The sequence below is a fragment of the Leucopleurus acutus genome (assembly GCF_964270905.1).
Source record: "Leucopleurus acutus genome assembly, chromosome: 1".
NCBI lineage: Eukaryota > Metazoa > Chordata > Mammalia > Artiodactyla > Delphinidae > Leucopleurus > Leucopleurus acutus.
This window is the reverse complement of record NC_139142.1, coordinates 33,096,580-33,384,937: the sequence shown is the minus strand read 5'-3', so window position 1 is coordinate 33,384,937 and position 288,358 is coordinate 33,096,580. Positions and strand designations below refer to the sequence as shown.

The following is a 288,358-nucleotide window of genomic DNA, read 5'->3' as shown; positions in this document are numbered from 1 at the left end:
AGGGCCACTGTTTGAAAGGAGCCTTTCATGAGCTCTTCCTTTTGGATGCTCCGTCATCTTTCATTGTGAAAAGAAGAGGACTTTGTGTTGACTTGCAAAAGTTATTGAATATTGTATATTTTCCCTCTTGGAAAAAAGACTTTGCTGTTCTGAATTTAAATGATCGTATTATAAACTTTATGTTTCAGTTAATGACCAATAGAACACTAAGCCAGTGCTCTCCAGACTGTTCCTTTCAATTGGTCCCAAATTTGATTAGTTCTTAAATGTCAGCCACCAAAATTATATATTGGTTCTCTGAAAGCAGATTTTTCTATCCAGAATTCAGGTGGTCTGTTTTTAACCATGTATTTCAGCTGATGTTAATGTAAACAGACCAGATCTCTCCAGGCAGCTCTTCTTAATTGCCTCCCCAACCTAATGGTTGAGAACTTAGATGTCAGTCTCTCCCTCTCTCTCTCGCTCTCTTTTAAACTTTTATATCCTACCTCATTTTATGAGAATTCATCTTGTGAGTTTCCCTTGTTAAGAGGCAGTCAGGGCTTCCCTGGTGGTGCAGTGGTTGAGAGTCCGCCTGCCGATGTAGGGGACACGGGTTCATGCCCCAGTCCGGGAAGATCCCACATGCCGCGGAGGGGCTGGGCCCCTGAGCCATGGCCGCTGAGCCTGCGCGTCCGGAGCCTGTTGCTCCGCAACGAGAGAGGCCACAACAGTGAGAGGCCCGCGTACCGCAAAAAAAAAAAAGAGGCGGTCATATCCAGGAATTTGGATAGGATGATTTTATGAATGAATTTTGGAATCGATCATTTATGTGAATGGGTTTTTTAAATCTAAGAATTAAATAATAAGTTATGTTTTCAGATTTGTTGATTTGTCAGCTTCATCCTAAATTGGATTTTTAATACTAAGGCTGGTGTAGCTGCTTTTTCTTCGAGGTACTCAAAATGTTTCTAAACTTTAAAGTCACATTTATTTTTTACTGGTAGCTTCTTGTGGATTTCATTCATGTGAGCTTGCACTCTTCAGTTGATGCTCCCTTGTGAGCCCTCTGCTCCACCCATATTGGTTTCATGTGGTTCCCTGAGTACAGCGTACATTTACATACCTGTGTGGCTTGGATTATGCTGTTACTGTTAATGACTAGGGTTCTTGGCCTCCTTAATCGATAGAAATTATAAGAGGCCAGACAAGAAACTCAGACAAAGCTTTATTGGGGCTCCTGCTGCAGCAGGAGGGAGTGAGAACAAATAACAGGTTCCCTTGCTCACTCGTTCCCTGATGGGGGGCGAGCTGGTTCCTTATATGGGGTGAGGGTAGGGGCGGGTCCAGGGGTCGGGCCGGAGGCGTGGCCTAGGTGGTCTGCCCCTCCCTCTGGTGGTGGTGTGTGCAGGGGGCATGCGCAGTACCCTGCTTTTGCTCCCAGCTCTTCAGAAGTGGCAGTTGGGTTTTTGGTCTTTTTGTATCTTGTTGTCCGTAATTTGCCCCAACTGCTCATGTATGCAGTTAATTTTAGTCCCTTATAGTTTCTTTGTATTTTGTTGCTTGAGGAGACATTTGTCCGGGTGCAAGTACTGCAGCAAAGGGTCCCAGGTCCATGTCCCAGTCTGTCTCATTACTGCCGACTGGTGTTCTCTTATCTTCTACAATACTTGGCATCCTTCAAGAAGGCTCAAATACTCCTTCCATCACTAAATTCTGCCCTCTGCTTTCCACTTGGACTTAAATGCTGCTCGTTGTACCATTTTATTTGACCTGTAATTGAAGCACTTATTTCTCTCTACCTTGTGTTTTAATCAGTTTTGTATACATTTTCCTCCTCTAGGAGAGGCAAACTTCTTGAGGACCAGGACTCTATCTTCAGGCAGCATCCAAATGATTGGCTTGGCACAAAGTTGTGCGCATCTCTTGTTTTCTCATCAACATATGGAAACAGTGATACTTTGATTTCTCAGAACTGCTCTGAGGAAGGGCTAAGAGACAGAGAGTAAAACTCTCGATCAGATTCAAAATTCTCTTTATAGTAGTATTGTTCTTAAAAGGAATACCTCAAGTTTTCAGTGACAGAGTATGACATAACAGATATACATTTTTCTAAGATACCTAAAAATCAAGATGGATAGTTGGACAGAGCAGGAGGTGATATCTGCCTCCAGTCTGTTTTAACCAAATCAGGTTGAGGCAAGGGTGCTGAGGAATGAGCTTTTCTAACTGAACATGTTTGTTTAGGCCTCCTTCAAGCCTCTTAACTCTGGGCTTCCTCTCTGCTTGTACCTACCTTTTCAGTGCGCTTTTTGTGTGGGATAGCATGTTAGCTATAAGAGAGAATAGGAATTGTATTCATTGCACCAACAACAATCTGTCTTAGTGTGATCATTCGCACTGGACAAATTACTACAGGAACTTGGGGGAAAGAGTGTGGGACATTAAAACAAACAAACACGCCAAGAGGGCTGTCTGGGACCTAAGGAACAGAGTTACTGGATTTGTGTAAAGAATTAAGCTTATGAGCTACACTTTCCGCCTTTGCAGCACAGATAAAAATCTTTACTTGAGGGACATTTCAACAGCACAGCTGCATGTGTAACTTACAAAGGAAAATGTATTTCACTTTGGAAAGAGCAATTGCTATTTTGTAATGGAAGACTGGGAGATAAAACTTGCGTGCAAGACCAGCACAGCTACATGAAGGGAGCAGGGTCTAGTGTAACAACCTCTAAGTCAGGAGATCTCCATTTTAATCTTACTGGTAGTCCAGTCAAGAAACGTCGTGTCTACTATGTTCGGGACTGCTAAGCATCATGGACAGTATACTAAAAATAGAAGACACCATGTCTGCCCCTGACGGAAAGGAAATTTAATAAGCAGCCCATATGTACCCAGATCAACAAAGTACGGTGTTAGTTAGGCAGGGTGTCATCAAGGTGCCACATGGCTAACTACAAACCAGAAGGCAAGGGATGGATTGCTATAGATTCTGCTGCTAGTGGGCTTTAGATTTCTTGGATATTCTCCATGACTCATTTCCTTTCTTTTAAACTGAGGATTACACCTGCTCTCTACCAAGTATATGGGAGTAATCAAGGTAACGTTGAGGCTGTGAATTTAGAACTTTGAGTCTCTTGCACACTGGCAAACAGCGTGAGAAGGAGGTATGACAGTGTGGTATGACAGTGTGGTAGAAGAGGACTCTTGAAGATTGTTTAGTGCTCTGCAGTGAAAAGAGTAAGAGTGCTTTTAGTATGATTACAGTTAAAGAGATTTTTCTTTTAGTTTTGGAAAATGTGACTTTTCATTAATAAGTGGCAACTTATTAGAAAGATCTATCAAGTTGATTTGCTCTTCCTTGACTTTAAGAAACACAGGACATTTCATTTTCCTATAAGACTATTCTTTCATTTTTATTTTACTCCATTCATTAACTCATTCAGCGTATAATTACTGAGCATGTACTACTTGTCAGGAATATAAAGCTGAAGAAATGGGCCTTGTCACTGAAAAGCTCATCAGAGACTGAAGAAACAGAGGGTGGGCAGGGGAGTTTTTACTGTTTTGAGTAGTTAGGATAGACTTTTTTCTATAGGTAAGTATGAAGAAAACAGTGAATTTTAGCTAGGTTTACTGTGCCGTCTTCACTTACTCATTTTTCCCTTCACTCATTTGTTCATTTTTTCAAGTTAATAGATACTAGAAACCTGAGTCACTCTTGACATCTACATTACATTTGCCCTTGAAATACAGATGATCCCCAAGTGCTTTTTGATGTCTATCTCCAGGATATGTGTTAAATCTGTCCACTTCTCAACTTATTTACCCTCCTGACTGCTCCATTCACCTCCTAACTGGTCTCCCAGTTTTTGCCCTTAATTTCCTCTCATTAGAGGCTTTCAACATTTTTTGACTGTGACTCACAAGAAAAAATACATTCATGATGCCCCCAGTACACATATGTCTGTGTGCTGTGTTTTTATAAGTAACTCTGAAACAAAAGAGTTATAAAATAATACTTAATCTATATTCTGTATGACACAGTTTGATATATTTTTTAAAAAAATTTTTTTCTTTTTTTCATGCTGGGCATGATCAACCAGATTCACTTCATGATCCACTAATGGGTTGAAATCCACTGTTCTGATCCTTTTCAACACAGTAGGCAGCGTGATGGTCTTATACCATTTCCCTGCTTAAAATCTTTCATTGGCTTCCTATTGCATTTAGGATGAAATGTGGGGATAAAAGTGTGGTCCACGCGGTCCTGCATGATCCCACCTCCGCTTCCCCATCTCTCAGCACCTTTACATGTGTTCTTTCCTCTCCCTGGAGTAGTCTTCCTTCCCCTGGTCTTTACCCGGCCGCTCCTCCCATTCTCCTCCAGGACTCTGTGTAAAGATCACTCCCTTATGAAAATTAGATTTCCTCTTATAATCCCTCATCTTCTTCTTTACTTTTTATTCATTATATTTGTTATAGTTTTATGATTATGTGTTCCTTTGTATGGCTTTTTGTTTAATATTGATGGCTCCTCCTAGATTGTAAATTCCATGAAAGCTAAGGCCAGGCCTGTTTTGTTTATCGCTCCATCCACAGCACCTCGGACAGTCCCAGCATGGTTAGCAAATATTTTTGAGCACCTACTTTGTGTCAGGCTCTGTACTTGGCCCTAGGAGTGCAAAGGTGAATAAGTCATAGACCCTGCCCTCAAGGATTTGGCTTTTTTTGGCATGTGGTGTGTCTGAAGACAAGCTATCTAGAAGGCAAAAGAGGTTAAAAAAAAATTAGGAAGGGTATTAGAATGCTTGAATTCCTACAGATAATGGTTTCTTTAGTTTAAGAGTAACTGGAGCAAGGTTTTCCATATTTACTCGTAATACAAACTCAATAAACTATAGTGGTATTGTGGAATGACAAGCAAATGATATGTGCCTTTTCTTTGCAATGTTGTTTATGTCTCATTATGTAGTTCTTAGGCTCAGAATCTCTTTTTTAAAAAAAAAAATTTATTTATTTATTTATTTAGGCTGCACCAGGTCTTAGTTGTGGCACGCGGGATCTTTGTTGGGGCATGCGGGCTCTTAGTTGAGGCACGCGGACTTCTTTTGAGGCATGCGTGCGGGATCTGGTTCCCGACCAGGGATTGAACTCAGGCCTCCTGCATTGGGAGCACGGAGGCTTACACACTGGACCACCAGGGAAGTCCCTAGGCTCAGAATCTTAAAGTCTGAAAGACTCTAACAAGGCATTGAGACCAGTCTCCCATTGAATGCTGGAACACTCAATTATAACATCCCTGACAGGTGCTCATTAGACCTTGAACCCTTTCAATGGTGGAGAAGTAACTCTTACACAAAACAGCCTATTCCATTTTGGAAGAGTTTGAATTGTTAGAAAATGTTTTATTATTGTGAGTTATTTTTCTGCCCATTTGTCTGCCCTTTGGAGTCATGGAGATAAGTTTGCTCCTTCTTCACAAAACAACTCTCCAGCTATTTGCAGATAGCTCACCTGCCTATGATGTTCTTTTTTCCCAGTTGAAACAGTTTTGGTTTCTCCAATTATTCCTCATGTGACAGGATTTCCATACCCTTTCTCTTCCTGTGACACTCCTCATATGTTCTAGGTTTTTCCATGTATGGTTTAAAACACAGCACCCAGAATGGAGACAGCACTCCAGCTGTGTCTGGACCAGTGCAGGGAGACTATTTTTTTTTCTTACTCTGAACACTATACTTCTGCTAATCTGGCCTTAAATTGCATTGGATTTTTCGGCAGCCAAGTCACGCTGTTGGCTCACATAATGTTCACAGTCAACTAAAACCCCCTAGATCTTTTTCACATGAACTCTCTTTCAGCCTGGTCACTCTCCCATCCTGACCTTAAGCATGTAATAGTTTTCTTTCTTGTATCCATGTAATAGGTTTTTACGTTTATTCCCATTCAGTCTCATCTTACTAACTTCAGACCAACATTCCCTTCAGTCACTTGTGGAGTCTACAGGCTTGGCAAAAGAAAAAAAAAACTCCAGCTCCAGTGAATACCACAAACAGTTATTTGCTTTAGGTTCAGGAAATGAAAAGTTGTGCTGGTTTTAAGTTTCTCCATTTGCCTTCCTCGTCCCTCCCCCATTCCATCCCCCCCCCCCCCCCCCCCCGCTTCAGTGTTTTGGTCTGAGGCCCAGTGCAGGATGTCTGCCACTTAGACTCTCTTTAGGGAGGGCCCAGCTCTCATCCTCCATACACCGCCGTGCAGGGGTAGCCGGGGTCTGTCTTGGCTCAGCCGAGGGAACATCCCTTAGCCTTGCTGAGAGAACCTTTGCTGCCTAGGGATGTGAAACATGCCGCCCACTTGCTCTGTGCCATCGTGCAACAGATTGGCTCATTGTCTCTCCCAGAGGGACACAGAGCAACTCCCCTTCCCCCACCATCCCCTTTGTCCCCACAGTCCCGCTCTGGAAAATATCTGAAGGCCACAGAAGTGGGAGTACCCTTTGATGTTTCTATTGGCTGGCTCCTTTTCCTTTTTCATTTTTTTTCAATAATCATAGTAGTAGAAAACGTGGAGAATTAACCGCATAACAGCAGCAGAAGAATTCATTAAAAAAGCTGAGATGAATTCTGCTCAGATTTCAGGCTCTCAGACAGGAGTCACAAAGGAGTAATCGTCTTCTAGTTGTTTTTAATCATTTCTTTTGTGGCACCTTCCTTGTCCATGAAACCAATCTCAGTGTCCAGCATGAGGGAGCCTGAGAACACAGGCGGTCAGAATGGAGGCTTTGATTTGGGGATTACTACAGCGATATTAACTACTTCCTTCTAACCTCCCTTTGATGGAACTTGTCCGTCTTGGAGAGGGCAATGGACAGTGCTATGTCATTGTTTTTATTTCAAGTGTTACCCATTAACTTTTTGTTTTAAAACTGTAAATAATGTGCATAAAGCTTTACTACAGAAAATTCTTAACTTGACAAAAAAAAGGCTGAGGAACCAAATTTTGCAAGTGTGTTTTCTAGCTTAATCCTCAGAGGCCCTTCCTTTTATCAGCCTCAAAGGCAGCTCTGGTGATGGTTTTGCCCATGACTTAGTTAATATATGCTTAAAATTTTACTTGAAGGAACTTGTAAAATAAAACATTGATTTTTCTCTATAAATGCATAAAGGCAGTAGTAGCTGGATTTCCAGAAGCTATGGTAGGATTAAAATTTTACTCCAAAGTAGTCCTGACTGCTTTGCTTAAATATTGGATCTTCACTGCTATTCTATTTACTCACGGATCTGTTTTTAAAATGCAGTCATAAAAAAATGCAATCATATTAGGAAGTTTCATATTGAAACTATTTAAGAGAAAAATCTTTTCTCAAGCACTTTCATACACTTCAGAAGTTCCTATTAATATATAATGTATTGATCTTATAAATATAAATCATTTGCATCTATTTATTAAAGCAGTTTCTATAAAGTCCCCTCTCAGACCTTTTAGTGCAGTTCTAGAAAAACAGATCTACCTGAAAGCAATGAAAAGGACAGTTCTTGAATCTTAGTGATAGTTTTGGAAAGAGAATTCATTAACCTGAAGTACTCATGCAGGTAATTAATTTAAAAGCCATTTGGTTTTAACTTTAAGCTAACCCAGTCAGCATGTGCTTTCATCAGACATTTAGGGCCTAACAGGGGCGGATTTAGTATCACAGAAAATTTCCCAGGGAACACTCTTCTCGGGGCTCATCTTAGGGCACAGAGTCAGACTCAGAGACTCTGAACCAGACTGTTGGCAATTAAATTACCTTTTCATGTCATGTTTCTCCTACCTGCCAAGTGGAGATGCAGGTACTTGTTATCTGCTTGTCAACGAGAGAAAATGTACCCCATCTTTTTTGTGTCAGTGGTTAGCAGGAAGGAGTGATAACTGTGGCCTGCAGTATTTATAGGGAAGGCCCTATGGAAGACGGGAGACTTGAGCGAGGATTGGGAGAATAAATAGGACGTTAGTTATTCCAAAACCATTTTTTGAGGACTTTTGATACATGGACGTTTAAGATTTGTTGCCTGTTTCTGGTTTGGATTGGCACAGAGGAGTCATGAAGGCAACAAGAGAAAGGGAGTAAAAGCATAGGAGCCAAAAAGCTCGTAGTGTGTTTTGTATTAAGTAGTGGACGATATGATTCAATTTAAGTTGTAAAAAAACAGCCATTCATCCTAAGGAGATCGTTAAGAAATGAGTACAAATATGTTTATACAAATATTTTTATTTGTGCTATTTATAAGAATGAAAAATTGGGGAAAAAAGCCTCAGAGAACTGATTAAAGAAGATTATAAGTATAGAATGGAATGCTCTACAGATATTAAAATCATATTGTATAAAAATATTTATTCACGGATTTCCCCGGTGGCGCAGCGGATAAGAATCCGCCTGATAATGCAGGGACACGGGTTCGATTCCTGGTCCGGGAAGATCCCTATGCCACGGAGCAAGTAACTCTGTGTGCCACAACTACTGAGCCTGCACTCTACAACTCACGTGCCACAACTACTGAGCCTGTGTGCCGCAACTACTGAAGCTCACGTGCCTAGAGCCCATGCTCCGAAACAAGAGAAGCCACCGCAAGGAGAAGCCCACGCAGCACAACGAAGGGTAGCCCCCACTTGCCGTAACTAGAGAAAGCCTGTATGCAGCAACAAAAACCCAACACAGCCAAAAATAAAATTAAATCTTTAAAAAAATATATTTATTCAAATGGGGAAATACTCATGGTATAGGGAGGAGTGGAAAATGTAGGTTATAAAATAGAATGTACATTATGATCCAGATTTTGTAAAGTGTTTATATTTATTACGTGGGAAAAAATCAGAGAAGATACACAACAAACTGTTAGCAGTAGTTATGTGTATGTTCTGAGACTGTGAGTTACTTTGACTTTCTTCTTTGTGCTCTTTGGTGTTTTCAACTCTCTTCTACCAACAAAATGCAATTAATTTTTTTTTAAGTTAGGCACTTATTTTTAATTGATTTATTCATTTATAGGAGGCAATGTAGAGTCCACTGTGAAAATTTGAGTCGATGAGTGACAGCATGAAAGTAATATTGTTGGGAGACAAATATGATAAATAAATGTTGGGATGCCCAAAAAGTTCGTTTGTGTTTTTTCATAAGATGTTACAGAAAAACTCAAATGAACTTTTTGGCCAACCGAGTATAAGATGTTTCAGGGTAGAGAGCCTAGGGTTGGAGTGACGAATCTGCAGATTGCAGCAATACATTATTGTAAAATGATAGATGTTTGAAATAAGGTAGTTGCAAGAATTCAAAAGAAGGGGTGGGAGGAGCTTCAAGATGGTGGAAGAGTAAGACGTGGAGATCACCTTCCTCCCCACAAATACATCAGAAATACATCTACATGTGGAACAACTCCTACAGAACACCTACTGAACGCTGGCAGAAGACCTCAGACCTCCCAAAAGGCAAGAAACTCCCCACGTACCTGGAAAGGGAAAAAGAAAAAACAGAGACAAAAGAATAGGGACAGGACCTGCACCAGTGGGAGGGAGCCGTGAAGGAGGAAATGTTTCCACACACTAGGAAGCCCCTTCGCGGGCGGAGACGGCAGGTGGCGGGGGGGTTGCTTCCGAGACACAGAGGAGAGCGCAGTCACATGGGTGCGGAGGGCAAAGCAGAGAGATTCCCGCACAGAGGATCGGTGCCGACCAGCACCCACCAGCCCGAGAGGCTTGTCTGCTCACCCGCCGGGGCGGGCGGGGCTGGGAGCTGAGGCTCAGGCTTCGGTGGGATCCCAGGGAGAGGACTGGGGTTGGCTGCGTGAACACAGCTTGAAGGGGGCTAGTGCACCACAGCTAGCTGGGAGAGAATCCAGGAAAAAGTCTGGAGCTGCCGAAGAGGCAAGAGACTTTTTCTTGCCTCTTTGTTTCCTGGTGCGCGAGGAGAGGGAATTCAGAGTGCCGCTTAAAGGAGCTCCAGAGACGGGCGCGAGCCGTGGCTAAAAGCACGGACCCCAGAGACGGGCATGAGACGCTAAGGCTGCTGCTGCCGCCACCAGGAAGCCTGTGTGCAAGCACAGGTCACTATCCACACCTCCCCTCCTGGGAGCCTGTGTAGCCCGCCACTGCCAGGGTCCCGTGATCCAGGGACAACTTCCCTGGGAGAACGCACAGGGCGCCTCAGGCTGCTACAACATCATGGTGGCCTCTGCCGCCGCAGGCTCGCCCCGCATCCCTACCTCTCCCTCCCCCCCGGCCTGAGTGAGCCAGAGCCCCCGAATCAGCGGCTCCTTTAACCCTGTCCTGTCTGAACGAAGAACAGACGCCCTCAGGCGACCTGCACGCAGAGGTGGGGCCAGATCCAAAGCTGAACCCCGGGAGCTGTGCGAACAAAGAAGAGAAAGAGAAATCTCTCCCAGCAGCCTCAGGAGCAGAGGATTAAATCTCCACAATCAACTTGATGTACCCAGCATCTGTGGAATACCTGAATAGACAACGAATCGTCCCAAATTGAGGAGGTGGACTTTGGGAACAACAATATATTTTTTTTCCCCTTTTTCTCTTTTTGTGAGTGTGTATGTGTATGCTTCTGTGTGAGAGTTTGTCTGTATACTTTGCTTTTACCACCTGTCCTAGGGTTCTGTCTGTCCGTTTTTGTTTTATTACTTAAAAGTTTTTTCTAAATAATTATTTTTTAATTTAATTATTTTATTTTATTTTACTTTATTTTATTTTATTTATCTTCCTCTTTCTTTTTTTTCTCCCTTTTATTCTGAGCCATGTGGAGTACAGGCTCTTGGTGCTCCAGCCAGGCATCAGGGCTGTGCCACTGAGGTGGGAGAGCCAAGTTCAGGACACTGGTCCACAAGACCTCCCAGCTCCACATAATATCCAACAGCGAAAATCTCCCAGAGATCTCCATCTCAATGCCAAGACCCAACTCCACTCAAGGAGCAGCAAGCTACAGTGAAGGACACCCTATTCCAAACAACTAGCAAGACAGGAACACAACCCCATCCATTATCAAGAGGCTGCCTAAAATCATAATAAGGCCAGAGACACCCCAAAACACACCACCAGACGTGGACCTGCCCACCAGAAAGACAAGATCCAGCCTCATCCACCAGAACACAGTCACTAGTCCCCTCCACCAGGAAGCCTACACAACCCACTGAACCAACCTTAGCCACTGGGGACAGACACCAAAAACAACGGAAACTATGAACCTGCAGCCTGCGAAAAGGAGACCCCAAACACAGTAAGTTAAGCAAAATGAGAAGACAGAGAAACACACAGCAGATGAAGGAGCAAGGTAAAAACACACCAGACCTAACAAATGAAGAGGAAATAGGCAGTCTACCTGAAAAAGAATTCAGAATAATGATAGTAAAGAGGATCCAAAATCTTGGAAATAGAATGAAGAAAATACAAGAAACGTTTAACAAGGACCTAGAAGAACTAAAGAGCAAACAGACAGTGATGAACAACACAATAAATGAAATTTAACATTCTCTAGAAGGGATCAATAGCAGAATAACTGAGTCAGAAGAACAGATAAGTGACCTGGAATATAAAACAGTGGAAATAACTACTGCAGAGAAGAATAAAGAAAAAAGAATGAAAAGAATTGAGGACAGTCTCAGAGACCTCTGGGACAACATTAAACACATCAACCTTCGAATTATAGGGGTCCCAGAAGAGGAAAAGAAAAAGAAAGGGACTGAGAAAATATTTGAAGAGATTATAGTTGAAAACTTCCCTAATATGGGAAAGGAAATAGTTAAGTCCAGGAAGCACAGAGAGTCCCATACAGGATAAATCCCAGGAGAAACATGCCAAGACACATATTAATCAAACTATCAAAAATTAATTACAAAGAAAAAATATTAAAAGCAGCAAGGGAAAAACAACAAATAACACATAAAGAAATCCCCATAAGGTTAACAGCTGATCTTTCAGCAGAAACTCTGCAAGCCAGAAGGGAGTTGCAGGACATATTTAAAGTGATGAAGGAGAAAAATGTACAGCCAAGATTACTCTACCCAGCAAGGATCTCATTCAGATTTAATGGAGAAATTAAAAGCTTTACAGACAAGCAAAAGCTAAGAGAATTCAGCAACACCAAACCAGCTTTACAACAAATGCTAAAGGAACTTCTCTAGGCAGGGAACACAAGAGAAGGAAAAGACCTGCAATAATAAACGCAAAACAGTTAAGAAAATGGTAATAGGAACATACATATCGATAATTACCTTAAATGTAAAGGGAATAAATGCTCCAACCAAAAGACATAGACTGGCTGAATAGATACAAAAACAAGACCCGTATATATGCTGTCTACAAGAGACCCACTTCAGACCTAGGAACACCTACAGACTGAAAGTGAGGGGATGGAAAAAGATGTTCCATGCAAATGGAAATCAAAAGAAAGCTGGAGTAGTAATTCTCATATCAGACAAAATAGACTTTAAAATAAAGACTATTATAAGAGGCAAAGAAGGACACTACATAATGATCAAGGGATCAATCCAAGAAGATATAACAATTGTAAATATTTATGCACCCAACATAGGAGCACCTTAATACATAAGGCAAATGCTAACAGCCATAAAAAGGGAAATTGACAGTAACACAATCATAGTAGGGGACTTGAACACGCCACTTTCACCAATGGACAGATCATCCAAAATGAAAATAAATAAGGAAACACAAGCTTTAAATGATACATTAAGCAAGATGGACTTAATTGCTATTTATAGGATATTCCATCCAAAAACAACAGAATACACATTCTTCTCAAGTACTCATGGAACATTCTCCAGGATAGATCATATCTTGGGTCACAAATCAAGCCTTGGTAAATTTAAGAAAATTGAAATCATATCAAGTATCTTTTCTGACCACAACACTATGAGACAACATATCAGTTACAGGAAAAAATCTGTAAAAAATACAAACACATGGAGGCTAAACAATACACTACTAAATAACCAAGAGATCACTGAAGAAATCAAAGAGGAAATCAAAAGATACGTAGAAACAAATGATAATGGAAACACAATGACCCAAACCTTATGGGATGCAGCAAAAGCAGTTCTAAGAGGGACGTTTATAGCAATACAATCCTACCTTAAGAACCAAGAAACATCTCAAATAAACAACCTAACTTTAAAGCAATTAGAGAAAGAAGAACAAAAAAACCCCAAAGTTAGCAGAAGGAAAGAAATCATAAAGATCAGATCAGAAATAAAAGAAAAAGGAATGAAGGAAACTGTAGCAGAGATCAATAAAACTAAAAGTTGGTTCTTTGAGAAGATAAACAAAATTGCTAAACCATTAGCCAGACTCATCAAGAAAAAAAGGGAGAAGACTCAAATCAATAGAATTAGATATGAAACAGGAGAAATACCAACTGACATGTCAGAAGTACAAAGCATCCTAAGAGACTACTACAAGCAACTTTATGCCAATAAAATGGACAACCTGGAAGAAATGGACAAATTCTTAGAAAGGTATAACCTCCCAAGACTGAACCAGGAAGAAACAGAAAATATGAACAGACCAATCACAAGTAATGAAATTGAAACTGTGATTAAAAATCTTCCAACAAACAAAAGCCCAGGACCAGATGGCTTCACAGGCGAATTCTATCAAACATTTAGAGAAGTGTTAACACCTATCCTTCTCAACCTCTTCCAAAATATAGCAGAGGGAGGAACACTCCCAAACTCATTCTACAAGGCCACCATCACTCTGCTACCAAAACCAGACAAAGATGTCACAAAGAAAGAAAACTACAGGCCAATATCACTGATGAACATAGATTCAAAAATCCTCAACAAAATACTAGCAAACAGAATCCAGCAGCACATTAAAAGGATCATACACTATGATCAGGTGGAGTTTATCCCAGCAATGCAAGGATTCTTCAATATACGCAAGTCAATGAACGTGATACACCATATTAACAAATTGAAGGAGAAAAACCATATGATCTTCTCAATAGATGCAGAGAAAGCTTTCAACAAAATTCAACACCCATTTATGATAAAAACCCTCCAGAAAGTAGGCATAGAGGGAACTTTCCTCAACATAATAAAAGCCATATATGACAAACCCACAGCCAACATTGTCCTCAATGGTGAAAAACTGAAACGATTTCCACTAAGATCAGGAACAAGACAAGGTTGCCCACTCTCACTACTATTATTCAACATAGTTTTGGAAGTTTGAGCCACAGCAATCAGAGAAGAAAAGGAAATAAAAGGAATCCAAATTGGAAAAGAAAAAGTAAAACTGTCACTGTTTGCAGACGACATGATACTATACATAGAGAATCCTAAAGATGCTACCAGAAAATTACTAGAGCTAATCAGTGAATGTGGTAAAGTAGCAGGATACAAAATTAATGCACAGAAATCTCTTGTGTTCCTATACACTAATGATGAAAAATCTGAAAGTGAAATTAAGAAAACACTCCCATTTACCGTTGGAACAACAAGAATAAAATATCTAGGAATAAACCTACCTAAGGAGACAAAAGACCTGTATGCAGAAAATTATAAGGCCATGATGAAAGAAATTAAAGATGATACAAATAGATGGAGAGATATACCACATTCTTGGATTGGAAGAACCAACATTGTGAAAATGACTCTACTACCCAAGCAATCTACAGATTCAATGCAATCCCTGTCAAACTACCACTGGCATTTTTCGCAGAACTAGAACAAAAAATTTCACAATTTGTATGGAAACACAAAAGACCCCGAATAACCAAAGCAATCTTGAGAAGGAAAAATGGAGCTGGAGGAATCAGGTTGCTGGACTTCAGACTATACTACAGAGCTACTGTAGTCACGACAGAATGATACTGGCACAAAAACAGAAATATAGACCAATGGAACAGGATAGAAAGCCCAGAAATAAACCCACGCACATATGGTCACCTTATCTTTGATAAAGGAGTCAAGAATATACAGTGGAGAAAAGACAGCCTCTTCAGTAAGTGGTGCTGGGAAAACTGGACAGCTACATGTAAAAGAATGAAATTAGAACACTCCCTAACACCAGACACAAAAATAAACTCAAAATGGATTAAAGACCTAAATGTAAGGCCAGACACCATAAAACTCTTAGAGGAAAACATAGGCAGAACACTCTATGACATAAATCACAGCAAGATCCTTTTTGACCCATCTCCTAGAGTAATGGAAATAAAAACAAAAATAAACAAATGGGACCTAATGAAACTTAAAAGCTTTTGCACAGCAAAGGAAACCATAAACAAGACCAGAAGGCAACCCTCAGAATGGGAGAAAATATTTGCAAATGAAGCAACTGACAAAGGATTAATCCCCAAAACATACAAGCAGGTCATGCAGCTCAATATCAAAAAAACAAACAACCCAATCCAAAAATGGGCAGAAGACCTAAATAGACATTTTTCCAAAGAAGATATACAGATTGCCAACAAACACATGAAAGAATGCTCAACATCATTAATCATTAGAGAAATGCAAATCAAAACTACAATGAGATATCATCTCACATCGGTCAGAATGGCCATCATCAAAAAATCTACAAACAATAAATGCTGGAGAGGATGTGGAGAAAAGGGAACCCTCTTGCACTGTTGGTGGGAATGTAAATTGATACAGCCACTATGGAGAACAGTATGGAGGTTCCTTAGAAAACTAAAAATAGAACTACCATATGACCCACTACTGGGCATATACCCTGAGAAAACCATAATTCAAAGAGAATCATGTACCAAAATGTTCATTGCAGCTCTATTTACAATAGCCAGGACATGGAAGCAACCTAAGTGTCCATCAACAGATGAATGAATGAAGAAGATGTGGCACATGTATACAATGGAATATTACTCAGCCATAAAAAGGAATGAAACTGGATCATTTGCAGAGACGTGGATGGACCTAGAGACTGTCATACAGAGTGAAGAAAGTCAGAAAGAGAAAAACAAATACCATATGCTAACACATATATATGGAATCTAAAAAAAAAGAAAAAAATCAGAAAAACCTAGGGATAAGACGGGAATAAAGATGCACACCAAGTAGAGAATGGACTTGAGGGTATGGGGAGGGGGAAGTGTAAGCTGGGACAAAGTGAGAGAGTGGAATGGACATATATACACTACCAAATGTAAAATAGATAGCTAGTGGGAAGCAGCCGCATAGCACAGGGAGATCAGCTCCGTGCTTTGTGACCACCTAGAGGGGTGGGATAGGGAGGGTGGGGGGGAGGGAGGGAGACGCAAGGGGGAAGAGATATGGGGACATATGTATATGTATAACTGATTCACTTTGTTATAAAGCAGAAAGTAACACACCATTGTAAAGCAATTATACTCCAATAAAGATGTTAAAAAAAAGGGGGGATGGATGTGAAACATTATTAAGAGTGAATAGGCAGTATATGGTGACATGGCTCTGAGAGGTGGGAGGAGAGAAGAGTATGAGGAAAAATGCAATATTTTAAGCTTGCTTGGAGGAATAAAGTCAACAGAAGACAGAGATCACTCTCTTCGAAGTAGGGATAAATGGTTTTCAATCCAGGTTGGTTGCTTTTTGTGTTTTTTTTTAATTGATTAATTAATCTATTTTTGTCTGTGTTGGGTCTTTGTTGCTGCGTGCGGGCTTTCTCTAGTTGAGGCGAGTGGGGGCCCCTCTTCGATGCAGTGTGCTGGCTTCTCATTGCAGTGGCCTCTCCCGTTGAGGAGTACAGGCTCCAGGTGGGTGGGCTTCAGTAGTTGTGGCACGCAGGCTCAGCAGTTGTGGCCCACGGGCTCCAGAATGCAGGCTCAGCAGTTGTGGCTCGCAGGCCCAGCTGTTCCGCAGCATGTGGGATCTTCCCAGACCAGGGCTCGAACCCATGTCCCCTGCATTGGCAGGTGGACCCTTAACCACTGTGCCACCAGGGAAGTCCCGTGTTTTGGTTTTTTACTTTTTACTTGGAATTGCAGAAAAGTTGCAAAATAAAAATAGTATACTCAAATCCGCCTGCCGATGCAGGGGATACGGGTTCGTGCCCCGGTCCGGGAGGATCCCACATGCCGCGGAGCGGCTGGGTGCGTGAGCCATGGCCACTGAGCCTGTGCATCCGGAGCCTGTGCCCTGCAACGGGAGAGGCCACAGCAGTGAGAGGCCCGCGTACCCCCCCCCAAAAGATAGTATACTCAAATACGTTTACCCAGATTCATCTATTGCTAATATTTTATCACATTTGCTTTATAATTTATTCTGTTTATCTATCAATTGTCTGTGTACATATACATAATATTTTTCTGATGCATTCATCTTGATCCTTTACCCCCAAATACTTGAGTATATATTTCAAAGAAAGTGGATGTTCTCTTACATAACTATTGTAGAGAGTTATCTACTTTAGTAAATTTGATTATATACTTTTATCTACACTATCATTCATATTTCACTTTTGTCACTTAACCCAGTAATGTAATAGTGTCCTTTATAGCATTTTTTTTTTCCCTCTAGCACAGGAAAAAAGTCTAGATTTAGGTATTGCAGTTAGTTGTCATTTCTCTTTAGTCTCCTTTAAGCTGGAACTGGAACATATTCACAGCCTTTCTTTTTCTTTTATGACTGACATTTTGAAGAATATGGTCTGTCTGTCCACCGCTACACTCCCCCCCTCCCCCCACTTTAAAAAAAAAATTTGTCTGATGTTTCCTCATGCTTAGATTCGGGTTATGCCTTGTCAGCCGGGTGGTGTTTTTTCCTTCTCAGGTTATCATGTCTGGAGACACATAATGTCCATCTGCCCCTCACTGGAGATGTAAATTTTGATCACCAGGTCTAGGTAGTATTAAATTTTTCTCTATATAGGTACTCTTTCTCCCTTGTAAGCACTAAGCAGTCAGTAGGAAGCAAATATCTTGCTCCTCATTGTTCACCCAGATTTAGTGTCCATTAATGATTCTTGCATAATTCAAGCTTTTTTTTTTTGACTGCGTTGGGTCTTTGTTGCTGCGTGAGGGCTTTCTCTAGTTGTGGCGAGCGGGGGCTACTCTTAGTTGCGGTGCGCGGGCTTCTCATTGCGGTGGCTTCTCTTGCTGCGGAGCATGGGCTCTAGGCGCACAGGCTTCAGTAGTTGCAGCATGCGGGCTCAGTAGTTGTGGCACGCAGGCCCTAGAGCGCACAGGCTTCAGTAGTTGTGGCACATGGGCTCAGTAGTTACGGCTCGCAGGCTCGGTAGTTGTGGTGCATGGGCTTAGTTGCTCCACAGCATGTGAGATCTTCTTGGACCAGGGCTCAAACCCGTGTCCCCTGCATTGGCAAGCGGATTCTTAACCACTGCGCCACCAGGGAAGTCCATCAAGCTTTTTAAGGTAGTTGCAAAATCACGATTTTCCAACTATCATATTCCCTTCACATTTACCAGCCATCACTAGACATTTTCCTGTGAGCAAGAGAGCTCTATCTTTTCCTCGTCTATTTATTCATCCATCTCTTCCTCCATCCATCCCTTACCAGTTTGGGTTGATGGATTCCTGGTTTTTTTCAGTGGTTAATACTGTACTGAATTACTTTGGTGCTCAAATTGTCCCAGATTTAGCCAATGTATTCTTGTGTCATATCCCCATCATTCTTTTTCTTTTTTTCCTTTCTTTTTTTAAATAATTCCTTACTTTTTGGCATAATAACTTATCTTAGGCTCCTCTTGTACCTATCCCTTCCTAGTCCTCAAATTGCACATTTCTCCAAGAATCCCCAGTTGCTTTTTTAGTGGAAATGGTATTAGAGACTAAATTCCGGGAATAGGTACGCTCATTGTTACTGTGGTATCTTTGATTCTTGGCCCTTTAGTGGACAGAGCTGAGAAATATATACATACACACACACACATACATACATATACATATTTTAGAAATTGTGAATTCATTCTGACAGTTTTGATTTTAGTTCATTTCCACAGGGTTCTTTCTTGCTTGATTCAGTTTTCTGTGACTTCCAGTTTGATATAATGGTAAGGTGAAAAGGTAAAGCAGTCCAACGTGCAGTGGGGAAGACAGAAAATGGAAACTCACAGGAAAGGGTCAAGCTTAGTGATTAAGATTAGGGTGTCAGGGCTTCCCTGGTGGTGCAGTGATTGACAGCCCACCTGCCGATGCAGGGCACACGGGTACGGGTTCGTGCCCCGGTCCGGGAAGATCCCACATGCCACGGAGCGGCTGGGCCCGTGAGCCACGGCCGCTGAGCCTGCACGTCCGGAGCCTGTGCTCCGCAACGGGAGAGACCACAACAGTGAGAGACCTGTGTACCGCAAAAAAAAAAAAAGATTAGGGTGTCATCCACACAGAGTAAGGCATAAGTAGAGTTTGCCAAATCCAAAGGTGAGACTGTGAGAGAAAGATACGGAAAGAGGGAGCAGAGGATGGCCACTGAATTTTAAGTTACATGAAGAAGTTATAGTAGGAGGAGGAGCCAAATTAGAATAGGTCAGGAGAGGAGACAGAGAAAATGAAGTCGCAAAAGAAGGAGCAGCCAGTACTAAGTAGAGTCATAATGGTCAAGACTGGAAAGATTTTTAGTAGTCAGCTACTTAAAAATGGTCAGAGAAAATTGAAGACTGAACCTAGGCCTTTGGATTTGATACCTGATTACCAAAGAGTTTTAAAACTGGAGCTCATTTGAGATTTTTTGAGAGTACAACTTTAAAGTAGCCATGTAGCTCAGGCTAATTAATATTTGATTCATGTTTGGGGAACATTTACATTTAGTTTTTCTTAACCTTTTAGATATGTTCACCAAATATTATTTTGTTTCTAATTACATGCGAAGCAAGTACGTATAAAGTGACCAAATCTAAGAGGCATTGTAGACGGCCTATTTTTAGGGAACTCATGTTTTTCTTTAAAAGCTCAGTTAGCATTTGGAATCGTTATACAGTATAATATTTAAAAGAAAAACGACATATTTCCTCATCCCCCAAGAGGTTTCTTAAAATAGCATGTAATTTTACCTACAGTGGGAAAAGTCTCAAAATTTATAAATTGGGTTGAATCTAACTCAGATTACCTGACCAGGAGAGCCCCCAAGAAAAACAAGGTGTGGTAAAGGTTATAGTCATGGTAATTAAGAAATTTGTGTTCTGCATGCTGGGCCTCCCTCACCAAAGGCAGTGACCTAGCCTGTGGTTACTGGCACCATTTCTACTGCTGAGACATGCTGTCTTTTTAGACAGAAGTCCAAACCAAATTTGGACTCCATTTTGCTCATTCTGAAAGCCAAAATATTCTTCTCATTCCTTTCAGCCACAGAAAGGGCTGAGCTTTTTGCTAATGGGACCCATGTCTCTGTGACCTGTTGATGCATCAACCTGTTTTCTTCCATGGCATGTAAGCAATAAAGGGTTTAATTTTAGTTGTGTTTCTTTACAGAGTCATGGAGTGTTAGAAGTGCTAGAAGCCAGAAAGGATCTTTGAGGTCAACTGCTTTAAGCCTCTCACTTTCCAGATGAAAACACCAAGGCTCAGAGAGGTGAAATAATGTGTCCATGGCCCTACAGCTGGAAGGTGGTAGAGCTTGAATTCAGGCCAGCTGACCCTCCTCCCAGGTCTGCAGCTATACCATACATCATAGCATCGCTATTCAACAGCAGAACCTCTTTGGGGTTGTGCGTTATACTCTAGATGTTGTGTAACAAATCTGTGTGGTGACAAGCTGTCCCGTAATAGAGTCATACTGTGCTTAGCAACAGTTTGGTGGCCAGCACCCACAAGCAAACCCTGAGGGCAATCTGAAAGTACTGTCTTTTCTGAGTTGAATGGAATCTGTGGAGATCTTTGATAGGCTTGTCGTGAGGTGAAGTTCTGTTTTGTTGAGTGGCTGAAGATATTTTCTAGGTTTTAGCGCTTCATGGAAGCCCTTTCTTCCTTAGTGATGGATGATCCACTTTGGGGACTCTGATGGACCAGGAGGATTTTCTCATCCTTCACGTTACAAGACTCAAAGACATTAGGTTCAAAATAGTATTTCTTTCTCCTTTCTTCCAATCGCGAACAATTCTACGTTAGTATGCTAACGTCTAAAACTTTGGGACATATGGGAGCCTGTTTCCATTTTATCTGATTTTAGTCAACAAATATTTACAGAATGCTGTGTGAGCCAGGCACCATGCTAGGCACTGTGAGATGAACAAGGGCATTTGAGAACTGCTCGTGTCCCTCCTGAGTTGAGGGTAGTGACCAAGTGTGCAGTAGCCACTGCTGACTGTCTCTGAGTGGCCTTTGCTGGGCGACCTCTTTGGTTCCCAGGGCCTTGTATTTTCACAGCTTCACTGATACTCCCTCAGGGGAAGTTGTCCCTCCCACTAAGACTCCTTTCAAAAAGATGAGGTTTTCCAAGAGAATTTAAAATTTTTCTTTGTTGTCTTGTTCATTTCACTTGTCTTCAACATTTGAAAGAACTGAAGTCCGGAGAAAGGAGAATATTTAGGTCTGAAAAATGTGAAAATCCCCTTTAAATCTACTGTTGAGAAAATGATTGAAAAATATTCAATACCCTCAGGGATCTACTGCCCTTTGGATACTCATGCCTTAACTACCATCATGTTAGAAGATGCTGCGTTTAGACTTCAAAGAAAGGCATTATCCTGAGAACTTTTAGTAATGACTCTTTTATTGTAACCTTGGTTTTCTTCCTCCTGCTAATCTTTTTAAATGGGTATTGCAGGAAGCTGCTTGCCAGGGTGCAATATACCTCCAGGGAATGTAGCACATGATCTTTCTCCTTATTTGGCACTGAAATTTTATCAGGCTATATTAATCTGAGTGAAACACACTCTAGGAATATCTTTAGGTCTCTAGTTAGAAAAGTTGAGACCAGGTAACAGTGGAACCACAGGTTTTAGATGCATGCCTGAAGCAAATACAAGTGACCAGTATTTGTGTTGCAGTATCACATACACCAGGGCCAAAGAGATAGGACTATCTTATATCTTGTCTATGTGTGTTTTATTTTAAAGACGTTAGGGATGATAACTCAGCGTCGTGTACGTAGACACGAATCATTGCAGAAACCGGGCTTGCTTATTTGGTTGACTAGGCCTCGGACTAATTAAGGTAGTGGAGTGATCATCATTTGTGTCTTGGTTGCCTTCGGTGATGTCTGGGTGGATTGTGGTAGCAGCCCCGGCTGCTGTAGTATCACAGAAAAAAACCCTGAATTTAAAGCGGTTTCCTTACCTGTAACAGACAATAATCTCTACCTCACAGAGTTTGTGTGAGGGTTAAATGAGAAAATGGGCAAGTGCTTTGTCATCTCCATAGCACTCTGCAGAAGCAAAGAAATGTGCTTGTGATCATTATCACAATGACGTGGAGTGAGTTATTCCCCAGATATTTATGATAAGGTTGTCAGAATAGAGTAGGTAGGTCACTCTACCAGACAGGATTCTGTATGTGTTACAGAAATTCCCAGTTTGAGTCACAGAGTAAAATGAAAGGCAATGAGAAGTGTACTCCATTTAAAATGTTATTTCATTTTCACATTCCATTCTTTACCAACAAACTCTTTCACTTCATTTCCAGTCACTTTCACTTTCAAGTTCTCAAGCTTCAGTTCAGTGTCAGTGATGTTCCCACACTTAAAAATTTGCATTGTCCTCCTTGATCTTCTCTCTGAGAAGTCTGTTTATCTGACTAATGCACTGTGGTCAGAATGAGAGCATTGCTTATGGTGCATTTCCTAGGTAGGAATGTCTAAAATCAACAAGTGGCCTAACCCAGAACATTTTCTATGACCTTTCCTCCTCCCCTCCTCCCCCAGTGCCTACTGACTCTGATTTGTTTGCATGTAGGGCTACTTCCATTTTTAGTTCAAGGGCCTGACTGCCTGTGCACAGGACCCTTTCCATGAACTGTGGTTTGGAGCCCTTATTAGTGTCTGGCTACCTGCTTTCTTCTCTAAGTGAGAGCGTTATAACAAGGCAGTAAACCCATCCACGACAGACCCTTGAGGATCCAGGGGGTGTTCTGGCTCAATCTCAGGAATCATAGTCTAGAAAAAATGCATAGCATATGTCTTTCTGTCATCTTTCAGCATCTTTCTCATAAACCCTAGAAAATATTTAGCCCAGAAGAAAAGCCAAGCAAGTAGGGTTATGCTTTGCTTAGTATCTAAGCTGGCGTGAGTCCTCTAAGTGTCTAAGGGGAAGCAGGATGAGATGTGTCCTTTGGGCCCCAAGAGGTAGAGCCAAGGCCATGGGCAGAAGCTACACAGAGACAGATTTTGAACTTAATAATATGAAGATTGTTCTAATGGAGCTGTCCATAGGCGGGATGAATTGCCTCAAGAGTCTGTGAGTTTCCATTACTGGAGGTGTTTAAGAGTAAACTAGACAACCAGTGAAGGTATGCTGTAGAGAAGATTTATATCAATATTATTGGACTACGTAACTTTTATTTTTTTAAAGCATTGGAATTTTTAACCATGAAAGCAACACATGCATTTTATAACAAATAAAATAACCCAGAGCTATATAAAGAATAAGTTAGTAATCCTTTTTCTTTCTCTTCTCTCTGATCACATTGCCCTTTCTCTGTACCCCTTCCCCAGTGAAACCACTGTTTGGAGAAGATAGGAGAAAGAACATCTCAAATCCTATTTCTGTACTAAAAATGAAAATAAAAAAGATATTAGGAGAGCGCCTAGTTTTCTTAACTGAGTCAAAGGCTTTAGGCCAGAACTAATTATATTATAGAGCATAGACTAGATATGGGGGTTACTCAAGGACTTGGTTGGCAAATAAATTTATATATATATATCTCCATCCATCAGAGAATGGAGCAGAGCAGAGTTGTGGACAGTCACCTAAAGGGAGTGATAGTCTCTAGGCCAAAGACTGTCATAAACATGAGTAAAACACAGATGTGATGTGTCAGAAAGGAAGCTAGTCAACATCAGAAGCACCCAAAGTGAATACTGGTTGTGCCCTGTGCCCCCAGTAATGTCTATAGGAATGGGAGTCTTCAAAGTTTCAGTTCCCCTGTCAAGAGTCCTCCTCTGTAGGAAATTCAATTCAGTAATCAAGTCCTATAGCAAACTCCTCTTTCTGATGCTTCATGATTACAATTTGCCTCTGTAGGTAGAACTGTCTGAAGGGGAAAATGCTCTGGTCAGAGTGTTATGAGTATCTAGTCTGTGTGATAGATACATCACTACTGTAAATCAGTAAATTGGCATTCTGGTTTGCTGCGCCAGTTTATTATGAACTTGGTTAGGGCGAGGTGTGAGATTTAAGCCTCGTCAACTCTGGGATACTGACAATGTCAAGTTTCTGGGCCTGCAAGGCTGGAACTGGACCCACCTGTATAGTTTATGTAGCCTTAGGGTGCCATTTAGTACAAAAGAGATAATATGCCCTTGGATAGAAGTTTGGTCTCTAGAGTCTGATTTGGGTTTGAATGCTTGATCAGCCATTTATAAAATGTATGAACTAAGTCTGTTTCCTTCTCTGTAAAAAGGGAGAGAGAGAATCATAATCCCAACCTCAAAGGGTTGTCTTGAGGATGAAATTAGATAGTCTATGTAAAATGCTTGGCTCAGAGCCTTACATATAGCTGCTCTCATCACCACCACCAAGGCAAATGACATCTTGTGATGATTATTAAAAGACAATATGAGCTTATTAAAGCAAAGCATTCCTATTTCCTTCTTTCACAGTTCATCTGATTAGTTATGGGAATGTCATGGAGTAGACTTTTATTTCTGGGAGGAGTTTGGCAGACATTTTTATTATATTCTTGTTGTCTAGTTGGGTTAATTAAGTAGACTCATAGCTGGTTGAACAAATGTAACCAAGTGGTTTTTGAGCTGATGGATGATGGACTGATGTCCATCTGGAAGGAGATCATCACAGTAAGGAATGTTTGCTGATACTATTCTGTCCAATTTTCTCACTTAGAACTTTGATGGAAACAGAAAAGACGTGATTCTGTAATATATGGTTGCCTGAAAGTTGAAAGAGAAGGCTAACACATCCAAGAAGAGAGACCGGATTTAAAATGATCTGTGTAGGTCGATGGGATGGGTTTGCTAATAACAATCACAAATACATTTATTGAGCATTTACTATATGCCAGGCCGAATGCTAAATGTGTTATGTGGATTCCCTCATTTAATCCTCACAATGACCCTCTGAGGTCTATACTATTAATATTCCATTTGATAGGATGGTATAGAAGCACAGAGATATTAAGTTATTTACTCAAGTCCCCCAGCCAAAGTGGCACAGCTGGAACAGGGACCACCTGTCTGACACCAAAGCCTATGCTCTTAACCACTGTAATAAGCTATCAGAGCCAGTGAGTCTAAATTTTAAATACAGAGGTCAATGTCAATTTCCACACTTAGGTTAGCAAAATATTATAAGTCCTAAAAGGAAGGTGGGAGCTTGGTTTGATAGCAAGTAATGAGGAGAAGTTTTAGGGATGTTTGTTGATGGGTAACTCAGTGAAAGTCAATACTGTCATGTACTTGCTTAAAAAAAAAAAGAACAATGTCTTCCATACTCTGAATGAGAGAGAAGGGAGCCTATTTCATGTCTGCCCCAAAATCCTTCTCGGAATCCTTTAACAGGGCTGCAAAAAAGACCAGAATGTTACTCTAACAGAAGGCCCTTCAGGGAAGCCTCAGGGCAAGGGAATTGTGTTAGCCCCAGTACTGGTCAACTGTGAGTCCAGGGCCAACCAAGTTAGTGGGGCACTCTTGTCCCTGAACTGTCCAGTCTCTTTATGGATTTGTGTGAAGACGACTCTGCCAGCAAGGGGAGGTGTGGGAGCTAGATGACTTCTAAGGCCCCCTCCCTAAGATTCTCTGAGATCAGTTATAACACACATAGAACAACAACTCTGAGTTAAGCAAGTCAGTTGTTTAAGGGCTGAGTTTGAGCAATAAGAGATGGCCGATGTTCTGAGTGTTATGGCTGGTCATGTTTTGCATGTGGCTTTGCTCCAGCTGTTTGTTCACCAGAGTTTTGAATTAAAGGGAATGACCGTCTAGAAATTTATGCACATGACACTTCACAGAATAGAAGAGGCCAGCTTCTGGCCTCTGATATCCACATGCAGCAACTATAACTTGTATCCTTCCCCCAGGACTCAATTTGTTGCATTGTGCTGTAGTAACAATTTCCCAGTTTTGTGTGCTGTGAAACCACCTTCCCCTTTATTTCAACTTTGTTGTTGTTTTGCATTTATACAATGAATTAAATGATCCTTTAGGGGTTCCAAATATATTACGGAAGAAAAACCTTGGAGTTCTGAGAACCTGAAGAACATTTTATTTTTCTCAGCTAGATATTTAGGACCTTTAGGACTTAGTTATCATTTTCCAAAAATGTCAAGATTAATCATCCCTGTCACCTCAAATGTCAGAGATAGTATATTCAATTCTCTCTTGAGTTATCCTCATAATACCCCCACATTCTTACATGGTCTTTTACATTTTCCCAAATGCTATTTCACCCATGATAATCATCACAAATAATACTGTCTGGAAGGTCGAACAGAGGAAACAAGACAGGTATTATTGCCCCATTCCAGAAACAGAGAACGTGAAACCAAGAGATTAGTGGTGGTAACAATTAGATATTTTCTGAAAACCAACTCTGTGCTAACTACCTGCAATAGTTTATTTAATTCTTGCAGTAATAGTTCTGTAAATTCGGTATTATCATCTCCATTTTGAGATGGGGAAGCTGTGGCTCAGAGAGTGACTTGCTCAAGGTCACACAGTAGTAAGCAGAAGAACCAGAATCAAACCTAGGGTTTTTGCTTCTGAAATCCAGGCTTTTAATCGATAGATTATTACCACCAGAGAGGTTATGAACCTGCCCAAGGCCATCTGGCTGCCCAGTGGCCACGGCCAGGCCAGAATCTATGTCTTTAGACTGCTCAGCTCATTTTCTACTACGTATATACTGCAGCTGCTTCACTGGTTTTCATTAACATTGGTTCTTTTCAGTATACGAAGAGGAAACAAATGAAAGCTGAGCCAAACTGTGCCCTTATAACATAGAGGAAGTCACTCAGAACCAAAGAGAACCTCAGGCTCTTAGGGGATTTTTAAGTGCCTAATGGTCTCTTCATCGTCTATTACTTTTCACCATCATTTAATGCAAGTGGTTCTTGTCTGATAGCTATTCACATGTGGTCCTGCGCTAGGTACACCTGTTTTGCTGGGTTTGGCATTTATAGAGGCAGTATGTTTTTCAACCAATTTGGGGGAAATAAGTTCTGATATTAACTGTAGTAGAAAAACAAATAGGAGAGACAATAGGTTTAGCAGAACGAGCTCAAACCGACCTTTGGCATCGGTGTAAACAGAGTTAAAAATCCCAGCTCAGCCTCTTCCTAAAAGAGACACCTTAAATAAGTTACTCAATCTCACTACAAATCTATTTCTGCATTTTAAAATGGAGATAACACTTGACTCCTGGGTTTGTTGTAAAGAACAAATGAAAAAGGTAATTAAGTGTTTATTGGGCATGTACTCTGTGGTAGGTGCTGTGCTTGCATTATTTATTTATTTATTACATCATTTAATCCTCATGACAGCCCTAGGAGATAGGTGTTATTAGGTTTTTTTCCCCACTTCTAACCACTTGACAGATAAGGGAACTGAATCTCAAGGAGATTTTATAACTTTCCCGAGGTGAATTGTACCGTGGTGTCTTAGAAAAGTTTAAGAGGGCATCGTATCAAACATACCTATATCAATTTTCCAAAAGCCATGAAGAATCCTCGACTCCCCAAAATGTTTCCCGAATGAGGCTGTCAGAATCTTCTTAAAGAACGCCACCTAACGTCCATTATCCTAGCTGTTTCTTCACCTTTTAATTTGTTACCATAGAATTAATTAGATTTAAAATTACATAGAAAAACTGTTAAATGTATAGCATATTCCTCTGTCATATGGATTTATGTATCACCTCCTACATCATCAGGAATCAAGACGAGTATATGTACTTGGATAAGATCTTCCTTCACTGGACTTCACTGCACACTCCATTATCAGGGGTCAAGGGGAACCCAGGTAATCACCCCTCTCTGACCCCATTCTCAGCCTAGTCATCAGTCTCTGCCTCCAGTAATGCAGATCTGATCTCATTGTACTTTGATCACTGTTTAGATGTCACAAGAAGCCCAACTTGTAGGAAACCCTTTACCTCGCAAACTCTGATTTCTCTCGTCCACATCTCTCCCCCCACCAAGTCCTGTGTCTCTAGAATTCAGAATCTGACATCAGCAAAATATCCTATATCCTCAGCCTCTTCTTGGAACATTCCTTTCACCTTCTAACTCTAGGAGAACTTTGCTTCTCATGCATCTAAGCATGCTGCCCTCTTAAGTGGTGGTGGTTATTTTCCAGTCTCCTACCATGAGCCCTGGATGTGAGGTAGGTATCATCTGTTTCCTCATTGCTGCTTTCTGATCATTCTTCATTCCTCCTTCCTAAAAACCTCCAGGCTTGAATCTCAGTGGATATTTCAGAGAGCTTAATCCCACACAGTGTAAAGGCATATCATTTGTGGTTGATTAATATAGAGAGAGTGGCTCCTTTACGGAGGATACTTTGTAAAAGGTCCCTTGATCAAGAACATAACTGCTATTTTAGTCAGTCAGTGTTCTATAATAGGGCTGTGCAAGACAGGGGAAATGGGTTCAGCTTCCATCAGACTGATTGGGTGTTGGCACCATAACCCACGAAGAGCGCAAGAACAGCTGTATTAACAGGTGGACACACTGTCTGAAGCGCTACTGGGATCTGTTCTGACCTCTGGAAATATACAATTCCTGCCCTAGAGCGATATTCACAAGACTTTTTACCTGTGGGACTGTGTGGCTCTGGGCTAAATTAAATTTGACATAAACCCATTTTCATAGTCTCTGTGGAGGAATGGGACCTACAAAATGTGGTGCAGAGAGTTGGGCACCTATGCAGAAGAATGTTTCTCTAAAACAGAGGGAGTCATGGAAGACTCAGGGTCTGAACTGTAAAGTGTTTGTCTACCTAATTTTGAAAGGACAGCTATGTAGAAATTAGCAAAGCCTTCTTGTTGAAGGTTAGTCTCAAAAAGTAAGAGGGCCTTGTTGGATTTCTCCATGATTCTCAGTAGTTCCCAGAGGTCAGAACTACTCCTTATCTGTAAGTGGCAGGTCTTTAGATTGTAGACCTAGTGGGGATATAACTTTAATGTTGTACAGTTAAACGAACTTCACACTGTTTACAAGACATGTCATACAACACTGAAAACAAGAAATTAGAGTATGTGGAAACTATGCTACTAAAATTAAGCAGCATAAGGAAAATTAATATAACCCTGTAAGTCACAGCTTGACTTCTGTCTCAGGAGCCGACCCAGAGGCAATGGAGCCAAAAACAACTTTAAGACCTGTTCTGTTCTGACTTGTAAAGATTATTTGATGTTATCCCACTACCCCCATCTCAATTCCAAGTTAGTACTAGGGGTTAAGGAAAAGATTGTAATATTTCCTGATTCATTTCTGGTCTAACTTTGATTCTGGCTACAGTAAGGTGAGATGTCTACTTTTTGTTATCACTGGCAGTTGGCAGTACATTTGGCTGCCAGTAATATTTGTGATACTCTGAGGATAGACACTAAGGAAATATGTGCTTATTGGAAGGTATGCCCGTTTGTAAGTGATGACTTAATTTTGCTATTACCTGAACATGAGTGCTATTGATGCGGAGTGATCTTTTAATCAAGAGCAGAAATTTCAAGTGTATAATTATGACATGAGTATATCAGTCTCTCTTTAGAGATAAAAATCATACAGTTAAGATCTGTGAAAAGTTGCCCTCATTATTTCAGAAAATAAATAGTTTGGAATTGAAAAAGTAGATAACTAATATAATCCAAAAGCTTGATTTCGTGGAATTTTTAATATGAAAATATGATGTATTAGATGACGGGGTGTATATATATTATCAAGGCAGAACTTGGAATATCGATATTCTAACCTGGCACTACTAGACATGGTAGATTACGCAGTTGTCATGGAGGGGAGCAGAAGGGGTTCAGTGAAGCACAAAGTCTGGCGACAGGGCAATGGGAAAATTCCAACAGTCTGACAGACTGGTTAGGTGGATAAAAGGCTGATAGCAGAGATACTTTCAGAATTAGGGAAAAACTACCAAATTCTGGAAAGATGGGAAAAACTACAAAATTCTGGAAAGATTACTAAAGAGAAAGGGAACTTCTAAGTAGCTAAAACTGCCAGTATGGGTGTGTTGTTGACAGAACACCTGAATCTTGTGTATCAGAGCTTCTGAGTTCATTTGGAGCAGGAGAATTTGATAATTTTTTTTTCTCCCATAAGGATGACTTATAAAGGAAAACAATAGGAAATTGGAATTATCCTAAATAAATTTACTTTAACATAAACCCGGCTGGACTTCATCTAGTCCATAACATGTCTTTCCATTTTTCCCTCTCAGTTACCTTAAATCAGAAAGGGTGTCCTCCTCTAGAGTAGCATGATGACAGATTCACAGATGTGGCTTTGAAAACATTCTCAAAGTCCTGAAGCCTCTGCCCTTATTTTAGAGATCTTCAGAGGTGGTAGAGAGCCCACAGCCTCTTTTAGTAACCTTGCCTTTTGTCAAACTCTCACTCTAAGGAGGCTCTTTCTTGTGTCTGTCCTGAGTCCCTTTATTATCTTTTTTTTTTTTTTTTTTTTTTTTTTGCGGTACACGGGCCTCTCACTGTTGTGGCCTCTCCCGTTGCGGAGCATAGGCTCCGGACGCGCAGGCTCAGTGGCCATGGCTCAGGGGCCCAGCCGCTCCGCGGCATGTGGGATCTTCCCGGACCGGGGCACGAACCCGTGTCCCCTGCATCGGCAGGCGGACTCTCAACCACTGCGCCACCAGGGAAGCCCCCTTTATTATCTTTTGAGCCCTCTTTCTTCTGCTCTATCTTCAGAGGAGAGGGAAAGCAGTGGGTTACTATTCTCTGCTTAAGAACCCTTTTATATGTGAAGAAACTGTTATTAAATCACCCCCTTTGACTTTGGATTTCTAGGTAGAATCACTCCCGTATCTTTGGTATTCCATATAAGTCTTATTTTTCAAGCCTAATCAACTTTGTGGCTGTCCTGTAAACCGTCTGGATCCCAGAACTTGATGCTATAGTCCATAGGGTCTGGCCAATCCTTTAATAAAAAGGACATTGCTTTGTGATTCCTGAGTACTTCTTCTTATGAGTCTCATTGCTTGCTTGATCTTGTTTTGGCTGTACTGTGTGGTATACAGGATCTTAGTTCCCCAACCAGGGATCAAACCCCTGCCCCTTGCAGTGGAAGTGTGGATTCTGAACTACTGGACTGCCAAGGAAGTCTGCTTGCTTGATTTTTTAACTTGAAATTTTTAATTAAACTATAATTCACATACCATAAAATTCGCCCATTTAAAGTATACAATTCAGTGGCTTTTTAGTACGTTCACTGGATTGAACAACCGTCACTACTATCTAATTCTAGAACATTTTCATCCCTCCAGAAATGAAACCCAGTCAGTGCCCATTAGCAGTCACACTCCATTCTCCCTCCCCCAAGCTGCTGGCAATCACTAACCTATTTTCCGTGTCTGTGAATTTGCAAATTCTAGACATTTCATATAAAAATGTATGTTGCCTTTTGTGTCTGGCTTTTTTCTTTGAGCATAATGTTTCAAGGTTCATGCATGCTGTCGTATGAGTCAGGACCTCATTCCTTTTATGGCTGAATAATATTCCATTGCATGGATATACCATATTTTGCTTGTTCTCACTTGGTTGTTAAACTCAGTTATATTAATGTCAAATATTCTAATCCTCCCTCAGGATACTCTGTCAAATTTGAGTTTTTGAATCTTATTTAGCTTTTCAATTCTTTATTCTCCAATTTTATAAGATTCTTTTGAATCCCAAATTTTACTGCCCAACACAGTATTATTTACAAACTGAAGAAAAGACCCAAGGCCAGCGTGCAGAACCTGCATCAAACATTACTTGTTTCATTTTTTTTTTAATAGACATGTTCATTATGTGATGGATACAACAACCCCTTCTCATTTGTCAAGTTTTCATTCCTTAAAAGTTTGGGCCTTTACTAAATAGTCTTAGTGCTTCTCAAAGCATGCTAACTCACTAGTCCTGGGAGTAGGTAGGCGTGGATGAGGGTGTTTGATGGCAAATCCTCAGTTATTACAAAACCTACCTCCTTTCACTGATGGTATCATTTGTTCCCTCTTCATGAGGACTGGACATATAGAGACAGCATGAGGACTTCTATTTTTTTTTATACATTTATTTATTTTTGGCTGTGTTGGGTCTTCGTTGCTGCGCGCAGGCTTTCTCCAGTTGGGGTGAGCGGGGGCTACTCTTCATTGCATTGCATGGGCTTCTCATTGCGGTAGCTGCTCTTGTTGCAGAGCACGGGCTCTAGGTGCGTGGGCTTCCGTAGTTGTGGCTCGCAGGCTCTAGAGCACAGGCTCAGTAGTTGTGGCGCACGGGCTTAGTTGCTCCGTGACATGTGGGATCTTCCCGGACCAGGGCTCGAACCTGTGTCCCCTGCATTGGCAGGTGGATTCTTAACCACGGCGCCACGAGAGAAGTCCCAGCATGAGGACTTTTAAAAGAGCATGGATTTACTCCTGTGAACATGAGGTACATTTGGCTTTGTGTCTTGGTTATGCTGTCTGCCAGCAGTTGTATCCTAATTGTTGCATCTATGAACTGGAGTAGGAATACCAACCTTGTACGGTTGTTGTGATGTTTAAATGAAATAACGTCTGTAAAGCCCTTCCAGATAATGCCTGGATGTGCTCAATAAATGATAGTTATTATTCTCATGTAGAGTCTTGAGAACTTAAAAAAGAAATACATGGTATAGTGGCCTCTAACTTCAAGGAGCTTAGTGTTCTAATGACAGAGAGAAAACTGACAATTGATAATCCTAAATTTAAGAACAAAATGAAAAACTAGGAAAATGTACTGGGAAGGCATAGAAAGTATCAAACAATATTTTCTGTGTCACTTTGGTAAATTTTGGGGGTGAATGTAGAGGAGGTACCACTGATGTCAAGAAAGAAATTTGTCATACTCAAATACCTGTAAAAGTAATCTCCTCGAGGGCCGGAACTCCCATCTTTGCCTCTATGCCTGGAAGTACCTCATAAAATGACTACACAGAGTGGTCACCCAAGGGGGGTTTATTGAATCACAGTCATCCTTGGTTCTCTTCTCACTGTGCATTCTCGCTGGGAGATCTCTCATTTATGCTTGCGGAATCCACCCACACCCCGACCAGTATCAGATCACTACCTCTAGACCAGACTTCCCTCCTAAGCTCCAGGCTCACGTGTCCACGTGTTTGCTGGAAATCTACTAGATGTCGTGTAGCTGCCTGTAGCTCAGAATGCCCAGGTCTGGACTGTTAGTCTTTCTTTCCAAAATGACCATCTCTCACGTTTTTCCTATTTTTGTTAGTGGAAAATCATTGTCCACATAGTTGCCTGAGTCACAATTTGGGGGCATAGGAACTCCCCCTCTCCCCCCATCCAACTGAATATGTTTACTTTCCTCTTTCTCCTTCTGGTTCAGCATCCCCTCCAAGACAGGGTCCTTTTCTCACTACTATTAGCCCTCCTAGCCCAAGGTCTGATCCAGGATATACATGTTTTTAATAAATGTCTAATGAATTGGTATTTTTTTCTATAGCTTTTCATTTTTATTGAAAGGACACACACAAACACGTGTGCCTACGATCACATACACGTAGTATCCATACACGTCCTCCAAGTTCACCAACTCCCGTCCAGGGCTGTAACTCCCTCAACTTATTGATGAGATTAGCGCAAACCCACAGGCATGTGTAATTGTAAAGCGGATATGGATTGAGAATTCTGCCTTGATACACTCAAAATTCCTTCCTTCTGGCTAGTTAAGCCACACACTCCATCCTGCCAAACCATTCTCAGACATTTCTCAACCATTTTCCTTCTCCTTTGTTAACAAGCTTTCAAAAATGAAAGAAAAACAAGGAAGGAAAGAAAGAAAAGAAAAGCCTACCCTAAGAAATTATCTTGGCCTCGATGAGAATATAGTTTGGATTCCCAGTTGACCATTTTCCATTCTATCACCGAGATGTATTTGGAGAACAACAATAAATAACCCATGAGCCCTGCCATTGTTTCTTTATGGTTTATGTTTCATGCTCTGGGGCTTAGCCGGCAGGGAGGGAGGCTTAACTGACAAACCCAATTTCTGGAGCTGTGCTGATATCATCCATGATTCAAAGCCACAGTGAAAAATTACAGATCGACCTCAGCCACATTTTTTTGTTGTTCTTCTTCTTGCTGAGAAGCACACATGCACAGACAAAGAAGTCCCATGCTTGCCAAGTGGGACCAAACTGATCCCAGTGTGGAATGAAGAAAGATTGTGAAACTGTAGCGGGTGAAATTATTTAAACCATAAAAAGCAAATGGCTTTGTTTCCCTGGATTGCCTGGCCTTTTAAACTGCCTCCTTTTACACAGTCTCCGTCCTGCACGAAGCCTGTTGTGTCAATTAGTTATTTACTAACTAACTGAGATCACGCTAAAGTGGCATGACTGTGTGAACGTCACTTGGATGACTTTTAGTTGGAAAAATTATTGTAAAAATAGCATCTCTCCAGAATCCAATTCTGTTCTTTCCCAATGACTTCCTTGGCCAGTGTCTCATTAGCTGTATCAGTGATGCCATTCTGCCTTCCTTTGCTTGGCGGACGTTCCTTCAGCTTGAGTGTCGTGTCAAAATCCTGCTCATTCCTCAGTGTTCAACTTAAATGTCATCTCCTCTGGAAAAGCTTCCAGGTTTATGTTATGCTTTGTTCATATTCTGTTCCACTCTCTAAGTACCGAGTGTATGCGTAGTAGGTATCTGAAAAATATTCACTAAGTTGATATTAATATATGGCTCAGCAGATTGCTAATTTTATACTACCATGATCTTCATTCTTAATGTAAACAACAAAAGACATCTTAAAAAGTTATTTTTTTGAGCCTCAATGGCACATATAGAAAACACATAGGAGACAAGTATGTTTGTTAAAGAAAAAACATTTAGACATGCCATTGTGCAATTTAGAAAAAAAATTTGTTCTAAACATTGTGAATTTAGAAAAATTGTGCAAAGAAACAGAAAACACTGTAGGAACAATAGATAAGTAAACTGTGCTTTGGCAACTCATTACTTCTTAGATGCCACTGAACTCTCTGTATTAATGTAGAAACAGTGATGCACAAAACCCAAATCTACTTATATTGACATTCGATACACATTTTAGGATTCCTGTTCAGCTAATTTACTTCCTTACTTATGTACAACTGCCTTGGAGAAGAGAAGATAGGAATATGTTGAGAGTTGGGCGATTCAGGTTTAAGTTTGCTATGAAGAAGCTGCAAATAATCTACTTTCAGCCTAAATTAGGGTGCTATAGTTTTTAAAACCGAAGCATGATCTTGGAATGCGAATTTAGAGAACCTTCTGGCAGGAACTATGACACAATTGGCTTACTAGTTAATATTCAGAACCATAGTAGGAAATTGTGCCCAGTTCTGTGATTTGTAATTAACGGGGAGGGGTTGAGTCTCAAGGTGGCTGAGAATTCAGCCACAAAGGTGATTAAAGGATTGGGAAAGAAGAAGTGAGAGAATTTAAAGAAACTGGGATTAGTCAGCTTGGAAAGAAAGGAGGATGAAGGGCAATTTAATAGCAATCTTTATGTCCATAAACATGCTTAGCAGAACATAATGACCTGTGTTTTCCATCTCACCTGAGGATAACACAAGAAGCTTGAACTGCAGCAGGAAGGATTGGGGATAGACAAAAGGAAGTATTTACTAACAAGCAAAATTGGAGTAGACTACTGAGAAATGTACTAGAATTTCCATCTCCGAGGGTTAAAAAATATATATATATATATATATATATGTATGTATATATATACTGTTCTCTTTAGGCATTTTAAAATGCGTCTTGCTCAAAGACAATGGCATGGATTTGATGGCTTCCTTGAATACCATCAATCATGTAGCATTATTTTCAACAGCTTCATGGATAGCAGGAGAGAAACAAGTATACCAATCAAGTCAGGAAGCAGTGTGCAGTGTGAGTAGAAGAAAGGGTACCAGGCTGAGACTCGAGGGAACTTGATTGTTGTCTTGGGTGTATTTAAGTTAATTGGGTAACCTTGTACTCCACTTAACTTCTCCGTGCTTTTGTTTCCTCATATGTAAGATGAGGGAGCCAAGTTAAATGACAGAATGGAGTTTAAAAGATGGAAAGCATCATATCAGTAAACCTAAGTTAAAAGCCTCTTCTGGGCCAGCCATTGAACAAGACTCCTTTACATATTATCTCCTTCATAGATCATCTTATCCAACCCATTTTATAGATGAGCCAACTGAGGGCCAGAGAGAGTAAGTGACTCATCAGTTTCATACATCTGGTTTTAGAGCTGGGTAGGACCCGAATCTCCTGACTTTTACTGAGCTAGGCCTCTGATAACCATGCTCTGATAAAGTGTTTGAGAATCCTTTCTAGTTTTTCTTAACCTTCACTTCCCTTTTTCCTTTCAGAAATGTTTATTGTGCCCCATTAACATGGTAGGCACTGTACTAGGTGCTGGCCATACAGAATGGAACTTTGACAAGAGTCTTCAAGGATTTTTAATTCAAAGAAAAAGTGTTGCAGGCAGCTTTGGGATTTTTCCAAGCACGAAGGTACCTTTCACGGTACAGTAACGCCTCCTTATCCCAAGTTGGTCGGAGGCTGAGTATCAGGAGGTAGAGATACACGTCCTCCAAGGCTTCTGGCTTTGACTGAGAAGGCAGTAGGACTCCCCTGCCTTTTTTCAGACAGTCCCTTCCCTTTTTTTCCTCTCTCAGACCCTCTGATATGGACCTCAGCATGGCTGAGACATAGGTGGAACTTTCCCAACTCCCAGGACCAGGTTCTAAAATGCCAGGAGTGTACCTCCCCTCCCCTCGCAGCCAGTCCTTCAGTCTGAAGGTTCCCTGGGTTTAAATCCTTACTCTGCCCTTCACCAACTGGTGTCCTTTGATAAGTTGCATAAGCCTTCTGTGAAAAAGGGATAATACTGACACCTCCACCTCAGAGGGTTGTTGTAACGATTAAATGAAACAATACAAGTGAAGCTATGATTATTACCGAGAAAGCTGTTTAAGTGTTAGCGCTCAATACGTTTTAACAGTTCTGATTTCCAAGGCAGCAACACTACCCTCACCTCTTCCGCAATGGTCCCTTCAACTTAGTTCTGAGGAGACCAAACCCCTTCCAGGTCTTCTCAGTGAAATTGTGCTTTCTTCCTGAGGGTTAGTCCACTAGAGGGTATTTCTGTTTGGAGACAGTGTACAGAGTGGTCACATGTTCAGGTTCTATAGTCTGACCAACCTAAGTTCAATCCGTGCTCTAATGTTTAATTGGAGAAAACTTTCCTTTAAATATGGTGGGCATGCCTATGTAAAGGTTGCAAAACACGTCTTCTGGCCATTCACATATTTAGTTTCCTTTCTATAGAATTGTTCCACAGATCATATTATTATTATTATTACTAGTGATAATAATCATAGTATTATGTGGTAAGGGCTCACTCTGTGCCAGCACTGAGCTAAATGATTTGCATACAACAATTTTTACGGTAACCATCTAGAGTAAGTGGTTTTATCCCCATTTTAGAGATGAAAAAATTGAGACTAAGGGAGGGTAACTTATCCAAGTTCACAAACTATTAATTGGCAGAGCCAGAATTTTGAAACCTAGGCCCCTCTAGTTCCAAAGCCCAAAGTCCATGATATTTTTCACCATAGCTCCCTTTTTGCCATCCTAGGCAGGACTGGAGGTGTCACCTTGGGGCAGGAGTAGAGGTCATAATGGTTTCAAGGCCTTACTTATTAGCTTAGTGAAAATGGTACCTATTGCTGGCAAAATAATTCACACACTGGTTAATTGATGTTGAATCATTATTGTTGTTAGGACTGTACAGCCTTCTTTCATCTTTTGTCTCAATTCTCTTGCTTTTACCACAGTGTGAAAATGTACTAGAACACTGAGGAGCACTTTAGAAAGTGACTTTTTTGGATTTTTTTTTCAAGGAATTTAATTCTATTTATCATTTTGTGCCTACATATAACAGCTCCTGGCATAACAGATGTGTTTCATAAATTGGTGTTGAATAGGATGAATGAATGAGAATCTAGTAGCTTTGTTTTAAAGCACTTGATATAGTGAAACAAGCTCTGGACTTAAGTCAGATAATCTGTGCTCACAGTTTAGCCCAGCCACTGACCAGCCGTGTGACTTATGTCAAGTAACTACTTCTTGACTGGCCCACACATGCAGTTTGACCTTTGCAAAATGATGGAATTTAATCTAAATGATTGCTAAAGTCCCTTCCGAGTCTCAGCTTTTGTAGCTTTCTGTAGGCTGTGAACGTGGGAATAAAGTACCATTTTTTTTTTCAGCGACTCATCTGGAATCCCAGAAACTAGTAGATTTGGAAAGAAAACCTAATGTTCTCTGAAAATACTACAGAAATTCTTAACCTACAAACAGATAAGTTCCAAAAGTCTACTTGTTCTGAGGCCCCAAAAGATACTATTTGTGCAACAGCTAGCAACATCTTTTGCTGATGAGCTAAATTGACTGAGATATAGCTTTATATTTTGGAAAGTTTATAAGTGGAAAGATCTTTTGTAAATAAATGCCTATAGACTTCTGAGAAGTAATTATTTTCCCTTACATTAAGTTGAATTATATTTAAATCTTTTATATCAACTTATAGTTGTCATGCTGGTCAAGTTAACATGTTTTAATGGCTAGGAGCTGCAGACCTAGTCACTATTGGCCTAATTGTATTGTTGGCCCACCTATGGAACTACTGGCATTTAGGGTTTCTTTTTTAATTAATTAATCAATCAATCAATCAATCAATTAATTAATTAATTTGACTGTGTTGGGTCTTCACTGCTGCACGGGCTTTCTCTAGTTTCGGTGAGTGGGAGCTACTCTTCATTGCGGTGTGCGGGCTTCTCATTGCGGTGGCTTCTCTGGTTGCGGAGCGCGGGCTCTAGGTGCGGGGGCTTCAGTAGTTGTGGCACGTGGGCTCTAGAGTGCAGGCTCAGTAGTTGTGGTGCACGGGCTTAGCTGCTCTGCGGCATGTGGGATCTTCCCGGACCAGGGCTCGAACCCGTGTCTCCTGCATTGGCAGGAGGATTCTTAACCACTGTGCCACCAGGGAAGCCCCCTGCATTTCGGGTTTCTTATAAAACTCTTCCCTGGAGGGGCCTTTGTGGATAAGATGAGCAGTGCATTGCATTTTAGAACAGTATGTGATAAGAACCAAGATGATGAAATAATGTTTGAGACTTCTGGACAATTCTCATTGTAGGTAAGAGCATGACGTTATGTAAGATGCCTCTGGCTTCCTCATCTCCACTTCTGGCAGGAATTACCATTTTCAAGGTCTTATGTGTTGCAGGCTCAGAAAGAAATGACCCCGTGGAGTAGACAGCTGCAATAAAATCTGGGTTAATCTGCTCACAGTTAGCTTCAGAGTAGAGCAGTCTCCAGGGTGTTGGCAGTAACTAGGCCCCAGTCTCTAGTCCTAGGCTCACTTACATTCTTGCAAGGTCCTTGGCATATGCTGGGCAGTGCTCCCTTTTCAGCTGGTCAGTCACCCTGTCTCCAAAGAGGCTGGCCCTGAAAGCTGTAACCCACAGGGCATGTATCCCAGCTCCAATGTGGGGCTTGCCATGCCTTCTTGGTTAGACAAGCCTTCAATCTGGGGCCAGGATCAGAGCTGTGTTGTAGATCTGTATCTTTGTAACAACACCCGCCTGTGTCCAGCCCGCTGCAGCTCTCTAGATTGCCTCATCTCTAAATGAATGGCTAAGGGTTTGACAGAATGGTCGTGACCAGTTTCTGGTGCCATCATAAGCCAGGCTACAGCTTCATCATATTAACATTTCAACTTTTGACTAGGCTGAAGTGACTCATTTCTAGCATATCCCCTGCTCCTCAGAACAAGTTAAACTCTTTCAGCTGGGTTTCCAGGACTGAGAAGGCACAGAGAACAGGCCTGTAGCCAGTTGAGAGGTTACAAAAGGCATCAAACTGTAGGACAGTCTTACACAGATGACTTTTTTTTTTTTTTTTTTTGACTGGGTTGGGTCTTCGTTGCTGCGTGCGGGCTTTCTCTAGTTGTAGTGAGCGGGGGCTACTTTTCATTGTCATGCACCGGGTTCTCATTACGGTGGCTTCTCTTGTCGCGGAGCATGGGCTCTAGGCGCGTGGGCTTCAGTAGTTGTGGCACGTGGGCTCAGTAGTTGTGGCTTGCAGGCTCCAGAGCACAGGCTCAGTAGTTGTGGTGCACGGGCTTAGTTGCTCCGCGGCATGTGGGATCTTCTGGGACCAGGGCTCGAACCCGTGTCCCCTGCACTGGCAGGCGGATTCTTAACCACTGCGCCACCAGGGAAGCCCCAGATGACTTTTTGATTCAATGTAATGTGGATTGTATTATTTGAGAGTTTTTGATTATAAGCAACAGAAGCTAACTCTGGCTAATTTAAAGGAAAAAAACCAAATTTTGAATGGATATGGAGTAGGTCATAGAATTGAAGGAAAAGTAGAGCAGGACAGGTCTAGTAATATAGGATACAGGAACCAGTAGACACATCATAGTACCACTTCTGGGATGAATCCATTCCAGATATTTTCTGATCTTTATTGTTCAGCTAATTATTCAGATTCCCAGGAGAGAGTCTGATTGGCTGGCTTGGGTTATAAGCCCACCCCTTGGCTAGGGTAATCACCTGCACCTGGAATGACAGTCCCACCAGCACCGCCTCCAGTGAAGGTCAGGATAGTTCCCCAAACCACAGTGTTCCCACCAAAAGAAAGGGAGGTTCAAAGAAACAGATGTCTTCTACAAATTTGTACAGAGTAGGAATAGATTCAGCCTTAGAGCCAAAGAAATGGGATGCTATGCAGGTATTTCTTTTTCTTAGGAGTTGCCATATAGATACCTACCCAGTTTAGGAGTGCTTGGCTGTAATTTTCATGCCCTTTTGTCTCCAATATACTTTTAGGATTTAAATCAGTAATTAAATTTAAATTAAATTTAAATCAGTAATAGCAAGAGGCGTCTTTGGTCATTGTAGTTGCCTGGAGCAAAATGAATTTTAAAAATTCTTTGTGATAAAAATCACCATCATCGTCATTATCACATATGGAAGGCCAAAATTAAGGCCAGTTATTAGAAGTAAACTGTCAGAAGAACATCCCAGTTAGTTATTTTCTCATTTTTGAGTTGTGTCGATTGACAGGATTTGAGTCTTTGCAGGATTTGAGAGTAACTGACTTCAAATGAATAAGCAGGACAGATATTTCTGTTTCTATAGGCTGAGGGATTTCTAACCTGAAGCTGTATTGTGGGTAGTAGATTATAATAACAAAGGGGATTTTAAAATGAGGATGACACATTGACTTGGAATGTTTTCTCATCTGTATTTACTTATTCCTAAATATTTTCCTTCATGCTTTCTTTTTCAAGTGAATGGCCAGCTGCATGCCACCTTTTTCTTCTCTCATTGCCTCTGTTCCTTATTTCTTTCTTTTCCTTAGCCACTCCACTTTCCTTCCTCTAATCTTGTGTTTTCTATCTGAATCTTCCTTTCTCTAACCCTATTTCATCTCTCCCTTTCTTTTCCTTATTTGGTCTGACAGTTCCTAACTTCTATTCCTTTTCCTGAAATTCCCTTCTGTTCTCCTCCAAAATCAATGTTCTAGGGCCCTACTCCCGAATTTCTTATCTCTTCAGTGTTAATCCCCGAATGTGTTTACTGATCTGTGGGCCAAAAGACAAAATCCCCAGGGCCCTCTCTCCAGCGCAACGCAGTGAAAAGCAGCAGCTAGCATTGCTCAACAAGTGCCTTGTGCACCATGAATCAGTGGATGAGAACCCTGTCAGTGAAAGTTTGCGTGTATATGTTTGTATGTATATATGAGATGTATGACGATGCTCAAGCAGTTAGTTTGTTGAATGGAGAGGTACTTGGATATTTTCCTGGCAGGGAAGAGAATTAAGCAGAAAGCTTTACCCAAATTTCTTTCTTTATTAAGTTAATGGATGTGGTTCTAAGAAGTTATGTAAGGAAAATAGATGATGGTAAAGAGAGAAACATAAGAGACTGGTAAACAGTCAGGCATTAGTAGATCCTGCTGACACATTTTTGATAGCAGACACAAAGAATGTGTTATGAACGCAGTGATAGAACAGAAAGCAGGACCAAGTAAGAGATGGCAGTAAATGGTAACAAAATCCAAGTGATCATATGTTTAAATGAAAGAAAGAAGAAAGAGGGCAGCGTACATAATGTGAAAGGGCAAGAAAATGGGAGTAGAGACATACTAGGGGAGACAAAGAGATCGGAAATTCAAGAAGCTCTTCTTGTATCAATAAAACCTTACATGTAAACAACAAACAGGGAACATGCAATTATACTACTCAGATGCAATGTCTCTAGTACTTTAGGGAAATAAAAGCTGGATAATATTAGAGTAGCATCTTAAAAAAAATGTAACTTCAGAAAGCAAGTCCCTATAAAAGCATTGGAAGAATTCGAATAGATGAAATGAGGAACACTGGCAAGTGATACAGATCTTAAGCAGGAAAAGTGATTTTAAATGGTATTGCCAGGTTTTCAAAAAAGAAAAGCACTGCGGTCCTATCTGCCCCGAGTGTAGGGAGACCAACGTGGCCTAAAAAAGAGTAGACCCACCTAATGTTTGCCAAGTATTGAGCCAGATGCCTTACCTACACCTTTCATTTAAGCCTCACTATACATAAAAGTGAAGCCAAGGACTGAAAATGATATCCATTGGGAGGAAAAAGCAGAGGGAATTTTCTGAGCCAGTTCCAAAGTCATAAGCCTCTGGGGGAATAACTTTGGTTTTGTCAAGTCAGAGTGAACAGCCAAAGGCAGCAGACATAGGATATTGTCAGAGGTAAATCACCCAGCTAAGTCTGTTCTGTCTTTGTTGCAAGGTCAGAGGACCATAGCAAGGTGGCCAAATGTTTTCAACCATGGAAATCCCCTAACTTTCCAATGGCTACAGCCCCATAGCTCCGAGGTTTTACTCACAGGATGGCTCTCTTCCAGCTTTCAAATCTCTCCAAGTTGATTAATCATTTTCTTCTCCTGACTCACTCAAGCCTCTAGAAAATAGCTGTAGGTACTGGAGGGGCTGTGTAGATCAGTTGGCATGATGTTGGTCTATAGAAAAACCTAGGAGATAGTGCCAAAAACATTTAAGTATCTGTCCTCAGATGCTAGTATGTGGGCTATGGCCAGAGGCCATTGGCTCATACATGTGTTTGAGGCAGGGTATTTTCATTTGCATTGGGAAACTTGGGTACGTGTGGGGATCTTAGTTTCTTAATGTAAGATTAAGTATTGTAGGCCACTTACTTGGACAGTAGAATTCCATTATGATAGCTCATTTTTATATTTATTTAGATGGACTCTGGGTCAGAACATAACCCCCTAATAACCACAGCAAACACACATATAGTGCTCATTATTTGTGGGGCACTATACTAATTGTTTTCCCTAAGAGACCGTATTCACAGGACGGAAATGTCAGTTCTAGGTGTCTAAGCTAAGGCCACGTATATTGATTACATTATTTTGTCTGGTTAATATTACTCATCATGAAGTTTATTTTAGAAGAAATGTTCATGTTTAGATTCATGGTTGTACTTAGTTATACTGGAAGGTCCCCTTCTCTTGCTTTCGGAGTGCTTTAATCTCCTGGTTTAGTCATTCAGTTCATGGACATTTGTTAAGTACCTGAGTGTACCGGTCGTTGGAAATAAAGTGGTGAATAAGACGTCACCTCAGACCTGAAGTTCAACATTGTGTTAGTGCTTTGTGATTGGTATGAGCAAAATACTTGGGAAAGCGCAGAAGCAGCAGCAAATATTTCTGCAAAGGAAACGTTAGAGTTGAAACTTCAAGAATGTATAGACATTTTTCAGACTAAGGTGGGAGGAGCGTCATCAATAGAGGGAACAGCATGGATGAAAGAGCACAGCATGCTTGGGGTAGAAGAAGACATTTTAAACATGGGATTGTGGCAAAAAATGAGCCTAAATAGGTTAAGCTGGGATAAGATTCCGATGGACCTTGTGTAACATCCTAAGGCATTCTCTGCTAAGCACTGGAGGGGCATATGGAGGTTTTCAAGAAAGAGTAACTTTATTTGATTATGTTTCAGTAACAAAATTCTGATGATAGTGTGGGATGGGAAAAAAGGGTAATAAATAGGGACCAGTTAGAAAGCTGTTGCATGGTCTAGAAATGGTAGCAGTAGTGTAACAGGAAAGAGCCAACTCTGACCCCACTGTTGGATCTGTTTCTTTTACTTTAACCTTTGCTTCCTGTTGCTTTTGTTCACTAGAAGGATACTCTCTATACATAATGGCCTGCCTCAGGGAACCCTGCCCTTCTGCCTGAATGTTAAACCAAAGTGCCTTTGTTCAGGGAAACATCCTGACCCTGTCCACCTGTGAATGGCTGCAAGAAAGAAGGGATTAACACATCCCCTCCCTGAGGCTGGCTATTCCAGGAGATATTTGCAAAACTTATGGCCTTTTTACTCTACTTCCCCACCTCTTCCCCCTCTCTGTTCTATAAAAGAAACTGGCATCCAAACCTTGATATAAGATGTTTTTTTGGAGACATTAGTCCACCGTCTTCTCAGTCTGTGGGTTTCCGAATAGTAAATCAGAGTCCTTGCCTCAACACCTTGTCTTCTGATTTACTGGCCTGTCATGCGGTGGGCAGAGGGAGCTTGGACTCGGTAGCAGTAGGGGCAAAGGTGAGGGGATAGATTTGAGATGCATCTTGGGAGTCAAACGGGCAGACTGTAATGCCAGGTTGGATACAGAGGTTGATGTTTGGCTGATGCCCCAGATTAGGGACTCAGGTCTCTGGGTGGATCGTGATGCTTTTAATGAAAAATTAGGAGGAAAACCAGCCTTGGGGAGTGATGAGGTTCCTTTGTGCCACTTTGAGTTGAAATTAAGGTGCTAGTGAGAGGTGAAGTACTTAAAGTTGATTAGATCAATGAAGCTGAAGAGGAAGGGGGCTGAGAACAATAGAGCATGCATTCTGTTTAGATTATTGCCCAGGGATCTATTCATGCTGTATAGGGAGAGTTTTTGGAATCACTAGCCGGGTGTTTTAACCATGTTGGTTGTTTCTATGGCAGAACACACTTTGGATTCTATTATTTTCTTAAGCATGACTAATAAATTTTTTTAATGAGATTGGAAGCTCAGTGAAAAGCTAGCAGGACACTGACCCCATATAGGCCATTATCTGCATGTGCTGCTTTGGGAAGGAGTCGGGGAGTCGTTCTTGGAGACACAGAAACACATGTTCCCACTCAGCTTCCCCTGGCTGACCTGGATTGAGGTACAGATGCACCTCAATCGTATGTTTCACACCTCACTTCTGTAGGTTTTTCTTTGTCGTCTCTATCAGCAACATTACTTAGAAAACTTACAAATTAGCATTATGTTTCAAAAATATTTTACTGAGATATAATTCACTTACCATAATATTCACCCATTTAAAGTACACAATTCAGATTTTTTTGGTTTGTAGTTGTACAACTATTGCCATTATCGAGTTTTAGAACTTTTTCATCCCTAAAAGAGATTCTGTACCCATTAGCAGTCACTCCCTATTCCTTCCCCTGCACCTAGGCAACCACTAATCTACTTTGTCTCTATGGCTTTGAGTTGGTTCTACTTTTTAGCTATTATAAATAATGGTGTTAATGAACATTAGTATACAAGTTTTTGCAATGGCATGTGTTTTAATTTCTCTTGGGAATATACCTAGGAGTGGAAATGTTGGGTCTTATCTTAATGCTATGTTTTAACTTTTTGAGGAACTGCCACATTGTTTTACAAAGTAACTGAACCATTTTACATTCTCACCATCAATGTATAAGGGCTCCAGTTTCTCCACATGAACCTTTATTGTCCATCTTGTAGCCATCCTAGTTGGTGTGAAGTGTTATTTCATTATGGTTTTGATCTTAATAAATCTAGAGACTGTCATACGGAGTGAAGTAAGTCAGAAAGAGAAAAACAAATATCGTATATTAACGTATATATGTGGAGCCTAGAAAAATGGTACAGATGAACCGGTTTTCAGGGCAGAAATAGAGACACAGATGTAGAGAACAAATGTATGGACACCAAGCGGGGAAAGTGGCGGGGGGGGGGGTGGGTGGGTGGGATGAAATGGGAGATTGGGATTGACATATATACACTGACGTGTATAAAATGAATAACTAATGAGAACCTGCTGTATAAAAAAATACATAAAATAAAATTCTTAAACTTTTCTTTTTTTAAAAAAAATAGAATTTATTAATCTTTACAAGGAAATGTTGCTGATAGATCACGCTAACCCTTCCTCATCACTGAAACTCTCAGCTTGGTCTCAATTCTCATGGTTAGACCACATCATGTATTGCATTGTTTTCCCTGGTTATGATCTGTGGCACCCTCACGAATGGGATTAGTGCCTGTATTAAGGAGACCCCAGAGAGCTCTCTTGCTCCTTCCACCACCTGAGGATGCGATGAGAAAGCAGCAGTCTGAATTCCAGAAGAGGTTCCTCACCAGAACCCGACCATGATAGCACCCTGATCTTGGACTTCCTAGCCTCCAGAACTGTGAAAAATAACTTTCTGTTATAAGCCACCCCGTTAATGGACTTGATTACAGCAGCCCTAACAGACTTAAACACTGACCTTCCAAGGGAAGAAGTAGTGGTCCTGCTCTAGACTCAGGTTCTCCTTTTCCTCAAAAAGCTATATTTTGGAGTCTTTTTTTTTCTCTTTTTCTTTTTTTTTCCACTGAGTCCCAGGTGCCTGTCTTTGATATGTTTTCATCAACTCACCACTCTCTTCTTTTGTTCACTGCCTTCTCTCTTCTTTCACTCTTTCCCACTCCCACCCACCCATCCCAACAGCCCAGCCCAGTGGTACTGATCCAGTTCTGAGACTCTAAAGCCTCCTTTCTATCACCACCAGCCAAAAGAACCACATGAGGCCTCTTTGTCCAGCAGAATCTGATATAATTATCAGATGTTCCAACAATCTCATTTCAAATATTCTGTTCCACTGTTGCCTTAAATATACTTTACTGACAAGGTTTTTAGGTTGAGAAAATTTGGCCACCCTAATTGCAATGCAATATCAGAGTAAAAAAATGAAAGATCTTAGACTGGATGTGAGAAAGCTCCATTGGCCACATTGTTCTGGTGCACAACCATTCCGTATTTTTACTTAGTCTACCTGAAAGGCCACTGTCTGACCACGAGAACATCCATGTAGGCATCTGGAGCAAAGAGACCTTTTCACTAAGTGTGACACTGAAATTGTCCAGGAGCCCCCAGCCCCTCTTTATCAGCAACAGCAGTTTTTACAGGGCACCCTTATTACCCGGGGTGTTATATCTGCAATAATAAAGACTGCCTTGGATCTTTTCCTTCCTTCATGTCTGAACAGACCTCGTTGTATATATTTAGAGCCACGGCCCAGGCCTATTACATCTATAATGAGTGGGATGACTTAAAACAGCACCTTTCACCCCAGGATCTGGAAGCCTTTAACAGCTTCAAGTCCACACTTCCACACACAAGCACTTTAGGGAAGGACAGACAATAGACAGGAACTTCTGGTGATTGTCCTGTCAGGGAAAAGGGAGAGAAAAAGAAGACGGTATGCACTGGCAGTGTAAGCCTTTCTCCTCCAGCCACTGTGATTTAAAGCTCGAGTGTCCAGTGTACACTTTCTACAGCATAGGTATAATCAATACTTTTCACTTACCTAATCTTTCATTAGAAGTGCTTTACTCATCGATTGCTAGGAGGAAATATGGTGATAAATGATGATTATTTTTCTAATTAAAGCACAGGAACTTGCTCTTTCTGGTGAGTCACTAGGAGAGTAAGATAAAGTGTCCAGGGTACAAACGGGGCGGCCTCTTGTTTTCGTGTGGCCCGATATTTGTTCATATCCCTACTTCATTTACTTCTCAAGGAAACAGGCTGTATTCCCGTACTCATCCCAACTCACTCATAGGTAATGCCGGAACTCCAGGACTTTAACCCATAGGAACTTGCCTTGATGTTTTTCTTTCTGAAGATTTAGGTAATTATTTTATATTTCTCCAACTTAAGCTTTCAGAGAAAGAGAGCTTATCTTATCTTTTTGTTGGCTAGGGTGGGAAGCTCAGAAAGAAAAGGAGAGGAACTAGCATTTGAGTGGCCTCAGGCACTGCACTGGTCACTTCGTATATATTATCTCATGAAACTAAAAGAAAACCCAATTCATATGTGACATGTCTGCTGAGAAAAGCAATTCTGGTGAGCTTGCTATCTTAGAATGTTTATCACCGGGACTTCCCTGGTGGTCCAGTGGTTAAGAATCCACCTGCCAATGCAGGGGACACAGGTTCGAGCCCTGGTCCGGGAAGATCCCACATGCCACAGAGCAACTAAGCCCGTGCGCCACAACTACTGAGCCTGCGCTCTACAGCCCACGAGTCACAACTTCTGAAGCCCGCGCACCTAGAACCTGTGCTCTGCAACAAGAGAAGCCACCGCGTTGAGAAGCCCGCACACCACCACGAAGAGTAGCCCCGGCTCTCAGCAACTGGAGAAAGCCTGCATGCAGCAATGAAGACCCAACACAGCCAAAAATACATATATAAATAAATTTTTTAAAAAAGTTACCTTTAGGGCTTCCCTGGTGGCGCAGTGGTTGAGAGTCCGCCTGCCGATGCAGGGGACACGGGTTCGTGCCCCGGTCCGGGAAGATCCCACATGCCGCGGAGCGGCTAGGCCCGTGAGCCATGGCCGCTGAGCCTGCGCGTCCAGAGCCTGTGCTCCGCAACAGGAGAGGCCACAACAGTGAGAGCCCCGCGTACCGCAAAAAAAAAAAAAAAAAAAAAAAAGTTACCTTTAAAAAAAAAAGAATGTTTATCATTTGTTCTGCTGGCCAGTAGCTGTTTGTATGCTATCATGGCTTTAACCCTGATACCCACCAGGACCTATTCTATGACATCTTGTCTTTCATATTAAACTGTGGCTCTGGTACATTAACAAACCCGAATTGCACATTCTTCCCTCTTGTAAGCTGCTATTCAGGGTCGAGCTTAGCATTAAACAACTTTCTTTCTCTCTTTTTTAAAGTTTCTTTTCTTTCTTCCTTTGTTATGAGAAAAACTTACTTATGCTCTTTTAAAATTGTCAATCATGACATCATAATAAAATATTTGGTTTCATCATTTTGGCTCAATCTAATAAATATAATTTCTATTTAAATTTAAATTATTTTGATTCTCAGATTTTATTTTTTAAAAACTTGTAGTCTCTGCCTGCCCCCCCACCCACCCCAGGCAGTCCAGCCCTTGTTTTTTTTCCCTGCCATTCAAAAGACCATTACATGATTCTCCTGCCCAATTCTGTCTCTCTCTTCACAAGTTCTGGAGTCAGACCGACTGAATTTGTACCTCACCCCCAAAACTTCTGAGCTGTGCGACCTTGGGCACACACTCCCTCACTTTCCCTATCTGACAACACTTATTGGGTTATTACCGGGATTAAATGACCTGGTGGTGTCTGCCCTGTCCCCAGGATGCCCCCTGCTTGGGTTGACTGTGTACATAGATGACAGACCAGTTTGTCTCAGCCTGGCTATACCTTACCTCTGAAGTTTCTCTGGCTCCCTCACCCTGTGCCTTGGCATTTGAGGGCCTTCCAGTTATAAATATCCTTATATTATGCAAACCTTTAGGCAAAAAGCAACTTTCTGCATATTATTTCATATTTTTAATAGTTTATCTTTCTGGCTAGGTCATCCAGCATGTAAGAAGTATTGAGCAACATCACTATTAAATTGTCATAGTTGGTGTTATTTTGTATTTTCTGAGGTCTAGAGCTTGCTGATTGCTTTTGATCAGGCCTTTTTCTCCCTTGGGGAAATTTAGTTTCCCTTTGTTCGCTTATTTATAGCTCTGCAGTGGGCATGGTTTGGAGCCTTGGTTTTTATTGCTTCAATTGCTCTACAGTAATTGACACACGATACACATTCCAGGTCCCATGTTCCATTTACATATGGACACACACTACTCGATGACTCAAACAGACTATAATGAATCCCCTTTATTCTGGGATATCTTTGAGATTCTGGCTTACTGTGTGGGTCTGTTCTCCTTAAACACGGGACTGACAGCATTGAGGATTGGAAACAACTGACCTTTTATTTCCTTTGGCATTTCATCACCATGGGTGCATCCCAATCTAATTATATGTTGATTTGTAATCAACAGAGGCTTCCTCTCATTTAATTTTCTGCTGACTTTATTTTCTCCCTGTTTGGAAACCTCCAGGATTATTATATCAATTTCAATTTCTTAAACAGGTTTCCTTTCACGATGGCCTGCTTCCAATCTCTTATTTTGCTATTCAGTTACTCTGTCAACCCATGTTATCTGTTTAAAAAAACAAAAAACAAAACCAAACAAAATGCTGATCTGTTGGTGGGCTCTGTGCTGCCATCTAAAATGTTATGGAAAGAACTATTTATGTTGTTATAATGTTGTTATGAATTAGCTCAGTGGCCCACATCTCTCTGTACATGAGATGCACTTGACCTTAGAAGGAAAAAAAGAAAATCTGAACCAGAATCCTCATTGAAGTCTGATTTGGCTACAATAAGAATTCATCAAAAACACAGAAGCTGCATTTCCTAGGAAATGGAGGCTTTTTCCTGTATTTGAGAGTGGTAAAGGATACGCCCAAGAACTTGGAACAGATACAGCACTGGCAGACAAACAAAAGATCTGCAGGGCAGAACTTCCTTTTTATTCCCTGAGCTCTCTCTCCCATTGTCTCAGAGAAGATGGGGCAAATACCCAGAGAGAAGCTGCTTCAGTATTGTCTTTTATTGATATGCTGCTTGTGTTCAGTGATTCCTCTGGCCCATAGTGTCTGCTGGACAGTTGGAGGCTTTTTGAAACCACTGTATTGTTAGAGAATAATTAGGGTGAATGAAGCAGGGGGTAGAGGTTAACAACAATTCTTTGTTGCAAGCAATTGCTTGTCTTGGCATCAGTATTGGTAACAAGGCCAATCTACTGGAAGGGATGGAAACAAAAGATGGAAAGGTTGCGGTTGGTTTGTCTAATCCATCCAGCAAATCCACCCATGCATGGCCATTGTGCCCTGTGAGCTCTCTGGAAATGCCTTTGGTCACACTGCATTCCAAGCCACTGGGTGGGTGATCTCCAGGCAGTCTTGTACATGGATTTCCTAAAATGCTTCCCATAGCAAAAAAAGGGGATGCACAGGTGTTGCCTTGGCAATTAATCAGCATACTTCATAAAGAAAATAATCTTCTAACATTTGGGTAGATGAATGTCCTAACACAAAAGAGCTGAGATGTGTCGAATGACACCAAGGGGAAAACACCTGGGCAAAACCATGACCTCCGTCCTCACTTTCTCCTCCATCCCCTCTAGGCCAGTCAGGCCCGGTCCTGGTCGTAGGGGTCTTAATCCCACTTGTATTGTGATCTCAAGGGGCCCCAGCCAGTATAGGGTCCAGCAAACTGGGGTGGCTATAAAGTTAATGCTTCTAAGAAAGTAGTTCTTACTGAAAGGCTTTACAAACTGGTTGCCTATCTCCCTTTGCCCGTTTGGGGAACTGGTGCTGCTGCTATGTTCTGAGTCAAGTCGCCGTCCAGCTGTGGTTGATCAGATACCTGATGTATTTAATAATACATGGCAGGGTGCCTTGCATGGGGGACCTAGGTTCCTACTTGAAGCCCATTGTTCAGATTTTATAGCATTCGTGTGATTTACTAGTGTGTGAAGCTTCTTACATCCTTCTCCCAAATCAGCTTTCCGCCAAGGGTTCCCAGTCACAGAGGGGTGTGCCTCAAATACTTGACTCAAATTGTGCAACAAAAGTTACCCCATGTATCTTCCTGTTGCTTATCAAGAAGAACAGAGACATAGAGGCAGTTTGGAAGCCTATGGAGGCATCTCTCCAAGGAGATTTTTGGTGTTAGACACATCTCCCCAAAAGGTGAATTCCTGCTCTCGCATATGAAATAGGGGTTTAATTCCACAGTCTGATTTAGACCAATGATTATTTACATTTGAAATCCCAAACCGGGAACATTCAAGATCGATACTAAGCTCTGAGCAATGGGGCGGAGATGATGTTTACCTATGTGTTATTTTAAGCGTGTATCTACTCTCCTGGGTCTGTGTGTGTGAGCAGTGGTGGATGTCAGGGCGTGGGTGGGGGAGGGGAGGTGGTATGGGGCGTTCCGGTGAGGGGACAGCAGTGTGCTTATTTTCAGTATGTCAGCTGTTCTGGGAAACCGCCAAAATGAAGGAGCTACCACAAGCCTTCAGGCTTGTTAAAAGCCAAGGAGAGGCTAGGCCCCTCCTTTTAAAAGGCTCTGTGGAATTTAAGACTTAAAATTTCATGTGTGTTTGGTTTGGGGCAAATGTGAAATCCCTGAACTTTCCCCAGGAAAATGTTAGCTCCCAGAAACACACAGTGGGTCCAAACTCTCTGGACAGAAGTGTGTCTTGAGGGAGAAAAAAGAATCCAGCACATTTCCGTTTAGCCTCCTGGCTCTGTTTGGCCAGCAGAGAAAGATTGATGAGAACCCTGATTAGATCTGTCTCCATGGCCTCCAGCGGAGTATTGGAAAGGCCTGAAAAAATCCTTTTGATACAGGGGGTAGAAGTTCCAGTAGATGGGGGAAGGGAAAGGACTAATCTTCCTGGCCCAAATGTGCCAGGATGTACACAGACACAGCAGCTGGGGAGACTGGGGAGAATGAGCAAAAGCTGAGCATTTTTACAGGACTAGGCAGTGACGTCCTCCTAAGGGAGAGGGAATCTGGAATAAGGTGCTTCCATACGGGAAGAAGAGCCTGTAAACCTAGTGTGGTTGTGATTTCTGAAACAGAAATCAACGGCTGGGTTTTTCTAGGCATGAGTTGTATCCTCTATTGGCAATCATGTTCCAAACCGGGCCTCTCTGCCGTGTGACTTCAGTTTGATGTTCACATCGTGAAAACTCTAGGCTGTTTTTGCCGTCCTCCCTGCTAATGTTGACATTGGTAGGGAGAGAGGAAATCTGGATAAATAGAACTCTTTTCTTGGCGTTGTTAAATATATTACTAAAAAGAGCAAAGGGTGTTTTCGGAGCTAAATGGAAGCAAAGGCTTTCTTTGGAACTTTGAAAGCCCAGGTAGGTGGCTGGGTAAGCATTTCTTGCAGCCTGTTTGTTTTAGCCCATGGTGGTTTCTGAGCAGCTTTAAGAGATCCTGGTAGAGGGCACAAACACACCCATTCCACAGCGGCCCCCTCGCCTAAGGCTGTCTTTTGTATCCTGTGACTGAAAACTTACACAGCTTTTAGGACTTTGCTGAAGATTACATTGTAGCTAGTCTGCCATGAGCTTTGAATTTTCTTGGAATTTCACTGTCAAAAGCAGAACAGCTTTTTCATCTTTGAACTGGGAGGAGTGGTTTAGTTTGCCCCTTACTTTTTGCACGTTCAGAAACTGAAATTGAGAACCTTAAGCAACTTGCCTGAAGTTACACAGTTAAGTGAGTACGGGAACAGAAATGAAAAGCTCTTAAGTTTCCTGATGTCTGGTTTATTATCACAAGGAAAGCTCTGCCCACAAGAAGGAAATTTCAGTTCAGATTCTCTATAACTTTAAGAACATAGACGAATATATCAATTTCAGTAGAAACAGCTGATCAAGACAGCCTTATCGTTCTCAAGGGAATGTAATTTTAAGGAGATATATTTGGAGTAACCGGATTTTAAACTATATTGCTAATTCTTCTCTAGTGTAGTGGAGGGGGCTATTTTCCAATGCTTCATGAACTATTTAAACATTTCCTTATTTAATACTTTTTTTAACCGTAAAAGCACTTAGTTGAGAATAAACACAAGTTGGTTATACAAGCCCTTCACACGGAGGGCTCCATACATATGGGCGATGCCGTAAACCAAAGAAGGGTATAACACAGTGGGGAAATGGTCTCCACAGTGCTTTATCGTGGACTAAATGCCTTCACATACATTATCAAACTGATCCTCGGGACAGTTTTGTGAAAGTAGGGCGAATAGACATAAGTACAGCTGTTTTCCAGAAAACAAAACCAAAGCTCAGCGATACAGAGTGACTCACCCAGCACAGGTAGGTGCTGAGTTGGGACTCAAACTCAGGTTTTCACTCTAAGCCCGCAACTCGTTTCATGACCTCCTGGTGCATTAGTTACACAGGTGATAACGCCTTACGGAGCAATCCCTGTTTTCTTTTCTCTAGGACAGAAACTGCAGTGGCTACACTGTCCCTGCCCAGGTGCAGGTGGTTTCACTTCCTGGTTTGCATTATTCTATTTGTGGTATTTACCTTACATGGAGGGACTAGGGCTTTTAAAAATCATTAAAATGGGTTTTTGAGGTTATATTTATTTCTCCTTCACATCCTAAACTTCGGACGTGATGCTCTCTGGCTTTCCATTCAGATGAGAAAAGGACTATTGTGATTGTTGGTGGTCCCCCCCCAGTATGCCAGCATAAATGAAGGATGTTCTTTTTAAGAAAGAAAAAAATGCAATTTAGCAAGGTTCTTGACTCTCTTTGAACACAGCATCTATTTTTAAAGATGTTATTTGTTTTCATGTGTAACACTAGGTGGCAGAATAACTACACCACAAAGCACGATATCCTTTGTTTCTTGCTACTCTCAGAGCAGGGACCCGAATAGTGAGGCATAAACCATCTGTCGCTGCATGAGATTGGACCAACCAACCTGGCCAATATTTTCTTGACAGGGAGCTGGCTGCAGTGATTCTAAAACATATGCTTCCAACATACTGTCTGTAAGGTTTCCCTCTTTCTTTTTTTTTCCAGCTCCCCAGCATTTTACTTTTTCTGCCCCATTGCATCCATGTAGACAAGGCCTGCAGGCAGCTGCTTTGAAATGGCAGATCTGGACGGATGCACCCAGTGGCGCTGGCACTCTTGCCCCTGTGTGCCAGTGGGTCATGGAGGTCTGGGGAAAAGGCACCTGAGCCCTTGTCCTGAGTGGCGTCAGCGGCTGTGGCCAAGGGCCGGCTGTGGCCAAGGGCCAGCAGTGGCCAAGCTGGGCCAGCTTGAAAATGCTGCCCTCACTAACTCAGGTATACAGAAGGGTTTTTGTTTTGAAAGAGCAGCCTGATTGTGGTTCAGCTCTTCAGCTGGTTTAGAAACACCATTGCATGGTCTGTGGGACATTGCCTCCAGTTTTTTTCCTTAATGGTTTGCCAGTGTCTCAGCACTCCCAAAGTGTCTGTTGCTCTAGATGCCTCACATGCCACAGGACACACTAAGCTAAACGAAGCTGCAGCCGGTTTTGTCCTTTCATGTTGTAAAGAGGATGAGCTTGGGGTACAGAAATACCTCTTTGTGTTTTTGCTGAAAAAGAAAAGAATATCATTAAAACAAAACAATACATATCTAAGTCTAGTGATGATACTCTGTGAATACTCTACCTTAAGGCACTCCAGTAAAACCAAGTCTGAATGTATAAAATTGATGAAGCAGAAAGATTTTATTTTAATTATAAAAGCATTCTTTACTTTACAACTGGAACCACAGTCGGATTTTATTAAATAGCAAGTTCCTGATGTGAATTGTAAATGATTCCATTTACAAAAGTGAAGAAGAAAAGTATTCAAACCTTGACTTTTTAGGAACCCACTTGTTGCACGAAACAAAGAGCCTCTGGACTATAGTCTACCCACGTACTTTCACCGTACCCTGCTCTACTTTCCAGCTGGGAATCTCAGGGTTTTTTTTTTTTTTTTAGTTGATAGCTGAGGGTGCTGGTAATATCCTAATTTTTCAGAGAAGGCACTGGTGACATGAAGGCTCCTTGTTAAAGTGACCCAGGTGTGAGTCACAGTAATCAGGGGAAGCCTGTAGCTTAGGGATAGGGACGTTTTGTATATTTGTTTGCCTGCCAGAGCTGCCATTCTTTCATAAAGAATAAACTGTATGACTTTTGAGAATACCTGAAACAACATATAAATCAGACCAAGGATATCAATCACAGGCCACTACCATAGGGATGCTTTGAAGCTAGAAGAGGGTTGTGAGACCTTCTTGTTTGTTAAGAATGAAATGTCATAAAAATTCCAAAGCAGGACTCAGATTTCCAGGGGGAAGGGACCTCTTTATTGTTTCCTCTAATAGCTGCTTTGGTGCTTTAGTGAATAAATGTGTTGCTCAAAATAACCCTAGATGCAGTCTCAGAACTATAGCCTGGCTTTGCTCCCACTTCTGAATTATTTATTTATGATAGTTTTGCTGTTTTCGTCACTCCTCGCTACCCCCTGTCCCCCCATAGTTTGTCTTGCCTTTATTCTCACACCCACTAATTAATTGATATCTTCTGCTCTTTGGACTACAGCAAATGTGTCTCTGTGTTTATGTGGATCCTCGCTAAGCAGGCCATGCTTTTAAGTTTCTGGAATAGAACAGTGGTAAAAATAAGTCACAGCTTGTTTCCATATTTGCTTCTGAGTCAAGACACTTAATTTTCTCATTATAATGCCCAAGGTATAGAGCTGTAGGGTTTACTTTTAAGAGAAACAACCCAAATTCAGTCAAATCCTTTAATTAGATGTTTTCAAATCTTACAGAATTCTCTGGATTTATATTTACAAAATGAAAAAACACAGTGGTCATGGTTTTATTATTTCTGTCCATAGGGAGAAAAACCTTACCCAAAATAGGCCAAATCTTCTCCCAGATTCTCTGACAACAGGCGTTTGGGGTGTTGCCCAAAGTTGCTCATAACCTGAGGATGAGCAGCATTCACTGAGGGCCTTAGACCTACATTAAAATGACATCTCAAAACCAGAGACCTGAGGGGCTGGGATCTAACAGTAAAAAAGCAGGGGAGTAGAGCTGAGGAGTAGGGGGCATTCACAGGAAGGGAGAGAATATTGGCAAAACAAGATGGGAGAGGTGAGCTGGGGGCCCAGCCCCAGTGCAGTGGCAGGACTGTAGCAAAGTGTGACCAGAGGTTCTGGCACCTCCCCCGTCATGGACACAAGCCAGAGATATCAGTTTCCCTTGGTTTTCAGCATAAAAAAGCCAGCTAATGTTCTTGAGTGTCAGTTTATTGAGCTCTCCAGTGCAGCCTCATAACTTACATTAATTGCGAGGAAAATGCTTCCAGAGAAAAGAGAGATGCGGCACAAAACAAGTTTGTCTTTGACTAGTTGTCACAGCCCTGCTGTTTGGAGTCATTGACAAGTCCTTGGTTCTTGTATGACAGACCCTGAATAAAAGAAGTGATTCATCTTCTCTCTGTTGCACCTTTCAAGGAGGACATTTTTTTCTTTCTTAAAGACAGATTTTGTTTATGGACTTAACATCACTGGCAGTGGCCAGTGGGCTCAGAATCTTTGCAAGGTGTAATTTACTATTGTGCTCCTCCCTCCTAAGTCTGTGCACCTCGAGAAGCTCCATCCCATTAAAATTCCTTCTTAAAAGCATAAGGTGAAAGAGCCAAGCGTGTGTTGTTTTTTTAAAGGGGAGTGTAGCTACAGAAGGGGAGAGGGCCCCGGCTTTTTCTCTTTTAAATGCTAGTAAATAGCTTAAAACCTGTTGAAGCTTTTGGAGGAATGTGGAAGCGTTGTCATTTGGCTCTAATGTTTAGGAAAACAAAATAAAGGAAATAGTTTTAAGAAGAGACTTTCCTGTGATGGGCTCTATTCTCTCAAGTGTCCTGTAAGTGTCACACCTGTTCCTCCATGTACACAAGCTAACCTAAGTTGCCACCTTGTCTGCCGCGCCCAGCCACTTTGCTCATTGCCCTACTGAATTCTTTTCAGACTTTAGTTCTGTACTTTGGCAGCTCAGCCCTTATAAAAGTGTGAGATACTGTTTTGTTTTGTTTTTAAATGTATTTTATTTATTTATTTTTGGCTGCATTGGGTCTTCGTTGCTGTGTGCGGGCTTTCTCTAGTTGCTGCGAGCAGGGGCTAATCTTCGCTGTGGTGCATGGGCTTCGTGGGCTTCTCATTGTGGTGGCTTCTCTTGTTGTGGAGCACGGGTTCTAGGCGCGCGGGCTTCAGTAGTTGTGGCATGCGGGCTCAGTACTTGTGGCTCGCAGGCTCTAGAGCACAGGCTCAGTAGTTGTGGCACACGGGCTTAGTTGCTCTGCAGCATGTGGGATCTTCCTGGACCAGGGCTCGAACCTGTGTCCCCTGCACTGGCAGGCAGATTCTTAACCACTGTGCCACCAGGGAAGCACTGAAATACAGTTTTTGACGGTGAGAAAGAATCGTGTTGTTTAAAGATGAAATGCTAATACATTTATGTACAGATTCTCCATTTTCTAATGTTATAGGAAAACCACCAGTGTCTGTTGTGACCCAATGCAGTTCTTACTCAGCCATGTTATCTCGGATTCACGCACATAAAGATGGACCTGTCTGCCATTTGGAGACGCCTTCATAACCTGGAAGGTTCAGGAAGGAACTGGTTTTTATTGAGAATTCAAAAGGAGTGTCTTTCATAGCCAATAGCCTTCCTTTTTGAGACTCATTTCTAAGGGGTCTTTTGCAGCTTCTACAAAAGAGAAAGAGCTCAAATTCTTCTTTCTACAGCCTGAAGGAATTGAGTATACCTATAGCCAAGCAGCTAAAACTAGAAAACAGCAAAATACAGTGTAAAAAAAAGCATTGCTTATTGTATTTAAGCTGTGGACATTTTGAGCTTCAGAGAATGATTAGGTCCTGGTTTTCCTGGGAAATTGTCTGTGTATGGACTCAAATGTAGGGCTTGAGAAATGATATGATGGAGAAATAGGAGCCATATAAAATGATGTGGGTCTAGCTTGGATGTGTAGTTTTTTTTTTGGATGTGTAGTTTTGAACTTACATTTAAATATGGTCCTTTCTTAGCTTCTGGTAATTCAGTACACCCCCTCAGACCCAAAGCTTTTCTCCTGCTTCTCCTTCACCACTCCTCCTTTCATCTCTCTCTCTCTCTCACACACACACACACACACACACACACACACACACACACACATATCTTTTGGCAAATAATGGAGAAATATACACAGTATTTTTAATGGGGTTATACTTAACTGTTTTGCAACTTGTTTCCTTTTATGTAAAAGCTGCAAAAAAGGTACTTCATTCTTTTATAACAGCTGCTTATGAAGTCATTTGATATATGCATACATATTATATATGTTTTTAACCCATTTGTTATTGATAGACATTTAGATGGCTCCTAATTTTTCACTATTCCAATGAATGCTGCAGTGTTCTGTTCTTTTTCTATTAAAAAAGAATGTTTCTCATTGTAAATGTGGTCAAACTCTTCATTCACAAAGGCAGAAAAATAAAAAAGAAGAAAATAAAAATCACTCATAATCCTCTATCTAGAGATGCTTTTAACGTTCTGTTTTATTGATTTCATGCTCTTTTCAATGCATTTGTGTGCGTATTTATAAAGTTGATAGGATGCTATGTGTAGTTTTGGTCCAATTTTTTCTACTTAACTGCTTACCTTCGGTATTTTCTCTTATTAAATCCTCTTTTGAACAAATTCTCTACATGATGTATTTTGTCTTTTTGAGTTGTCTGTTTAGGTCTTTTATCCATTTTTCTATTGGGATGTTAATGTGGGTTTTTATATTGATTTGTAAGGACTCTTTTTGTAGTAAGGTCATTAATCTTTTGTCTCTCATGTTTATTTCAGTTATTTTCCTTAGTTTTTCATTTACCTTTTAATTTTGTTTATGGAACCATTGATATATAAAAGTCTTACATTTTTATGTAATCAAATATATCAGTATTTTCCTTTATAGTTTCTTTTAGGCTTAAAAGGACCTTAAAAGAAGCTGTAATGATAATAATAGACATGTTTTTCAGCACTTAGCTATCATGTCAACAGTTTCATATGTATAAATTTATATATATTTACTCTTTATAACAAACCAGTGAGGTAGGTAATGCTATCTCTGTTTCACTGATGAGGAAATTAAGGCCCAGAAAGTCATATAGATGGAAGTGGCATAAACCCAGCCCATCTGGCCTGGGAGCCCACACTCTTCCCAACTTCACTGTATCACCGTATGTTTCAAAGGGTATATTTATTTAGCCTCAAATACTCTGCTAAATCTTGCTGTGTCTCAACAATCACTAAAAACAAAAAAGTAAAACACCCATATTTTCTCCTAGTGTTTTGAATAGTTTAAATTATATTTAATTCTAGTTTGTCTGGATCTTACCTTGATGTGTAGTGTGAGCTGGAGCTCATATTTAATTTTTTCAATTAGTCAGTGTCCCCAGTGTGTTAGCACTCCTTTAAGAATTTGGAAAGGACTTGCCTTTTCCAAGAAACCTTTGTAATTAGTGCTACTTCATGCTGTTTCTTCAGTTATATTTCTTCAGAGTTGTTGGTTTCCTCAGCAGCTTTGGTCTATATAGTTTTGTGGAATCTTATGTTGCTGCTAGATTAAAAGTATCATTAAAAGTATTAAAAGAGACTAACTCTTCCAGTTGTTTTTACTCTGTATATAAGAATAGGATAAGAGATACTTATCCTAGGGTCAGTGGACCCCTCTTCTCCCTGAGTTCTGGATATCTATGAACTTGGGTAAGAAAAAAAATTACATCTCCATTTTCACCAACCTTTTAATGAAATTGAGCATTTCTTCAATTTTGAATGTAGACAATAAACCATAGTCGTATTAGCAGAACCTGTGACTTTAAACTACAGATACTTAATATTACATTTCAGTTGCTCCAAATATCTTGAAATATTCTTTACACTTATCACTACTTTGACGTTATAGTAATTATATTAGACCCACCACTGGATTTTGCTATTTAATGGTTAAGAAGCACATTTATTAATATTTTATATATTCAAAAATTATTTTGAAAACTGGATTTCCATAAAATTGGTTTCCTTTGTTATCCTATGTATTTTATTTTATGCACTTGGAAACATGTTTCTGAGAAGGGGTCCATAGGTTTCATCAAACCACCAAAGGGATCATGGCATAAACATTGTGAAGAGCCCTAGTCTGTTTAAATGCAAGGCATACCATTGAGCTTTATAAATACTCCTTAGTACTGAGTGATAAAAAGATGGTTTGGGAGGAGCTGGAAAACAGTCCAGCATATCCCTCTCTATTGTCTTGATTCTTCCACTTCTGGAAGTATTCTCTTTATCATCCTAAATAGAACTATTTCTTCTCTTCCCTCTCCTTCCCCCTTCCCCCTCCCTCCTTTTCACTTAGTACCTCTCATTTCTTCCCTATTCTCTTTCTTTTTCATTTCTCTTTCTCTTCCTCCTTCATTTGCCTCCTCCACCCTTTCTTTTTCTTCCTTTTCCTCTCTCTCCTCTCTAAAAATATTAATATCTTAAGGAGTTTGTGTTTCAGCTTGTTTCAAAAAATGTTTCCTCTTTTAGGTCTAAGAATGAATTCAAAGACAGTGGGGAAAAGGAGTTGATAGAAAGAGTTAATAACATCAGCAAGAAGTTGAAAGCAAGACTTGCCAAAAATAAGTGTGAGGTAATTACCTGGAGATAATTAAGAATCGACCTTAAAGGACACCTACCTGGTTTGTTTGACCCCTGGAAAGAGCCTCTGTCTCTTGGTTCTGGCCCCGTAAATCCAAGTCCTGCTTTCATATTTGACTTATCCAACTCCTTTGATAAATTGTTTGCCTCATAAGACAATCATTCACTTTTAATTTTCAAAGTACCCAAAGGGAGGGACCTGTTTTGAAAGAATGAGACAATTAGACTGTATTATTGATTTGCAGTCATTTCTTTGGGATCAGTTCAAAAGTGTACATATTTAAGGGGCAAAAGTTATCACACAGTTTTCCACTTAAAGTGGAACTTTTGATGCCTTGAATAAGTTAGTACTTAGTTTCTGAGATGCTCATGCCATGGTCTCCCCTATCTGCTGAAATGTGATAGTGATTCATCTTAGTCATTGGTCATGGGTACCTACTGATACAATCTGTATGGCTATAGAATTTTTCCTCTTTTTCTTAAAGTAAGTTCTGTTTGGGATAATGCCATTTTTCTACACTAAAAACATTAGCTCGTCTTACAGCTAACATAAGCTGAAAATTTGAGGTGCCTGGGGGAGGGAAATAAGGCAGATGGATTGTTTACATGAGTGCTATAGTTTCACTTTTTATGCACCAGGTCACATTGGAAGAATTAATGCCCTGTAAGTTTGCCAATCAGATTGCTCCAGTCATCTCTAAACATTCCATTTGGTTTATTAGAATAATAAATACTGTGCAAAGAAAGTTCATTTGGATCCAGGATATTATACTGTGGTCAACCAAAGAAATATGTGCTACACCTTACCTCTGACTAGATTTGGCCAGGTGACACCCTTAGTTTGACAAATGGGTACAGATTTACCCTATTTGGGCATTGAATTTGAGGACCTGTCCCTGGAGTTATAGTTCATGTAACTGGAGTTATAGCATCATTGTTACCTGTCCTGGCCAGTGTTGGTTGCCATTTCGCTGGCCATTTCTGTCATGTCCCTCACCATCTGATGTCTGCTAAGCATTCTCTGTGAAAAGGAGTAAGAAGCTTCTCTTCATCCTGCCAGGTCGATTTGGGTATCTGAAGTTACCCCCAGAAAAGATTTACCGAAAAGTCCATTTAAATGTTTCATCTGATTTGATGACTAGGACCCTGAATTAATTTCATTTTGGGAAGTCTCAGTTTTTACGTCTGGCTTTCAGATCCTTCTCCTCTTATTCAGGCTTGTTGCAGCTGTTTGCCAGAGATACCTCTGCTGCTCTCAGGGAAATAGCTCTGTGAGTCACACTGCTTTATCATCATACTTTGGTATTTTCTCTCAAGCTGCTTTCCTTATCTGTAGAGTCCCTCTTCTCTGAGGTTAGTTCCCAATCCTTCTAGGTTTCTAAGGCCTGGGTCAAGGCCCATCTCCTTCACGAGCCTTTCCTACAGTCTTAATCCATCACCAGTCTCTCTTGCTGCTGAACTTCTACAGATCTGACAGTTGGTGCAAAAAGTTAAACTTTGGGCACAGGAAGCGATCAAATTGAGTCAGAGAAATACTGAAGTCATCGATTTAATTCTGGTTTTATTCATATAAAGAGTACTAAAGAGATCGTAAGTAATCAGTATTTCTAAGAACAAAGTTCTTATTTTAACATTTTATTGCTGGGGATACAGGTTCTAGGGAAAAGTAATAAAATCTGAAATTGAAAAAAAAATTACAAAATGACTGGTGTACTAATCAAATTAATTGCAGCATTACTTATGAAGGGAAAAACACCCTAAGTGTCTTAACAGTGGAAGAACGACTAGTTCCCTTAATACACTGTGCTTATATTAATTGATAACAATTTAAAATTAAATGATGATTTTGAAGACTTTGAATTGGTAAGAACTTTTGTATAATGGTAAGTAATAAAAGCAGAATATAAAATTATAAACATGTGTATATATGTATCAGGTTGGAGTGTGGATAAATGAAAACAGTTGACTTGTTAAGGTAGTGGGATTGGTAATGTTTTTAACATTGTAACAGTATTATAAAATCCTAAAGTTTATTATATATTAGAGTTTATTTATATTTATTATATATATATATTTATTTTTTTTTTTAATTTATTTTTTTATTTATTTTTATTTTATTTATATATATATATTTATTATATATTAGAGTTTATTTATATTTATTATATATTAGAGTTTTTAATGTTTGTTTGCTTTTAAAATTTATTTTATTTATTTACTTTTGGTGGCTTTGGTTCTTTGTTGCTGTGCGTGGCTTTCTCTAGTTGCAGCGAGCGGGGTCTACTCTTCGTTGCAGTGCGCGGGCTTCTCATTGTGGTGCCTTCTCTTGTTATGGAGCACGGGCTCTAGGTGCACGGGCTTCAGTAATTGTGGCTTAGTTGCTCCGCGGCATGTGGGATCTTCCTGGACCAGGGCTCAAACCCGTGTCCCCTGCATTGGCAGGCACTTCTTAACCATTGCGCCAACAGGGAAGTCCCTGTGTATTTTTTTTTTCAGATTTATTTATTTATTTATTTATTGACGTACAGTTGATTTACAATGTTGTGTTAGTTTCAGGTATACAACAAAGTGATTCAGATATATATATATATGTTATATATCAAAATATACATGTATTTTTTTTAAAAAAACATGTCTTCTCTATCACTTGGAAAAGCAGAAAATCAAAAAGTAATAAAATAAATTATCTCCTGATTTATGCGTTGAGCACTTAATATGCAGCAAGAGTCCTTACTTAGAATCTGGAGGTATATAATGTCTGAAAAAAATAAAAATAAAATGGTGCTTTAAAAATAAAAACAATAGATAGTTCATGCTTTTGATTAATGGGTAGATTTATTATTATGACGAAAGTGAGAATATTCAAACTAAACGATGGAAACTTTTTTTTTTTAGAATAGATACATGCTTTTTTTTTTTTTTAATTTCATTTATTTATTTATTTTTGGCTGTGCTGGGTCTTCTTTTCTGTGCGTGGGCTTTCTCTAGTTGCGGCGAGCGGGGGCCATTCTTCATCGCGGTGCTCGGGCCTCTCACTGTCACGGCCTCTCTTGTTGCGGAGCACAAGCTCCAGACGCGCAGGCTCAGTAGTTGTGGCTCACAGGCCCAGCCGCTCCGCGGCATGTGGGATCTTCCCAGACCGGGGCACGAACCCGTGTCCCCTGCATTGGCAGGCAGACTCTCAACCACTGCGTCACCAGGGAAGCCCGGAAACTGACACTTTTTTTAATACTTTCTATGTGCCAGACATGGTGCTAAATGTTTAGTATAGTTTATTTCATTTAAATATCTGTAAAACCCTGGGAAAAAGTTATTACTACTCCCCTTTTAATGGTGAGGTACCTGAGATTCAGAAACATGAATTGTGTGAGATGACATGGGTAGTAGGATTCGAAACCAGTTGTTGGTTTTGATTCTTTGTTTTTTTCTCATCCCAGAAACATATCTCTTTAGTCAGTAATAAAATTACTGGACCCTGGGAAGTTCCCATGGGCTTTATGTCTTGTCATAATAAAACTTAAAAGCCCTAGGTTCACTGACCAATAAAACAGCATATGTGTGTAAGTGTATGTTTATGTATTACTAATAATGATTTCTATGGTTCCTTCAAAATATAACTTATTTTAGAAAACTACGTCATCTCAAGGATAGAGTTTACAATGTAGACCGTGATGTCAGATTGTCTGTGTGGCTGTGTGTGTGTGTGTGTGTGTGTGTGTGTGTGTGTGTGTGTGTATGTGTGTGTGTGGTGTCAAACAATGAAGGCACCTTTCTCACCATATTCTCACTCAAGGCCATCCCAGAAGTTGCCTGCTTTTTTAGGGCAGCTCATGACCATCCCCATGAGATGGTTTACTAGAGAGCATCGTTCTCCCTCCTTCTCATACTGGTACTGTTGGAATTAGACTTGTATAGTTGTGAGGAATAAAGATCCACTGAAGCTAGCCCAAATGAAAAGAAGATTTACTGCAAAGAAAGAAGAATCCCCTGGAAATTCAAGAACAGGAGCCATGACAGTGTGGCGCTTCATGGAGTCTGGTACTGGAAGGTAGACTTCAGCAGGGGAGCTCACGGAGCCTCAGCTACTGATGCGTCTCAGCTGCAGTCCGCGAAGCTTCTTCCCCACCCACTGCCCACTGTCAAATTCTCCCCTCATATTTCGCCCTTGACTCAGTTGATTAATTCTGCTCTAGTCAACTTTGACTGGGAATGAGTAAACCTGGTCTAAAAAATGACCACCTCGGCAGTGGAAACTAGAATTTTACACAGGAGACCACGGGAGCAGCAACATGGTTGGAGGAAGGTGAGGAAGGATGCCATTTAGAGGCTACATGTGCACAAAAATTGACAGAGAATTTCATTTGTTTATATCAGAGAATGTGAGGGAGGGGGGAGGGGATGTACCTTTTACCAACACTGCAGAAAGGACTGTTGATCGGTGGTCTCCCTTAGAAGGAGACCTGCTTGTGGTAGGCCAAGATCAAAGTGTCTAGTGTAGGGACACGAAACAGATTATTGTTACTTATTCAGGTACTATGGATTTGTTTTTAATTACTGATACCTAGACCCATATTGAGATGCTGGGTTTCACTCGGAAGCAAGAGTTAGGCTCTAATTAGAGAGGGAAAAAAATACAGAACCTAAGCTGGAGGAAATCAGACCTATGAAATACCCATTTCTAAGCTATAGTCATTGATCAACTTCATGGCCTCTGCTAGGCTCCTAACTCCATTTCCCTATAATCATTCTTTTTATTTTAAAATTTATTTGCTTATTTATTTATTTTAAATTTATTTTCTGGCTGCGTTGGGTCTTCGTTGCTGTGAGCGGGCTTTCTCCAGTTGCGGCAAGCGGGGGCTACTCTTCATTGTGGTGCATGGGCTTCTCATTGTTGTGGCTTCTCTTGTCGCAGAGCACGGGCTCTAGGCATGTGAGCTTCAGTAGTTGTGGCATGTGGGCTCAGTAGTTGTGGCTCGCGGGTTCTAGAGCACAGGCTCAGTAGTTGTGGCGCACGGGCTTAGTTGCTCCATGGCATGTGGGATCTTCCCGGGCCAGGGCTTGAACCTGTGTCCCCTGCATTGGCAGGCAGATGCTTAACAACTAAGCTACCAGGGAAGTCCCTATAATCATTCTTGATGACCTCATTACCCATGTAGATAATGTGTCCAACATTCTACCTTCCCAGGGTGACTCCCTCCCCGCAAGGATGTAGTCTTCCATCCTACTTCAGCAACCCATTCTGATGGGCTTACCTTACACTTGATATTACCGGTTACGCCATCCCCTCTTCCACAGCCGTGACTTCAAGTATCCTTTTCTCTGCACCACCTCCTGTATTTATAGCTCATTTATTCTATTATCCCCACTCCAAAAACACTTTGATCACATGAAGATCCCCAAACTGAGTCCATGGCCCACTGTGATAGTCACAACTTTGTATATACCCTCAACTTCTTTTCTTTTCTTGCCTTTCATCATACTCATACCCTTAGGAAGACCTCTATACTAATTAAAGCTAACTCTTTGTCCACTGTGTGCTTTCACTGACGAAAAACACATACTGTCTAAATTTATATTCATAATCTTTACTTGAATGCCTTCAGTCCTGCTCAGCAGTTCTATTATCCCCTCTCTGAAATAACCATTTCACAACTTCTCCTTTCCCTAACTTCTGATACTTCCTCTCTACTCTGCCCTGATGAACTTTTCTCTAATTTCACTGTGAAAATGGAAGCAATCAGAAGAGGTTGTTTCTCATCTTTCCACTAACAACCCTGTCAACTCCATCTACACCCATATTCTCCTTCGTCCTGTCTAAGGCCAGCCCTCAACTCGTGCACTGGATCCCACTCACTGTCACCTCCTTGAACACCTCACACCTTTCTTTCCACCTTAATTTCTCTCTCTCCACTTCCTGTCAGCATTAATGCTGGAATAACTCTCATCTTGAAAATCTACTGTAGATTTCACATTTCCCCTCTGGCTACCCTTTGTTTCCTCCAACTCATAGGATGCATCTAAATCCTCACTCACTGTCTTCACTTGACCGTCAATTCTCTTCTCATCCCACTCTGATTAGGCTGTTGTTCCCACCCTCCCACTGAAACCAATCTTGCCAAGGTTACTAACGACCTTTGCTTTGTTGATTCCAATAGCCAGTTCTCAGTTTTCACCTTTCACGCATTCTCAGTAGCATCTGACACAGTTGATCCTTGATTCGTTTTCTTTACTTGGCTTGGTTTCTGGGACATTACGCTGCTGCTGCTGCTGCTGCTGCTGCTTCTCCTCCCCCTCCTCCAACTTCCCCTCCCCCTCCTCCAACTTCCCCTCCCCTCCTCCAACTTCCTCTCCCCCTCCTCCAACTTCCCCCCCTCCTCCTCCTTCTTCCTCTTCTTCTTTCTTCTGCTCCTTCTTCTTCCCAATTGCTGCTCTTCTCTGTCTCCTTTGCTGGCTCCTCCTTCTCTTTCAAGCTCACGTCTTGGGTCTTAATTCTTTACTTTTCGTTTTTTGTTTCTTTTTTGCAGATATGTGTGTATATATATTTCTTATTTGAACAGATGCTTTTATATTTCTTGTTTCCTCTTCTTTCTTACACAAAAATGTAGCGTTCTATAGATACGCTTCTGTACTTTTTCTTAGTTAATGTATCCTTAAGTCATTCCATATCAGTTCACAGAGATTTTCCTCCTTTTTTTCTACTGCATAGTACTCCGTTGTGTCAATATACCATAAGATGACATTTTGGAACCAATCTTTGATTGTATTGAGCATACTTTTTCCTTTCTAAGTTATAATTAGTTTGGAGAGCTAGTTGGGTCTTGGTGGTAATGGTATGCTGTAGTAATCTCCCCAAACTCAACAGTTTAGGAAGAAACTAACATTTCTAACAAGTGAAAAGAACTTGTCTGTATGTGTAATGATTTTAGGCCTTAGTTTCCACATCTATAAAAATGAAGGCATTGGTCTAGATGATCTCTAATGTCCTTTCCATCTTAAATATTCAAAACAAAAACCACACCAAAGCTGTGATTTGTCCAGTACAGCTAATTTGAAAACATGAGCATATTTTTAACCTCTTTGTTTTAAATTGAGATATTATTGATATATAACATTGTGTTAGTTTTGGGTGTACTATATAATGATTTGATATATGTATACATTTCAAAATGATTACCACAGTAAGTTTAGTTAACATTTATCACCACACATACTTACAATTTTTTTCTTCTGATGAGAACTTTAAAAAAAAATTGAGGTATAACTAACATATAACATATTAGTTTCAGGTCTACAGTGTAATGATTTAATATTTGTATATATTGCAAAATGATCACCACAGTAAGTCTAGTTAACATTGGTCACCATAAGTAGTTACAAATTTTTTTTTTCTTGTGATAAGAACTTTTAAGATCTACTCTCTTAGCAACTTTCAAATATATAATACAGTATTTTTAACTATAATCCCCATGCTGTGCATTACAGTCCCATGGCTTATTAATTTTGTAACTGGAAGTTTGTACCTTTTGACCCCCTTTACTTATTTCACCCCCCACCACTTGGCTCTGGCAACCACCAATCTGTTCTCTGATGAGCTGGGGAGGGGAGGTCCTTCTGTTTTTGTTTTGTTGTTGTTTCAGATTCCACGTATAAGTGAGGTCATACAGTATTTGTCTTTCTCTGTCTGACTTATTTCACTTGAGGTGCATCCAAGTTGTTGCAAATGACAATTTCATTTTTTATGGCTGAATAATATTCCATTGTGTATACATTATACAACCACATTTTCTTTATCTATTCGTTGATGGACACTTAGGTTAACCTGTTTCCATATCTTGGCTCTTGTAAATAATGCTGCAGTGAACTTGGGTGTGCATATGTCCTTTTGAGTTGGTGTTTTCATTTTCTTCAGATAAATACCTAGAAGTGGAATCGCTGGATCATATGCTAGTTCTGTTTTAATTTTTTGAGGAACCTCCATACTGTTTCCATAGTGGCTGCACCAATTTACATTCCCACCAACAGTGCACAAGAGTTCCCTTTTCTCTACATCCTCACCAGTACTTGTTATCTTCTTTTTGATGATGGCCATTCTAGCAGGTGTGAGGTGATACCTCACTGTGGTTTTGATTTTCATTTCCCTAATGATTAATGACGTTGAGCACCTATTCATGTACCTGCTGGCCATCTGTATATCTTCTTTGGAAAAATGTCTATTCACATCCTCTGCTCATTTTTTAATCAGATTGTTTATTTGTTTGTTTCAGCTATTGAGTGGTATGAGTTTTTTATATTTTTTAAATATTAACCCCTTATCAGATATATGACTTGCAAATATTTTCTCCCATTCAGTAGGCTGCCTTTTCATTTTGTTGACAGTTTCCTTTGCTCTGCAGAAGATTTTTAGTTTGCTGTAGTTCCACTTGTTTATTTTTGCTTTCGTTGCCTTTGTTTCCGGTGTCAAATCCAAAAATCATTGTCAAGACTGGTGTCAGGGAGCTTATGCGTATATTTTGTGGTTTCAGGTATTACATTCAAGTCTTTAATCCATTTTCAGTTAATTTTTTTGTGTTCAGTGTAAGATAGGGGTCCAGTTTCATTCTTTTGCAGGTGGCTGTCCAGTTTTCCCAAAACCATTTATTGAAGAGACTGCCTTTACACCATCGTATATTCTTGGCTCCTTTGTCATAAATTAATTAACCATATATGTATAAGTTTATTTCTGGTCTGTCTATTCTGTTCCATGTGTCTTTTTATGCCAATACTATACTGTTTTGATTACTATAGCTTTGTAATATAGTTTGAAATCAGGGAGTATGATGCCTCCAGCTTTGTTCTTCTTTCTCAAGGTTGCTTTGTCTATTTGAGGTCTTTTGTGGTTCCACACAGATTTTAGGATTATTTGTTCTGTTTCTGTGAAAAATGCCATTGGAATTTTGATAGGGATTTTGTTGAGTTTGTAGATTGCTGTAAGTAGTATAGACATTTTAACAATGTTAATTCTTCCAATCTATGAGCAACTTCTTTACATTTCTATCTTTGCTTGTACCTGTCCCATGGCTTTAAATATCAGCTCTACATACACTGGTGACGATTCCAACTCTGAATGCCTTGGTTCTGCACTCATATACCCAAATGCCTCTTGACATTGCCACTTGTATGTCTAGCAGGCATTCAAACTTAATATATTTAAAACAGAGCTCTTGATTTCTCCCCAAAGCTGCTTCTTTGATCATCTTTACGGTCTCAGTTAATGGCACACCATTTACCCAGTCGCCCAGGCCAAGAACCTTGGAGTCATTCTTGATTGCATTTTCCTCACTCACATTGAATCTATCAGCAAGTTTGTCAACTCTGCTTTCAAAATAAGCCCCGAACCTATCCTCTTCTCACCTCCTCCACCTCTACCATGCTGTCAAGTCACTATCATTAGTGATCTAAGCAACTTGTAATAGCCTAGATTCCCAGTTTCTACTTTTGCCCTTTTAAATCTATTCCCTGTGCAGCAGCCAGCGTGTTCTTTCTAAGCATAAATCATGCCCTATTACTCTGCTGCTCAAAACCCTCCAGTGGCTTTTCATCCGTCTCAGAGTATAATCCAAAATCCTCACCATGGCCCCCAAGGTTTTACATGGTCTGCCGTTGTTTTGATTGGATTTCCGTGTTGACTACAGCTGCGCTTGCCTACTTGTCATTTCTTCAACCTACACACCAACACCATGTACCCTTCTACAGTGTAAGCTCCACGAGGCAGGGACTTTGTTTTAGCTATTGCTATAATCTCAGCCCCTAAAACAGAGCCTGTCACATAGAAGGTGCTCTATAAATATTTGCTGAATGAAGTGAATTGAATTACAAAAGAGTCTCTTTTCAAAAAAAGGGGGAGAAAGTGCTAAATGAACGTCTTCTTGAGCTGTCATCAGTGAAATTATTCAAAGTATGGGATTTTTTTCCATCACTTCTCTTTCACATCTACCGCTCCTAGAAATTATATGATTACAATGTCTTACTCAAATTCTTGATTTTCTCAAGGAAATCACAGTGTTGCTTTTAGGTGCATGTGAATGAATTTTTAAATGTTGGAAATCACGTGTAGAAGAAGCATCAGGATTTCAGGAAGTTGTGGAGATGCAGTGCGTCAGCATGCTGGTCGCTTCCACTCAACCTTTATCCCATTGGGCCTATCTGTTCTCTTGCTATTTTGAAAAAACTGAACAAAATGCAAAGAAAAGGAGGATGACTAAAAAACTCTCAGAGCACCGATAAAGCGCTTTAAACGCCTTTGTTGGGGTCACCCCATGTGATTTAACATAAGGGGGTTGCCTTTTTTTAGTGATTGAGGAAGAATTGGCAAGGTTAAACATGCAATGCCAGTTGTAATCTGACAGTGTGGTTATAAATGGCCACGGTTTCATATGATTCCAAAGCAAAACGGATAGCAGACCACAGATAAGCACAGGTCTATGGTGGACACATACACGGAGCACCACGAATATATATTTTTTACATTAAGTCAGGTCTATTCAAAGAAGCTGGCAACACATTTTATGAAGTAAATTCTCTTAGTCATCCTAGAAAATTTTGGTAAGCAACCAGTGTTTATATTTATTTTAGTCTTTTTTATTTCAGGTTAGATATTTTCCAGTGGATATTTGTACCAAACATTTCTGAAAAAGAAATGATACAGCTCAAAACTGGTGTCATTATTTCTATGCCATCTGGAGAAGAAATCGCCTTCTGGGCTCTATAGCTTTCCTGAATTACATCCTTTGTTTGTTTGTTTTTAATTTGGAGGTTTATGTCGTTTTCACCAAAAACACTGGCTTTGGAAAACTCATTTGATGTGTGGTTTTCTGTCTCACAAAGATGGGTTCTGTGAGATCTTGATCAAGGTAATGATTGTGGGGAAGTAAAATAGGACTGGCTGTTAAGTCTCAAGATTTGGGTTCCAATTTTGACATGTCCCCTTCATGTGTTTTTTTAATCACATCTCTCTGAGCTCCAATTTTTTCATGTGTAAAAGGAAGGATAAACTTGAATTTCTACCCTACATGGTTATTATAAGAATTAAATACCCATGTAGACATAACTGGGATAGCTAGGATGAGGCCTGACACCTTAGAAGATACTGGGGCGAGTATGTGTTTGTTCCCCCATTCATCGCGACTTGTTACTGTTGTGCTGTTGTATCCCTGATTCTCCAGTTGGCTGTTCAGTGTCTTTCATAGCTCTGATTATAAGAGACACATACATTTATTATTATTGGTTCCCTCAGCTTTCTGCATATTGTCTTCTGAGTGGATTATTTGTTACAGCAGTAAGTGATTCTCAAAGTGAGTACCCTCTGGGCCTCTTCTGGTACTTCCAGTCAGCCTCGTATGTTTCTGTGTTTGTCTTATGTCTCCCACAGTAAAGTTGGTACTGAGCTTGCTGACTCTTTCTCCTGTCAGTATCCTCTGTAGCAATGGACTTGGTGCAGTGTCGGATCTACCGTGTGCTCGTTAGAGTTCTGTGGACTTGAATGTCAGCAGGTACTGTGGAAGGAAGTGGGTGTATTCTTTTGGTCAAGGACGAGAGCGTCATGGGTCTAATGGTTACGCCATGACTATGCTTGCTGCCCCCACAGAAATGTAAATTGGAACCCTGTGTTCTTGCTCAGTCTGGCTGGGCCACGTAGAAGGAGTCTGGGTTTTAGTTCATGGCAGAGGGACTTGGTCCCGTTGGAGATATCAGACAGGGATATACCTGATATTCCTGGTAGGTGATGGTTCTGTATCTCTGATACCTCTCCCCTCTTTTCAGTAGGCAGAGAGGGAAGATGGTATATAGAGAAGCCTCAAACCAATCAATCCTATGATAATTCTTGGCTATGTGTAACTTTAAGCTTGCAAGTTGATCTCTTAAAGCTCTATCTTCCCTCTTGGCCTCTTCCTAGTACTTAAGGTAGCAGGTAACAGTTAGGCATGGTGCCCTGGCCATGATGCTGTGGTCCAAGCAGTAGGGATAAGGCTGTATGGCCACAGCTTTATGACTGTTTTGCCTGAGATTCATTTATTCTCTCATCAAATATTTATTGGGCACCTACACTGAGCCAGGCATGAACTAGGTATTGAGGAGACAGTGGTGAACAAGACAGAGTTTCTGTCTTCAAGGAGCTTACATTCCAGTGGAGGGATTCAGGCAATAAGCAAAATAACAATTATATGAGATATTTTCCGATAGGATAAATGTGACAAGGTAAATAGAACCAGGGTAAGTGATAACAGGGGATGGTGAGTGTGTGTAGAGAGACTGGTTGCCGTAGTGGTTAGAGAAGTCCTCTCTGAGGAGACAACTTGAGCTGAGACAGAAATGATGAGGAGGATCCAGTCATGGGGAGAACTGAGGAGAACATATTCAAGACAGACAGAAATAGCTGGTGCAAAGGCCCTGGGGTAAGGGCAAGCTTGAGTGACTGAGACATTGTGTGTATGAATGTGGGGAGGGGAAATAAGTGGGGAGGAGAAGAGGATAGTGGGGATAATGATATAGGATAAGCTTATTTTCTCATATTTATAAGAGCATTCAACAGCTGACATAAACAATTACTGACACTGTATTTAAAGGTATATGTGGAGAATGAGTTCTTTAAAAACCATAAGCACTTATACAAAAATTTCCATTCATCCTCAGGGGTCTCAGGTAGCATTTGTTTTACCTCACACTTCAGCTCGAATGCCCTTTGCAATTCATTCCGCCTGGTTTCTTAGAATTGATTTTCTCTTAAGGCTGGTGCATCCTTCAGAGACCTTAGACCAATCGGTCACGAAGACCCTTGCATTCCCTCAAGGCTGCGTGCTGTGGATGTTGCAGCCCCAGGAAGCATTCTGAAACTAGGCATCTTTCACAGTCTGGTGTAGAAGTTACTGCCTGCAGTTCTTACTGGCTTTCTCTTTCAGAAATCTTCTTTTGTTCCTGCCACAAGGCAAAAACAGGAAAAGAGATCTGTGTGAAAGAATGCTCTCCCTTTTTCTTTTGTGGTGATTGTGTATCTTAAGAGAAGGCCTCAAAGGTTCCCGGAGCTGTCTGTCTTTTCATGTAAATGGAGCCCTTAAGCCTATTTAGAAGTGTGCGAAAAGCCTGTGGGAGTTGGGGTGAAAGATACAGAGGTAGCATCAGCGTCCCAGTTAATTTATTCAAGTTCAACTTTGCGCTCTCTTCTGTATAGATAATTAAAAATACTGCAGAATTGTATTTTGCACGTGTAATTTTAATTATATGCTATGCATATTACTGTCTACACATATTACTGTGCAGTGTCGTAACTGCAAAACCCTGTATTCTTCACTGGGAGGTTTAAGGGATTTTCCAGGGGAATTTGGCTATGTAAATTTTGCCTTACATGCCAACTTTAGAGGGCAATCCCTGGGTAACATATGACCCTCTGTGTTGGATATTTAAAAATCCTCCTTATCCCAAAGCAAAGGGGACTTTGGGATAAGGGACTTATATTCACCCCTTACCCCCAAACAGGTATAGGATTGATATTGGGCTTTGTGAGTAGCAAAGGGATGAGGCAGAAGGAACTTGAAGATTCAAACAGAAGAGAGAGCAGAGCAAGGGACTCTGAGGCAGGAGGTGGTGGACCAGGGATTCCAGGGTCGGGCAGGGAAGGGGGCTGACTGGTGGTTCCTGGGTGAGACTGTTCCTTCTAGTGAGTGCAGGGCTCAGAGCTATCCTAGCTGTGCGGAGTAACCCCTGCTGGGTGGCATCACCCCTTTTCCCTAGAAGCCCTTCACCTTAAGATAACACTTACAGTGCATTGTTCCATGTGAGAGTCGCTGTGTGTGTGTGTGTGTGTGTGTGTGTGTGTGTGTCTGTGTATGCACATGTGTATTTGTGCCTTGGCAGACAGAGTGGGAGGAAAAAGCAGCAGTGTTGGAAAGAAGAGACAAGGAAGCAGGAGGATTTGGGGTCCGAGGTTTTAGGAGCAAGTTCTGCCTTTCATTGTTCCATGGCTGAGGCAGTGTTAGATGGGGGGGACCTGAGATCCTGCGGGTGGAGCGGAGTGAAGGTCAAACTTGTATGACCTTTGCAGCCCGTATCCCAGGCTGCCGCGCCCCCCCCCCCCACCAGCACCTCTCCCCACTCCCTTCCCAACCCTTCCCAAACCCCAAGGCCACATCTGTTTATTCAGATGCACAAAACTTTCAGATTTGGTAGCAGGAAAGATAAACAACCTATCCCAGTGCACCACCTAAGCTTTTTACTAAAGTGCAGTTGAAACTTACATTCAGGTCCCCTGCTGTGGAATTTTCACTGGCCCCCCTCATCCACGTCTTGAGGAGGTGGATGGAATTCTGAGTCTTATCAGCCTGGGTTGGAATCCTCCCCAGGACTCTTAGCCTTTCATTTTTTTTTCCATTTTATAAAAATTTTTCTTGGAGTATAGTTGCTTCACAATGTTCTGTCCGTTTCTGCTGTACAGCAAAGTGAATCAGCCACACGTATACGTATATCCACCCTCTTTTAGATTTCCCTCCCATCTAGGTCACCACAGGTCATCAAGTAGAGAGCCATTCATATTTGAGCAAGTATCTGAGCCTCAGTTGTGAGGGTTGAAGGTAACAATGTCTGCAAGCACCTTCCCACAGTTTTTGCAGATTGCCTCTGAAACAAACTGCCCTACCAGGGGAGTCTGCACATTAAAAATTCTAATGCATAATACAACATTTTAGTCAGGACTCTTTGTTGCAAGTGATAAAAACCCAAATCCAACCAGCTTACATGCAGAAAGGTGGTATTTCTGGTTTCACAGAAGCCAGGGAAGACCCAAGAACTGAAAAGAGGGCAAGGAAGCAAATGGTCCCTGACAAGGGATGGAACGGAATGAGGGCTCACAGGGTGGACAGTCCCAGTGACGTTAACAACATATTTTCAACCAAAATTAAGTCAGGTTTTTGAACTTCAGTCTTACGTTATGAATACTTAATTCTAATTTTACATTTTAGATTTATTGCATTAATATTGGTTACATATACAGCAAAGATTAATACATATCGCAATGTTAATTTTTTCCTGACAATTAGTTCTTATTTGAAGACATAAAACTACATTTTACCGTAAGCAGAAAAGAATATGTCAGGCTTTCAATTCAGAAAGTGGAGTCAAATCTGCAGTCTCCTAGAGGAGGGAAGTTGTAAGGCCTGTGCTCTTTCATAATGGGTCTAGTCCTTACCCTTCATCTGACATTTTCTTGTGGAAAACATCTGGTTCAAATGAGCCCTAATGGCAGTCTTGATCATCAGAAACCAGAAAGCAAAAATCATAAACAATGTATAGTATGTAAAAGGGATATCAAAAAGCATTATGCAAAGAGACGTCAGCAGCGAATTTATTTTCTATGTAAATTTCACCTTTTGGGTGTTTGTCTTCTCACTGACTTATACTTCTCTTCTGGGGAACAACCAAGGCCCCCAAAACACAGGGGTGGGCCTTTGTCCCACTTTGCCAAACCTTTGAGATGGCTCTGCAGACACACCCTCTAATTCATGACCTTCCTTGCCACTTCATCCAAATTCACTGAAAACAATGGATAGAGCTCTAGGGACCAGGGCATGTTGCTCAGAATACAGGTGAGGATTGTGTTTACCCATGTCTATAGCTCCTAAATTAGTAGGACTGTTATGACTTAGCCATGTTCTCCTGGTAACCTGTGGTAGGGTTGTCATATTGGTCAACGTGCCTAGCCCCTTTGGGACCACCCAAAAGGAAATCTGAATGCCGAAAAGGTTCCTAATCCTCTAGGAGTTCCAAGCTAGGGATGACTTGCAGGGATGGAACCAGACTTCTGACATATATCAGAGGTTTACAGTTGTAGAGATAGAATTTACCAGAGTAGAAAAGAAGAGAAAGTTTCTGAGTAGGGAGTAGGTAGTATTTTGGATGACCAGGGGTTTTTGAGAAGATTTTGGATGAGCCAATAATTAATACTGTGGAATACCAGGGACCTTACCAATTTGTGAGGAATGCTAGAGGTACAGGAGGCATCTCAATAGGGTATTTGCCTTTTCAGAGACTAGGAAAGAGAGGAAAGGGAAAGTGGATATAAGTTGGTTATTGGAACTTCAATGGAGCCTTGAGACAGTTGTCAGGGGCAGCAGACCGAGGCCAGGAACTAGTTCAGACAGAGAAGAGGTTAGTTGTGTCTAGTTTTGGGGGGATTGCGGAGTACTGAATAAGATGTCAGAAGCTTTCAGGGTTCAAGGAAAGTGGATGGCAGGAAAAGAGAGAGAGCAGTTTGCTTTGCGTTTTAACCTCCTTTACCACTTCTCATCTGCCTGGTCTGGATATTACTTATCTCAAATTGAAGGTATGTGTTTGGAGGCTGAATACTGGGAAGAACATGGAATATATAGTCTGAAGACTTTTATCTCTCTGAACTTTACCTTTATGATAGCATATACTTACCATGGGGTTTGGTGTGAAATAAATGAGAAAATCTAGGTCAAGTGGATTGGGTAGAACCCTGGCCAAGTGACCAGATGTCCTGGAATGAGTGGGATAGTCTTGGATTTCAGCTTCCTATCCTGTATCCAGTTCATTTTACTGACAGGGCTTCCTATTACCCTGATGTCTGGAGTGAATAGACCCTTATGAACTAGACACCTGTGATAACTTTTATCAGTGGTAAAATGGAATTCTTAAATTGGATTTGGAGGTAGGGTTATAATGGTAGAGTTACTGTGTCTCTGAGACAGTGATTTGGCCTTAGTAAAGTTTGGTCTGTTAAGATTCATCAGTCATTTGTGGCTAAGAATATCACAAATAATTGTTAGGACCCATAGTGAGTCTTCAGCAATCATTTCATCAGGATCTGCCATGTATCAGGTGCTGTGCCAATGGCACAGAGGTGATTGAGCCATGGTCCTTGTTCTTAAGGTACTCCCAGATCAGTAGGACAGACTGGGATGAAAAGATAGTAAGTGCTATTCTATTGGGATGAATCAAGTAGAGAAAGAAAATAATTCCCTCTGGAAGATCAGGGAAATACTCGCAGAGGAGGGAGTGGATGGCTAGTGTTTTGAGGGATGAATATGATTATGCTCAGCAAAATATGGATTATAAGTATAGTGACATGGGAAATGCACAGTGAATGCGACGTAATGCCACCAAATGGAATAAAGTGTATGCACTGAGTTTGTAGATGGTGGATGGATGATCCCATCATGTTTATTCTTTATCTCTTTCCCTACTCATGAGGAAGTCCTTGTCTAGCAAAAGTGATCAATGTTTGCACTCTCAGAAATAGGCGTTAAATACTTCCTTCTCTGGAAGGGGGATTGCTTTTTGATCTAAGTGAAGTTATCGGAGGCAATGTGGTATAAACGAACAGAGGACAGGCTATGAAACAAAATTCTAACTCCACCACTTAAGAGCTGAGTGTCTTTTGACAAATTGCATATATTCCCAGTGACTTTGATATCTCTGTGAAATAGGATTAATAATAGCACCGACTTCACAAGTTGTTGCCTCAAGTGCACTAATAAGTATGAAAGCACTTTGTGAGGTGCTGTGAAAATAGGTAAATCAGCAACCATTTGAACAAAAACATCAGCAAACCATTTATTTATGTAGTTCGATATATTGTGCAGAGCTGCAGAGACAGAGGACCTATCTTCTAGGAAAACAGAATCAGAATTCTGAATCAGCTCCAAAGCAGGAGACCAAAGCCTTGAGTTCTCACTAGGTGCCCTTACCCAGAAGAGTAGACTTGTGAGTCTGCCTCTGTGTTGCCTCCAATGACCCTGTACACTCTTCGGCTAGGTAAAAGGCAATTTGGAAAGGGGAAGTATATTGTGCTCTCAGGAAAGCCATTACTTTTTTTGCTCTTTGGAAATGTTTGTTCTTTTGGTTTTGAACTCCAAATGTGAACAATCCAGCTGATTCAGATCCCCAGATTAGCCCTAATCATAGAAACACTGTGACAACCACAAATATTAAAAACATCCTCAATTTAGGCGACCAAGGTAAGGCAAATACAAATGGTATTATATGAAAAAAGAAAAACATTCCCCTGTGCAAACCTAGCATGTCATTGCATTTAACATCAAGGAAATGATGACAGAACATGTTTACCACTGGGAAATTCAAAGGAGATAATTACTCTTCTAGACAAAGGCAGTAGAAAGAGAATAATAAAGAGCAATAATTGCTCTTGTTTATGGAAAGTAAAATTGGGAGATTATATTAACATCAGATTTAAAATTTTTAAATTTATATACAATAAAGTATATAGTTTGATGAGTTTTGGCAAATATGTACACCTAATAACCACACTTCCATCACCCCCCAAACTTCCCTCATGTTCCCTTGCAGTCAGTCAGCCCCCGGCCTCAGGCAAACACTTATTTGCCTTCTGATACTATAGTTTTGCTAAAGTTCCTTTTAATGTATATTTTGCTGGGTAATGACGTTTTGCAGAAATTATGATAGTTGGACATTGTCAAAATCTAGGAGTAGAATCTTACCTCCTTTAGAAAGTACAATTCCAGTAATTTCTCCGAGCCTCGGTTTTATCATATTAATAAGGATAATAACAATTTTTCTATATACCTGAGAAGGTTGCTATAAAAATCCAGCAAGCTAATAGATGAGAATTAAGTAAGGATTTGATGGATTATTTAGCCAATATTAATGTGAATCAAAAGGATGACGTTTCTAGATATGAGCCATTTTATAGAGGAGTTTCCATGCCAGAGCTCCTGTCGTGCCTGTACAGACCCATGAAGGCGAGTCCTCCCTACGGTTGTCGAGGAAATTGCCTTTGAAACAGTTGGCTCATGGGCCTAGAATTCAGTCTCATGTCTCTCTAGCTGACAATAGAGGATTATAACTCAGCTGATATATCTGAGTTAACATCAGATTAATCATATATATCACATTGGGTATGAATATCAGATAAAAATATTCATATTTTTGCTGTGTTCACAATGCTTTCTCATAATAAATTAAGCAATTTATTTCATGCGCACACTCCCACTGGCCCGACTCTGGCGTGTCAGTTTGACAGTTCCCATCTCACACAGATAAAACTGAACTCTTCAGATGTCAGGTCATGTGCCAGAGGCTTCATTGTAGACTGTCAACTACTGTTATAAATCGCTGTTGTTTTAAAGATGTGACCTAAATGCCATTTTCATTGGAAACTGTTTGAGTGGAGAGTAGAGACTGACATATAAAATAAAGCCTCTGGTTGAGTTCTAACATTTCTCCGTCGGCAGCAACAAGAGAATTGCATTCCCTGTTGGCCAGAGAAAGCAGGCCAATTTTATCTTCCCTCTCTGGGAGAGATCACTTTAGACACTCTGTAGACGTATTTAGGTCTTGCTTATTTTTCTTGGATGATCTGTTAGAATGTATACGTGTGTGCACACACCCTCACTCGCCACCACACACACCATGCTGCCATTTGCCTCTGCGTATGCTGAGGTATCACGAGTAGATTGCGCATTTTCACAAAGGACAAATGATCTCCAGCTGGTCACTCTCACTTCCCCCCATGTACATTTTGTAGCTTCCCCATAGGGAAGCGAAACCGATGGTGGGTGGGAAGAGATTGCATTTGCTGAAGTGGATTCAACCAAGTGGCTGGTTATGGATGACCTTTGTCTTCTTGGGGCAGTAGCAGGAGGAGTTACAGATTCCTCAAGAATGTCTGATCCCATCTCATTACAATTAGAATTATAAACCATGGGCCTTGTGAGTTCATTCATCTGAGACAGTGATGGACCAGGAATCCAAAGACTGGGTTTGAGCTTTGCCTTTAAATATCTACATATATGTGAAGGTAGCTCTGTGCCACTGTAGATCTTTTCCCTCTTCTGTCCTAGCTCCCCTAGGAGATTTTCGAATCCTCAAAGGCACTGCGTCTATAATTTACACAATGTTCACTTTTTCATCTTTTTCTGTTCCTACCCTGCATTTGGTAGAGATGTAGTACGGACTTGCTGACTGATAGAACGGGACTACATTCTGCCTTGCATGAGCTGGCATTCTTTGAAAGTCTTTCCGGCTAGAAATATTCTGCTTCAGGGCCATCACTACTGTGAAGATTCTGTTGGAGCAGCGTGATCAGACACCTTCTCCTCTCAGGTCTCACCCTCTGGCCCCCCTGAGAAGATGGGGCTGTGAGAGCACTCCCCTGGCTCCAGTCTAGACCCTTAATGGGTCTTTCTCCTACTGTGCTGTGTTTCTGAGACCTTGTGTTTCAGTCCCTACACCTCTCTCAACTCTCAGTGGCCTGAAGAAGAGGAGCCTTAGTGGGTATTTTTCCTTCCTTTCCCCTTCCTTCCTCCCTTCCTTCCTTCCTCACTCTCTCCCTCTCTCCCTCCCTTTCTTTCAAACAAGAGGGATTGAACCCTCATGAATATTTAAAGTGGGCTTCACAGAACACAAAATCTGTCCCAAAATCTGCCAGGGGGATTCAATGTTGAAGGTTTCATTCCTCAGAATCAGCACACTTTAAAACATAAGCCAGATCATGTCAATCCCCTAGTTTAAACCCGCCAGTGGCCTTCCACCACCCTTAAATCCAAAGCCAAAGCCTTTGTGCTGGCCTCCAAGATGTCGCCAGAGTCGGCCTTGCCCACCCCTCTGACCTCTGTCTTCACTCACTAACCTCTGGCCACACAGGTCTTCTCTGGGTTCTTAGAGCACTCCAAGTTGGTTTCTGCCTCAGGACCTTAGCACTCATCTCTTCTGCCTGGGACTCTCTGCCCTGAGCTCTGTGCCACCTGAATCACCACTCAGATCGCAGCCCAAGTGCCGTCTCTCAGACAGGCCTACCCTGACCCTCCCATCCATAGCCCCCCACGCAGTACTTTTTTCCCTTATCATATCTGAAATTGTCTGGCTCATCTCCTGGTTTCCTTGTATATTGCTGGACCCTGACTAGCATGGGCACTCCCTCCACAGGGCAGATGGAGACTTTATTAGTCCTGCTCTCCGTTATCGCTCTTAGAACAATGCCTGTCACACAGTGGGGCTCCGTGAACATATAACATGTGACTCAGTGAGGGACGGAATCTGAAGTTATTTACCTCTCTCGGCTTTTCCTTCTCTCTCTCTCTCTCTCTCTCTCTCTCTCTCTCCCTCTCTCATTTCTTTTGCAGAACCTGCATCGTGGAAAGTGGTGTGATCTCAGGCTGTAGTACAGGTCCTTGATCAGGGCCCTGGGTTTAGCTGCTTACTTGATTTGAAGCTTCTGGTCGTGCACAGCTGCCGATTGGAACAGCTGTTCTAGAACGACTTTCTTTTTCCATTGGTCAACAAGGAAATAAAAGCTAGAAATAAATTTCAAATAGTCTGGAAGACTTTACTAACATTAAGTCTGGTAGTAACTTTTCTATCTTAACTTCTATTACAAAGCTACTTCATTTCCCCTACTTTGTGAGATGCCCTGTGATCTAGCCCAATACAGGAGATAATATAGGGTCTATACTGCTGTATCCTCAGATACGGCCAAAGAAAAGTGCTTGTGAACTGAAGGGGAAGACAGTTCAACCGGGGACCATTCATAGGGGAGGCCAAGTACCAAAATTGAGCGCCTAGCTTTAGCTCTTTCTTATTAGAAATTCTGTAATAGAAGGATGGCGTTTTAGGATTTTCCTAATAGAGGAATTCTTTTTTTATTTGTATTAAGAGCTTATCTCTGTAACTTCCCACAGACATAGGCTGAACTCCCGGGTGACCCTAGCTCTGTAATAAACTCTTGCAGCAGGATGGCCTAGGCCTTGTGTACTCATGGAAAGTGTGATGTAGCTTGTCTTGTTGCTTTTGCTAGAGGTATCACATTTGGGTCACAGGGGTTCAGCTAGTCTTTGGCTGCTATGCGGAGCAGTTTTATGGGAATAGTTGTATAATGCTAACATCTGTAGGCTGAGAGCTTGACAAAGACATCGCCCAGATTGCCTGGGGAAGGCCGCTTACTTTGGGAGCTAATTCTTGATAGGTAAAACATTTAGCACCCCTTCTTTCCCCCTTGCCTATGCACAGTCACCAGCCTTACTATTTCCATCTGTGGTAGTGGATGAGCTGTGTGCGTATTTGCTTGTCACCTTGCAGTATGCATTTTCGGCAAGTTAGGGGCCAAAGCAAAGGCCCTTGGCTTTTGAACTTTTCTGCTTTCTTGGCATTTCCACATGAGATAAGATGGTAAAGGGCTAGAGGACTTCTCTTTAAAGATTTCTGCTGAGGAGATAGAGAACTGACTGATGTCCACATGCCTGCTGCCCTCAGCGCCTTCAAGTCCATATTTCTGCTTTCCCATGAAGCCTCTCTTGCCCACTCTGTTTAAAATCACAACTGTTGCACACTTTATACTCTGGTTTGTCTCCCCCAGAAATGACCACTTTGGGACATGCTATACTCTTTACCACTTACTGAGTTCATTGTCTGCCTCCCATTGCCAGCATATAGACTCCCCAAGGGCAAGGATTTCCTGCTGTTTTATTCACAGTGTATCCTAAGAGCCTAGAACAGTGCCTAGTGTGTAGTTAAGCCCTTGATACACAGTCCTTGTATGAATGAGCTGACATCCCAGTGAAAGGAGAGATGATACAATGTCGTGATGAAGAGCTGGGGCTTTGGAGTCAAATGATCCTGGATTTGAACCCCAGCTTTGCCACTTACCAGTGTTGGTCTTCAGAAAGTGATTTAACCTCTCTGAGCCTCAGTTTTCTCATCTGTAAAGTAAGGATTATGGCACTAACCTTGGAGGTGTGTTGTAAAGATCAGAAGAGATAAAGAGGCAACATGACATGATGGTTAAGAGGCAAGGCTTTGCATTCCAGTAGATCTGGGGTCTGGGCTTTACCTTCAGGTTTTGGCTCTCCCAGTACCTTGTGCAATTTTTGTAAACTCTCTAAGCTCGCTTTCTTCACATGTCAAATGGATATAATACTCTGGCCTACCTCGTAGGATAGTGGTCGGGAGGTAATCCATGTGAAACTCAGTAAAGGATCCATTAACTTGAGCTGTTTGGAGGATGGGGACAATCACGTTTGTCAAGTTAGCCTCACTGCTTGCACAGAGTAACTGCTCAATAAATGGTAGGTTTGAGAAAAGAGCGCTATTGTTAGAAGCTTGGGACTCTCCTAAATTGAGGTCGCCGTCTTCCTTGCATTCCCTTTCTCCAGGGGGAGTAAAGCAAATGCCTGTCATCTTTGTGATGTGCTTGTTTCCACTTAAAAATGGAACAGTGAACAGTTTTCATGTGCCATACTCCCTTCTTTGTCCTGTAATCAATTCGGTTTTGATTTCAGGGGTTATTTTTGAATTCTTGGATTGAGTTGCCGCAGGGTCTCTGCTCCACCCACTGATCACTGGGGGGACTTTATGTAACTTGGGTGTTGAGTCAGCTCATTCACAGCTAATGGAATTGGCTCCAGTAGCCGTGGTTTTGGGAGATGGTGATGTCTCCAGGGTTCTGTCAGCTTCTACTTGCTTCTGTGAGAGATGCCTTTTCCCAGCTCTGCTCCTGATTTGTGGTGTGAGTCTCAGCAAGACACTTCACCTCAACCAAACCCTCCAGCTGTACGACCCAGATGGGAATCCATGCTTCATCTTGCCAGGTGACCCCGGCCAAATTATTCAAGTGGAGAATAAGACTCACTGTGTCTTATTCTCCACTGTTGTAAATTAATGAGTACAGGGAAATAAAAATAGAATGTTTTCACACCACAGGGTTTTGCGAGGATTGAATGAGCTATTACATATAAGGGCACTTTGAAAGTACTCAGTAATGTTTATTATTATGTTTCTTTATAAAAAATGTTGAAATATTCTGCTACTATTTTAAGTTTATGAGCATTCCTTTATTTAGAAAGCTCTGGGACGTCAACTTCTGCCCCTAGTGCCCTGTGGGGTCCCGAAAGATGAAGAATATATTTGCTTGAACAGAGCCACAGGTGTCCACTACATCTTCCTGGAAGTGGCCAAACACGGGTGCCTCTCCATTGTTTAGTTTAATATGGGGAAATAATAGGGGTTGACTGGGTTGTTATGAAAGAGCTCAAGGTAATGCGGTGAGGACCCTGAAGCTGGCGCAGCTCCTGAAGGGGAGGCTGCTAGCCAGAGTCAGGCTGTCTGGCAAGGTGGGCTTTGCCTGGTTGTCTGGCCTCGGCCCAAGTTTTGACCCAGAGCTTATCACACTCAGGAGGACGTGGCCCTGTTCTCGGTCCCAGAGCTCACAGGGACTGAGTTATAAAAGCAGAATGCCAAATTATTCATTTTATTTTTTATTTTTTTAAATTTTTTTAATTATTTTTTTTTGTTTTTGCGGTACGCGGGCCTCTCACTGTTGTGGCCCCTCCCATTGCGGAGCACAGGCTCCGGACGCGCAGGCTCAGCGGCCATGGCTCACGGGCCCAGCCGCTCCGCGGCATGTGGGATCCTCCCAGACCGGGGCACAAACCCGTGTCCCCTGCATCGGCAGGCGGACTCCCAGCCACTGTGCCACCAGGGAAGCCCCAAATTATTCATTTTAAAATGAAAAAGAAAGCTGTTCTATGCATTGGAGAGGCATGCCTGTCTAGCTAGCATGTTTCCCCTTCAAGGCAGGTCAAATGAGAAAACGAATTATTGGAAGGTTACTTGATAAGTACGGAATTGATCATAAAGGGGTTAAGTGATTCAGTTGCTTATGGTATCAGGAACTGTTAGCTTGCTGCCTCCGTCTCCATAGTCCAGCTCTGCCTGTCAGGTGATCTGTATGCTCCCGGGAGTAGCACGCACTGGGGGCCCTGGCAGCCCTAGCTGGGTTTGGAATCAGTGCTGCCGCCATTTGTTTCTCTGACTATCCTTTTTTTTTTAATTGAAGTATAGTTAATTTACAATGTTGTATTATGTTCAAGTGTACAGCAAAGTGATTCAGTTATACACACACACACACACACACACACACACACATATTCTTTTTCAGATTCTTTTCCATTATAGGTTATTACAAGATACTGAGTATAGTTCCCTGTGCTATTCAGTAGGTCCTTGTTTACTTACGTTTTGTATAGTAGTTTGTATCTGCTAATCTCAAACTCCTAATTTCTGTCTCCCTCTACCTCCCACGATCCCCTCTGGTAACCGTAAGTTTGTTTTCTATGTCTGTGAGTAGATTTCTGTTTTGTAAATAAGTTCATTTGTATCATTTTTTTTAGATTCCACATGTAAGTGATATCATATGATATTTGCCTTTCTCTGTCTGACTTAACTTCACTTAACATGATAATCTCTACGCCCATCCATGTTGCTGCAAATGGCATTATTTCATTCTTTCTATGGCCAAGTAGTATTTCATTGTATATATGCACCACATCTTCTTTATCCATTCTTCTGTCCATGGACATTTAGGTGGCTTCCATGTCTTGGCTATTGTATATAATGCTGCTATGAACATTGGGGTGCAGGTATCTTTTCGAATTAGAGTTTTCTCAGGGTATATGCCCAGGAGTGGGATTGCTGGATCATATGGTAGCTCTATTTTTAGTTTTTAGAGGAACCTCCATACTGTTCTCCATAGTGGCTGCACCAATTTACATTCCCACCAATAGTGCAAGAGGGTTCCCTTTTCTCCACACCCTCTCCAGCATTTATTGTTTGTAGACTTTTTGATGATGGCCATTCTGACTGGTGTGAGGTGATACCTCATTGTGGTTTTGATTTGCATTTCTCTAATGATTAGCGATGTTGAGCATCTTTTCATGTGCCTGTTGGCCATCTGTGTGTCTTCTTTGGTGAAATGACTGTTTAGGTCTTCTGCCTCTCACTATCCTTTATATTAATTTTTGGCTGATTAACTTCCTCCCCATGTCATTCTGATATGTGTTTTAATTTATATTTTGTCTTTCATCAACGTACAACATGCATGTAGTTTTATAAATCTAATAATCATATAATCCTTATACTGAAAAACAGCATGTCCCTGCCCCACATCTGCTTCTCCCCTTTGATTCTTACTTTCTGGAAGCAGCCACTTTCAAATCATTGTACCATGACTGTGTTTCCTTCCTTCCTTGTTGATTCTGTTAGTTAGCTCCATATTTCTAAACGATATATTTGAAGTTCTATTTTTGATTTTCCCATTGAAGATGATGTCTGTGGAAATGACCATTGACCACTTATTCACTCTTTCCCTCTTTCCAGTATGGTTATATCTTAGTATTTAGTTAAAACCATATTTAACATTTACATTATTGTGCCAATGTAAGTATTCATGGCGAGCTACTAAAATGTACCATTATCATGTTTCCTTCCCTTTTTTCCTTCCTCGCTCCTTCCCTCCCTGGTATGTATTTTTAATTTTGTCTGTGGAACATATTTCTCCATCCACTCTCCCTCTTTACATTGGTAAGGGCATTGGAAACTGTAACTGCTATGCCTTCAGCACACCTAGCAAAGTGAACAATTCATTAGTATCCTCTACTACCCAGCCCATATTCAAACGTCCCTGATCGTCTCAAAGATGTCCTTTTATAGTTGTTTAGTTTGAGTAAAGATCTAAATGAGGTCCAGAAATTCTATTTGGTTGTTATATTTCCTCACTTATAATCTACAGCACTGCACCCCACCCCCACCCCCCGCTTTATTTGTGACATTGATTTCTTGGAGAAATTGGATGTAGAATGCCACACGTTCTAGTGATCGGCTGATGGCTTTGTCATGGTGCTGTTTAACTTGTTCTTCCATATCTCATAAACTAGTGGTTATTAGATTAGGATTTAGATTTTTTTTAGGCAAAAATATTCTATAGGTAGTGCTGTATACTTCCTATTTTGTCATCATAAGGCAATAATGTCTGGTTGTACCACCTTTAATGGTGATTAAATAGATCAGTGTATTCAGATGATGGTAGTCTGATCATTCCATTGCCAAGTTCCCTATCAACTTTTGACCTACTGGTTCACCAAATGAACATGCATTGATGATTGTTGCCTAGATCCATTATTTTATGGAGCACATAACCTATCCTTTTGTTGTGTGATTCTGCTTTGAGCCAAGAAGTGCTGATTACGTAGTTTAACCCAGAGGGTCATCTTATTTGCCTTATTTCCAAGTCTAGGTTGGGGTCAGGGGGACTTTTCTGTGACCCTCATGTACTACCAAATAAGTGACTAAATTTACATGAAAGCAATATGCTTATATGTTGTATTGGTTACTGTTCTTATTTGAACCTTAGTTGAGCTTTGCTGTTGGCTTAGAAAACATAAACAGAAAATTGGAAAATTTTGTCAGTCATATTGAGAAGTAACTGGCAGGAAAACGATAGTTTTTTGTTTTAAAGAAGTGGAACAAATCAGAGGACTCTGCTTTGGCTCATAATGCCTTTTTTCTCCAGGGTAGGAAAACTCTGAAATCTAATGGGGTCTCTTCTGCCTGTGAGGGAATTGGAGGGAAACTACCAGGACAGACTCTGATGACACACAGTCATTTGAGGACTTTTTGGTTATTGTTTTGTTTTAGTTTTTACTCCACTAGTTTGCTAAGAAGTCTTTCATAAAGATTTTTCCTAAACCCCGTTGCATATGAATTAGGGCTTTTCCTTTCCTCTGTAATGGGGCCTGATACCCTTTGATGTGTTTTAGCAGAATTTAGCTTCTAAATACAGTTTGAAACTTAGCTCTACAGTTTGAAACACACACACACACACACACATGCCCTTGACTCTCTCGACTGACAAACGGTATTATTTCTTTACTGCAAGAACCTGTCCTGTAGGAACCAAGTTCAGTGGCAGGATGATACTGTGGAGACACCTTGCATCTCCTTCCTGAAAGGCTGGGATGTGCAGACCTCAGAAGCGTCATGATGAGGGGAAGTTTTCTCCAGTGTCTCTTGCCTGAGGGGCCTGTTTCCATTTTTTCAAAGATCTCCTTTTAAAGACAGATGAATTCCTGGTGTAAATGTCTGGTCTGTTATTGTAGAAAGATGCAGATTGGTTACCTTTTGAGTGACTCCTGTATTCCAGAGTTTAAGGCCCTCCTCTGAAATATTCTGCAGATCCAAATTTTTACAATATTGGGGCCTCTTCTGCCATTTGGAATGACCTTTTACATAACTTTCAATGACTAAGTGATGCCCATCTTTCAAGGCCTGGATCAAATGACACTTTCCCTGAGTCCCCCAGTGAGAAGTCATCTCTCCGCATCTTCTAGACTCCTGTAGCTCTCTCTTTTCATCCTTCTCATGACAAAGATTATTTATTTGCTCCCTTTCATTCTAGTTTGTTCACCTACTCATGTTACTTCTCCTTTTTAACAGGCAAATATCAGTCTTATCTTTTTGTTTGGACCATAGTTGGTATTTAAGAAATATTTTATTAATATTTTAAATTTTAATAATTAAATAAATTACTTGAGTAATCTTATTTTGTCAGATATCCAACTTATATTTCAACTATGCTTCAGAGATCTGTAGGGGAATCTGTCAGTCTGATGTAGAGCCAGATTTTTTATTTCAGAAGAGGGAAGGAAAGAATGTGTAGAGGAATTAACATGGAGCTTGGAGATTCAAGACCCACCTGTACCACTTCAGAGCCATTGCTTTAGAGCCATTGGTAGGTATGTCACTAGGGGCCCTACCTGGTAACTTGAAGATCTGTAGCCAAAGCCACCTAAGACTTATTTAAGATTTAGTTCTTTAGAAAGAGGGAAGAAAGGGCTGTATAGATTTATGAGCAGTGGTAGATGGTACAGGGGTGGGATCTTGGGCTCTCAAAGCCCTGCAAGGTAGTGCAGGCCAGGGCAAGGAGGTCTGGGAGGGGTTCCACTCTAGCTGTGCTGGGAAGGGTGAGTGCACAAAGTCCATGGGGTACCTAGATCAGAGAGAAGATGGTGAGGCCTGTGGTGGGAAGCCCTAATTATATACTTTATTCTTTAACCTCCTTGCAGTCTTGCCCTGAACCTACCTAGTCCCAGATATGGCTTTCTCTTGCTTCCACTGTCCTCTCGGGAGCTCCTTGGCTGAATTAATGAATGGGACCACTTCTGATAAACCATAAGCAACACTTATAATGAGCCTCGCATCAGTAATGGAGGACTACCCTCAGAGAGACCATAGAGGCTCTAACACTATATAGATAGTCATCTCTGTAGAGAAAAGAAGTGAAGCCAAGGTTCCATTGGACTGGGCATCACAACTTCACAAGCAGCTCATACTTGTTTCAGAAAGACGCTGAGACCCAGCTTTCTCGTGGTTGTCATTCCTTTACCATCAGTCTGGCTCTCTTTGCGAGGTGTGCTCCCTATCAGGGTCAAGGAATGTAAAGAGCATGGGATTTGGAGACCTGGGTTTGGGTCCATTTATATGCTGTAAACTATAGGCCACTCACTTTTCCTCTCTGATGTGGAAAGAGATGTAATACCTACCTTATCACTAGATGGTAAGGAGATTCAGATGAGATTTTATAAGGAATTCTTCCCCATTAGCAAGTTATTTCAAAAGCTACATTTTGCCACGGGTGAGAATCAAAGCCATGCTATGGTCTAATGGCTCTTCTTTTTATTAGTGTAAGCAATTCCCTACACCCCTTGGCACCTTGCTTTCCTCTCCTGTGAAATGGGCAAGAATATTGATACTAGTTGTCTAGAGAAGGGACTTACCTGGAGTAGAAAATGTGCAAGGGAGACATAGGACTGATGAGTTACCATTATGCTGTTTCCAGTACTACCGATTTCATCTCTTCCAGCAGGATTTAGAATGCCATAATAGTTTTCTTGGTGTCATGCTTGAATTTGATGTATCTGGTTGAAAGAGTGGTTTTGGGGTGACACAGGCATAGCTGCTTGCTGTAAGCTAGGCACGTTATTAAATACATTTATCCTTAAAGTGGAAGAATAATGTCACCTCATAGGATTGCAATGAGGACTGAGGAGGTTATGTAAATAGGGCATTGAGTGAGGTATTTGGCACCCGTTGGGGACTCAGCCCTGGACTATATATTGCTCTTCAGTTTTTACCTTCATCAAATAGCATTTATTAAAAATTCCAAATAAGGCATGGTACTAGGTGCTTTGACTTTAAATAATAGGGTGCTAAGGGAAGGTCAGGTTGGGGTGAAAGGGCTGAGGGAGACGGTTTGTATTTGTTTATTTGTTTTATAATAAACAGTAGTTAATATCTCCTCTCCTTCCCCGGTCCTGAGCCTGCTGAGTCACTGTTCCAGCCTCTCGTCCCCATGATCTCTGGCTGTGTCTATGGAATACAGCAAGACCCACAAGAAACCAGCACTAATAAATGGCAGATCATTTTGAGGGATTTTTGTTTGCGTTCCTGAGCTTGCTCTCCTGGCGAGATAGGAAACCTTTAATAAGACTTTTCCTAAATTATGCTGCATGTGAAATGTGGATTTTTTTTTTCCCCTCTGTTCTCCTAACAAATGACCATTTCATGAGGTTTCTTTTCATTTTTTTTCCATCTTCTTTCCTGCTTCTCAGTACATTCCACAAAGAGCTTATTCCTCTGCTGGTTACTGATTGATGGTTCTACTCTGTGTGCCCTTTAATTTTGCAATAAACCAACAAGGAGTTGAGACCACAAACTTAAAGAGGATTGACTTATTTATTTGAGTGGATTCACTGGAGTGATGGCAGGTTTAGTCATTTCAGTGTGGTCCTGGGGAGGGCAGGAGGAGTCCATGAGAAGGAACACTGTGTTGTCAATAACCAGACAGAAGAAAGCTGGCTTGGCCTCCCATTGCTGGGCCCCCATTCCCAGCAGCGATCCCTCCCAGGCCTTGATGGGAGCAGGAAGTCTTCCACGAGACTCGCCCACAGCTCCAGGATCCTGAATTCAGTGGGACTCCAGATATATGGAAATGACAGTCACCACCCACAGGTCCTGTGTCCTTCTTTGCAAAAGGATCATGATGCACCTTAAAGGGCTGCAGGAATAGCCACAGACCTGCTGAGGTCACCAGTCCTTGCAGGCCTAGACTCCTGGCTGGATGACTTCAAAGACCCAGACCTCTGCCCCTACTACCTCTATCCCAGCTGTGTCCTCACTGTAAAACGGGGGCCTCCAGGATGCAGAGGCACTAATACACTTCATGAATTGATTACCAAACATACTAAGAATCAATTTGTTGATTCTCACTTAGTACCACCCCGGCATGGAGTAACCAGTCTGAAAATAGATGCAAACATCATTTCAAGTAGGATAATAACAAACTTCTTTCTTTCTTTCTTTCTTTCTTTATTTTTGGCTGCATTGGGTCTTCGTTGCTGTGTGCAGTCTTTCTCTAGTTGCAGCGAGCGGGGGCTACTCTTTGTTGTGGTGCACAGGCTTCTTATTGTGGTGCCTTCTCTTGTTGCAGAGCACGGGCTCTAGGCACGTGGGCTTCAGTAGTTGTGGCACATGGGCTCAATAGTTGTGGCTCTTGGGCTCTAGAGCGCAGGCTCAGTAGTTGTAGTGCACGGGTTTAGTTTCTCCGCGGCATGTGGGATCTTCCCGGACCAGGGCTCGAACCCGTGTCCCCCTGCATTGACAGGCAGATCCCCAACTACTGTTACACCAGGGAAGCCCTAACAAACTTCTTGAATGACTCACATGGATCCTCAGTAAACTAAAGATAGCCCTTGTAGGGTATTTAAAAACATAAACTATAATAGAAAAGAATATGTATGTAACTGAATCACTTTGCTGTACACCAGAAACTAACACAACATTGTCAGTCAACTGTACTTCAATTTAAAAAAAAAAAATGAAGAAAGTAAAAAAAAAAAGACATAGATACTGTTATCATTTAGATTTAAGGATTGCTCCATACTCAGTTCTGCTCTCTAAGAGTTGAAGTGAAGCTGGAAAGACAAATGCCTGAATGGAATTTGTCCCAGCTGTGAACTCCTATTCTAGATCCCGAAGTTGTTTGTGGCTCTACCACTTTTAACCAGCTAACTGCCTGTTTTTATTCTGCTCTTATGTGGCAACCTTTCTTCTGAAACTCTTGTCATCTCATTTTAGCAGAAGTGAAAATATTAGCAAAGTGGTTAGTGGCCAAGACAGAAATAGACTCCAGGAATCTGTGTCCTTTCTCTTGCCATACCTGCTAGAGCATGGTTCCTCCCTGGCCTGAAGACTCAATGTTTCCAACTCTACCAGACAGCAATCTAACAGTCAACTGGTTTCTTTTTGCTACTGAAAGTTTGTCTTATTCTTAAATGTTTTGAACAGTTTTCCTTTACATGTGATTTTGCATTAAACAGCACAGAGCTTGGGCAATCTGATGTCAGCAAATGCCTTGCTCTGAAGAAATTAATCAACAAAGATCCACAAGGCTGTGAGTTTTCACGTTGAGAGCCTTTTATGTGGTAGAACCAGTGTAGGCTACAGGGCCAGACAGATCTGGTTTGAATCCGGCTCTTCTACGTGCTATTTGGTCGGAGAAAATTGCTCAACTTCTGTAAACCTCAGTTTCCTCATCTTCAAAACGAAGATAATAATGTTTACTCCACCGAGGTGAGGATGAAATGAGCTAATGTATGTAAAGTGCTTGGTACAGGGTCTGATACATAGGAAGTGCTCAGTAGATGTTAGTTTCCCCCCTTCTCCTTTCCCTCCTTTAGAAGCACATAAAATCTCATAACATTTACGCTGTAGGTAGAAAGATAAGAATAACACAGATGACATAACTAGAGAAAAATTCTCATACTGAATTACTTGGTACTGATTCTAGAGTGGGGATATCCAGCACTGAGAAGTCAGTGGCAGCCAGCGTAGTTAGGAAAGATTTCATGGAAGAGGGAAGATTTGAACTGGCCCCGGAAAGGTGGAAACTTAAAGAAGAGTAAAGGAGGATATTTCAGACTGGGGCGCTTAGCCCGAGTGAGCGAACCACGAGAAATACAGATATAGAATGTAGAGGTCTCAAGCCTCAGTTTTTTCACTGGGAAAACTGCAGTGGATAGGATAAAGAGCTGATATTTGTTAGGCACCTGTTAGGTATTAGGCACTGTCTTAAGTGCTTTATATGACAACTCATTTATCCCCACAATAGGTACGATTGTTGTCCCAATTACAGAGTTGAAGAAAGGCAGAGAGAGATTAAGTATCCTACCTGAAACTCTCCAGCCAGTAGGTGGTAGAACTGAGATAGAAACCCAGGAGGTTTGACTGCAGAGCCCACCCTTCTAACACACAACAGCTGCCTCAGCTATTTTTCAGCTTCCCTCACTAGGTAGTTAGGGTCGGCTAAGACCATTCTGTGAACAAACTCTGAAAAATTTAAAATATCATACTCGTGGAAAATGGCATGATCGTTCTTGGTCATGACGTCATGTGAGAGGTGAACATGATCATAGGTGAACAACTGAAAGTGAGGAAGGAAGGAATTCAGGATGGAACTCCCGTGATATTGGTCAAGTTTGGCAGCACATGCGCCTCACCACCCTCTGTAGCAACTCAGAGGTCTGACACCACCTCACATTTGCTCTTGGGTCGGTGCTCCAGGTGGCCAGTCCCAAGCCACCAGAGTGGGTACTGGAGACTGCAAACCTCTTTGTCATCTGGCACTGAGTGTGATCTGCCCTTGGCCAGGGTATCCGTTTTATGGACCTATAGCTTGTGATCGGTAGTTGGCTTGTTAGTGGCCATGATGGGAGGTCTCCACTCCAAGGGCATTGCCATGGAAGGAAGTCCGTTCCTACTCACCATGTAAATATTTAGCCATTTTAATGTATTTGTTCTGGGCCTATTCTTCTTGTGTCTCTCCTATGTTGACTCTGTTTAATAGAAGTTGATTATTGTTTGCCTTTATTGATATCATGTATGTAAGTATAGACATAGACAACATTGCTTCAGCTCCCAACCTCCCCCCACCTTTTGTTTTTAAATAACACCTTACACAATATCCCTTCCTTGAGGACGTCAAATAAATAGTTTTGTTCAAGAGCATATCTGATGAGGCTGCTGCCTTGGAAATTTGTTCCTAGGCAAACCTTTTGACCTCCTTTTGAACAGATAGTGAGTGACCTTTGCTCCCATTTTATGCCACAGATTCACTCTGGAGATAGAGTTGAATGCACACGTCCAGTTACTGAGTTTGGAGAGCCCTTGGTTAGGCTGCCATTTGCCTCCGTGAAATAGAGAAACAAGGAGTCAGACCACTGTTGGCACATCCTCCTTTGGAGGTTCCTCAGAGGCCCCTCTGGGCTTCAGCTCCTCCCTCCTATAAGCCACTAACAGTGTGGTGGGGCTGGAGAATAGCCAGGTCAGTGTTTATCAGGCTGGACTCCCCCAAGAACCGTATTTTCAGATTCCCAGGGAGCAAGTGACTCAACAGAAGTGTTTTCTTGGTCTCAAATGAGTCTAAGGAGGGGAAATCGGTTAGTAGCAGCCGTCTGTGTGGACAGATCACAAAGCTGTGTCTTTCTAATCCTCTTTGCAAATCAAAGGGAGGGGAATCCCCAGATACCAGGCGTACACGTGAATAGAAAGCACCCCCAAGTAACAAAAACACCTAAAAAGGTCAGCAGAAACTCAGGGGGTTGTTGGAAATTCACCTCCCCTGCCTTTTTGTGGGTCTCGGTGCGCAGTAAGGGTGCGGGCGAAGACAACCAAACAAACTCCACACAAAAGGCACTCGGCCACGGGAAAGGCTACAGTGCAATGAAGGCTGGTAGGAAGGTTTCTTCCATGTCCGTGAACCTCAGAGTCATCTGACAAGCGGCCTTGTTCTTTTCCAAGGCCTGGCTGACCAGAGACTTTTTTGTTCCCATGCTAACTGCAGAACTGCCCACAGTTGGAGTATGCACCATTTGAAGCCACTGTGAGTGCACTGTCGCAGTTCACCAGTGGTGCGTGTTGTTTCCTGCAGCGGGCCTCACATCACTGACAGGATGCCGCCGAGGTTGGGTTGAAGGTGGAAACAGCACATCAACCTGCTGTTTGTGGCCCCGTTACAACTGTCGCCCCATCTGAGGCCCGGAACCAACACGTGTTAACCTCAGCCCCATTGGGGCCAGTGGAACAGCGAGCCGACAGTGGAAGCCGAGCGCTTCACGCCTACATCTACGGCACAATAGCTGCCAGCCCAGGGTTTCCACTACATCCTCTTGCATGCGTACCCCAGGAGAAGTAGGCCAAGGAGAAAGCCACCCTGTGGTGCCGCGCTGTTCTCTTGTGTGTTTCTTTTGGCCAAAATGGCAGACACAGTTCTGCCTCAGTGCATTGTCTCTAAACAGTGGTCGAGGCAATGGCTACAATGAGGTGAAAGCAGTATTATCATCCATCCCTTTGTGATTGAGTGAGTGTGTGTTTGTGCAAAGCCGAGGAGATTCTTTTCTCTTCCTCCATCTATGTTGCCTCATACTGGGCCAATATCTGCTTTAAGGACTCTCCTACTAGCTTTACCTGTGAATTTCACCATGAAATCTACAACAGAGGTTTTCTTCTTCAGGTCTGTTATAAGAGGTGTGGATTTTATCAAGATTGAAAGTATCCTCACCGTAAACACAAAATTATTTAAAGTTATCTCCCTTATTCTTTTTTTCCCCTCCTATCTTCCTCAGGCACTGCCAATTGGTTCTATGTAAGATGGATTTCCTAAGGTTGGACGTGATGAGAATCAATGATAGTGGTGGAATTTTAAGGACAACACTAATGCTAATGTGGTTTGAAACATTTTTCATAGTGGGCTGCTACCTTTATGGTCACAATACACTCATTTTCTTCATGTCTTTTATGGACTCACTTTTAGGTACAGAGAGGTTAGGAGCCTTTCCCAGAATTGCACAGCAGTTTAGTGACAGAGCCAGAAATAAAAGGCAGGCTTCCTAACTTCCACAATAATCTTTTCTTCAAGCCAAATTGAAGTTTGGTCCTTTTACCACAAATATTTCGAAAGGAAAATCCCCCGTAGCCTTTCAGATTTTCCCAGAAAACAGTTGTCACGCAGACCTTCAAGATGGAAATAGCAGGCTGGAATACTAAACCCCTATCACTTCTTTATTCTAGAGCTGACAGTTGATATTCTCTGGGCTGAAGCTAAAGAAAAACTATTTCTTTTTTTCGTAATGGAATGATTTATAATTTTCCAGAGCTTGGCAAAACTAAGCCAGTGAAGAGTAAAACCAGATTTGTGATACTCACACTCTAAAATATTTGGTCTGACTTTTCCTCAAATATTGGATATTTCCTTTCAAAGCTGGAAGTGACCGGAAGGGAGGAGGTGGGGAATAGTCAGGGGAGAGGTGTGAGTCTGCGAGTATGGCTGTCTACACCTGCTTTTGGGGGGAGTTACCCTGTTCCCACACTGCACCCAGAGCACCCCTCTTGCCCTTCTTGGCCTTCTACCTCTGCCTCTCACCCTCGCCTGTTTTCTTCTCCCCATTCCCCATTTCCCTCCGACACCCGGCTCCTATTCAGCAGATAGGCTGGGGCAGACACCGTCATGGTTGGGAAGCATGAGGAGAGGATGGTGAAAACCACTCCAGGGCCTTTCTCTCAAGCCTTGGTGATGAAAGGACTCAATGAACCTTACCAATTTCTCACAGGAAAATTCCGGCCTCTGTCTCCTTAAGAGCAAGGCATTCAGTAACCCTTAACCGAGCCAGGATTAAAACTCAGAATTTCTGACTTATTCAAGGCCTGTGTTTAGATAGAAAGGCTCCATCACTGTCATACCTGGCAATTAGGATCATTTTAGATACCAAAAGTAACATTTTAAAAAAGCGTACCTTAAGCAGATAGGTCATTTTTTTATACTGAAATAATATTGGTATAAAAATAAGATCTTATGGAAAAATCTGAACATTTTTTGCCTTCAAAACCTATGAAAAGCAGAGCCCTGTCATATATATATATATATATATATATATATATATATATATATATATTTTGTATTTGGAGAAAGGTTTGGTTACAGTCACTTTATTTTTTTTCATTGAAGTGTAGTTGATTTACAATATTGTGTTAGTTTCAGGTGTACAGCAAAGCGATTCGGTTATACATCTATATATGTGTATACATGTATATTCTTTTACAAAAAGTCCTGTTCCATTACAGTTCAGAGCCCTGTCCATCTGAGAGTGCTAGGTTTGACAGCAGGTAGGCAGTTTGGGGGCAGAGGCAGCCCTGAGATCTCTCTCTGTCACTCAACTGATGCCCTTTCTCTGGCTGGCCAGGTTATCCAGTGGGCTGCCTGTTTCCTTGGGAGCTGTCAGTATAAGGATAATCACCGCACCTAGCCCTTCAGGCTTAGTTAAAGTGGTCTTGAGACTTCTCTGATTCTCTGTGTTAGGCTGTAGCAGGTTTCTAGCAGGGAATGGGCGGGAGGGAGGAGAAAGCAGATGTCCTTCTGGGCATAAAAATGCCCCCGAGATGCCTGAGGTTGCCTCGTGATTCCTCTAGCCCAGGAATCCTTAAACTCTGTCGCACCAAGGACATGAAGAGCTTCAGTTTTCAAGCCTCCTGCGGGTTTCGGAAGTGACCAGCCACATGCATCTGAAGCCACCGAAAGCCACCAAAAAGACCGGCAGAATTGGGCTAGGATTGCCTCAAATGCTTGACACTTCCGTAGAAGCTGAAGCTACTTGGTTTGTGGTTATTTATTAATGTCAGAGTATGAAAGGACTCTTGTCACAAGATTGGGCTTGTTACAATGTAGCATTTTCATAATCTTTTAATGTATTTCTAGGTGTTAGATCCCTGTGTTCGTTACTTATATTAGATTGAATTCTGGAGACCAGGGCATCAAGGCCTGGACCTGCCTGTGGCTCTGGGCTGAGAGTTCCTGGCTTTCCTCTCCTCTGCCCCGTGCTGTCTTAGGAGGGAGAGTGGGCAGGGAGGCCTGTAGACCCCCTTTCTTATCTAGACTATTAATCTCAGGCAGATGACTCTAGTTCACTCTCTGGAAGGCGGGGATTATAAAATTTGCCTCTCACCTGCCCCCACAGAAAGCTGAATGAGGGCGTGTGCTATATTCTTAGGTCCTTAAAAGAATCTGACTTATAAATATTGAGTTATTGTTTTGTTGACCATGAATCTCTCTTCTGCTGACCGAACAGGGCCAGATATCCCATTCCAACTTATTCTATTCCTGATTGACCACAAACTCCCTCTTTGTCACCTCCCAAGGGTCAAATAAAAGGAGGCTGTTTATCAAAAGCTGGACCTTTAGGCCTGACAGTTCCCTACTTTGATTTCTCCAGGGCTGTCCCACTTTCTCTTCTCGCCACCATTTTCCACTGGGCTGGAATATACTAAGTGGCTGCTCGTGGAGCTCCCAACAGAGATTCGTCTTTAATGCTTCAGCGTAGGGTAGATCAGACTAGACACATACAGAGGCCCCTTAAGGCAGGATTTATTTTGGACCAGGGGCAGGAGACATGCATGGGGTGTGGGTATAGCCTAAATTAGTCTGGTCCTAGTGTAGCTGAAGAAAGATGTGCCAACTGAAGGCAGGTGGTCCACAGTGGACACAGAGATTAGTGCAGAGTCAGGCTCAATTGGTCAGAGGACTCCAGCTCACCAGTCCCCTGACCCTGGAGGCTGATGGTTCTTCTGACCAGTGTATTCTGCTCCTTCCCCCTTAACCTCTAGCTATTTGCTTTCGGAAGCTACCTTTTTGATACTTAGTGGAAAAGAGTCATATGTTTTTGTTTCTTTGTGTGTTGGCTAGGTTTTCATCCCCAGGACCTTCTGCCTTCTGACCAAAATGACATTCATTCCCAACCATCTGCCTTACTAGTTCTTCTGGTCTTTAACTGCTTCCTGTTTTTCCATCTCCTCTCTAGCTTATAAGAGAAGCCCTGCTCTCTCTGAAGGCGGGGCCTATTAGGTTATTTATGAATCTGTACTCTGAAGTTTATTCTTCTTTGAGAGCTTCATTGTTCCCTTGAACTGAGCTTAGGTGTTGAACTACAGTGCACAGAAGGGTCGAGTAGGATGCATTTAGGGAAGTTGAATGATGCAAGGGAAACTTAGAACCCAGGGGCAAACTTAAGATCCCCCCCCCATTTTGCCTTGGGAGGGGAACACTAAAAATGAGACTCAAGGTATATGTGACATGATATGAGGAGTCATTTCCTACTCATGTGTACCTGAAGCATCCTACAACCTGCCGGCTTTGCAAGGAAGCCCTGGGAGTAAGCGGTCTCTCCATATACAGAGTTGCATGGAGTTAACAGTTACTTTATACAATGTAGAGGGCTGCCTGTTTCCCCTCAGTAGGTAGATGGTCTTCTGTTGCCTGAACAGTAAACTAAGCTGAATTCCTTTTTCTCCTGGCTTCAGATGTAAAGATGTAATCACTACCATCAAAAAAACAAAAGCAAAATTTCCCCTTAGTCCAAGAATCTCACTCTAGCCTTTGGATTTGAAATTGATGGTAGTAGCAGGAAGGGGGGTGGAGTGTGTTGTATGTTTTTAATAAGTCATACTTCTAGAGAAATGGCAAAAATAGCATGCACTTTCAATTAAATTTTTATGCTTTTTGAGCATATCACCGGCAAATATTTGTTCTTTGTCATCAGCGTACTATATGTTGTACAAAAGGGAAGCAGGCATGGGTTTTCTTTCTCAACAAGCAAGGTGTAAAATCAGCAAAGACAGTGATGGAGGTTAACATGTAAGCATTTCCCATTGGCCAGGCACTATGCTCAGGACTTTATATGCATTATCCAGTTTACTCCTCAAAACCCTGTGAGTTAAGAATTATACCCAGAGAGTTGTGAAACTTGCTCAACATCACATAGTTAGTAAGTGGTGGAACCCAGGATCTGAACTCACGTTTGTTTGACTCCAAAGCCCTCAGCCTAATCATTGTGCACGCTGCTCCCGCACAAATTTAGTACCAAGTGTCAGAAGCCTTCATCTTTCCAGTGGAGCAGAGCAGCCCGAAAGACCCTCTGAAGTGTCAGTCAGAACTCATTTTTTGGAAAGCAGATAGTGTTAAGACTCTGTTTATAATGTGTAATAGTATTTGATAAGTTATTTTAGGAGTGTAGTTTTCATGTGTCCAGATTGCCTCAGAGGACAACACATCTATAGGCTTCTGCCCAAGTCATGATTATTTGCAATCAATGCTATTTGGAAATATCTCCATTTTATCATTTTGCCGATCACAGATTTAGAAAATCACAACAATTCAGCAGGAGCAACCCCCTGAGTTTGGTTGCTGTATATCTCGTCAGCAATGTGGCTTTCAGACTCATGATAAAAAGGGAGTGGATTATTAGCGAAACCACTTAGGAGCTTGTTCTTTTGCCATTGGAGAGTACAAATGGCTTCTTCTGCATCTACTCTTGCATTCGAAGTGGCACTGGGGGTGGGTATCTTTGGAGGCACATCTGTAGTTTGGTTTTAGGCTCAGCAGGGTATCATCTTGTTAGCTATGGACAATAAAGCCATCATCTCAGTATAAGTTTCCATTGTAGGACCAGGGAAATAATAATAAAATTGAGAAAAAGTGGTCTGAATATCTTAGTAAATGTCTTATCTTTTAACTTGCAAGTTTCTAGAGAAGACACACAGAGCCTTTACCTCTTTCTTTTCCCCTGTGTACATGGTGACATGCTTTGCATGGTTGGTATTCAATAATTATTTTTCTCATTACTGTTACTATATCACTAGTGTTCTAGTCATTTTCACCAAACCACCTTTTAGAAGAATTCCCCCCAAAATAGAGCTTACATGTCTAGATCTCCTGAAGCTTCACTTTTTTTTTTTTTTTAACTGTGACAGATACATTATTTTCTTCACTGGTAGAAAAATCACATGGTATTCTCAAAACAATGCCGGTTTCTTACTGGTCTTGCTTTAAATAATTACTATTGTTTTCTTACTGAGATTTTTACACAAATTCTTTGAAACTAAGTTAAGCTTAGGAAGGACTGAGACTGGTAGAAATGATCAGGTACTGAAGTATATACCCTGATGTAGAAAATTGTGATTTCATGTTCTGTTGTTAGATCCAATGATCTGAAGGATGTGGCATATACTTTATTAGTAATTTATTAACCTATATAACATTCTTCTTAAGGAAATAATAGCAACAACAATGGCTTACATTTACTGGATATTTATCACATGCCAGACACTATATTAAATACCTTACATTGATTATCTCATTCAATTCTCGTAATGGTTCTATATGATAGGTGTTATTTTACCTATGAATAGATGAAGCTCAAAGATTCAAGTAACTTTCCCAAGGTTCACAGTGTCACAGTCAGAATTTGAACCCAGTTTTATTGAACACCAAAGCCCGTACCCTATATAATAAAGAGGAAAATGAACATAATTGCTTATTCTTGCTCCTGAATATGAGTATTTATTTCTTAAAAGAGCAGGCTTTTATTTGGCCATTTCCAGCCATCTTAATTGAAAGACTTATCATATGTGATTCTTACCAGTCCAGATGAAAATGAGCAATACAAAAGCATAGGAAGGATGAGATTAGCAAATACTCAGTGGAATACTGCAATATCCGGTCATCGCTGCAGAGTAGCTGGGGATTCACACGAGCCTGGTTGACACACAAAGACCTTGGACAGGCTGTCTTTGTTAATAGAGTACTTCACTTCTTTTCCTGACCCTGCCATCGTGCTCCCCTCTCAGCCCCCAAGTAAGCTGCCATTGGCATAGGATTTATAACGTGTCATTGGTCCATTCAAGAGACAGCGACAGAGGTGTGGCTGAAAAGCTGGACAATAAAGAATGGAGACAATTTCCATTTCTGCTCCGATCAGGGTGGCAGCAAAACCATAGCTGACCCTTGGGACAGACCACGACGATTTGGCTAGTTGCATATTCCAGGTACCAAATGCCTAGTTTTTCAGAAGTTACGTTTCCTCTGAGGGACCAAGATGGTTCACCAAGATGCCCACGATGGGAACACCTCAAATCTTGAGAAATGATTGTAACGTTAGTCTTGCTGCAATTTTCCAGGAGAGAATCTGTGTTCTGTTCTTCCTTTAGGTTTCTAAACAATAGAGCAAATTTTATAAATGAGGATTTTTTAAGGAAAAGAATAATTTCTTAATGGAACCACATGTAAAAATATTGTGTGGAAATAAATCACGTGGTTTAGGTAACTTTAGAGTCCTTTCTAGGAATTTTAAATGTTATGAACTTTACTTTGTATAGGTCGGATTCTATTAATTTGTGTTTTAAATACATAGTGAGACTTTGGAATTCTTTTGTTAGAATTCAACTTACTGAAAAGAAGAAGAGTGCTATTCCTTTAGAGATGAATTTTATTCTAATTTCACAAATTTGGAAATAAAATTCTGACTTTCCAGTTAACAAGGGAAGAAGCCCCAGGCACCCAGATGTTAAATTATTGCTTTTCTTCAGCGCTAGTCATATTGTATGTTGTGAATATAATTTAAAAATGATAAAGTGTGCACGTATTCATCTTAATTCTCTGGTTGGCCTTCTATTATTCAGGTAATATGGCGACACTTCTCTGTCCCAATTTACTCAGCATTTAGAAAGAATTGATTAGTGGTTTAAGCTCTGAAAAAAGTCAGTCTGTTTCCTCGGTCTTCTGTGATTTGAATGACCTGGAGGCGTTGCCAGATAGTTCTGGCCTAAAGATAAAACTGATGCAAGTCAGAGCTGGGGTTTTCCTACCTGCGTACTTATCAGTCTTCCCCTAAACTACAGCCTTTTGATAGCTCTAATAATTAATTTGGTCTTCTCTCTTCTCCCTTCCCTCCGCCTTCTCCTTGTCTGTTCACAGGTTATCTTGACGAATCAAATTACAACCCATCTGAGTGGAGCCCTAGCTTCTCAGGCAGACCTGGTGTCTCCAGCTGATGATTTGTCCCTGTCTGAAGGTAAGGGATCTGTCTTAGAGGGGCTGAAACTTGACACTGACATACGGCTCCGCCACTGCCTCTCTGCCTTCTGCTGAGAACTGAGACACACAGCTAACAGGCCCTGGCCAGTGAACCCAGCCGGAGCCTGGCGATATAGGCTTGGCCACCTTTCCTGGCATCTGATCCCTTCTATTTGGAGAGTGTGTTGCTCTGTCTCTATAAGTGAGCTTCCTTTCTCACCGGAGTGAATCATCTTCACAGGCACCTAGCGCCTCCACCTAAGGCTCACCACTCCTCTGTGGGTTCTTTTGGGTCCTCAGTATGAGGGCTGGTGAACTGCTAAATGACTTTGTTTTTGAGACCGACGCTCAGATGTTGGCTTTACCCATGGTCGTACAGCAATTGAACCTTTTGTTTGTGCTGGGTACTTTTGGACTGGCTAAAAGTGTACACCAGTATCATGTACTGGAGACGTGGCGTTCCCAATCAGCTTTACAGAAGGATTAAGAAAAACTAGCCACGTTGGTAAATCTGCAAAATTTTCTCCACCCTCCCATGCTAGCAAAGGTCAGACTGGCTCTGGTTTATGTAGCTAGGGGAATTACACCACTGAGCCAGTGGGTGGTTTCTAGTTTTACTGAAAGTTCTTACTTGACATTTCTGAGTTCTGCTAGTTGTAGTCTGATTGCTTTCACGGCAGTATGCTGGGGGCCTGGGTGGATGAGCATAGCTGTTCCAGGGCGCTCTGCACTTTCCATTTACTGAGAATTATTCATGGTGGAATATATGGGACCTCTAGGGCTAGCAAGGCTCCTAACTGCCCAGGTGGTTTTCCATGGATTGGCCTTGGATTACGGTCTCAAAAATTGCAAGGACCACATCCCTGCCTCTCAGCAGTGTTTTTCAGAGTGAAACGAATTACTTATTTATAACAACTGTAGAGCGCTCTGTGTACCGTATTTCCACACTCAGTGATGCATTGTCATTCCTGCTACAAAGCTGAATCATCGGTTTTCGTTCCCTCCATACACTTCTTTCATCATCAAGTCTGCTTGGTTGTCCTTTCCAAATATATCTGTGCCCTCTTTTTTGTGAGTTGTATTGTGATCAGCTGACTTATTAAAAACTCACACTTGGATTATGTTAATAAATTCCAAAATGGCCTTCCCAACTCCAGCCTCTCCCACGTACATCTTACACTACCAAATTAAACTTCCCCATTTCTGGCTTCCTTTTACTGTGTCAGTCTCCTACTCAGGAATCTTGACATTGTTTTAGCCCATTTCCTGAGAATGGGCAAAAAGCAACAAGCTGATTTTAAAATATTCAGGAATTTGTGGCTTGTTAGCTTGCAGTCAACCAGGGTGGAAGTATTTACACCATGGAAATCAGCAAATGCTGAAAATCAGGTTTTTTTCTTTTCTCTTGTGTGGACCAGTTTCCCCAAAAATACGCTAGATTAAGTTGATGCTTCTTAACTCTTTGTAGTCTGTCCTTTCCTTCCTCTGCACCCTCTGTGACGCTCCCCCAGCAAGTATGCTGACCTTCTGCTTGCTCTCCTGAGCCCTGGCTCCGTGCCTCTGCAGAGACAGCTCACCCTTCTAGAACAGCATTTCCCTTTTTCACTCCTACCTCTTCTTTTCTTCCCAAATCCTCCCACTCCTTCGAGGTTTATTTAAAGACCACCTCTTCACGTATGGACACCAAAGGGGAAAAATGAGGGTGGGGGTGGGGGTGGTGGGATGAACTGGGAGATTGGGATTGACACATATACACTAATATGTATAAAATGGATAACTAGTAAGAACCTGCTGTATTAAAAAATAAATAAAATAAAATTCAAAAAAAAAAAAAGATCACCCCTTCCACAAAACCTCCTTTCCTGTTCCAGTCTGCCTTGGTCTCACTCTCTCTTCTTCCTCTGTGGCCCTTCTACCAGATCAGCAATAGACAGAAGAGATAAAAAAAAAAAAAAAAGAAATTAACTTTTCATGGTTTCCCCACCAGATCAAGGTCACAGGCTCTCTTGTATTCTTTTTGTTGTGCCTGAATGACCAGCAAAGTTCTAGGTACGTAGTAGGCAGTAAATAAATGCTGAACCAGTACCATAGTAAATGCTTTGTAACAACAGTGAACCATGAGAATCACATAAAGACCTATGAACGTGATTAAAAATTATTATTATAAGTATTACACACGTACACACACATTTATTCAGTTCCGAGGAGGAGACCAGAAGAGACTATCTTGTTTCCTTATCTGAAAGCCAATAAGTAAGAGTACTTTTCTTTGTCCTGGCTTCCTGGTTTATCTCAAGCAAAGAAGAGAAGCAAAACAGATATAAAGGAAATTGCTCTGTGGCTGCAGTGTAACCGCTTCAAAAAAATGGTAAAGTCCTGTTCATGGCCAAGGGAGAGTTACCAGCTCATCCTTAGACAACTTTTTCTTATTATGAAACCCAAGGGAGAATGGAAGCAATTGAGTTTTCTAGATCTTTTCCTTCCATAGCTAAGCAGATAAAGAGTCTATAGAATTTTTTTCTGAAGCCTATAATGAAGTTCCTTACCAGTGAATGAAAAAAAATAATAAATTTCTTAGAACACTTATACCTATTCAAATATATTGCAGTGGTTGTTAATGTTGCTACGATTAAAATGTACAAATCTCTCTGTTGTTGTAAGCATGCGTTGTATCATCAGCTTTGCCCTTGTGTTATAGCTCTGTGATCTTGGGCAGCTCTTTTAATCACTTTGGGCCTCAGTTTTTTCTGTTAAATTACAGACAGGTTGAGTATAAGATGGCTGAAGTCTTTTCTAGCTCTGACTCTGTCAGATTGTGATGTGGGTCTGAAGGTCAGGAGCGTTCACTTGGTGATGGGGTTTTAAAATTCTGATTTACAGGGTGGGAAGAGTGACCTTGTCGTCCTAGATTAAACATAATGGAAAGGATCCTCAGAAATCTTAGCACTGATACATCAGCGTACCTCTAACAGCCCCCCTCCCCATACTGCTGTCTCTCTCTCTCTGTAAACACTTCTGGGCTTGTCTGTCTGTCTCTTGCTCTCTCTACCCTCTCTCCCATGCAAACATGTACACTAGAAGTGTGTGCAAGCTGGTGAGAGTGAGAAACACACTGTGATGGGCTGAGCCCAGGGTTCACCCTGTCCTGTAATAGATTTCAGCTGCAAGAGCAGAGGGCACGGCTGAAACAGCGCTCCCTTGAAAACAGTTGCGGGGTGAGAACAAGCGACCGAGAGCAGCCAGTGAGAAAATGATCCGAGTTGACCCGAGAGAAGTACCCAGCAGGGGCTGATGCGGGGAAATGAAGTTCCTTCTGCTCTGACTCAGAGCAGGGGATACGAGTGACCTGGCCCAACTGAGAGATCTCTTCCACACCAGCGGATCCTGTACTATTAATATCTACCAGCTGCAGGCCCAGAGCATCCCCCTGCTGAGATCAAAGAGTTCCTATCTTAGCTGGAACAAGGTCATCTGCACAGGGCTGTAAAAGCGAGCCCTGGCTGGCTGCGGGGACCTCGACGGGGGAGGAGAAGGCAGGAGATGGGGAGGTGTTCTCTCACGCTCCTTTAATCTCGGCTGACCAGCTGTTGCACTCCCAGTGTTTGTAAAGTTGAGAGTTCTTTGTTTTTGTGTTGCTGGGGCTTTTTTTCCTTATTAAATTTGTGCCTGGGTTGTTGCTTGGATTATGTAGACCTACGTTCACTGCTAGGGTCCATGGTCTGATTCCCTTTGAGGATTCATTCCCCCAGTGAATTATTCAGCTCCCAGTTGGGAGAGCCAAAGAAGGGAGAAGTGGACACCAAAGGACTCCCCCGACATTGCTCCTACCCATAAGCTTTGTGTCCTGAGAAGGCATGAGAGGGCAAATTGAATTTTTCCTATTTAGTTAAAATAACTCCTCATACGTGCAAGTGTGCTTGTCAGTTTTCAGTGTGCCTTTCACAGACATTATTTTCTTCCTGTGGGGGAATGGACCGGCTGAGACTTATGCAGATTGACCAAAGTTATATTGTGAACCCCAGGGCAGAAATCAGGATTTTTGACTTTATGATCTACATTGTTCCTGACCAGGCACTGTGAGTCACACTGTTTTCCTCTTCGGTGTTTTACTCTGTTGACAGAAACTCAGGCGTGTAGGTCATTATGACGTTCAGTGTCTGGTTACTTACTAGGTTATTGTGACTGTTCTGTGACCAAGGACATGTTTCTTATATGCCCTTGACATTTCTTCCCGGTGTTCATCGAAGATGCTAAGGATGATTGGATCTCAGTCATAGTGATCAGTAGAGAAAGGATCTAACAGTCCAGCTGGCCTAAGACACCATGTCCTATTCTGAAGTCACCTGGGATTTGAGCAGAAAGGACTGGCTGAGCCCCTATCCACCCAGACACAGTTGGTAGGTGAGACTGATGGTGCGGTGACAGTGGGCCCTGTGCAAGATTGAAGCTTTGTTCCACCTAGGTCATAGGCTATCCTTCCTCAGATAATTTACTGGGATAGCAGTCACTTCAGTGTGGTGACGCGCCCCTTTTAGGAGCCTAGGGTGGCACTTAATATCCTTTTATCTGTAGTAATAGTTTTTCATAGATAACAGCCTTAAAAAACTAAAAATTAAAAGTACCTGGATGGGTCAAGGAAAGATCACAAGAGGAAAAAGTAGTATTTACTAGAACCAAGAGTGGTTTCTAGTTTTAGTATCGGAAGCCTTTCTATTCCAGTTGAACTGATGGCTGATTTCATGTGCAAGAGAAGGTATTTTGGGATTCATATTCCCTAACAAACCATCCCTGCAGAAAGCTGGAGTCCATTTGATAGATTATATGCAAGTGCGTGGCTTGTGTCTCTTTTAAAGTAAATTCAACAAGCAAGAACAGCTCAGAATGGTTGGGACGAATCAGGGACTCGTGGTTGTGAAAGAGGCAGACTTCAAAGCGTGGTAGGAATTTTCAAGTTTTATTTCCACTCTTGCTTTCCAGCTGGATCTGCTCTGGAGTTACTGCAGGATGTTTGAAAATGTGGCTCCCCGCTAATCTCAGACAGTTGCTATGATCAATGGTTTCTTTCATTTCCGATAAAAAACACTGGTGTTTCTGCTTAAATTGTGTGTCCTTTCAGCTTTATTATTATAGTTGTAATTTATTGTCCAGCATTACCCGAATTTGTAATCCATTAACCACAAACTTTGGGGTAGATTGGTTAAGTTAGCAGGACTCTGTCCACACTTTGGCTCCAAAGCCCTGCATAGCCCAACCTCAAACTAAATGTTCATTGGTTTGGGTAGGACCCTGTGCAAGTGAGTGTGGGCGGGGCAGCTTGGGGGCATGGTGCAGGTTGGTTATAATTAGTGCTTTGAAAACATGAAATGTCACTTCAAGGTTAATATTAACAATGATGATCAACATTGTGAACATTAGCATTTCCATAGTATTTTAAAATATCTTAATGTGATGAATCATTTAATCCACCTCAAGCATGTGAAGCCTGAAGGCGAGAAGGGAGTTGCCCAAAGGCCTCACAGCGAGTGAGAGGTGGTGGTGCCGGGAACAGAAGCCAGAGACCCTCCCGTGAGATCCTAGATTTGCACACTGCTGCCTCTTAGGAGGGAGTTTGGGATACAAATACTTGTGTCCTAATGACCTTTCCGTTTTTGATTCCAAAGCCATAGACACGTATCGACACACACAACTTCACGTGCTTCTGTTCACAAGGGGATACACACCTACCCGTGCCCCACTCCCCCTAGTATTTAAGAATCCACGGCCCTTAACTGGGTATATACCACTTCCCGCAACGGTTCAGCTGCCATGAAAGGCCTAATTTATAGAAAAAGCTTAGAAGATTGAAATACCTCCCAAGCCCTGTAGCATTTAGCTAAAGGAAGCCTAAATGTTATGTGAGGTGCGGGCCACTAGAGTTGAGGGGGGAATGGGCACAGCCCACAAACATCTGAAAAGCTGTGGATCTCACAAGGGAGAGGAACTTGTTGAGGATTTTCAGCCGAGAGGCCAGTGGGCGATAGAACCACAGCCAAGGGATCAAAAGGAGAAAGGAACAGTGAAGTCAAGCACCAGGAAGCGTTTCTTGGTCAGGAGTTCTGTTTTGCTAGTGAGAGTTTGCCAGAGAGACACATTTGAAGCAGGAGGTGCATTGAGATCAAATGAGATGAGAGCCAGAAGTTTTCTTCGGGAAGCGGTCTTCGAGGCGGATTTACTGGCTCATTTCCCAGATCTACATATGTTCCTGTTCACATCTCAGTGTCATGAAGGCAGAAGGGACGAGAACACCAAAGCCAGTTTTGCCAGTTGCTTCAACTACAGAGGTGGCAGGGCTGGAAGCCCAGAGAAGAGGGGGTGTGATCCCGGAGGTCTTCAAATCCAAAGGATTCTCTGAGAAGAGATCCTTGTTTACATCATCGAAGAGAATTCTATACCAAAGATGAGAGGCGTCCAGGTCAGCAATCATAAAGTAAAGAATGGCTGGTTTCTAGGAGTGGTGCCAGGGGATAACTTAGTTTGTGTCGTTATGTGGCAGGGTAGACTTTCAGAATGCATTGGTGATATTTACTAGGATTTGGGGAGGATTGTAACAAGGTCTGGCAAGGTGGTCTGGCCCAATGACAGTCCAGCTGAGCTCCGACCTAGGTTTGGATCTCTCTGAGGGCTTTGCTTTTCTTCCTTCTTCTGATAAGCCACTCAATAAATACCAGTTGGATTAAACTGTATTTTATTCAGTCAGACTGACTTTTCCTGTGGATTAGCTGCATTCCTGCATATAGTAGCATAGTTTTAGAGCTATGGTCCCTCCAAAAAAAAAACTTTTTGGCTAGATGAGGAGACCTTTAAGTGCCTTCCAGCCTGATGATTTCATGAGTTGTGGAGCCTCTACTATATGCACTATGTTAATGTTACAGGAAATCCAGAAATGAGCAAGATATGGTCCCTGCCCTCAAGATATTTACAGTGCAGTTTGAGAATCATTCTAAAGAAGAACAGTATTAGGTAGAATGTGTGCAGTGCTTTAGACAAGTATGGTATGGACCAAAGTCCCCGGGATCCAGGAAGAAGGGAACATCTCTTTCAGCAAAGGGAGATCTGAAGGGTCCAGGGAGGAAGATGTAAGAGATAGGCCTTGAGGGATAGATAGGATTTCAATAGGCAGAGGAAAGATCAGGAAATGCTGAGAACTAAGACATTAAGTTCAAAATAGCCTTGTCTGCCCTTATCTCCTATCATTATCCTCCTCTTCAAACCTGTTCCAGCTGTACAGCCCACTCCCTTGTTCCTTAGGCTCTGGGCTTTCTGCCTCTGGTCTTTCGAACTTGCTCTTCCCACTGACTGGAGCGCTTGTCCAGAACTTCCCTTGGCCTGTTGCCTCACTACCTTCAGTCTCACTCAAGTGTCATCTTCTCAGAGAGGTCTTCCATCACCTCTCTATCTAAGATGAAACCACTACCCTCTTCCCAGCCTTCTCTATCCCCTAAGCCTACTTGATTTTCTTCATTGCCCTTATCACTACCTGATCTTACAAGTTTATTTGTTTATGAGTTTATGGTCTGCCTCCTTTGCTTTCATATCATCTTCTCAAGGTCATGGACTTTGTCTTGATCACCCCTGTATCCCCTAGTTCCTAGAGGGTACTCAGTAAATAACAGGATCTGTGTTGTAGGGAAATGTAGCATATGTTGGGAAGGTAGCAAAGGAGCCCCATTTGCCTGGGGTTTTAGGGTAAATATAGGAGGTCATGTGCAATAAATTTGGAAGTAGATCGGGGCCAGACTTTGAATGCCAGACTGAATTAAGGTTTTGTGATAAAATGATCATAATTTGTACTCTGAAGACTGTCCAGACGAGATGTGTAAGATGGCTTAGGGATGGGGATATCGGAGGTAAGGAGACAATGAACTCATCAAATATTTAGGGAAATGGGATACCCATTAGGCACCAGGAGCTACACTTAGTGCTAAGGATACAGAGATGGAAGAAATGATGTTCTAGGTAGAGGATACATCATTACTAAAGATATGGTGGCAAGGGCATGGTCATTTGAAGAACTACCAGTCATTCCTTATGACTGGGAGTGTAGGGGGCATGTACGGGAATGCGGGGGGTAGGACTTGAGACGTCAGCAGTATGGATCATGGACATCTGGCATGCCACGTTAGGGAGTCGATTTTTCCTGAATCCTCTGTGAGAAGAACGTGAAGATGATCCATTGGTAACATGTCATTTCCTTGATCAACATGATTGATGAGACTTATTCGACTGACTGGGAACGTTTCTCCCTCCTCCCTTATAGTTACGTGTGCATCTCTTCCTAAGCCACATGCTCAAAGGTGAATGATCTCCCTAGATAGAGTAGGGCTGTTCTTCAATCAAGGCTATGGGGTGGTAGCGTTTCCCCAACAGAACCCTCATCTCAGTGGTTCTCAAACTTTAGCATGCATCAACATCACCTGGAGGGGTTATCAGTACACACCTTGCTGGGCTCCCGCTCCCAGAGTTTCAGTCAGTCTTGGGAGGGGCCAGAGGATTTGCAATTCTAACAAATTCTCAGGAGTTGTTAATACTGCTGTTCTGGGGACCACACTTTGAGAACCACTCTTTATTCATTGAGTCTCTTGTCCGTGTTAGGCATAGGAATACCAAGTTGAATGTGTCTCCATCCGAGCTCTCAAGGAGGTAATACCCTAAGAGAGGGCATAGGCATGTAGAAGGGACACCATCAGACTCACGGCAGCCACCTGGCCTCCATTGGGTCGCCAGTGGTGTTTTCTGCAGGCTCTGTCTCATGTCTGGGAGAGAGTATTTACTAGACTGTTTCAGGGTTCTTTTGGTAGCAAGAAACAGAAAGCCACTCAAGTTTGCTTTAAAAAAAGTCAGGCCTACTTATAACTGTAGCTAACATTCATGGACCGTATATCATGTGCCTGGCATTGTACATCCACTATCACATTTAATACTCACAACAACCCTCTGAGGCAGATGGTAATCATTATCCCATTTTCTAGATGAAGGAACTGAGTCCTAGAAAGCAACACAATTATGGGCAGAGCCAGGATTCCAACCCAGAGAGTCTGGCTCCAGAACTTACATTTTCATCCACTGAGTTCTTTTGTAAGGATAAGTTGGCATTCTCATGGCTTTGTGCAAATAGGAAGTGAAGTACAGCCAGATTACATGAAAATTGGAAAGGTTTAAACTTAGGTCATTCTCTTCATTTTTCTCATATCTGCCTCAGCTTTCCATGGCACTGAACGTTGACCTTATAAGCTGATCGGCCCAATTTACCTTTTCACACCTGCTAATTCTGTGGCTGGGTTATCTTTTTGTCTAATCAGCCAATGCCAAGAAGTCATATGGTAAAAAACACCTGGCCAGTACACCTATTCTTTCAGTAGGGTCCATGGATAAGGGGCATTTTCCCCTTATAAGATTCCTTTAGAAGGGTGTACCTATGGAGTGAGTCCCCCACTATAACATCTAGTTAAACAACTGTGTCCAACTGAGCAAGTATTTTTAATTAGTTTGCTAGTAAACACAGACGTCTGTGTACCTTTGTCAGTCCCTCCAGTCACATCCATTCTCAAAATCATCATCTTCTAGATCAAATTTTTGGTATTACCTCCCTATTGCTAGTTCATGCCTTCAAGCCAACATATTGTTTTTCTTTTTAAACATTGGAAAACATTTTATTTCTAGTTCCAGTTCTGGCTCCTCTTTGATCTAATTTTTGTTATGCCCACAGTCAGCCCTAGCGTTTCTCTTCAGGGTGGAGAGAGGTCTCTTCTGTTTATTCAGAATTCACTTCCTACTCCAAACAATTATTATCTGATGAGATATGAGGCCTAAGCTTACCTGTGTGTAAGTCACCTCCTCTTGAGGGTCATATGGCAGGCCTGTTAGCACAGACTATATGTCTGTCCTGTGGTCAGCCATCATTTACCTCTGCTTAAGACAAGATAAGGCAGAGAAGCCAAGATGGCAGCTGGTAACTGAAGTGTGTGCAGGAAGAACTCTGTATCTATCAGTTACATCCTCTCCATAATTTACAATATGCTGGAGCAAAATTACTCCCTACCTTCAGGAGAGGGTCTGAGTTTTATGGATGAAATGCAAGTGTGTGTGCGTGCGTGTGTGTGTGTGTGTGTGTTGGAGAGGGCTTATGGCTTAATAGTAGACATTGAGGCCTTTTTAGGTTCTGATGTTGATTTTTCTCAGCCATCCTTCTATCTAATAGGCCCATAAAAGCAGCTAAGAGAATCTAAGTTTCCGGAGTATTACTTCCAGCTATAGAGGATGGATGACACCCCAGTAGGCCAGGCATTAAGGAGACAAACTTTGTTTTGTTTTTAAATATAGTATGCGGGGAGGGTTAAATTAGGAATTTGTAGTGTAATAGTACACACTACTACACACTGTATAGTAGTAGTGTAGTGTATACACACTACTATATATAAAATATGTAACCGGCAGGGACCTACTGTACAGCACAGGGAACTATATTCAATATTTTGTAATAACCTATAAGGGGAAAGAATCTGAAAAAAATAGATATATATGTATATATAACGGAATCACTTTGCTGTACACCCAGAACTAACACAACATTGTAAATCAACTATACTTCAATAAAAATAAATCAATAAATAAATATAACGTATAGATAAATGAGGCTGGAAAAACGCCAAAATAAATTGTTTCTGAGTTGAGTGACGAGGAGAACATTCCCCCAAGAGACCACTAGTCCAGAGATAGAATAGATCATTGAAATCTTTAAAGGTAGAGCTCAGGAAACCAACATTAGTGAATAAGTGGCTGCCAGAGCGCCAGGTGGGAGCCAAAGCCCAGCCAGGCAGAACCGCCTTTGCTCCTTCAGAGACCCAACTGGAACCAAGGGAAATAGCTTGCACTTTGACATGGTAGTCCAAAATTAAGGTAAATCAGCAAGAAAATCTTGTCTTAGGGTCATTACAATGTAAGCTCCCTGAGGAGAGGCATCTTTGTCTCTTTTGTTCACTGCTGGATCTCTCTGAATAGTGCCTGATAATAGTAGTTACATCTTAAATATTTGATGAATGAATGAGGCACCTACAGCTACAAGAGAGAGACAATCAAAGAATGATTTAACGCTTTAGACCTGTACTCACCTAAAAGAAGCATGAAACTGCCATTGTGATCTTTCTCACCGATATATCACGTATGCTTTAAAATTCCTACCAAGTGCAGTCAGCCTTAACTATGTGCCTGCGCTGACTATTGACGAATAACAGTAGGCAGTGCAGGGAAAGTGTCAGAGAGGAAAGAACAGGGGCTCAACAGCTCTGCTTTGGAAAGAGGAATCTCCCACATTCACAGAAGAGTGGCGATTGAAGTACTTTAGTCTGATTTACCATAAGGGTGTTTATTAGGACTCTCTACTGGGTCCTGTGCTAGACAGATGGCTAGGGATACAGAGACAGAAGCTAAGGCTCTGCCGTTTGGAAAGCTCACAGTCAGGTGGTTGGGGAATCATGGTGTATGAGTATACAGAGTGTGCTGTGATGGCTCTAGGGTCAGGATTTTGCTGGGGAAGCACATAGGAGCCCCGCTTTGGGGCTGGGAGTGTTCTCAGAAGGCTTTTCAGTGAGGAGACGCTTGAGTTGGATCTTGAAGGATCAGTAGCAGTTCCCAAGAGGAGGAAAAGGAGGGGAAGGTGCTCCAGGCCAAGGGAAACGCCCATGTAATGGACAAGAGGCAGGGTGCCATGGGAGACCTGTGGGAGGTCCATTATGACTGGCATGGAAGGGGGTGGCGAGAGGTTGTACGCCCCCTGAAATCTCCTTACAAATGGACATTAGAGAAGCAGTGTGTTTTAACAGTAGATAAAGCACTACCTTTGGATTTGGGAGACCTGTGTTCAAGGGCCAGCCCTGCCGCAAACCCTCTGTGTTATGTTGAGCAAGTCACTTAACTTCTCAAACTTAAGAATTGGTCTAGTCTTTCAATCGTGCATTCATTCAAAATGGAACATGTATAATATGAAATGCTTGCTGGGGGTTCCGGGGTAACAAGAACAGTATCAGGCTTGGCCTCTGCCCTCTGGAACATAAAGGCTAATTCTCAATTTTGGCAGCCTTATCTGGTTGGAACCCTAGAATTCCTACATACTGTAATGAGCTAAACCTTACGTCTAAACTGGCTGTATGTGTTGTACTACAATGGATAGAACAGGAAAAGATAAGAAAAATGAGGCCCACACGCATGAAACAGCTAACGTCACACTACAGCCCAGCACCTAGAGAACTGCCGGGTTGAGGGAGACAGATTTTTTTATGTCAGAGGCAATCAAGGAAAGACAAGATCATTGTGACCCTGTGGTGGCTTTTGGGCCGCCATCTTAAGATATCAGGGCATAGAGACGGTGGACTCCCTGATCCATCTGTCCCGAATCACAGTGTGTGTAGGGCCCTCTATATCAGCCAACAGCCAACCTCCATCATGGGGTTAGACCCACTTGCGAAGTGGCAGTCTGTAAATCAGCCCCACACTTGCTGAGAACTTGCCAGGCTGGCCAGGGTAGCTTCATGTAGCTTAGCACCTGTGGGGAGTGGCTATTTTTCTGGGGCAGCTGTTTAATGAGCACCAAATCAGATAAACTGCCCTTGGGTCCTGTGGGCTCTCCAGACACGAGCAATTGAGCACATCCTGCTGGAATGGTCCCGTTAGGGAACCTGGCTTTCCTGTGCTGATCATCTGGTTTTCCCACCCCTTGGGGCGAGATTTTGGAGAAGCTGTTGAAGCAACTTTGAGCAAGCTATTAACCCTTTAAAGTTTAGCTCTCTATCACCAAATATATTCAGAAATGGTTTGCAGCCAAAGCCTTACTATCTATGGCAGTTTTAAATAATTATCAAAATCACTACTTAATTCGTCTTGCCCTCCACTCAAGGTTGGCTTGGAGAAGTAGGAGGTTACAATTCATGGATTCTTTTCTGGTTTTGTAACCAAGCTACACTCTCAAGTTGAGGTAATCCCCTTGCCCTTCTTAGTTTATTCATTTGTGACCCGGGGTAAAGCTGCCCAGGCCTCATCTGGTTGCGTTTCAGATTTTGTGAGAAATCTCTTTACTTCATGAGAATGCACAGATCAGCTGAGACTAGTATGACTGATTCCAGACATGAATTAGAACAAGCCCAAGCTGAACAGCTCTCCCAGGAGAAGTCATTGGTTTGCATGACCCAGTATGGCCTTTGACCAACTGGCATCAGGAGCCACGCTGGGCATGGAGGAACTCTAATCTTGATCTTTTGCCTGCCCTACTGATAAACATTCTTGCCATTAAATGTACCTGGAATTTGTGGAAAGTGTGTATTCGGGAAATCTTTAAAAACACGTTAAGTCAGCAATGCTATCTCTTTGGGAGGATGTACTTGCGTGTCCTTAACGACCCAAATAAGATTCCAGTGGGAAGAGCCTGGCGGAGAAAGAGCAGGAGAGTGTGTGCTGATTTCTGGAGGACAGATTATCGTGTGCCGGGCTATGGATTTTGCCATCAGGAAAGGAATCTAGAAATGCAAGGAGACTCATGAGAAAGGAGGTGACTTCTGTTGACAGGTCACCATTGTTCAGACTCAGTGGTGATGGGAAAGGAAATCCAGAAACCTACATGACAGCTTCTCTCGGACGGGACGAAAATATTGAATTTTTTTTTTTTCTAGCTGGAATTTGCCAGGGTCAGTTCACGTCTGGGTTTTCAGCACTTAATACAGGGCCCTTTTGTCTTAGGAGGCAGCTGGACTGGTTTTTCCTGCAGGCAGGTGCACAGAGAGCATTTATTGTAGCCTGAAACGCAAACACCGAGCCCCCAGGCCCTGATCCCCACACTCTCCAGCGTGGCTCGAGGAAGTAAAGTGAGCAATGTCTCTTGCAACAGGCAAGCACTGTAAATGCCACTCCTGAATGAAATATTTCTTAAAACGTTGTATCTGTAACTCGATCGTCTCTTAAAACTTAATTATATGTTAGGGAAAAGGAAGCCATTGGCTCCTCCAGCCGTCCAGGTTGAACATGAGCGCACAATGGAGCATATCCGATTCACGGCCTGGCGTAGGTAATCAGATGAATATCTCCCGAATTGAATTTACCCTTTTGATACGGAGTCTTTCAGCTGCCTTGTTTCACATCTCCAATTCTGACAAAGCTGTGCGGCCTTTGAGTAATTTCCCTGAAATCTATATGCGGGAAGCCTGTGCTCTTTCGAACACTTTTTGGGACTTGTACCAATTAAATCTGTTTCTGGCACACTTTTAATGGCATACTTTCTCCTGAGTCAACAACCTCTCCAAAATCTGAGGTCATTTGTTTAATTTAAAAGCAAAGGTTATGAAACATCCATTTCAGGCTTCACCAGCCAAGCCCCTGTGGCTTTGAAAGGGGTGAGGAGACAGGGGAAAGTCTAATAAACTGGATTTCTTACACACAAAATAAGTTCATTACCGCGTTTCTGTGAAATCGGTATCAAGCCAGGTTTTTCCACACCCTCCCCGCCCACCTTGCCGTCCTTTTCTCTTGAAACACTTCCTCTTCTTCTGAGGCTCTCATGCTTGAGATTGAAGTTCACCCTCATGCTGTTGTTCTCGCAGAACAAACATCTGGAGTGGATTTTTGTCAGCTGGAGTTGAGAGAGAACTGTAAATGATGCAGTGATTTTTTTTTCATGCTTATTAAATTTATTTATAGCCAGTCTGAAGCCAGGAAACATGTTTTTAAATGGTTAGAGCCCTTGATAGGAGGTGCTCGAGGAAAAGACAGTGGATGGTATTTTTTCCCCCTACCATTTTCTAAATAACTCAAGGGTAGAATTACATAATTCGCCATTTGGGTGGTTTTTTTGTTTGTTTGTTTTTTCCTGAAGGACCCTTCATTAGGACATTGCGTGCATCAGAATTCTTCCATTGTATTAGCCTATCCAGTGTGCCATTCTTTCTGTCAGTGAGAGAAAAGAGAATGTAACTGGCAGGGTGCTTCTGAATAATTACAATCATGGAGAGTGAGTTTCTGGTTATTTGAGACACGAACCAGGGGCACAGGTATTTTCTTTTGCCAAAAGAACACAACTTGGATACTATTCCTACCTTTTCTGCTCACCACCGTCTAAAATTTTTAAAGCTGCCAAATCCTAAAGAATCTCATTCATTTTCTCATTCTTTAAGATAACAAAAGGCTCCATGAGGGGCTTACTAAAATAATTTATGAAATACTTTGCTGTGCCCTTAGACCTTATTAAATCACGATGCCTCGGGGTGTATATAATTATTTAAGGAACAAAACCTTCTAGGAGAGGCAGAGTCAGATGATGATTTTCTGAGGTCCCTTCCAGTTCTGTGATTAGAGATTATTCTTTGATTTCTTTCACTGTCATACAGGAAAAAAAAAAAAAAAAAAAAAAAAAAAGGCTGTTTGGGAATAAGGTTTGCTACCCACAGGCATTTTCTTCTCCAGAGAAAAGACTGTTCTGCTTCCTGCCACCCAAGTAAGCCATCCTCAGCCTGAACAATGGAGCTTAATGTTCTCCATCTTGCTAAGGGTTAGTCGCTGTTGTTAGGAAAGTGAATTGAAACCAAATGCACTTTCTATTGGAAAAGCTGCCATTGATCTCAGCTCACAGACAATATTAAGAGGGGAGGCGCTTATAAGACAGGGAAAAACTCCTCGCAGTTATATCCTGACACCACTTATTTCACTGTGAGGCCTAGGAACATATCTTTGAGGCAGCGTCACTCTGTTTTATGATGTTAGTGTGCCCCTTGAAGATTGGTGTTCCGCATTTAGTTCTTAGAAACGTTAACAGGTTATTTAGTGAACTGTCCTGCTAATGGACTGGGAAAGCTATTCTTACAGCAAGACCCTTCATTAACTAAGAGGGCATAAGATAGCTCATGTTCTCCACCAAGAAAGGCAGCTCTGTTTCATCTGCCTAATGAGGAAGCTTGCGAGGCAGAGCAGCCTCATCAAATGTGGTGTCTGCTGTCCACTTTCCAGTTATTAAAGTAGAAGCCAAGTCATTGGCACCGGTACTGGCAGTGAAATGAGCCACAGAGAGGTCACCACCCATCACCAGCCTCACGATTCAGGGCTCTGGAGCAGAAAATGGCAGACCCGAGGGTAAAGAACATTTATTTTCCAGTAGGGAGAAAGGAGAATCACAGAGAAGTAGAGAGAGGCAAAGGGCAGAAGATGACTACAGCTGGACATTAAGCACCAGTTTATCTTCCAAGATCATAAAGCCAAATAGTTCCTGCTAGATTTAACTTTTATTATGTTTGGAGATGAAAATCAGAGGGTGGATAAAGGTGCCTGGAGATTTGCTGCTCTAGGCCACTCCATGCTAGGGGCATGGAGTTCTCAGTTTGCTCTTGGAATATTACACAGTATTTTCCTAGCAACAACAACAATATTAATAAAGATAGTAATCATTTTTATTAAATCCTGCTAAAGAAGCATCTTTCAATGCAGTATTGTTTGCTGTAAAACATTCCAGCTAATGGTAGGTTCAGGATCTCTGCTGGAGATGTGGTGAGGGACTGGACACAGAGCTGCTGGTATTGGACACTAACAGAGTTAGTTCCTCCAACCAAAAGAGTGGATAATCATGGGAAATGGTTATTCTACCTATGATGCTTAGAGAATTTCAATAGAATGGCATAGTGTTGTATAAGGAATACTTTTAGACTTACCGGGATGATGTATGTCAGTCACAGGGAAACATAATTTGATGAATATGTAAGATGTTTTGTAAGGTGTGACTTGACTCTGCTATATTTTATGTTAGTTTGGAGCCATTGTCATGCATGGACATTCTTTCGTTTATATTCCTGTTTTCTATAATTCAAGACCATAAAAGTAAATTAGTTTTGAATCAGTAAAGTCTAATGAGGATACCAACACGTCTCCTGCATAAAATTCTTCCTCCTCTGACATCTTCCTTTGGGTAGAAGTAAGATCAGATACCCTGTTCACTTCAGGATGGAAAGGATCACATCAAAACTTTGTGGGCTATTTCCCCTTCAGGCACCCAAAGCTGATTTCCTTTTATCACCTGATGAATTTTAAAATATTCTACTTTTTTGTCCTCTGTGCCTGTGCTTTTATGAAGCCACGAAGCCAGAAAACTACATGACAGATGTGATTACAGCGTTACTGGGGGAGAACGCCATACTGACGTCAGGCCTGTTGTAGGCCTGAGTGCTTGAGGTAGGACCAGCCGGTGGCTGCATGTGAGAGGGAAGAGGGCACTCTTTCGAAAAAGCAGGTCACCTTTCTCTCTAAGGAAAGCTAATTTGTCTAAAAACAAAACTAAACTCTGCAGAGTGGTGAGCAGCCTTGTTTATTTGAATCAGGTTCCACCCTGTTCTCTGGTGTTTTCTCCCTTAACCCCATTACGAGCCATTTCACTTCCTCTCTCCGAGGCTTTCCCAAGACACTGCAGTCAAGAGACGTTTTCGGCCACGTTGTCCTCCCAGCAGGGAGCCCCGTCTCTCTTCAGACAGTATGTTGGAGATGAACCTCTTTAGAGAGTGGCCTTTCTTCCCTTGCATCTTACCTCCTTATCTCCCACTTCTGCAACCCGTACACCTCATCTTTGTACGGATGGAACTCAGTGTCCATAAAGTTTCTGTGAGTGTGGAGGAAGGCAGAGTAGTGTTGGTGCCATGTCAACTCTGTTAATTGCAGCCCAACATGTAATCCAGTAAAAAAGAAAAAAAAATGGACTTTGATCCATATCAGGAAGGACGGCGCCATTACAATGGAGAAGCATATGAGGACGATGAACGTCATCTTCGGGGTGGTGTTCAGTGTCAGAGGTCTTAATAGGGCCAGCGACTGACACTCACTGCTGGCATTTTACTTGCAGCAGTGATTGAGTGAAGGACTGTAATCATAATATGCTCACTACTTGCTACTGCTTTGTTTTAATATTCAACTGTAGGAGTGTGTTAAAAGTTAAGTGAACCCTGTGTGGCAGGGTTGCAATTTACTAGGGCAGTCAGAGAAGGCCTCACGGAGAAGGTGACATTAGAGCAGAGACCCGGAGGTGAAAGAAGGAGCCATGGGGACATCTGGGGGAACAGCAACCCAGGCGGAGGGCACAGCATGTGCAAAGGCCCTGGGGTAGCGCCATGCCTGGCGTGTTGGAGGAACAGCGAGGAGGCCTGTTCAAGAAAGAAGGCCGACAAAATCAATTTTAACGGACTACCCATAGGCAGCTTTTTCTGAAGAGGAAATAATTGCAAAATAAAAAAATGAGACTTAATAAGTAGGCCATTTGGGAAGCAGGTAATGACTATTTTAAAGGCTGGAGGTTCTAACATACGTGTATGCCTTTTTTCCCCTCATCTCTTGCAAACAGATAATGGTTTACGTCAAGAGAAAATTCAGGAAAAAAGCCTTTTTTTACTTCCAGGAAATCTGGTCACTATGTCCTGCAGCCAGTGATAAATGACAATGCAACCAGCAGTGACCTAGGACATCCTGAATTCTTGCTCTTAGGAAGAGCTTGCATTCTCTTTTCAAAGGGTATCCTGTTCCTATTGCAATCCTTATGCTATCTCAGCTCAAGATCATCTTGTCCCCCCACCAGTTACCATACTTAAAATAGCACCAGTGCTGTTTAGAAGACTCTACACATGGATGTTGATGTCATCTGGAGGGAGGGCAGGATGAAAAAAGAAGGTAACTGGATATTGGCCCCAAACATATTATAATGCAGCAAATCAACCCACCGAAACTCAATTCTACTGTTTCAACTCCTGTTGTAGAAATCAAACAAATATTATTTTGTCCATTAGTGAGTGTTACTAAGTGCTGTTCGTCCACAAAAGCCCAGGTTCCTGTAGAAGAGCAGCATCGTGGAGGAGAAATGTGGTGTTTAAAACAAAATGTGCTGGTGAAAGGTGTTGTACCCAAGGCTGTTATAAACAGCAGCTGTTTCTGATTATGAAGATTGATTCATTCCGGCTGCCTGGATGCTACCTAAATAAGTGGGAGGAGCAAAATACAGTTCCCTGGAGCCTGTCAGTTGCTTTGTACCCCTGCAAGTTTAAAGCAGAAGATAGAACCAATCCATCGTTCTGCTTCCCTGCTGTCTTCAGTTTAAAACATGCTGCAAACGAAGGTCCAGCGGGAGAAGACTCTCTTGCTCCATCTCTGCCCCATCCAGCTGTCAAGGCAAGGTTGGTAGGAAGGAAGGGTCTCCACAGATGACGAGGTCCTTCAGTCTTCAACCTGTTGTCTGGTGGCTGAGGCAACAGTCACACCGCTCTTTTCCCTGAACCAAGGCAGCTGGACTTTTCAGGAAAAAAAAAAAGCCCAACTCTAGAAAAATGGTTCTCAAAGCCCAGTTAAACTAAAATGTCTTATTAGCAGTTCCTTTCCACTGTTTATGGATTTTGTCAGCATCATTATCAAGCTTTTACTGTTTCTCTTTTCCACTGTCTTGTTTTGTTTGAGTCACGTGATAATGTCATAGCCTTTCTATCTGAAGAATCCGCAGAAGATAGAATATTGCTAAAAGCAATTGGGATGGTACTGAAAGTATTAGGGAAGAAATGGAGGGAGCAGCCATTGTTAACAAAATAGCCTGGTTATAAGTAGTAAGCTTGGAAGAGAATTAAGGCCATTTGGGCTATATATACAAAACACCTTTGTTTTACCAACCACAGAAAAAGCCCTTGCTTGGGGTGTCTTGAGGAGTCAGAACCTGGGGTGGTTCCAAGATTGCCAGCACTGTGCGTCACCCACCAGATAGCTATAACTTTCAAAGTTTAGAGGAAAGGGAACGATATGAGTTTTGTGGTCTTTGCTGATTTCTTATTCCAAACACTGTTTCAGTTCCGATCGGCCGATTACAACTGTGATTGCTTATACCTGGTGAATCCTAATACTCTGTGTGGAAACTGCACTGCATGTGTGTGGGGGCCTTCCCATCTGCTTCCTTTGTGAATCTCTTCTCCTTTCAGTGCCTCCAAATTTGGGCCCCAGAGAGGAGGACAGCAGCTGAATGTCATGCTCTTGGGCCTTGGCCCAGACATGCATCTTTCTGGAAGGATGACTGAATCCCGTTCTTAAGTCTAAAGTTCCTCTTGATTAGCAGCTCCTTTTGTTTGTTGTTTTTAAGGCATCTCTGTCTTTCATGGGTAGCTTACAGGGATGTGTTTGAGAGCCCCTTCCAGCTGGGAAGCTGCCCAACTCCCACCAGCTGAGTCGGGGGATGGCTTCCCTTTAGTTCCGCTGCTGCCTGTGGCCTCCATGGACTCCACTTCAGCCCCGGCCACAGTGGCCCTTGTCTGCTGTGCAAACTTGGCTCCGTTCTCCGGGTTTTCATTCTCCAGCCATCTGGGCATTTTGAGCACCCCTCTTATCTTAGTACCTTGGCACTCAGGACCACATGCCATCCTATCATAGAGATGAAAACAAAGGTATCCTTCATTTTTGACCTGCAATTTCCCTAGAACCACCCTAGGCTGAGTGACAGTCAACGAGATTGGGGCCAGGGATAGGTCTGGAGTGCTGTAAATGGTTTTGCTGATAGGAAGCATACGGGATGGTGGGACAATAGGTAGGATTGTTTGGCAGTGGGATTCCTAGTGACTGGTCTTCTCCTTTTCCCCTTGGCTAGTCTGAAATCAAGGAGCAAGAAGCCAGGAGCATGAAGACCCCTGTGGCCTCTGATTGCTGTAGCCCCTGCAGGCCTGGCAGCCAAAGATTAGGGTCTAGCAAGTGCTGTATGCCGGCGGAGTGAATCTAGCTTCCGACTAAGAATTCCGTGTACATCACCAGCTTTTGAAATTCCTCCTTCCACCTCCTCAACTGCTGGTTTTGGGAGGGTTTGATCAGAGGCCTGCACTCTTCAGAGAAGTGTCTGGAGAAATTAGTCCAAAAGCACTGACAGCAAATTCCCTGTAATCATTTTGCCTAGAGAAAAACAAGCATTTGATCAAAGGACAGTTCCACCGCCCAGTTTACTCCCGTTCCACTGTGTCCTCTCTGTCGCTGCTCCCCAGCCCTCTGACCCCTGTGCACTCATTCAGATCCCTCACCCTGTGCACACCTCTTTCTGAGGTGGTCAGTGAGGCATTGGCCAGCCAAAGAAATGCAGCCAAACGGTGTTCAGTCACTTCCGTGTAGACCCAGGTAGTTGGGTGTGGCTGCAGCTTCTTGAAAGGCAGACCTGAAATGCTTGCCTCTTTTCAGAGACTCTCACTTCATATTTGGCTGCTGGTCATTCGGATACTGGCATTCATTCATATGTTGGAAGCCCAAAGCTTCCACACTCTCAATTCCACAGAGCAGTGTGATACTAGCAAGACACGTCTTGCTTACGGAGCCAAAAAGGTGATGCAACCTCATTTCACACCAAAGCAGGTGGGTATGTTTATTTGTGTTTTAATAGTTGAGGCAGCAGAGACAGAGGGTGGGTCAGAAATTCATTCAAGATCATCCAGCGAGTCCAAGTTTTGATCCTCTGGCCCCTATGACAGGCAACAGTGGTGACTTTCCTGTAGAGCATGTGACCAGTGTAACTGGAATCATGGGTTCTAAGTATGACTCCCTCTCCCCACCTACTAAAACCATCATCCAGTTGCCAGAACCCAGTTGGTTTTCTGTAGAACACCAGCTAATGGCTGGTTCCACCAGTTCCACCAGAAGAGTTTTCAGTCTTTGTCTCATTTTAGGTGTTACATCTCAACCAAGAAGATAATTCTTCACATGTAAAATTAACTTCCTCTAGTTCTCACAGTTTCTTTCCAAGAATCACCCACTGTCAGTCCCTAGTTCTCTGTCTGGCAAATTTAGAAGAAGTGATGCTCTCACCGCACATGAGTGATGCGCTGACCTTTTATGTATCTGTAAATGAGTGGAGAAGGAATGCGTATTCTCTGACACAAGCTGGCTCCACCACATAGTTTGAAGTAAATGCCATTTTATTTCACATTAGGAAGGGAGACTTGGAGCAGGTTGGCAGCAGATCTGTGGCTGCGTAATTAAGCTAAGAACTATGGCTTTCTTCCACATAGGAGATTAAATACCAGTCTCTGGTCAGATCAAAGCAGGCCTCTTGGATGATCTGATATTTGCAGAAGACCCCATGTTGGGCCAGCACAACAGTCTTTGCGTATAATGCTCCCTGTGTTTAAAAAAAGCTCATTTTAGTGTGTTTAAATAATTAGATCTGCCAGCATTTGTAGCTCTTTGGACCCGACGTAAAACTTTAGTGTTATTCATGCTAAGTAAATATGGATTTTCTTCTACTAAAACAAGTAACTGTCTCTCAGAGTTTGAAGAAAAGTGAACGTTCATTTTCTGAATGAGAACAGAGGCATTTCTCTTTGGGGAGCATTACAATAAATAACATCTTAGACTAATCTGGCATTTTCTTTAGGGCATTAACAAATAGAGTTTATGTAATCTCTTATTCATTTTCTTGATATCTCATTGAGACAGTTTGGATATTGGTCCTATAGTTTCCATCTGTAAAATGGAAAGAACCAAAGTATTAAGTTCAACTTAGGTGGATGACAAGAGAGAATGCAGACATCTGTGTGATCTGTGTTGCCGAGGTGCCGCCCAGAACTTTTAAATTTTGTTACGAGCTGCATTGCCCCTACCGACGGGGGTCCGAGCAGTGTATAATCTGGGCCAGGGTGCAACAGGCTTATGGCCAGGTGGAACTGGACAGATCAATGGAACTGGTTCCCGTTTCCCAACCTGGCACTAATTATGTGCTGGTCAAGGAAGTGTTTTTCAGATCACAGGGAGCCACTAGTGAAAATCCATTGGTGCTTTGATGGTGGCCTTTGGAGGTACTCCTATAATTCGAAACCATTCCCATGGCAGGCCCAGGGAGAGGTCTGACTTCAACCAACAGGCAGCATTAGGCAGAAGAAGCGGGGCCTTTCTCACTGAGTTGACCCGTGGGTGGGCCCTCTTCCACATGTTTCTAATTAGGGATGCAAGAGAGAGTAGATATTCCATGGTGACTCTCCTTTCCTTCTCGGCTGTGAGATAGAACAACAGCACCTTTGTGGTGACCTCTGCAGAACTGTTGACATTTGGTGACCTGCCTCATCTCCCCTGCTAGCGTGGACGCGCCTCCTGGCTAACGAGGAACAGCCACACTAGCTGGTACTATGGTAGACCCTGGAGGTCACAATGAAGAAGAAGATGTTTTCCTTGTGGAGTAGTCTAAGTTAATTTTTTTTTACAGATTTACCAAGGTATAATTTACATACCATAAATTCACCCATCGTAAGTATACCATTCAATGACTTTTAGTAAATTTAGAGAGTTATATTACCATCACCACAATCTAGTTTTAAAACTTTAGTTGGATTTATTTTGAAAATGCCAAATAATGATCATAATTGGAATGCAGGTTATGCTGGTGCAAAAATTAATTTTTGAGGCTATCTTGGGCTAAGGAAGAGGGCCACCCAGGAAGACATTTGAGACGACTAAGTCTCAAGTTTCTCCAAGTGCATGAAGCCTTGAGATTAGCACTTCTATTTAGAAAGATTTTCCATATTTTTGCTCATCAAATGGTATGACCTGCTTGAAAGAACTGAGCAAGCTGTTTGCTACAGAACCTACTTCGCATGTCGACATCAATGAATGTTTGTTGATTATAAAGCGAAGGTGCAGAAGATGAGAATGTATGTACCCTTCCCGCAAAGAGCTTATAGTCCACTTTGAACATCTCATCAAGTATTTATTTACTTGTCCTCCCATCTTCAGATACTGTGTTAGGCACTGCAGACATATAGATGAGTGAAACAAGGTTTCTACCTTAACAGCTTGTCCTCCAGTGGCTTATATGTAAACAGATAATTTCAGTACGACGTCATAAGTTCTGTGGTAGAGTTAAGTGCTCTGCAGTATCAGAAAGGTCATCGGCAAAGATTTCCTAGAGAAGATATTACTAAGAAATCAAAGACATAATTAATAATTATATCAATCCTGCTAACATAGATTGAGTACCTGCCCTCTGCTCCATTTGAACAAGGCTCTGTGAGATCTGGTCCCTGTTTTCAGGGAGCATTATAACTGGTGGGAAAACAACTCCATCACTACTTCCAGTAAGATGGTAATGACTGCATATGAGTGAAAAGAACAGGACACGCTAGGAATTTAGAGGCAAAAGAGAGGCCATTTCAGGGAAGCCTTCGTAGAAGAAGTAGCCCAGAGGCTACTTAAGAGCCTCAAAAAGCTCAACATCTGGGGCTTCCCTGGTGGCGCAGTGGTTGAGAGTCCGCCTGCCGATGCAGGGGACACGGGTTCGTGCCCCGGTCCAGGAAGATCCCACATGTCGCGGAGCGGCTAGGCCCATAAGCCATGGCCGCTGAGCCAGCACGTCCTGAGCCTGTGCTCCGCAACGAGAGAGGCCACGACAGGGAGAGGCCCACATAACGCAAAAAAAAAGAAAAAAAAGCTCAACATCTGAATTTTGACCCATAGGTAGGATTTCAGCAGGCATGGTGAGAGTTGGGAAGCAGTCCAGAAGAAAAATGCAAGCAAAGCCTCAGGGGTAGAGAAGCCTGGGATGTATTCTGAGAACAGTGAGCAATCCAAGATGGATTGATACTCATGTCCTGCAGTATGAACTATTTCTATATATCTATGTCAGAAACAGGGAAATCAGGTGAATCAGAAGCTCTGCCTTCCCTTGACTGTATCAAGGAAGGCTTCCTAGAGAAGCGGTTCATTTCATTCTGACCCTTATGTAGGCTCTCTGCCAAGGGTTTATGATGATTAGTTTTCTCCTTCAGTTTCTTCTTTCATGATTCATCATGTGGCCACCATCAAAGCACCAATGACTTCTCACTACTGGTTCCCATGATTTAAAAAGCACTTCTTTGACCAGTACATTCTGGTGCCAGGTTGGTGAGCCAGACCAAGTTTCATGTGTTTGTCCAGTCCCACCTGGCCACGTACCCTGGCCCAGAAGTTTCATGCAACACTTGCAAGAAGATTAAAAAAACAACTCCTGGAAACATTGGGTCCTAACTTTTGAAGGAGTCATTGCTGTACCTGAGTAGACTTAGGAAGTACACTGGAAGTCTAAGAAGAAAAAAAATGAGGAAGAATGGTACCACTTGCTTCAAATTCCCAGGGCTCCACAGAGTAAACCTCTTTCTAAATTTGAGTTGCTAAGGACCCTGAACCTGGGGTTGTTTGGGGATATTTTGCAAAGTAAGAAATCTTGTTGGCTTTCAATCAGGAAGGAAAGAACTCAGTTGGCTTTGATATAACCAAGGAAGGGGGAGTTTTGTATTTGTTTGTTTGCATGGATGGTCCACCTACTGTGTGGCCTTGTTCACAACATGGCCGACCTCTCTCTGGGTTCAGTGTGAATAGCCAGGCTGCAGCTGTAGCTAGAGACAATGGCCAGCACTGTTGGGCAGTGCCGTTTAGGCCCCAAAGATTAATTTCATAGTTTTGCGGCATTGAACCTGCCAAAGAGAATGCTGCTTCATTTGGGGAAATATAATTTCTGTATGTGTATTTTTTTTTCATGAAGAATAAAGAAGAGAGATTTTTGGAAGGACATAACTCATCCTATTGGCCTTGCTAGAAAAAGCTAAAAAAGCAAGAGGGCAATACTCTTACAAGTGTCATGTCTTAAACGTCAGTCAGCCAATAATTATTCGCATGCCATCACAAGGGAAGTCCCCTCCCATTATTTGTTTGTTTGTTTGTTTTTTTGTCTAGACTGAGATGCTTTAAAAACAAAAAAATCTCTGGTTGGGGAAATGATATTTTTTTTAAAGTCTGTAAATTTAGTACTACATTTGCTGAGAAGTAACAGCCCTAGAAACTCTGGGGTTTTGGTGGTGTTTTGTTTTGTTTTTTTTTCCTGTGTTTTCCAATCCAGTACCAATTATGGATGGGAGGTAACTTTGCTTTGCCAGCCTGCAGGTTAGAAAGGGCAATTTCTTGGCTACTGTTTAGGGTTGCCAGATAAACTACAGGATGTCCAGTTAAATTCACATTTTAGCTAAACAACATAATTTTTTAGTGTAAGTACATCCCAAATACTGCACTGGGACATACTTACACCAGAAAAAATCCGTTGTTTATCAGAAATTTAAATTTAACTGGGCATCCCGTGTGTTAATTTGCTAGGTCTGGCAACCCTGTGTTACTTCCACAATAAAAATGTCACCCAAGGAGACTGGGAGCTTTCACGATTACTGAAAGTAGCTCTCAGTTTTGAACCCAAACAGAACAATGTATGAGATAAAACTGAAAACAGAATCAGGTCAGTCATACAAAGGTGAAGGGAGTCCTTCTTCATTTCTTCGTCTTTGTATTGCTCTGTGGGTCCATTTCTGTTGGGAGTGACCCTCCTAGTTCTACTGTAGGTCAAAGTCATACTTGGTAGGCCACCTGGATGGCTTCTTTGTCCCAGCTTTAACTCAGATGATCAAATCAGAACCGGAGCTCCCTTTGAAATCCAAAGTGCTTGACCTCCTTAGGGTAGCTCTGGACCCTCTTGAATTTTTGCTTCTACAAAATTCCTACCAGGCCTCGTGAAGTGGGGTCTGACTAGACATGTGAGAATAATGATGACTGTTATTTACTGAGCGCCTAATATGTGCCAGTGCTTTACCTACATTACCAGCATCTACCTACGTGAGTTCACATTGCCTCCTAACAACCAGCCCTATGAGATGGGTACTGTTGTCTCCATTTTACAAATGAGGGAATGAAGGCCCAAGGAGATGAAGTAACTTGCTGCAGGTCACAGAGCCGTTGAAAGGCAGAGCTGGCATTAGCGTTCAGGTCAGTCTGACTCTAAAACCCCACTGCTTAACCACTGTGCTACCACACGTGGTACCCTTAGATCCCTATTCTTCCCTCCCCAGTCCCCAGTTTGACTTGATATTGGAATATGGTCCCTTTCTCTCCTTGTTCCTTACTAGCTGGAATTGGCCCTAAATCACCTTTGTCCATATGTGTCGTGCACCAGTGGAATAGACACAGAAAGCCGGACACTGGAAGATGTTAACTTTGGATGCTTCCTATTTTACGTGAGAATGATTAAACCAATCGGGGAAAAAAAAGAGCCCAACATTTTAAAATGTGTCATCACTTTAATATCTTTAAAGAGCCTGAAGAGACTTTCAAGCATGAGACTGTAAATAGCTAACAGCTCCAAGATGAGCTTACATGGGAATCACATGATTGTCCCAAAATGGCCATTTGTCTAACTCTGAAGAGCAGCTGTAGCGCTCAGCCAACTCTCCTGCCAAAGGCAGGGCCCTCTGTTCCCCGCCCACTCCCTCCTCCCAGCTCTCCTCTTGGTAAAGAATTTGCAAAACTACCCCGCCAGGTACCTTTTTCTTCTTGAACCAACACGTGCTCCTCCTGGTTCTCTCCTTATATGAAATGAGTTGTCAGCATTTTGAGCTCATCAAGTAAACAGTTTTACTTGTTCCAGCTGGGAAAAATCCATGAAGTTGGCCATTCTGTTCCTATCATCTGCTCTGGCCTGGTTGTTAAGTGTAAAATATCTCTGTGGGTGTGGTCTACCCAGTGGTATTTCTCAAACTGTGGGTTATGGACTCAAGGGTCTGGAAGAATTTCTTTCACAGGGTCACGCTCCAACACTGACTCTTTCTGGTGAAAAGCTACCCCGGCCTTCCTCCTCTGACTCTCAACCTATCTCCCATCCTTCTGTTCCCCTGGAGTAGTGTAGTGGGCCTTCACTTTCCTCTTCCTCTGTACTCTCATCGTCTGTCTCCTTTCCCCACTGTGCTACATTTCTCGGTGTTCCTGTTTCCTTTAACCACTAGGTCCTCATAGTTTTCACAACCAAGGCCATCTAACTCTCAAAGGAAAGTTAAAACAAAAAATGGGACACTAGGAAAGACGGCAGAGGTGAGGGGCATAATGTTACCATCTTCTTCCTTAGCCCTTCACATCTGAGAAAAAGAACCTTGTTCTATTCTCCATGGAGACTAAGGGCAGCCCCAGGCACGCCCTCCTCTATTCTGCCTCCTGACATTCCTCTGTTCTTTTGTAACCCCTCTCCCCACTTCAGGTATAACTTAGTCAATTTCTACACTTGGTAAACTTGCAAACATTCTGTTTCCCTCCTTTTGGGTGATGGAATGCTGGTGCATGGGGGCTTTCAGGAACAATTCAGTAAGTGACGGCCTTAGAATATTTCAAGAAGTTCTGGGAAGATGTTATTGATTAGTCTCTGTCCATGGTATCTCATTTGCCTCTTTGAGGGGCTCAGCGGAAGCATCTGGTCCGTCATCTGCTCTTCCCTGGGAGCAGGTGAGGTGGCACAGCTATAGACCTTGAGCAAATCTCCTAAATTCTGTATTTTTGTTTCCCCAGCTGTAAAAAGGACAAAATAATTATTCTGACTTCACAGCATTGCTGTGGGTATCCAATGAATTAATGTTTATAAATCCCTTAGAATAGGGCTTAGCACCTAGTAAGCACTATATTAAATAAGGAAGTATAACAAGGCAAGAAGTAATAAGAATGTCCTTCTTTCGATTCATGCCTGAATAAGTATATTCAGCTTCTTTTTGACACCTTAGAGTTCTAAAATAAACCCAAGGACTGCAACCCAACACACTCCATAATTTCACTCAAGGACTTGGACAATCTGGTTTTAATGTACCTGTTCTCACCTGCATTTTGGCCAGACTGACTGACTATTTCCCATTCCAACTTCCCATTCAATTCCCTTCCCCATCCCTTCCACATGTATCCAGCTGCCCTCGCTGCCTTTACCTCATGTTGGCTGTCAGCATGTATGGCCCAGTAGTTTTGGGTATCTATTTAAGTGCAAAGCCTTTCTTCTCTTCTGGATCACGAGCTGCTTCTGAGGGGTGAGGACTACATTTCTGATGGTTGTGTACCATTCTTCATGCCTTTTACATAAATGGTACTCTAGAAATGTTTTGATCGGCTGATTTGAGCTTTTGCAGACTAGGAAACGGTTGGCCTAGAGCCAAGTGGCACCTAGATGAATCTTGCCTCTAGGCCTCATGGATATGTTCTGTTGAAAGGCCAGCGCCTCCCTGCTTTGTGTTAAGGCGATGGGAGCCTCCAGCGTGGGCCAGGGCAGACAAAGCCACTGTGAGGTGGGGATGTTGGGGGCAGTGTGCTGGGATTCAGATGTGGGATGGACAAAAGGAGAAGTGCCTGCAGGCAGAAGGCTAAAGGCAGTGGCTTTGCACAATTACCAGGAACGCTTTTATTTAGCACCTTGTAAGAGTTCGGGCAAAACGGGACAGTTAAAATGTACTGTTTATAATGCAATGGGCTGCCTCCGAAAATGTTCCAACTTTGCAGGCCTAGTGGGAAAAGGACTAAACACAGAGTTGGGAAAAATCACAGCACCACTGCTAAGAGGTGTATAGGTTGGAGCGAAACCGAGAAGTTGGCATAACCATTAGTGCCCGTCTCTAAAAAAATAAATCAGCGGGGTGCTATTACTCATATCCTGTGTGATTTTTGGTGGATGGATAAATAAAATTATACGAGGAAAACTGTTTTCTAAAAGTAAATTCTGCCACTCCAGCACAATGGTATGTATGTCCACCCTTTTATAAATATATTTACACTAACTCACATGGCCACGTAGCTCTCACATGGTAGAAAGACAGTTGGCAAAGACAGTTGGAAGAATGAAAAAGTGCTATGTGTTTTTTCCCCATTTGTGGGCAGCGTTTGATGTTTGTAGATGTATGGTTTTAATAACCTTGACTAGTAGATACGGCAACTGTGAGAATTTCAAAAAGGAAAGCAAGAGTCCAGAGAGGAAAACATCTGCTATTTCTAGGGGGCAGTCTTCCCAGCAGCCCTCAGACCAGAAGCTGATTTTCCTCCAAGGAGAGCCCAAGGACAAGATAAATAGGTTTCCTGACCCAAAGACAGGAACACCCAGGGAGACCGGGAGATCTGGGAGTGGGAGCAGATGGGAGGGGTGGAATGTCCAGGGTGAGGCCGGGACTAGCTAAGGGGCTGGACGGTCCGTCCATCTGTGGCAGCTGAGCGTTGTTGCCTGTGCAGCCGAGGGCAGGGTCCCTTAGAGGCCCAGAGGTGTGAGCCTGCCTTCGTTTGTGTCTTCATTCTTCAGCAAACCTTTACTGAGTTCTTATTATGCGCCAGATACTGGGCTGAGCCCCAACTTGTGACTTCATTGGGCATTGAGTCCGAGGCCTTGGCAGCTAAGGGTGACGTTCCTTAGAGAACTGGGAGGTCTGCCAGGGAAGAGGCACAGCACAAACAAGAAAGCACTGGAGAAACCATCAGAGGAGGTGATGCACAAAAGCTCTACACCGGAGAGCAGTGCAGGAGCAGACACGTTCTTCTGGGAGTTCAAGCTTGACTTCCAGCCACAGTATTCAGATACTAAGAGACTTGCAGAAGGAGTCCAGAGACCCTGCTCACCAGGGTAGGCCACTGTGAGTCTTCCGAAGCTACAAAGCCAGCCAGCTGAGAAAAGGAGCAAGTGCAGACACCTCCAGTCACCAATGGCTGGAAGAGGTTACTAACCTCTTTCAGGACCATAAATAAAACCACACCCACAGTTGCACGTACTGTACTTCATTTGATAAGTGCAAAATAGTAAACCGTGTGTCGTTTACTTACAGTGCTGTTTTGATGGTTCTCAAATAATCTCTTGTTTTATGTTCTGAAGTCCACTCAGATAGTGCTAGAATGGACCATCTGAGCCCAGGTAGCCTGAATAAAACAGCTGTTCGCAGTCTGCATGTCTGAGCAGGGATGACTCTTGTGAACCTTCCAGGCCTCAGCGTATAGACTCTTTGTTGGTCCCCCTGTTATCATGTGCATCACGAAGTTTTTATAGTAAATCACAAAGCAGTTTGTTTTTCCCAACAAATGGTCTGCCCCTTGAGGGTAGGTCCCCTATCCTGTGCATCTCTTTGTCTCTGACACCCGGCACAGAGCCTGGATCACAGCGAGACCCAGAACCAGGACTGGTCCATTTTGGATGCACTGATCTCAGACATTCCCGAGCTGACACCTGGATCAGTGTGCACATGCCTCATTCCGAACCTTCCTGCTTTGACGTGGTATCTTCTAATGAGATTAAAAACCTCTTTATACTGTTTTCCTTTTATATCATGCAAATAATATATTTAAGATGTAATCTTCTGTGCTTCAGGTTACAGATTAATGTTAAACAGACTTTCTCCTTCTAGAGTGTGAATGTCTTTATTACCAGTTGCTTTACATTTTCATTCCTACCCATAATTTTTTCAGACTCTCTGAATTCCTGTTCAAGTTTCCTTTTCCCTGGAAGTTTATATCATCTCTCAGGCTGCTTTTGACCCACCCACTCAGTACTTTACCTCCCTGGCTCTCATGCTCTGCCCCAGTTATTCCTTGCCTATGCCATATGGCCTTATTAATGTCAATGAGACATTACCCATCCCTTTTCCTGGCACTTATGCCTCCAGAGAAAACTCTGTCGTATGCATCTCTGAGCCTCCCATAGCAGCTAACACAATGCCTCTCGCTCCAGTAGATGCTCAACAGATGGGTGCTAATAAAGTTCCATTAGTGAGACAAGGTAGTTAAGAGCAGGTATTCGCTTGTTAGTGAGGGAAGAGTAGCAGACTGGTTGAGAGTATAAGAATTCGATTGGGACTGCCTGGGTTCTAATCTTGGCCTCGTCGCCAACTACTTTTATGACTTTGAGTGGTCTGCCAAACCTCCCTGGGTCTCAACATCTCCATCTTTAAAATGAGGACAGTAGTAGTACCTACGTGATGAAGATGCAGTAAGGTCTAACTTAAGAGTTAAGGTAAGCACAGCACTTAGCACAGGGCCCGGCCCATGCTGAGAGCTATCATCATCGTCAACCACCAGCACCATAGGTATTCACTATCAGACGCTGGGGTTTGAATAAAGAAAGTTAGTCCCTCGAGGTTCCATTCCTGTGGAGTCTGGACTAGAATGCACCTTCTTAGATCCCTCGGGGAGTAAGTACCCTGTGCCCTGCCCTTTTTCTACACAGGCAACATGTCCGCTTCTGGATCGTATGGGCCATCTTGACTAAGAGTATTTCTCTTTTTCTACCTGTAGTCTTTGACCTATATTTATGTGTTGGTGTTAGAGCAGGTATATTGCTTTCATCAGATGCTCCAAGTGGGAAGTCCATGACCCAACATAGGTTAGATACCACTGCGGAAGACGTTGATGACGTCCTGATAAGGAGAGTGAGAGGGAACTTGTGCACACGGTGGAAATGTACACTCAAGACACACAAGTGTGGCTTCCCATGGCACTTGCCATCCTGCTGTCCCTGAGAACGGAACACTCTAGTTCGTAAGTAAGTGTTTCAATGGGCTCCTACTGAGTATCAGGTACTGTGCTAGGTCTGGGGCCCTGACGCATGACTGGGACATGGTTCCTACTGTCGAGGTGCTTGAGGTCCTAGCAATTTCCTTTCATCTTTTACTAAACACTAATTTAATCATTTTATGACTCATGAATAAATAAGGCTTGTCTCCCCAAGTGAACTCACTGTGTGCTTAGTACTGTCCTGAATGCTATTACAGTCAGTGCTGTTTGCCCCACTGCTACCCAATGGAAAGAAAAGGTGACAGACAGGTCGAAGGACGAGGTAGGGACTTTGAGGGCAGTGGGGAGGAGGCAGCAGGGTCATGTCAGCATGCTGAAAGCTGAGCAGTCCTCACTCCACGCTCTGTTCTGTGCTAGGTCGCCGGTAGAGGACTGAAGGCTTTTTTGGTCATAAACCTCCTTATGCCTTGGCTTGGCCTGCATTCAACTCTCATAAAAAATACTAGTAAATGTTAGGACTAGAAATAAAACAAGGCACAGGTTGCCATTAGAACTTTTTCTACAACCGAATTACTTTTTCTTCAACTGAATACATTACAGGTTGTATCAGCCAGGATCCCATCAAGAGATGACTTTCATTAGAATCATTCAGGAGACTTGAATAATAAAAGGAGTACTTTTGGTGGAGTGGTCATGGGCTTGTGCAAGTCTGCCAGGGCGAAAATAGTGGGGCTCCATTAGTACCCCTAGACCTGAGAGGACAAGGGGACAGGCTGGATTCTGGAAACAGGAGACAGAGAAGGCTGCCCCAGGGTCGGGGGGATCTGAAACCCTCAGGAGGTGAGGGCAACCCACAGCCCGAGGCCGCTCTGCCCCCTCCAGTCTCCTGCTGGTGCTCTCCAGTGGCCAAACCCAGGAAAGGGTCCCACTGATGTGGTCCACACAGGTCAGGTGCCAAAGCAGAGAGCAAGGTGGAGAAGGATGGAGAGAAAATCTGGAGGGACACACAGGAAGACACCCGGCAAACAAGTTTGCAAGTTTGATTTTAGAGGTAAGCGTGTGTATTTCAATTTTATCTGTTTTGGCCAGCTAGATTTTTTTTAATAAGGTTATAAAATATTTCTGCCATATTTATTACACCATCAGTTTGATGTTCTCAGTTAGTTTTCTCAGTGTCTTACTAGTTTAGCCTTTTTTTTTTTTTTATTTAAAGGGGAAGTTGTGTATAAGCCTGTTTTCCTCCAGAGCACACAGAGAATAAAAATGCTATTTTTCAGAGATTTTCCTTTTTGCAAAGAGAGTTGTTCCATTTCCTCTCTCTTTTCCTCTCTACTGCTTTCTCCTTCTGTGCTTAGGCCAAGAGTATAGGACATTTGGCGACATCTAGCATGGTGCTTCCCAAACCTTTCTCAGGCAAAGACTCCTTTGGGAATCCAACTAAATTTCCTGGTTTTCTTTTGCTTTCAATAACAATGCCCATATTACCCAACGAGGTTATTTTTATTACTTACAAATATTTTTATAATTAACTTAAGACTCAGTAAGGCACCGAAGGTAAACAGACTGTAATTATTTCAAGTTTTAACTACTGTGAGTGGATAGTAATCTTCTAAGAAGGTATTATTAAAACACAGTATAAAATAATCACAAATATCAAGGCATAATTGCGAAGGCATATCAATGACTATAAACTGGAATGGCAAAATAAACTGGAATTTCAAAGTTAATCACTGTGGGGCTTCCCTGGTGGCGCAGTGGTTGAGAGTCCGCCTGCCGATGCAGGGGACACGGGTTTGTGCCCCGGTCCGGGAAGATCCCACATGCCGCGGAGCAGCTGGGCCCGTGAGCCATGGCCGCTGAGCCTGCATGTCTGGAGCCTGTGCTCCGCAGCGGGAGGGGCCACGGCAGTGAGAGGCCCGCGTACCGCAAAAAAAAAAAAAAAGTTAATCACTGTGCCATAGTAAATATGACTGTGGCCCATTTCAGCGCTGTACTAGAATAGGATCTTATCTTCTGATTATTCGCTGATAGGCATTCATTTTACTATGATATTCAGCAAGAAACCCCTTACATCACTTTCAAAAGGTAGGCAGTTTCCTAGAACAGCTATCCTGTCTCTGCCAAGAGCCCCGTAGGCACTCACTTCCCTATGGAGCCCGCTGTTTCTTCCTCCTTTCCATATACCTCATACATCTTTATCCAGCCTTGTTTCTGTGGCCGCCCTGAGTATTTTACTCAGCTGGCCTAAAGTCACTGCAAAATTTTGATCGGAACTTCACTGAACCAGGGATCAAAGAAATGCTAAAGGAATTCTCATTATAGGCTTTAATTATATGCTGCTTCTTAGATGCATGGGAGCGATTTCTGGGGTTACCCTCCCTGAAATTACACAGAAAGGACTGTATCTTCTCAACCCTAACCCTTTACCACCACCCCCAGCCATTCCAACCCAGCAAGCATTTTCTCTGGTGCATTGCTAAGCAATGTTCCTGTTGTCCTTAAGTGTTTGAGGTCTTGGGCCAGTGGTCACAAAGGGACCAGACTGCCAGCCAGTGGACTCATTCTTCAAGTCTTTATCGATTCCATTCTGTGTGTCACAGACCACGCCATTTGTGGCCTCCCTGAAAGCCATGGGGAGACACTGAAGAGCTATGAATAGAAGAGCGTTGTGTTCTCCTCTGCCACGCTTCCCTTCCCCATCTTTTTGGAAACAGCACCTCAGTTTTCCTCTGGGGAACTACCCCATCCTAATCTCCATCTGTGTGGTTTGCATGAAGCTGATGCTGCCCTGCAGCGCTAGAGGTTGGCTCTGAACTTGGATCAGACCAAGCAGAGTTTCGGTGATTGGTTTAGGAATAAATATGTGACCCAAGACATGAGAATCTACCACAAGAGTTTGGCTGGAACTACCAGAAAAGAGGAGTCCCCTCTGTCTGCTAGGGTCCCTCAACTGGTATTATGTAAGCCTGTAGCCACCACTTAGGGGGAGCCTGCCTAAGAATGCCAACGCACTGGAACACAGAGCTGGAAGATGGAGAAAGATAGCTTCCAATCATCATTTAAGCACTTGGGTCCAGCTCCTTTGGTACTGTGACCCACTAATAGGCCCTACCTGTTGTTTTGCCCGTGATGACAATTTGAGTTGGCACTCTGTCATTTACAACCTGGGCTCCTGAGTAAAACACCCACACATCTGAGAATTCAGCGCTTTCTGGGACCCCAGCCCCAGGGAGGCCATAAGCTACTAAAAAGAGATTATGGTCAGCTTGAGCTTCGGGGCCCAGAGGACTACACAGAGTGTTGTTACTTTGCCAGAGAACATGATGATACACATATGAAATTCAGGAATTCCAGGAGTGGACTTGGGACGGGTAATAAGGTGTATTACTAGCTATGTGTGTCATCCGTGATTAAATATGTTTAAATCCTGTGAGGGCTGGGTTTTACCTTAGGACAAACACGTTCTAAGTGATTTGAGGACTTTTCACTTTTAAACAAGTTAATGTTAAAAGTATTTTTTTTAATAACAGAGTTAAAGGGGTCAAAGTGAAGAATCAATCACATAATATACACACGTACATACATACATGTGTATATATATATTTTTTGTTTTTTGTTTTTAAAGATACTTTAAAATCTAACATGTTGCTGGGCTGTATTAACAGGAGCATGGCATGAAAACTGAGTCACCATACTCAGTATTAATGAGACACTTAGTGGCAAAGCTGTCATTCAGTTACATGCCCAGCTTGGGCTTCTGCGTTTTGAGAGGATGTGGAAAGCAATTGAACTGATTAAAAGCATGGAAAATCAGATCTCTGAAGAACGATGAAAGTGGGCTATTTAACCTAAAGAAAGGAAGATTGAAGGGAGAAAATAAATGGTATTTAAGTCTAGAAAGAGTTCTTGTAATGAAAAAGGTGGCCGATGTTTTCCTCCTCCACTGAATATATGAAGAGAAAATTGCCTTAGACATTTCATTTGTATAAAAGAAGGAGTTTTCAAGCATATAGGATTCCTGTACTGGGTAAGAAGTTGGACTAGATGAACTTTATATTCCTCTTCACTAAGATTCTGTGATTACTAGGTCGAGAATTTGCTTATCAAAAGAGTTGCAAAACTGCTTGGTGCATATGTTAAAAGGTAACATGAACAAACGTTGGCTGGTTTAGTTTAAATATAGGTCTGCCCAGGAGTTACTTCTAACGCTCATAACATGCCTGTGAAGAAGCAAATGTCGTGTATGGACAAACAGCCAACAGGAGAAAGAAACCTAATGGTCAAGTAATGATAAAGCCTAGGATTTCTGTTTTCTACTCCTTCACTTTCTCTGTTAGAAAGCAAATGATAATTTGTTTCTGCAGTAACTATAGAAATGAGACAAATCATGGGATAGCTTAGCACTGGTGCCAATATTTTTGGAGGGGGAGAGTTAAGTGTATGGGTCCATATTGAGTCAGGAGCATGTAATGTTGGCTCTGGTATGTCTCTGGCTTATTTCCTACTGTAACTTTACTAGTCTAATTTGAGATTCAGAGACTTCAAACCAAGACTCAGGAAAATGGATTTTACTTAGGGAAACAATTCTAGTTTTACACATGGAAAAGCTATTCTAAAGAACAATAGCTTTGGCATACTACTGCTTTGCTGGATCTAGACTTATTTTAAAAGTTAAGGTTAAAAAAAAAGTAAAGGCCGTATGTCGCTCCACTTCCTTCTGTACTTTTTTGGGCCACTACGTTACGTTCTACTATGTGGTGACTTGGGGTGCTTTGTACAAGTTCAAGCTCCCTCTGACTATACTTTTCACGCATCTACATATCTACTAATTAGGTCCATTGTCAGGTTCTGCAGTTCCCTTGGCCACATTGCTTAGAGGTTACAGTCTCTGCATATTACACAGCAGCAGTCATTTCCTCTTCACGGAGCCCGCATAGTCGCTTACAAGTCATTTATCCAGGAGGCTTTCCAATCTTTAAGTGAATCTCTTAACAAGCAGAGGATGACTGACTTCACAGTCAGTAATTCTAAATAAATTCAAATGATAATGTCTAGATCTGTAGTTTTCAGGTTACAGGGAATAACTGGGAAGAGAGAAGAATAGCAAGTCTGCAAACCTGTTGTTGAAAGGATTGGGGGAAGAGTTTGCTGAAGCTGGTGATTTTGATAGAACAGGACCTCACAATCCCCCGCCTCTACTCATTTCCCGATTGAATTTTGTGGGAAGAATCAACGGAGAAACAAAACCAAACAAGCAAACAAACCAAACGCCTCCTAACAACAATTGCAACGAAACCTAGCTTCCAAAAGGAGTTCACATTTTAGGTTGACTTTTCGAAAAACCGATTTAGAAACAAGAAGCTAGTTTCTAAGTTTATTTCCACACTTGCCCTCTGACCTCTGTCTTGTTGAAAGATTCAGGGTATCAGATTCTCTCCCATCATCTCCTTTCAACAGAACTTACTGTATTACCCACCCCCCACCCCCTCAAATATAAATGGCTAAAACAGCTGGCTCTTTCACTCTGGGTATACACACACAAACAAAGGAGACACACACACAGACACACAGAATATACCTCTCTGCATATATAAACACACACTTTGGTCATTTATTTTTTTAACAGAATAAAGGTCATTAATCAAAATACAATTCATTTTAACAGTCAAGGCTTGACACGAGATCATTATTTCAGGAAAATCCAAAGAGACTAAGCTCTCTTTCATAACATTGTTTTCTTTCTAAACCTCGGTAGGGTGCATGGCTCTTCTCCACTGAGGAAGTTGGGGACAGCGCCGCAGAGCAGCCTGGTGCCCACATGTTCAAAGATCTAAGTTGTCTTGGGGAAGGAGCTTATGCCACATATTCACTCACCTCACAGAGGAGGAGACTTTACATCTGTTGTATTTCTAACACTAGGCTGTCTCTAGTTAACCCCAGGGCAAAGAAAACAAAAATAGTTCCTCCTGTTTCTCAGAAGGTGCAGAGAAATAAAGCTAAATGCCTTTTTAAAAATTCCATTTCAGTTTAGTTTAATCTGCTCTTTCCTTAAGCGTTTTGTAAGCTGAGAAGAAACATTTTCAGATTGTCTCATCTAGGTGAAACCTGTCTTTACAAAGTGTAAGAGAGTCCAGGCCTTTTTTCTTCTTCAGTCTATGAGAGATCATGAAAAGGCTGGTGTAGATTTCTCCTTCTTACTGCCTAGGAAATAGAGGTGTAGAGTAGCAGAATGAGCAGACCAATGGCCAAGCAAATGAAAAAGATCCCCAAAGCCCTGTCTACAACCTACCCACTCAGATGAGTAACTAGTTAGCTGGTTCCGGAATGGCACGATCTCACTCTTTCTGCTGTTGGATACAGGCTCTGCTACAAAGCCTGCCCCCAGATTGGGTGGCCCCTTTGCCCAATCAGGGCCGACCAGTGGCTCCCAAACTAGTCTGTAACTTATGACCCTCTAGCCTTAAGAAGTTAGGCTTATTCATATTCTCTAAATAAATAAGAAAACGACAACCCAATAGAAAAATGGGCAAAGGCTACACACTGGCAGTTTTTAGAAGAAACCTGAGTGTTCAACTTTCCAAGTCATTAAGGAAACAAAAATTAATACAAAAATGAGATACCACTCTTACCCATCAGTCTGGCAACAAACCAACAAGCAAGCAAAAAACTCCACCAAAGCCAAGAACCAAAAATCAAAAATCAAACGGAAAACTCCTAAATGTTGGTGAACACGTGTGGAAACAAGAACTCCCCTTGCTAATGGGAGAGTAAATTGGAACAGTCACTTTGAAGAACAGTCTGGCAGCATCAAGTTAGATGTAAGAAGGCACAAACACTGCAACCCAATGAATACAGTTCTAAATTTGTGCCTTAGAGATACTCTATGCTTCAATGATAAGATTATGTACCCAAAAAGACTATATTTATTTTAAAAAGACTAGAAGGATGAATACCAAATTCTTGATAATGGTTGTCACCTGGAGAAGGAAAAGCGATCGTGGTACTTCAACGTGATATATTTTTTTAATTAATTAACTTATGTATGCAGTACCGGGTCTTACTTGCAGCACGCAGGATCTTTCTTAGTTCCGGCATGCGGGCTTCTTACTTGCGGCATGCAGACTCTTAGTTGGCAGCATTCGAACTCTTAGTTGCGGCATGCAAGTGGGATCTAGTTCCCCGACCAGGGATCGAACCTGGGCCCCCTGCCTTGGGAGCACAGAGTCTTACTCACTGGACCACCCAGGAAGTCCCCAGCATGAGATATATATATATATATATATATATATATATATATATATATATATATATATTTTTTTTTTTTTTTTTTTTTTTGCGGTACGCGGGCCTCTCACTGCTGTGGCCTCTCCCGCTGCAGAGCACAGGCTCTGGACGCGCAGGCTCAGCGGCCATGGCTCACGGGCCCAGCCGCTCCGCGGCCTGTGGGATCTTCCTGGACCGGGGCACGAACCCATGTCCCCTGTATCGGCAGGTGGACTCTCAACTACTGCGCCACCAGGGAAGCACAGCATGATATATTTTTAAATGTACAAGACAACAAAGAAAAAAAAAAACTGAAGAAAATATAGAAAGTGTTTGTTGCATTTTTCTCTGTGTAATTTTCTGTATTTAAAATTTTTTCGAAGTTAAAAAAAAAAGAAGAGAGCCATCATGCATTTGACTAGTACAGTCAGCATATTTTAGTCCTTCAGTAGTTTTCTGCTGTGCGTCTTTCCTGTCCTGAAGCACATCAGCTTTCCTTTATGATACCAACAGGTTTCACCACGACTGATTTTCCTGCCTAGAGATGCTTAGAAGGCCTGCCAACACGGGGAGTTGTAGAAGAGGCCTAGAATCTTTTTCTTTTCATCATAACATTTTGTAGAGCTGGAAAATCAGGAATCATTTAATACAATTCTTTTATTTAAATGAGGAAATTGAGGCCTTGAGAGTCTTGTTCAAAATCATCAGCTAATTAAAGGTAGAGTAAGGACTAGAATCTGTGACTACTGGTTTTCCAGTAACAAAAGTTTGACATATGGGAATTAATGGAAGCTCTGCAGATCCTTTCTTCGGAGCCTTCACTGTGGACAAGCAGGTACCTACTGCGGGTTTGCTGTTATGGAAGTGGCCATCAGGCCAGCAATACTTGAAGAGACTGGAAGGAGAAAAGTGAAAACTCTGTGTGGTCACTACAGTATATAAAGCAGTAAAGCTTAGAGGAGAAGGGGTTTATCACAAGTGGCAGTTGCCTGGGTCTCGCCTGGCTCTGTCACTTCCAGATATTTTACCTTGGCTGTAACTTAACCCTTCTGTGCCACTGTGAATGTGAGCGTATTACTAGAGCCGATTTCAGGGACCAAAATGAGGGTTAAAAGAGTTAAAAATGTAACCTGTGAGAATGGTGTCTGATATATGTGTTCAGCAAATGTTAGCTATTATTATTACATCATTTGTAGAACAAACTATTGAGGAAACTGGATATTTAATTATGGTTCTGCCAGCTTTTGCCTTAAACCACACACCTAACTCTCAAAGCTGTCATTAGTATCTTCCTTTGTATTTGACTTGGATACGTCTCAGTTTGGAGTTAAGAAAGCATAATTCAAAAAGGTAAGATCATTTATTTGCCCAGAATAGTGTCATAAAGGAGTGGTAGTGATTATATTTTCTTTTCACTGCATTTCACTCAACACTTATCCCTCCCTTTTGGTACACATGGGGCTATAGCTGGGAGATACTAAGCAATGAAGTGACCATAGTAGAGGACTCATTCCTTGAGGGGTCTTACTGTCCAATGCCCAAGTTATCATGGTGCTCTCGAATCAATTACCAGCAGGTTCTTGAGGTTTTTCATGAAGGACGTAACACACACACACACACACACACACACACACACCTGCAATTCCTACAGTCATTTTGACAGAAGTGCCTTGAACTTTAATGGAAGATGATGCCGGGGTTCTACTCGCTGCCAAGTTTGTACCTATTATACAGAGGAGGTTTCTAAGTCCTAAATCAGATTCTCTTTCTCTGTATCAGTTTATTGAAACTCCTGTTGTTGTGTATGAATCCTTGTGTGCCTTTCAGACATGAATGCATTCCCTGGTGGAGAATTCATTCCCAGGGTTTGCAGGAGAGCTAAGCATATTTTTGTTACCAGTGACTCTTAACCAAAGAATGTAGTTCTTAAAAGATGGATTTTTATAGAGAAGAATATTATAAACTTTTTTATAGTTGTTGAAAAAAAATTGACAAATATTACAGTAATCTTTGTCATCTCAGACAAGATCTAGTCTCTAAACCTGAGATAAATTCCTTTGTCAAAGTTATAAGAGGGTGATTTCATTTGTAGTTATACTTACTAATTTATTCCATAATTTGGGTGTTAATCTTGCTGTCAGATGAACACAGTCAACTTTCAGACTCAGTTTCTCCCTGTGCAGGGGAGAATTTCTATACCAAATTCCCACTTACTTGCCTCTTTTGCACACCCACATCTTATTTTCATTTGTGCCTTGCCTAGCCCATCACAACCTATAATTGTCTACCTAAATAATGTTTTCTTAAGATTTGATGCTTCCAGATACCAAAATGATTTAGATTTAAAGCTGCAGGGGATAGTTTATTGTTATGTGAAGCAAACCTGAAGTACTTTGAATCCTTGGAAACTTATACCCCTTTCATGACTGATGACTGAAGTTGCCCAGAGTTTGTTCAGTGTGGAAGTACACGCTAAGATGAGTCATTTACAGCATGCAGCTTTGTGGAAGTGATGTACACTCTTGCATCCTATGGTTATTCCTTCCCCTTTTGCCATTGTTATCTTGGTCTGGAATGTCCATTTTCTTTTTTTTTCTTTTTCTTTCTTTTTGCTGTACGCGGGCCTCTCACTGTTGTGGCCTCTCCCATTGCGGAGCACAGGCTCCGCACGCGCAGGCTTAGCGGCCATGGCTCACGGGCCTACCCGCTCCGCAGCATGTGGGATGTTCCCGGACCGGGGCACGAACCTGTGTCCCCTGCATTGGCAGGCAGGCGGACTCTCAACCACTGCGCCACCAGAGAAGCCCTCCATTTTCTTTTGATGCCCAGATTTCTGCTATGTACTGGTTGCCATTCCATGAACCATAGTTCTTAGGTTGAGGTTTTAAAAAATTTCCCGTGCCTGGGTTCTATCCCAGACCTGCTGAATCAGACCTGTTGGGAACAGAGCAGGGCTATTTGGGTTTTCAAAAACCTCTTTAGGGCATTCTGATGCTGAACCAGAGCTGCGAACCACTGTCTTTTGTTTATGAATAGTTGAAACCCACTCAAACAAAAAAAAGAGAAATCTACCACAAGAAAGCAGGAGAGTCTTGCAGAACCCAAGGGCATGAGATCTGTCTGGGCTTCTTAAGAGACCTGAGCCTGGAACTGGAGCACTGACAAGGACCCAGGTGAACTAGTCCCTGCTCCCCAGATGCATCCCTCTGTTTGCCCATCTCCCTTCAGAACCTTGTGGACTCAGAGCTCTGCTTATCTCTGTATATCTGCTTCCTCCTTTTTCTATTTCTCAGCTGGCCTCTTTCACTGCTAAGTAAGCACATGTCCCAACATGGTAGCCTCCTCAGTACCCAGTTACGTGTCCTCAGTTCAGCTGACCAGTCTAGGCTGGCTGGCACCTCTCAATCTAAATTCCTACGAGAACATCGGATCGGCCTAGCACAGGTCATATGTCTGCCCTTACCAATCAGATAACATGGTTCAAACATGGCTGTCAAGGATCCACCCCTGTGTGAGTTCAAACTGAAGGCTGTTTAGATATCTCAAAATATTTATCTACTTGCCATATTCTTATTCTCCATCATACCAAATAACTTTATTTTTGATTTCAGCTTTATTGCCAATATTTTCACATTTAAGGAAGTTGAGATGCAACAATTTCCACATATCAGGGTGATTTAACTTTGCAGATGTCACTGAGGCAAACCTTGAATGCGTTGTCCTCTGTTCCTAGTTCTTCCTTTTATAAATACGCATCAGTTTAAATGTTGAGAAAATTAGAGCCTTGGGAAATCTGCTTCTCCCAAGTAGCAAAAGTTGAAAAGTGGTAGAGTAAGACAGCAATTGAATGGCACAGTCATTTTCTATAATATATGTAATTTTCATCATCAAAATAAAGAATGCTTAAAGGCACTGAGGTAGTTTATTGCAGACAATGCTGAGGTGTGACCTTATAATTTTTACAGAAAAGGCTACTGCTTTTTCTTTGTCTACACAAGGGTTAAAAAAGAGGAAATGCTTTTAGAAGGAATAAAACATAGTGCCTGGCAAAGGATTAGTATTCAATAGTATTTTACCGGTAGTATTTACTTAGAAATATTTATTAGAAATAACTTCCTGGTAGTACTGAAACACTGGAATAAGTTACCAAGGGAAGTAGGTAAGGTTTTATTCTGTCCTCTTTTAATCATCTTACCACCATCTTACATATATGGGATAGCCACAGAGGCCCATGATACTTGGCTCTCTATGAGAACAGAAATTGGTAGGGGAAGTAAAATACAAAAACAGTGGATAACACTCCTACCTTTGGTATTCAGAGATCTCCACATGCTTTCACTTGTCCCATTTCATTTTTACAGGGTAAGAACAAGGAAATAGGGTTCACTGTTTCTGTTTTACTGCTGAGTTAACAGAGGGTCAGCCATTTAATTAGAATTAAAAATTCTAATTTTGCTGAGGTTTTCACCTTCAGGGAAGGTGTGAAGCAACGATTTCCACATATCATGGTGACAATATTGCGGACATCACTAAGATGAACTAAGCAGATAGAATGTTAAGAGAGAGCGCAATGTTAATGACTAAATTAGAACTGAAAATGAATTTGGTCTCTTTAAAGGGCAACAAGAACCAAGGTGACTGTATTTCAGTAAATGGTAATGCAAAAAAAAATCACAATGGATCAAAGAAATCATCAAAAGTTGTATTAGTGAAGGTTGAGTTATAAGTATGATATAATAGGAAAACTAAAAACTGAAAGTGATAGTTGATAAATGTTACTGTATCAGAGTAGCTTCATCGGGCTTCCCTGGTGGTACAGTGGTTGAGAGTCCGCCTGCCAATGCAGGGGACACGGGTTCGTGCCCCGATCCGGGAAGATCCCACATGCCACGGAGCGGCTGGGCCCGTGAGCCATGGCCGCTGAGCCTGCGCGTCTGGAGCCCGTTGCTCTGCAACGGGAGAGGCCACAACAGTGAGAGGCCCGCGTATCGCAAAAAAAAAAAAAAAAAAAAAAAAAAAAAGCATACAGAGTAGCTTCATCATTAGATGACACTATGTCATTTGTAGAATAACTGGCAATTCTTGGAGCGTATCTTACAGCATTAAAGCAGTAAGGAAGGGTCTTCATAAAGCTTTGCGGAAGTCTCAACTTTAACATCTTCGGTCAAGAGTACAATAAAAACAATCTATAAGTAATGTTTCCACGTAATTTGTAAGCTTATGATAAAAACTGTGTTATCCGGGGGTCGTGGCTATAAGTAGCAGATCCAATGGAATCTATTGGGTAATTAATTGGGAAATCTAAGGGGTGGAGCTAACTGGGTTTCCAATGATGCCGTCATTGTTTCTACTGATATTTCCACCTCTCTGCTCTGCCTTTCTCCTGATGGTTTTATTCTCAGCAGGGTTTGCCACATGATGACAAAGCAGCTTCCCCGGTCCTTATCACTTAGGATCTCAAAAAGCATGAGGTCCTTTTTCTTTCTGCCTTTAAGTCAGCATCCCTCAAAAGAATCCAGTTGGCCCACCAGATCACTTGCCTACCCCCTAGGCAGGAAAGCAAGGGCCCTAAAGGTGGGGCTGGGCAGTTCTCTAAAGGAAAGAGAGGCTTCTTTTACCAGAAGTGGGAGAAGGGGTGTTGAGTAGGCAGAAAGAACAGATGTCGACCCATACATTACACAATTGCCTGTCACGCACTTTCACATCCTTGGCACAAAAAATAAAGAAAAAGAAAAAAAGCCTTCACTAATGAAAAATAAATGATAGCTTGAAATATTATAAGTAGTGAAAGAAAAAAAATTGAGGTGCTTTTTAATATTCTCTCCAGTGACCCAAGGTTACGACTAATTATTACTTCCTCTTTGCTTGTAAATATTTTGCTTAGCCCTCTGCTCTGTTACTTGGTTATCTTTCTTCTACAGATCTATCTTCCTGAAATAGGGTGTGAACATTTGAAGAAAGAACTTTGTCTTTTATCTATTTATCTCCAGTGCCTAGTTCAATGCCTGAGACACAGAAGCCACCTGCTGTTTTTTTTTGTTTTTTTTTTGCGGTACGCGGACCTCTCACTGCTGTGGCCTCTCCCGTTGCGGAGCACAGGCTCCGGACGCGCAGGCCCAGCGGCCACGGCTCACGGGCCCAGCCGCTCCACCGCACGTGGGATCCTCCCGGACCGGGGCACGAACCCGAGTCCCCTGCATCGGCAGGCGGACTCTCAACCACTGAGCCACCAGGGAAGCCCCCACCTGCTGTTTTTTAAATGGAATTGGATTCTATCATATGTACTGCTTACATTAGGAAAATAATAATAATAAAAAAGTTTGCTAGACTAGGGCATTGGGGGAAAGTTGTTACTCTCCATGAAGGAGGGTTTCCCTGAGCCACTCTTGGCCTCTCTCTTTCTCCTCGTCACTGCTCCCCACGGAAAGTGGAATGGCTCAGCTGATTGGTGAGTCTGGGATAAGGAAGGAACGTCTCACATTCAGGTATGGTCCTCTACCAGCCACAGGGTCATAGGAGCCACTGCCTAATCCACTCTGGGGGGAGCCTACAGTTGCTATTCACCCAAGCCATGTCTTTCACCTCCTCTGTTTCTCTTGATGGGTTCAGAATTCAGGTGTGGAAAGAGTGTATAATTTAATGGTCCCCTCAAGCCTCACAAAAGAGTTTAGAAAGATCCTATGTTTGTCTTTAGATATGTGCAGAGAATGGATTAAAAAATAAATATCTTGGTATTTTATATATTAATTATTTATATCCCATCTTTTTCCAAAACAAATGTAAGGTGGCGTCATCTTTGGCATGCTAATCTAATCCGTGACATTCAAAGGCCACAAGGACAGAAAAAGGATTTTCCGAGACACCCTGAAGTGCAACTTCATTTATGCGGTTTCCTAGCCTAGATTATAATCAGGAAGGCCCTGATTCCTTTTGGTGTCGTTGTTTTTAAGCAAAAGAGATCCTGTTTCTCATCCTCTATTCCTCCTTATGGTGAAAAGCTCTACCAGCTACCCCATCACCAAACCAAAAACCTGGAATCAGCTCAGAGTTCTTTTCTTCTCTGCTGCCCCTCCCCCCGGCTATCCACTCTATCAAGATTTTCTCCTTGATACCTTCCATATCTAGCCCTACATCCCGTGTCTAAGTTCATGCCTTCAATATTCTCTCTCCTGGATCCGCCCAGCATTTCCCTTTATAATCCTTCATTCCCTTTTCCGACTGTGGCCAAAGTGTTCCTTCTAATGCAACAGCGTGATTGTATTACTCTTACATTTGAAATCCCTCAGCATCTCTTTACTGCCTCTAGGATTTAGTTCAAACTCCTTAGCATACGTACAGGGACCTCAGAGATCTGGCAGCTGCCGGGTTCTCCAGCCATGGCTCTGAATGGTTTCTCTCTCGGCCTCATTTCTCCATTACCCCTCCTCTTCTAAAACACAGACACTAGAGCCATTGTGAAGTACTCAGAGTACCTCTTCCAGGCTAGGCTCATTCACATTTAGGGTTGCTTTTGCTGCTCTTCTGCCTATAATTTACCCCTTCCAGTCTCCTCCTGCCCCCAAGACAGCTCAGCTTTCAAGACTCAACCCAAGGGCCACTTCCTCTCTGAAGTCTTTTTGACATCTCACCCTCAGGAAAAATCAAGCACTCTCTTCCATGTGTCTCCTTCTGTGTCTTATAGTCCTTAACTTTTTTTTTTTTTTTTTTTTTTTTTCATAAATTGTCTGCAACAATCTGCCTCCAGCAGACTGAAAAGATCCTGGGGACTAAGTCCAAGTTGTGATCCTTTTGTTGTCTGACACTTTAGCAATGTCCCATAAACGTTTGTTGACTAAATGCATGTGTATATGCATGAAAGAAGAGCAGTTCAGGAACTTTTATTAGCAGTATTCCTTTACTTCCTGTAGCTTTGAGAATATGGAATTAGCTGCTCCCCCAAAATGGTTGGGGAGGGGGCCTGTATTGTAAAGATTTGGCTTTAAGAAGCAGCCTTGTGAAAGGCAGCAGGCTCTGTCTACAGTAATTTCAGCTACTGATGTTAGCAGCCTTTGTTCCTTGTAGGGTTCAAAGGGCTGTTGGCCACTTTTGGTCTTTATCTTACAAACACCCACACACAGAAAGATTTCATGGAGATCCAAGCAGAAAATATCTATGTGGATTGAGAGAGGACTTTAAAGCTTTCAAGAGCCTCATCTTTCTGGAGGAGTTTAAATAGGCATCTCCCCAGCGTAGGGACAGAATAAAGGAATTGGCTCAAAATTCCATCCAGGCTCTGAAAACCAACAGGACAAGAGAGAAGCTGAGAAGCAAAGACTGTTGGTAAAGTCAGCAAGGATTTACTACGTGACCATTGCATGGCTCATGCTGTGGGAGGGAACCGACGAAAGTTAAGTAAAAAGAACATTCCTCAAAGAGTTTATAGTCCGAACTTATTAATGTCACTAAAACGAACATACCTTCTGTGATAGGTTCTGATGAGAAATTTAGACTACTTTTATTTTTTAATTGTATAAAAATATAAAATACTTTGCAAAGCACAGGCTGTTTCCTTATAGCTTATAATAGCTGAAAAGTGAAGAGTCCAAGGTATGGTCATGTTCTAAATGAGAGGTTTTAAGCTGGTGCCCACTGGACCAGAGTCATAAAATATTCTCAAATTCAAGAATTTTTAAATAAAAATTAAGATTTCTTACTTGTGGTTTCTTGGAGGGAAACTGTACAAAGGCTTTCAACTTTGGATAAGTGGATTCTTGCACAAAGAATATTTAGCTCACTTGTGAGTTCCTAGGCATAATGCATAGGTTGGTTATAAACAATCCTCCCAACCCACAAAAAAACAAAGCAATTGAAGATGAATATTGCCTTTGTTTCATGGCTTAGATCTGGGATCAACAAACCTTTTCTGTAAAGGGCCAGATAAAAGTTTTAGGCTTTTCATTGCACATCATGTGGTCTCTGTTACTGCCACTCAACTCTGCCACTGAAGTGTGGAAGCAGCCATAGATAATACACGAAGAAATGGACATGGCTGTGTTCCAATAAAACTTTATTCATGGGGCTTCCCTGGTGGCACAGTGGTTAAGAATCTGCCTGCCAACGCAGGGGACACGGGTTCAAGCCCTGGTCCGGGAAGATCCCACATGCCGTGGAGCAACTAAGCCCGTGTGCCACACCTACTGAGCCTGCACTCTAGAGCCCACGAGCCACAACTACTGAGCCCACGTGCCACAACTACTGAAGCACGTGCCTAGAGCCTGTGCTCTGCAATAAGACAAGCCACCAAAATGAGAAGCCCATGCACCACAACGAAGAGTAGCCCCTGCTCGCTACAACTAGAGAAAGCCCACGCGCAGCAACGAAGACCCAACACAGCCAAAAATAAATAAATAAATTTTAAAAAAAACTTTATTCATGAACACTGACATTTGAATTTCATATAATTTCCATGTCGCAAAATATTGTTTTTCCTTTTTCTTTTTTCCCAACGATTTAAAAATGTAAAAATTATCCTTAGCTCATGAGCCATACAAAAAACAGGAGGCAGACCTCGTTTGGCCCATAGGCCAAATGGACATTAGATGATTATCATTACAAAATTTTGGTCTTAGGCTTTTCAGTCCTGACTAGTCCAAGAGGAACAAGCTAGGATGTTCTATTCTCTGTAGAATGCCAGGGAATTCTCCTTTCCTTACTTTTTCGTATTCAGAAGGAGCTGGGTTGATGTCCCACTTGAACGTGGAAGAGCCAAGTTTCTCACCTCGCATTTCCCAAAGCCTCAGAGGCTAGTCTGCATTTCAGACAGCCTAGGTGATGAGTGAGCCTTGTGTTTTCCATGGGGAACTCTATCCCTTAAGCATCTGTATCCCAGTCATACTTATGCATGGAAAAGGCTCAGTAAAATCTATTAATATCCTAGCTAGAAAGAAAACTATAAAATTACACATATATGCAAGCTTGTGTGTATTCTGCAGTTCAAAGTGTAGTCAGCAAAAAACGCATGCATGCTCTTGCACTGGGAGGAAATCGGTGTCTTTGAAATCAAATACCCTGCCATTGGCATATCCAGGCTTGAAACCCGGCTGCAGCTTTTAGCTTCCACCACATGTTTACATTGGAAATCTCTCTGTGCGCATATAGAGTTTGTTCTCTTATGAAATCATGTCTCTAGGGAAGGATAATTTAAAGCCATTTCCGTTTGTTATGTCTGAGCTGAACTAGACTATTAGGGCTTGTTAACGCTGGATAAACTTGAGCCCTATAACTGCCTTCATCTGCAGATTATAGAATCTGTCCAACAAATTGCATTCTGATGTTTTCAGATGAAGGCTAAGCAAGCAGGGGCTTTTTAATTTATATTCTATCACCATGGTTGTCTGAGGAATCACGGTTTTGACTTTCATGCCTACTTGGTATAGTATAGATGATATAAGCCTTGAACGGGCCAAATCCAAAAGTAATTGAGACACTAAACTACATCTGCATGCTGCTACAGCCGAGCAAGCAAGTCTGGCAGTCAGAAAACTGCTGGCTAAGCATCTTTCTTCAGAGTGTTTCCCTGCCCCCAAGTCTTAGCATAAATCAACGTTAGGTCCACTGAAATATCGTGTGTGGTCTGCATTTAGAAATTTCATTTGAAAATTATATTGTGGCAACCATGAGACACACAGATAAAATAAAACAAGTTTTCTTTAGGCTCGTGTTAAGAAAATAAAATTAAGTGAAGATAGACGGTTTCCCTGATTTAGTGAAGGGGAGGTGATGGTTGCCCCAGGGATCTCACTCCCTCCATCTCCATTCATCAAGTCCACAGAACACACTTACTGTCCTGCTTCCCTTTAAGCATTTGGCGTATTATCATTCTCTGTTTTAGACAGCGGGATGTTAGAAGGTAGGATTGCATCTGTTTGACTTTTTTTAAAAAGAAAGTTTAGCAGAACTGCCAGTACAGCTTCAATAAAGTCTTAAGTAGGATGGCACTGGGCAGCAGTGGGACCGTGCAGCATGGTGTCTGTGACTCTAGAAGAGGAATCCTTCCTTCATGGCTCCAACCTTGTTAATAGTGTCTCTGCTGAATCCAGTTCTTTGCAGTAAACTTGTGGAAGGCGCTGTCCTAAGCCTAGAGGTCGGCGACAGGGGTGGTGATGGGATATAAAGACCAGTAAGACATGGACCCTCTCAAAAGGTGACTGTGTGTATGAATCACCCTAATCAGGACCAGATTCCAAGAATGCCAGAAATGAAGGGCAGATACCGGATAGTAGCATTTAAACGGGGCTTTGAGTGAGAAATCAGGTTTTAACCAGCAGGAGGGAGAATCTGCTAGACTAAGGGAACAGCATGAACAAAATTCCAAAAGTAGAAAAGTTCGGAACGTGTTCAAGGAGCGTGGGGCTGAGCCCTGCCCAGGCTTCCTTCCTTCTCTCTTTCCTTTATTCAGTAATTATTTAGTGAAGGCCTGTGGTAAACCAAACAGACGTGGCGCCTGTGCGCACAAAGCTTACAGTCTGGAGGAGGGGACAGCCATGGATCAAGGGGCCTAAAGTAAATGACAGGTTACAGCTGTGACCCTTACCTCCAAGGAGAGGGCTGTGTTGGCTAGGAGAGCATTGCAGGAGAATTCAACACACTTCTCAGGGTACCAAGTAGGCATCGATGGGAGGAGGGTGTTGAATGAAGTTGGAGTGTACACAGAACGTGCAGGACACTGTGAGAGTGAGGACATGTGTGGCATTAGATGCGGCCCCTGGAAAGTCAGGGAGCAGAGTGGGGCTCTTGCCTTTGTTCTAAGAGCAAAGGGAAGCTATTGATTTTCTTTGAGCAATGAGCAGGATGACGAGATGTGTTTTTTGGAAAGATCACTCTGGCTGCAGAGCAGAGACTAAATTACGGGTTTAGAGAGGGGCCGGCGAGTTTTGCTGGGAGGCAGATGCAATTTTCCAGGGGGGATATGCTGGTTGTCTGCACTGGGGTAATGGTGGTGAGATGAAGAGAAGGGAATGATTTTGAGCGCTGAAGATGAGCTTGGCCTTACAGACGTTGAGATGCCTGTAAGACACTGAGAAGACACACCAGGAGGATACAGGAGTCTGGATCTCAGCAAAAAGGTCTGGGCTGGAGAGACACATTTGAGAGTCATCTCCTTGTAGATAATTGAACCATGAGTGCGGATAAATAAATGTAATTAAATGAATGAATGGTAGAATGAATGAATGAATGAATGAGATTGGGAGAGGAGAGAGCACAGAGTACGAAGAGGGCCTGCACAACTGTGTGCTGCCGTATTTCTGTGACTGCGAACTGTCACTTGTGAGGATGCCAAGGTGAGTGTTTGGTCCCATGGCTAGCTCTTGTGCCTCATGTGGACACATTTGGAGACCTGACAAGAACCTGGGAAGTGACCAGGCATCCCCTTTCCCACAAGGAGGGGCCCCTCCTAACACTTCTAACTTACAAGTGGGTAGACTCTAAGAGTTCTGTGAAGAGAAGATGTTTGTCAAACACTGTTCCCCAGTGAAGCCCCTAGGTTCCTAGGCTGGTGCCGTCAGTGACCCTAATTGACCAGGGTCCTATCTATGAGACATTTTGTTCATGAGGACCTTGGGGTACCAGGACAGAGTTCCCTCACTGCTGCCCTGGGTACGCATCTGGGGACCCTTCCCTGCTCTCCTCCCATCCCACTTGCCAGGCACTGAGAGACAGGACTGTCCACCTTGTTGTTATCAGGCGGGGTTTGGGGCTTCAGAGAAGGAGCTCCAGGGGATTCTAGGACTCCTACAAGGGCAAGCTCCCTGAGGCTCTTCTAGGTCTGCACCTGAATCCATTCACCCCTTTGTCATCTTTTCCAAGAACCCCCAGTGTTGGCCTGCCTGTGTCCCTTGCTTTTACTACCAGCAGACAGGAAATCTGGTGGGGTCAGGGGGAGGGATATAATGGAGAAGGTGAGATGGCAGGGGTTTTCCTGCCATGTTTAGCCAGCAGAGTGTAGTCGTAAAACGTTTCCTCATCCTTCTAGTTCCTGAAGCAAGCACATAGCTCTTTGGAAGTTTCTGAGGGTTTTTATGACTAGCAATGTCACAAAGCAGGTTAAGAGCAAAACAGCCCCCTCTGGGCCTCTTCCCTCGCCTCTCCTTAGTTTGTGTTGGTTTCCTCAGACGCCTATCCCAGTTTCTGAGGTCAGTCGTGGTTTACACCTGGTGGCTTGCCATAATTGCCACTAGCACCTCCTTTCCCTTTAAAAAGTTTAGAAGGTAAATTATGGCCACCATATTTAACCCCAAAGAGAAAGAGAGAGCGATGCCTTGGTGCTAATGATGGATTCACAAATGATTGAAATCACCTCTATCTGCATTTTAGTGAGCCAGCAGAACAGCTTTCTTGGTATTTTGTCCCAGCAGCTGGACTGGGGCTCTAAGGATGCCAGTGTAGGGGATGGAGTAGTGGAGGGAAAGATGCGTGTGAGGTGCTGGAACTGGGTTACGGTGCTGCCGCAGACACGTGTCCACCTCTTCTCCTGTCCCTTCCTCCCTCCACTACCAGATCTACCCATGGGAGATTCAGACTGGCACTTGAGCAAGACGAGAGCAAAGACCAGGGTTGAGAAAAGTGGGTTTCCAAGCAGCTATGGGTGTCAACAGCAGAGAGGATAAAAATTTGGAGGCAGAGGTGAAACCAGGTTACAACAGAACATAGAGTGGGGTGTTCAGGGGGGCTGGCCTGGACCATTGTTGTCTGGTTGTTGCAGCAGGAGGAGGCGAGCACAGAATTGTCAACACTTCACTTAAAATTTTTCTGGGGCTTCCCTGGTGGCGCAGTGGTTGAGAGTCTGCCTGCCAATGCAGGGGACACGGGTTCGTGCCCCGGTCCGGGAAGATCCCACATGCCGCGGAGCAGCTGGGCCCGTGAGCCATGGCCGCTGAGCCTGCGCATCCGGAGCCTGTGCTCCACAACGGGAGAGGCCACAACGGTGAGAGGCCCGCGTACCGCCAAAAAAAATTCTGAAAAGTTGCCACTTTGGGGAAATGGTTCAGGAAGACCTTCCCTGTGTCCACATAGCTGTGCTTCTATTATGAGGCTTCTGGGCAGCTCAGGCCACCCAGATGGAGTAATCACATGGGGTAACCCAAGCCTGTGGGTTTCTAAGGGATGCACTTAAATCACCTGTACTCAATATAAGAACCACCCGTGATGTTAAACAAACAAACATGCGATCCTTTCTCATCACCACTTCCATGAAAGAAATATTTAGAATTGTTGACTATAGTTAGTGGTAATGTTTTCTTGACAAAGAGACTACTTGTAATAAGATTAGCAAAAGAGCCATAGTCACTACTAATTTTGGTGCTACATAGATGACCTGCTTATTATAAGAACTTCTGCATCTTCCAGTAATGTTTTAAAATAGAAAACTGAAGTTTGTTGCACCTGGGCACTCAGAAAGCCTGAAAACCTTATGCTGTCTGGAAGGGAAGACGAATCAGGTTAGTCTTCGGGAAGCTGTCGGTCGGCCTCTGGAATCACTCTTGATTCCAGGAAGCAAAGGAAAACTCAGTGGTGGATTCAGGACTGAATTTTGAATCCGGAACCTCGCATCAAGCTTTAAGGTCTAAAACGCCTTTGTGTAAGCCACGTGGTCTCAGTGTGACTCAGTTTCCTTTTCTGTAAGAGGAGAAGATGTCCCCGTGTTAGAGTAGTATCTCAGTACCTTTCAGCATTTAGGAGAAATTCCAGTGAAGGGAGTGAGCTCTCTGAGTGTGGAGGGGACTGTGTCTTGTCACTGGAGGGGTGACCTTGCTCAGGAATAGTAGAGATGGTGCTCCTGCTTTGGTGAGACCAGTGCAAATATGTTTTTACATACCATTTCTTACTTTGTCTATTTTTGGAGACACAACTTTTTTTTTTTGATTTAACTCTTCGGATTGCATAAAGAAAACATTAAGACGAATCTTACTGAGTGGTAGTTTAGCTCCATTATCCTCCAAGTCAGTTGAACATTTATAAATAAAGAACAACACTATTAATTAAAGTGACTACATATAATATAATATTCCATTACATAGCTGTGCCGTAACCCATTTATGTGTTTCCCAATGGTTGGTCCTTTAGGTTTTTTCTGTATTTTTTACTATCATAAAAAAGCATTGCAATGAACATCCTTTTTCACACAGATTTCCAAACTTGTCTAATCATCTCCTTAAGATACATTCCTGAAGTGATACTGATGGATCATATGCATGTTTCTATTTTATATGAACGGCCAGCCTACCTGTGAGGAAGGTATTGACTTGCATGCCTGTACTGGGGCGGGGGGCGGGGGTTGTAATTTTTTTCAGTCTTTGTGAATCTCACGTGAAAATAGCTCGCTGTTGATTGTATTTGCTTTACCTCGATTGCTAGAGAGATTGAGCAGCTTTTGTGTGTTTATTGCCTGTTTGTAGTTTTCCTATGGTGACAGGCTTGTTTAGTCCAGTCTGCAAACTCTGGGAGGGTTATGCTCTGGTAGGTCCGTGGAATGCAGGATGTGGGCTATAAATTATTCTTCAGTTAGATGGCACGATATGAAAGCCTATAGTAAAGAAATTTTTAAAAACCATTAGAAAGCTATTTTCAGAGTATTCTATTTTATGATGAGCTACGCCGTGGAGTAAGGTGGGACAGGGCTGTGCCCCTCTGCTGCGGGTCGGCAAGTAGTAACAGAAATCTTGGAAACCTCTCCAAATGCATACCACCCTGCAGAGGAGCTGCTGAAACAGCCGATTGCACCTCACCTGCTCGCCAATGTCATAGGCCTGCCTCTCCAAATTTTTTGATGCATCTGAAATGAAGTTTTACTGCACCCTCCCCCCAACTCACGAAAAACCACGGTGGGAGGAGAGAAAAACAGAACCCACCAAGAGAGACAGGCAGACCTGTCCAAGGGTGGGGAATTAGCTGCTCCATTGGGGCAGTGGGAGAGTAAACGACAAAAGACATAAAGCACACCTCGCTTTAATCCCTTCCATCCGCCCAGAGCCCCCAGAAAGCTGATAAAGTCTCCCTTTCTGGGTGATTGGATGCCTTTAGCTCATGGGCAGGCAGGGTGTTTTTGTTGTTGGGAGAGAGGGCAGAGCGAGGGTGGGGGGTTGGTTGGGGAAAAGCAGCATGGCCATCACTGGGGGAGAATGAAGAAACCGAGTCCCCTCTCATCTTGCTTCAAGGCGGTGAGTGGTAAACACAAACAGCTGCTGCCTGAAAACACGTGGGGCGCCGGGCAGCCAGGCCGGTCTGCTGCAGCAGTCGGGACCGGCAACTCCTCACGGCAATTACCTCCCTCAGAAGCCATGCATATCTTCGAGTTTTTTCTTCACCTTTTGAAGGCTCCTCTTGGCTAACTCAAAGAAATCATTTTGAATGCTGCTGGCAAAAATGTTGCTGAAAGTTGTGTGTGGTGGGTGGTGTGTTTTCTCTCTCTCTAAAAAGAGTATTCTTCTCTGCCAGTATTTAGAAGCTGGAACTGTCTGTTCTTTTTGTTTGAAGTAGAGACTTGGAGACCAATTCTTTCTGAGACTAGAAGACAGAGAAAGAAAGAAAAAAAAAATCCTCTGGTTTGCCTTTGGCCTGGGGACTTTTTTGCTTGTTTACTTTTGACCTTTCTCCGTGTTTGTCGGCTACAGGGGAACCCTGGTCAGCTGAGCTAGTCTCCTGGGTCTCGAACAGCAAACCCTCAAAGAGTCCAAAAGAAAAATCCTTTGGCACTTGAAAGAAACTCCTAAAACTTCTCTAGGCTTGCTCGGTTGTTTTTTTTTTTTTTTTTTTTTTTTTTTTTTTTTTGCGGTACGCGGGCCTCTCACTGTCGTGGCCTCTTCCGTTGCGGAGCAACAGGCTCCAGACGCGCAGGCTCAGCGGCCATGGCTCACGGGCCCAGCCGCTCCGCGGCATGTGGGATCTTCCCGGACCGGGGCACGAACCCGTGTCCCCTGCATCGGCAGGCGGACTCTCAACCACTGCGCCGCCAGGGAAGCCCCAGCTTGCTCGTTTTTGAAAGAGAAAACGCACTTACTCATTTTCCAACCTCCCTTCTAGGGCTTCTCTTATTCCTCTTCACTCCTTCTCCCCCAAAACACACTCCTAGACTGAGCTGCCGTTTGGGCTTCTCCATCTCTGCAGGTGCCACTCCGTCTCCTGGAAGCTTTCACCCCAACCTTGCCTGCTGAAGTCCTCCTGGACATCCACAGCTGCCCTAAATGCACGGAGCCTTCCTTCCATTGGCTGACGGCCTTGAAAGCAGGACCCACCCTCAGGTGTCTATTGCAGTACCTGTGGTACTAGGGGCGGCAGTGTGGGAGTATTAGCAGCAGGAGTGGTGACGGTAATACTTGCTCTTTATTGGGCATGTGCCTTGTGCTAGGTACTTCTCACATGCATTGCCTCTGATCTTCCCAGTAACCCTGCGTCATAGGTGGCACCATCTTCATTTTACAGATGAGGAAATTGAGGCTGAGAAGTTAAGAAACTCAGCCAGGGTCACTTAGCTAACAAATAACTGAAACCAAGTTGGAATCCAGGTCTTAACTCATTTCCACTCTATTTCTGGGTCTCTTAATAGATGCTCAATAAATATCTATTGATAGAACACATGGCCCTGAAATGGCTTCCCGAGCCTGGGGAGATCTTTCCAGGAATTTCAGGAGCCACAGCTTTTATACTTGGCCCCTTACACTTGGTTCCCTTGACCTTTAGTCTCTCTTCTTCTACACCTAATATCATCTTGTCTCCTGTTTTGCCCCTAAGAATCATACCCTCTCTTCACATTTTAGCTCTGGGGGGTGGGGATGGAGTGAAGGGGTAGCCTCCTGGTCCTTGTCTCGTGTATCTTCCCTTGAACTGGCCTTTGTTGCCCTGAAGTCTTCATTGTCACCTGAAGGAAATTAGGCTAAATGAAATGAAGCTCAAAGACAGTTGAAGATTGGTCATATTGTATGGTTCAAACTAATACAGTACCTCTATCAGAAGCCTTAGGTAGATGCCTACGAACTTCCCTCATGGAATTGTTGTAAGAATTACATACAAATAAGACCACTGGTGCCTGGTGCATGGTGAATTCTCAAAAAATGTAAAGGTTAGCTCTTGTCATTATTTTTATTATTCCTCGACTGGGGTACTAAAATTCCTAAAAGAGAGTGAGAAAAGGGAAATACATTAATTAATATTAATAATTATTATAGCGATTAATATTTGTTACTATGTGTCAAGCACTTTTTAAAGGATTTTTTATATATTAACTCATTTAATTCTCATAATCTGACGAGGTAGGTGCTATCACCAGCTCTTCTTACAGGCGAGGAGATGGAGACAAGAAAGAGATTAAGTTGGGGAGCTCAGGTTCAAGTTGCTGGTTCTAGAGTCTACACTCTTTCATAATCATCACTACTCTGATTATGAAAAAGTAAGCACCAGACCTAAAAGAAACATAGTAGAAATGTGATCTGTTTAATTCCTTCTCATTCCTTTCTCGAATGTGTATTTTCAGGGCAATGAGTGTGTTTGTGAGAGGCACTGCCTCTGGTGATTTTGCACAGTCTCAGGCACTACCAGGAGGAGGGTGGGTAACCCAGAGTTGTATGTGTTCCTGGTAAACAGCTCAAAATGGGCAGAACCCCGTGCACCAAACCCAGCCTCTGCAAACCAGTATTTCCCAGTTGCCAGTTTGGCGCGAAACCCCTCATTACCACAGTTGAGTCTGTTTTGTGAGGGAAGATTTTTTTGGTACAAAATTATTTTTCATAGTCACTCTTGTTACTCTTGAGCCTGCAAAATACCATGTCTTCCTATTGCTAAAAGCCCAAACAAATTCTATGGATAAGGACAATTTTTGCAGCTCTTTTTCAGAAACTGGTCCTGTGCAGAGGGTAGAATTAACCCAGGTGATTAAACAGTAAAAAGCAATGTACACACCTAGACACTACATATTTCCATAGGAAATCACACATATATAAGAGGAATCTTATACATAAACCATACATTTATGTGTATACATACACGTGTGTGTGTGTGTGTGTGTGTGTGTGTGTGTGTGTACGTTGATATATATTTTTTTTCATTTCTTCTGCTTATCTGTGTTTTCTGAATTTTCCTCGGTGTAGAGACAGACCATGTTCAAGGGTGCAGGCTGGGACTTGGGAGGTTCCCTGGCAGCAGTGTGCTGGACTCTCCTCACCTGTGCCCGTTTCCGTCCTCCTTTCTCATTCTGCTCGTCACCCTGTGACCGCACCACAAACCATCGCTCTGTTGTTCAAGTGGTGGGGTCAGGGGCAGAGGGCCAGGGCTGGTGTCATCGCCAAGTGTTTAAGAAGATGCTCTACCGTGGTGTTTCCACCAGCCTCGTAAACCACCAGGCAGAGCTGGAAACAGGCTGGTGATGCAGCTGGTGGTGGTGGTGGTGGTGGTGGTGGTGGTCATGGTCGTGGTCGTGGTCGTGGTGGTCGTGGTGGTCGTGGTGGTCGTGGTGGTGGTGGTCGTGGTCGTGGTCGTGGTCGTGGTGGTGGTCGTGGTCGTGGTGGTCGTGGTGGTGGTCGTGGTGGTCGTGGTGGTCGTGGTGGTGGTCGTGGTGGTCGTGGTCGTGGTGGTGGTGGTCGTGGTGGTCGTGGTCGTGGTGGTCGTGGTGGTGGTGGTCGTGGTGGTGGTGGTGGTGGTCGTGGTGGTGGTGGTCGTGGTGGTGGTCGTGGTGGTGTGTGTGCGCTGAAGGTAGAGGCACCAACTTGGTAAGACTCAGAGCCTGCCCTTCACCGTGTGCTTCTGTGTGCCCACGTATAAGATGGAAATCACAGAGGTGCCCAAAGAAACGGTAAACTCAATGATGTGTATAGCGTCTGCGAGAGAGCACTGTGCTGTGGAGAGGCCCGGAGAGGCCCGCTTCTGGCCAGGCTGCTTGCCTGTTCTCATGCACGTGCTCGGAGTGGAGGCAGCGATGCAGTGGGCTTCCTTCTCAGGGACCGGCAGCGTGTGGCAGAGTGAATGTGTATTCAGCATTGCTTCGGCTCTGCCTCACCGTCAGGCTATCCTAACTCTTTCTCCACCCCTGTTGTCTACTTCGCTCTCAGGATCGCCCTTGTTTGTGCAATTCCCGGCTCCCAGCCCCCCCCACTCATCCTTGCTCCCTGCTCCCCTCCCCTCCCTCTGCTACCACTCGCTGCCCACAGACCCCAGAAGAGCCCTCTCTTGACTCAAGACACCCATTAAACAAGAGTGAGACACTAACAATCATCGGGTACTTTGTGGGGAAGGCCAATTAGAGGCCGGCTTGACCAGGGCGAGCAGCGGGACATCCAGAAAGACGCTTTGCTTCTGGGGAATGGGAGCCTAATCCCGTTACTGGCTGGATGGAGACTCCTGGGGCCCACAAGCCTCATTCCTGCTGGGCCTGCAGGGCTGTCATTGGAGGATGGCCGGGCCTGGAGGGCTCTGCTCGCCCGCAGCCACCCTCCCTCCCCCAGCCCGCTCGCTTCTCTTTTCTTTCGCAGTGACACACACTGCAGTGCCTCTGAGGTCATTTGTTTCCCACAGCCTTACAGGGCGCTGTGGCAACCAGGGGGACAATGATCTCTCACAGGAATGATGGGAGGCCTTGTTTTGCCTTAAATAAGCCCCTTCAAGAGAGCAGTAGAGTCTGTTGTGTGTGCATTTTTTTTGTTTTGTTTTGTTTTTTTCAGAAAATCCTCTTGCTCGTAGTTCCAGTGTGAAGGACGCAGGCAACTTCAATTGAAGACATAAAGAATCTTTGTGTGTGTGTGTGTTAGGGTTTAATTTTATTTTTATTGCTGTTTTGAGACCAGGATCGTACTTTCCCTTCTGCCAGTTACCCTTTTCCCACTCCCGCTCCCCAGACCCCAGCGTTCTTTGGATAGTTTTAGGCAGGAATTGGCAGGTGTTGGGACAGAGATGCCCAGGGCTCCATGCTGGCATCTGACCGCCCTCGACTGTGGCGAGGCTGCTCAGGGGTGAACACCTCCGAGACTGAGTGCTCCGTACATTTCTGATCCTATTCCAGGCCCGCAGAAAGTGCCTGGGACTGGATAGCTAAGGCTGCAATTCACAGCAGAGTGAGAGTAGGGCGTGAGGAAACAGTGCCTCGTGGCCCACCTCAGAACAGACCATCAGCTTTAATGCCAGAGATACAGGGGAGTATGTGGAAAGAAAAGGGCCTGTATGTGAAATCTGGGATATAGAGAAGTCAGGTTCTGTGCCTCAGTTAGCTGTTTAATGAGGAAAGATGTAAGGTTATTTCTCCCCACACCCTGATTTCACCCCACACCACTGGAAAACAAGGCTCTGTCCTATCTGTCTTATGCTCTCCAGTGTTTTAGGTCTTCAGACTGTTGAGGGTCGTTTATCCTTAGAGCTTACGTGTGCGTGCACTATTATTTGTAAAGGCTTTTTATCTGGTGAATTATATTGCATCGTATAATCTAGATATTTCATCTGGAGAAACTGAGGTTAGGCAGATTAAAGTCTTTCCCAAAACCACATGATGAATTAATTTCAAAGCTTAAGATTAAAACCCAGATCCTTTTGTTTCCAGATCATTAATCAGTGTGATCTACAAATTGTTTCTCCTTGTTCCCGCCCCCCCCCCCCAAGAAAAAGGCAATCAGGACATTCTCTCGTCTGAGCTGAATGTATTATCAGAAACCGTATGGCTGTTTAAATTATTATATTTTAAAACTATCTTTTCTTCCTTTACTTTGGATGTCATATTTCCAACTGTTTACAAAATTTTATCACCTCTTGGCCACATCAGACCCAAAAACTGTTGGCTTTATGACTGGGCCACTAGAAGAATATTTTTTCCCTTACCTTTTCATTTCCTGACTTTTTTCCAGTGATAATTTTAATACATTTGTGAAATACTCAAGCAGGAAGGAGAGTTTTCCAGATGTTTCTGTTGATTGCTCTGTTGCAAACACAGAACAATTCAAAGACTGGTATCACTTTTTGGTAAATTGAAGAAACCTATTTTTTGATAACTATTTATCCTTGAGGTTAATAAACATTCCTAAGGTTAACTCTTAACAACCCTAGTGTCATTTTAATTGTTCACAAATTCTAAAGTGGGAGTCCTGGAAGTTCTGATAAATGGATTGACATATTGCCTTATTTTGCTGGACCATCTGTTAAATGCTTATTCTTAACTGTTCATTAACTTCAAATAACAAACACACCACAGACAATTCCCAAAAGAGAGCCAAAGTCTCTCTCTTACGGTCATAGGACATTGGCCAGACCATCTTTTCTCTGGCCATGATGGAAGTGTTCCAGTCTTAGCTAAAGCTAGACCAGCCCATGCTTTAGTATTCATTACAAAGGAAGCGATAAAAATAAATAAATTAAAGTCACTAATATAAGAGCTGTAGCAGGCGATGAATGGCAAAAGAACACCCGATCTTGGGTCCTTAACAAGCTACCTTTGGAAATGTTTGACTCTAAGGACATGCAGATTGTTCCTGGTCTGCCTGGACTCATGCAGCCTTCCCTCCAGGTTCATCTCAACATCTCCCCAGAGGTTCCTTGCCTCCTGGCAAATCCCACTGCATCTTCTAGGTGCACAGAAGATGAGTTTGATTAAGTCCAAAATGGTAACTCAAAATGTTGAGTAGCTAGAATCTGGCCCTGGTGGCTTCGGGAGCTGGTAAATAAATAACAGGCTTGTTGTCCCACACCCCAGTTTAAGGCTCTCAAGAGGTTCTTATGTTGCTCGCGTTAGTGGGCATGTAAATGAAACCCCTGTTGGCCTCGGCAGTTACTGGCCTCTTCTGTGACCTTGTATGACTGAAACAAAAAGTCATTGGTGGAACAAAATTTCAGAGCTCTGAACTTGATTGAAAGAAAAGGGCAATTCTCTGAATTGGGTAATTGGATCACCCTCCCAAGTGCCCTAGGGCTTGTATCAAACATATAAGAAGAGGATTAATAACTTCAGTGTATAAATGAACTTCAGGCGGCTTCCAACTGTAACATTTCACTCTCAGGAGCTTTAGGACATAAAAACCGATTTTTTCCAGAGCATTTCAAAGTGCTGTTTATAAAAGGCAGGAAGGGACTGCAGGCTGCCGTGGAATCTATGTTATTGTGTATGGTCCAGTCTCATGGGCAGGCAACCTGAAAGCCTCTACGAAATAGCCGCTTAATAAAACTATTCATGAGATGTATTATTAGAACTAAGAGATGATGACAATAATATTATTTCAAATTGTGCTTGATATTCACTTCCTTGGTCATCATTTAATTATCTAGACTAAAGTACACGCATCCGTAGAATGGAAAGCTCACCATATTCCTGTTTCTTCCAGTTGAGTCAGTGAATTCCAAGACTTACCGCAGACCTATATGTTTTTGTGTGAGTTGTAAGAAGCCATTTGAGAAGCTGAAAACTTAAAAAGAAAATTAATTTGTTAATTTATTCATTAATTTGCTTACTCGATATTTATTTAATGCCTACTATATACCAGACTTGAGAATATAAAAAAGCATAAAGTACAGCAAGACGCATGAACAGATACTTGAAATACAGGTTCATAAGGATTGAAAGGAACACACGAGCAGGGAGCAATTACTTCTTAGGAATGGGGAGGTCCAGAGAGGGCTAAAGGTGACAAGGGGAGAGTCCAAGAGGTAGAAAAATGGAGAAGAGTATTCTAGGCAGAGGGTTCAACACTGGAAAAGGTTATGCATCAAGGCCAAGTTGATGAGTGATCTGACCCAGATTAGGGATGTAGGCCCAAATCGTCATTCTTCTCTTGGAGAAGGATCAAGAGGGGTCTTGTTGGGTCCTGAGGAAGTCGGATTATTAGTGATAGAGGCAAACTGTTGGCGCCACAACTTAGGTAGAAAGGGGGAAAGAAGTGAAAACTTCTGAAAAATATATTGTTTTGAAATATATCTTTAAGGGTATAGATATTCTGATACCTCTGGCACCCACATAGAAGAACTCATGGGGGAACAGTCTAGAATTGATTCTTATATCAATGGCTATAGATCTGTCTGGATGCCAGAAGAGTTTGCAGAATCCTGCTATTATTTATTGCTAATTCAATTTAAAGGTGGTTATTTTTTTTTTACCAAAGAAATACTACCAAATCAGGGTAGTGTTTCTTCTAAGAAATAAAATTGCAGAAAGCTAATCAGAAAAGGAACTAACTTTAACCATAACCCAAGTATTTATTTTCATTTTTTTCCTATAATTTGAATAGAAACCTATGAGGCAAGTATTTTATCTGTATAATCACAAATGAGTGAACACCTTCAGAGAAGTTAAAGAAATCCTCAGAATCCCACAGCCAGCACTTGGCAAAGCCTACGTCCGCCTCTTATTGATACTTCCGCCCCTCTTAGCTAAATCTTTGGGCTTATGTCCACCTACAGGAATAAAAGCAAAATACTTGAATTCTTTCATATTTGTTTTGGTATTGTCACAGACTGTGTTTTTCTTCCTATAAAGTAGATTCATTTCATTTTTCTTCTTTTTTTCCCTACAATACCTGGGTGCTTCTAGCCAGAGGTGGCAAATAGGTTCTATCTTCCATTCAAAAGATCAGTAGTGGTTGATTGGACGGCTGCATTGTAACTGCTTAGTAGCAGCTCCCATGGGCTCTATAGTGGGGAGTGGTACGTGGGCTGCATATATGTTATCAAGGCTGCTACATTAGCATGTATACATTATCCCTAAAGTGGTACATGAGATAAATCCTCTAAAGTCCTAATATAAGAAAGTCGTGCCTCCCTCCCAAAGTAGGGAACATTCGGCTTCTGCATAAAGAAATGAAAATGAGCAGTGAATTTATAAGAAAGATTTGCAGCCTAAGAATTGGAAGGGAAAGACTATAGAAAGCTAGATGAAACGGATGACAAACATCTGAAGCGTGGCGGCAAAATCAAGTTGGGATTTTCATCTTCAGAGTAGCTGCTGCTAGAATCCGTTAGTTGTTTTCTTTTCTTTTCTTAGGGTTATTGTATTTTTTTCCCTCTGTGCACAGTGAGATGGTAACCACAGAAGGCAGCAGCCTCCTGAGTCCCTTGGCTGTACAGTGAAGCCAGCATCCAACTCTCCTCCCTGCAGCCAGCACTGGCTTGTCCTAAAGAGGCCGGTGATTCATCCCTCTTGGGAGATGAGACATGGTTCCATATTGATATCACTCATTGGGCTCATTGCTTGAATCCCCAGATTGTTCATGTGTTTGTTGACTTTTCATCTAAAAGTAAAAGTCACTTAAGGCAAATAGCCTAGGGCCAATGGGTTTGGCTATCTGTAAAGTTAGAAACCCATTTAGGGAACCACCATCAGGATTTTCTTGGCGTTGTATCAGGTTTGACATTGTTGCACTTCAGCACACCAGCTCTCCCATAGATGCAGTCCATTGAACTGAGTTATGGAAAACCTTCCTAAGAAAATTAAAACACTCAGGAAGTAGTATTGGTGATCCACAAAGCATTGCCATGTCCACTAAGGTTCTCACCTGGTCATGCCATTGTTCCTTCTTGGGTAAAACGTGAAATTGGAGTTCTGCCCTTCTCAGGGGAAGAAGTGCTAGCTGCTTGGCTTTAGAATTTCAGTGCAACTCAGTCAATGATTTTCCTATTCCATAAACTCCTCCTGTTCTTCAAATGGGTGCCACATCCTTCATTTTCCCTCCCGAGTCATTATACATTATTCCTGGCTGCTCGATTCCATTCCAGAGCCTATTGAATTTAAGTAATGGATGGAATATTCGTAATGACTAGCTCAGTACAAGCTGCAGAATTGGAGACTGCAGCCTAGGCGTCCCTCTGGGTCACACAGAAGTCACTTAGGACAAAAAGTGCTGTGTACAACGTATATTTTTTTTAAATGATCTTTCTTCTACTTTGTGCTGCAAAAACAAACTTTGAGGGGATGGTTCTCCCACAGGATATGGAAATGGCCTTGGACCATGTCCAGGGTTAGTGACACAGCTGCTGTTTCCTGCAAGGGACAACCCACATCCAGAAAGGGAAAAAGACAAAGTTAAATATATAGCAGGAGGGTAATGACTGAACCTATTAACAAGAATGAAAGGATCTGCCTGTTACACAATCTGTTTGTAATAATATACAGCCATTGGCAGGACTTACAGTTTATGTTTAGAAGACATATTTAAAACTCTTTACCAGAGGTCAACCGATCCAATAATAACCATAGCATCAACAACATTGTCTACTTATAGCACCCAATAATTTTAAAGTTCCTTCGGGTATCTAGTTTTATATTCGCAACAACCTGGTAAAGCTGGTAAGCTGGATAGAGAGGTGAGCATGGGCTAGGGTATGTAAAGCAAGGTAAGGAGTTTGGATTTTATTCTAAGCATGATGTACAGTTACATTTTAGAAAGATCATTTGGCCTGCTCTATGGAATATAGACTATAAGGGAGCCAGAGTAGAAGGTGGGGGACCAGTCAGGAAACATGTCACTAATTCAGGTGAATAATTATATGGCTTGGACTGGGTGGTGTTAGTGAAGGGGTGGTTAGATTCAGGATAAATTTTGAAGAAACTGCTTACAAGACCTGCAAATAGATTGGAGGTAAAGTGTAAATAAAAAAAAAAAAAATCAAGAATTGCATCTAGGTTTGGAGGCCTAGATAACTCCGAATGCTGTTATTTTTTTCCTGTGGAGTTCCATGATATTATTTAGGCCAAAAAATCTAGGAATGCTGGAGGAAAGAGCAGATTGGTGTGGACAGGAGTAGGGTAGGGATTTCTGTCCTGGAAAAGTTGAGTTTGAACTGTCTATTAAATATGCAAGTGGAGATGTCAAGTAGGCAGCTGAATATATGAGTCTGGAGCTCAAGGGAATGGGCTGAACTGGACATGGGAAGAGGCCTAAGGACTGATCTCAGAGGTACAGCAACACTGGAAGTGAAGACAAGGAGAAATCCATAAGCAAGACTGGGAGAGCAGGGATGGTAAGGTGGGGAGAATCCAGGAGAGTGTGATTTTTCCGAAAGCCAAGTGAAGCAAGTATTTCCAGAAGGAAGGGGCTAGACCCAGTGCTGCTGAGAGATCAAGTAAGACAATGACTGAGAATTGACCCTTGCATCTGTCAGGATACAGTCAATGGTGAGCTTGATAAGAGTGGTGTCAGTGGAGTGTTGGGGATTTAAGCCTGACTGGAGTAGGTTAAAGAGAGAATCAGAGGTAAGGAAGTAAAAACAGCACGGACAACTTTTTAAAGGTGTTTCGCTATGAATAAAAACAAGGAAATGGAGTGGTAGCTGGAGAAGTCAAAAGTGTTTTTATTTTTGTATTGATGTACATGATCAGTAGAAAGGGAAAATGGGATAATGCTGGATAGAAAAAAGGATCACCACTAGTAAGTGCAAAGACCCGGAGGATGTAAGAAGGTATGGGATACAGGTCCACATGGATGGGCTGGCCTTAGGTTGAAGCAGGACTATTTATCCACCAGAACGGAGAAGAAGGACGACTACATGAGTATAAGTGCAAGCACGTAAGTAGATTTGGTGAGGATGAGGATGAGGTAGTTCTCTTCTTATGGCTTCACTTTTCTCTGTGAAATAAAACATGAGATGGTCAACAGAAAGTGGAGAGAGGGAAGGAAATGTTGGAGACTGGAGAATGCATGAAATAGATAATCTTTATACTTTGCCACGACTGCCTTTGATTCCTTAATGATTTCATGAGAAAATGAATACCACATCTAGATTTGGTAATTTACTCAACAGAGAGAGAGCTCAGAAAAACGATATGACTCCCTAAGTGGCTGCCTGCTCTATGAGCTAGGGGAAGTGGGATTTATAAAGAAGGGATACAATGCTGGTGGTCCAGTGAACCGCCTCTGAGGACTCCCCTTCCCCTGTTTATATCCCTCCAATAGGGTGTGTGGAGCTGGGAGGCTATCAGAGCCTTTGCCTCCTTCCTAGTAGCCCCACTTGGCTGAAGTCGTGGGGCTCAAGGCATGTTACCCCGCTCTCCCAGGGGCAAGGCTGACTCAGTTCATTCTGTCCCTTACTGGGTTGCTTAGAGACACTTACCAGATGAGCTAAGTGTATCATCATTCCACATTCACATTATGCCTCTTTCATATTTGTCAAAGTGCTCTTGACTCATATCTGCGTGTACTACAGACCCAACAGTGGGAGCTTAGGAAAGGAGAATAATGACTAGAGGACTTCCCAGATGGTATATATCTAGAATATTCCCTGACAGATAATTGAATTCTACTCAAATGCTGTCAGTATGCTGGGGTTAAGTAAAATTATTATATTCAAAGATCCTTGCTTGGTATTCTGATAACTAGAAAATAAAAAAGCTGGGCTTGTGGATGACGAAGAAGTTCTGGAGCTCCTGAAAGAATGGCAACATGAGAGCCAAACAGAACTTTCTTCGCATTTTAAGTTGGTGATATGACCTTTTCATGGCAGTTTTCATTGCTTCTCCCAGGAATCCTGCTGTGATGTACTACATTCTTATGGTTAATGATATATTCTTTTAATCTGTATTTTTGTTGCTCCATGAATAAATGAAGTAAATGAAAAAAGTACATACGAATAGTACTATAGTAATGAAATCAAACCAGTTCCTTTGAGACAGGCCGTGTGTGTGTGTGTGTGTGTGTGTGTGTGTGTGTGTGTGTGTGTGTCTTCATTACTTGCTAATCACCCAGTTATTTGCCACAGCTTATTGATTAACGTAGGCATGTTGCATTTATCATCTTATTTAATCCTCAAAACTGCTGTATCATTGCCACTTTACAGATAAGGACAGGGAGGCTCAGAGAGGTTTAAATAGTCTGCTCAAGACCACATATCCAGTAAGTGGAAGAGTCAGTAATTAACTCTGCTGTCTCTGTTTCCAAAGCCGGAGATCTTTCCACTACACCTCATTGCTTATTAAATGGTCAGTGATAATAATGGCTCGGTTATTTGCAGTTGTGAAACATCTTTTATTGAAACTCTAAACATTGTTGTCTTCTTTGTGATTTGGAGAAAGGAAGAAAAAAACCAACATTTATTGGACACCTTATATGTATCAGATGTAATTTTAGGCATGTTCACATACCAGACAGGTTATATTATCTTCATTTCAGATGAGGAAGTGAAACTTAACAAATTAACTAAGTTACCCAGTGCCACAACTCACAAAGGAGTTAAGAGTCAATCCTGGCACTTTCCTTCAGCAAACCTAAACTCTATTGGAGCAGGGAGCGAGTCTGTTTTTAGTCCCTGTTATATCGCTAGTGTCTAGTACAGGCTCTGACTCTAGCACATAGTAAATGCTCAAGAAAAGTTTATTGAATGAATAGTGATTGAACCTGCTGTAAGCTGCAGTTAGAATGAATCAAGCCTTGTCTTATACTTCTTGGGGTCTTCATGATATAATGAGAAGGTTCTGAAAATGAATCAGTGAATGCAGGTATGTTTCTGATTGCAGAGCCCTCGTTCTCCTCACAGTTGTGTGAGCTCAGTGATAAAATTGCTTTTCTGTCGTTGGGAAAACTGAGGCGCAGAAGTCACCCTGGCAAAGATTTTGGAAGTCAGTGGACAGTTTGTGGCACAACTAAAATCTTGAGATTCTCACCTTTGCAGCCCCAACCTCCTGATGACCCTGTGGTCCTGGTGGGGTTATAGCTTTTCGTGAATCTGGAACTTAATCATTTAAAGAGATGGTAATTTATCTTAAATACACCCCTTATCATGGATGTGACACACTTAGCACAGATGGTCTCAGAAGTTTTCCTGGCTTCCCCTACCCTCACAGTATCTAGTTTGTTAATGTCAATATTAGCTTCACTGTTTTAGGTGACTTTGGTATGCTTCTCATTAGCTGGAACTGTGAAGAGCTCAGTTTTACCTACGCTGAGGGATCGCTAAATTCCTACTGGCATCTGAGTGCGCCGTCCCATGTCAAAAGTGAGGTCATGTTTCTCCTGGATTGTGCCTGTATCTGATGAGCCTGGGCTGGCGTGAATCCGAGACAATGAAATAATCACACCCATTAGCTCACCAGGGCCCTGTTAAGATGTGGCCTGGCTTTCCATCCATTTCTCCTGCTCGGAAAAACTGACACAATCATGGTGTGTGAAGGTTAGTAGAGATGTTACTGCTTCAACAACTGAAACTTAGCGCTACCCTATTTAGACCTGAGACCTGCCTCCCGCTTGACCTTGGGAAATGGCGCTTCAGGAGCCGGGGTACAAGAGTCCTCTTTAATCTCGTGTGCGGTGGTAAAGTTGAATTTTCCTAACACTCTCTTTCCCCCGTCGCAGCTTCTGTGGCTAGTGGGTCAGTCTGGAGCAGTGGTTCCTAAACTCTTCACTATTTATTAGATTTCTCTTTATGGACCCAGCATTTCGAAGGTTTGGGTCTAGTAAACAAACCATTACGGGTTAAATAACGATTCTGTTTTCTTGTTGATACCTAGTGTCATTATGCTGCATCTTCTTCTGGCTCAGGTCTTCATGGTGCTTTCTTAGGGCCACCTTCCCAGACCCTGCGACCACTCAAGTTATACCTCACAGAGGGCCCTTGACCTCACCCACAGAGCTCTTTTCACAATTATAATTAACTAATTACTTGTGTAACTATTTGTTTGTCTAGACTGTAGGCTCCACAAGCACAGGGCCCACACCTGTCTTGTGCACAGCTGTTTTCCCAGTGCCTAAGTCTTTACTTGACACATAGTGGACATTCGAGAAACATTTGCTGGGGGAATTAATAAATTATCTGATTTAATTCCAGTGAAAATAAATTTGTCCCTTATATTGGCTTGGGAAGACTTATCCTGTGTAAAGTTGATAGGATTTTTGATGTGTTGATGATAGCTTGACTGAAAATCACCAAGCTTAGAAGAAAGGTTAACTCTGGGTGGGAGAAAAGATGGTGCTATTGGACAGGATTACACAAGAGGCTTTCAGAATGTTGATAAGGTTCTATTTCTTAAGCTAGAGGACTCCTAGGGATTCAAGGGCTGCAGACTCACTCCTGAACTAGGGGGACATGCCAAATAAGCCACCTGCTGTTTATTCCATGCATACCTAAGGCAGAGTTGTCAGGACCACCTAAGGATTTTGTAAAAAGTGAGTGTTTTTAAGTAGCCTTAATGCTTTACAGCTCTTATAATTGTTCACCTAACTGCCTTGAAAACTACCTGTTTTTCCCTGCTCGAGTCTCTGGAGACAGGCAGAGCCACTGCAAACAAGCCATCCTGTCTCTCCTTTTGTATCTACTACCTCTTGAATCCGTCTCACTTTCCTAAACCACCCGCTGAAACAAAACCAAATTAAAAACTAAAAACAACCCGATCAGCCAGCAGTGGTCAATTGAGCACCTACTGTGTCCTTTGTATTATAAGCTGTAATTAGAATGCCTCGCGTCTTGTCCTGAGCTTCCTGGGGTCTTGTGGTGGATATCATCATGTAAGAATGAGAGTTATTGGAGAATGGTCTGATGTCAGGGCAAATTTTTTTAGTCTTTCCTGATAATCTGATGCCCTCTCGTGTGGGTCACAATCTTTGGAACGATCAGAGATATCTTGGAAAAGTCACAGCACCTGCCAACACAGCTGGGCAGGGACCCAAATGGGACGACTTGTGCGGCCTTGCTCCCTGGATATTCAGAGACCACCTGATACCAGAAGCTTGTTAGGCCCAGCTCCAGGGGAGGGTCAAAGCAGCGGGCCCAATCCTCAGTCCTCTCATCAGATTGCAATGATCGAAAGTTACTTGATAAATCAGTAAGGCTGAAAATATTCTTGGCAGTTTAAACAGGCAGAGGTAAGAACATGCTTTCTGTAGTAACAATGAGTTCATTATGTAAAGGCCGGAAGTGACCAAAATCATTGATTGGCTAATTATACATAACTCAGGGGCCATAATGATTCAGTAATTATGTGGGAATATTCATAAAGCACTTGAGTTCAATTCCAATAAGGAGGAGGAATGCATCCAGGGAAATTGCAGGGTAAGGTCTGGGAATGCAGATGGTATAGGATGTTACCGGTCTGAAATGGAAAGGTTTAATGTATTATTGAGTTTTGCAAACACATTGTTGGAAAACAGATTCTCTGAGTCTTTCCCGGCTTTCAGATGGGATGTAAAACTAGAAGCCTTAACCTTTACTTGTGGTTGTCTAAAAATCTACCCCATTTTTCTTAGGAAGGGAAGCAGTTGCCTTAACACCTTGGCCAGATTCCCAACATGTACAGGGTGGCCCATTTAAAACAGGCTCATGGATGCTTCAGAGTGAGGAAAGGGGTTTGTTGTAAAGCGCCATGTGTATGTGGGTGTTTAATGAATATGAGCTGATTAAATTGGCCACCCTGAATTATAACCTCATACCTTCCGCAGTTCCTCTCCGGTTTTTAGCTTGAGACCGTATTCTTCCTACGTTTCTGCCCAAACTTGTTCGGCAGAAATGCTACTGCTGTTAAAACTGTTTGTGTTTTCTACCCAAAGTTTCTTTGTTTCAATGAGGAGCAAAAGAATCTCTCCTTGGAAATACCTCTCTTACAAATTGCTGGCCCAGCTGCAATGACGTTCTGCCTCAGTCACACCCACATCACCTCCCTTTCAAACCTTCTCTCCTCCATCTGCTTCCCTTCCTCTGGTCTAAGACAATACCAGTATCTGTCTGGAGCATATAGTGAGCTCTGCCACAAACAGAGGAGGGCTTGTATAAAGAAGGAAAAGGCTTTGCTCTAGAAATCGGGTGACCTGGGCTTCTGGCTTGCTTTTGCTAATAGCCATCTGTGTGGCTTAGGGGAGTCACTGTGTCCTCACAGGCTCGAGTTCCTTCATCCATAAAAAGAAGGGGTGAGACAAAAATCAAGATTTCTCAAATTGGGGGCTGTGCAAACTTGGGGTCTGCATGTTCTATAGGGTTTTTACTTTTTTGTTTTTATTTATTTTTATTTTTTATTTTTTTGCGGTACGCGGGCCTCTCACTGTTGTGGCCTCTCCCGTTGCGGAGCACAGGCTCTGGACGCGCAGGCTCAGCAGCCATGGCTCACGGGCCCAAGCCGCTCTGCGGCATGTGGAATCTTCCCAGACCGGGGCACGAACCCGTGTCCCCTGCATCGGCAGGCGGACTCTCAACCACTGCGCCACCAGGGAAGCCCTTTTGTTTTTATTTTAAAGATTTTTAAAATTATTATAATGACAATGCTTTGCAATTAAAAGACCTTTTCAAAAAGTAAATGTTAAGTTTCTTAAGTTGGTGATTCTGAAACTCATACTAAGGTCTCCTAGAGGTTTTTAAATGTGTTTTGGGTGTCTCAAATAATTTTTCTCCTTTCAAAGGAGGCCGTATCTCATTCTACTTTGAGAAACACTGGACTATTTCCATATACTCATAAACTGGATGCAGAGGCGGGACAAAATATTAGCTTTAACTTTCTGATCCTCACCCCACTCGACCTAATTACTTTTGGACCACCCCGATATGTTTGAGTCTTTTAGCATATGGGCTTCTTTAGCATATGGGCTTCAGATGAGTCAATATATTGGTAACTGACCTGGTTGAGACCACTTTCCTCTAGAAAGTCTTCTGTGTTGGTTGAACTGAAGAGATGAGCCACTCATCCATGCCCTCAAGACTGAGCAATCTCAGCTGTAATTTATAGATGCCTTCCACTTTCACAGTATACAAAATGCCTTCTTTCATATAGGTTATCTCTTTGGATTCTCAGTACAATCTTGTTTTGTAAATGAACAAGTAGCGGGAGCCCCATTTTACAGATGAAGACACTGAGGCCCAGAGAGGCCGCATATCTTTTGACTCAGTTTACTTGTTCTTCCCAGTGATGCTTCTTCATCCAATAATAGCAACAGTTATATACTGGGTAGCTGTTGTTTGCCATATTGTGCTCTTCCACTGTGGTTTGTTCCAGGAAATCCTAAGTGGAGCTTCTCATTCAAGGAGAATGTTCAGCCTGACATAATTATGTTCAGCCTGACATAATTCACATGACGTTATTTACTAAAAGACCTAGCCGGTCTTACCCAGCCCAGTTCCTGGTACTTAGAAATTACTCAATAAATATTTATTGGATGATGAGTGAATAGATGAACAAATCGAAAAAAAATTGTCCTTCTGATAAAAATTCATACATTGGAGATAATTTTTTCTGCACAGATTTTTTCAAACATTTTTTTTAAGTTCTCAGTCAATCAGATTTGCTCGAAGACTGCCAAGTGCTCTAAACGGAGAAGAATGGGGAACTACTGAGAAAGAGGTGCACTGGTAGGCCAGCAGAGGAAATCCCCTTTCTGGCTTTATCTACCTTCCTGCCTGTGATCGGTTTCCTAGGCCTCAGAGTGGATATGGGAAATGGTGTCACTTTGCCTGGAGTTGACTGAAATAATCAACTCCCACCATATGGAGAGGAGAGAAATGATAGGGACGTTGTGAAGAGTACGTGGAAGGGCAGATCAATGTAACCCAGTTAGAAGGTGAGGATGGAGAGCAGAAGACAGTTTCTGTGGTCAGGACATGTCTGAATGGAAAGGGGAGAGATGTTTTGTCTGCCTTCCATGGTGTGGTTTGGCTGCTTTCCCATTACTTCCCAAGAGAACTGTTAGTGACCAGGGACATCACGTTTCAATCAAGGCAGCTCTCGCTGGGCTGGTAAGCTAGGCTCCCGCGGGTGTGGTGAAGTTAGAGCAGGCTGAAGAGGGAGGCTCCTGGTCACAAAGGGATCGACTCACCCTCTTCTGCTGTTGGCGGCTGCTGTGGTATCTATAAACATATAGTGTGTACTCACATACTCGTAAATGCTAGTTATTGTCATATGATCGCATTGTCTGTGAAAGTGGATTGCCTGGAAAAAGTGATTCCACTTCATTTTCATATACTCATTGTTCCTGGAACCACTTCCTGAAATTCCAGTCTTTTATTTTGCTGTCATTTTCTTAAATGGCCTCTTTCTCAGAGCTCCAGGGTTCTGGAGATGTTCTTGTGCTAAAGCGTGCTTCTAAGTAGCTTCTGGGAACTGTGTGGGGCTGTCAGGCTCTAGCTGGCCAATAAGGAGGCTACTTTCCCTCCCAATTATTCCTCTCTGACAGGGGTTGTGGGTCATATTGAAAAGCTAAGGATGTGAGGGCACCAGAGTGAAATTGCAGAGCACAGCCACCCAACGAAACTGAAACACACATGATTTACTGACCACACACATGGTCTCGGAATGACATCTCACTTAAGGAGTAAAAGCCAAGGATTGTGGTTCGTGCCCCAGCCAGCCCCAGCTGGTTAGAGTTAATAGACACGTATGCTTTCTGCCAGGTAGTTTTCATCAGTCTCCTCAGGATGTCAGTGTGTGTGTGTATAATTAAGAGTATTTAATCACATTATAATTCCCCACAGAGAGATGGAGCGGGGTATGGAGTAGGGATCACTGGCTCTTACAGTCACAGCGAGAGTCATCAGGTAAAAAAGAAACCGAGGGCCTCCCTCGTGGCGCAGTGGTTGGGAGTCCGCCTGCCGATGCAGGGGACACAGGTTCGTGCCCCGGTCTGGGAGGATCCCACATGCCGTGGAGCGGCTGGGCCCGTGAGCTGTGGCCGCTGGGCCTGTGCGTCCGGAGCCTGTGCTCCGCAACGGGAGAGGCCACGAGAGTGAGAGGCCCGCGTACCATACACACACACACACACACACAAAAGAAACCAAGAAAAGCTAAGTCTCTGGGCTATGTCTTTGCTATAACTCATCAGAAGCTGGGTTGGTACCACCCCTCCAGTGTCATTTCAGTGAAAACATAATCCCATATCTTTTGCTGCAATCTCAGGGTTCTCGGTGTTAGGTTAGAATACTTGGGTTGCAGAAGGAAAGCTGTGTTCTAATTCTCCCTCTGTTGAGGCCGTGTTTGTGGAAACCCATATGAGGCAACCTTCAGTCTTGTAAAAATAAATGAGGTGGGCACTTCAATCATTTTAAGTTAGATCTGATCAACAGAGTGAGTTTAGCCAACATCTACTGATAGGCTTCTAAGTTAATAGAACAGAACCTAAGCCATGAAATCATTTTTATGTTTATGTTAAATCCTTCACTTTTTCTATTTTCCTAAATATTCTCTTTTCTTCATCCTGTCAATTGCCACATGTAGCTGCTGGAAGTGATTTCTTATTTTGGATGAAGAAACCAAGTTCCATTGACAGTAAGTGACTTTTAGGATCACACAGCTACTTAGCTAGTCTTTCCACTTTACCAGATAGTCATCCCTGGGAAATATATTTTTACCTATTCCTTAGAAGAATTTTGCTAATGTGAGCTTCACTTAAAGCAATACTGTTTTATTTTCTAATTCCCTTAAGTTGATCATGGTAAATTTTCTGTTTAAATGCCATAGAGTAGAGTTTCCCTATAATTAGGTTCTAAAACCATTTCTTCATTCATTCACTAATGAATGAATAGCTACTGCAGTTGACACTTTGTCAGGCACTCTGCTATGTCTAGTCCCACAAGGACTCAGAACATAATACTCTTTGAATGCTACTCAGTATAGTTGATTTGCTCACCCATGTGAATGAAATTAAGATTTCAAGGTGGTATTCCCTTATCTGGCTTTAACTTGGACCAGCCATCTCACTGATTGGACCAGCATAAATGTATCCTGGTTACGCTAAAAACCACTTTAAAGACATATCCTACTGATGGTATTTTGATAGCTTCCTAGGATATGAAGGTGACATGGTTAAAACTTGAAAGGACTCTTGGGGACAAGTGGAAAAAATAAACCTCTTGTTAAATTACCAGCACAGTGTCACGTGGCTTTTTCTGGCTCAACTGGGCCTAGCCCTTTTGGTCTTCAGACTCAGACCACTGTACTTTCTGACACCAGATGGCCTTGTTTATATTCCTTAGATTCCTTTAGTTTACTCTGATTCTTCTTTCTAGATAATAAACGAACTGGGAGAAAAAGCAGTTAATTCTTTTTTTTTTTTAAACATCTTTATTGGAGTATAATTGCTTTACAATGGTGTGTTAACTTCTGCTTTATAACAAAGTGAATCAGTTATACATATACATATGTCCCCATATCTCTTCCCTCTTGTGTCTCCCTCCCTCCCTCCCACCCTCCCTATCCCACCCCTCTAGGTGGTCACAGAGCACGGAGCTGATCTCCCTGTGCCATGCGGCTGCTTCCCCTAGCTATCTATTTTACGTTTCGTAGTGTATATATTTCCATGCCACTCTCTCACTTTGTCCCAGCTTACCCTTCCCCCTCCCCGTATCCTCAAGTCCATTCTCTAGTAGGTCTGTGTCTTTATTCCCGTCTTGCCCCTAGGTTCTTCATGACCTTTTTTTAAATTTTTTTTGGATTCCATATATATATGTGTTAGCATACGATATTTGTTTTCCTCTTTCTGACTTACTTCACTCTGTATGACAGACTCTAGGTCCATCCAGCTCACTACAAATAACTCAATTTTTTTCTTTTTATGGTGAGTAATATTCCATTGTATATATGTGCCACATCTTCTTCATTCATTCATCTGTTGATGGACACTTAGGTTGCTTCCATGTCCTGGCTATTGTAAATAGAGTTGCAATGAACATTTTGGTACATGACTCTCTTTGAATTATGGTTTTCTCAGGGTATATGCCCAGTAGTGGGATTGCTGGGTCGTATGGTAGTTCTATTTTTAGTTTTCTAAGGAACCTCCATACTGTTCTCCATGGTGGCTGTATCAATTTACATTCCCACCAATAGTGCAAGAGGGTTCCCTTTTCTCCACACCCTCTCCAGCATTTATTGTTTGTAGATTTTTTGATGATGGCCCTTCTGACTGGTGTGAGATGATATCTCATTGTAGTTTTGATTTGCATTTCTCTAATGATTAATGATGTTGAGCATTCTTTCATGTGTTTCTTGGGAATCTGTATATCTTCTTCGGAGAAATGTCTATTTAGGTCTTCTGCCCATTTTTGGATTGGGTTGTTTGTTTTTTTGATATTGAGCTGCATGAGCTGCTTGTAAATTTTGGAGATTAATCCTTTGTCAGTTGCTTCGTTTGCAAATATTTTCTCCCATTCTGAGGGTTGTCTTTTCGTCTTGTTTATGGTTTCCTTTGCTGTGCAAAAGCTTTTACGTTTCATTAGGTCCCATTTGTTTATTTTTGTTTTTATTTCCATTTCTCTAGGAGGTGGGTCAGAAAGGATCTTGCTGTGATTTATGTCATAGAGTGTTCTGCCTATGTTTTCCTCTAAGAGTATTATAGTGTCTGTCCTTACATTTAGCTCTTTAATCCATTTTGAGCTTATTTTTGTGTATGGTGTTAGGGAGTGTTCTAATTTCATTCTTTTACATGTAGCTATCCAGTTTTCCCAGCACCACTTATTGAAGAGACTGTCTTTTCTCCATTGTATATTCTTGCCTCCTTTATCAAAAATAAGGTGACCATATGTGTGTGGGTTTATCTCTGGGCTTTCTATCCTGTTCCATTGATCTATATTTCTGTTTTTGTGTCAGCACCATACTGTCTTGATTACTATAGCTTTGTAATATAGTCTGAAGTCAGGGAGCCTGATTCCTCCAGCTCCATTTTTCCTTCTCAAGATTGTTTTGGCTATTCGGGGTCTTTTGTGTTTCCATACGAATTGTGAAATTTTTTGTTCTAGTTCTGTGAAAAATGCCAGTGGTAGTTTGATAGGGATTGCATTGAATCTCTAGATTGCTTTGGGTAGTAGAGTCATTTTCACAATGTTGAATCTTCCAATCCAAGTACATGGTATATCTCTCCATCTATTTGTATCATCTTTAATTTCTTTCATCAGTGTCTTATAATTTTCTGCATACAGGTCTTTCGTCTCCTTAGGTAGGTTAATTCCTAGATATTTTATTCTTTTTGTTGCAATGGTAAATGGGAGTGTTTTCTTAATTTCACTTTCAGATTTTTCATCATTAGTGTATAGGAATGCAAGAGATTTCTGTGCATTAATTTTGTATCCTGCTACTTTACCAAATCCATTGTTTAGATTTAGTAGTTTTCTGGTAGCATCTTTAGGATTCTCTATGTATAGCATCATGTCATCTGAAAACAGTGACAGCTTTACTTCTTTTCTGATTTGGATTCCTTTTATTTCAAAAAGCAGTTAATTCTTAATTTGCTCTTAAATTTCTACCCATTGGAAGCACTCAATGCCTCTTGTCATTTGGTGCTGGTTCTCCTTCAGTATTTCATTCTCTTTGGCTGCTTAAGAGTTGAATTCTTATTAAGCAAGATAAAAATATATATTACAAGCTAATTATTTAACTTTTCAAAGCATCAGCCATAAGTTTGTACTGTCTCCCATTCAAGCTTTTTCAGAATTTTTAGCTCTACCATGTATACTAGTATACCAGTTATTCTCAACCAGGGGTAATGTTGCCACCCCAGGGGATGTTTTGCAATGTCTGAAGTCATTTTGTTTATAACAGCTGGAGGGGGATGCTTCTGGAGAATGCTATTAAATATTCTACAATGTACAAGACAGCCCCCACAAGCAAGACTTATCCAGCCCAAAATGCCAGCAGTGCTGAGGCTGAGAAACCCTATAGTGTACAATGCAGGAAATGTAACTGAACTAGATGCCGATCACTTACCAGTTTCACTTCTTCAGGATATCCTCCTCTTTTTACAAGGAGGTTGTATCTAGTTACTTCCCATGAAAGACAGCTGACCCTTAGGGTTGGAAAGTGTGTTCCACAATGAAATCCCACTTCCAAAAAGGTTGTATTTGGTTCCCTCAGAGTGTTACTTTCCGTACCCAGTGTTCAAGGTCTCCATCAGCATATTTTGCTGCCTCTAATTATCAGGGATATGATCGAGGGTTGAATATAAGTATTTCCCCAGAATTCCATTGGTCTAAAGTTGACCCTGCTGGCTGACAAGCTGCAGAGCCTTACAGCTGATCACTTTTACTGTGTCAGTCCCAAGGTCCTGTTCTCTAAGAAGACAGAGGTGAGCAGGTAGCCCCCAGAGGGTCACTGGGTGGGAAAGTTTGGGGATATGGGCAGCAGTGAGAAGCCTGCTTACAGGCCTCTTTCTCAATATCCCTCTTTAGGTGCATGATCTATTGAATAATTCAGTGACCACTGAAGTTTCTTCTCAGCTTTTTCACTTTGCAAAAGTGAAACCCATTTGCATCAGTGAAGTTTAAGTTAATTTTTTTTTTAAGTTTCTTATTACCTTATTGAATGAAATAAATAGGCAGAATAGGAGGAGGGAGGGACATTTACCAAAACACATAAGTCAGGGATTTTTCTTTAAACTTCTTTTTCTTTCTGAAGACCTTCTGTTGTTTGCATACTGGAATTTTATTATTAAAGAGATTATTATAAAATGAACCAATCTTCAAAGTAGGAGGCAGGATTTTCCAGTATGGCTCAGTCCGGGCTAGCCTCAGTGCCAGGTGAGTCTCTGAGCAGCTGACACAGTAATACCACCTGGAAACAATGACCATTGAAAAAGAAGCAGAAAAAAACAAATCCCTAAAAGAGGTACAGAGTAGTAAATAACTTGTAAAGCAGTTGTTTGCCTCCCAAAGTGGCAAGGTCTGGTCTAAGCCTGCACGAACATCGTCGATCACATGTGATAAATGCGTATGGAGGAAACTGTTCCGCAGACTGTAGTTCTGACTAAAGGAAACTAATTTTGGGTTCAGAATAAAAGTTCCCTTTTCTTGTTTTCATCCCCAAGTTATAAATGATGCCCCTTTATAAGCATTCTCATATGCAACTGTGCGCCTTTTAAGCAGTTGTTATGAAGAATTATATGTCAAGTATAAAATAACAAGAATTCAATAAAATTAACTTTGCTTTTCCTCTAGAACCAAAGGTCAGTATCTCTCCGAAGTTGTCTGAAAGACCTCGTCCTCGCCACTGTACCCCACCTGTGGGTGATGGTTATATTTAGAAGGCGATGTTACAGCTTTTTTTTCATGCAGGATGGCTTCTCTGTGACCGTGATCTGCCGAGATGGACCGAGAGGGCCGGGCAGAGTTAGATAGCATGAGGACAGAGGAGAAGCTAGTGGGAGTGCATTGCAAGCAGAGATGGGAGAGTTAAGTTACTGCAATTGCCATCTGTCTCTGTTTTGCTCACTCATTAGCTCGGACACCACATTGTGTTAATCCTCACTTCCCCTGGCTATGAGCTTGCTCCAGGTCTCCAGGGAGTAGTGGGACTGCTCGGCCTGACTCTCCCATCAGCTGGGCCACCGCCTCCCGCAGTGGGCAGCTTGCCAGGCCTGCACCCTTCACTGCTGCATCACCTCGAGGTGAAGCCTCCCCTCAGCCCACAGAACAGGATTGGAAGCCTCTGGACTTGACTCATTCTTCCAAAAGACTCTTAGAGCCAGTGTGATGGATTTCGGCCTCTCATCCACTGGCATCCTCTTCCTTCCTAGCACCCCCTCAAGGCAACTGCAGTTTCAGGCTGACCACTACGTACCATCGGCCAAATGCTCTTCCATCCTTTCTGAAAATGCTGATGGGCACAAGAGCCCATCCGGCAGCTAAGAACGAGTAAGGCCTAATCTGCCCCCGAGGACAGTGTCCAGGAGGACGTGTCCTACTTCTGGTCCTAGTCTAGCATTAAGAACATCCAATGATGACTTGGCATTTTCTGCGAGTAGTTGTTCGGGAGTGTCCTTGTCTCTGACAAGCTGGTTGGGATATGCAAATCATTTCTATTCACTTATTTTGACCTCTCTGGCCCTTGGTTTTCTCATCTGTGAAAGGGTGTTTTCTGAGAAGGACTAAATATTTCGTGAAGTCTTTTCCAGCTCTAAAAATGAAAGTATGCTGTACTTGTCAGTAGTGAAATTTACTAATACTGCCAGACACTGGTCTAGGCATTTAACATATATGAACTCAGTTAATGGTACCTATGAGGTAGGTACTATTACTATCTCTGATTTACAGATGAGGAAACTGAGACACTGAGAGATTAAGTAGTTTGTCCAAAGGCAAACAGCTAATAAGTAGCAGAGCCAGAATTGAAACCCAGAGCTCGGCTCCAGAGTCGGTGCTTTTAGCCGCTTACTGTGGTCACTTAAGGTGGTCCCTTAATCTGCTCTATTTCCTCAGCATTCTTCCCAGAATTTGCAGGTTCTTCACATGTGCGCTTATCAACATTCAGGGCAGTATACTTTGGAAGTTTTAGCTGCCCCTTTCTTTGCAAATAAAAACTTTGAGATAAAAGCAGGGACTTACATAAGGCCACGCATAAGCTCTTGGCAGGAACCAGGAGCACTGCTTTCCTGCCGGGGGCTCCATCTGCTAAGTGTCTCTCCCACTCATCGTGAGCAGAAAATTCGAATATTAGAGGTTAAATATTCTTTGACCTGCTTAACCCTTTCAACCAGGGCAAATCAGGAACAGCTCCATAGACAATTGGGTTAAGTTCCCAACTCAAATGATGAATGATCTATGCAGGATATAAAGCATTTACAAGCCTATGACTCACATGAATGTAGCAATAACATACCATTCCCCATTCCTCTCCTTGGCACTAAATAGCTCACACCTCTCTGGATGGCGGGAGTTACAGCTAATTCTGTAGGATTCCTCCCACATTCAGTCCCTGTGGGGCTCATCCAGGAATTTTAACGGCAGCAGATGATGGAGAGCTTGCTCTTTTTGGTCCTTTCTGACTCTCTGCCCTGATACTGCCAAGTACCCTTTCGGCCTTTGCCATCTCCTCCAGTCTCCCTGAATTGCATGTGCCTTTAGCATTAGGCGTTTTGAAAGCCAGTCCAGAGCTCCTCTTTAGGATTCTCTCTCTTCTCATCCCAGGAGGGCTTCGCATCAAGCAATGGGAAGGTGATTGTTTTAGCCTCTCCTTTAGTCCTGCCTTTCCACCTTGCTGGCACTAATTGCCTACAGTGGTACCCCAGGAACATGGACCACATATTCTCTTAGGATGCCCAAAGAGTGGTTCGTGACATGGGAAAGCTGGAATCGAGCTGAAACTGTACACTGATATCATCTCTCCGGTTCAGGTCTGGACCTATAGCAGAATGAAAAACAGTACTGAGATACCAAAATTATTTATGGCATTTAAATCACAAAGCAATTTAGGTGATGGTAATCAGGGATGGTGGCTGCTTTTTCCTCAGTGAAGTTATTAAACCATTGACCCGTTCCCCTCAAACTCCAGTTCCATGTTTAACCAAAGACACACAGAAATAAATGTGTGTTGGCAGGAAGACAAACCCTGAGATGAAGCAGGAGGGATGTTGGCTGATAGAAAGGCTGTTCTTTTCACTTCTTTTACGTTGCAGCAGTCTCAGATGGATAGTATCCAGGTAACTTGTAGTGCCTGCACCTTATTAAACTCCTGTTTGATTCAGAATTTACAGTTAAAATGCACCTGGAGTACTTCAAGCTAGAACAAGACTTTGGTTCATTTGTTCTCAAAAGTGATGTACAAATTGATGGTGCAACCTACAGCAAGTAACAGAAAACACTTTCGGAATAGGATTTTTGTTAATGCCTTTATTTCTTGATTTACAAATTCAGCAATGCTGATTTAGTGTCAACTGTTTGACAGATGTTTTGCCTCTAAAGCAGGATGCACCCATGGGCGTGTTTTCTCTATATTTATGAGTTAAGCCTCTTTTTATTGCATGTGACAGAAACCATACTTGAAGTAGTGTAAGCAGAAAGTGGAAATTCTCATAAGGATACTGGCATATCTATAGAAGCTAAGGACTGGGACATAGCTGACTTCAGGAACAGATGGGACCAGTGTTAACAAGTCAGTCTCTCTCTCCCTCAAGCACTCTAACACACACACACACACACACACACACACACACACACACACACACACACACACACACACCCTGTTCATCTTTTCTAAAAGAACTTCCACCAGATGGATATCCCCCTAGACCTGCACTGTTGATACAATAGTCACTAGATACATGTGGCTATTAAGCACATGAAATGTACTCTAAGTGTGAAATACACACTGGATTTCAAAGACTTAGTATCAGGGAAAATAATGTAAAATATCTTACTTTTCACTTTGATTACATGTTGACGTGATAATGTTTTGGATATGTTGTACTAAATAAAATATATTATTCACATTTATTTCACCTTTTTCTTTTTTTTTATGTGGCTATTAGAAAATTTTCAATTACATTTGTGGGCTACGTCACATTTTTACTGGACAGTGCTTCTCTAAATGGTTTTACCAAAAATCTACAGCAACACAAAGTCAGCAACCCCATTCCTGACTTGGCTTTACTTGAGGAACACTGAAGGGCAAGCAGAGACACAAATCATTAAATATATATCTTCCTACTGCATCTTTTTCCTTTCCGTTTACCATTCATGGTAACTTCTACTTGAGCTGTAACAGTTTCTTCTTTTTGAAAGTGGATTTATACACTCACTCACTTCAAAAATATTTATTGAGTGTCTGTTCTGTGCCAGGACTTGCATTAGGCACTGGGGATACAAAGTCCTGGCCTTCACAGAGCCTCTCTTCTAGCAAAGGTAGCCAGTCACTTTTGCTTGTTTTTATGAATGCACCCTCAGTGCAGGACGTACACCTCCCGATATGGCCGCATCTGGTCCAGGCTGATTCATCAAGCCTTATAGTGAGGCTGAGTCAAATGAAAACCTGGATTTCCAGAGTCACCATCAACACAGTGTTGTCAAGAGAGATGTGAAGGACACTGATATGCACAAATCAGGACCCTTCCATGAACATAATTTTGTGTCTCTCTTCCTGCTTTCACGGAGCCTGGTTCCAGAGCCCCTTTCTCAGAGATGGAGCTATGCAGATAATGTAGTATCCTCCTTGTGGCCGCCACCACCCGAAGGAGACTGTTGTACAACTGAAAGAGCAGTTTGACATATCTCTCCCCACCCAAAAGTAATAGTCGTTTCTCTAGACTTTTTGACAGTATGTGTGAGGAAGCCTCTAGATGCAGGTTTGGTTTGGTTTTCATTTAAGTAACTTTAAAAATGCAGCATAACGCAAATAAAAAAGTGTACACATTGTAAGTGTACAACTCCGTGAACTTTTCCAGCAAACACACATGTGTAACCAGCACCAGATTAAAAAACAGAACATTAGTATACCCTAGCAGCTCCCCATTTCTATCACTACCCTGAAGCCCCCACCAAAGGTAACCAGCATCCAGATTTCTACAAACATAGATTAGTTTGGCCTGTATTTAAACTTCATATAAACAGAATCATATAGTAGGTTTTCTTTGGTAATGCTGTCTTTTGCTCAACATTATATATATAAAATTTTTCCATGTTGCTGTATGAACCAATAGAAAATATAGATAACCGAAAAAGAAAATAAAACGTATAATGCCCTTCCAGTAAGGTAATGTAAAAATATCAGTGTTTATAATTCTATCCACATTTCTACACACATAAGTACTTATGTAAATTGTTTTTCAAAAATTAGACCATAGTGCACATACTACTTTGCAATTTGCTTTTTTAATATATCAGCTCTACCAAAGTATCCTAACGGTTGGTCTATCTTAAGGAGGCTGCATTCTGAATTGACGTGAAAGGTAATATAGAAAAGTGGAAACTTACTTTTTAAAAAAATCAGGAACACACATTGTTATCTGTGTTAGTCATTTTGATAGATCTGGATTTGATCCATCCTGGTCAGGCTTCCAGAAGACTTCTGAATAAAGGTAGTAAGCAAATGGACAGTGGGTCACCAGGGAAATCCGATACTCAAGATGGAGTTGGACCTCTTGTTTCTCAATGAATCTTCTAAATTTCTCTCTACCATTTTAAATCCAGGTTTTCTGATAACATGTAACCCATTAGGAATCCAGATAATTCTGTGAGTGGCTTATTAGAGTCTCTGTTCAACTCCTAGCTTACTCTCTTACCTGAGGCAAGTCTATAAAATGTTCCTTATTGCTCAAACGGAGAACCTCATTGACACACCTGTTTGGGATCGTAAGAAATAATACTTACATATTACTGAATGTCCTTGAATGAAAAATTCCTTGGAGTTGCTGACTATTCTTAAAATTTCCTCAACCAACATTGTGGAAACCCATCATTGTGGAGATAGTTGCTGAGCTGGGTCATAAACTGCATATCTGCAAACATAGACTGCAAATCTTGGGTAGTGGAAACATCTGAGCCTTGAAGTTCTAGTCAGTTATTTTAAAAGCTACCCATTGATTTCCTAGATGTTCACACTGAGAGCTTACCCTCTTGTAGTTTTGGTTTACACAGTAAATCTCCCCACTTGGGTCTTCATCCTTTCCCATTTTGGATTGTATCTGTTGGCATATGCCAGTGGGTTTTCCTGAGTGAGGTCACCTGGAACACTAGCATTCTGACTTTAACTTTCTTCTGTAGGAGTGAAGAGAAGTAAATATTCCTGTTGGCCAGTAAAGCCTGAATTCATGACCTGAGACTCCTCAGACACTGTAAGGGACCTATAGGGACCAGCACTAGATAAAACTTAAAAGGTAGAAAATACAGTGGGCTGGGGAAAATGCTGGAGCCAATCTATGCAGAGATAACAATAGTAGTAGGGCATATTAGAGATGGAGGGGATGTTAGAGACCCTCTAATCCTACTGCAATTTTCAAATGGAGAAACTGAGGCCTAAGGAAGTCACAGAATGAGTTAGTCACAGAATCGAGTTGGAAGCCGTTCTATTAACTACCCAGATGTCTGTACTGTTTAGGAGATACAGGAAAAGACAGTGTCAGAGGAGTGATTAGGGTGACCTTTAGGCTACATTAAACTAGTACAGTCCTTGGTAGGATCTAAAGCCTTAGTCTTCTCTGAGCCATTTGACGATAAACTAAGAATATTGATTCATTCTTCCCCTTTCCTCACCTTGGGATTATAATGGTGAGAGAAATTTGGCATTTTATCTGATCAGCATTGGAAACTTGACCTTCTCCTGGAGAACTCAAAAGTTCAGTTCAGGAGATGTTCAGAAAATGCCTTCTTCCAGAATCAGGTGGTGGAGATGATTATTATTAAATTTATAAAGCTTTCTTTCTGTCTCTCTCTCTTCCCCCACCCTTCCTTTTCCTTCCTTGCTTCCTTCCTTCCTCTCTTCATTCCTTCCTTCCTTCCTCTCTTCCTTCCTTCCTTCCGGTATTCTTTTTTAAACTTGTTTCTGATGACCTCTTAATTCTTGCTTTTTAAGTTCAATTACATATCTTTTGTCACAGATACATCAGTTGTTGAGTCTTTAGTATGCAGACATGTTGAACTTGCCCTTCTGAAATTCTTCTGGGGTTAATTTGCCTTATGGTCTAGGAAATTAGAATATTTCCAACTCATCAGGGACCATCTTGGCCTTGAGCAGAAGTGGGGTCTGAATCGATTACCTAAGAGGACTTTGTAGGTTGTCACAGTTGGCAGCCTCAGGACTTCAGCTAATCCTTGAAATTCTTTAACTTCCCAGAAAGAAGGTTCCACAAGGTCAGGCTGAGGTCCTCAGAGAGAGCAGATGGGATAAAGCTTGCAACTAGTTGCTTTTGCAGCTGGACTTGAAGATAAATAAAATTATACCCATTTTTTTTTTTTTGGATCGTCAAGCCTCTGACTTCCATTTGTTCTTTACTCTTTTTTCCCTGTATGTGGAGGAAAAAAAAAAACGCACTGTAATCAGTGAAATGAAAGCAAGCAAACTTGTTGACTCAGTTCCCATGATGAATGCAAGGAAGGCCAGGCCAATAGAAACAACTGAGATATTACAGAAATGTGTTTCTTTCTGGCGGCTGCACAGTCAGTCCTTTATATCCAGTCATTGTAATCAGCCCATCACCCAAGACTCTTTCCAAGGTCATTATTCTGGTTGTGAGGGCTGTTTCTCCTGCAAACAAATGTTGATTTTACTAAATGTCCTCTCTCTCCAACTCTCTTTGTGGCAAACAAAGAGTATCAAAGCATCATTCAGGAAAAGAAAGTGTAAAAGATGGGAGAGATCAAATGCTTCTGATTTCCTAAGGGCTTAGGCATATATGGCTCAAGCAACACAAATTAGAAGCTATGAAGCCACCTGTAAAATCCTGTTTTAATTAACTTGAAGGCACACCAATGTTATTTCATTAAAATGAAATTCTGTTTAAATGGAAAACCACCACTACAGGGTACATTGGGGCATTGTTCACATGGCTTTTAGGGTTGGCAAGTGAACCCTGTATTTAGAAAGAGCAAAGCAAATGCTCTTTCTTTGGAGCCTTCTTAAATTTTGAAGGACTTGTCATAGGTTCCTTGGAATGTAAGGAGTGTCCCTAGGTCAGGCCCCGGGCAGAGGTCAAAATGTTGTTTGCCGATTCTTCTTTTTATGGCCTGTCCAGTCTTCTTTGTATTCCCTGCCTCCCTTCATCTCTTTAGTCCTTGGCCTTGATGTCCCAGGACTACCTCTCTCACTTCCCATCTCACACAGACTGATTTGATCCCCACTGTCATTTGGGTGGACACTGGATGACACAGGGACTCGGCAAAGAGACAAGGATACTATTTCAGGCTGATAAGCAAACTGAAACTCAGATTGTCACAAGGGGCTGGTGAAAACTAGAAGCCCTCTTTTGAAACTCTCACTTCACGCATTATCTAAAGAGCTGGAAGGGACCTTAAGATCCTCTAATGGAAACCCCTCCTTTTCCTGAGGAGGACACTGAGACTCAGAGGTGAAGTGACTTGTCCGAGCCAGTTAAGGCCACTCATGTGGGGCTTCTCCAGTTCGACTCCTGTCCTTTCCCCTCCAGTCAGTGCCCCAGTTCTGTGGACCTGTCGATTACAACACAGTCCAGAGCTAGAAAATCCTGCCCTGTCAGCAGAACAGCTTTCCAGGCTGACACAGGACATGGACACAGGTAGAGTCAGTCAGGAGGATGGCCGAGTTTTAGTTCCAGTTCTGCCTCTGCTTTCTCGGCTCAAACGAGTTGCTTCTTCCTTTGTCTGTTTACCCTATTGGTAAGGAGAAGATAATGAACCTTTCCACCTATCAGGCTCACTTGAGTGTTATAAAGAATAATGAGGTGATATTTGTAAAGTGCTTTGAGCAGCTGGGAAAGAGGAGGGGTGAGCTCAGTAGAAAGCATTATTAGCTGCAAGCACTTATCAATTGAGCTGTTTAACAATAGTGGAGAGTAAGAATACCCAGAAATGAATTCCAGTGACTAACCCTGCTTTGAATTTAGGAGGAGGATTAGTGGGGACCTAATAGGTATTCCACTTCTCCCATTTCTTTAGCGTACCGTCAAACTAGGAAAGGTAATTACATTCTTCTATGTCGGATTCAGCCTGGAGTTTCAATTGGGATGTCAAAGTGTACTTGTCTTCTTTTCTCACACTGAGGCTGTGTTCTGTCGCAATTGTTAAAGCCTTGGGCATCTTCTGTCCCCGGGGGTAATTTCACTTAGGAGCTATACAAAGTAATTTCTATGCAGTGGCTGGGCTGCTGTTTATAAGGTTGATTAGTGGAGCTTCTAAATCTAAAAGCGCCTGGGGAGAAATTTGGATGAAGCAGGGAAATAAAAAGGCAAGGTGTTCATCATGGTTGATCTTTTTTTTACCACACTGCTCCATGGGAATTTTCTCAGTAACTCGGATGTACGCACAGTGCAAAATGGGGGCCTTGACGGCCGTTGCCGCCTCCTCTTTCCTGGGGAAACGGAGACCTAACCCAGGTAAAGGTGAACGTGCCAGGTCACTAAATGTATTTAGAGCCACCTTCTAACTTCTCTTACTTCCACTGAGGGTTAGATGAGAGGTGTTTATGGGAGCCTGAGACCTGTAGGAATGTTTCCAAATGATGATTCTGGTCTGTTTCTCCAAACTCATGCCCCACTGTCTCAAGACCCTCAGGCCTGAGTTCAGTTCTCTCTCATTTTCTGGGTCAGGGAAGAAGAGAGAGGCAAATCCAAACCAGAGAAATGTTTTGAGCTTGTGCAGCTCTCTGCGGGGCCAACTAGACAGAGAGTCAAGAAGAATGTGGCTCCCTCCTCATTGGACGGGAGCAGGGCTGAATTTGATCATCGTCCTCTCGAGGATGTACGGATGTACGGAGAGTTCAAGGGGTCATTTGAAACAGTAATTTCCCTGATCAAAGTTACATTAAGGAAATGACACCGACGCATCTTTGTCCCCTGAAGTTATGGGCCTCTTTGCAATTGCTGCTTCTACAAACCCTCACCCCTCTTAACCAGTTCTCCAGGCCTCCGTCTGCAGGGGCTGACTGTCGGGCTTTCCCCTCCCAGGAGGCCAGGGGTGCCTGTACCAGTGTCACTCTGTGGTGACTTGTGAGTCTCCAGTTACATCCTCCAGCATCCAGGTGCCTGTCTCACACACACACGTGAACACACATGAACGCACCCTGGGCGCCAGAGGCCCCTCTGCCCCTCCGGTCATTCCCCTTGTGTCCAGCAAAGCCCCACTTTGAATTTGGCACCCTTTAGAGGCAGACTTAGACCTCTGGACTCCTTCCTGAGTCTGCCACCGACTCCTGCTGTTTCCTCAGCAGATCACGTCTCTGCTCTGAGACTCCATGAAATAATATGGGATTTACTTGGCAGGATTCTCTACCTCTTTCACAGACCCAAATTTCTTGTTTATTGTAGTTTGAATGTTTCAATCCTCCATAAAGCATTTGGAATATTTTCTTCATTTCCCTCTCCCAAGGGATCTCCCAGACATGCCTTTGGGGGGAGGATGCTGTGACACTGGGCCCCAGCCTCTGTCCTTTCCTTCACCTCTGCCAGGGCAAAGACCAGCACTGGGCTGACCTTTCCCGGCCGGGCCAAAAGAGAAGGCTATGGAAACCCACACGCCCCCACTGTCCTTCCCTCTGTGGCCACAGCTGCTTGCCCTCCCCGCCCCCCTGCCTGGTCTTTTTCTCAGTGATCCTCAGCGCCAGTGCCCCAGCGAGCCGCTGGGAACAGAGGTCTGTCCCCCTCACTGGCCTCGGCTCCCCACACTAGAACATTCAGGCATCAATGGGAAACAGCGAGATCTGTCAGCATCGCCTCTTTCTTCGGGGCTTTGAGGGCCACATTCTCCACGGCCATCTGTTCCCTTTCACCTCTCTGGACAATGTTGCTTTTTAAAGCCAGCGATTCCTCCTCCTTTATCTCCTCCTCTCCCGCCTCCCCTTCTTCTGCGTTCCCACCCTTGCCCCCCTGATCTCTCTCTTTGCCCAACCCTATGAAATGAGCCTCTCGTAAGAGAAAACTTGCCCTTCTTCCACACAAAGCTGTTTTACAACCACTGTGGGTTTTGGAGTTTTTATTTAAAAACTTTTTTTGAACTGCCAGTTAGCTACTTTTAAACTTTGTGATTGTCTTGGGTGTGGGGGGGATTCTTTTGATAGGGATGGGAGTGGGAGGATAGAAAAACTTTTCAGTCATGCAGAAAGAAAATACAGAATAATAATGAGTTTTAGGTTCCTGCTGGCAGACACTTGCCTCTTTCAAGAAGGAACTTGATGATCAGTTGAAGGAAAGTTTTATACCCTAGAGGTCTTTCCGCCATTTATTTTATTATTATTTTGTTGTTGCTGTTGTGCTGTTTTTAATTTAGAGGTAGGGCTGCTGCGAAGCAGGTACAGTGATCCCTACAGCCCTGCACAGGGCTGTGTCCACCTGCAGAGATGCTTGATCAGGCAGGAGGCTGTGATGCTGTTTAAGAGAAGCCATAGGTCCTGAGGTTCCAGGACCTGTGAAGGGGTGTTTGTACCATTCTTGACCTGTGACTAAGCATGTGACCTTAGTCATGTCACTTTCCTTAAGAACAATGATGATAAAATCTTTTACTTAAAAAAAGTGCTTAATACATGACTCTTCTATTTGTACCATGATGCTGTTTCATAAACAAGATGATTCTATGGTAACGTCATGAGAATTTTATGGGCATCCTTGGCTGTGGATGTTAGAATAATCCACTGCTGGGGTCAGATTCAACTGCTGACATGACATGGGGAATCAGCTAGAACAAGGACTCCTAGCCGAGGCTGCCTGTCAGAATCAGGGGCAAGCCTGGAACACAGGCGCTAGGGCCACTGTCAGGGTTTGAATCCTGTCTCCACCACTCACTAGCACATACAAATATGGGCACAGCATCATCATCTGTAAAATGAGGGCAATAATAGTATCCAACTTCATACTGTTGAGATGGTCAAGAGATTTTTATCACGTAAAGCACCTGGAATCATGTCTGGCACATAGGATGTACATGTAAACGATAATTGTGGTTGCTATCTCGCTTCACATCCCACAACTATATTACAGATGAGAAAAATGGGCTAACTGGCTCCCTGTAGGGCTGTTCTGACCATCTGACATTTACCTTCTGCTGCTTTATTTTTCACTGTGGAGTTAACACTGATAAAAGAACTAATGCAATTATCAGTGGGATTGTAATGACGATTAACATAGCACTTCCACTTAGAAATGTCATAAAATATAGAAACATCCTAAGATATAAAAAAGACATATAATCATGTTCTTCTGGCAAAGAAGGTGAGCCAGATGTGGAGATTATAGTCACAGAAGAAAAGCCAGTCATGATTTTGGCAACTAAGGTTATGTTACATATTTTCAGTTGAAAAGCTACAGAATCTAGAGATTTATTTTTCTTTGGAATCAATTTCTAGAAACCTGTCATATGACTAAGAGTTTCCCAACAATAGGGAGAGAACACTAATCAAATATGCTTTTCTAGACAGGTACAGATGACTCTGAATAAGACGTTGAACATTATAGTTTAATGAGGAAAAGAAAATGAGTGGAATATCTAGAAAACAGGGTGAGGGGGCTTTGTGAGTTTTCCCTCCCAGAGAGGGAAATGAATGGTCATTCTTGTAGTACTTTCTAAATGGCTGAAGTGACTAGTCAGACAGCTGGGTTCAAATCCTTGCTCTGCCACTTGCTGAGTAACCTTTCTCTGTAGCACAACTTTCTTCCCTAGAAGATTGGTGTGATAATGGCATCTCCCTGATAGAGATAATGTATGTAAGGTATTGAGCGTACTGCCCAGAAATGACTAATTATCCCCAAAATGTTACCTCGTAGTTCTTTACTGTAATGTTCTTCCATCAGGTGACATCTGAGATGGGAGACAGATTACACCAAGTCAATAGTCTTGGTCGCTTTGCTGAATCTGGTCATTTTCAGTGAACCCGTAGTTCTGTCCTGTAGATAAATAGTGGCCTTCAAGAAAGAAGGAAATTGCTTTGCTTAAGAACTCTTGTTTTGAAGATGTGGACGGACTGTCTGCTGCCACCAAAACCAGTTCCTCCGATTAAAATAACCCTGTTAGCATCAGCACATTTGGTTCATCAGTTCCCTCTCCCGCCATGAGGCTGCTGCCTGAAAGACTTTGCCACCAGAGATCGGGACACTCTCTTGAAGGAACACTTGAGGAAGTTAAAGCAAGGTCAGCCCCCATTGCCTAAGATCCCCCACACCCTGGCCATCTGCACATTGTTCGGGCCTTACAACTTGTGATCTGGGACCACTAAGAATTACTGTCACAAATGGGATTTTCCCTTCCTCTGTGGCCCCAATTTCTTTTGAGCCTTATGTTGGCATGATGGTCATGGGGATAGCCCTCATGCACGCACGCGTGTGTGCCTGTGCGTGTGTGCACACCCCCCAGAAAAGGAGAAGTGCAGCTGCTTCTGTCCTAGCCTTGACTCAGGAAGCCCAGCTCCAGATGTCAGGGAAACACAGCCTGAACTGAAGGAACTCAGCAGCCAGGCTGAATTCACCAGTGTGGGAAATAAACCCAAAGAACCTTTGGGTTCTTGTCGAAAACTCAGGGTGCTGAGGACGCTGGGATTGCCTCACTAACTATTCAACAGTCTACGTCCCCCCCCCCCCCTTCTCAGAGCCTTCAGGGGCAACAAACGTGTGTGACGCCAGCATTCCATTCCCTTCCACACATGAAAATACCCTGATTCCTATGGTGATCACTCTACTTCCCAAAGGGGTGCTTAAGATGGGGCCGGAGGAAAGCATACCGGTAAATCTTCGCACTCTGGGCGAGGTGATAATTAAAAGCATTCTCCAGACGATGTGCTCTGGATGCCAAAAGGGAGACAGCTGGGACAGCAGGAGGTCTTAGGATGCCTGGACTTGGGCCCCAGCTCTGCCCCTGACTAGGTGGGTTTCAATAGTCAAGTAACTTCTTTGTCTATGATATGGGAATAATGATTACACCAATGTTGCAAGTTTGAGGGAAGCAGTATTTATTAATGCACTTTCACTTGGATTCATCCGACGCTCTTATATACTCTGGAGTTTTCAAAGCACCTCAGGGAGTCTGTCTCCTGTCCCACTTCATTCTCTTTACTTTCTGTTCCTGTTCTCACTGAAGAAACAAAGGGAAGCTTGAACTGTGAAAACTGAGCTATGCTTGGTGTCTAGAAGAAATGCTGGTCAAGGAGCCTGACTGAGGACCTTACTGAGGGTCTCTGCCTGCCTGGGCCCCATCACTAGCCCTGTCCTGTTTCATGCCCCAGGCTGTCAGCTGCCCCTCCTCCACCTTCTGAATTCGGGTTTGGGGTGACCCCTTTGACAACCACTCTAACCAGATGAATTACGGCGTTCCTATAGAGCATTTACATCTCTTCTCTACCCCCTTGGGAAATAGGCCAAAGGGCATTCACCAGAATGATGTCTTCCGTGATGAAAAGGATGCAGATCTACATCACAAGATGTTAGGTGGAGATTTTCTAATACAAATGTATCCATGACATCCATTACCTGCAAAGAAGCCTACAGTTACAAGCAAAACAACAAATGCCTAATGTGTGATTTTTTCCCCAAACTTTAATATATATACACAGATGATCTGGGAGAGAGCATTTTGAAAATGCAGACTTCTGGGCATCGCCCCTCAGAGATCCTGACTCATTAGGTTTGGTATGGGGACAAGGATTCTGCATTTTTAAAACAGGTTTACCTGGTTTAGGTGATTCTGCTGCATAAACACACATGTGAAACAATGCCCTAGTTCTTTCTCCAGCCAGTCCTGTGTCCTGATTCTATATCACTGGCCCAAGTCATCTCTTAGGGTTGGCCAACCTATATTTTCACACTAATTTTTTTTTCTTTCTTTCTTTCTTTTTTTTTTGGTAGAAAAAGAGTTCAAACCTACAGAAAAGTTCCAAGGAAAGTACAATGAACTCCTACATACCTTTCCCCTAGATTGTTAACATTTTGCCACATTTGTTTGCTCTCTCTCATATTATTGTTGTCAATTTATTTTTTATAATATTAATTTATTATTGTTATCTTTGCTGAACCATTTGAGAGTAAGCTTAAACATCGTGACCCTTCATTTCCAAATACTTCAGCACTTATCTCCTAAGAACAAGAACTTCTCTGACATAACCACAATATAATGATCTCACCCAGGAAATTAATGTTGATATAATACCATTATCTAATATACCAGCCATATTCAAACTTTGCCAGGTGTCCTAATAATGTCCTTCATGGCAATTTTTTTTTTTCCTGATCCAAGATCCAGTCCAGGATTAGACGTCGTATTTAGTTGAAATGTCTTTCTGCATTAATGATTTTTTTTAAGCCACTGCTGTTTTCACAGAAATGTTTTTCAAGCACGTATTTCCTGATAAACAACAGCATTTCTTTTCCGCCTCTGTCCTTATTACTTGCAAAGAGCCAGTGATCCAGTGTCAGCCTGAAGCAAAAGCAGACTTACCTGGTCCGGATTCTGCATCAGTCGAGGCCTTGGGAAGGGCGCCTGTCTCCTGGTCCTGGGTTTGCCTTGGAAGCTGATTTCCCAAAGGCAAACCCTGTGACTGTGAGTGTGTCCCTCTGGCCTTTAGTCAAATGGGCTGTCACCTGGCTTATTCATTGTCCAGACTAATTCCTTGGCTATGTAAAGCTACCAAATATTACTTCACTGTAGTTTAAATTTCCCCAGGAAGAGTGACCGATAAAAGATATGCCACTTTAAAAACAAACAACATAAATAAGGTAATAACAAATAAAAACAGTTTAAAGAATATATAAATGCCAATGCCAAAAAAAAAAAAAAAAAAAAGCCACTTTTTACCCTTCCTAGCTTTCTCCAAAGGCAATGCACACATCTGAGGGTGATTTTTTTTCCCAGCAGCCAGCACTATAAACAATCTGAAATCAGGATAAGTTGGCGATATTCCTTCTGCTTCAGCCAGGAAAAAAAAGTCACCTGAAAAAAAAAAAATCAAATGGTCAAAAAAATGAGATGATGACCAGATATAATACACAAGACGTACTAGAATCCAGCTCTAGTATTCTCAGATTCTACAATGAGAGTAGAAAAACAAAGCTCATACCAAGATGGCTGACTGGCATGATTTTAGGAATTCACTTATTTACAGCAAGCAGGTAAGACACATTGTTGTGGGAGAAAGCCCATTTCACATAAGCATCTTCCTGGCTTACACTGAATGAAGCCTAAATTAAAAAGAAAATGTCTCCGCTTTTCTTAAATGTTTGGGTTTTTATTTTCTTTGTTTTATTTTGCCAGCATTTACTTAAGGATAGTATGTGTTTTCTCTAGTGAGTGAATTTATTTTTAATTAAAGTGTTCTTTCCAAAGGGTCAGCAGACCTAGCTACAAGCCACTGTTCAGGATTTTTTTTTTTTTTTCCCTTAAATGGAGGATAGCAGGAGGAAAGCTGTGTTATTGGAGAAAGGGTTCAGGGGCCTGGCCTCCTGGGCAATGTTGGAAGCTGAGCTGGGTCGGGGGAGATTGCTCCTTTCTATTCAGACACCCTAGTTCCGTTCTACTCAAACCTATGTTTTCCTAGCTGTCTTTAAGGACCTTCACGATTGTCACTGCAAACATAGCCAAGACGTCCTGTGCAGTTAACCCCTAGAGAACTTTTGGTTGGTAAATGAGATGGGTTCCGGACTGATCAGTTTTTTGTAAGGTGAGCATCCTCATCCCGATTTCTGGACACCTCCTACAAGGTATCTCTGTAGGGTGACCATACATCTTGGCTTGCCCAGAGTAGTCCCAATGTATCTTTGTTATCCCAGTATACTTATTAAAATGTCCCTGCTTCATTTTCAAAAGCGTCCTGGTTGGATGATAACCTACATGTCCACTCTGAGACTATGGGAAACTTAAAGTATTTCCTCCCTGCACAAAAACCAGTGGAGTTGTTTGAGTTGTTTGTGCTGATGCATAACCAGTCTTTATCCTAGTGATTAGCTTACCTCTATTTCTACCTTCTGCTGTGGAGGATTACTCCATCTCTAACTCTTGCATTCCAAAGGTTCTGATCACCCCACCTTTTCTTGCCTTCTTCACATTTCTCACCTTCCTCAGTAATGAGTTTTATTGAAACTTGGACCAGCCTGCGTGTGCTGTGCAAGGAAAGACTGGACTGCAATCACCTCTTTCACCTGTAGCCGAGAGACATTGGGAATGAAATCCTGTGCTTTCCCACAGTGAAGCAGCCTTGTTCTTTACTCAGGCCGAAGGCCTTCCTCCGTGGACAGATACTGTTGAGGCAGTTATTGTGTGGTTTTATGCCTCAGATCCTTTATTTGTACATCTAAAAGAAGACTAATAGCTTTAAAGTATTTTGAGAATCTCAAGGCTCAGAAGATTATAAATAACAAGAGAAATATTTTTCTCATCTAAAATGGCAGCACAGATACTGTGGTTACTTACTTAATAGATAGCGTGTGGTCGCTGGGCCATTTGCAGCTGATGAGTTTTTTCCAGTGCTCTATTTATAGAGCTAGGTCAGAAATATCACTTCCGTTGGAACTTGACCTACAGACCATTGTCAGTTTTAAAGACCCAAGGAAGTGGTGTACATGCTCAATACAGCTGTTTCACAGGTTCAGTTAGTGAAGCACAGGCCCCCCAGGAAATTAGTTTTGCTGGTGGATAGATGTCTGAGCCTGTCTCAATCACTTTTATATGATACCTTTGCTCTGTGGCCTCATGGAGCTTGTAGGTCATCTTGAATCCTTATTCTCGAATACCCTCTCCTTGGCAGTCTTCCTCCCTTTTGATTGTCAGCCTGTTCAGTGTGGGTCGCTGAAATTCTGGCTTTCTGCATCAAATAGAAAAAGAGCTGATGATCTACCACCAGAAGTAACTTAGGCTAACTTGAGAAACTTGGGAAGAAGCAGACCTAAATATTTCCCTACTTCATCTTTCTGTTGGGGCTAAACGAGATTCTCAGTCACTTCCTCAGTTCAAATGAATGACCCAACAACAACCAAAACGACAGTATGCTGAAGCTCAGCAACTTCCATGGGCCTGGGTTTAAACAGGAGAAACTGAACTTAATGAATGATAATCCCTTTCTAATCCCTACTTTTTCACTCAGACTCCCATCTTTAAGCTTTGTCCTTATGAAGTTGTGGTTGCTGGGACTTGGCCACTGGCCAACACATGTTTACCCATCAAAAGGTTTTAGGAGGTAGGATTGGCTAAGAAAATCCCTAGTTTGGAGAGAAATCTGCTCTTAGGAGAAGGACCCCACGTCTGCACTCTCTTCAGGCTTAAATGGGTGCTGGGTAAGGGCACAAACATTCAAAGACAGCACGTGGAGTAGAGCATTCTCAGACTTCCTGGAAAAAGTGAGGTCCAGAATGAGGAGCTAATTTCTTATCATTAAAATACCATAGATTCAAAGTTTTTAGAAAAGGCGAGAACTTTGGAGAGAGTTTTGAACAACCCCTTCTGTTCTTGGATGAGGAAACTGAGGCTCAGAGAACTGAAGTAACTGGTCGTTACCGAGGCCTGCTCTGATATTCTTTGTTACATCGCTCTCTTCTCCCACCTGGTCTCATTAAAAGCCCACAGCTAAGTCAGAAATAGAGCTCCAGGGTCCTGTCTTCCATCTAGCAGCCGGCCATATGCTATCATGCATTGTATAGGACACGCTTCAGGATGTGAGGATAAGAGGTCAGAAGGAGCATTCTCTCATTACCACTCCAGTGGTAACATACCGTCCCTTTCCCCGAACTTATTTCAGTACTGAAATCATTTGTAAGTATTTTAATTCTTTTTCGTTTTTTAAAATTTCCTCTTTCTAGTCTCAATAAGTTGTCTTTCATCTAAAGGGGAAGGAGGGACTGAATGTCCAGAATACCCAGCCCGCTTAAGCCATGAACTTCTCCTTCCCCTCTGTTCCTATGCTGGGAATCACTGCTTTGTTTACACGTTTTTTTTTTTTTTTTTAAACATGGAAAAGTCTAGTCTTTTAAAGTTGACCCTTTTGCTGCAGGGCACACTTTTATGTTATGTACTGGAGATTCAATTTGACCTCCCAGAAATGCTTATTAGCACAGGAGTCATAAATTGAAATGTTTTCAGAGAAGGAGCTTCCTCACTGAAAGCTCCCCAACAGCCCCCTTCTGAACACTGACACTGGTTGGTACCAGAGGCCCATTACCTTTTTGGAAATCAAGGCTACTTAGCAACCTGATTATCCTCCTCCAGTCTGATTGCACAAGAACTACGCCCTGTGTACAGAGCAGAGAGAGAGAGCGCTTCTTGCCTTGTAAGAAATTTGTCTTCATAACCAACTCCCACTCCAAAGGAGTAGGGAATTGGATCTAAAGATAGTAGTCATGAAAGATATTCCAGAATCCAAATTCTGTTGTTTTTAACCACTTCAATCCTGAGCTTTACTAACCTGCCTCATTACTAGAAGAATAAAAAAATGTAGAAGGTAATGATTAAACTTTTTTCTCCCTAGAATTTCATCTTCAGTGTTTGATCATCATTGTTCCTGTCATTCATACATATCAAGTATCTTCATCTAAGGGTCACCAAGAACCTTTGGTTGCCTGGAGGCAAGAATTATTATTCATATTTTGCAGATGGGTAAGCAATTACAGAAAGAGAACGTGCTTTGACTGACCTAAAAGGGTCTCTGAGAGAGCAGAGTATGAACATTCCCCCTGTCTTTTTAGAGAGACCTGACTTCAGTGTAAATAAATTAGATTTTCTCTCTGTGGCTTAAGCAGGCACTTCTACCAGCTCAATCCTGTGACAATGAAAAATCCCCAATATTGAAAATATTTTCAAAACCCAGTTCACTTACTTGATTTTTTTAATTTGTATTGGAATCAACCAAATTCCAGTACAATGAACTCATACTGCCTTGGCAGACATAAATGTCACAGTCATCAAAAAGGAGCGACGGAGAGAATGCCCCAATTTTTATTCCTTCTGCTTAAAATGAGCATAGAAAAGATTCACTTATCTATTTCTTGACCAATTAGGTCATTGGGCAGGAAATCACCTTTCCTGAAAAGCCAGTAAGCAGATTCCTTCTACCTTAACTTTCCCATAAACAGCATTAATGATCATTTATGCCAGCCTCACATAGGAATGCTTAAAAGTCAAAAGACATTAGGGACCACTGAGTTTTCTAGTTGAAAATAAAGTTACAAATTTATAGTAACTGACAGCTTCCCCACTTCTCTTTCTCAAGCCATCCCACCACCTATAACCACCCTTCAATTGTTTTTCCATATTCAAAGCCCTATTAAGTGAAAATATTTTTCAATCCTGCCCAGATTTTTTTAAGCCTCCAACCAGAGAGGGTCAGTTTCAGGCCATCTGATTTGCATGAATCCAGTGGCTGGGCCAGTTGAGCGAGGTTAAATAACTTGCCAAGCCAGAGCATGCCTCGTCTTTCTGGAAACCCCTTGCCCTGGGTTATCACTGTATATCAGAACAAAGGAAGCCGAGTGTAGAGCCTGAGTGACACACAGAGTTCAGATGAGTTGATAAGATGCTCACAACATACTTCCATCAGTGTCTTCCCAGAGATGGGCCTCTGGGCTCTTCAGGCCCTTCCCAGCCGCCCACCCCTCCCCACTCCCACCCCGGGCTGGCAGAGTCGCCAGCTATTTGACATAATGAGCCTGGAGAAGGCTAATTGGAGTAGTGGTTAAGACCCAGGCATATACATGCTACTATATATAAAATAGATAACCAACAAGGACCTGTATAGCATAGGGAACACTACTCAATATTTTGTAATAACCTATAAGGGAGAAGAATCTGAAAAAGAATACACACACACACACACACACACACACACACACACACACACATATGACTGAATCACTTGCTGTACACCTGAAACTAACACAACATTGTAAACTGACTACACTGCAAAAAAAAAAAGACTCAGCCTGGTTTCGAATCCCCGCTCTATCATTAACCAACCGTGTGACCTTGGGAGAATTACTTAATCTCTTATAGCCTTGGTCTGTCAATAGGGATGATGATATCACCTACCTCATAGGGTGGTTGTAAGGATCAGAAAAGATGTACCTAAGATATGAAGCTCAAATAAGATGTAAGCCCTCCTTATTTAAAGGGCTTACCTAGTGCCTAGCTTACAGCACTTTAAAAATACTGTTTTTCCTTATCATTTAACTTTCAAGGCCCTGCTGTTATTGCTCTGGTGGGGGCTTAATGTTTGTGAGCACTTCTGAAGCTATATCTCCTCAAGCTTGCCCACTTAAGGTTTCCATTGAAAACTTTTCCCTGGTTATTTTCGCTCATGGCCCTTGGTTAAGAACCCCAGCTTACCTGTCTGACAAGGCAGCCAAGCATGTGGGTACTTTCTTTAATACTGTTTTCATTGGTTTGGGCACATGGAATTCTTTAAATAGCCACTATTGGTCAGTTGTGGCTCTGACCCCTATACACATCTTCTAGGCCTGGGAAGTACACCTACAGTCGTATCACCACAAATTTTTTTGGAGTGCTTAACTAATTAGCAGCTCCTAATTATTCACACGTAGCTCTTTCTTGGCAAACTCAGGCTCACTTCATGCTATGACTTAGTGGGCATTGAAGCAACAAGTTTCTAGAGTTTGCTTGAAAAATGTAAATCTATTAATTTTGGCTTAAGCAAGGTAGAATGAAGAATGTAAATCTGCTGCTAAAACAAATAGATACCATGGTTCAAAGTTTAGTAAGAAGAACTTATTGACTGTTCAACCACTATTTATGAAGCATCCTCTGGGTCTCAGACTTCGTGATTCAGGCATACTACCATAAATCAGACATGGATTTGGCCCTCTTAAAACATACATTAGGGGTGGTCAGAAAAGCACGCAAGTCATATACCACAGGGTTAAAAAATGGCGGTAATGTGAGAGAGTGAGCTGAGTATTATGGGCGTTTGGAGGAGGAAGGCATTATTTCTGTGATGATCAGGGAGGTGGCATGTCAGAAGTGGTACTGAAGACTGCACGGGCATAGAGGCATTCAGGTGTGGAGGCGGCACGAGGAAGGAGTGATTAAATCGGAGCAGAGTCTTTACGAAGCGGGATGGAGGGAAGAGGTGTGGAGAGGCAGGTCGGGCACAGCTGCAAGAATGCCAGTCTTAGGAATTTAGAACTCTTTAAAGGCACTTGGGAGCCGCCAAAAGTTTCTGAGCCTGCTGATCATAAGTGGCAGGGCAGCCCCCTTAGATGTGTGCTTGGGGAGATTAATCGGGCGGTAGAAGAGAGGATGCTTTCGTAGGGAGAAACTGACAGGAGCATGGAGAGCAGCGAGAAAGTGACAGCAGCCATCCCCCCAGGGGAAAGCTAATGTGGGTCTGATCTAGGTTGGGGTGGGGTGAATGGATGTAAGTGAGGCTTTACGGGGAAATCAATCCGTCTTCACAGTTTCTTGGAATTGAGAAGCACAGGAGAGGGAGACATTTTTAAATGGAACTGAGGTTTCAAGCCAGATTCACTGGAAGGCCAAAGAAGGAGGAGTACGTTTATACAGGAAGGGATGAGCTCAATTTGAAGATACTGAGTTTATGGTGCCCAAATTCATTATGTCAGGCAGGAAGATCTTGTGGTTGAAAATGGGGGACAGGTGCTGAGGTTAAGTGGGAGGTTGAGACAAAGGCTTAGAAATCATCCACCTGTGGGTGTCGTCCTTGTCAACAGTGAGGACATGCCATATGGAGCAGACATTGCAAGCTTGGTGAGAATGACTCATATGTGGCTCATCAGCATGTTTATTTATGTGTTTTTAAAATTTTTTAAAATAAGCCAACATTTTCCAATCAGAAGATTGTACTTAAAGTGTTGATTTTAAAAATTAAAAGATCAAAAGGTGTGGCTAACCGTGAACTCATATTGCCATGTGACAACAGCAGCTGGAGCTGAACAGGGGCTGTCCCCTTGAGATCATGTCTAATTCACCACAGTCTCCACTACTCCCCGTCATCTCCTAACACTTAATATTTAGACAAAAAGTAGATTAATGATTGCCTAGGGCTCCAGGGCAGGAAAGAGGGGCTGGAGGCTTATGGCTAAGGGATATGGAGTTTCTTGGGGGGTGATGAAATGTTCCAGAGTTGATTGTAGTGATGGTTGATCGACTCTGAATATAGTAAAAACCATTGAACTGTACACTTTAAATGGCTGGATTGTACAACATGTGAATTATCTCGACAAAGCTTTTGGCAAAAATGCAAGAAAAAGGAACATCAGTGGCCACTGCCCTTGCAGTGTTGGTTTTCTTAAAGCAGAAAATAATTTTCTGTTATGTGTCTCTATCAAAAAGGGGGAAATGTAAGACAGACTTAGAGGGTCATGTATTTCAAGAAAAATGGAAGAGAGTACATCTGTTTGTGGTAGTGAAGACTTTCTACGTGTTAAAATGCAGACACCTGGCCTCTTTATTGATGTACATTACCTTCCCAGCCACTGAAGGCAGGTGGGTGTTAGGGAAAAAACTGGCCATGGCCAGCTCCCTGAGGTCCACCCACGACTAAGGGGAGAGGGAGAAGAAAAGCGGAGAAGGAAAAGGAATACTCAACATGGTTGATACAAGAAGCAGAAGAAGCCAGTACATTGGATGCCGGAAGAGGGGGAAGCTTTATCAGGTCAAGGAGGGTGGGGACAGAGAAGTCAGGAGGTTAAGGGACCATCCATTGAGAGAAATGGGGCCAGAGAGAGACGCAGATGAAGATGATGACAAAGCATTCAGAACACCTAGTTCAGAAGTTAGTATTTTATCCTCAGGCACAAGGACTGTGGAAGGATTTTAGGGGAGTGGTGTGATCAGATCAGCACAGTCTAGATTATATGTTTTCAAATTAATTCGTGCGTGTTTTGAATTGTGTGCACGATGAGCCAAGGTCACCCTAAACTTTATTCTTTCCTTCGCTCAATTCTCCCTCCCTCTGAAATCCCCAGGTTTGTTGAGGCCCTGGATGTTGATGCCATCCAGTTCGTTCCCATACCTGCTTGAACCAGAGAAAACATAGGGATGTTTTTTGCTATCCCATGGGTTCTCACCATCGGCACTATTTTGTCTGGGGCGGAATAATTCTTTGTGGTGTGGACTGGCCTGTGCCTCATAGGATGTTTGGCAGCATCCCCGGCCTCTACCCTCTAGACGCCACAGCACTCCCACCTAGACGTGACCCACAGAATCACCTCCAGCCTAGAACCACTGAATTCCATTCATCTGTTGCTCTATTTGATCCCAGGAGCTTAAGACCATGCAGAGCTGGGAGGCCACCCTGAAAGATGCTGACCCAGAAAAGAGGAATTCCTGTTCCACACAGAGGGGTGAATATCAGATGATGCCCTGAGCAGGCAACAGATGAGAAACTCAAGCCCTCATTTTGCTTTAGCTGATTCAGTGGACTTCAGCCTTTTGGTACTTGGTCTCCTCATTGGAAAGAGATGGCATCTTGAGGATACAAGGCAAACTACAAATCCCACTATGCCCCCTTAGGCTAAGACTCATCTCATGGCCCAGGGCCAAAGTGAGCACAGGAGTTTGGAGGAGACCTCAGGATGTGCTACATATGATAGTGGGGGCTGGCTTCTAAGTGCTGGGACTTGCGAGCCCGCCTCTAATGCAGAAGAAACAGGAGGAGTGCAGGAATGGGTTCCTCCTGGTGATGTCAGGAGAGATCAGTGAAGCTCTGGAGATGTCAGAGAGTAGCTGAAGTACAACTTGGTGTAGACTAGAAACTCGGATAAGTTTTACTTCAGATCCTCCCCCTTATAGGAAAGTCTTAGAAAGTAAAAGAATGTTTCTCTTGGGATAAGAATGTCTAATACAGATTAGATATGAACTGGTGAGATCTTCCAGATTCCTCTTCTGGGTGCGTGTACATTCCGTGCTTGGAATGGCATAGGAATTTTATATACATATGCCACCGCTTCCATATGGATAAAGAAAATTGAATTAAGACTCTTATCAAGCTGAAAAAGTCTTAACAACTCTATTAAACTAAGACTATTTCATAACTGGCTCTTATTCTGTGTAGTAGGGTCATGCTTTTCTGCCATTATTAAACTAAGACTATTTCATAACTGGCTCTTATTCTGTGTAGTAGGGTCATGCTTTTCTGCCATTATTAAACTAAGACTATTTCATAACTGGCTCTTATTCTGTGTAGTAGGGTCATGCTTTTCTGCCATGGATGTTGAGTGGCTTGATTTAGTATTAGCAATGGCTCCAAGCTTCCTTGCAGTGCAACCTCTTATTGATATAAACTCTGTTATCTCTGAGCCCAGTGGTGGTTACTTTCATTGAGGCTGAAGGAAACCCATGCTGGCTTTTCTTTTTAGTCCCTTCCTTCTCTCCTTCATCAACTTTTGTGGTAAAGACCTGGGCTCCTGAGTACTCTCTGAGCAATGAGCAGCGACTGGACTTTTGTTTATGTGAAACACCATGACAAGATAAGGTGTCCATAATCATGGTTTTGCCCTGTTTCGTTTCAGGCATTTCTGGATCCAGCTGTGTGACAGCTGCACTAGGAAACACCTGGAGTCACAGTGTGAACACCCGGCTGATTCTCCAGTACCTTGGTTCAGAGAGAAGACAGGTGAGTGCTTTGACAATGTTCTCTGACTGTCAAGGTCAGGGAACAAGATATACCAGCAATCTGAGTGTTCATCTTCTGAAAGCATTGGCCACGCTGTCTGTCCTGGGCCAACACTGTCAGAGGGTGGGTAAGGAAACCAGCCTCCCTGCCTACCTCAATAGCAGTTCTAATAAAGTGGGGAGACAAGTCACCCACAGGGAAAAAAATACAAAAACAGAGAGTTAGCTTGCCCCCGATGTTTGCCAATAGCTTGTAAGTGACCAAGGTCCACACCCCTAGGGATCTCAAACTCTCTACCTCTAAAGGGTGAATGAATGATCATTTCTCTTAGCTGATATTTGTTGAGGGCTAGATAATTTGTGTACAAATTAAATAATAATGCTGCCTTCTCTTGAGGTTAGTATGTTTTGAAATAATTAAGCCACACAGACCCTGCTAAGTGGATAAACTCTTCCCAGATCCTGGGTACTTTTGCATTAACTTATAAACCAGTAGTTTAAAGTACTGAATGATGCCAGAGCTTATCAAAAGGACAATGACTCTCAGAGCTGTCTCTTTATGTTGTCTATCCTAGACTCAAGTGAGAATTCCCCCCTTCCATCTGGAAAGGTTGCGTTCTACATCTTTCTTGATCTCCCCTCCCACTCCAAAGAAAGGAACACCACAGTCTGACCCTTTGGTCAAATGTTTCGTAATTAGGAAGTTTATTTTTCCTGATGCCTAACCTCAACTTTATCCTGCTGTGTGGACCAGGTTCCATCACGACCTCTCCTGCCAGCGGGAGGAAGAAGAAGACAGGGTGATTATTCTGAGTTGTTAGATGGGACAGAATTCAGAAGCCAGACTTGCCCACCTTGCTAAATATTTAACAAATCCAAGTTATTAATTAAAGAGGCATGAACTATCCTGCTGGTGGTCCTTTCTGGGTAAGGTGGTAGGAAGGAAGTTGTTAACATTTACCTGCATTAGGTAAACTGGCTCTTTTTCCAGGAATCAGGAATCATCAAAAACTTTGCTTTTGCAGACATAACTTTCTGCGTGCCCTTGGTTACAGACCAGAGGATTCTTCTTAGTTTGCTTGGGACTGTGTAAATAACATTCCAGCTTGATGATTGAGTCAGCCATGTTCTGAGAAGATAGAGCTGCTTGTTTTCACTTAGGGGAACATTCTTGAGTTTTCAGGCCCTGGCGTGCTCATTACCTCAGTGATACATTTTCCCTGATGATTTAAGTATCCTGGGTTCTAAATCCATCACTTCTCTTTCAGTGGAACACATTCAAAAATGTTCCTGTAAAAAAAAAAAAATTAAAAAAAAATGCTCCTGTAGAACCTAATGACCTTTGGTTTGTACCTTAGGTTATAAATCATGTTAAATAAATACTGTTTGCAGCTATCAGGGGTATCATTCAGGACTGTCAAGCACTACTACCTAAACTCTAATTTGAGGAAGCAAAATTCCTTGTGAATTCATTCATTTTCACGGATCCTTAACCCTACGCCTTGAAAACTTGTAGTTTATCTCTGTTTTTGATTTTAGATGGTACACACTGATTTGATGATTCAGTTTATTATCTATGGTACCATGGATTCCAGGTTCCCAGATCCTAGTTTTACTAATTCTAGTTAGCATTTATTAGTAAATAAAAAGAGCCACATTTTTCTTTTCCTTTTGCTTTAGTAAATTAACCAGTCATTTCCATTTTGTCGGTGTCAACAAGAAGTAGCTGGCAGGACACATGCTATTATTTTGGGTACCTTTGGTGACTGGAGGATTTTGGTGGCTCTTGGTTCTTGGCTCATAAGGTCAAATGCAGACCGCTAGACACAAGAAGAACAGGGAGCAAAGCATGGCTAGATCAGTGACAGTCTATCAACTCATATCCTATTAGATGGGTCAGCAACGTTATCTTAATCTACAAAGGACAACTTGTTACTATCATTACTAATCAATCAAGAGCAGAGTTAAATATCTTTGAATCATGATTTCAACCAATAATTAGAAATTAAAGTAAAATATGGCCAGTGTTAAAATGGCCACCCCAGGCAAAAGAACATACATTGGATTAATGTATAGAAATGTACATGCCTTTCGGGACCAGTTGTTAAATTTGTGGCTCAGCAACTAGGATAAACGTTGATATATAACAGCGGTCCCCAACCTTTTTGGCACCAGGGACCAGTTTCTTGGAACACAATCTTTCCACGGACTGGGGGTGAGGTGGAGGATGCGTCGGGTAGTGATGCGAGCGATAGGGGGCGATGGGGAGCGGCAGGTGAAGCTTTGCTCGCTCGCCCGCCACTCTCCTCCTGCTGTGCGGCCCGGTTCCTAACAGGCTGCGGACGAGTACCAGTCCATGGCCCAGGGGTTTGGGACCCCTGATATAGAAAACACATCCCTATCTGATGACCTTATCTCGACTTAGCAGAGGGTGTACCTAATGATTCAGTGAGCCCTTCCTGTGGTCTTACTTCATGATCAAATAGAGAAGCCATGTGAAGATAAATCTTTTCTGGGATATGTACACAGAACAAGACTTTAAAGCTACCCTTTAAGGTAATTGCACCAAATATTTCCCTTTAACACAATTTAGTAGGAGAGTTTGCCTAGATCATTCTAGGGTAGGCAGACCCGTGGAACACCGGCCACTTGGGGAAGATACCAGGGTAGCTTTTTTTTTTCATGCACAGGCAGAGGCCACTACGCCAAAAGATCAAGGTTATGGAATGAGGATTATGTTTTATCCCCTTTCTATGACACTGAGCTCTACAACAGGGTTTTTGCATGTGAGGCTTAGTCTGAGGCCACAGGGCTGGAAGGGGGTCAGGTCAAGCTGAGCAGATCTTCGAGCCGATTAACCCAAGAGCCGAATTGTATAGTCCAAGGTAAGGAGTCCTCCCTGGGTGATTATTTTCTTTACACCCTGGAAACTTCGTAAAATTATATAACCAAGAAAGAAATCTCCTTATCAGGGCCCTCGCCAAGTTAATTCTCTTGTTTATTCTGCTTCGGGGTTGCAAAAAAACCCTCTTAAGAAGCTGGGAAACATTTTCTTTTGGACTAATTTAGCTTTTTATCCATTTGACTTTTATTTACTCTTTCCCTCCTCTGCTTCAATCCTGCCCCACCCTTTTTGCAGCATTTTTATTCTTACCAAAGACATATCCTTAGAGTAGAATTGAAATGGCCTCTACTAGGGATTCTGGGTTGTTTGGTTTGGTTTTGTTTTCAGTTTTTTGGTTTTGTTCTTGTTTTTAATGATCAAAAGTATGTTTTGGTCCACCACGTGCATGGCGTGGGGATGCAAAGGAGTAGAAGGCACAGTTCCTGCCTTCAAGGTTCTTCTGGTCCGGTACGGGAGATGAACCAAAATGCAGTGTGTGAGTTAAAGAGCAAACTCACACTGAGATACCGTCACAGGCAGTGTTTGATTTGTGATCTAATAAGTGTTTAAAACAGTAACTGCGTTGAAGCCAGAGGAAGGTAAACTCGTCAGAGGCACATTCATCTTTTCAGGAGAAGGTGGGACTTGAGTATCACTTATTTATTGACTTATTTAAAATAAATTTATTTGTGGCTGCGTTGAGTCTTCGTTGCTGTGCACAGGTTTTCTCTAGTTGTGACGAGCAGCGGCTACTCTTTGTTGCACTGTGAGGGCCTCTCATTGCGGTGGCTCCTCTTGTTGCGGAGCACGGGCTCTAGGCGCACGGGCTTCAGTAGTTGTGGCGTGCGGGCTCAGTAGTTGTGGCTCGCGGGCTCTAGAGCACAGGCTCAGTAGTTGTGGCGCACGGGCTTAGCTGCTCTGCGGCATGTGGGATCTTCCTGGACCAGGGCTCGAATCCGTGTCCCCTGCATTGGCAGGCGGGTTCTTAACCACTGAGCCACCAGGGAAGCCCCGAGTATCACTTTAAATCATAGTTTCTCAAGCCTGGCTGCACTTCCCACTCACCACAGGGGCACTTACAAAATACCAACACCAGGGCCGCACCCCAACCAAGTAAATCCAAATCTCTGCTGGTGGGGCCAGGCGTCAGTGTTCATTTTGTTTATAAATCTCCCCCCAGTGATTCTACTGTGCAGCCAAGGTTGAAAACCTCTTGCCTTAAATAGATCAGACTAGGTGAGTGAGAAAGGACAGGGAAGCTGTGGGGGTGAGGATGAACTGCAGAAGAAGAGCAACAGAAGGGCAAGTTGCATGTTCAGAAGACACAGGCTGGGGTTTGCCTCCTAACAAAAGCAGAGGGTTTGTGTATGCATTCATTTGACAAACGTTTATTTAATCAGCTCTTCTCTGCCATTTACTATGTAAGATGCTAGAGATTCAAAGTATAAGTTGATGTCCTGTAGTTGTTCACTGTGTACCTGGGGAAATAGATAAACACGTGAAGAGTACATGCTGTACCAGCGTCAAGCATCCAGTGAGCGTAGAGGAGGGGATGGGTGCTACAGCAAGGGAAGGTTCTGTGGGGATGAATGAGGCAGCAGCACGCAGAGTGGATTGGCTGAGGACTCCCTTGGGCAGCTCTCACAGTAACCAGGTGCCTTGTAACCAGGGACTGGAAAAGTTAGAATGAGGGTGGCTATACTTGAAAGAATGATGAAAAAAACTTGATGAAATATTCATACTATTTCTCATCAGATCCTCATGAAGTCTGTTTGTACAAACCACATATGGGATTATATAAATTTTTAAGTGCCCTGGAAGGAGTAAAGAAGTAAATTAATCCCAACTAAGCTTCACACCCCCTTGATGAAATAAATATTATGACTCTCTTATTTCAACAAATTGGAAAGAGGTGACTTTTTCGTATAGGAGGTTTATTTAAATGGACTTTATAATAATATTTTCATCTTCTACTTAGAAGGTACCCTGAAATTACAGAACACTGGAGGGAAGAGCCTAAAGTACCCAATAAATTGTTGACAAGACCAATGCTGTTACTCAGACTCTTGATTCTTACTTGAATTCTCAGGCTTTTCTCGATGTCCCAGGTTGTTTTTTGTTTTTGTTTTTTTTTTTTTTTTTGCGGCACGCAGGCCTCTCACTGTTGTGGTCTCTCCCGTTGCGGAGCGCAGGCTCAGCGGCCATGGCTCACGGGCCCAGCTGCTCCGTGGCATGTGGGATCTTCCCGGACCGGGGCACGAACCCGCGTCCCCTGCATCGGCAGGCGGACTCTCAACCACTGCGCCACCAGGGAAGCCCCCAGGATGTTTTGCATCTTAGAAGTATATAGTGTTTCCTTTCTGGTGATGTAATTCTTTGCTCAGTGTCTGTTTTGTGTATTAAAAGACTCAAATACCATCACTGTGACTATTGTGATGGTGTTTGAGTCTGTAATACTGCAGCCCTAATCAGCCCCTCTTCCTTCAGTCTTGCCCACGGTTAAATCTAGTACCTGTCTCTAGTCTTGCATTTGTGAAACCTGAATTGTGAGCCCCTTGAAGGCTGTGACTGAATCTTAGCTGTGTACCCTCAGAGGCAAGGCAAATGCTTGACACTTACACATTCAATGCATGTCTTTTGAAAACGAAAAAGAAAGCAGAAGCAAACTCCTTGCATCCATACGTGAACCCAGTCTTACGGCAGAAGGACATACTGCTTACTTAAATCACTCTTCCCCATAGGATTTGAGTTTTGCAGTGTCAGAGTTCCTTTAAAGTATTAGTAATTGTCATTTTAAAACGTTAGCATCAAACCTTGTAATTCAAGCAGATACTTCTATAGAAATACTGTAAGAATATTGAATATAGGAATATCTTTTGGTAGAACCAGCCTGCTGGGAGCTGTGGGAGAGTAGGAGCCAGGCTTCCCTTGAAATCCTAGTTGGAATTCCTTTGTGTAAGCAAGCCAGAGACCTAAACACAGACCAAGGCAGAGCGAGGGAGGGGTTCTGCCGCTGCTTTCGGAACACAGCCTGGGGACTTTGGCCAAAGGGAAGGATAAGAAATCTTTGCTGCTATCTTCCACAGGTCTTAAGTTCTCCTCTCTCTGGTTGGAAAGGCTTAATGAAGGACTGAATAACTAAAGAAAAGATGATAAATCTTTTCTCCCAGATAAGCTGAAGGGCAGCTCTGGGACAGGAATGTCAAACATATATCCACGTTCACCGAAACAAAGACAGACCTTGGAGATGATGTTTTTACCTGATATAAGTCATAGTTTTATGTACCCCTCTACCTTTGTAAAGTGGTTCCAGGGCATTCATCATGTTTGTTCCCTTGTTTTCTGCCCCAGCTCATCTGCTTGTCTTAGGCAAAGAGACATTTTTTTCATGGTGACTTGATCCAACCAGAGGAGAAGTTTGGCTGTGCTGCCAGGGTGGGAGAAATTTCTTTTTAAGCATAAATGTCTGCAGAAATAGCAAAGGGAACAGAGAATCCCAGCCAAGTACATTGCCTTGGGTATAAATGTTCCCTCCCTTTTCGGAGCTGCTCAAGTGAGAAATCTAACCTGCTGCCTACACTCTTCTATCAGAAGTGCTCTAACAGGTATTGAGAGACGGGAAGAATGTATAAAAGGGGAACCCAAAAGGGGGGCTTCTAAAGGGATTCTTTTTTCAGGTCACCAGGTAAGTGTATTAAAATGTAAGGAAATTCCACCTGAAAGTATGTAGTAACAGCAAATGAATACAGTGAACTAAGACTCACAGAGCAGAAAGACAGGCTCTGACGGAGAAAGGGTAACTCACGTACCTAAGCGCACACTTCCTGTTTCTATCTCCACGTTCGAAATAAAAATATCAATATCTTTCCCACCACTTACAAAAACAAAAAACAAAAGACCCAAACTCCATGGGGCTCCCTTTGAAAAAAGTCAGTGTGCTCCAAAAATCACTACTTCTAAATGGGGTCAAGTAGAGAAAACTGACCCTTGAAGAGGTTCCATTGGAAATTGACAGTTAAAAATGCAGGGGTACAACTGCCCCCATGCTTCTGATGGGGGTGCCCCTTTCAGATGTTTTGGCTGTGATAGACCATGTACCTCTACTGAGAGAGAGAGCCCATGTTCCTAGGAGATTTTGAGCCACGTGAGGTCAATAAAAAATAAAAATCAAACCAAAGCAAGGGTTGGGGAACCACCATAGAGTTTTAAATGTCTTTTATTTTTTAATCAATTAGAGTTGCAAAATTAATTGTTACCACCATTTCAAAAAGGAAAAGGTAATTTAACACCAAAAAGTAGAAAGGATGTGTCTGTGAATAAAGAATACTGCTGTAACTTGAATACATTTGTTTTTATGGAAGACTTAGTGCATGTCCTCATTTCCCTCTTTGAGGATCACAGCCTCTGACTGCCAGGGGCTGGATGGGGGTCCAGTCGCTGGATGTTCAGGTGGCTTCCCCTGCGATGAGCCACTCATTTCACAGGTATTTTGTCATCTCCGTCATTCTCCTCCAGCTCTGACTAGTTTTATTTTTACACACCGTCTGGTACCAAATCTCCTTATTCAGTGACCCTCTCAGTTCTAACCTGCTAAGTAAACCAGGGCAAATAGATGAACGAGAGATTTCTAGGGAAATCTCAGCCGTTGTAGTAAGTAGAAGAGACGCAGGGCTTTGGAGCCAAACTGAAGACCTCATTGTCAGGCTAGGGACAAAGGAAACATAGGAACAACATAGGAAACAGCTACAAGATCTCTTGGACAAGGCAGTGACCTGGAAATCAAGGATGCTGACATTTATTTGGCTCATTTGAAAATGAAGTTTGGACAGGATGTTGTATTTTAGCCTTGGTTGGTTAGCTGTGAGTGAGAAGGAAACGAGGCAACATCTTTGTCTAGGAAAAGCAAAGGCGAGAGAAAGATTCAATATCTACATAAACTACAAACTGATTTACAAATGAAACAGCACTTTCACTAGAACGAAAGCATTTAGAATATGACAGTGTCCCATGTGAGATGCCCTCTAGGGATCATCTTAGCCAGTGATTGTCAACTACAGTGAATTTAAGAATCCCAGGTGTTTGTTAACAATGAAGATTCCCAGGCCCCACCCCCAGTGACCACTCAGGGAGGGTAAGCACTTCCAGTGGTTCTCACACGGGTGGTCCTCAGACCCACATTCTTTTCTAGTCCCTTCACAGGGGGGTGAGCAATTAGGGGTGACTTATTCAGGGTCACACAACTGCTATGCAGTAGAAATGGAACTGGAATTAAATTCTCCCAACTTCTAATCTGTTGCTATTTTCACTTTGCTGACTTTTAGTAGGAAAACTCTGGGCAAAAAAGTCCTCAACCCAGTCAAATTACTAGGTTTGCAGGCAATGTGATATTTATATTTCCTCTGACTTTCAGTGGTTCATGAAAAGGTCCTATAGAACTCTGCAGACAAATATTTTTGAAAGGCACCATCCCACCCCACATTGCAATGAATTACCAGATAAAAGTCAGCATTTTAAATTCTTGGGCCCAGACATGTGAATGAGTGACTTTTTCCAAGTTGAACTTCACCGTGAGCATGGACTTCCCAGTGGAATGACTTACAGACAATCCTGCAAACAAGTCTGGCTTCTCTCATTGCCCCTCTCCTGCAACTGTCATTTGTGCTCAGGGAGGGTCACCCTTAAAATCTTGAGCTTCCTGTTGCCTATCTTTGTAGGCTAAAGGTGTGCAATGGTTTGAGAGAACTGGAGTTCTCTGGTCTTTCGTGTGTCTGGTCTTCTTAGCATGGGAGAATCTTTGTAGTTATATTTTTTAGTCTTTGCATCTTCAGTTTGAAAAGTCAAGAGTGGGACAGAGAGAGGAAAGGAGGCAGGAGGTAGGCCCTGGGGGGACCCATTTTCTACCATCTTGGAGTCCCACTGTTTGGTATTGAAGAACATCCTTTCTCCGTTCTGGTGCTCCAGGCAACACTAATTTAAAGCCTCTTTAATCTTCAGGAACAGAAGGGGGTTATTAGCCTTTACTGAGTACCTACCTTTGTGGGTGTCATATTTGATAACTCCATGTACATTTTTCCATGAGCCCCCGCGACAGCCCTTTAGCATAGATCTCATCATCTACCTTTTTATCAACAGAAAAACCGAGCTAAGAGGATAAATGATGTGTATCCGGTAGTAGTATTGAGATTTGAAACCAAGTTTGTGTAACTCCGGAGCTTAAGTGTTTTTGTTTTTGTTTTTGGCCATGCCATGTTCTCTGAGATGCAGGGATTTATTTTTAATTTAGGAATAAAGTGAGATGCTAGAAAACGAAGCCTCAACTTAGTGATGATTCTTTTGGCTTACAACGGATAGTCCTTATTATTTTTCTCTCTGACTTTTCCGTCAGGATGACTGGATCGCGAATGTCATTTAGCTTACCTCCAAAGCTTACTGAATTACATATTAGAGCAGCACTTCTCACTCTGGGGCAGGGACACTAGGAAGGAGAGGATGGGCTGCTTCTTGCTGTTTATTTGGCTTGTGACTCCTGGCATGTGACTGAATGCTGCCTGCCCTGTCTGTGTATATGATTTGAAAAGCACAGCTTGTCACATGTGTGGCCTAAGCAAGGTCCACCTTGGAGAACTTGTTGTCTGGTTGCTATGGATGGGGGAGTATGCCTGCCTGCGGTGGTGCACAGCCTGGGCCTGTGACCTCTGCTTCTCTCCCAGGGGTCAGCTGTGGCTGTGAGGGTCGCAGCGTGGGACAGTACTGGTTTGCATTTCAGCCTAATTGGAACAGTGCACGGGGTGGGGTTCAGGCCCTTGCAAAATCTTAATGGCTTATGAAATTAGGTGTAGGGGCATGGAAAGCAAAGGATTTACATGATGGAGGTGTGAGGGAAAATGAATCAGATATGTCTGTAGCATTTGGTTTGAATGTATGTGAGTCCAGTTGTGTTACCATAACATTCTATGATATGCTAAACGTTATCTGATGCATGATTGGTTGTCAGCTGCAATATAACTCATTGAACTTTCCTGATGTCTGCTGATCTAGGTAATCTGGGATTTTCAGTTACCGTACAGTTGACCTGCTGATTCCTTCCTTCCCTCAACCTTCCTCTTAGCCTGCTGCTCCTCTCTCCACACCCACCCTCCAGTCACCTTCCCTGGATTTTTAAGTCGGTCAGTGGCTCCTGGCAACTGCCTTAGAGTTCAAACGCCTGAAGCAGAGATTTTTCCACAGAGGGTCTCTTTCTGAAAATTTCACTTCTTGGCTTGGCAGTGCTTAAGAGTTCTGGCATCTAGGACAAAGAACATGTGTGCTTGAGTCTTGGACCCTTGTTTTATTGTTACCAAAGGGACTGTGATTTTGAGAACACCTTTGCAGGGCCAAGCTACAGTGACCCTGCCCACTGCCTACTTGCTGAATCCTCCACTCAGACTTGGCAGTGAGAGGCTGAGCAGGGATTATGATCCATGACTCGAAGTAACAAAATTCTCTGAGTGTCAGGCTTCCAGACAGAGGCACATCAATAAAAACCTCTAAAAGTTAGAATTGAGGCATCTGGTGGATCTGGAAGGGATTGAGCACAGATCACCCGAAGTCTCCACAGCCCTGGCTTCCTGGTTGCTTTGCTCGGTCTACCCGACCATTTATTGAGAGTTTCCTTTGTGCCAGTTGCTGTGCTAAATGCTTGGTGGGCATTTTCTTGTTCAAGCCTCACAACTACCCTGTGAGAGATGTGTTACTAGGTACACTTTAAAGATGAGCATCTTGAGGTTTACAGAGCTTTTAAAAACTGCTCTGAATCACATAGCTTCTAAGGGGGTCCCCCCATACATATACACTCTTTTCCCTACATGCTTCTGTTCTTAACCATTATCCTGTCCTGAGCCCCATGTTAATGTAAGATTATTCACACACACTGCTTGGAATTAATTGCTGAACATTTCTCCATTCAGCCACTGGGGTGTGGCCACCTTCAATGGTTGTATCAGGTAGAATGCTCCCTTCAAAGAGTGAAATGAGTCATTGTCTTAAGAGAGCTTTGTCTATCTCTGTTAAATAATCGTTAGTTATGTCCTATGACAATGTGGCTCTGGGTGGCAACGGAACACCCTTGAGGAAGAATGAGCTCCATGGGACATGGTCCTCTGGATCTCGCCATCCATTCAGGGGGCATCCTGGCCCTTGCTCTCTCAACTTCCGAGTTCCGGCCGTTCCAGCCAGAGTCTTCTCCACGTTCCGATTTGGCTTCAGTGTTCTGCCGTGTATCGTCAAAGCAGAAAGAGATAGTCTCTGTGGATTCTTGCCCACAGTGGGGACAGATCTGTGCCTAGCTGTTCATGGTCTCCTCCAGTGAGAACCTGCAGGCTAGGAGGTACGGTGGTGGGGAGACATCCCTTCCCTCACGGACGATGCAGAATGACATATAAGCCATACCTGCCTCTTTACGCTTTCCTTGCAGTCACTTTCCCCACAGAGTAGTCAGTGCCATGGTTTACCTTTTAAATCCTTCCTGAGTTGTCAGTTCTTCTATGGAAGTTTTATCCCAGGACCCTGAGGAAGATTCAGTCACTGTCTAGTGAAATGGGAAGGCTTGGCCGTTCTGTGTTCTCTTACAGGTGCCTCCTTAAAATACAAGTTCAATAGATCCAATGTGGCCTCACCCCTTTGACAGCTGTGCTCATACCACGCTGTTCTCTCTTGTTTGTAGCTATTTAGACAGTATTCTCTGCAGACATAGAGTCCTGTACTGGTCATGCATTGGAATGTTAGGCTCTTCTTTTTTTTTTTTTTTTTAACGTCTGTATTGGAGTATAATTACCCCACAATGCTGTGCCAGTCTCCGCTGCACAACAAAGTGAATCAGCCACAGGTACACATATATCCCCATATCCCCTCCCTCTTGCATCTCCCTCCTACCCTCCCTATCCCACCCCTCTAGGTGGTCACAAATCACCAAGCTGATCTCCCTGTGCTATGCAGCTGCTTCCCACTAGCTATCTGTTTTACATTCGGTAGTGTATATATGTCAATGCTACTCTCTCACTTTGTCCCAGCTTACGCTTCCCCCTCCCCGTGTCCTCAAGTCCATTCTCTATGTCTGCATCTTTATTCTTGTCCTGCCCCTAGGTTCATCAGAACCTTTTTTTTTTTTTTTAAATGGAATGTTAGGCTCTTCTTAGTGACTGACCTCCATTTTCTACTTGGGGCTCCATTCTGGAACTAACCTTACCTTTTTATACCCCTCTTTCCCCCTTTTCCCATTAGACCTTGCTCGGAGATCCCTGTGACTGCCTCTGCTGAAAGCGTGTCAGCATTTGATCCCATTGCCTGCAAAAGGCTAGTCCTGCCCAAGAGCCAGCCTCTAACCTATTAAACAGCAGACATCTCTACCAAAGGCTTCATTTGTCTCTAGGACCCCTGTGCATAGGGGGTCTCATTACATGTTGTGGTTGTCCAAAGGCCAGGTATTTTCAAAGAAAACCCACTGAGACAAGTTGGCTGAGCGCCGGCCATAGCATCTGTGAAGTCTTGGTCACTTTTTTCTCTCCTAAAAATCTAATATTTTTCCTCAGTTAAGAAATGGTATACATTACAGCTTACAATCTTTAGCAATAAATCTTCTAGAGCCTGTAATTGTAATAAGAGTCCTTTGTGTGTGCTCTAACCATAGACGTGGATCCTCTTATAACTCTTCTATTTTTATCTAGACTAGACTAGTTAGTATTTGACACTCCCTTTTCCTTCCATCCTTCTCTCCCTCCTCCTTCCTTTACTACCTTCAGATCTTTCCTGGGTAGATATATGTGCCAAATGCTGGGAATATGAAGTCAAATAAAGCCCGATTTCCTGCCCTGAAGAACCATGCAGCAGAGGGAAAACACCTAGTAGAGGGCGACAGTCATAAATACATACAAGAAGGAGCTGAGGGAACTTCAACAGAAGAGAGTGTGGGCATCAGTATTGGGATGGTCAGAATCCTCATCAGGGAAGGTGTAGTCAGAGAAGGATTCAGAGGAAGGTGTAATGTTTAAGATATCATAAGACTTGAAAGGCGTATCAGTACTTGCCAGGTGGATGGGGAAGGAGGCTGAGGAAGCTGTATGAACAAAGGCCCCGAGGTGAGAACTGCAAATGGTCCTTCTTTATTGCTACTGGGGAGGGTAGGTGGGTGTCTCTGCGACGGGTGGGGTGGGGTGGGGAAATGGGGCCTGTGTACAAAGACAAAGCAAGGAAAGGTAGGGCAAATCAGACTTGATCCCAAAGGCTCTCAGAAGCCCCACTGAGAGACTTCTAGCAGGGCCATGACATCGGATTTGTACTCTACAGGGCCCTCTTGGGCAGGGGTTTGCCATACAGGTTTGGAGGGACTTGAAATAAGATGCAAAGAAATGAGGGCCTGAATGGAAACAGTGGCCATTGAGATGGAGAAGAAGGAAAAGAGACGAGATGGTAAGGAGGCAGAATCAAGAGCATTTAAGCACAGAGATTGGATCTGGAAGGAGGGGTTGTTTCTGATGTAAGTAAGTGAGTAGATGAGGTTATCGCTCATTGACTGGGCTAGTCCAGGAGGATGAGCAGGCCTGGGGGCGGGGAGACAAGAGCTGGCCTTGCTCGGCACACACACCATTCCCTGCTTATGTGACAGTGTGGCAACTTCCACTCTTCCACCAGACCTCAATGGCTGCCATCAGGAATTAGCTTGGAGATCAGAAGGGACTTCTTGTGCAGAATCTTGAGTCCAAAGGTTCTCTCCCCCGCACTGACCCCCCGCCATTGCTTCCAGCCCACCATTCCCTTCTTCCCCACCCTCAAGCGCTGCTTCCTTCTTTTAGAACCCTGGCTTCTGTAAAGAGATGGTGGCCCTCAGAATGTATGGGAAATGAAGTTTGGAAACATGTGCTGGGGAATGTGAGGGGAAACGACTTGCAGTCAAGCCCCTGAGCTCAGGGAGGAGAGGGCCTGTGGATGGCTGTAGCTCCCCCTCCAGGGAATTCTGGCAAACTTCAAGTCCAGGGGTGTGGAATCAGTAACGAATTTGGAGATTTACCAGTTTAGGCTTCAAGGTGTTGTGTTTTAAAGATTCCCATCTGCAAATTGGGAATCAGGAATCCCTGCCTTAGTGGGTCATGCCAGTCAGTTGCTTCTTTGCTCTCGGTCCACTCCCTGCCTTTCCCCTGCTCTACTTGGTACCACAGGGAACTGACAGTGTGATCTGCCTTCCCCAGGTTCCCTTTCCATTGATTCTGCTTAGTCTGGGGCCCTGGAGGGAGGTTGTAGGGCAGAGGTATGGGAGAAGCCATGTCTTTCTGCCTCCCTCTCTTTGCTTCCAGTGCTATCTCAGGCAATGACACCAATTCCTTCTCCGTGGTCCCTTTGTGGACCCAGCTCCACAAAGAGCTGGAGTTGGGCAGCTCCATCCTCTGGGCCCTAGTAACAGCACCGCTTCCTTGTTCCTCCAACCCTGGGGATGGTGGTGGCTTCTTACTGTTGCTAGTCTCTAGGTTGCCTCACTGTCCCCTATTTTCTTTTCAGCTCTTCCAACACATTTGTAACTAGTTCCCAACATTAACTTCTCTCTCTTAAACCACCTGGGGTGAGTCCCATTTTTCTGAGGGACCTTGATTGACATGGTCTGCATGAGCTCTCTGGTTGGCACATGGTTAGTAAAAGACCCCAAACATTCTCCATTGGTTCTGTTCCCCAAAGGACTCCTTTGTCTACCATGACTCTCCAGTCCTGAGAGTTGGGTTCCTGGACTGGGTTGTCTTGGAGGGCAAACATTTTGTGCAGTGATTCCTGAATGGCAAGAGAAAAGGAGCTCTCTTGGCCCAGTCTCCTTCCTGTGGGATTTTCCAAAACTTTCCAGATGTGTCTAAGCTCAGGAAGCATTTTAGTGGCTGGAAATAATGCCTCGTGGGGGTTGGTGGTTTGAACCAACAGAAGCTCCTCTAAAAGAGGTGTGTTGAAATGTTTCAGGGCCTGTATACATGTATCCAGACCCTGCCCCTCCCTTGTGGAAAGCATGGCAGGCTCCTTCCTTTAATGGGTTCACGTCGTGGAAGAGGAGTTGGCATTCTCTGAATGCACTGATGTCGCAGAGCAGAGGAGTAGCTCTGAAGGTCGGAATTCTCTCCAGGAGGGACGGGATGGTTAAGTGGTTAGCTACGTATTTGGATTCTAATTCAGATTCCACCTCTGATTCTATAAGGAGAATTCTATAATCCCCTTCTAAGGCCAACAATAATGGCTATGAGATTGATCTAAATCATAATAAATCTCTTCTAAGGCCACTGTTACCAACGTAATGAATTGGAGCACTCTGGGATTCTCATGAGGATGGGCGTCATCCATCTGCAGGATATATTACTGATTTTCTGCGAACAGGCCATGGCTTTCACTGTGCTGTGTCGTGCCCAGTTTCTTAGCAACTTTCAGAAGGGGCTCTGTTGGGGGATTATTGTTGTCTTAAAGCATTCATCAAAGAGAAGTAGAAGTGGAAGATCTATACCTGTGTACCTTCTCAGATCCTTCAATACTGGACCAAGAAGTAGAGAGTAATCTTTTCTAGTCTGTGGCGGCGAGCCCCCAGAAATAGCTAAGAGGCTCTTATGTGCTCTGTCGCTACAGGGAATAGCTGAAACACCATCCTTTCGAATGACTCTGAATCCAACCCCATATTGATTCATCTGAGCTGTGTCCAGGAAGTCCCCAAATTCTTTAACACAGTAACCAATAACTAGGATACTTGTGTGGTTAATTTGATGATGCACAGAACTTTATAGACCTTGGGGTCAGGTATATGTTTTCTATTAGAAGAGCAGGATTTTAATGAAGAGGAAGCAGGTGGTGTGCACTAATATGAATAGAGCTTCTGGTGTCTCTGAAATGTCCAGCATTGTATGGTATTGCTACTTCTTCCTTCTAACCAAGTTTCTTCTTTTAGCCTACAAGGGAGCTGATGGAACAAATAATAGCCCCAGAAATAATATGGGAGAACTTTTCCATTTGAACGCATCAAAAAACTAGGATGATTTTTTTGTTCTCTCGGTGATTAAAATTAATTCATGGATCCTAGCCTATAACACACATACATAAGCCCACTGTCTTCACCTCTAGGTACCTAGAAAAAAGACTCTCCATTGTGTAAAAAGATACTGGTATTTTAGAATGAAGTTCTCTCTTTGTCTCTAATTAGATATGTGATCTTGGGCAAATGACTCTGAGTCATAGGTTCCTCTTCTGTAAAATAGATCTAGAAGATGAAGCAATGCCGTGCTGTACCTCGTTTACTATTTTGTACAATGAGAGTATTCTTCATTATTTATGGTAGGGCTTGCCACATTGTTTGTTTGTGCTAAACCATGGGATACAACCCTAGCACTCTGCTCAGTTATTTACTTGGCTGATGACTTCCTCTTGTAATGTTTCTTGACCAGTGGTCAGAGGAATACCTCTTGGAATCCACCAGCAGAGCTTGTTAAAAGTCAGATTCCTGGGGCCTCCCAGACTAAATCAGCAGCACTGGGGGGGCGGCCTAGATATCTGCATTTTTATACATTGCTCAGGTGATTCTTAGGGACACTAGGATCTAAGATCCACTGCCAACTGACAGCACATGGTGTCCATATGACTGACTTTAACTCTCTTTATCCTTTGCATCCAGTCTGCAGGGTCTTAGCTTGGGGCTTACCCCTGACTGGATGATTTGGTCACACCTTTTCATCTCTCTAGGACCGTTTTCTTATTTATAAAATGTCGGGGCTGGAGTATTAATCTCTAAGGAATCCTTGGGTTCTAACAGTCCATGGCAGTAGTTCTTTTTTTTTTTTTTTAAATTAATTTATATTTGGCTGTGTTGGGTCTTCGTTGCTGTGTGCGGGCTTTCTCTGGTTACAGCGAGCGGGGGCTACTCTTCGTTGCGTTGCGCAGGCTTCTCATTGCGGTGGCTTCTCTTGTTGCGGAGCACGGGCTCTAGGTGTGTGGGCTTCAGTAGTTGTGGCTCGCCAGCTCTAGAGCACAGGCTGAGTAGCTGTAGCGTGCACAGGCTTAGTTGCTCTGCGGCATGCGGGATCTTCCCCACCCAGGGCTAGAACCCGTGTCCCCTGCATTGGCAGGCAGATTCCCAACCACTGCACCACCAGGGAAGCCCCGTGGCAGTAGTTCTTTAGTGACTTGTGAGAGTTCCTGAACCAATCTTAACAAATCCTATTTCTTGAGTCCCTACTATGTGCTGGGCATTGTGCAACTTTTGCATATGCTTCATTTTTTTTTTCTTTACAGTAACCTATGATATTGGCACTATCAATATTCACACTTGACACTTAAGGAACAGAGGCTTGGAAAAGTGAAGTAGCTTGTCCAAGTCTACTTAGCTAAGAAGTGGAGCCACAGTGGAGTGGGATTAAACCGGAGTCATAAACACGTGAATAATTGCCGGGGTTGCTGTGCCCCCATGGCTTCAAAAGGCCTTGTCCAGTGTGCTGCTCATTCACCCTGTGTTCCACTCTCCCAGCAAAGGAGCCTGGTTTTGGTTTCCTTAGATGTTTACTTGGCCTCTTGCTTAAGCATTCGCCTCTCCTACTCAGTAACAGTGAAAGGACCTAAAAAAAAAAAAAAACCCCAGGGCTGGAAACATTTTGTTTCCTACAAAAAGAATATTTTGCAGCCAGCTCTGTGGTCGAAAGTATTTTTCCTGTGGTCTAGGGATGGGTTGGATCCCATCTCTTTTTGGCCAGTGTCTGAGAACTTAGCCTGTGGCTTCCCATCAAGTCAGCACACAGTACACTGTGTTATTTAAATGAGTGTCTAGTGATGTTGAGTGTGTGCACAAGTGGATGGATTGGTCTGTCTGGGTGTATAAGAATGTGTCCATGTACCTCTGGCCTTTCCAGTGCAGAGAGAACCTAGGAGTGGTTTTCCACATGCTGCACACATCAACATAGCTTTTAAGGTTTCATCACTCACACGACAACCAAACAAATTCAGATGCTGACAAGATGAGAAGAGAGTGATATGTGAGCCTTATGTGGATTTGCAAGTGATCAGAAAGCCAAGGGAATCTGAGATTTTGACCTGTCACATTTCTTTCCATTTTCAAATGTTCAAAACCAAGACATGGGGTTGGTTTTATTAGGTGGCAGTGTGGTCTGATGGTGATGGCAGAAAATGGGAATTCTGAGATCCGCCTGCAGCCTGGCCACTTGCAGAGTTCAAGACACTGACCTTTGCCCAGCCTTGCGTAAGTCACTTCTTCTCAAGGACTGCATTCTTCTGTCTGAAAACATAAATTAAAAAAACACACAATAAACCAGCTGCATGCTTCAAATAATCAAAGCTCTTCTATGGGAGATGAATTTTGAGCATTCCAACAGAGTTTGAAGATAAGAAGTATTACTAGTGCCAGGTACATTTTCTTTACTCATAATTTAGATGCTTTCAGTGAGGCTTTGCAGTGTGTGGTAGTGCCTAGAACTTTCTAGCCTTACTTCCTTTGTTCATGCTGGAAAGCCCTTCACGTGAAGAAATCCTACTTGTCCTTTATGGCGTGGCCTGGATGATGCCATTTCTTTACATTCTTCTCACCCACCATGAAAAAGTGGCTCTTTGGGTTCCCACTGCACGTGGGTTTTAGGTGGCACTTCCCTGCCACATTAGGTGTTCAGCTAAATTAGAAGGCAGGGCTGGCTCACTCCTAAAGGTCCCAGCACAGTGCAGAGAAGATGCCCAACGTGTGTTTGTTGACTTAAATGAAATAGGCTTCTCCAAGGATGACAAGCTACTATTCATAACTTCAGCATTCTCTTGTGTAGCTTTCCACTTGGGGACTTTTTAAATTTAATTTTCTTGGCCGTGCCACGCAGCATGTGGGATCCTAGTTCCCCGATCAGGGATTGAACCCGCGCCCCTTGCATTGGAAGCGTGGAGTCTTAACCACTGGACCGCCAGGGAAGTCCCTGGGGACGTTTCTAGAACTCACCACATCATGGCATCCAGGGAGAAAAGTCGTAGCCACTGGATATGGGGGCATCACTCGAGGAAATGAGCAAATCCCAGTGATGGAGGGAGTTGTGAATCCTTTTGTTTTTACATTTTAGGGGGGAAAGATGTTAGGGAAGATTTGAAGGGCTATTGGAATAGAAACTAAGCCATCATGAGTGCTTCATTTTAGAGGGGCAGGGATTGAGACAGAAGTAGACCCCATGCCAAGATTCAAAATTGGTGGCATTGGCTTCAGGGCTGCCCCTACCCTGGGATGCAGAAACTGGCCCATCCAAGTCAGCCCGTGGGAAAGGATGGCCACAAAGAGATCAGGGTTCACCCGTGGGGAAAAGCTGGCGTTTGCTCCATTTCCTCATACAGGGCAGTGGAGCTATTCTCACGGTAGGGTTTGGGGTGGGGTTGGGGTATTGGTAGTGATTTTAGTAAACCAGTTTTCCGATGACAAGGATGTTTCTGTTTTTACCCCTTAACAATGAGACAACAACCCAAATAACAGATCCCTCAGCATGTTGAAATGCCAAGGCTAAATGAACTGGTGGAACTTTGTGGCTTTGGCTGTTGGCTTACAGGCGTATCCGTGCATTAGGGCCATGGCTTGGCAGTAGACAAAGCGGCTGTGTGGGTCCGTAGCAAGCTCTCCGGCTCTGTGGCTTTCTTTGATATGCAACTGAACTTTGGCAAATTTTTCCTCTCAAGTCTCTGTTTATGAAGTTCGGGGGTAGACAGATACCCTCATTACGGAGCCCAAAGCCAACAGCAAACTAGAACTACAGGATGTCTTCCCACATTCACACTCTGCTTTCAAGGCTAAAGAGCTGGCCCACAAGGCTTACAACCAAGGGACGAATTAGGGGAAGAGACCACTGAATTCTCTTCCCAGCTTCACACAGCTCTAAACCTGTAAGCTTGGCCACATCTCTTAAACGTTCTTTCTTCCAAAATGAGATCTCTTAGTTGTCAAAGGACCAGTAAGATCACCAGTTTATTGGTTTCCAGTGTAGTTGTGCTTAACAACAACAGCTAACATTTATTAAGTGCTTAACCGCTTACCATGGTACATGTAATTATCCATTCAGTCATCACAACTTTGTAAGGTATGTGCTATTATCCCCATCCTACAGATGAAGGAATTAAGGCACAAAGAGGTTAAGTCATTGCTGATTGTTGCTGTTCTTAATCATTATTCACTAAGTTAAGGTACAACTCTGCAGCTATATCTTAAAATTGAACAGCTTTCCTGAATCCCTATCTGCTCTGTTTTTATCACTGGGCCAGAGATAATAAAATTATTGGAATTAGTATAGTTAGCATTCTTCATTGCTGACTCACCTTAAATTGCAAGTAGGCATTGGCCATTCTCAAGTTATATCATTCTTATATTGAGAAACTTAGAATTAGGACGTTTCCAAAGTCCTGAGCAGGTATATAGAAAGTGGTTAATTTGGTGAACAGGTGGGATTACCCATTCTACCGAACTTGAACAGTAAAGGGAAAACAAATGTGGTGTTGGGCTGAGAAGAGTTTAAAAAATTGGAGGTGGGGTTTCTGTTCAAGTGCCAAGGTCAAGCCGAGGGACTCCAGAGGGGCTGAAAAGTGAGGCTGTATGCCACGGTTTGCATCTAGGTTATTGCTGTGCACCTTTCCTACTCATTTCTATAGGAAAGAGCCTTTGTGGGGTAGCCTTTATGCTTTCTGTAGCTACCCCAGGGAATGCCGAGGATAACATTAACAGCTGCCATTCTTGTAATAGGCACATGATAAGAGCCATACAAACAGTATCTTTATAATATACTGTGAGGTGGGTTTTTACAGTAACACTATGAAATGGGCATTATTACCCTGATTTTACAGTTGGAGAAATAGGCTCAGAGAGGTTTAAAAACCTCTCTGAAGTGAAAACAACTAGTAAATGGTAGAAAAGGGAGTCCAACTCAGATCTAACTCTAAAGTGACTGAGACTTGATTTTCTTATAAGGAACCACCTCTCTTCAATTTTCAGCCTGTGTTGTACCTACTGGCTAGAGGTCTGACCAATGGAGGGATCATGTACCCTTTCTGTAGAGATGGTTTGCAGCAGTCAGCTTAGAGTCAACCCAGGACTTTGCTGGAACAATCAGAGTTGCTAAATTGGTAGAATGTAAGCCTGGCACTCTTGGTGGCCATCTTTGCCACTGTCCAGAGGGAACCCACTTGAGAATGACAATGAAGTCAACCCAGAGGGGAAACAAAACCAAGAGATTTCATGGGGGGAGAAGGGGAAGTTCTGAGGTCATCGTTTGAGGCCCTGGATCCAACTGTGCCTGAGGTCACTTACCCTGAACATTCCAGTTATGTGAGCCAGTAGGTTTCCTTTTCTGTTTAGTCTCAGTTGCATTTGTGTGACTTGCAACAGAAAGGGTAATGAATATTACATCCATTAGATGCTCATAGTTAGGTACCAAGGTGAGGCCAGAAAACTCTAATAATGAGAATCGTTATTATTAAATTGGTGTTTATATCCTCCCATTAGGTAGAGAGGAGTTCTGATTAATCAGGCCCCCCTTCCTCATTTCTTGATGATTCCATTCCTGTGTGTCTCCTCTTCCTTTTACATTTGCTCTTCCTCTCCTTGGTTTCCTTTTGGCCTTTTCCTTATTCACATCCACTACTGTAGAGAGAATAAAAAGCACGAAACGTACATTCAGCTTTGCTGATTGATAAGGCTCTTTGAAATAGTTCAGATAAAGAGTAAGAAATAAAATAGTGACTTAAAAGCAATTAAAATATCATTTGGAGGTTTTAGTCAGCCATGGCTTCATTGTCACGTATTAAGCTTTATGGAAGTACTTGATGTCATTTCTTCCACGACAAAAATACAGCATTTTCTGGTTTAGTCCCACTTAATCATTAATGATGGGCTGTAAAATATTCTTTCTAGTTCAAAAGTGGCATCAAATAAGTAACTGAGATGAAATTAGAAATAATCTTGGAAATGTGGTCATTTAGCAAGCTGGCCTTTACTGAACACAACTACTGTGTATTGTACTAGGCTCTGGGAAAAGCAAGGACGAATAAAACATGATGTTCAAAATCTAGCTGGATCGGCAAGCCTAGGACCCACTGGCCATAATGTAGTGTGATGGGCGGGAGGATAGTGAAAACATTGTACGACTGGTCCTGAATAGGAAGGGACCAGGCAGGATGGATGCCAGACCATGGGGGAAGGGGCTTCTGGAACACCCGCTCCGCTGTGTCAGGCAGTAACTCCTTAGTACTGGATCATGTAGGTGGGTCCCAGGGCTGGTGAAATCCTGGAGCCCTGGGGGTCTTAGGAACAGCAGCTATTTGCCCCATGGCATGGCAGTATTTCAGTATCTTAACAACTGGATCGGCCTGAGTAAAAGCCTGGGAGTCATTCTGTCATCAAGGCCTCTTAAAGTAGAGGGGAGGGAGGAACAACGATCCTCCTGAGGCGGAGAGAGGGGCTGAGGGTAGCGTGATGGAGGACTTTTGAGCTGGGCTCTAATGAAATTCATTCTAATTTCATTCTAATGAAATTCATTCAGGGAGAGAGAACAGCCCAAGGTAAGGCATGCCTGACATCTTTAATCAGCAGAGCCAAATTTGGGAGTGATCAGATGGAGAGGAGGTAAGAGGTGAGACTGGGGCACTGAGTTGGCCCAGGTTGAGAAGGACCTGCCAAAGAGTTTGAAAAGTAGATACTAGAGAGCCAAGAATGGTTTTTAAGAAATTAAAAACATGATAGTTCAATGGTGAGGACTTTTGGTTTCTGTGCAAGGGGTCTTGCTTTTCTGATGGAAAGAGAAAACTCACTTTAAAATCAAATAGATATACGATCCGTATGCTCTACAAGGACCCCTCTTTTATAGATTGATCTGATTAATCTGGGAAAGCTAGAGGTACAGGGACTTATGCCACAAAAGCCTTGGACCGACGTTCACCCTGAGACAGGGAGCTAGGAAGTGAGTGTTTTTCTGCATGTGTCATCTTCTGGATTCCCGAGGCTTTCTGGGTTACTTCAAAGCTGCCCATTTAGCTTCTTATGGGCAGGGACCTCATCATATTCATCTTTGTTTTCCCTAATGTCTAGCTCAGTACCTAGGACATAGGAGGTACTCAGTAAATATTTGTTGAATTAGTGTAACATTAAATAAGTCATTCGGATCTAAGCAACCATTGCTTACACTTATTTTAAATATGGTTTTATATAATTGCAAAGTGTCTTCCCTTTTTAGGTCCTGTATTTTCATTCTGGCATGATCTACTTGCAGTGGCATTCAGCTGGAGTCCATGCCCGCTCGACAGGAAATTTCTGGCAATAACAAATTGTATATCCTGGCTAGATCGCTAAGTATGGCAGAATGCTCACTCTCTCTTTAACTTGACTTTCCCTACCTGTATGAGGAAGAGTATGTTTTTGCTTATTTATTCTGAAAGGGAAAACATAAAAGTAATGCGTGCTTGTTGTGGGGAAAAAAAAAAAAGCAAGAAATATAGAATAATACAGAGTAGGAGGGAAAATCTTTCAGAGGTATATAATCTTCTAGGCTTTTTCTATTATATATTGAAATATGTTGTGCTCACAATATCATTCATACGTCATGGATAACTTTCCATGTAAATATAGGTACTAATCTTTTTTCATAGCAGCATAGTGTTCCATGATAGGGATATACAGAAATGTAGGCAAGAGGATGATGACCTTAACATGAATGAAATGTTGCATTCCTTAAACTCAAAAAAAATTTAAGCATTTTTTGTTTCAGTTATTTAAAACAAACAACTTTGATCTAAGCTAGAGAAGTAGCAATCAATACTTTCACTCCAGAAACAGCTGGCAGCCTGTTAGTATTCGTAGCCCTGCTCTGCTTCATCGTTAACCTTGTCTAACCCCTTCTATCTAGAAACCCCAAAGAGCATAGTAAATGTTACACAAATACTCCGTAAAAGTTGTTCTTTACTGATCTGGACCTTTAAATATAGTTGTTGTTTTTTAACGTCTTTTAATAGGGCTCGCCTTAATTGGTCCTGTCTCTTGATCCTGATTTTTAAAGGGGAAGATGGCTCAGAGAACTGCTCCAGGTCACCAAATAAATCCAAGCTCAGAACAATAGGATTCCTTTGGACCCATCCCCCATGGTGTCCCCCAATTCACACTCCCCCGTCACATGACTTCTGCGAGATGGAGATTCTGCAGCTGTGCGGAAGAGGACTGAGGTCTCTCTGCTCTTGTGTTTCTGGACCTGGCTTTTGTTTTTGTGTTTTGTTTGCATTCTCTTTTTTCTTGCCTTTCTTCTTCTTTGGTGTCTCAGTTTTTATAGAGTCCTGGCTGGCTCCCTTAGGGATGAATCTGCCTGCCTGTTTATACATGAATCCGCAGTGTCATTAGGATGGTTACCTCTAATCATTCTTCCTCGTTGCTATTAGAAGAACTCTGTCTGAGCACTAAGAAAACTTCAATACGTGGGCTCTTGTCTTTCCCATAAAAGCTTTTGTCCCATAGTAATGAGGCAGAGCTCTCATTTACTTCTAAAACATGATTAACTCCTTGGGAAGGAGATGAAAAAAATAGAGTTGTTATTTAAGATGGGTACCCTGGGGGAACAAAGGAGAGGCTTTTCACATTGTTGTACCTCCTAATTGGGCCAAGCCAAGGTTGCTGGGTGCCATTCCAGAAGGCAGCTCCCCGCCTGGTGGGGGACAGGAGCAGCGCGGTGACAGATTGAAGCTGACATTGGAAAGGCGTGGGACCACAAAGAGCTTAGGACTTTTTAAGGCCAGATCTTCTGGACTTGCCTCCTATACCACCTTCCAAAGGGCCCCGGGCGAGAGAAGGGAGCTTAGACCCCACGCTCTGCTCTGTAGTCCCTGACATCAAGAGTTCCCTCACTCAGAATCTCTGGGAAGGGGCTGGTTTGCTTTATTCCTCGCAACTCTATATTGCTTGAACTGTTTATAGTGAACATGTGTTATTTATATAATCAGAGAGACATAAAGCTATATTCAGAGTGTGGGCAGGGGAAAAGAGAGTTGTTTGGTGGAACTCACAAATAATTCCATAGTGCAGTCAACACTAAAGATAAAAAGTGTTTGTGGGATTAGGATATTTTAAAAGGCACCTAAAAATTCTGAGCAGAGCTGATCCTTAGCATGATGACAAACAGCGAAGACTAACGCCCACACCTCCTTCCTTTAGAGGCTCAGTGCCAGGCCTTGCTGGATCCTACAAAAGGTCCACATTTCCCAGCCCAGAGAACATCTGTATTGGACAGTTTTCTACCCCTTTGATGGTCAATATTCATCTGTATTCTCAGCTTCAGTGTCCTGCATTTTAGGCAAGATTATCTACTGACTTATTCTGGAGAAGTTTCTCTACCTGATGGAACATGTATGTGTTAAACAGGGAGACCACATGAAGACACAGATTTTGTCCGAATATATGATTCTAATGAGAATTTCAGACTAAACTGACAGCTCCCGGTGATGCCCTAACAACACCAGAGAGAGTTACTATATGAAGTTCCAGCTTCCTTCCATCTTAATGAGCTTGTTGCAAAGACTAGTTCAAACTAGATTGAGTTGAAGCCCTAAGGGAAAGGATAGGGAAGGTACTCTGTTGTCTCTCTGTTACACCCTTAAAGTCATCTGAATTCCTGTCTTGTGTTTCCTTCTTGTCCTTTGCCCTTTTTTTCACCAGAGGAAGGCTTTAGGGAAATAGTAAGAATGCTGTGGTAACAGAGGGAATTAATTTGACCATGCTCTGAAGAAAGAGTGTGTTGATTCCCACTAGCAATAGTTTCTCCACCCATCAGAGCAGGGCCAGGGATGTGGACCATTACACAAACCAGTCCCACTTGACCAGCTGTTTTTGGAGATGTCAAGCCCAGAGTTCAGACTCTTTACATAGAAACATGTTGCCTTCTTCGAATCAATTCCTGTGAGACTAAAGAAAATCCCGTGTGGCCCAAGCATGATGTAACAGGGATGTGCTTCAGAATTCAAGACACACCCTCTGAGTTCCTGGCATCTTTTTTACCATAATAATCGCACAGCCGCAGCCTTCCTTCTGTGACCCTTGCGAGCCAGGGTTGCCTTGGCTGTATTTCCTAGCGGTCCCGGACAAGAAGGTCCAGCTCTGCCTCCTATGGGTCTGTGGACAGTGCTGGGAAGTCAGGCCTCTCTCACTGGGTGCTCAGAGAACTTAGTTTTTACATCTGGACAGAGTTCCTGTGCATCATGCTTTTGTGGTCTACCTGATTTATGGTAGAGAAAGGGAATAGGTTTTTGTCAGTTGAAATTGCCTGTAACAGTATTTAGTTGCTTTAGTTGGAGCCAGGTTGAAATTTCCAAATTTCTAAATTCAGACAATGCAACCAGCCCATACTTGTTCAAAGTTACCTAAAAGTTAAAATCAATAATACTTACACTAACTTTTGATTTTTAAAAAAACATGAAAAATAAATGTGGTATTTAATGGCCATGAACTTACTAGTAATTCAACCATATCTTCTTTCTTTAGCAGCACCCCATGGTAATACTAACAAATGTAACACTAACAATTTCAGTAACGGTTAGAAATCTCATTTTAAACCTAAATTTACAGTGCTGTGGACTGTGTATAAAACTATGCATTAGTCTTAACACACACAGACACTCTCACATGGGCAGCAATCAAAAGCAAATAGATCATGGGACTAACTCTCTAGCCTTCAAGACAGAGAAAATCACTAACTTTCCTGTATTTTTTGCTTGCTCCCTTACCACAGTGGAAAAAAATGTACGTTTCTTAGGTTCTTATGATGTGCCATTTTTTCATCAGTTTCATTCATCTCATTAATTTTCACAATAAGCCTATGAAGCTGGTATTATCATGCTCATTTTAGAGATGAGGAAAGTGAGGCGTAGAGAGGTTAGAGTGCCCAAAATCATACAGCCAAGATTTGAAGCCATGACTGACTAAATTCAAAGCATCTTACATTTTGTAATAATGATGATCATACTTGGCCCCAAGCTACCTATTTTCAGTCTGCTGGAAGAATGATTTGAGGTTAGTTAAAAATTATATTGAGCACCATCGAGAGGAGCTTTTTGGTGTCTAGTACTTTTATGTATGGGATGTGCGTGTGTGTGTGTGTGTGTGTGTGTGTGTGTGTGTAACTGACCCTCAAAGCTGGTATTATGATAATACCACCAAATCACTACCTGATTGGAGATAGAAGAACTAAAGCTCACAAAGAGAGCCTCCTCTTTAATGTGGAGGTTTGACCACTCATATTTATCTCCACCCTTTCTCATGATCTATCTGAAATTATTTCAGTTTACTAATAATAAAAAATAGTAACCCAAAAGGGCAAAGAGATTAGATCCCTTTGAGACATGAACAGGTTTCAACAAGATATTGGAAGATGGGAAGAGATAGAAGATTGACAAGATATAACAGAAGAAACTGCAAACCAAGGCATTTTCAGTGTAGCGTAACAGTAGAACACTTACAAGATTTCCTGAGACTTGGAAGCACCAGATATCAGAGAAGGCAGAGAAGATGAAAACAGGAGATTGGCTGAAAATTTTACATGAAATATAGGAAATAGTTGGACCACCTTTCTCACCCTGGACAGCCAGGAGACCAATCTCCAACCCAGGTTGAAGGCCAAAATTTATCTTTGGAGAAAATAAATTAGAGAAGTTTCAGACTTGAGACTTCAAACAAAGCAGAGGACAAGGGGAGGCACTGGCTAAAACAAGGGATTACACCTGCCAAATGGTGAATCTGAAGCCCCTTTCTCTGCCCTGCTTCTAGAGTGTAGGAACTGGACAAGAGATTGAACAACTCTTTTCTGTAAATAGCAGTCCACCTCTGAGAAGGTATCTCCATGTATTGAAATTCATCAGTGTCCAGTGAATCCCACCAATTTACAAATGTTGTCCATGTACACAGTATTTCTAATTATATTTTTAGAATAAATTATATTTTCTATTATATAATTTAAACATGACTGAACAACCAAGGATCACCTGACTTTAGAACGTGCCTCCCACATCAAAGAGAAAAACAAAACAAACAAGAACCATGAGAAGCTAGAGATAATGCAAGATTTAGGGGGAAAAGACCCTTAAACTATAGTTAATATCCTCAGAGAGTTAAAGATGATATGAAAACAAGAATAGGTTGTGTTGAATTAGAAATAGTCATAGGACAAGAAAGAGCTCCTGAAAATCAAAAATATGGTAGCTGAGATAAGTTTAGTTAAAGGGGTGGTTGATAATACCAAGTGATATTATTTGAATTATGTGTAAGTGTTAAGCTGATTAAAAACAAAACAAAATAATCAATTTTCTAGAACTGTGAAAATATTTAAAACAGAAAAAGAATTGCAGGGTTGAATAGGGGGAGGCAATAAAGATGGGTATTGAATCAGAATGTTTAAAAATTTGTCTTGGGAGACTGAACATATAGAATGGCAGACTCAGACAACCTGCAGCTCCTCAAAATCAACAAGAACATTGACTAAAACTGTCAAAATCAACTTTTTCAGAACTCTGGAAATTAATTAAAGGCTTGGAAAGTCTGGCGAATTTTCATTCAAGAAAACCAGGTGAATCTCAGTAAGAACAGCAAGATTTGTGGCATTAAACTTTCACTAATTCCATCGTCCTTTCCCCAGATCTGCAGTAAGCTTGAAAGCCAACCATCTCGCAACTACATTAGCTTTGTACTGTAACTTGGAAAGGTTTGGAGCTCCCCAAAAGCCCTGTCCAAGAGAACTGTCACTATTTGACCTGACTCAGAACTTGGTTTGTGTGAATATCCCTACCTACAGGGTGTTCATTGAAAATAATCAGTAGCAATTGTTTACCTTCATGGCTGCCTAAGGTCCTGTTACCAGGTAGAGCTAACAAGAGGCTGACCAAAAAAATTTTAAAGGAAAAATTGGGGGATAAGATGTCCACAAGGAGCTTTGTAAAGGTCCTACATATACCAGGGACTCTAGAAGGCTACACACATGCCCAGAGCTTTGCTCATGCCCAAGAAAGACCTGAGAAGACCTTAATCTGTCACTTCTGGCTGACCTTGAGGCTCTGTAAACAGGAAGTGAACGTTAAGACAAAGTTTTAAATTGCCTGAATGCATGCCCCAACACACACACACAGACCATTGGCAAAAGCTGGGAGACTTACCGATTCAAGGCATTTAGGGAAATCTGTTTATTCAAATAGAGTTCAATCATTAATCACTAAGTGACTTCATGTGTAAGGCATCTTCAATAAAATTATAGGCTGACTCCTGATCAGAAACTGTGGAGGCCAGAAGGCAATGGAAAGATGTAATCAAATTGCTGAAAGGAAGACTGTCAACCAAGAATTGTATATCCAGCAAAACTATCCTTCAAAAATGAAGAAGAAATTAAGACACTCACAGAAATACAAAATCTGAGAATTTGTCACTAGTACACCTACCCTACAAGAAATACTAAAAGGAGTCCTTCAAGCTGAAATGAAAAGACTCTGAGGGTAACTTGAATCCACCTGAAAAAGTAAAGAGCACTGGTAAAGGTAAATATATAGGTAAATATAGAAGCATGAATGTGGGATTTTTTTTGTAATTATTTTTTTCTCTAATATGATTCGAAAGACAACTGCATAAAGCAATAAATATAAAGCTATGTTGGTGGACTTCTAATGTATAAAGATGTAATTTGCATAACAATGGTAGTACAAAGGAGGAGAAGAAAATGGACCTACATTGGAACAAAGTGTTTTTTTGGTAAACAGTTTAAATTAAAGTAGTATCAGATTGAACTAGATTATTTTAAGTTAAAATGTTAATAGCAATCCCCAGGGCAACCTATAAGAAAATGGATAGTAAAAGAAACAAAAGAATTAAAATGGTAAACTAGAAAAATATCTAACACAGAGAAATCAGTAATAGAAAAATAGAGGAACATAAACCACAAGGTAACACAGAAAAACACATAGCAAAATGGCAGACATATATCCTAACTTATCAATAATCACATTAAAAGTAAATGGACTCAGGACTTCCCTGGTGGTACAGTGGTTAAGAGTCCACCTGCCAATGTAGGGGACGCAGGTTTGATCCCTGGTCTGGGAAGATCCCACATGCCGCAGAGCAACTAAGCCCGCGCGCCACAACTACTGAAGCCTGCGAGCCTTAGGGCCCACGTGCCACAACCACTGAGCCCGCGTGCTGCAAATACAGAAGCCTGGGTGCCTAGAGCCTGTGCTCTGCAACAAGAGAAGCCACCGTGATGAGAAGCCCACACACCATAACGAAGAGTAGCCCCTGCTCGCCGCAACTAGAGAAAGCCCACGTGCAGCAATGAAGACCCAATGCAGCCAAAAATTTTAAAAATTGAAAAAAAAAAGAAAGTAAATGGACTCAATACTTCAATCAACCCCAGCCCCATGATCCAACTGTATAAAGACAAAGACATAAATCAATGGAAATTATATACCATGCAAACTGTGATATTGTGATTTATAAGAAGTATATATATTTGGTCATTCAGATGACCAAAATATATTTCTCATATATATTTAGTCTTTATCCATAGTTCCTGACCCACATGTTCCAAAACCCTTAGAATTTTCTGAGCAATAAGAGCAACAGGAGCATCTTTTGTTACAATATTTAGTCTCTTGTCCTTAGTTTCTGAAAATGCTTCAGAGCCATAATGGTGAAATGGTTGTCTTGTTATTTCTAATAAGCCCTTTCCACCACAACTGGGTTTATGTTAATGAAGATGACTTTTGTGAAGCACCTAAGGATAGGAGCTGGTTTCCAGGAGAACCAACCACGAAAAGAGGGTCAGAATTTTCAGTCCCACCCTCTGATTTCTGGGGAGGGCAGAGGGGCTAGAAGTTGAATCAATCAGCAATGGACAATGAGTTAATCAATTATGCCTATGTAATTAAGCCTTCATAAAAACCCAAAAAGAGAGGGGTTCAGAGAGCTTCCACGTTGGGGAACAAGAACACTTCCACATGCCGCCATGCTGGACCCCAAGCTCCACTAGGACAGAAGCTATTTTGTTTGGGACCTCACCCTATATGTCTCTTCATCTGGTTGTTGATTTGTATCCTCTAATATCCTTTATAATAAATTGGTAGTCTAGTGAGTAAGTGGACTTTCCTGACTTTTGTGAGCCATTCTAGAAAGTTAATTGAACACAAGGAGAGGGTCATGGGAACCTCCAGTTAGTATGCAGTCAGTCAGAAGCACAGGTATAAACCTGGGCTTGCAACTGGCATCTGAAGTGGAGGGCTATCTGAAGTCTTGTGGGACTGAGCCCTTTACCTGTGAAATATGATTCTGTCTCTGGGTAGATAATGTCAGAAGCAGGGTTCAATTCTCAGACACCCTGCTGGTGTCTAAGAATTGCTTGTTGGTGTGGGAAGGTCTCCACAAACATACACCTTGGAATTGGGTCTAGGAACCAATTTACAAATAGTAACCAAAAAAGGGCTAGAGTGGCTATACTAATATCAGACAAAATAGACTTTAAGACAAAAATTATTACTGGAAACAAAAAAGGACATTTTATAATGATAAAAGGGAGAAGCCATTGGGAAGACATAACAATGTTAACCATATATGCACCTAACTGAGCCCCAGAATATATGAAGCAAAAACTGACAGAATTGAAGGGAGAAATCGACAATTCAACAACAATAGCTGGAGACTTCAATATCCACTTTCAATAATGGATAGAATGACTATGCAGAAGATCAACAAGGAAATAGAAGACCTGACCAATACCATAAACCAACTGGACCTAATAGGCATCTATAGAACACTCTACCAAGCAATAGCAGATATACATTCTTCTCAAGTGTTTGTGGAACATTCTCATGGATAAACCATATATTAGGCCACCAGACAAGCCTCAGTTAATTGAAAAGGACAAAACCATGCACACTAATCACACTGAAATAGAATTAATAGTCAATAACAAAGGGAAATTTGGGGGATTCTCAAATGTGTACAAATTAAACATATACTCACACAAGTCACTCCCAAATAAGCAACAAGGCAAAGAATAAATAACAAGGGAAATTAGAAAATACTTTGAGAAAATGAAAACAAAAATACAACATACCAAAACTTATTAGATGCAACTAAAGCGCTGCTTGGAGGGAAATATATAACTTAAATACCTATCTTAAGAATTTTATTGTATGTAAATTCACCTCAATAAAGCTGATATTTAATATAGAAAGAACTAATGAGCCATATTTTTTGACTATATAAATTTGCATACTACCATATAGGTGTAGTCGCTAAATTCTCTCTGATTTTAGTATAATTGGGGAAAAATCACTAACTCTTTCAAACTACATATAAAGTTCACTGGAGGGGCTTCCCTGGTGGTGCAGTGGTTGGGGGTCCGCCTGCCGATTCGGGGGACGCGGGTTCGTGCCCCTGTCTGGGAGGATCCCGCGAGCCGCGGAGCGGCTGTGGCCGCTGGGCCTGCGCATCCGGAGCCTGTGCTCCGCGACAGGAGGGGCCACAGCAGTGAGAGGCCCGCGTAGCGCAAAAAAAAAAAAAAAAAAAAGTAAAGTTCACTGGAAAAAAAAAACCTAACGTGGTTTTTAAGATATATGAACAAATATTAAGCTTATAGTTAATTATATGAATGCTAAAGTATCTAGGGGAAAGTGTACTGATGTTTGCAATTTACTTTAAAATGCAACAACAACAAACAAATAAGATGGGTTGGTGGATGAAAAGATAAGTGATAAAAACAAGTATAATAAAATGTTAGTGGTAGAATCTACTTGATAGGTTTATGGCTATTACTATAAAATTCTTTTAATTTTGCTGCATGTTTGAAATTTTTCATAATAAATGATGGGGAAATTATAAACTCAAAATACCACTCTGACCCTGAACTATTGCCATCCCATAATTTATAAGTGAATAGCCTATTGATCTGAAGAAATTAATGTTTTCTTTAAGGAACAAGCTCTTTTCGTTTATAAACTTTGGGAACCTAATGTATTATATAAACATTTTTAAACAATCACTTCACCCCGAGAGATGTTATGAAAGAGCATAATGATACTCTGGGGGGGGATAAGATCTTGTAGCCTCAGGGCCAAACTTTCTAGGAGAATCTTCCCAGGGTCTCGAATTATATTTCATAAGGGATTCAAATCAACTTCAGATTTCTGCCCCCAGTTTCTGTAGGAAAAGTTATGAAATAGGCCACATGTAGGTAAATTAATAAGTTCATGCCTGCTCAAACACAGTTCATTTTTCCACCCTGTCATTTTCCAGCACTGTATTACTTCTACAGATCTTGCTCCCCTATTTTGAGAACGCAGTCTAGACACCGTTAAAAGCATTCTCTACTCTCCCCTCATAATCTTGCAAAGCTGTTGGTAGTGAGGCTTCAGTGTTCCGTGGAGAGTGATCTTCCAAGTGATGGAGCCGATTCTAATCAGTATACAGTCCAGATATGGACTGAGACCTGGACCTCTGCCACCTTTCCCTACAGCTCTCTTAACACAATGACTAGGGAATTCCTTTGAGGATCACTGAGTACACTTCAAGCCCCCCTGATCCTGTGGCCTCCTTCCAGCCATAGAGATCTTCCTGTCTGGAGCATTTCCGGCCTTTCTGTCCCTTGGCTTGGAGAGTTCAGCTCAACCTGGAGAAGGGACAGAAGACTTGAGGTTATCAAAAGCCTGTTGAATTATCTGATGCAAGACTGGCTGGCTTGTTTGCCTCCCTGGCTCTCTTCCTGGGCTTCAAAGCAGCTGAGAAAACAACCTTTTTCTAAGTCTTGGACAAGGAGGAAAATCCCTGGCATGAAGGATTTGTGTCGCAGACATTTGGCACAGCTAGGGGAAAGGTTTGGTTAGCTTAGCAATGGGTTTTATTAGCCCAGGCATCCAGTTGAAATGAGATAATAGGATCCCTGTTGAAGGACATTTTAGAGTCAGTGGGTTTGCTCCCTTTGCTTCTCAGCAGGACCCTTGCATACGGATGAAAGTATTAGACGTGTTCAACAAGGGCGTCGCTGGTGAGTTCATCCACTGCCACATAATCTTGCTGATCATGGGGGAGACTGAGATAGGGTTAAAAAATTAGCAAGCTAGGACACTGTGGATGGATGCAAAGTCCTATTTCTGAGCTATCCAACTCAACTGCTTCTCACTCCAGTTTTCTTGGCTAAACACATTGCATTGTCTTTAGGCCCTGCGTTTTGTAAATAGAAAGAAAGGGACAGAAAGAACACCAGGCCTACCACCTGCCCCTACAGGAAGAAACTCTGCTTACACTTTCCTCTGCCAGCTCATTTTACTCTGCCCTTTGCCCCCAGCCAATATGAGATTTGGGGTAATGGGTGGGAAGGGGAAGGAAATAAAAGAGAGGAAGGATTCATTAGCAGTGTTAAAGGAAGCCTGCCTGGCACAGGATATGGAGAAGAGAAAGTGGAAAACCAGTGCCAGCTTACCCTCAGCGCACGGCTGCCTATTCATGTCTGCTTCCCTGGGCCACAAAGGCAAAATTCACTTTTTCCTCAAGTCAGGGCTCTTTTGCAGAAACTCATATACTCTGCCAGGACCAGAACTCTATAAAAACAGCCTCCAGGATAGCCTGTAGCCAAGGTTCCTGACATCTTTGTGCTGTCTTCTCCACACTGGCCTTCCTGGCCACCCGTGGAGGTGACGGGCTAGGCTGGGTTGCTCCAGAGGAGGGTCGCACCTATACTTTAAAAAGACACAGGCACTATCCCTAGAAGGTGTCGCCATCCTGGAGGAGGCCTGAGGTTCCTAAGCCCAGCACTTTCTGTTCTGTGGCTCCCTTTCCACTTTCTGAGCCTCTTGGAAGTGGAATCACGCCAGGAAAAACATGTGATGCTATAGCAAGCTGAAACCAAAGACTTGACTTTGGTCCTGCCCAAGCTGAGAATCTTGGCAGTGATTGACTGGGCAGCTTGCTCTTTTCTATGGCATCGTCTAAGTCCCCCAACTTTGGGAATGGGGTGCCAGTTAAGTCCTCAAAATGGGTATGAGTCAGAGCTTCTGAGGGTCACCATTATTTTTTTTGTATTTCATAACTGAGCTTCTGTTATGCATACAGTACCACACTGGAGGCTGGTAGCACCAGGAGGAGCAGCAATGATGATGATGGTCTCTGCCTTCAAATACACGGTAGTAAATTCAAGTAACATTAACTATAAAATGGTGGAGAGGGCTTCCCTGGTGGCGCAGTGGTGGAGAGTCCACCTGCCGATGCAGGGGACGCGGGTTCGTGCCCCGGTCCGGGAAGATCCCACATGCCGCAGAGCGGCTGGGCCCGTGAGCCATGGCCGCTGGGCCTGCGCGTCCGGAGCCTGTGCTCCGTGACAGGAGGGGCCACAGCAGTGAGAGGCCCGCGTACCGCAAAAAAAAAAAAAAAAAAAATGGTGGAAAGAACAGTAAGCGCTATTAGGGAGGTACAGATAGTGTGTTGGGTTCAAGAGCCATTACCCCAGGCTGGAGAAATTGGCAAACGCTTTCTGGAAGAGGTAGCATTTTTATGGGGTTCAAAGAGTAGGTAGGATTTGGACATTCAGACATGAAGGGCAGAGGAAGCTTGTGAACAGCTGAATCAACCTGCATGGATGCCCTGTCCAGTTCCCTTCTTTGGCTTGAATCGTGCCATACCCACGCTGCAGAAGAAATGCCCTTATTTGGTGTTATGTATTCTGCCTCTCTGATGTCTTATCCCATGGAAGTGGATTGATCTGTGCTTGACAAATCGGGGGCTACCATCGTGCTGGTTAAAAGTACAGACTATAGAACTAGTGGCTTGGGCTAGAATCCTGTCTTCGGCACTTATGAGCTGCCTACCTCCAAGGGTTGTTCTGAGGAATAACGTCTGTTGGTTGTCATTTCCATCATCATCATTACTGTGGGAACCTTGGAAGGCCCCCCCCACCCCAATCCTGTAGGACTTTCCACCATTTTAGATCAATTCCTCTTTTCTGAGAGTCTCATATTAAAATGCAAACACCAGAAAGGGTAACACTGGAAGGTTTAAACCAGCTATGCTTTAGAGCTGAAGAGAATCAGCTGACAACTTATTTGCTCAGAGCAAAATAGGTACCTGAGTGGAGGGATGTAAAGAAGGGGAAGAGGGTCTGTCAGGGGAGGCCAGTGAGCTCCAAGAGCCATCTTCTCCCCCCTTGTTTTATTTAGAGTACCTAGGCCTCTGGATTTTCGCTTGTACACTGGGAGAAACCTTCACACATACAGCATGGGGATAAAGTGAGGAACAGTGAAAAAAATGCCCATCAGTCATTTTAGGAGCCCACACATGCAAAAAAGCACTGCACTGGGCCCTATGGGATGGAAGGGTATGGAATCAGAGGAAATGCCCCTGATCTGTGCAATCCCATCAAGAATTCAGAACATACATCTAGGAAATAAATTGAGGTAGAGACAGATGACAGTCTTTTTTGTTGTTGTTGTTCGTCTTAATGGTGGAAGTTTAATTAATGGTCTACGCTATGATTGTGTGTCTGTTTTCTTTTTCTTTTTTTTAATTTTTGTGTATTTTTTGTACAACTTTTAAAGATTACTATCCATTTACAGTTATTATAAAATATTGGCTATATTTCCCACCACATATTGGCTATATTTTCCTATTGTACAGTACATCCTTGAGCCTATATTACACCCAGTAGTTTATACCTCCCCTCCCCCCACCCCTCTGAGCCCCCCGCCCCGTGGTAACCACTAGTTTGTTCTCTATATCTGTGTGTCTCAGATGGCAGTCTTTTAAAAAGTGCAAATTCACACAGCGCAAATTGAATCCTCCTGACCCATAGTAGGTACTCAGTAAATGTTTGCTGATGGATGGATGGACTGAATGAGTGAATGAGTGCCCAAGAATGAAGGGCTCACAGTCGAAGGTCAAAGTGAAAAAAAGCCCAAAGGCCTAAAGGCTTCCTTGTATTATCTTCTGCCACCAGAATGTCAGCTCCATGAGAGCAAGGACCGCATCTGTCTTGCCCCCTGCTATGTCCCCTGCACCTAGAACAGTGCCTAGCACAAGGGAGATTGCCCAGTAAATGTTTATGGGTTGAACAGGTACATGCGTAGATGGGTGGATGGTACAAATAATGGAAATTACTTGCAGACAATAGTGGGATTTGGGGCCCCACACTTAGTACATATTAGGTATACCTTAAATGTTCCTCGAATAATTTAAAAATATTGATGAACACGTTCCTTGCAAGGATAGGTGAAGAGAGGAGGAAGTGTATCCAATAGGATGTAGCTACAGTCGAGCTTGTCTGATATGAAGGAAACATTCAAGAAAAAACAATCTGGCTATTTGCAGGAAGTGTCATTATGGCTCACAATACCACACACCTGTCTTGTGGAGTGCCAGCGTTTTCGGAGCCGCACGGGTCTGTACTCATTCTTACCCAACTACATATTTCCGTGAACCCTCAGGGGGTTCCAAAGCTAGCTACACACACTGCACACATGGCTGAGTATGATAAAAAATTTTTCACTAAGGCTCCGGGATTTTATTAAGCAGCCAGGCCCTCCCTGCAGGGCTTATGTATTGAAGAAGACAGAAGGACACCTGACAACAGCACAAGTCAGGCAGTGATTAGAACACCCCAGCTTTATAGGTTGACAGCATCTAAAACAGAATAGCCTAAGGTATCTGCTAGGGAGGGTTGTTTGCTTCATAAGAGGGTAATTTACTGTTTGAAAGGCACAAGGGCATGGGGTACTCATTCAAGTCTAAAAAAGGGAAGGGTCAATATGTATTCCCAAAGATAGGTGGCAAGCATCACTTTTTTTTTCCTGAAATCTCTTGGGCTAAAAAGCTAATTTGCACTTCCTCTCTATACTATGTTACACTATAGAATCTCCAGGTCAGAAAACTCATATTAAAAGCAATATGCGGGGCTTCCCTGGTGGCACAGTGGTTGAGAGTCCGCCTGCCGATGCAGGGGACACGGGTTCGTGCCCCGGTCCGGGAAGATCCCACATACCGCGGAGCGGCTAGGCCCGTGAGCCATGGCCGCTGAGCCTGCGCGTCTGGAGCCTGTGCTCCGCAACGGGAGAGGCCACAACGGTGAGAGGCCCGCGTACCGCCAAAAAAAAAAAAAAGCAATATGCATCTTCACCCCAGGCCTCTTACCAGCATGTTTGCATTGAAGTGTTTGTGGTCATGGGTTGCTTTGGGAGTCTAACTACCTTGATGGTTCTCCCCTAGCTGTTCTCTTGTTTGTCATTTCCCTGTGGGAATTTGGGCTCCAATCCAAACACATTGCACCCAGCATGGTTTGCTGAATGAGAAGAGCAGGATCTTGTTCTAGATACTTCCCTTGTTCTAGATACTATGTCTCCATTGATATAACCTGGGATCACACTAGATTTTTGCAAACCACATCTCACAGCCAACTGGTATTGAACTGTAGTAAACCAACACCTAATTCATTTTCTGAATGTGAAATCTCATCTTCCCCATTCTGTAACCAATAGTTGGTCCTCTATTCTTAAGGCCAAGGCCTTACATGTATTTCAATAAAATTGTGTCCTAAAAGGTTTGTAGGATTTGTCCCAACACTGTAACCAAATTCAGATTTGTTTTCATATAATGATTGTCTAATCTAATATAGTAACTCTTCTCCAAAAGTTTTTTGTCTTCTGTTACCATATTCAGCATCCCATCAATTGGTTTAGTCACATGATCCACAAGTCCAAATGTCACGTTTTCAGTGAGGTCTTCTCTTACTACCCTATTTTAAATTGAGCCCCTCTTTTGATCCAGTACACTTCCTCTACTCTCTCTCTGTTATTTTTCCTCCATAGCACATATAATCATCTAATTTGCCATATATTTCACTACTTATTCATTTTGTATATTATCTTTTGCCTCCTTTAGAATGTAAGCTCTATTAAGGTAGCAATTTTTGCCAGTTCTCTTCCCTGCTGGATCCCAGATGTGTTGTATAGATTGAATATAACAGTTGAATACATCAGTGTCCTGATTCAGGTCAGTAAAAATGTTTAATATGATAGGACTAAGGATCGAATCAAGTACATTCTACTAGAGGTTGTTACCCCTCACCAGATTGCTATTGATCTTTTGGTCGCTTTCAAATCCACTTAATGGTGTTAGCATCCAGCCCAACTTGTTTTTACTTTATCTAGAAGGCTACTGAGAATTTGTTACATTTTTTGCTGAAAATCAAGTAGTCCATGCCGGTGGTAGCCCTCTGATCTATCAATCTGGAAGTTCTTTGCCAAAAAAGGAAGTGGGATTCATCTGACGTAACTGATCACTTCCTCTTTCTAACTGCATGCAATCATCCTTTGGATAACCCATTTTAAACCCTGCTTGGGAGGGACAGGGCATTAATCAATGACCTGTCCAAACCCCTTGACTTCCTGGAAGGGAGGTACTTCCAGGTGTGAGGTCCCTTCGTGTGAGGTCCTTCTGGCTGGGGCTCTGGGCATGTTCACAGAGTGGGTAGGAGCTCCCTGGGGGAGGAAGCTGTCAGATGATGGAGGTAGCACCACTGAGCTGAAAGGCTTAGGCTCAGATGTCATTTAGTGGTTGCATTGGAATATCACATGCTTTTGTCTTAGTCTCAGATTCTGTGGTCTATAAAATAAATTTTCAAAACTATAGTATGATGCTTTATTGAATACTGTTTATTTATACCCTTTTGGTTTCATGTCCAATTTTTTCATGCAGGCAGTACAGATCTGAGGCTTGGGATATGTTTATTTCTATTGCTCTTTGAGCTAAAGGATTTATATTTCTCTTCTCCATTTCCTTTTTTCCCATTCTTCCTGACACACCTGTGGTTTAGGCTCTTGTCATCTCGTGCCTGAATTATTACAGTAGCTTCCTAACTAACTCCAGGATTCCTGTCTCTTTCTTCTCCATCTTCGACTCTTCAGTCAGGCTAATTTCCTGAACCTGGCTATTCAAAATGTGGTCTATGGACCACAGCATCAGCATCTCCTAGGATCTTGCTAGAAAGACAGACTCTCAAGCCACGCTCAAAACCTACTGAATCAGAATCTGCATGTCAACAGGACCTGCAGGTGATTCAAACCAACATTAAAGCTTGAGAAACACTGTCCTCTCTTCCACCATGCCATTCCCCTACCAAGGGGCATCCATAAACCATCCCTAAACTATCTCTGAGAAAAGTTTTACCTTAATTTTCAGGTGAGATGTTTTTGATGTGAAGATGTAAATGCCCACCTATACCATCTGCTCATTGGTTCTGAGAATGATGAGCAAGTTTACCTAGGTAACTTTAGAGCAGTTATAAAAGTTGAGATTCACCTTGAGTTGAATTCTTCTAGTAAAAGCAAAGTATATTGGTTTTTGGTGAGTAAAAGTTAAGTGGTACTTGGGAAACATGTGGTGAGTTGGTTGGAAACGTTCAAACTAAGGCTCTTAGTTTGACACAAGCATTTTATATACTTAATTTAATCCTCAAAATAATCTCATTTAGGTGAGATTGTTATCCCCATTTTACCTATAAGGAAACTGAGACTCAAAAAGGTGAGGTTGTCCAGAGCCTCAGTACTGGGTAGAATTCAGGCTACACCATAGTAACAGACATCCGAAATACGGTGGTTCAGACAAGTGGCTCTGTACTGAGCCGGACAGGTGACCCCAGGTGGTATGCTTTGCTGATTCATCAGGTCACCCAGCTTCCTTCTCCCATATTGCTTCATCATCCCCCAGGATGTGGCTGAAGCTGGTTCCTACCCTTGGGAAGAGGGAAAGGGAAAGTGAAGAGCCCATAATTTTCTTATAATCCAGAAGTTCTACCTGTCACTGTACTCACATTCTGTTAGTCAAAACTTAGCCACATAGCCACATCTAGTTGCAAAAGAGGCAGAAAAATGTTGAAACCTGGAGAGTGGTTAACTAACCAGAAAAGGGTGGCGACTGGGGGAGATCACAAGCGCTGCCACAGGCACTGAGTTGATTAGTGGGAGAACATAGATTCAAACTCCATGACTTCAACGTGTGGTCTTTCTACCATTCTTTTCAACCATTTCTCATAGTTGACAGTCAGTAAATGTTTGTTGAATTGAGATAGATTGAGATAGTACGTGTGAGCCTTTTGGTTATTTGAAATTATTTCTTCCTTCTCCCTTGCCTCCCTGATTACCTAAGTGGCTCTGTGCCAACCTATCACTATTTTTTTATGATGTTAATTTTTAAAACGGAAAGTGGATATTCATCTTCCTTCAGGAGAAATGTTATAATACAGTAATCTGCCAGTTCTTAGAGGTTCTGTGGAATCATATGAAGTGTGATAATGGGTGTTAATGATAGGAATTTTTTTAACAACCAAATGACCATCCCCTTTAAAGTGGGTGTTCTTCGGAGCATGCCATTGCTCAAAATATTTTTGATATTTTATGTTGGCTGATACAGCAGTAAACTCTCACCACAATAATACTTCGTGACAACATCATCAAAATCACAGAGTCATGCATACAGTCATAAGCATTTAACCAATGTGTGTGTGGGTCTCCTGGGGGTCGGCTATTTAGACTGGGCCTGGCTGGCCAGCTCTGGGTCAGGTGTCTCTCATTCTCCTTATGAGATAACAGATTATCTTGAACATATTTATCTCTGGCAGTAGCAGAAGCATAAAAGAACAAGTGGAGTTATGTGAGGCTTCTTGAGGCCTAGGCTAAGAATTGGCACAATCTGTTATTCAAAGCAAGTCCTGTGGCCGAACCCACAGTCCAGGGCCATGGGAAATACTCTACACCTCATGTAAAAGGGAATGTGGTCACATGGCTAAGGGTGTGAACACAGACTTGGTGAAGATTTGGGGCCAACAAAGCAACCTATCATGGCTCTGCCTTTATCAAGTTATTTTGAATATTTGCAGTGATGTTAAATCTTTATCTTTTAGGGGTAAATTTTATTTTATTCTTTTAGTAAAATAGCTAAATTTATGAATGAAATTAGACAATCAGACTAAATTTATCTTTGGGCAGAAAGGTGGCTATTTAGGCATGCGATATCATAATGAAACTTATGTCTAGAACTGGTTCAAGAATATGGCATTCGGTGGTAGAATAGTTAGAATTGATGTACAGCCTTCCAAGGTGATCCATTGACTGAAGGAATAATACCCATTTGTTTCTGAAATAATTTCACAATAAACAAACCTCACAGTTTATAGTCACATGTTCCCACTTTGTTTCAAAGTGGGAATAGGAATGAATAGAGGCTCATCTCTATTTCCTTTGACTAACCCTGAGCAAATATGCTTTCTGTGCAGATTCTCATTGCCAAGTCCCCTCTGGCGACCTTCACCACATTTGTCTACACCATCGAGAAGGAAGGCCTGGTTCTTCAAGGTAGGATTCTCGGATTAAGCCATTTCTTTAGGCTGGTTATGCTCAGTGCTGCCCATTGTGGGTGATAATTACTGCTGTGCTCCTGATAGAAGCTCCTTCGGGACGGAATCAAAGGCCAAGATGAACTGACCAGTGATGTTTATCCTGATAAGATAAGAGAGACTGGCAATTGTGGCAAGAATTTGACAGAGGTTACGGAGAACTATAGAATCTCCTAACAGACAACCCAAGAATGAGGGACAAATCGAGTAGGCTAGGAACTGCAACCACCCCAGTCCTCTTCACAGATTCCATGGGGTGAGGGACCAGGAGGTAGGTCTCTGACACCAGCGTGGAGGGCCCAGCCCTGCCTCAGAGGAGGGCCCAGCGTGGAGGGCCCAGCCCTGCCTCAGAGGGCATGACGTTCTTCCTCACTTAGCGTGTGGAAGAACGTCATGGCTTCATGAGCGCTACTTCCTCGGCCCCCTTCTGGTTACTCCATTTCCTCCCACTGTGCTCAAGTCCCGACTGGGGACCAGGCCTTGCAGACCTGCACTTTGTGACACGGGCCTGAGTTCCGGTTCGTGGTAGAGGCCCCCAAGGCCACAACCTAGAACTAATTCAACAAACAGGGGGAAAAGTGGATTGAGGGGCATCATTCTCAGATGCTGGGTCCTCGCGTGGTTAGGAAAGGCATCCAATGGCAGGTCTGCAGAAAACAGTGAACAGGAGTGGGTAAATTCAAACCCCACTGAACCTAGCGCACAGGGTCAGATGTCCCAGACAGCTTTGTAGATTAAGAAGGGTCCCCACAGAAGTGCTCAGGATACATGTCTGTCCCCCGCTGTCAGGCAGGAGGCCCTACCCTAGGAGATGCGTAGGTGCCCATCTAGCCGGAACCACAGAGGAGCGTATTGTCATTTTTGTCCATGGGAGGAATATCTGCCCTTTAGGATTTTGTAAGCTGAGTATTTTTCCCAAGTCTGTGAAACAGGGTAAGTCCTTACAATATCCCCACGGAGACACATTGCATTGTAAAGATCTAGGAGGGCTTTTGTGGGGCAGGCTAGACGGTTCATGCTTCTGACTGAGGAACAGGCTGCAGCCTTCCTTTTCCTCTCCTTCTAAAACATCCACTTCTTAATGGACCCAGAAAGCAGCGTGTTTGTTTGGTGCAGCTGAGCTCCGCAGCAGGGACTCAGGTCCAGGGAAATTTGGAGTAAGAACTACTGACCTTTGACTCTTAGCCTTTGACTTATGCTATCTAAGTTCCTTGGTAAATATTTTTTTTACAATTGCAAATATTGTTTTCTGACAAAGAAGCAGAGATTTTAAGACCAGATTAAGCAAAGCAAACAGCAGGCCCCTTTGTTACAGACTCTCTAAGGGTGTATAAGTAATAAGCAATCAGAAAGCTGGACTGGTGTTTACCCAGTGCACAGTGTGCCCTTTGGCTCTCCATTTTTAGAGCGTTTCTTAAAAGATTAGAAGTCTAGTAAATAGCAATTTTAGATGAAGATTTCAAGAAGTTCTATGGAAGATTACAAGATAATTTCATGAGGAAAAGGGCCAGTTCTGCCCAGATGGCTTGTAGGAGGACCTTGATATGGTGCCTGTATCTTGATCACTCGGCATTTTGGTAGATAACATTTGAAAGCATGGTCTTATTTGGATAACTTTTGGATAATGTTGGTGGGAACAAGATACATAGAATTGCCTCTCTGACTCTCATTGCTAAGATCATGATTTTGACAGGAAGGAGGAAATTGTTTAGGGAAAGTATTTAGAAACTGGAACTACAATGAATTGGTAGGGGTTGAAAAACTACAAAGAAAGACTATTAGACATAGTTGGAAAATGGGAGAAAGTGGATTACTAAAGGAGGCTGACCTGGAGCTGGGTGTCCAGGAAAGAGAAACATTCAGGAAAGTGTCTGATGATGCAAGAATCCCAACCAGTAAATAAAAATGTCTGGGAGATTTCAGGGCCTCACCTATTTGCTTTTGAAACTACACCTTCCTCTCTGAGGTTTTTGGAGGTGGCAGAACTCTCTGCCCCTGTCAGCAATGCCACTTAATGCAAACCTCTGGGCATTCCCTCCCCTCTGGCTATGTGCTCCCAAGACTTTGGGGAAACAAAAAGGAGCTCTGATCCTCAGAAAAATGGGGATCCCTCCTGTATTAGAGAGACCACCTTGGATTTCCATTCCAGCTCTGGTAGGTTCCTGAGAAAATCTCTAGCATCCTAGTTGTGTCTGAAAAAGACAATGTTGACCTTGATTCAGTGCTTTGCAAACTGTTTTGCAACCCATTGGTGGGTCGTGAAACAAAATTAAGGAATCATAACCAGCATTAAAAAAAAAAAAAGAAATAGAGAATGGAAAATAACATACACATATTGTACTGTTTCATGAAATATTTCTTGTGTGATTGTATGTGTGTGTACATGCTTGATGAATTTAGGTACAGAGGTTGCAGTGCAAAATGTTTTTCTTACTTGGATTGCAGTCATCGGCCTGGGTGATCTCTAAAGGCCTTCCCACTTCACCTTTATCTGATTCTCCAAGGAGATGGTGTACTTATCATTCACTTAGCTCAGTAGAGTTCTACCCTTGAGATCTCCACAAACCAGAACATAAAAGCTTATTTTTGCCCCCAGTCTTACCAGATGACTGAGCTAAAAAACACCTGCACCATTCCCCAGGTTTAAAGCAAAGAAACCTTTGATCCCTGGCTGATAACCTTGGAAAGGTACCAGACATCGAGGCCAAGAAGCTTTTCTTGTGTGAGGGGTTGCTCTGGCACAATAGTCCCGAGGTGGCATGCAGGTTGGTACCTACAGCTCCGGGAAGGGGTATGCAAGCCATGTCTGAGGGGCATAGAGACAGAGAGGGGAAGGGCTGGAAGAGGGAGGGCAGCTCCTGTGGTACCAACTAAACAGGAAACTGCTGACCCAGCCACTGTGGCTCAGCATTCCGTCTTTGTAATGGAGCTAGCCTGAAGTGGCAGTAAAGAAGAATCCAAACGGGCTACCCTGGTTTTTTGGGTGGGGAGCAGGGCTGTTAGTGAGTGTGGGAGTGATCGCTGGGTGCCTTTCATCCCCTTAGCAAGACCCAAGATTCCTACCAGCCTGCTAACCAGGAGGTTTTTTTTTTTTTTAACATCTTTATTGGAGTATAATTGCTTTACAAGGGAGATGCAAGAGGGAAGAGATATGGGAACCAGGAGGTTTTATACTACCTGAAGAGCTCCTGAGTGCGGGAGCAGAGGGAGGGCAACATTAAAAGGTGAGGGCAACATTCGATTTACCGGCTCCACAGGCCATTCCCCTCCCCGGTTCTCAAGGATTAGGATGCTGAGAACAGCCGACAACTGGGGGCCTTACAGCCTTCCCGCCCCTTTGTTCACTGGGATGGGAGGGACAATAAAACGGCAGGCTGGAGAGACTGAGGGGCTTGGTATAGAGATTTCTCAGGCTGCTTTTTAAACACTTGAAGGAGCCGGTCCATGCTATTGTTGTAGTAAAATAGAAAGCGGAACTATTCTCCTTTTGCAAGAAAAAAAAAAGAAAAGGAAAAGAAAGAAAACCCACCCTCCAGCATCTTCAGGAGGCCGCCTGGCTCAGGCTATTACCATGGTAATACCGTGCTGTTTGCATCTTCTTTGTCTGTCCTCACCCTGGTCCGGGATCCTGGCCTCTTCTGGTTGGGCCCCAGACCCTGGAAACACTTGGGCCCCAAAGGAGAGGCATCTCACAGCCCCCAACTTCCTGATGGTTCAGACTCTGAGAGGGGCCAGGTCCCAGCAGAGGGAAAGTTCAGCTATTTTGTGCAACTGAAGTGGGAATGGTGGAGGGGGTCGGGGAAGATCCCTTTAATCCATTTTTCCTTTTGTTCCCAGAGTTCACCATGAAATCCCGCTGTTCACTGAGTGGGAAAGCTTAGAGGCTTGACCAGCCCAGAGAGAGGCTAAGGGGTGCCGGGACCTAGTGGAGAGGGAAAAGCAGGACTTGGCTTTGGGAATTGGCTTGCATGGAGTGGGTCCACAGAACCACATGGCTGCAGAAGGGAAGGGGGCGTTTACGGTGAACTCCAGCTTGACCCACATCTGTTCTGGTCATGTCCTTTGCTTCCCCAGCAAGCCCCAAACGTTGTGCCACCCAGAACACAGCTGGGGTCCCTGGACCTCTTTGTCAAGGCCAGGAATAAAGATTCTGTACTTGAAAGCAGCCAGGCTATTGCTGATGCTACAGGAAGCGAAGGGAAAACCCAGGACCTGGGTCTCCCGGAGCCATCCTGGCTTTCATGGGGCTCCAGGCAATAAAGGCCTGCTGACTTGGCGAAGAAGGAGATGCTCTAGGAGGGGTTGGCCAGGGAAAAGGCAGAGGTGAGCTCAGGGGGCCTCCTCCTCGTGCACTTTTCCCTTGCCCTACACTCTCCTTTTCCTTAGGAATCTAGGAAGCGTTTGAAAAACGAAAACCAAGTTGTTTTTTGTGTTTTTTTTGCTGTTTTTAATTTAGTTATTTAGTTTTGGCTGTGTTGGGTCTTCGTTTCTGTGCGCGGGCTTTCTCTAGTTGTGGTGAGCGGGGGCCACTCTTCATCGCGGTGCGCGGGCCTCTCACTGTCGCGGCCTCTCCCGTTGCGGAGCACAGGCTCCAGACGCGCAGGCTCAGTAGTTGTGGCTCACAGGCCTAGTTGCTCCGCGGCATGTGGGATCTTCCCAGACCAGGGCTCAAACCTGTGTCCCCTGCACTGGCAGGCAGATTCTCAACCGCTGCGCCACCAGGGAAGCCCAACCAAGTTGTTTTGAACAGGATAGAGGACAACGGCTTAGTTTCGCAACAGGACAGAATTATGTGCTTTTATATTGTTTAGAAAAAACTAAAGATCAGGTAAGACAGGTTGAATCTGGATTCTGGTGCTACTCTTATTAGTTTAGGTTTGAATGAGCAGCATAAACCTTGGGATGGGGCTGGGGAAGCTCAGGGGAGCCCAGAGCACCCTGAGATAGGTCCAGAGAAGTCTAGAAGTCTAGAAAACTAGTCAAAGCTAGTTTTCTGTTTTTCCAACCAGTCCCTATGCTATAACCCAGCATAGGGACTCGGAATAAACCAGAAAACAAAGAAACAATGAATTTTTTAAGAGCTGGAAAGCTATGTGCCTCATCTTTCTTGTAAAATCAAGAGTGGTTATTTGACCAGCTTTCGAAGCATGTTGGAAAGGCATTAATCTCCTCTGTTTGTTCCTTTGTCACAAAGTTGAGTTACATTCTTCCACCCCATTTTCTTAGTCACTGAGCCAACTGGATGATTCATTGAAAAATTCTTTTTCCCCAAATACCACGATCTGATTTCATCAGATTTCAGTTAGAATCAGTAACCCATCTAAATGTTTCTGCCCAGTGGACTCAAAGTGACCCAGAAGAATCTCAGTCTGTTTCCATCCAGGTATGGAGGTGTCTGCTTGGTAAATATCACCCACACACCTGGCACAGCCTGGCATGGATTGGGGAGCCTGGCAGAGAGCCCTGGGATTCAGTGGAGCAGAGTGAACTCGCTCGCACAGGTCACAGAGGAGAGGGCAGAGCAGGCCTGTCGTATTGTCCTGAGCTGCTTCTGCCTGCCCCTCCACGAGGTGCTTCCCAGGGCAGAGAGGCAGGGCTCCCATCTGCAGAGTCTCTCTTTCTCTTTCAACATTCACTTCACATCCCCTCCCTCCATGACATCGTCCCACACTGACCCTTTCTTTGGTCCTTTCTTTTCCTCTCACTGTTAGCCTCAAAGAGAGATTTTGTTTTCAATGTGGAAAACATATTTTAAATACTGAACATTACAGAAAATAATAAAGCAAACCCATGACTCTAACATCCAGAATTAACAAATGTTAATATTTTGTCTTTTTCTTTTCAGATTTTTTTTTAATCAAAGTATAGTTGATTTACAGTGTTAGTTTCAGGTGTACAGCAAAGTGATTCAGTTATTCATATATATTCTTTTTCAGATTCTTTTCCATTATAGGTTATTATAAGATATTGAGTATAGTTCCCTATACGATACAGTAGGTCCTTGTTGTTTATCTATTTTATATATAGCAGTGTGTATATGTTAATCCCAAACTCCTAATTTCAGATTTTTTTTTTTAATTACAGGGATAATACCTTACAAAATTCAAAACTCCTTTGTTCCTATCCCAAGTCCATTCCTTCTCTCCCCTACACTCCTCCACAGAAGCAAAAGCTCTCCAGGGTTTGATGTATATCCTTCTCCCCATTCTGAAAAACTTTTCTACGTATATGTGAATCCAAACATCAGATTTGTTTTGAGTGCATCCTAAATTTTCATAAACGGTTTATTATACACATCATTCTACAGCTTGCTTTTTTCACTTAGCATTATGTTTTTGCAACATATCTGTGTTGATACACATAGATCATGTTCTTTCATTTTAACTGAGGTATCCATATGCATTGTATGAATGTACCGCATGTTATCCATTCCCCCACTGACAAAAATTGTGATTACTCGTTAACTTAATGAATCTTGTTGCCCATGTTTCTTGGTATGCAGGTGTGAGGGTTTCTCTAGGTATATATCAAAAAGTAGAACGGCTAGTCAGGGGATGCACATTTTTATCTTTACTATATATTTTCAAATTGTTCTCCAAAGAGGTTTACCAATTTATACTTCTTCTGGAGATAGTGGACCAATTCCTATAATTATAAATTCACCGTCATGTTTCCATGGGCAACCTTCTTGTGTTTCTTTATGGCTGCCTCTTTTATCTCCGCCATTGGGGTGTGAGTTTCCATAGCTTCTAGAGGGGTCTTCTGCACAGTGCATGTGATTTATGCATATACTTACATGATTAACTGACAGAAATTATTCTACTCCTTCTAAAGTTAACGATATACACCTCCCAGAAAGGGATCTTTCCGTTCCATTCATCACCTTCCTTTTCAGATGAGGGAACTGAGTTCCAGAAAGGTGAAGTGCCTCAGAATTGGGTTTGTAGCCGCTCCCAATACTCAGCCGGGGCTCCTAAGATTTTTATAAAATCAGAAATGAATTTGGGCCCCCTTGTCTCCCATCATGGCAGCCCCTGTGACAACTTATCTCTCAGGCTTCATGAGCCTCTGTTGGGATACTCTAGGCCCATCCTGAATCTTGGATCCCTAAATTCTAAGCTAAGATGGAACAGTCAAATTGATACAGTGATCCCTCGAGGAATTTCCTAAGTATAGTTGGGTTATAAATTTGGCTGGGTGGAACCACAACCTAGATTAACAGTGGTGTACAAGGTAGAGGTTGACTGCTTTCTCTCATAGCACTGTGGAGGAATGCAATCCAGAGCTGGTATGGCAGCTTGGCCCCACATGTTGGTCCAGGGGCCCCGGCTCTTAGCTTGCTGCTCCGTCATACCTAGGATGTTGCCCTCGTTGTCATGGTCCAAAATAGCTCAGTATCATGTCCTGCATCCAGGTAGCAGGAGTTGTGTGGGGTAGAGATTTGGTGGGAGGAAAGGTCAACCCCCTTCCTTTAAGGATATTAACCAGAAGTTACACACATTATTTCTGCCAATCTATGGAAAGAAAGACTGGAAAATGTAGTTGTTAATCTCGGTGGCCATGTGCCCACCTAAATTTGGGGAGTTCTATTATCATGAGAGAGAAGAGGAGATGAATATTTAGTGACACATTTCTTTCAAAAGAGCCCAGTTGCAGAGATTAGGCCCCAGGGTACAACAGTACAGACCCTAGGGCGGGACTTGTTGCATAATGTTGAAATGCAACATAAATATTGCAGTTTCTCAGAGTTATCTGGAAAGCGGGGTTCCAGCCTAGTACTCAGTTTGGCTCAAATAAAACTCTTTCCTGTTCTTAAAAAAAAGAAAAAATATTATATATTTAAAATGCTATCAGGACCTTCTTTGGTAGAGTCTAGAGCAGAGGAGTAGAGTATCACAGTCAGTAATGCCACCAAAGATCAGCACCCAGAAATCTTGTTCCCCCTCCCAAGACAGAATCTCTGTCAAGCGGAAACTTAGTACGTGTTTTGCTATTGTGCCCTATTCAAGAAGGATACTTGAACAAGGGCTACTAGTGCTTATAGCACAAGGCAGGGTATAAATTTGGTTCCAGAGTCAGAGACTAAACACATTTTTTTTCCAAAACGTTTTCTCCTGTCTCCACTTAAAAAAACAAAAAAAGCAAAAAACAAACAAACAAAAGCCATGGAATAAAATGTCACTTGGAGAAGAGAACAACTTTATTCCAAGGCCTGGACTGTAGTTAGACTAGATCCACGCTCCTCTTTTAGAACCGGGAAGCCATTTGGCTATCTTTAACAATTAACAGTTTGCATTTGTGAAAATGCCCAGGTAATAATATCAAAAGAAGTTAAATCAATTCAGGTTGTTGATTTTCTTTGAAGACCTCTTCCAAAAGGACTTGGAGTTCTTTCTGGAATATGACTTAAGCTCCATTTTCAGTGAGTTCAGTTAAGCAGGTATTTCTCAAGCATCTATCCTTTGTAAACCATGGTGCTCTGACGAGATAGGCTGAAAAAAAAAAAAGGTCCCTTGTTTTTAGTCGCTCACAATCTAGTTAGCTCAAAAACAAAATATGCAATCAAAAGCAAACTGCCACACCTATTATCAAGGTTCAAACAATGGGATTTGAAAGGATAGAGGAAATAGACTCATTCCATCTAGGATGACTGAGGAAGGTTCCTGAGAGGACATGGTACTTGAACTGGATGTCAGCTCCTGAATACTGACGAAAATGGCATTCCATTGTCTCCTGACAGAAGCCAGTTTCTTTTGCTGTTTGAGGATAGATTTGGGCGCGCTGTGGAATGCTGATTAGTGCCACGTGACTAATGTTGAATCATGCTGACTAATGTGTTCTAAATGGATTGATTCAACAATAAAGGGAACATTGAGAGTCAAGAGTTCAGATCCTGAGCTTTATCGTGTGATGAAGTGTAAATCACTTAGCCTCGGTACTTCATTTTTCTGTCAATTAAAATGTGCTCATGATGAGAAGCCAACAAATCACCTTGACTAGAAAGTGGTTACAAATCTCAAGGACAACAGAAGCGCTTAACAGCAATTCCCAGGACAGGCTTACGCAACCTTGGGTTATTCACAGTCCGCACAGAGTCAGAAGATCCGTCACATGCTACTCCGTAGCCATGAGAAACTTCAGTTTCCTCACACATGCCACGAGCACTGACGAATAGTGCACTGCGCTCACAAAAACCGACAAATAGAGGAGCTTCTGAAAAATCTTCCTATCTACCTACTGGGGCGTCTGTGTTTTTCGACCACAAATGTTGCCAGAGGACTAAAAGCTTGCGTTGCACACACAGCTTTTTCTCTCTTTTGACATCTCCCCAGCTAGACTGCTTGAGAACCTGGCCTTCCGTGTCCAGATGTTTACTGAATTCTGAAGGCCCCCCCCAAAGGGCCCAAGTTCTTTTGTTGCTCTCCAAATCACTTCCCACAGAGACTGACCAATGTCCTGAAGGAGCCCTTCAATAGGGAGGATAAATGGAGGCAGATGAAGACATGGCCCCCTGGGCTCACCCACGGCCACGCTAACAAAGGCTCTGAGGCACAACCTTGTAAGGAGCATTTTGGTCAGCAGAATCCCCTCGAGAGGCCAAGTCCCCCCACAGGGCTGCTTTCAATGGCTCCCATCGTAGTGGAAGCCCCGAGCGTTTGTTAAGGGCTGGGGTGTGCTAGGTGTAGCACAAAACATCTAAATCATGCCCCCCACCCCTGGTCTTTGTGAGGGCTTCCTGGCTACAGATGGCAGCTGGCTTTCTCAGGGGAAACCTGGGGGGGGGTGGTCGAGGAAGCTGAAGAGGGGCTCCCGCTTCTCTGGGTGACCTCTTCCCACCCAGCCCAGAAAGGCTCCCCTTTTGTCTGTAGCTATCGGCAGTCAAGCCAGGGCTGTGGGGCCTTAACCCACACCTGTGCTGAGTTTCTGGGTGTCTCAGGTTTGCAAAGCCATTGGCTCCCTGGGTAATAGACAGGTATGTGTGTAAGAGGGCTGCCGTGGGAAGGAGAGGTTTATTTAGACTGCTAGTGAGAAGTTAGTGCATTTCATGACAGCAACGGTTTTTCAAACATTCTTTCTCTCCCTCTCTCTTTCTTTTTTTTTTTTCCTTTAGACCAACAGAGGCCATAGGGACACTATGACCTTTGTCTAGAGCTGATGGGGGCGTGATTTGTGAAATGAAACAGGACCGGGCTGCTTGGAAGAAGGAAACGGAAGCCAACATAATGGGGATTAATTAGTTGATTGCTGTTGAGATGGTAACAGATTTGCACGCCCCCTCCTTACCATTGAGCCAGCCATCTCAGACCTAACAGGGAAGGTGAAGATGAAGAGGCCTTTGTTCGGGTCTCTAGATGCTTGGGGCTGTAGGCTTTGCCGCCATGGGATGGCAACAGCCATAATAATAATAATTTGCACTTATATAGCACCTTTCAACCAGGCACCTCAAAGCGGTTTAACCACATTAATTAATGAAAGCCCACAATCCCCCTGCGGAGAGGAAGAGGATGACTAACAGGATTTGTAATTACAGGAGGGAACATTTCCGAATAAAGTATATTGTCCACTAAACAAAAAGAGTAGGTGTAAAGGAATTGGGGTCTCCAAAGAGTAACTGATTGAGAAGTGAAACCATGGAAAGATGGGGGAGGCTGGGGGCGGGCATGGGCATGAGGGTCTGCTCTTTTGTCAGAGGGAGGTCGATGGGCTCAGAATTCACTGACAGGTTCGGATCCAACTGAGAAGCGGGACATGTATGGTATTAGTGGCATTTGGAAGGTCATTAGTGGTACACCTATTGTGGTGTAAATTCAAGTTTCACTGGTACATTGTGTAGAGCCCTGCAGAACAAAGAGTGAGATTCCTGCAGTATTTAATAAAGGATGAAATGATTTCTTTAGATCCAAAGCCCAAGGCTGGGCCAGTCAATTAGCAAATAAATCAACTGGTGACCCATAGGATAATTTAGCCGTTCCTAGCAGAACACCCAGCCTACCCCCTCCTTCCTCCATGAGGTTTCCAACCAAAGCTTCAAGGCTGTGGGCTTTAGCCCCTTCAAAGCCAGGCATCAGAGCTTCCCAGCCTTTGGCCCTGGGACCTCTTTTACCCAAATTGTTGGTGACACTCAAGCTGCCCTCTGTAGAGTCACTTTGTATCTGCTCCCCTTCAGAGGTTTTTAAATGCCTTGGATGCTAGAATCAAGTCTTGTCCTATCTCATGTCTGCTACCAATGCCCAACAGAGTGCTGTGCACAGAGTAAGTACCCAATCGGTGAAGAATGGTTGGATGACAAAATCCTTTAACAACTCAGTGTTTGTTGACTACATGCCAAATGCTAAGGCAAAGATCAAAAAATAGGCTATGTGTATTACAAGGAATGGAAAAGACTCGTGTACTCCTAACTATAATATAAAGCAGAATAAAATAAAGTTAACATTATAGATGTACGCCCAAGCCACAGGCTGCAAAGGCCAAAGGAGGAACGTTTTATCCAGATGGAGTGAATCAAGGAAGGTATTCCTGGAGAGCAAACAATGTGCTGGGCATTGGAGGGCGAGAAAGATTTTGATGGACCTGGAAGAGGTGGAGGATACAGAGTTTCCAGACTGTGGTCATTTGTCTCGCTGAGTGAGGTGCCTTTGGAGAGCTTGTGGTCTTCAATAGAACATTTGTGAAAACCAAGCTGAGTTTTTGTAGCTGATTCAATGTACATTTCCTGTGAATTCTTGAACATGAATTGGCTATTTTCAAACAGCCAGGGACTATTACGAAAGTTGAGAAAGATATTTTGTTCTCTGTAACTATTAATTCAGTCTCTCTGCACTTTCACTGTCCACCAAGAAAGAAAAGCTAAGCAGTTCACACATGAAAGTGGGCACTCAGGAGTGTCTGAGGAAGGTACGAGGAAAACATATCTTGGTCCCAGATGTCAAAGATTAAATGGCTTCCTACTTGAGGCCTTTTTTTTTTTTTTTTTGACCCCAGGAAACAGTAAGACAGTGCTCTACCCCCCAGTGATTGACAGACAAATCAGTCCCTGTGCTCTCCTACTCCAAGGTGTTTCACCACGAACCATGCTGCCAGGACAGGACCAGCACTGTCTTTGCATTGTGCCAATACTCAGTGCTGCTGTGTGTCTCACACACACTGTATGTGCATCTGCTTATCTGATCCTCCCCACAGTTTCACAAACTTCATATCATTCATATCATTCCTCCTTTGCAGATGAGGAAGGAGGCAAGAAAAGTTCAGTCTCTTGCTAGAAAGTGATGGAATGTGCATTTGAACCCAGGTAATCTTGCTTCTTCCTCTCCCCACTCACCCCTGTAGTATTTCTGTTCGTATCTATTACAACCTTTCTTAGTCATCCTCACTAAAGTACTCAGCACAATACTGTACACACAATAGAAATTCAGTGAATATTTTCCAAATAAAAGAATCATCAGAGCAATACTGGTGGTTGGATCTTCCAATGGGAGAAGTGACTGAAGAGAATATGGTAGAGGTTCCATCACTGTCTCCTTCTCTTTTCACCATTATTAAAAACGAGGAGACATGCATAGGAAAGGTGCCCCCGGGGAATATTCACATGGAAGAAGACACAGGTGGCATTCATGAGCTGAAAATCTGCCAAACTGGTACCACCCACGGAACGCTGGTGAGGCATCTTGAGTTGTTAATTACTTTTATTGAACTTGGATGCGATGAAGTAATTTCTTGGTGTGTGTGTACATATACACATATAACGCAAAGTCCAACTTTTGTCTCCCTAATTGTACTAGCATCCTAGCTACTCTGTTGATGTGCTGCAGTCCTGGTGAAGATTCAGAAGTGTGTGGTCCCTATCAGCCCACGGGATGAATGCTTCTGGGTTAACCCAGAATTGCCTAACTCTGTGCCTAGTGACTTTTAGTTGTATGTTGTGAGCAAAGTTACTGTTCAGAGACGGGATTGTAGAAGTTTGTCCTGCAAAACCAGGATTGCCAAATGAGAATTTTGGAGTTGGGTGATGAGGATTAGGTAATGGAGGGGAGGGGAATGAAGGCAAGAGGAAGTGCAAAATATCAGATTCTGTCCTAAAAATCGTGGTCTTAGAACCAGTTGGGAGGGTCACTTTTTCCCCAAGCTTTGGTTTTAATATCATCACCATCACTTTTGTCCTACAGCTATGAAAGGACCTTCTTTATTCCACTACAGAATTCACCAGAGGCTACTTTTACTCAAATGAAGGGAGCAGTCCATCACGCTTCTCAGATGAATATCCTAAGTGCGAGAGAAAGCACATTGCCTACTTCTCTGAATTTCAATGAGGGTGGGGTTCAGATGCAGCACAGGTGCTCCAGAACTCCAAACAGAACTGGGAGGAGAGATGACCAATAAATAGCGGGCATAAGTCAGGACAGACTTGGTTTTGCTGCTTAAACAAACAAGCCCATGAAACAGTGACTTAAAACCAGGCCTGTGCATGTCTGAGAGACCCTCCCGGGAGGCTGTCCTCCATGTGATGATTCAGTAGTTCGTTTCAGTATCAACATGCGCTTCACCCTTGCCATTAGGAGGGGAAGAATGAGAAGGGGGTTGAGCACTGGCGATTAAGGGCCTCCTCTAAGAAACGACACACATCACCTCTCTCATGACCAGGCAGTCATGTCGTCCTTGGAGTTGGGAACCTCGTCTGTATTTGGAATGGAAGGAGAACCGTAGATTGGCAAACACTTATAATGTCTGCTGCATACTGTAGACCCAGAGAGCTGGCAAATGTTTCCTTCTTTCACATCCACCCCCTGTGCCTTTCCCTTGGATTACTGGGCATCTATCAAAGACTTACAGGGTAGTGTTGAGAGTTGAAGACCAAATCATTTTGCAGCCCATTTTAGTCCACAGGTGACCTTTTTGAAAAAGAAGAGTAGCCAGGGAAAACCAATTAACTCTGGGTACTTTTCCCTTGAAGCTATCAGATACTAATCACTCTGGGAAAAGATAATGGGGTTAAAGGGAGCCATGGCCCGATTTCAATAATACATCTAAGATAGAACAGCTCACTTTGAGTTGCCCAGGACCATCATGCTTTGTGTGAAAAGGCTTCTGGAAACATGCCCTTCTGCTTCCATTCCCTCCCTTGTTACCGGACATGATTCAAATTCCCTCTAATCCCTGCGACTTTTCCAGAAAGCAGATTTCCCAGCAGCAGAAAGAGAAGAAAAAGAAAAACTTTCCCTTATTATTCTTCCAATAATGAATTCCTGCTCTGAGTGGGCTGCTTCCATGTGTTTTCAGTCAAGTGCTGATGGCAGCCTTTCTGGGGGACATTTCCAAGAGGCTGTGGACATAATGGATGAGGTCTCGTATTGACAAGAGCTGCTCTCAGTTTTCCTTCCAGTTTAGCCCTCCTGAGCCCTGAAATCCGAGATGAGAAATGATTCACGAGATCTCGTTGGTGAACCAACATGGCTGCCACACCTCTCTGCTCCTTTTAACTTGGTAAAAACTCATGGTTTTAAAGCTTCCCTCAGAGAGATTTGTAGACCTGAATCTTAGTAACTTAGAAAGGACTTCCCTTTCTTAGACCAAACTAGTTCTTTGTAGACGCCAAGATCTCCTTTCTTTAGGACTGAAACATAGTCTTGACCTGCCTTGACATCAGAATAACAAAGGGAAAAATTAGGTCACACCATTTCCTGCCTAAAATCTAATCTCAAGTACACAAGATGCTTCCAAATAAACAGTGGTGGTAGGTCATGTTTGCTAAGGGAACCAGCCTACTCATTTTCCCCAAAGAAAATGTCTTCAGATAATAATTCGATTTTAACTTACCTACACAGAACTTGTGCAAACTGTTACAGTTGGGTCTTTCCATTGAGAAAAATCTCAGTTACCTTAGGTAAAAGGGGACAGGTGTTGTTAAGGATACGCGTGGTCTGGAATTGGAGAGCCTTGAGGAGCAAAGGCAACCCTAGGGATTCCTAGTTTCCTTAGAGACACTGCTTCTCTCTGCATATCTGTCCAAGGCAACTCTCTCTCCCAGCAGACATGCCCTACATACTATAGTTCTGCTTATTCAAAACTTGAGCTGGCGTGTGGCTCGTCCTGGTCTCTTGAGCTCCTCTCTCTCCACCTCAGCCTTTCAACTCCAAGCCCATTGGATTTTTTCCTTGGTATTTCCTAGTTAGAATTCCTAAGAGAGAATATGATTGGCATAGGCTCATCTTATTGTTTTGTCTCAGTTAACGTCATTGGTCACTAGCCAGCCAGTCCGCTGTGGGCTGAAGGAGGGGCCGAAAGCATGGCTGCCTAAGCAGCAGCAGATGTGGGCAAGGCAGCTTCCATTAGAGGGGCCCGTGAGAGGGTGAGATGGATGACGAACTGGAGTGTGCTCTTTGTACCCTTAACTGGACTGCTACACAGATACTCATTCACTCTCTTGCTTCTACCTCCCCTTCTCATCACTATAGACCTGATCTCCCCTGTTGCAGCCTGGTCCCCCATTATTGCTCATCCCTCAACCCCTGACTCCAGTATCCTACTTCTCGTCCTGTTAAAGTACGCCATCACAGGGACTTCCCTGGTGATGCAGTTGGCTGGGGCTCCATGCTTCCAGTGCAGGGGGCCAGGGTTCGATCTCTGGTTGGGGAGCTGGATCCCACACGCATGCCCCGCCTGGGAGTTTGCGTGCCACAACTAAGGAGCTGGTGAGCCACAACTAAGGCCTGCGAGCTGCAACTAAGGAGCCTGCTGGCTGCAGCGGAGGAGCACACATGCTGCAGCTGGGGAGCCCGCGAGCCACAGCTCAGGAGCACGCCTGCCGCAACTGACACGCGGCACAACCAAATTAATTAATTAATTAAAAAATAAAAATGTACCCAGTCACGGAGGTGTATGACTAGTGGTGGTAAGGAAGAGGTCTTAACATGTATTTGAGAATAGAAGGAAGACTGGGGAAGGTGTGATATGGAAGGAGAAATGGAAATAAAACCCTTTCTTAGCTAAAGAAAATCTCATTCCCACCAGGACCAAGTCCCTTTGCTCTTTCTCCCAATCTTTGCAGCAATTTCCCTCTCCCCAAAACCAGACATCAGCAGAAGCAAGGGAAAGTTCCGCTGAGGAGCCCTGACCTAGCAGAGAGGGAACGTATTCTGGCTCTGCTAATCCCCCAGACCTTTTTCTGACCCCTGTGGGGATCCCTAGTCCCCATCTCAGACCCTTGCCTTTCCCCGGCCCCCATCCTCAGGCCTCAGGGAGCCCTGGTCCCAGACCCTTGAATAATAAGTGCCAAACAATTTACCTTCAAAGTAAGGTTTTGAACACAAGTGAAGGACTCTGTTTAGATAAGGTCTTTGCCAGTAGTGTCCTCCCAAGATGCACAAAGCCCTTCATTGGCAGTTTTCACAAATCTTCATGATGTTTTTGGAGGACTGGTCACGTGTGGTGTTGCCCTATTTCAACTGAGTCAGAGAAATTGTGCTTTGTCTAAATTCACACACCAGAGAACTAGGAGGAGAATTGAATTGTGATACTGAGCTTTGCCTTTTATTCATCAAAGACCATTGCCTGTATACCTCATCAGATGGTGGTAAAAACCCAACCCCATCCATCTACATTCAAATTTCAGTATTTCCATATTCCTCTCAGTGGACATGAGGCTAGAAATTCATTAAAGGGAAATCGAAACAACCCTGTATTTTCCTGCTCTCTCCTGAGCTCTGAGTGTGTCACTGTTGATTAAATCATTGGTCAAACCTTGTCCTATGACTGACACTTTTATCTACTGACTAAAATTACAGAGTTTCCCTAGGAACCTAAGATGGCAGAGAAGGTGGTTCCAATGGTGCTTCTAAACCTGCTGCTGTGGGATTCTAGAGCCAGTTCCTCTGGATCACTTCCAGATCTCTGCTCATTTCATTTACAGTCTGGGGTTGAAGTCTATTGCCATTGGCTGTCCCCTGGGATCTGAGAACCAATCTGGGGTTTGTCCAACCTCTCTCTCCAGCACAACCATCCCCCTTCCACAGTCATTACCACTCTAACAGCTTGAAAGTTGATGCAAAGATGGAGCAGAAGCCAGTTTGGCTTTCTCCCAGTTCTCTAGGCCCCTCTGGGGTTAATCAGCAACCACCTATCTTTGTGTTAATAACATAAGCCTCTCTAACTAGAACACCTGGAGGAAACCCATAGGAAGGCTTAAGATGAAGCCAATTCTGCAGTAATTATTCTGACAATCAGTCTGTTTAACCTGAACTCAGACTCTCCAGACAAAAACAGCTTGCTAAATCCAAGCACCTAACTGGATGGAGCAGTAACTCTTAATGTTCCTTAAGCCAACTTGAGTTTTGCTAATACTTTTCATGCCCACATCTCAGCTCCAAAGGCTCCTTATGCTGTGAATGTCAGGCAACATCTCTCCCATTTCAGTTTAGCAAAATGTCCTGAGTGCATCCCACGGGTAGAATTCTTTAGTGGCATCTTCCCAGCCCTTTTCCTACCCTCCCAGCCCATCTGTTGGTGGGGTTCACACCCCTGGAGAAATAATAGGCCTTCTTAACTGGGATTGCTGGCTACTTCTCTTAGTAACTAATCCAGATGCCCTTAGGTGTTAGGTGATTACCTGTGCCAAGGAAACGGGCCAGGGGCTGGGGAGGTGGAAAGGGTGGGCAGGGGACACATGGAAAACAATCCCCTGCTGTATGCATCTGCTAAAGCTGCCATAACAGAATACCATAGAAAAGCTTAAACAACAGAAATTTATTTTCTCCCAGTTCTGGAAGATAGAAGTCCAGGATCAAGGTGCCGGCAGCTTTGGTTTCTCCTGAGACCTCTGTCCTTGGTTTGCAGATGGATGCCTTCTCGCTGTGTCCTCACATGGCCTTTCCTTTGTGTGCACTCCTAGTGTCTCTTCCTCTTCTTGTAAGGACACCAGTCTTATTGGATTAGGGTCCTGCTCTTCTGACCTCATTTAACCTTAGTTACTTCCTTTTAAAGGCCCTATATCCATATATCATCATAGTGGGGATAAGGGCTTCAACATATGAATCTGCGGGTGGGGATACCATTCAGTCCATAACACCTGCCATAATGCTGTTTCCCTCAACAGATCATCTTCCCTCCTCTGATGCTACCCTTCTAATACTGAGTGAGAGAAAAGTAGATATTGGTCAAGAAATGGCAGGTGAGACTCTGTGCTGTCAGTTTGAGAATGGCCAAGCTAGGTTGGGACACCTGAGACAGAGTAAAAAGACAGATGGATGGATAGATCCATGAAGGGATGGTTGGATGGATAGACAGATGGATGAATAAATGACCTAGGTAGTGTGTTGATAGCACCAGGGCACATATTACCTTATACTTCTTTGGAGTTGTAGTTTTTTACAGGGAGGGGTTGCAAACTCAAATGCTCATGATAAACAGGTAACAGAGTTGCAAAAAGAGGCCAGGTGCAATAATTGGGAGTAGCTGGAACTGTGACACCATGGAAAGAGTATGCCCTGTCCAAAGGGGCAGCACAGACCCAGCTCCAGCCAATTGTTACTATGTGGGATGCCAGCCTAATGTTGCCAGAACTTCTGAATTTTCAAGGGAAGCCAGAAATCTGGATTTTCAGATGAAATTTTTCTTTAAATAAATCTTTAAATTATGGAAACTAATTCAAAAATTATAAAATACTGTGTAGGCCAAATGAGCACATTTACAGTCTGAATGAACCCTGGAGGCTGCCAGATTTCCACTCTTGGAATGCTAGAAAGACACCTGTAATGTCATCACATGAGGATGTAGGTGTTTAAGAAGTCGGGGTCATGAGTACATTGCCAGGTTCATATTCCAGCCCACTACTTACTAGCTTTGTAATCTTGGGAAAGTTATATATGTAACTCAGAGTTGTTATAAGGACGAAATTAGTTAATACACGTTGATGCCTAGAAGAATGCCTGCTGCCTAGTAAGAAAGTAATGAGTGAGCCGGTATTATTAGGCAGTATCACTAAACCTCTTGGTTGCCTCATCTGTAAAATGGGGACTACATTTGCCTTACCTATACCCCAAAGGAAAGGAATATGCGTGAAAGGGCTTACAAAAGTGTGCACATTGCTAAGAAATACACCATGCCTTACCTTTGTTACTATACCTATAAATGAGGCTCAGCCTTGCCCAATGCAGGCGTGGGAATCCCTAGAAGGAGGAAGACAGTGGCGACTAGAACTGGTCCTCTTTTCTTCCAAGGGTCACTTGGCCGTATTGCTGTTCTTAGAATTTGGTGAGTTTTTCTTATGAAATTTTTAAACATTCAGAAGAGTTGAGGAAACAGTATCATGAACACCCAAGTACCCTTATCTAGATTTAATAATTGTTAACATTCATCTTGGTGAGTATTCTTGGCAGAGACGTGGGAATGGAATGTGGCAGAGAGGCAGTAAGGAAATAGGGCAAGTAAGACCCAGTCAGATGTAGGTGGTTCCCTTTTAGATAGGGCCCCAAAGAAGGGGGTTTTGTGCGGGATAGCTTGTTATAGATGATGCGTGAGCACCAACTTAAGGAAAGTGGCATTATAAGCTGAAACACAGAAATTACTTTATTATTTATAAGGTTTTCATTTACTGTTATTTTAAGGTTTTATTATTTTTTTGTTATTTTTAAGGTTTTTATACATGAACATATTCATGTATTGCTCGTGTAATTGAAAATTAAGAATGTCTAAAGAGACTTTCAACGTGGAAATGTCTCTGTCATAAAGAATTCAGGAAATGAAACTGTGGCTCTGTGAGAAGCCCAGCGAAATCACGGTAATAAAAAGAAATGTTGGTCACTAAGAATGAAAAGTTTGAGGAGCAGAAACATTCAGAGTCAAAGAAAGTATATGCCAATTATAAAGGGCTCTTTTCTGTTGAAGCATTTAAAAGGGTGTCTAAGACATATTGCCCCATTTCTCAGCGTTAGCTCTTACTGCATGCAAATGCAAAGGCTTCTACCCTGGAAAGGATGCCTTACAACGTGAAAGCAACTAAACTTTGCTTTAAAATTCTATTATTCAGACCCTTCATTAATTTAAGCTGACATTCCTCCTCAGTTGAGGCAAATCATCAAAGCTTTACTGTATTGAGAACCTTGAATTCAGCAACAAAGAGCGTGGGGTTTGGAGGGAAACGTGGAGGGGGGAGGTGCTGAGAGCTCTGAGGCCCAAAGAACGAAGGGGAGGGGAGAGGGGGAAGAGGGAGGAGAGGACTGGAGTCCTGAGAGGCAGAGGGGCGAGGAGAAGAGGGAGAGGAACCCAGAGAGACTATGGAGGTGGTTGGTAGACAAAGGGAGAGGGACCGGAGGGCCCTTAGCTGCAAAGCTGCCCCGTGAGCCTCTGTTAACCGACATGGTAGAAACAAAATCAGCCTGCCCCTCTGCCCTCACAAATATTTCTCCAGAGTCAGGATAAGAAGGGAGATAGGGAATAGGGGAAGGGAAAACAATTCCCTGCTCTTCCTTCATTCAGTTGCCTCTTGAACCTCCTGCCTGTGGTGCCCTGCTCAGCAGCACAGGGCCTGGCAGGAAGTCGGCCCTCTGGGCCTGGACCCCCTAGCACCCTCCGACCCCACCCCCCATCATCGGTCCCATATGGCCCAGTGACACCTTCACCCCAGGCTGCCAGCAGGGCTCTCTCTCCTTTCTGGTGTGATTTACTGTAGGACGTACGAAGTGGGCTGTACTAGGTGGAATATGTTGGGTGCAGTGTTGAGGCATCAGGCAAGAAAGGATCTTTGAAACGTGAGGACATCAGCCACGGGCTTTTATTGAGCATCTACGATTTCTAAGAGAATAAAGTAAGATTTGTAAGGTAAACTTTAAAGCCTAAGGGAAAACTAGGTTTTTTCAATGTGTAACTTAAGTAAAATACTAATTTTGAAAAACAAGATACAGTAGTCCCCCCTTATCCGTGGTTCCACGTTCTATGGTTTCAGCTACCCACGGTCAACCATGGCCAGAAAATATTAAAAGGAAAATTCCAGAAATAAACAGTTCATAAGTTTTAAATTGCATGCTGTTCTGACTAGTGTGATGAAAACTTGCACTGTCCGGCTCCATCCGGACTTGGACGTGAATCATCCCTTTGTCCAGCGTATCTATGCTGTATACGCTACCTGCCCATTTGTCTCTTAGTAACCTTCTGGGTTATCAGATTGACTGTATCACCATGCTTGTGTTCCTGTGACCCTTATTTTACTTAATAATGGCCCTAAAGTGGAAGAGTAGTGATGCTGGCAATTCGGATGTGCCAAAGAGGAGCCATAAATTGCTTCCTTGGAGCGAAAAGGGGAAAGCTCTCAACTTAATAAGGAAAGAAAAAGTATGCTATATATAGAATTCAGTACTATCCATGGTTCAGGCACTGGAGGTCTTGAAACACATCCCCCGCAGATTAGGGAGGACTACTGTAGTCCCAGATGGTCTTTTCCCTGCGTCAAAAGAGTTGTCAAGGATACAAGAGAGCCACGTGGACACCATGGAGCAGACAGATCCTGGTACCCAGCAATCCACCGAGACCAACTCAGAGGAGGCTATAGGACTTCAATTTCCAGACTGCCACCTTCCAGCTCTGTGACCTCAGAGAACCCCCGTGACCTCCCTGAGTCACAATTTCCCAGTGTGTAAAATGGGAACAGAAATAATCTGTCCAGTCTTCAGCCCAAGGGACCCATGAGGGTGACCGTGTTGGGGAACGGATGGTTTTCCAACCTTCACTGCAGTCTGCACCTGGATTACTACATTGACCTGCTCTCCAGCTTCAAGACAAATCAGATCGTGCTATTCCTCTGCTCAAGACTCTGAAGTGACTCCCTTTTCACTCAGACTGAAAGCAAAGTCCCTCCCCTGTCCTTAAAGCCCCACGTGCTGTCCCATCTCATGGTCCACCCCCCCCCCCCGCCCCCGCCTCGCTCACCTGCTGCAGCCACCTGGGTCTCCGTGCTCTTCCTCCCCTCAGGGCCTTTGCACCTCAGAACGCTTTGTTGGAATGCTTCTTCCCCAGACAGTCCCGTAGCTGAAGCCCACACCTCCTTCCCCAGATATTGGCATGACTCCCTCACTGCTGAGTTTTTGCTAAAATGTCATCTTCTCCATGAGACTACCCAGTTTAAATTGCAGCCCGCTCTCCTTACCCCCATCCTGCTCGACTTTGACTTTCCCAAAGCACTCATCACCAAGCAACATAATAAATAAGTCATTATGTTGACCATTTGTTGTGTGTGTCTTCCTCGCTACAATATAAGCCCTGGAGGGCAGGCGTCTTTGATTTTTCACTGGTGTGTCCTAAGCACCTCGAGCAGCGTCAGGCACGTTAAGGACCCTCAATAAATAGGTGGATCTTTCTTAGAGGTCCAGAATATAAAACAGACCAAGAAGGGCTGCTCCAGTTGAAGGGAATATGACCTCAAAATCTCCTCCAGCATCCTTGCAGGCTCTCCATGGAATAACTCTTGCTCTGATGAGGAGGTCTGAAAACTACTGACATTCCCTCCTATGTAAAACCAGCATTGAAGACACAAAGCGCCATGTAATATCAAGTCCAAAGGCCTGGCACAGTGGTTGGTACAAGCAGGTGCCAGGTTGGTAGGTGTTATAAGGGGATTGGGGGGCAGCGGGGAGACAAGGATCCCATGACTGGATCTTTGCTGTCATTCAGGTCTAAGCTTAACCTTCACCACTCAGCCAAGCCTTACCTGTCTATCCTTCCTTTGTTTCACATGGCATAACTGTGTGACTGGAAAACAAATTTTTAAGGACGTTTGTTGAGTATCTACTGCGTGCTGGGCAGTGTCTGCGCTCAGCTCACTGCATAAGTGATCTCACAAAACTGTCAGCCCTCTCACCACTGTCACTATGGTACCTCATACCAGGCCTGGCACATATAAGGTGCTCAATAAATGCTCACTTATTTCCCTAACAACCCTCTGGGGCAGGTACTATTAACCCCATTTTCCAAGTGAGGGACCCAGGTTCAGGTTTAGGTAGCTTGCTTCAGGTCATACAACTAGTGAGCGGCAGAGCAAGGATTTCAGTTCTCCTTAGACAAGCTCCAGTCACACTGGTTCTGAGAGGGAATTCGGGTTAGACCATCCCTCCAGGCTCCCCTCAAGCAGATCTGTCTCGTGGCCACACCAGGGGATGAGGCGAGAGGTATTTCTTTCCTTCTTGGCTTTCTCTTCTCCATCTGGGTTCATGTCCTCCCTTTGTACAGTTGGCTCACCTGGGGGTGTCTCCTGCCACCTGTTGATTAATGGGCCTGCCTTTCCCACCTTCTCTGGCTGGGTAACCCCAGAGCTAGCCGTGGTTCATCTTGAATCATAAGTCAAGTTCTAAAAGACATTGCAAGCTTGTGCTCAGAATCTCCCTAGAATTCAAATTCTTTTTGAGGGTCATTTGCTTATGAGTAGAATGATGGATTTCATGTCTCTCCCTTTAAGAAAAATCTGTATGGTATCTGCTGGTTTCCCTCTGCCCCTAGTTAGTCCATCTGATACATCTAGAATTCCCCCAAGGACCCCACACTCAGTTTCCACTCTGGCAACACTAAGGTAAAGCTCCAATCATGTCATCTCTTTACATAAACAGAAATTATTTGTAACTAGCATGTTCACTGTGCTTTCCACATACCCATTCTTAGCTGGGTTTTTCTTTCTTAGCCATGCCAGCTCTTAGAAAAAGGCTAGAGTAGTTCTTCAGTTGTGTGGGACTGTCCTGTGTACTGGAGGACATTTGTCCTTCCTGCCTCATCCACAAAATGCCAGGTGCATCCCCCAGTAACCGTAAGAAGCAGGGGGGCCTGTAGGCAATATTCTAAGCACCCCTCATTGAAACCACCAGTGATGGTATTTCTGAAAGATGGTGCACTGGAGGCAGATACTAGGTTCTGCCATTGGTGAGGGGGTCAGTCTACCCCCAGGGGTACCTCCTTTCTCCCAGTGTAAGTTGCTTCCTACCCTTGGACATGATGAACATTTATTTTAATCTCTGATTTCTCCCATATAAAAATGTAGACAGTGGGAAGGGGAGGAGAAAGTACTGAAGTTTTCCCTGGGCCTATATCCTGTTCTTTGAAATGATTTTGGACTCTTTTTCAAGTTAATGATTGAGAGAGTTTACTAGATGTAAGTCACTAAGCCCAGCGATCAGAGTCTGGGATAAAAGAGAGAAACAGGGACAGAAACAGATGGATTCACCAGGACCCAAACACTGGGCTGCACCCAGTGGGGCTTCCCCACTTGCAGCCCACATCAGTCCTGACTTGCTGTGGATCCCTGAGTTCCACTCCTCTCCTGCCCAACAGGGCATGGCGAGTTCTCTCTAATTTCTAAACTATCAACAGATATCCTGGCCAGAGTCAGGATCTTCCAGTAGTGCAGGGATTCTATATAACTCCCTAGACCCTGAAAGCGAGTAAATATCAAGAACCATCTAGAGAGGCTGTCAGATGAATCAGTGTGTCAGTTCCTCTTGTCCTGCTTCTTGTTTCTCCTGGGCACGATTTACCGCACATGCCAGTGCCCCAGCTCACAGGCCATCTATTCTAGCCCTGCATCCCACCCGCCCATCTTGCAGGGGCAGTGCTCTGTGCAGCTCTCAGCACATCCTGTTTGTTCAGTCTCCTTTGTCTCCCACTGGAGCAATAGGGAGAGAGGATTCCTCTGAGTCCGTTTGCTTTGGGCTTTGAAATCAGATCCTGGCACACCTGATTACACTCAATAGCTGGAAATGGTAAGGATGTCCGATGGGCAGAGGGCTCTTGTTTTAAGCTGTGCACACCAGGAAGGCAGGGGCTGGGTCTCCTCCTTGGGTCTGCTTTGGAAGGGGCAGGATGCTCTGGCAGGAAAAGCAAACAGTGTAACTGAAGGGAAATTCACTTGAAAAAGAACGCAGAGCACGACCATCAAGAGGCATATAAACTGTCCCTGAGGACACAAAATGGAGCTTGGATTCATTCCTCTCACCTCCTGCATCCCTAGTTGGGAAACATTCAGTTCCAGTAACCATCTGCCCAACAGCCAGGAGGGTCAAACCTCCCTGTCCTTCTTTTTTCTGTACAAGTGTTGCCACTGAGACCTTGGCAAAGGGAATAAAAACATAGCAACTTACATGCCACACAGTGGGAAGCTCAGCAGGCATTGGAACATTAAAGGGCAGATCTAGTCCTTCCAAGAGCTCCTCAGCCTCCATGCACTGCAAGCTTTCCAACAGAGATGCTACCCCAATGCACTGGTCCAGTGGCTTGAAAAGTCATCAGGAAAATTTCACACATACAAAAAAGGCATAAGAAGCAACCTTGACCCACACCCAGCTTAAGAAATGAAAGATTAAGGATGCAGTTAGAGCCTCCAATGCCCTCGCTGAGCCCATCCTCTTCCCCACCGCTCCAGAGGTAACCGCTCAGCCATGCTGGGCATATCCTTATACTTTATACATCCCGGTGATGTGTGCGGCCCTCTTTGGGGTAATCGCTTAAACTTTCTGAGCCTCGCTGTCTTCATCTGTATAAAGGGACTATTGAGAGGATTAAAGGCAATAATTTATGATAAATATCTGGCTGTTGTTCTTACAAGGAAAAAGCAGAAAGAATTGGGTCAAATGCAAGGCTCTTCCTAGCCTGGCCCTGACCTGCCTGGACAGCCTCCCCTCCTCTCTGCAGCCCTCCCCAGCCTTCCAGATGCCATGCTCCCCAGATAAGGCACCCGTTTTCATGGCTTTGGGCCAATGCAGCTGCTGTGCTTACCTGCCTGAAATGCTCGTCACCTGTTTCAGTCTTCTTCAACTCTGGGCTTAGATGTCGCCAACTCCTGGAGGCCTTTCCCATCACCTCAGGCACTGACTCCCGGTGCTCCCATGGTTCTCTCTTTGAGCACTTGTAATGTGCGCATGACATTCCCAACATGCCCACCCCACTTTCTCACTGAGCTGCAGATGCAGCAAGGCCAGGGACTGGGTCTCCTCTGACCACTCCAGCTAGTGGCCAACCCATTGCCTGCTGGCACAGGGCAGGCCCATGCTGAGTGAGTGAGTGAGTGGGGGCATGAATGAATGACAGTTCAGTCATCAGACTTACAACTTTCTGCCCCAGTTAACATGGAGAAGTCCCCAGTTCTCCTTATAGGCATTTTTCTCCTCTAAGTCCCAAATCGCCTCTGTCCTGGAAGCACAAAACTAAAAGGTCTCTTTGTATTTCTCAAAGTTGGAGCAAATATAATAGGAGCGTGAACTTTCTACCTTCATAACTTCAACAAACAACAGCTTTAAAGGAGCCCTGGACGGGATTTCTGCAGGCCTTAAACGTGTTTTGCTCGGTGTCTTGCCACTTTTGTTCTTTTTCTTCTTTGCAGCCTGTAGAAATTCTTAAAGACAGAGAAATACACAAGCCCATTCGTCTTGCTTAGAAAATCCATTTTACCACCACGAAACCCAAATCTTGGGAAACAAGAGCCTGGCTATTAAGGTGTTCTCACCTGCACCCATCGTTCTCTGCCGAAACGTTTGGTTGCTACTGTGTCGATTCAGCTCTAGTCATGGACTTTTAGAGGATGTGTCTGAGAAGTGGAATCGAGCAAGCCTGGTGGTAATCTGCACCATAAGCCGATTGGGTGCCCTGGCACTGAAAATGGGCACGCAGGTCCGCCCAGGAAGGAGACGTGAAGTGAGCACGAGAGCAGGGGTTGGGGTATGTGTTTGGAACACAAAGGTCAGCCTTGAGGTTTTTTTACTCTCTTTTTTCCCACATTTAAAATTTTTATCGAGGTGAAATTCACATAATATAACCATTTTAAAGTGAACAATTAAGTGGCAATTAGAACATTCACAATGTTGTGTGCAAGCACCACCTCTTTCTAGTTCCAAAACCATTTCATCACCCTGAAAGGAAACCCCATACCCATTAGGCAGTGCTCCCCGATCACCCTTCCTCTCAGCTCCTAGAAGACCCCAGTCTGTGTTCTGTCTCTCTGGATATGCCTAGTCCAGATATTTTATGTAAATAGAATCATATATTAAGTGACCTTTTGTGGCTGGCTTCTTTCGCTAGCATGTTTTTTAGGTTCATCCACGTTGTAGCATGTATCAATACTTCATTCCTTTTGGTGGCTGTGTAATATTCCATTGTATGGCTATACCACCTTTTGTCTATCCATTCGTCCACTGATGGACATTTGGGCTGTTTCTACCTTTTGGCTATTGTGAATAGTGCTGGTATGAATTTGTGTGTACATGTATTTATGTGAATGCCTGTTTTCAATTCTTTGGGGGTATATACCTAGAAGTAGAATTGCTGGATCATATAGTAATTCTACGTTTAACTTTTTGAGGAACTGCCACACTGTTTTCCACAGTGGCTGAACCATTTTACATTCCCACCAGCAATGGAAGAGCACAGGTCAGATTTCATTCTTCTGGGAGTCACATTCTAAAGTGGTATGAGGACCTTCCAGGTCTAAAGGGCCATTTTCGGTGTACACAGAACTCACAGTCTATGTGTGAAGATATAAATTCTGTACAAACCTGTGGACAGGGAAAGCGGAGAAGTTGGAGCCCTCGGTAGACAAGTTGAAGGATGGTTTGGAAAGTAATGGACTTTACCTGGCTCCTTGCCGTGCTATCCTTAGCTAAACAAGGAACACACTGAAGAATTTCATTGTCTACCATGGCTTCTTTTCACTTCTTTCCAGTTTGTCTTCACTCCTACTTTATTCTCAAGACTGTAGGGTCGCAGTGGCTTTTCCACCCTCGACCAGATGCCAGTAAACATGTGGGACTCTGTTAGCTTGTGATCCAGCGTTTTAGAGCTCCCACATTTGCGAATGCTGAACGCTACACATGCCACTCGTCAACATCTGCAAGCCAGAAATAGGAGGAATACCTTGAAAGAGGGAGCTGCAAAAGCAGAGTTATCAATAGTAGCTGTTGAGAAGAAAGGAAAGCCATCAACAGAGCCCTGCTGAATTAGACTCTTCAGAGGGAAAGGGCGCAGAACTGGTTTCTTTCTGGAAACCACCTAGAAGGAACCAAGGCCTGTGTTAAATCTACATCTCAGTATTATTTGATTGGAAGAATAAAAATACTCTAGAGTTATCATCTTCTCTCACAGTCTGGCAGCTGAGGTCTCAGCCTTCCTGAGAGGGCTGGGGAACACCTGGGATGGCACCCTTTCTATTAGACACAGATCTTCATGGCTGAAGAAGGGTCTGAAAGAGGAAATGGAGAAGAGGGGTCAGGGAGTAGGGCCAGAGGAGGCCTCAGAGAAAAGAGACGAACGGAGTCTCCTAGGTGTTCTCTGTGAGTGCGGGGCCTTGGCAGGATGGCAAGGAGAAGAGAAGTGGAAGGGCCTGAGCACTGGGAGAATTAGTGCTTCCTGAGACTTGGCAGGAAGGAGACTCATCACACCATTCGGAAGTAGGCCTTCGCAGCTCGCTCATAAGCCTCAGAGGCGCAGTGGGCTTGAAACAGGAGGCCCCAGGACGCAGGTCTGAATTGAGCTCTGCCACTGGACGCCGTGAGGGAGTTGGTCTCAGTTTTTCACAGGGCAGGTGGAACTTGTCCTCACTACCTGCCAGTAAATAAAGAATGAACAGCCAGATTATCTTTCAAGGATGGACCACACTCCCTTTTTGGGGTCAAATGGAGAGCTGGTGATGTCAGCCTGGAGAGGAGTGAGCCTCCTCCCCAGCCACAGGTGAGATCTCTTAACTTTTTAGTCATAATCCAACAGGACATTTGGCAGGGTTAGTGGGTGTGGTGGGCTAAACGGTGCCTCCTGCCCCAAAAGATATGTCCACATCTTAATCCCTGGAACCCGTGAATGTGACCTTTGGGAAAAGGGTCTTTGCAGATGTAATTAAGTTAAAGGTCTTGAGATGAGATCATTCCAGATTACCTAGGTGGGCTCTAAATCCGATGAGAAGTGTCTTTATAAGAGACACACGGAGAGAGACATGAAGAGGAGAAAGCCATGTGAACATGGAGGCAGAGACTGGAGTGATGCTGCCATAAGCCAAGGAACACCTGGCGCCACCAGAAGCTGGCAGAGGCAAGGACATAGCCTCCCCTGAGGGGCAGCACAGCCCTGCCGACCCCTTGATTTTGGACTTCTAGTCTCCAGAACTGTGAAAGAATGAATTTCTGTTGTTTTTTTAAGAAATTTTTAATAATTAATTTATTTATTTATCTTTGGCTGTGTTGGGTCTTTGTTGCTACGTGCAGGCTTTCTCTAGTTCCGGTGAGCAGGGGCTACTCTTCGTTGCGGTGCACGGGCTTCTCATTGCAGTGGCTTCTCTTGTTGCGGAGCACAGGCTCTAGGCACACGGGCTTCAGTAGCTGTGGCACTCAGGCTCCGTAGTTGTGGCTCACAGGCTCTAGAGCACAGGCTCAGTAGCTGTGGCGCACGGGCTTAGTTGCTCCGCGGCATGTGGGATCTTCCCGGACCAGGGCTCGAACCCGTGTCCCCTGCATTGGCAGGCGGGTTCCCAACCACTGCACCACCAGGGAAGTCCTAAATTTCTGTTGTTTAAGCCACCAGGCTTGTGATCATTTGGTGCGGCAGCCCTGGGAAACTAATACAGTGGAGATGCCCAGAGAGAGGTAGGGACTGGAGAGTGGGAGAGTCTAGAGGTCTGGAAAACCAAGTTCAGTCCTGGATTTGCTATTGGCGTCTGTGGTGGACTGCATTAACTGTGTGCTGAGGGTCTGTTTCCTCTAGTTTTCCTCACATACTTGCTCCTTATGACTGAGCGTGGGGCTCGTGGCTCACTCAAGAAGGCTACTCAGGATTCAAGATCAGATCAGACACGCCCACCTGTTTGAAATGGTGGTAGTAGTAATGACCACACTCCTTCTAGAGTGTCTAACATATCCTAGATATGTTTACATACATTATCTTGTTTGATCCTCAAAATAATTCTACAAGGTTAGTGTTCACATCCCCATCTTACAGATGAGGAAACTGAGGTTCTGAGAGGTCATATAGCCTGTTCAAGGTCATTCAGCAAATGAGCCCAGGTGTACCTGTGCTCGATCCACAGCATTACAGTAAGGCTTAAGCCCCACAAAGACATTGAGTCCAGAGGCCCACAGCGTCCCACAGCGCCCAGCTGGATGACGAATGGGGATTTGTTTATTTTCTGAATATTAGCAGCACTGACACTACAGTTGGGTGATGGATGACTGAGATTAAGTTTGCTGAGAGAACCTGGTTAGACCCTGTTAGCAGCAGAGGGATGGCCAGGTATCCACATTCGGGGGAAATATGGTCACAACTGAGACCCATCTTGGGCCTCTGGGCCCCAAGGCCCCGAGCTCTTCCTCTCTCACCTTGTTAGAGGAAGAGATGAAGCCCCTCACCGCGTGGCCTCTGCCGAGTGAGAAACTGGACAGTCCACACACAGAGGACACATCTGCTTAGCTCCTTCCCCAGCCAGGACCAAGAAGAGAGGAAACCAGCTGAGAGATGGGCTCTAGAAAGGCCTGTCCTGAGCGGCCCAGCACATCTGGGGCCCCCTCTCGCCTGGCTGGGCTCGGGCAGGCTCCATGTATCAGGAGTCCCTGTGCCTTTCACAGCATCCCCATCAGAGTTTTAGGAGATCGAGGCTGATCCCCCTCTGGCCGTGGCTTAGGCCGAGCCGTGGCTAACACGTCAGCTGCTTCCCTGTCCTTCCAGCACTCTTTGTTGGAGGGAGAGCTGGGGCACGGAGACAGCCCAAGGACCTGCCAGATTTCCTCCCGTGCAGACCTCTGTGCGAGATAAAGTCAGGCAAGGCTGAGCCACAGGGCAGCAGCATAATAAATTCCTTCTGGCCTCCTCCCGGCCTCATTGTTCTATTGCAGGAGTTGTTTTGAGTACGATCAAAAGGAAGGAAGAGCCCTGTGCTATCAGGCTGGGGAAGAAGGATGCTCTCCTGACCGCTCCTGTTGCCCTTGGCCACCCTCATGTTAAATATGAGGAAACCGAAGGGCAGTGTGCAGCCTAACCCCGTCCGCGTGGTGAGACACATGGCCCTCTGTGACGCAGCACCCCCGTCGGAACCACTGATGGCCGCCGTGGTCGTCCAGCCCTGGTCCTTTCACCCCGGTCAGAGCGCTGGGAGGCCCGAGTCCAGGGTCAGCGGTGGCGTGGGGCGGGAGCCGGAAGAGGGCCCTGGAGTGGCCGCATTAGCTGTTGTTTACCCCTTGGGCTGAGAACTGAGGCTGTAAGGCCACAACCCTTGGAAATAATAGGCCAGAAAAGGAACTTCCCGAGTTTGGCTGGCCTAGTGCCTGTGGCTCAAGAGAGTGAATAGCTCGAGCTCTCGGGAAACATAGTCAGCTTCAGGCTTTGTGGCCTTGCCTCTGCTCTGCCCAGGTTCATGGGGCAGTGCGCGGCTTCCGGCCCCATGGCTGGATTCCTGTGGGGAACTGGAGCATAAAGCATCGCCTTCCTTCAGCCCCGGACTACAGAGGCAGGGAGGGCGGAGCTGAGGGTTCCTCCTCACAGACTCGCAGGCTCAGGGAGTCCTTTGCCCCTCAGACACCTGCCCTGCCCTCATGCCCAGAGTCTGATTCACCAGGTGCCCGGCTGCAGCGGCCAGGTCACCTTTGTCTGGGCTGGAGGCCACGTCTGAGCCATCAGAAGAGCCTCAATGGGAGAGGGTGTCAATGTGCTTCCTCAACCAGAAAGGTGGCTTGAGTTCGGCCAGAGCAGCCCAAGCAAACAAGCAGAAGGAATGGAATGGATTCTGTCAATGGAAGGATGGGGGCTGCTGGGAGATCACACGACAGCAAAATGAGAACCATTATCAGTCTCGTCCCAGCCCGAAGGAGGGAGAGCCTTTGAAGCCACAGACAGGCTGAACAGAACTTTCCACCTGAGAGACGCTGGAGATGGGAGGTCAGGCTTCATGCAGCCCCACAAAACCTGATCAAAGCCTGCTGCAGAAGGGAGCGGGGGCACAGCTGCAGCCCCGCTCCCTCCACGGGGCCGCCCAGGGCTTTCTGAAGACAACTCGGCTGCCTTTGCAGGGGCCTGTGGGAAAACCCAGCACGGATGCACTGTGCAGCCAAACCCCCTGAGCACTGCTGGGAGAGGGGAGAGTAAACCCCTCAGTGGTCCTGAAAAGAAGAGGAAGGGAATCAAAGCACACAGAAAACGCAAAGACCACCCACCTGATGAGCTCCTACCTTTCGGAAACAAATAACCGCTGGCTTCCCAGGCGTGCTTCTAAAAGAACAAACAGACTGAACGCGCCACCTCAAAGCTCTGTGCATCGGGGATTTGTGGGAAGCCTGGCCCCTTGTAAGCATCAGAAGCTTAATTTAAAGGGTATTGACCTCTGCGGTGCCTATTTGAGGGTTTCCTTGCATCTGCTCTCCTCCCTGGCAACGGAGAAACAGGAAAAAGCCTCCTTCAGGGAGGCACAGGGCCCTACGTGGACACCTTTACCGCGCTTCTCTCAGGCTGGACGGCGGTGTCTGCCAGGGACCATTCTTGGGGCATTTTCTAGGCTGGATCCGGGCTGAGGGCACCTGTGTGGGTCCTGCCTCGACTGGTCCCTCTGGGACAGCCTAGCTCACCCTGCCTGGCCTCGCATCACCTCCCTCCTGACTGGAGCTCGCCTTTGGGGGACTAGCACGTCAAGGAACCCACAGTTTGGTCTTTTCTGAAGGGTGTGCAGCAGAGCAAAGTCATCTGCACTGTGCTCTCTTTCTCAAAAGACTGGGAAGGTTCTTTTCTCTTCCCTTGTGGGGATGGGTTTGGAGAGAGAGTGGAGGGGAATGGTAGTGTGGAGGCCTTGGAGTATTTGGGGGAAGGAGGGAATGTATGGAGGAAGTAGGTTGCCCAGGAGTGCTGGGGAAAACTGAGGTGAGAAAGTTCCAGAACCTCTGGTTTAACCAGCTGACCTTTTTTTCTAAAATAGATGAACAAGGACTAGACAGAGGGCCTCAGGGAGGAGAAACAGGATGGAGGACAGCAGCATCTCCTCTCCCCACTTCTCTAGAGGCCGAATCTTGAAGCGGGGAATTACTGACCACCTACCCACTACTCACTAGGAGATCTATATACCTTTTCATGACTTTGCCTGTGAGACGGATGGGATTTTCTCCATTTTACAAGTAGCAAAACAGAGATTCCAAGAGGTGACCGGGGCTGTCCTAGGACATACGTGGAACTGTGGAGTGAGAACTCGCCCCAGGTGGCCTGGCTCCAGAGTTCATGACCTTCCCTGCTGTTTCTGGTCCTGCCCTGCCACTCAAGGCTAGGTATGTGTTCGTGAATGCTCCATAAATATTTGTTAAACTGAGCTGAACTGACTAGCTGAACACACACAGGCCTCTTTCACCCTGACCAAGAGGAATCCTTAGAGGGTCCAGGTTATGGGGAAAAAAATTCTCCGAGGCACCAAATAAAACCCTGCTCTGAGGTGCAAGAAGGCCTTTTTGGAAATTAATACCTAATAAACTTGACACTGACCCCCCCAAAAGGAAAAACAGAAGGGAGATGGATCAGTAAAAAGCAGAGTAGGTAGATAATAAAACCTCACAGTGCCATCTTTCTTCCAGGAAGCACAAAGCCCTCACAGGCTCTCATTACATCTTCATCCTCACGGCCCTGTCTAGAGGTGGTGGACGCCTGTTGACAGTAGCCCTCATGTTAGGCATGGACAGACTTGAGTACCGAAAGCCTTAGCAGTTCTCCCCAAGGCAGACGGAGCACAGAGACGAACTGGGAGCACAGACACTTTCCCCAAACCCATGTGGGGTGCTACCTCTAGCTATGTTTCCTGACTCAGCAAGTAAAGCCAGGTTCTTCTTTGAGAGGTTTGGGGGGCAGGGGTCAGATGGGCTAGGAATGAGGGGGGCACAGCTGAGGAATTAGGCCTGACTTTGGCCCGCACACAGTATAAATCCCCCTCTGTTCGTGCGTAGGCACGTTCTTTAATTTAGGCTGTGCTCATTTGTGTACGTCGCTGGTGCTCACGTTCATGGGGCACAGAAGCCTGGGCCGGGCCACTCGCTTTGGGTAGGGCCACACCAGACAATAAAAACCTCTGAAGATGAAGACAGGAAAATGGTGTCTGGGCTGACACTCATCCAGGAAGGCCTGGTGGACACGGGATGTTGAGGCTCAGACATCTGGAGAGGGGAAAAAGGGACTTAATTGCAAAAGAGTCATTCTTTTTTGCTGGTTCATGTCCAACCGTGTCATTTCTTGGCTTTAATAACATCATCATCATAATAATTGCACATAGCTTTTTAATGGCTCTGCATGGCCAGCTAGCATAGGCACAAATTCCTTCTCTGGGCCCCTGAGCCCTGTCACAGTGTGACTCCCTCTGGGACCCCAGGCTTATTTCTTGCTCCTCTCCCAATTTCTGTACAGTGATTCCCAGTTTGTGAGCTGCAGACCTGTGGGGGCCGTGGAGTTTCAGCAAGGGGTCCCTTAACACTGTACGCTACACCAAATACGGGCTGCAGCCTGAATCAACCGTATGCAAAATTCAGGCTCATTTGAAAGGGTTGTCAAATTTCTAGCAGTTCTTTGTCATCGTGTGTTTTCTTGGGTACCGAAGTTCAACAACTATTATGAGAAGGAGCCCGCATTGTGACAGTGGTTTTCAAACTGGGATCCGAGGAACCCCTCAGAGAGACCCCAAAGTATAGCTGGGGGAAGGATCAGGATGGAACCAGATCAGATGGGACCACACACACACACACACACACACACACACACACACACACACACACCCCTAACTCATCCCCTTCCCTTGCAACCAGAGCAACTCTACTTTTTTCACTTTTGCACAGTCAATGCAGAGACAGCGTCCCCTGTGCATACGTAGTGCAACATTTACTGCCATCAGGGCCATGGGTGGGGAAATCCAGCTCTTGTGCCCCAAGTTCCCAGAGGGGTAGTGGTCACTTAGGGCTCATTTTCATCTCCTTTAATTTCTACCCAAATTAGTCTTTGCTCATTTGGCTGGTGCCTTCTACCCAGGCCCTCCAAGGGACACGGTTTGCCCTCAGGCAGCCTGGGCCTAGAATAATGGGAGATGGCAAAGCAGGACCCTGAGATGATGTTAGGTAGTTAGTCAGACAGGAGCATGTCCTGCCCCATCCTGGACGGGGTCATCTTTCCCTCCCCTACCTGGATACTGGTGATCAGAACACGCCCAGGACCACCGCTGGGTTTCCAGCCATATCAGGACCAAGCAAGATAAAACCACCAGCACAGATTGGCACAGGCGTACCAAGGCCTAAAGGGTGACTCAGAGTAACCCGGGGTTCATTATGCCGTATAGGTAATAAATCAGCAAGGCAGTTTTTGCCCCCCCTGACAATGGGACTTGTGGAAATCCCTCAGCTGAGCCTGTCCTCCCAGCCTGGTTTCAGACAGGGCAGCAAATAAAGAAATTCTCTAAGCAATCCGGAACACTGCTCATTAGCATGTGAAACTCAGGCAGGAAATCGAAAGGGATGCCTTTGTCCCCACTTTTTGCTCTACCATCACGTGTACTTTAAAAAAGCCACCTTCCCAGCCCTCAGGCTCAGTAAATGCTACAAAACGGATGGCAAACCTCTCTGTTACAAGAAGGTCCCATTAGAGGCAAAATGAGAAGCAATGGCAAGCAGACCCAGGCCTGTCAAGGCTATGACTGAGCCAGTTGGAATGTGGCTGTGTGTGTGTGTGTGTGTGTGTGTGTGTGTGTGTGTGTGTGTGTGTGTGTGTACATAGCAATATAAACATCCTTGGCTCTGAGCTCCTGGGGGTATGTGCTGGGGGTATGCTGAGTGGGCAAAAAGTTTCATGTGTGTCTGAGAGGGTGACAGGGAGCTCCCACACACCTAGCTGCTCAAGTTTCTAGTTGTGGGAGAACCAAGGGGAAGTTTTGAGAATGCGAGGGTATCTGTGTGTGAGCACGTGTCTCTGTTCATGCGTGCTGGGGGAAACTGAGGGGAAATTTTGCGTTTGGGTGTGTGTGCACGCATGGCGGGTGTGCATGCATTC

The 288,358-nt window shown here is 43.1% G+C and overlaps 1 protein-coding gene across 1 annotated transcript; it reads left to right on the top strand.

Moving 5' to 3' along the window:
* Positions 1–53,402: 53,402 nt before the first annotated feature.
* On the top strand, positions 53,403–262,514 carry LOC309961448 (DNA repair protein RAD51 homolog 2-like). The gene is made up of 5 exons (XM_082838722.1): positions 53,403–53,464; positions 104,543–104,639; positions 209,959–210,062; positions 252,257–252,335; positions 262,488–262,514. Exons 1-5 carry the CDS (start codon positions 53,426–53,428, stop codon positions 262,502–262,504), a joined length of 336 nt encoding a protein of 111 aa, XP_082694848.1. The 5' UTR covers positions 53,403–53,425; the 3' UTR covers positions 262,505–262,514.
* Positions 262,515–288,358: the final 25,844 nt, after the last annotated feature.

Coding starts and splice junctions, on each gene's coding strand:
- LOC309961448 (XM_082838722.1), top strand. CDS start 53,426: ATGGAAGCAAAGGCTTTCTTTGGAACTTTGAAAGCCCAG. Junction 104,640..209,958: donor TGATTTGTCCCTGTCTGAAG/GTAAGGGATCTG, acceptor GTTTCGTTTCAG/GCATTTCTGGATCCAGCTGT. Junction 210,063..252,256: donor TTGGTTCAGAGAGAAGACAG/GTGAGTGCTTTG, acceptor CTTTCTGTGCAG/ATTCTCATTGCCAAGTCCCC.